General features: G+C 44.7%; 3 protein-coding genes across 11 annotated transcripts; 2 read left to right on the top strand and 1 right to left on the bottom strand.

Moving 5' to 3' along the window:
• The first annotated feature begins 23731 nt into the window (after nucleotides 1-23731).
• Nucleotides 23732-56519, top strand: TMEM233 (transmembrane protein 233). The gene is made up of 3 exons (XM_036448877.2): nucleotides 23732-24085; nucleotides 45401-45537; nucleotides 54657-56519. Exons 1-3 carry the CDS (start codon nucleotides 23894-23896, stop codon nucleotides 54661-54663), a joined length of 336 nt encoding a protein of 111 aa, XP_036304770.1. The 5' UTR covers nucleotides 23732-23893; the 3' UTR covers nucleotides 54664-56519.
• A 12465-nt stretch (nucleotides 56520-68984) lies between these two features.
• PRKAB1 (protein kinase AMP-activated non-catalytic subunit beta 1) lies at nucleotides 68985-78689 on the top strand. 2 transcript variants are annotated; one of them, XM_036448876.2, is made up of 8 exons: nucleotides 68985-69147; nucleotides 69275-69442; nucleotides 72052-72215; nucleotides 73460-73553; nucleotides 73812-73926; nucleotides 75822-75955; nucleotides 77128-77196; nucleotides 77420-78689. In XM_036448876.2, the coding sequence occupies exons 2-8, from the start codon at nucleotides 69284-69286 to the stop codon at nucleotides 77495-77497; spliced, it is 813 nt and encodes a 270-aa protein (XP_036304769.1). In that variant the 5' UTR covers nucleotides 68985-69147; nucleotides 69275-69283; the 3' UTR covers nucleotides 77498-78689. The 2 variants fall into 2 exon arrangements, with proteins under 2 accessions (XP_036304769.1, XP_036304768.1); XM_036448875.2 differs by having other exon boundaries at nucleotides 68985-69442.
• Nucleotides 78690-83252: 4563 nt separating this feature from the next.
• Nucleotides 83253-242646, bottom strand: CIT (citron rho-interacting serine/threonine kinase). 8 transcript variants are annotated; one of them, XM_045585388.1, is made up of 49 exons: nucleotides 242575-242646; nucleotides 241675-241783; nucleotides 240517-240658; nucleotides 231107-231282; nucleotides 227236-227337; nucleotides 215725-215867; nucleotides 213829-213922; nucleotides 206931-207134; nucleotides 205361-205514; nucleotides 182975-183158; nucleotides 163006-163111; nucleotides 161955-162098; nucleotides 160559-160678; nucleotides 155284-155454; nucleotides 154934-154984; nucleotides 154348-154401; nucleotides 151879-152019; nucleotides 149886-150011; nucleotides 146195-146290; nucleotides 142339-142455; nucleotides 141264-141373; nucleotides 140109-140283; nucleotides 136551-136748; nucleotides 129216-129269; nucleotides 120957-121154; nucleotides 120093-120286; nucleotides 117422-117557; nucleotides 115001-115105; nucleotides 110264-110404; nucleotides 108998-109105; nucleotides 107060-107222; nucleotides 106632-106796; nucleotides 103475-103612; nucleotides 102770-102950; nucleotides 102068-102159; nucleotides 101436-101540; nucleotides 101060-101229; nucleotides 100331-100375; nucleotides 99822-99902; nucleotides 99552-99687; nucleotides 97028-97167; nucleotides 95349-95441; nucleotides 94557-94665; nucleotides 94336-94464; nucleotides 93334-93414; nucleotides 91767-91845; nucleotides 91480-91659; nucleotides 86433-86736; nucleotides 83253-85627 (listed from the first exon to the last, which is right to left on the bottom strand). In XM_045585388.1, exons 2-49 carry the CDS (start codon nucleotides 241768-241770, stop codon nucleotides 85604-85606), a joined length of 6255 nt encoding a protein of 2084 aa, XP_045441344.1. In that variant the 5' UTR covers nucleotides 241771-241783; nucleotides 242575-242646; the 3' UTR covers nucleotides 83253-85603. The 8 variants fall into 8 exon arrangements, with proteins under 8 accessions (XP_045441344.1, XP_045441345.1, XP_045441346.1 ...); XM_045585389.1 differs by having other exon boundaries at nucleotides 86433-86733; XM_045585390.1 differs by having other exon boundaries at nucleotides 107060-107177.
• Between the last annotated feature and the right edge of the window lie 15988 nt (nucleotides 242647-258634).

Raw genomic sequence — 258634 nt, 5'->3', positions numbered from 1 at the left:
GTTGAGGGAGGAAGGGGTGCCACTTGGTGGGTGGAAGGGGGTGGGGGGGCAGCTCATGATGCTCATGGACTGTTTGAGCCAGGTTAGACCTTGTCATTTACTTGAGCTTGAGTATGTGAGAGATATCACAGGTATAAAAAGACAGCTAGAAGATTGGACAAAGATCTTATACCTATGGACAAGGACAGTGGCAGGGGGAGAGGAGGGGACAAGGGCCTGGGATGGGGTGGGAACTGGGTGGAGGAGAGCTATCGGGGAAGGGGGGAAGAGGAACATCTGTAATAATCAGAACAATAAATTTTTTTTTAAAGACACCTAGACTCTATCCTCCAGGATTATGCAGAAGGTTTGAATAGTGGTTCTATAGCATGATGGTTAAGAGAAAAGGTTCTGGTGTCAGACTGAGAACATTCAGATCCTAACTGTGCTCTCTCATGAGTTACATGACTGGACGGTGTCTTCACTTCCACATACCTCATCTTTAAAATGGGTGTAACGCCATCGGATCAATGAGAGAGCACAGGTAAGGCATGCACCTCACAGTAAGACTCAATCCACATCCTAACGATGGAGGTGGCGACAGGCAAAGGGGTGCAGATGGAGCACACAGAAAGCCACCTCCCCAACGTGGCTAGGTGAGAAAGGCACAGCAAACAGTCTTTAGACACATGCAATGAAATCTGATCATGGCTAATTTCACCGAGTCTCTATATTACTACCTCTAAGGACACAAAGGTCTGATTGCCAAAGCCTTGGTCACATAGTCACATCCAAGCTGCATGAAAGGCTGAGAAAGCAGATTCTGGCTTTTTCAATGTTTATAATAGGAGGACGATTCATATCATAAAGTGCAAGATTCCCCCCAAAAGGAAAGAAGTTCAGATTCGAGCCACAAGAAGATATGCCAAAGTGTCCTCTAGAGAAAGCTTCCTGGGATAAGTACCAGCTTAGCCGAGTCAAATTTATCTACATCCCATATGTTACCAACAAAGAGAAGGGACACAGACAGGTGGACTCTCCAAAGCCACAGTTTTGGGAGGAAGAGAGAATGGGGCTGGAAAGAAGGAGCTGTGGGGTTCAGGAGGAGACCCAGAAGGGACCTCTAATGAGACTGTGGGAGGAAGATGCTAAAAATCTCAGCCAGAAGTTGATGTTGGGTCTAGAAGTGGTGGCAGCAGAGAATAGGTGATCGTGGTTAATATCCAAGCCTGGGAAGAAGTTGGGATCCAGCATAGAAGACTATCCTATATAATTGACTAATATGCAAATTGTCCCATTGGGAGTTCCAGACAGGAAGTACAATCGCTTGCTATGACATGCATTGACCACCAGGGGGCAGCACATAACACAGCAGGCCTGAGGGTGCTGAGGGAGCCAGGGAAGGAGGAAGTGGGGAGGCGGGGAGGTGGGAAACCTGACCAGCCCTGATCACTGGCCAGGCCTAGAGACCCTACCTGTGCATGAATTTCATGCATTGGACCTCTAGTTGTATAATAAAGAAATTGTCTGGGGTTTTTATGCCCAATTCCTGGGACAGAACCTCTAAATCCTTGAAGTTCTCAAATAATAGAAGGCCTCCGCTCACCTGCAGACCCCCAGCCAGGCCCATGGCAGAGGGGCCTCTCTACGCGCCTGCAAACCCCCAGGCCAGCATAGGGGCGGGGATGTGAGCCTCATGTCTCCAGGCCAGTGTAGGTGGCGGAATGCAGCCTGCTAATCAGTCCTTTCATGATGGTGTCCCAAACAATTTGCACATTATCATATTATTAGATAGGTTGTAATCATAGGTGTTGTACTGTCGTGAGTTCTGTGAATTGTTCTATTGAATTATTGGACCTAAGGGGCTATTATCGATAGTAACCCCTAAATTGTCTAATGAATTATTGGACCTAGGGGCTTTAGGTGACCCCCAAATTGGAGCCAGTTGGTCAGAAGTGTAGGTGGCCTGGGGACTCCTAAACTTACCGATATCTTAACTTAGGGCATTCTTGTTGAGGACTGTGCCCTTAAACTGTGCAATCTGACCTAACTCTGAGTCATTAGCATCACAACTGCATTGCAAGGAGAAAGCTGCCATCCAGGCAGAAGGCTATGCTGTTCCAACCCCTGCGGTCAAGGGAAGTCCTCATTCAAAGGTGTGGAAGGCAGGTGTAGCCCGTGCTTTCACGCCCCTCCTCTTTGGGTAACGGCCCCTTCCCCTGGATTCTCATTCATTGTGGATGGGACAGTGCTTCAACCCCAGTGCTAGGTGTGGTCATGTGACCAAGACCTGGCCAATCTAAGCATTACATTTACCGGACATAGCCAATGGTTCAGAGATGGACACCCAAGGTAATGCAGTAAAAGTCCATCCCTGAGCTTCTGTTGGAATTGATGAGAACAAGAAGAAATCTTCTGGAATTGTTCACTACAAGGATAAAATAAGCCTAGACTTCTGGGAACCACCACTCACAGAGACACTGCCAACAGAGGAATACAAAGCTGGAAAAGGCAGTCAGATGATAAGTCCCTCAGTGACATCGTTTTGAGCTACCTGGATACACCCAGGCCCTCAAACTACTTAGTTACAGGAGCTAACAAATTCTTTTTCCTGCTTAAGCCAGATTCGGTTGGGTTCCCTTCTCCTTTGTTCTTAATCAACACAACAGGAGAGAGAAAAGGAATCTGTAGGGTCAACCACGGCCACATTCCAGATGCCTGTCCTCTCACAGGGCTGGTGGCACAGCAGCGGGAGAGACTATCACCAGGTATATCGTGCAGGAAAAGCTGAGAAACTAATCCCACGTTAAACCCACCTCATCAATCAAGACAAAAAGTAAGACCAAGAACACAGACGTTTTATCACTCAGCTTTGCAGCAGGTGTGAACGTGCCCATTTGGATTTCAAAGAGCATGAAGTAAATGTCAGGTGGGACTGTCATCTGCCACTGTGCCAAGTGGTGCTGGGTAAGTGAATGTCTTAGATCCGTGGTCTCCAAAGTGGGGGAGTGGGAGGGAGGCAGGGCACCTGAGGCTCCATCAGGGAGAAGAAAACATTGGAATGTATATTTACAGTTATCTTTTTTATTTAAGTAGAGTTGATATGTTGTGTTAGTTTTGTGTGTACAATGGAATGATTCAACATTTGTATATGATCACCACGCTAAGTCTAAAAATCATCTGTCACCCTACAAACATATCACAGTTTTATTGACTATATTCCCCTTCACCTATTTATGAGTATTAGAAGTATGTCTTAAGCGTGACTAGTGGTGTAGATGTAGACTGACCCTGGAACCTTCACTCCATCGCTACAACGTCGCCCCAGGTCTGGTACCAAACAGACAAGCCAGCAAACACAATGGGGAGGAGGGTTCTGCAGTATGAAGTGGTTAACAATGGCATCACTGACTTCTCATCCCCACTCTTATTCCAAGAACCTACAATGCCTCTTCTTTCTTCCCCCTCCACATTTTTTAAATATATATTTTTATTGATTTCAGAGAAAAAGGGAGAGGGAGAGAGAACATCAATAATGAGAGAGAATCATTGATAGGCTGCCTCCTGCAGGCCCCCCATTGGGTATTAAGCCCATAACCCAGGCATGTGCCCTGACCTGGAATCAAACCAATGACCTCTTGGTTCATACATAGGTCAACACTCAACCCCTAAGCCATGCTGGCTGGGCTTTTTCCCCCACTTTTAATGTTGTTGTTTTTTTAATTGAGACATAACTGACATATAACACTGCATTAGTTTTAGATGTGTAGCATAATGATTACCGTATATATATACTGGAGGCCCAGTGCATGAAAATTCATGCACTCGGCAGGGGAGGGGAGGAGGGCAAGAGGGGCATTCCTCATCCTGGCTTGAGCCCTCTCACAGTCCAGGACCCCTCAGGGATGTCCCACTGCTGGCTTAGGCCCACTCAGACATCCCTCTCACAGACCAGGAGCCCTCACTCCTTACCGCCCATCTGCTTGCTGCTCCTTAGCACTGTCTTTGAGGCAGGAGAGGCTCCTGCCATTACTGCTGCACTCGCCAGCCCTGAGCCCGGCTTCTGGCTAAGTGGCACTACCTCTGTGGGAGCACACTGACCACCAGGGGGAAGCTCCTGAGTTGAGCATCTGGCCCCTGGTGGTCAGTGTGCATCATAGCAACTGGTCATTCAGCCATTTGGCCAATTTGCACATTAGGCTTTTATTATATAGGATTGAAAGGATCACCACAATAGTTAACATCCATCACCTACATACTTAAATTTTTTTTCTTGTGATAAGTGGTTTTAAGATCTACTCTTATCAATTGATGTTTCTTTCTCACATCAATGTTTCTCTCCCTCCCTCTCTCTCTCTTTCTCTTTCTCCCTTCCTCTCTCTCAGATCAATAAAAACATATCCTCAAATAAGGATTTATGTTTTATATATATATATATATATATATATATATATATATATATATATATATATATATATACACTCTCTCAGCAACTTGAAAACACAAGAGTCCTCCCTAATCTGCAGAGGATATGTTTCAAGACCTCCAGTGTATGCCTGAAAGCCCAGATAGCACTGAATCCTATGTTTTCTGTTTATCCCTACACATGCATATCTATGATAAAGTTTACACTTCTCTTTAGTATGTCTGAATTGCCAGTATCACAACTCTTACACTTTGATACTGTTACTAAGTAAAATAAAAATTACTGGAACACAAGCACTGCAATACCGATATAGTCAGTCTGATAACCAGACGGCGACTAAGTGACTAATGGGCAGGCAGGGAATATCTACAACATGGACATGCTGTCCAAGGGATGATTCACAGCCCAGGCTGAGATGGAGCAGGACAGCGCAAGATCTCATTATGCTACTCAGAATGGCTCACAATTTAAAATGTATGAATGTTTATTTCTGGAATCTTCCATTTAATATTTCAGGCAGCAGCCCTAACCGGTTTGGCTCAGTGGATAGCGAGGCAGCCTGCAGACTGAAGGGTCCCAGGTTCAATTCCAGACAAGGGTGTGTATCTTGGTTGCGGGGACATCCCCAGAAGGGGGTGTGCAGGAGGCAGCTGGTTGATATTTCTCTCTCATCGATGTTTCTAACACTCTATCCCTCTCCCTTCCTCTCTGTAAAAAATCAATAAGATATTGTTAAAGATATTTTAGATGGCAGTTGACTACAGGTAACTGAAACTGTGGAAAGCAAACAACAGATGAGGAGAACTGCTATATACACTACAATATTTTGAACTATAGTCACCATGCTGTCTGTGTATTATATTCCCAGGACTTACTTTTCTTATAACTGGAAGTTATGGGCACCTTTGTGCAATCCACCCGCTCCTTCTCTGGCAACCACTAGTCTGTTCTCGGTATCTGTGTGTTCGGCCTTTTCCGTGCCTTTTCTGTCATGTCAGTTCTAGAACGTGGCCATGCCTGTGAGATGGGCACTGCTCTCTGTGCCCCAGTGAGGCTCTCAGGTGCTGGGAGGTTTGCTACCTGAACTTGTGCTAAGTGGCTCCAGCAGCCGCTTTCTTAATTAACCCTTCCCTGAGTTCCTCCTGTGCTCTCCAGCTTCTCGCCCAGCTAGGAGAAACTTGGACCAATCTTGTCCAATTGCAAAGCTTACTTTTACACCGAGCTGTCTTTTTACCCAAGTCCCATACTCGCGGTCACATTTCCAAATAGCTGAGGCTACCCGGCAGTCAGATGGCCAAGACCCTGAGTTAAAGAGCACGAAACAGCACTCTGCAAGGCTACCCATACAAACGGGCTCTTCTGGCACATGCTAATCATCTCTCAGCTGGGATAACAGAGAGACGATGCTTCCGGTGACCAAAGAAAGCAGATGATCTGCCCCACACAATGTTTACCGAGGGAGCCACAGAAACACCTCCATCCCCGGGCTCCGCTCCAACAGCAGTGGAATCTCACCCGTAAGCAGTCCCAACTGGGGAGGGAAGGGATTAAAACTTATAAAAACCATTGATTCAAATGCTCTTTTCTCTTTACACCAGAACTCGCAAGAGGATCCCATTACACATCCAACAACTCTAGCGCATCTGGAATATGGTCTCACACTCATATTGTTTGCACTGTATTATTTCATGAACCACTGACGACCTAAAGCAGATTCACTTTCCTCATCTCTTCTTTAAGCTAACATCATTTTACATTTCCAGGAAACTTATCCGTGAACAGCAGGATAGCTGAGTAGGGCGAGCCAGGAAGTGGGCCAGAGAGCAACAGATTTAGTCTTTTTCTCTTCTGGGACCTCAGTTTCCCCATCTGTAAAATGAGAGGGTTAGATCATGAGGTCCCCAAACGGACATGTCTACAAACCAGACAAGTAATAACAATGAATTAAGGGGCCCTGGCCAGTGTGGCTCAGTTGGTTGAGCATGGTCCCATGCACCAAAGGGTCAGCAGTTGGATTCCTAGTCAGGGCACATGCCTGGGTTTCAGGCTTGATCCCCAATAGAGTGTATGCGGGAAGAAGGCAACTAATGGATCTCTCTCTCTCTCTCTCTCTCTCTCTCTCTCTCTCTCTCTCTCTCTCTCATCATTAAAAACACAGACAACATAATATTTTAAATGAAGGAAGGGAACTGGTGATGGGCATTTAGTGAGAAAGGCACCAGAAGCAGGCAGATGGACAAGTTGTGGCCCCTTCCCTGGTGATGCACTTGGTCCTGTGAGGGAAGCTAGTACATGGACAGTTATCAAGCCATATGATAAATGCGACGTTCAAACCACCACGTGAGTCCACAGGAGGGTGGACCTAACTCTTCCTAGACAAATCCTGGAAGGTTTAAAAGGAGAAGGCCTTTCAGTTGGGTCTTGGACAAGAAGTTTGCTGCTGAAGAAGTAGAAAGAGAAGGAGTGGCATTCCAAGTACAGGAAACCACCTGGGCAAAGGCACAGAGACCTGGAAAACAATGCCATATTTGGAGGGAAAGCAAGAAAGTTTGCTGAGGCTGGGGGTTCCATGCACAAGGTGATTATGAAAAGAGTCTAGAAAGGGGAGTTGGAACCCAATCACAAAGGCCAACATGGAATTTATTTTAAAAGTAATGGGGAGCCAGGGATGGACATATTTTTGAATATTCAGAGCTGGTGACATTTACAATCCAGAAATTTCCTTCTACCTGCAGGGTGGAGAATGGAATGCAGAGACTCACTGTCCAACACAGCAGCCATTACTCACACGTGGCTACTGAGCACGTAAAATTCGGTTGGCACAAACTGACATGTGTTATACCCATAAATTCCCATAGGGCTTTGAACACTTAGTATGAAAAAAGGCATGTAGACTAGCTCATTAATATTTCTCATACTGATTACATGTCCAATATTGGGGATGTTTGGGGTTAAATAAAATATCATATTGAGATTAATTTCACCTGCTTCCTTTAACTCGTTTGGTGGGACTCATGGAAACTTTAAAATTACTTATGTGGCATGCATCATAACTCTAGTGAGCTGAATTAGAGGGCCTAAGACCAATGGCAAAGCAATGAGAAGACTTTGGAAATGCCCAGGAGAAATCACGAGAGATGAGGCATCCTAGGTTGCAAGTGACAGAACCCCAGCTCACACTAATTTAGACTAGCGGGGAGTTTGTTGCCTCAAGTAATACACTGAAAAACCTAAACAGCAAGCCATGGATGGACAAATACAGATGCGATTGGGTACCACTGACTCTTTCTTTCTGGCTCCCTTCTTCTCTTTGTGCACCAGCCATGCCCTATCCTGCCGCACACCAACTTCTTACACAGAGGGCAATCTGCTTCTGCCAGGCTCTGCCAGGCTGTCCTCCTCTGTCCTGGTTTCAAAAATCCCAGGGAAAAGCTCTGATTGGCCCAGCTTGGGTCAATTGTCCAACTTGAACCAATCAACAGTGACCAAGAGAACAAAATGTAAGAAGCATGGCAGATCTCTCAAATCACTTGGGTTGGAGTTGGGGGAAGGGAAAAGGAAAACATTTCCCCCAAAGATGGGTGATATATGTTCCCAGAAGAGAGAAAGAACAACCTATCAGAGTCCAGTGCTTCCAAGAATGAAAGCCAACAAGGCTTTTAAGTCAGGAGTAAAGTGGCTCCTCCTTCAGGTTACACCACTTTGAAATTCCTTGGACATTTCGATTCAGTTCAACATTAATTGAACTTTTATGGTATGCTGGCATTATGTTACAAGCTGGCACCTAATGGGCTCACTGAATATTTGTCTAATGAATAATGCAAAGATGAACAAGGTAAGTAAGGTCCCAGTGCCCAAAGAACTCACAACCTAATAGGGGCTTAAGGCAAGGAAACGGAGCAAATGGGGGGCATGTAAAGAACTCTGAGAGCCCGAGCAAATCAAAGATCACATTGATTTCACACCGACAGGGAAAACCAGTTAGGGAAGGAAGCACCATTTGAGATGGGCCTTGAAAATGGAATGGGATTTCAACGGGCAGAAGTGCAACAGAAGCGGCACCAGGAAGAGCACGCCATGTGAGCAAAAGCAAAGAGGCGGAATGGATAAGCCACCCAGTTTGTGTGTGTGTGTGTGTGTGTGTGTGTGTGTGTGTGTTTTTAATTTTTATTTTATTTTTTAAGGTATTACAAATGGTAGTACATATGTCTCTCGCCCGTAACCCCCTCTCAGAAAGAAGAAGGGAGAGAGAACAAGAAAAAGAGATTTTGTTGTTTCATTTATTTCTGCATTCATTGATTGATTCTTGTATGTGCCCTGACCGGGGATTGAACCTACAATCTTGATGTAACCAGACAATGTTCTAAGCAACTGAGCTACCTGGCCATGATTTTTATTGTGGTCAAATATACATAACACAAAAATCGCTATTTTAACCATTTTTAGGTTTGCAGCTCATTGGCATTGATTATATTCACACTGGTACAACTGTGACCACTCTAGAAAGTTTTTCATGACTCCAAAGAGAAACTACCCAGCAAGCAATAACTGCCCATTCCCTTGAAGATGGTAGCCTCTGAGCCACTCTCTGTCTCTATGGATTTGCCTATTCTATAAATTTCATGTAACTGGAATCATGCATTTGTCCCTTTGTGCCTGGCTTATACCACTTAAACATTTGCACCGTTCATCCCTGTCGTAGCACGAACCAAAACTTCACTCCTTTGCATGACTGAATAGTATTCCATCGTGTAACGTTTTGTGCATTCGTTTGTTGGACCCTTGAATTGTTCCCCTTTGGGCCATTGTAAATCTGCACTGCACACTGGCACAATTCTTTTGGGCGTGGACCTAGAAGTCATTTGGTTGTACAGTTGTTCTAAGTTTAACTTCTTGAGGAACTGCCAAACTGTTTTCACAAAGACTGCACCATTTTATATTCCCACAGACAATGTACAAGGATTCCAATTTCTCCACATCCTTGCCAACACTTACTATGCTCCATTATATATGAAGCATATATACATGAACATATATATATAATATATACATATTTTATTTATATATATATATATATATATATATATATATATATATATTTGATGAGATGTATATCTCCATACTAATACCTAATAAATATGAAGTGGTACCTCGTTGTGTTTTTGATTTGCATTTCCTTAATGACTCAGAATGTTGAGTGTCTTTTCACGTACTTACTCAGGCCATACAGTTTTACTGATGCCCAACCCAAAAGTGATGAAGCTAAAGTGTTTAGGTTTTATTGTGTAGGCAATAGGGAATCAATGATAGTTTGGGAGCAGAAGAGTGACATGATCAGAAATATAAAATCTGGCCAGAAGAGTGTAAGATGGAGCCTGAGGACTCATTAGGAGACTACATCCATGGTCCAAGTGATGGGCAGAGCAAGGTTGAGCCAGGGAGGTAGCAGGGAGGATGGAAGAAAAAGAACAGACTCCAGAGGTATCATCCCTTCAACACACTGGAGCAACCTGAGTAGCCCACATGCGATCATAAGGGCCATAAACGTGATAAATTGTTCTGCATCCATAAAATAATGATGCAGATGAATAAATAATAAAATAGAAGATATCCACAGTATAGTAAGTGACAAAATAAGGTGACAATACAGCATGTTCATCACGATCCCATTTTTAGATAGATGACAGATAATTAGATCAGCAGGGGAAGAAAAGGGCAGATCTGAGGGGAAAAGACCTTGAAACGTGCACGCATGAAAATGTGAATAATAAATCATCTCTTGTTAAACTAATCCGACCAAGTCACTCTGGGCTCTGCTTTGTTTTCTCCAGTGCCTTTATCACTTTCTAGAAATATCTTACTCATTTGTCCACCTGTGTATACGTTCCAGGAAGAAGGAAGTCTGTTCCGTCATCCCTCTCTTCCCAGAAGATAGAACCTAGCTTTAGGGGAGGCTACATAGATATTTTTAAAATGAAATCTCTCAGTGATTGGATCCAACTTTTTCCCACTCACCTATATTTTTTAACTGCATACAATGAATTTATGATTTCATCATAAAGAAGAAAATAGCAAAGAAGAGAGGCAGAAACAGGCACCTTTCTCTCCACCACCAAAAACATCACCACTACCACCTCCGCCAATGCCATTGGTAAATGATCCTGGCTGTTGTCCCCAGAAGGACCTTGCAGCCAGCGCCTACCCAGATGCCACAAGCTCAACATCAAAGTGCTTGGCTCAGCCCCTGAGCCCACCCCACGCCTCTCTTGCCTTCCTCTAGCTTCCTGGGCATCTATTTTATCCACTGGTGCCCACTCAGCACAGGTGATGTTATTAACACCATGACACCTCCACAGACTCAAGAGCCCAGAATGACCTGCCACTGGTAGGTCATCCCACCTTCTGGTCACAAACTGGCAAATGGGGTCACAGAAACCAGGCTGCCGCGGGTCACCAGAGCATCTTTCCCAACAAGAGAACGTTTGGCTAAGAGCGATTCTCTGCAGGGGGAGACAAACTCAACAGGCATCTGAGCAGCAAGTTCTGCCATTTATTGATGGGAAAGTGTTTTCGAGAGTAAGAGCTCTTTAAAGACCTTTGAAGATGTCTGGCAAGTCCAGGTCCCAAAAGCTGTTGTGTGCTCAGAAAGGACCCAGGGGCCTCTGCAAACTGAGCAGCCAAAATGACACCTCCCAAAAAGCCTCTTAAGGGAGCAGCATGAAAAGTCCCCCATGAAAGGAGGATGCATGGGCATGAGCTACTATGTCTTTAAGAAATGCCCTTCCTTCAGGAATTAGTTAAACCCTCCACCCAGGCCCTGGAGCTTCTCCTTTGGAGCAACTTGCACAACTAGTTAGCAACTTGTATGTGTTTTGTACTCACAAGCTCCGAGCCTGCTCATTGCAGTGCCAGGCATGTGATAGAAACCTATCCACCACAATAAGTTATCGTCTCACATCCTTAGGATGGCTACAGTCAAAAGAAGCCAAAAATAACAAGTATCGGTGAGGATGTGGAAAACTGGAGCCGTTAAGCACGGTTGGTGGTAACATGGAAATTTTAAGTAGAATTAACACATGATCCAGCAACCCCAGTACTGGGTAAACGCCCAAAGAATTGAAGGCAGGGCCTCAAAGAGCTACCTGAGCACCCATGTTCTTAGTAACATATTCGAAAAAGCCAAAAGGCGGGAACAACCCAAGTGTCCCTCAATGGATGAATGGATCAACAACACATGGTCTATACATACAAGGGAACATTACTCAGCCTTAAAAAGAAAGGGATTCTGACATAAGCTACAACATGGATGACCCTTGAAGACATTACATTTAAGTGAAGTAAGCCAGTCACAAAAAGAAAAAAATACTGTGTGATTTCACTTATATAAAACATCTAGAGCCCTGCCTGGTTTGGCTCAGTGGATAGTGTCGGCCTGCAGACTGAAGGGTCCCAGTTTGATTCAAGTCAAGGGCACATGCCTAGGTTGTGGGCTCAATTCCCAGTAGGGGGCATGCAGGAGGCAGCCAATCAATGATTCTTTGTTATCATTGATGTTTCTATCTCTCTCTGCCTCTCCCTTCCTCTGTAAAATCAACAAAAATACATTTTTAAAAAATAAAGCATCTAGAGTAGTCTGACACATACACACAGCTATTGCCAGGAGGTGCAGGAGGGGGATGTGGAGGTGGTGTTAAAGATTTGCCAGATGGAAAAGTTCTGGAGACCGGTTGCACACAAGGTGATTATACTTCACACAACTGAACTGCACACTTAAAAAATGGTTAATTACATTGGTCAACCAATACCAAATGGTTGAAAACTCTTATAGCTGATAAGTAACTTCACATCCCCTTTCCTGAAAGTCTGATGCTTTGCTTTAGTTTTTGTCAGGAAAATGAGTCAATAGTAATCATAAAACAAAAGTGTGGGTGCCTCATTCTATCACTTTGCAAAAGGATCAAAGGGACAGAAAGAAGAAAAAGAGGTAGAGAGAGAGCTTGGGAGAGGAAGCCGTCGATGGGGAGTGAAGAGAAAGAAAAAGACAAAGGTCCAACATGCACTCTACCCACTGTGGTTCTCAATGTTCTTTTCTTTTTTTAATTAAGTTTATTGCGGTGATGTTGGTTAATAAGATAACATAGGCTTCTCGTGTATAATTCTATTACACATCATCTGTATGATGTGTGTGTGCCCCATCCAAAGTCAAATCTTCTTTCTAAACTTTTAAAAATCCACTTTCACTCTTAATCAAAAGAACCAAGACTTTTGTATCTTCATTGGCCAAAAAGATCCAGAAAAGTTTTCATCCTTAATGCGTGAAAATTCCCCAGGAGCCCGAGAAGAGCTTCCTTGCTGGACTGTGATGGAAAGCCACCCCTTCGTGTATAATTGAAGGCATTTAGGACAGCATTACGCGCCTTCCTGCTTAGACAGGGAGCTGCCTCCGAGCCCTTGCTAATGTGCAGCTCTCCCAGGAAGCTCTCTGAGCAATTAGAGATGGCCATGGTGCCCTGAGCGAGAGTCTGAGCTCACTGGGCCTTGGTGTGGATTCCAACAACACGTTTAGGAGTTGTCCACTCCAACCATATTCATTCTACACAGTTTTCTCACATCGTGCTTGCTGAATACGTAGGTGAGGCTCAATTTTTTTCCCCCAAATTAACACAAATAATGAAATGATTCGACAAACAGTTCCTTTTAATGGATCCAGTGGGTTTCTAATGTGCCAGTGTAGGAAGTAAAGCTGTGTTAGGTGTGGTCCCTACCACACAGGGACATTTCACTTCTGAAAATGTAATGCCAGGATTCCCATCTCCCACATAGGAGGCCTGGTTTAATTTATAGCCAATACTGTTCTGAGTGAGGTGTTATTTTGCATGGCGAGGGTGATATATGTAGTCTCCAAAAGTGGAGGGGAAATGGTTACCTCATCTAGCTGTGTAGTTTAGAGCAGTGTTATTCAACGTGTAATCGCCAAACCAGCAGCACCAACAGCACCTGATAGCTTGTAGAAATAATTTTTTAAAAAATGTTTAATTTGCTTTAGAGCAGGAATTGCCAACTGAAGTGGCTTTCCTCCTCACCCCAGAAGACACTGGGCAGTATCGGAGGCATCTGTGGTTCTCACAACTGGCATGTAATGGGCAGAGGCCAGGGATGCTGCTCAATGTCCTACAATGCACAGGAGGGCTCCTCTACAACAAAGCATCCTCCTGCCCCAAATGCCAACAGTGCCACTCTTGGGAAACTGATGAGAGGAGAATGGATTTGTAACAGTGGGGTGGGGCCCGGCCAGCATAGCTCAGGGGTTGAGCACAGACCTATGAACCAGGAGGTCATGGCTCGATTCCAGGTCAGGGCACATGCCCAGGTTGCCGGCTCAATTCCCAGTGTGGGACTTGCAGGAGGCAGCCGATCAATGATTCTCTTTCATCACTGATGTTTCTATCTCCCTCTCTGAAATCAATAAAAACATATTTTAAAAAGATACAGTGAGGTAAGGGTAGAGAGAGGAAAAGGAAAGGGTTTCAGCTGATAAGGAAGACAGGGAAAAGAGAGAGCAAAGGAAATGCTGGCATGAGAGTTATGGCACTTGGGCTGTGAGTGTGAGGACTGTGTATCTCAGGGAAGGCCCTCACCCTCTCTCGACTTCATCCTGCACATCTATAGCAGGAAGGGGGCAACGACTGAACCAAAGGATGGGATTGTTTTCAAGCACACGGTTCAGCAGCACTGAGTACATTCCCAATGCCGTATAACATCCTCACTATCTATTTCCAAAATTTTTCATCACCATTAAACATTAACTCCCCATTTCTCCCACCGTCCCAGCACCTGGTAACTTCTATTCTACCTTTTGTTTCTATCAATTTTCTGATTTCAGGTACTTCATATAACTTTGATTACATACAACAATTACCCTATTGTGTCTGGTTTGTTCTACTTAGCACAATGTGTGTGAGGTCCATCCGTGTTGCAGCATGTATCAGAATTTACATGGAAAAAATGGTTAAAATGATAAACTTCATGTTATGCATGTTTTATCACGATTTGGGGTTGAGAGAAGGTAAAAAGGGAGGAGTAGGTGGAACACAGGGGATTTGGGGGGCAGTAAACTATCCTGTATCACCTTGGAATGATGCTTACATGTCATTATTCTTTGGCCAAAACCACAGCATGTGCAACACAAAAGTAAAGCCTAATGTAAATTATTAGTAATAATGGGTCAGTATTGGCTCATCAACTGTAACAAACGTACCACACTAAATGCAAGATGGTAGTAATAGCGCAAGCCATATGTGACTAAGGGTGAAAAACAGCTGTATGGGAACTCTCCGTACTTGCTCTCAATATTTCTGCAAACGTAAAACTGCTCTATAAATAAAGTTTTAATATTTTTAAATTATTTTAAAAAGAGAATGGGATTGCTATCACTAAGGTTCTTTTCTAAACTGATGCCTTCTAACTCGGATACTATCTCCCAGCTAGAATAATCTACAGATCCCCCTCACTATGTCTGCCATATCGAGGTGCCATCTTTGCTATTTAAGTTTATACTTTAACTAGAGGCCTGGGGGGGGGGGGGGCGGGGTGTCCCTCAGCCAGGCCTATGTCCGACTGTGGGGAGTGGGCCTAAGCCAGCAATCAGACATCATTAGTGCTACCGTGGAGGTGGGAGAGTTGCCATAACTAGAAGTAAACAGCATTAAAAGAAAATAATAGCTAGCTAGATACCATGGATTTCCCCACACTCTGAGCCTGAGGCCAGCCCTCCCTTGGTTAAATGGGAGATTAATGAGGGTTTGGGATTTGATTCATAGACACAGAGACCAGTTGTCGGGAGCCAGATGAGATGAGACTAACTCCTATGGTAGGGGTCCCCAGATCTGCCCTGGTTCCTGCCGGTCCTAAAGCTGATTGTCCTTTTTGAAGCTCATAAAATAAATCTCCCTTCCAATTAATTTTTCGATGGCAAATTTAATCATTCTTTATATCTGGCAATTCATTAATGCAATTGATTAGCACAAAAGAACATTAATCATCCCACATCAAAATCTGTTTTAAAACACTTCAATGGCTTCCTGTTGATTTAGAATAAAATCCAGACTTCTTACCAGTTCTAGGGAGGTCCTACATGGTGTGGCTCTGCTTCCTGACTCCTAACTCATCTCCGACTCATCTGGCTTCCTTTCTGTTTAAGTATCCGAGCTCTTTTCCACCTTAGGGCCTCTACACATGCTATTCCCACTGCCTGGAATGCTCTTCCCTCGGCTCTTCAAATGCCTGGCTTCTCCTTAGCCACCAAATCTCCACTCACATGCCACCTCCCCAAAGAGACCTTTAAATCCTGGACCCAGCAGGCCTCAAATGACACATTCACATAACAATATTAGAGGAAGAACTATTTATCAAGGCATGAGGGACAATGCCATACCCCAGGAGCAACAGGGGAGCTGGTATCACTCTTCGACCTGAAGGGAAGAGGACAGGGGGCTGTCTAGAACCCCAAAGGAGAGTTCATAGAGAGGGCTTCCCCCAGAGGAGAAGTGGCCTTCAATCCAATGATTCATCAGCTGAAAGCAACTCAGCACAGAGGGCGCCAGGGAGGGAACACCTGGCATCACTCTCCTCTGTTCTCTTACCAAGAATCCCTGTTGGCCAAACCCATCTGAAACCAGAGAGCAAGGAAGCCTATAGATTACAGCCAGGGTTGGCAAAACGTTTCTGTAAAAGGCCAGAGAGTAAGTGCTTTAAGCTTTTGGAGCCATACAATCTCTATCACAACGACTCTGACGTCGTAGCATGAGAAAAGCCACAGCCAGTAGCTAAATGAATGAGTGTTCCAATAAAATTTTATTGACAAAAACAGGAGCTATAGCTTCCTGGGCTAGAAGCAGGCCATTCAAGAGAGTCAGAGGATAGGGTGAGGAAAAGTGGAGAGTGGCTCTGAAGTTCAACAGAATATACCCAGCATCTAGCCCGCCTTCTGCGGCCAGCCCTCTAAGGTCCTCCACTCCCCCAAGTCACGCTTCCACTTCCTTCATCACAGGTTGTAAGTATCGTGTTTGTTTGTCCTATAGCTCTCTTGTTTACCACTGTATCCCCAGCACCCCAAATAGTTCCTGACACATGGTAGATTCTTGAATAAACACTTTTTAATGAATAAGAAGACATAACAGTGTGATGCAGGTAGACAAGGCCAAGCAGCTGGTCTCCTTAACTCAGATGCACCAAATGGTTCACTCCAAAACAGAAACCCAGCTCTCCCTATCTGGTAATTCTTCCCTACTCCATTTCAGTTTTCCCAACACCCTCTCCTGCTCACACCAGCCCCTGGGTCACCTCCATGACCCATTTACTCTAGGTTGCAATTCCACCCATCAACGTTCAGCCTTTCCCACCCCAATGGTCTGCAGTCTAGCCTCTTTGGAAATGTTCTGTTTCAGGAAACCTCTCCTGAAGATCACAGATTTGGGGACAGTCACCTAGGAAAGACATGCTCTGAAAGTCTCTGTTTCATCAATGAGGCCCAGGGACTCCCCTCAGTAGGTAGGGTGGTGAGAGAGGGAAGAAAGAACATAGGATTTGTGAGCATTTCTGAAATTCCTTGTTTCTTTCTTTTAGTTTTTGGGGTGTGTGTGTACGTTTGATTTTTTTTACTTCAGAGAGGAAGGGAGATTTTATATATATATATCAGAGAGAGATAGAAACATCAATGATGAGCCGAAACGGGTTTGGCTCAGTGGTAGAGCGTCGGTCTGCGGACTGAAAGGTCCCGGGTTCGATTCCGGTCAGGGGCATGTACGTTGGCTGCGGGCACATCCCCAGTGGGGGATGTGCAGGAGGCGGCTGGTCGATGTTTCTCTCTCATCGATGTTTCTGGCTCTCTGTCTCTCTCCCTTCATCTCTGTAAAAATCAATAAAATATATTTAAAAAAAAAATAAAGGGCCCAGTCCATTAAAAAAAAAAAGAAGAAGAAGAAGAAAAGAAACATCAATGATGAGAGAGAATCATTGATTGGCTGCCTCTTGCATGCTCCACAATGGGGATCAAGCCTGCAATCCAGGAATATACCCTAACCAGGAATGGAACCGTGACCTTCTGGTTCATAAGTGGACACTCATGAAGCACTAAGCCATGCTGAATGAGCCCTTTATCCTTATTTTTACCACAAAGATGACAGAACTTTGTGTTCTGTCATCTTTGTGTTAATCCAACAAGACAAAATTATCCAATAAGAAAACAACAGTTAAACCATAGTAGAATTATTAAAGTCATCAAATCTCATGTTGTGATTCAGCAAAGGATCACGACATGAGAAAGGTTAAGTACTTTTTAAAAAATCAACATACAAAATTGTGCATATACCTTCATTAAAGGTGTGTAGACGTGTACCTGGACATACACAAGAACTAGAAAGGAATGTGGGAGCTGTCCAAGGCTAGTATATTGGCGTAATTTCTTTCTGATTTCTATGATCACTGTTATAAAATGTACTATTATAAATAGTTCATCTATAAGCTGCAGAGTATAGTCCAAAACACAGCCTTATCATTTATATATATAAAAGGTTAAGTGACCATCGCATCTGAAACAGCCGAACAGATGACCGAACAGGTTATGTGGGGTGACCAGGCTGGCAAGAGGATTAGTGAGGGGCGACCAAACAACCAAGCAGCAGGGCAGCCAGGCCGGCAGAGTTGGGGAGGAAGAGTGAGGGGAAACCAGGTTGGCGGGCGGGGGGGGGGGGGAGGGGGGTTGGGGGCTACCAGGCCTACAGGGGGGTCAGTTGTGGGTGACCAGGCCAGCAGGGGGGGCAGTTAGGTGCGATCAGGTAGGCAGGTGAGCAGTTAGGAGCCAGTGATTGTAAGAGAGATGTCCGGATTGTGAAAGGGCAGTCAGACATTCTCCGAGGGGTCCAGGATTGGAGAGGATGCAGGCTGGGCTGAGGAGACCCCCTCCCCCGGATTTATTATGTGTTGTTGATATTATTATAAATGTCATCCAATCAGCAAGAAAAGTGATGCATGAGAACTGTTCTTCTCTGGTACAATGGAGACAAATGGGAAAAGAATTGTATTTTAGGTCTGAGAGGACTCGTGTTTTCTGTCCCTTCATCCTGAGTGCTTTTATTATGGTAAAAGGCGTGTTTTCTTTAAAGTTACAGTACAGAATCTGTCTCCCCTCATACTCCCTCTCCCCTGATTTACATCCCCCTCTTCCTCCGATGGTGAGAGGATCAATGTTATTGGAAACTGGAAAGGTAAATGGCTTTCTAATAATATTAGCCAAAGCGATACTGTTCTTTGTAGCAAACCCCTGAGACCAAGGCAGTTACTTTATGACTTTAAAGGCTGCTACTTGAGACTAATGCAAAATTTGGCAGCAAATGCCCTGGACCTCTTATCATTCCTAAAGATCTGGAATCTTTCTCTTGCATTTTCACAGATCAGCAGAATCTCAGCATCTCCCCCTCCTTCCCCTCCTCCTATTCTGGAATCCTAGACCTAAAATCAAAAAGCATAGGTTTCCAGCACAGGTTCATAGATTCTCCATCACCCCATTGAAGATTATAGATTTGGGGATCCACATGGCACTGGGAAGTTGCTTTCATTTCTGTAGTCTATTGATTCTGAGACTGTCTCCTTGGCCTCAGTTTTAATTTTACTATTAGTGCCTATCTTATAATGCAACATCTCAACCAGCCAATGCCAATCTGAGTTTTCTCTGCTGTTTCAAAGACAGAGAAAGACCCCTGTAAGGTCATGGGTCACAAAGAAATGATCACAAATACAGATAATTGGATGCAAAAATAAAAATAAAAAAATTAAAAAAAATCCATGACAGCATTTTTCATAACAGCAACAACAAAACTAAAAACAACATAAATACCTAATGATCATGGAATTGTTATATAAATAATCTACCTAATGAATGGTAAATTATGCAGACTCTGAAAACATCTGCAAAAAATATGAATAATCATATATTGAGTAAGAAAACAGAAAACAAAAACTGTATATAACCTCATTGTCTTGAAGAAACATATATATATATATATATATATATATAACTGAGAGGAAATAACCCTTATTTTTATAGAGATTACCACTGTGTGGCAGAATATAGGTGATAGCTCTTCTTATTTATACTTTTTTTCAAAGTATAAATGAATCAATGAGTATATATTACTCTTACTTTTGGAAATAAAACTTTTTTCAAAGGTCAAAAAAGATCAATTGCTACATCAGGACCCAGAAAGCTACAGTAAATCTTCTCTTAGATTGGCTATTAGGAAGTCACTTTCTCCTCTCATTCTAAAGGGGGAAGGTATTGCCACATTATTGAAGCAATCAGCCAGTAGGGTTCTTTCAAGAGCAATAAACTGACCTCTCAAGAGAAAATGGGTGAAGCTCAGGAAATTAGAGCTGGACGCCCCAACTGAGTGGCCTAATGCATCCCTCAAGAATCAGCGCCATATGTATTACACTTTCTGGTGTGGGCACTTTCTTTTCCATTTAATTGTAAATATTTCAAGTGATTGCAATTTCACAGCTACTTTTTAGACCAGTCAACAAGCTATTAATCCATCTACACTGAGCAGAATATAACAACTCCAGCAAACTTCAGAGATATCCATCTAACTCTTTTGCCTGGACCTGCTAATTGACCACGTAATTTAGACCTGGTTCAAATCCTGGCACTTTCACTTCCTTGGGTAAAAGACCTTATGCAAGACCCTCTACCTCTCTGACCCTAGGTGTCCTCACTTGTAAAAAAGGAAACACCTTCCCTTCCTCACAAAGGGTGATGAAGGAATTAATGAGATGATTCATCTAGGAAATGCACTGCGTGCACACAGCAGGTAATAAATGTTTGGCGATTCCGGAGAGTTGGATTAGTACTGAGCAGTTGTTTTCCTAGCAGAAGAGATGGGCTCTGCAGAGTCAACAACCCATTCTTTTGTACTTCCCTGGATGACTCAATGGGTTAATGTGAACAGTGTAGTTCATGATCTTAAAATAGCAAAATTCTATTTGGTACCCAAACCTTGTACTCAGCCAACTAAATTCATGACCCTCAGATCACAAACATGACTGAGAGAGCACCCGTTGAGCCTTTTCACTGTTGATAAGATCTGCAATTGGAACACTGGCCCTGAGAGAGGAGATGGAGTGAGGGATCATGTTTGAGGTGGAATCAACAGGGTTTAATGGAGCATTCAGGTAAAGGCCCAAGGAAAGATATCGTATTTTTTGGACCATAAGACGCACTTTTTTCCCCCCAGAAGTGGGGGGAAAAAGTCCCTGCGTCTTATGGTCCAAATATAGCCTACACATATACTTTAAAAAAAAAGTTTTTTTACTTGCCCGGCTCTGTGTGGTCTCTGTGTGCTTGCCCGGCTCTAAAATGGTTCTAAATGCTGCTGTTTACTTTACAAGGTTGATTACATGTGTTTATGACTGTGATGTTGGGTTTTAATGCACATAAAATATTTTAGGACACTATTTGTTTCAGAATCTTTTTTTCTTCATTTCCCTTCTCTAAAAACTGGTGCGTCTTATGGTCCGGAGCGTCTTATGGTCCGAAAAATACGGTAATAATAATACCTCCAACTTCCTAAGTTGGATGACTACATGCACAGTATATTGATTCAACAATTGTTTATTGAGCCCCCAGTAAGGGCCAAGAACTGTTCCTGCACAAACAGAAAAAATGAAAGTCTCAGCTATTGGGTTTCCCTTCTAATGGGGGAAACAGACAATAAATAGTAAACATACGAATAAACAAGACAATTTCTGGTTGTGATAACTGTGATGAAAGAAACAAACAGGGAAATGAGAAAGAAAATAAGAGGATAGAAGGCTATTTTAGATATTATGGTCAGGAAAGGACTCTCTTGGGGGAAATACATGAGGTCATGGATCCTGACAGATGAGAAGGAAGAAAGAAAAGGCTTATAGGAAGAAGAAATAGCAGATATGAAACCTCAGAGTGGGCCCTGGACCAGTAGCTCAGTTAGGCAGGCTGTCATCCCAATACACCAAGGTTGTGGGTTTGATCCCCAGTCAGGGCACATACAAGAATCAAACAATGAATGCCTAAATAAGTGGAACTCAATCAATCAATCAATCAACTCCTTGGGGTGGGAAAGATCGAGGTGTATTTGAGAAAGGGGCCAAAGGCCTACATAACTAGAGCACAGTGAGAGGATTGACAGGAAAGAAGGTTTGAAAAATGGGCAGGATCCATTCACCAAAGACTAAGCCTTGAGAGAAGCAGGTTTTGGGGGAAGACACTTTCATCTTTGACATGGTGAGTATGAGGTGCCAGAGGGGATCTCCAAAGTAAAGATCCAAAACTATGTCCTAAGAACTAGACACAGTATTGGGATTTGAGAAAATGTTCTGTTGCATCAAAACCACTGAGGAGTGTTCTAAAAACACTGATTCTCGGGTATTAAAACTACATATTTCTAGAGTGCCACCCTGGGAAATTGTAATTCACGTAGGTCTTGGTCAAGATCTGGAAATCATTTTTCAATACTCCCAGGTAATTCTGATCCATTCATTCAAAAAATATTTCCTACATTCCCATCTTGTTTGTGCCAGGACAATTCTAAGTGCTGGGGATACATCTCTGAAGAGGTTACAGAACTCACAGAAAAAAGTGAACAAGTAAAAGAAGTTCAATAGTGATACATGCCACACACACACACACACACACACACACACACACACACACAAAGAAATGCTGGAAAAATATAGAATTATGGGGACCTACACTAGATAAATCTAAAAAGATCTCTCTCTGAGGAAGTCACATTTGAGCTGGAGCTGAGAAATGAGGAGCAGCCTTGAGACTGTGTCGGGGGACAGAGATTCCAGGCAGAGGGAACATGCAATGCAAAGGCTTGGTTGAGAACTCAATAGATTAATCTGATTCTCTGGTTTACTCCCACCTGAGGAGCCAACCTAAATGGGTGGAGGGCACAGGGGAGAAGTTACCATTTCATCTGTAGGTGTTCACGCAACGAAGGATGCTAAGCACACATTTCGTACCAGGCAATGTGCCAGGTGGTGACACAAAGATGAGCAAGACTGTCCCCTCTCTCAGGGAGTTGCCAACCAGGGATGGAGGCAGAGGACTAAATACTGTAAATGTGGTCCCAGGGGAGAAGGGAGGCGTCCCAGACAATGAGTTCGTCTTCTGAGACAGCCAAGTGATGATTAATATGTTCAAGGTGAGCAGCTGTTTTTGTGCATAATAAATATGTGCACAGTCTCAAAAACTCAGCATGTCTGAATTCTGGGCGAAATATTTGTAACTTTGGATATTGCATCTGAGGTACTGTACAATGACTATATTTGGGGAAAAGTGTCCTAATGATAGCCAACATTTATTGAGCACTTAGATTTGCCTGATTTGATATGCAATCTCATCGTCTTCACAAGGTCCCTATGAAGCAGAGAGTCTCATTATTCCACTTTTCTCAGGTTAAGAAATTGGAGCTCAGCAAGGCAAGGAGATTTTCCTGAGATCTCTCAACTCTTGTGACAATGTCCCAGCTCTGTCTGACTTCAAAGTCTCAGTTCCTGTGCCAACCCCTTCCATGAATGGCTTAGCTACTGATGAAACTGCTACCTTCACCCTGGTTCCCAAAGGGGATCCTTCCCCTTCTCCCCTTCCCAGGGGTCCAGCTGGGCTGTTTCCACCAGCCAGATCCACCTGCTCCTCTGTAGCTGGGAGAGGTGAGAGGAGGGCTCCTGTGTCCACACTTGGCACAAAGTGGACGGCAGTGTCCACTGCCTGACTATCCTCGACTCCCGTCTCCAGAGGTCCCCAGGCAGCATGGAAAGAGCTGGGCCCAACCTGGGCACCTGTTCCCTGCCCACCTGTGGGGAAAATTACTGGGGCTCAACGTTCAAGGTCTGAGTAGAAGAAGGGGTTGGGGCAGGGTTAGGGTTCCGGAACCAGCCAGTAAATGGAAGGGAAGAGAGGGGAGTCACTGTGTGGCCAGCTGGGTATGGGTGGGTCACCGCTAATCCTGCTTAAATGCAATCCAATTCGATACCTGAAAAAGTGCACCATTCGTTGGCTAGTTTGCAGTTTAAAGAGGCTTTGCTTCCTGCTCCCCTGAACCTTCTTTTCATTCCTGACTTCTCACAGGGAGTCTGCGTCTCCGGAGAGGCTCTGGGTGTGTCGTCAAGGAGTGTCTTTCCGTGTATCTCGGGCTGGCAGCCTCCCTGTCCCCTTCCCTCACTTCCTTGCTCCCTCCCTCCTTCCCTCCCGCTTGTGCCTAGACTCTTGGCCCGGGTCCCTGAGCCGGGAAGGCGGGTGCCCGCGCGGAGGACGCAGAAGAGGTGAGGTCACGTCTCCCGTGAGCCTCGCTCCCTGGCTTTTCAGAGGCTCGCCAGGAGCCGGCGGCCAGAACCCTGGACCACGCCGACCAGTGCTGCTCTGCCCGCCCCGCCGCCGCCCCGCTCATGTCTCAGTACGCGTCCAAATCGGACTTCAAGGCGGCCCTGGACAGCAGTCCCGAGGCCAACACCGAGGATGAACAGACGAAGGAGGACGAAGGAGGGCCCATGCCCAAGAACTACCTGTGGCTCACCATCGTCTCGTGCTTTTGCCCCGCATACCCCATCAACATCGTGGCTTTCGTCTTCTCCATCATGGTGAGTTAGAGCCCGACGCGGCCAGGGAGGGGGCACCGGCGGCGACGCGGCTCTCCTGGGGACCCGGCGCGCTCTCCACGGCTCCCTTCCTCACGGCCCCGAGCGCCCTGGAGGTGTCTGCCCCCCGCACTCCTCCTCGCCTTCCTCGGGCTCTCGGGTTCTCGCCTCTCTGCCTCCTTGTGGAGCTCAGCCCTGACCCAGCCTCCCCCAGGCCGGCTGTCCACTTCCTTCCGCACCGGGGTGCGCTCCCTCTCCAACCCGGGAAAGTTCTGCGGCGGGCTGGGCGGCTTCTCTCCCAGCCCCGACCTCCGCGGGCTCTCGTCGAGCTCTTTCCGCTTTGCTAAGACTCAAGCAGCGCACCTGGGCCGGCGACCGCACTCCCCCGCCCTCCCTCCCGCGTGCGGACCGGCTTTCCCCGCGGAGAGTCCTGGTTCCCTTTGCTGCGCGCCGGGCGCTGCGTCGGCCACACTCGGGGAAGCGGGGCGGGGGGTTCCCAAGCGACTTCCGACGCCCTCTCCTGACCCTGGACCCCACGCTTTGGTACGCCCTCTCAGGGGCAACATTTCCTCCCATGGCGCTCCGCATCACCCCCCTCCTCCCCCCCCCCCCGCCCCTCGCCCATCCCCGCAGCGCGCCCCTCTCTCTGCAGGTCTTGCTCGGGGCGCGCTCTCCTTAGGACGTGGCAGTTGTCTGGCGCTGCGCACGGGCCCTGTCCCCAGGGCCTGGCGGCGCCCCTCCACCGCTCTGTCCCGTGCCCCGGGCGCTCCCGGGAATGCACGGGGACCCCGCGCTCCGTGTAGCTGCGGCGCCCTTAGCGCTTCGGCCTCCCAAACGGCGCGCCTCTCCCGAGGGCCGTCAGCGGGTGCTTTCAGTCCTGGGTCCGGAGCTCGCCTCCGCGGCCCTGGTAGGAACTCCCAGGCGAGCCCTAAGGAGGGCCACGAGCGCCGCGAGGCCCTCCTCGCTTTATTGACTGGAGCAACTGGCCAGGGGGTGGCGGCGGGGTGAGGTTCCGACCCAACCCTAGCAGGGAGCTCCCTCCCCCACTGGCGCCACCTCTGCAGCCGGGCGACGGAACTCCCCAGCCCCCAGCCCCATTCAAGTCCGTCCGCATTTGCCCATGGGTGGCACCATTCAATTCAGGGTACCCAGAGAGGCCTCATGTATGCCCGCCCGCCACTTGCCTTTTCCCAAGCCGGGTTTGCAGGCTCTGCAGCAACCTCCAAGCGCAGCTGCTGGGCTTCCCGCTGCCTGGGTTCAAACCTCAGCTCGGTCATGTGCTAGCTGAGCGATCCCGGAAGCCGGGCCTCTCTGCCTGTGAAATGGGAATAGCCATTGTTGAGGAGTTGGACTGAAGTAGTAACTGAAAAACGTTTGAAACAGTGCCCGCCAAGGTGCTATTAGGTCAATATCACTCCCTGAGGCCTTTGACCTCTGTTTAAAATCTAGGCCCTAGAGCTCTCAGCGCCCTTTCCTGCTGCTTTTTGCCCAAAGCACTTCATCTATCTGATAGATGGTTTTCCTTACTAATATGCTTGCTGTCTGCGTCTCCCTCATGAGGGCAGGGATATTTGTGTTGTTTGTTGCTGTTTCATCACCTAGAATAGATTCTGGCAGGTGGTAGATGCACAAGTACGAAAGGAATGCATGTTTGAATGAATGAATGAATGAATGGTGTTAATGGACCACAATGCATGCTTTTCCCCATACCAGAGCCCTGAAGCCACCTTATTAGGTTCCTTAGAACCCAGCCAGTTTCCTTCCTTCCTTCCTCTCCCAGAATATTAGATCTTGGGGGAGGGGGGAGGGGTGGTTGCAGCAACGCTGGGGAGAATACAGCTGCCAAGTTCTCCAGACAGCAGTCAGCCCTCTGGCTGCTGCTGGTGCCCACACACTATCCTGGTTTATTAATGAATCAGCAGCCAATCTGCTTCTTTCCCAGAACCCCACCCCCCACCCGAGATGAGCTAACAGCATACTCCAGCTAATGATGTCACTTGGTGTGTCCTGGGGGACAAGATGTGTGCATGCTTTGAATAGAAACCTTTTTTCTGACACCCTCACCCCCACCCCACCCCAAGCCTTTTAAAAATAGTTTTATTGTAAGAGACCATTCTGCTGCCAGAACACAGACCCTGGAGTCGGAACGTTAACCCTGAGCAAGTTTCCTGCCTTCTCAAAGCCTTGGTTTCCTCATCTAGAGAGTGGGACTGTTCTTAAGCTGAGCAAACCTGTGTAAGGATGAATCAAAATAAAGCTCCCCTGCCCCCTGCAATAACTGTCAGACAGATGGACAGATGGTGGAGCCTGGAAATATCATATGTCACATATGAAAATAAACAAAGCATGAAGGAAGTAAAACCCAAATTCTAAAAAGAGTTTCCTACACCCTACTCATTGCACTCCCTCTAAGGTACTAGGAGTGTCTTCCCACTGAAATAGTGCAGATCTGGGCTAGACACGTTTCCTGATAGAGACTTCCAAGTCCAAAGAAGCAAGAGGGAGAGGAAGGCTGTGCAGGAGGAAGGCTGACCAACCCCGTCAGGTATGTGCTTTCCTTAGGGTCTTGTGATGTTAAATCCCAGCCCTTTTCAAAGCTCCACCATCTGTGATTTGTGATAAATCCAGGCAAGCCATTGCCCGTGGAGGCATTTGGAAATCTGGGGGAGCAAATGTGCTGTCCCGTTGATCTGGGGCACTCCTCCTGGCATTTGCTATAAATGACCAAGAGTTCTAATGTCCTGCAGTGCTGGAGACTGTCCTCCCAATGAAGAATTGCCCTACCCCAAACATCAATAGCACCCATAGCAATAAATGCTATACAGTAATGCAAATTGATAGAAACATAGACGTATAGAAAATATCGACAAGGCTCAAAATATTAAGCTAGTTCTCAGAACTGTAAAAAGAACCAACAATCTCAAAACAATATCTGTATTAAACCAAGCCTGCAAAGCCTTCTATAAAATGACTAACTTGGAGTAGGGGAATAATAAAACTATTATCATTATTATAACTCAGCTAGAACTCAGTAAATATTGATAATGATGGTGATGGTGGGCCCGGCTGGTGTGGCTCTGTGGTTGAGCATCTATAAACCAGGAGGTCAGGGCACATGCCCAGGTTGCAGGCTGAATCCCCAGTAGGGGGCGTGCAGGAAGCATCCAGTCGATAATTATCTCTCATCATTGATGTTTCTCCCTCTCCCTTTCTCTCTTTGGAATCAATAAAAACTTATTTTTTAAAAATGACTGTCATTTCAAAAAAAAACTATATTGGAAAATATATATCTGAGAAGCGTTCTTCAAGCTGTGGGTAGATCTTTCCACCAGCCCTGTCCTGGGGGTTGTGAGGCGGGGCATACAATGTGCATCATAGCTTTTTGCATTGGAATGTTGGTGAGTGGAGCATTGCCAGTGGCAGGAACATGAAAGTCTTTGCTTCTCCATGTATCTAACATCTATTTGTTGAAAGTGTACTTAACCTGTCATCAATTTCAGGGACATATATTGCCAGAATTTCCCCTCCAGGCTGGGCCGCTGCTAGCCCATGCATGTGAACTTGAAAGTGGCACCCCCTTCTCCATGCAGATGCAGCCTGTCCCAGGGCACACAGATTGGGAAGCAGAGCCGGGCTGATTGTCAGGACTCCTTCAGCATGCTCCCAGGTTATCTGGGTGCATTCCTGGTTATCTCTGTTTATTCCAAATGAAAAGAGACTCATAATTTCTAGTTGGCTTTTGACCCTGGAGAAAGAATGTTTGTTCATACAACACAGGTTTACTAAGCACCTATTATGTGCCAGGCTCTATACTCCTTTACCTCTATCAAGAGGTAAATAGCATCAGCAAGGTCTCTGCCCTCGGGATCTGGAGGAAGAAAGGTTCCAGGCAACTTGCAGAGTGTTGGAAAGTGCAGCTTCCATTCACCATCCATTGCTTTTGTAGCTGGAATTTGCTACCTGACTCAAGAGCCTGGAGTTGGGTCCACTCTTTTGATATAATCATTTGCACAGTTGAAGCAACTCGCTTACCCTAAAACTGGACTTTTGATTGGGTAATTCATAAGACTTCTCTCTTCAGAATGTCTTCTTCCTCACACCTACATAACCTGTCTAGAGATCAACCATTGAAGTTTAAAGCTTTTCTGTTTTTTGCTATGTTTGTGCAACTAGCCTTTCTGAGGCTTGATTTTTCAAGCCTGTAAAGTGAGGGCTGTGATGGCACCTACTCAGGTGCTGTTGTGGACCTTAAATGATAAAAGTCAAATGTTTTCATTGCCTAGAACACAGCTAGAACTCAGCAAGTATTGATAATGATGGTGATGGTGGGGGAGGAAGAGGAGAGGAGTATATTTTAGGGATGTTTCCCAATAGCAGTTTTTGTTTTTATGAGACTTACAAAAGCAGTAACCAATAAACATGTCACCGTTCTAATTTGCAGCCTAAAGGTAAATATGAATGCTAAACTAAAACACCTACAGTAAACAAGGAAGACTTTTGATGAAGCACAGAGTACCCAACACATCTGTTTTCTCCACTCCCTTCTGAAACCACTTTAAATGATAAAAGTGAATTTAAAAGGGTGCAAACACCCAAGGACAAGTTAGGAGACCAAGAAAATGGATGAGAGAGGTGAAAAAATGTTAGACGATGGAAAATGACTAGCTGAGTCTTGGCTAACTTTACAGAGCAAATAACACTGAAATCTAAATCCTGCAGAAGAAGGAGCCAATGGGGGGGGGGGGGGGGGGAGAAGACAGTTTGCCCTGCAAAACCCTAGGAAGGCTCAGAAATTGGAGGTACTAACTGGAGGTACCACCTTTGGAGGCAGGCATAGAGGGTAAGGTTGAATAGAGAAGGGATCTTAGAAACTAAAAAGTCATTAAACTATCGCGATCGTCTACACTCCATGCATGGGCACCTGCTCGACAACCCCGATAGAAGAGGGGAGACCTCACTCTGGTGAGATTAATCAGAATGCCTGCAGACTCCAGGCAGAGCAGAGCGTAACATTAAGGGGCTGCGCTGCCAGCAGAGCTGATGGGAAGTCTGCATATTGAACAAGGAAGCTCCTCCCCTTCCCCTACTTGATACCCTTACCCTGGCATCCAGGTGGGAGACTGGAGAATTTCTCTCCAAGGATGTTACCATCCAAAAGAAAAAACCTACAGATACAAACATTTAGGAGTTCTCCAGAGAAGTGATGGCATCCCCACCCGTCACCCCAGGATGACCACCATTGACAAGCCTCATCCTCAAGAAGTTTTGCAGCTCGGCTGATGTGGCCCAATGGTTGAGCCTCAGTTATGAACCAGAAGGTCATGGTTAGATTCCCAGTCAGGGCAATCCTCAGATTGCAGGCTCAATCCCCTGTAGGGGTTATGCAGGAAGTAGGTGATCAATGATTCTCTCTTATCATTGATATTTTTGTCTCTCTCTCTCCCTCTCCCTCTCTGAAATCAATAAATATATCCTTTTTTTTATTGTTTAAAGTATTACAAATAGTAGTACATGTCTCCTTTTTTCTCCCCCATTGACCTTCTCACAACCTCCCCTATCTCCCCTCCCCGCCCCCCCAGTTTCTTGGGTCCATTGGTTATGCTTATTTGCATGCATACAAGTCTTTCGGTTGATCTCTCACACCCCCGCCCACACTCCCCAGCCTTCCCGCTGTAATTGTTTTTTTTAATACATTTTATTGATTTTTTTTTTTTTTTTTTTTTTTTTTTTTTTTTTTTACAGAGAGGAAGAGAGAGGGACAGAGAGCTAGAAACATCAATGAGAGAGAATCCTTGATCAGCTGCCTCTTGCACACACCCCACCGGGGGTATACCCGCAACCAAGGCACATGTCCTTGACCGGAATCGAACCCAGGACTTTTCAGTCCGCAGGCCGACGCTCTATCCACTGAGCCAAACCGGTTTCAGCTCCCGCTGTAATTTAAAATAAGTTTTCCAACATCTCATTTTCAAATATGAAGAGGCTGTCAAAGATTAGCATACATTTGTGAAGTTCTTCTCATTTCAGAGACCTGTGGTTTACAAATGAAATGAAGTGTAAGGAAATTAATAATGCGAGAAGAAGAAAATGGCAAGCATAGATGATTAACATCCTTTGAGAAATAAGAAACCGTGTGTGTTACAAAACAAGAAGTTGGAATAAATAAAACTATTGGAGAAGCAAAACAGAGTTCTTGGGAATTAAAAATATGAGGGTAGAGATAAAGGAAGAAAAGAGAAGTGGCAAGTTGAGGGACCCTCAAGGAAGTAATACAAATGAAGCTGGCTCCAACTTCTCTGAGAATTTCCCCTTTCCCACCTGTGTTCTGCGTTTCTGATAAACTTTTTTGGAAAAATACCCAGCAGACCCAGGCTCATGCCAGGATCACTGAGAGGCTGACCAAACTTCAGTTGCCAAGGGCACTTTTCCTGGCTAATCCTCGCCAATGGCTCCACGTGCGGAAACTGGCACTATTCTCAATGGACTAGTCCAGGGCGTGAATATGTTTCAATTAAAAGCCAATCACCCAGAAGTGTGATGCCTTCCAAGTTTTCATAGCAGAAAACCTCGAGTTCTGCAAGTTCAGGAATGAAGCCAGGCCTTCGAAAACAGCTTCTCATACACTGTTTCTGCCTGATGTGAACAAGTTTTAACAAAAGCGGGACAGAAAATGGGGATGAAGCTGGGAAGTCAAATGCAAATTGAGTAAAAGCGAACGGTCTGCTTTCCTGTGGGGTTTCTCAGAGTCTTCGGTCAACCACTGGCCTTGGAACCGTAAACCTGGGCATTTACCAAGCATGCTGCCCGGGGCCCTCTGACCTAAGGCAAATGTGCCAAAGAACACGCTTGGGGTAATACTGTTCATAATGGCTTCTTGGTCCTCATTGTTAATGGGCTGAGTTTTTGTTGACATGGGGGTACTGTGGGGTGTTCCACCCTACCACTCTTGCCGTGTAGACCCCTCTCTCCCCTTTTCTCCCAGCATAGGTGTTTTTAATAGGTCCCTCTTGCCATATTTTGCTGTTATTCCTCCCTCATTCTCTTTTACCTAGAGGTGAAATCCAGGAATTCGTCTTTCTGTTTCCTTTACCCTTTATATCATATCACCTATCTCCCAAAGGGAAGGAGACTTCCTGTAATTAAAGCCCTCTACTGATGACTCCAGTTGTTCATTGTTCTGGACAGTTTGGATAGTATGGCATTGCCAATAGTAGTAGTAGTAGTTGTTGTTGTATTGCATTTTCCTCTATGCCTTTACTTCTCAAAGCATTTTCACACAATTTCACTTATTCCTCGCAAAATCCCAGCAAGAAAGCCGTTCTCCCACTTATTCATGAAAAAAGGTGGCACTCGGGGACAGAACCAAACACGACAGTCCCTCCATGGAGTTTACAGGCCACCCTCCAGGGGCACTGCCATCAGCCTACTATGCCTTGCCTTTGATAGGAACACAGCCATGATTCTCTGAAAGCACTCGTCTTTAGTAGACCTGCCCCATCAATATAAGAAGCCTCGCATAATACTCTCACACAAGCCTGGCAGAATTCCTCTCTGGCTTTTGGCTTTAGTGATAGGCCACAGGACTTTGTCCTTGAAGATCCTTGTGGAGAAAAACAGCCCAGAAGCCCAAGAGGGAGACAAGCCTGAATGAATGAAAGGTGATGACGAGGAAAATGCGCCTCGTGATGTGCAAGCCCAGGCTGCGAATTCCCAGCACTACCTTTGGCACAGAAATCAGGAGCAAGCAAAATCGAAACAAGGAATGCCAAAGTCATCTGCAAGCTCAGTTGTTACTACCAAATATTTACTAAGTGCCCACATCCATCAAGTTATTTTGAGGAAGTCTGCTATCTAGGAGTTTGGGAAGTAAGACAATATTGATCTATATAAAGAGATTCCTTATACTAGCTGGACTGTGTTCAGGCTCTGATGGGCGCCTACACAGGTGTGTGTGAGTGTGTGTGTGTGTGTGTGTGTGTGTGTGTGTGTGTGTGAGAGAGAGGGAGGGAGAGAGAGAGAGAGAGAGAGAGAGAGAGAGAGAGAGAGAGAGAGAGAACCAGAAGCAGAAACAGAGAGGGACACACACACTGAGAAAGAGAGAAAGGGATGTACCAGAGATAAAGGGATGATAATGATGAAGGTGACTTTGAAAGAGAGATGTTATGAAGAAATGGGAACACATGCTAAAATTAGGATTTCAGTATTGACAACTCAATAGATCAAAATATTGGCAATAGCAAACAAAAATTTAAACTATCAGAAATAAACATGCAAGATCTATACGGAGAAAGCTTCACCAAGAGATTAAAAATTTGTTTAAATTAACTAAATGGAAAGACAAAATATTACATATTCGATGCTCACCCCAGCATTAATTATGAAGTGAATTATAAAATGAGTTAATAAACATGAAGCATGGCACCCAGCACAAAGTAACTGCTTAATTAGTATTTGTTGTTCTTTTGTGGTTTAAATGTGAAAAATTAGAGATGACTATAAAACACTGATTCCAACACAACATTGATTTTCTCATCTGTAAGATGAAAACAGTGTCACCTACTTCCAGAGGACTGTCAAGTCATTCAATGGGATAATACAATATATGGAAAGTACTTGATAAAACTTGGCTATTATAATTTCAAATTTTACTATAACTTCTTAGTATTTTCAAAATTTTCCATAATAAATTATTAGATATCATTTCTCTCAAAAATAAATATTTTTTCCATAAATAAATATTTATGATAAAAATGAAAAAAATTTTCAGAAAGAAGGGGTTAGTAAATAAATGAATTTGTCTCCATCTCAAAGGTTAATTCTTGCTCTAACTCATGTTCTTATTGAGCTGAAATGCTCAACTCTATAGTTCAAACAAATGCTGTTTTACTCTGTTTTGTTCTAGTCCTGAAAATCTTTAAGGATAGAGAAATTGCAGCTCAGTACTGTTCCTGCCACAAAGTAAATGCTTGGAAAATGTCAACCCACCTTTACTGGGTTTTTAGCCTACGCAGAAGCTTACCTCCACTAATATAAATCCACTTTTTTAAAATTAATACACAACTGACATGTAATTTTGTATATGTTTTTAAGGCATACAATGTGTTGATTTTATACATATGTATTGCCATACCTTTGCCATCGTCGCGTTAGCTAACACCTCTCTCGTGTCACATGAGAATAATTTTGTGTTGGGAATAATTAAGATCTAAGTCTGTCAGATCTTTGATGTTTAGAAGGCTGAGGTTTATACTGCAGCACTGTTGACTATAGTCCCTGTGCCGGGCGCTTGGTCTCCAGGATATTTATCTGCTAGGTGCAAGTCTGCATCCTTCCCCAGCATCTCCCCAACTCTTCTATTCCTTGCCCCAGGTTCTGTTTTTACAAATTTGACTTTTTAGATGTCACCCATGAGTGCTATCATACAGAATTTGTCATTTTCTGTCTGACTTATCTTACTTAGCATAATGTCCTCAAGTTCCATCCATGTTGATAGACGTGGCAGGATTTCCTCCTTTCTCATGGATGAATAATATTCCGTGTGTGTGTGTGTGTGTGTGTGTGTGTGTGTGTGGCAACTTCTTTATCCATTCATCCATTGTTGCTCCATATCTTGGCTGTTATAAGTGATAAACATGCGGGTGCATATGTCTCTTTAAGATCTGTTTTTATTTCCTTTAGCTGTATACCCAGAAGTGGAATTGCTGGATTATGTCTTAGTACTATTTTTTACTTTTTAAGGAACCTCCATACTATTTTCCGTAGTTAAGCCCACTCTTTTGTTCTGTCTCCCAACTCCATAGAGGGCACCTGAGGCTCCTGAGTTAAGTTCTTCATTCCTTTGAAGGACATGTGGCTCTTAACATTTTCCCTTGAGCCACACTGTCTCGTCGGTGAGTGTGCACTAACAGACAGACATTGGAGAGAATGTCTCCATCACTTCAAACTCCTGTGAGACCCCAAAAAATATCACATACGGTATGTGTTGTATTGTGGCAAATTCCAAGGCCCGTTTTCAATGAGAAGGGAAATGGAAGAGGCAGGGAGTGAAGCAAGTAGACATTAGTTTGCAAGACCAATGACAGAGAAAGCTTGAGTCACCAACCTCCTCTTCCACACATGGCCACTCTGCCTCCTGCCGCCATTGGGTAACAGTTACTCTGAAGTTCAAAGAGAAAAGCTAGGAGCAGGGATTCAGATTAGGGAGGAGAGCTTTAAGCCAACACAAAGAAACAGCATTTGGGAAACGTTTTGCCACCATTTCCCAAGGGCAGAAAACAGGGAGGAAGGGTTCTCCCACATTCATTCACTCAACAATTTCTGAACACTCCCATGTGCCTGGCACTATGGTGATCCTGTAGATAAATGCCAGTTTTACATGGCTGACATTTGGGGCAAGTAAAGTTAGAAGCAGCCTGCCTGTTGGGTCAATGGGCGAACCACTCTTCTCCCCCTCAAGAATCCTGAACCCAGTGAGAAATGAGACACAGAGAACCAACAGATGCGCTCTTTGGGGAGTGAGGCTTCAGATCGATAGCCAAAGGGTTCATTTTCTCTCAAAACTGGGCAGACTTGCCCACACTTCCACGGGCAGCACAGGCCAACCACAGCCTTCACCTGCTTGTCAAATGCGGCTGGTCCCAGCTCCCTGCAAACTTATGTATGAATGGAGAGAGGCACACCAGACACGGGCCAGCACCTAAGAAGATCATTTCAGAGCGTGATGAGCACATGAAAAGAACAAACTGGCAAGTATTAGAGAGGCCTAGCGGGGCAGGTGGTGGAGAAGAGATCCTGCTTTAGAAACCTGATTGGCAAAGGATGACGCCAGCCATCAGATGATCAGAGCGGAGCCGGGACGTGCAAAGCCCTGAGGTGGAATAAGCTTGCTGTGCTCTAGAGCCATATGCTATGACATCTGTGTCATCTACTTAAAATGGATGTCATTGCCCAGGAAGAAATCCCAGAATAGGCCACAGACTAGAGATCTAGGGCTGTTACCCAGTGGAGTGTCACATAAGAGCTCTTACCAGACCGTTACTTTTGCCCTGGAATCAAGCCAACCTGCTCCCATACTTAGCACAGCTCCTGGTTTACTTTTACTGCAACCCTCATTCCAAACTAGAACAATGACTCCAAGCTAATGTGGCCACTGAAGAGGCAGGCTCTATTTTTGTCTCCGTCCCAGTTTCCCTGGGCATGAATGACCTGGGAGTGCACACAGGCTTATGTTAATAAACAATAGCCCAGGTTTCACTGGTCCTCATCCCTCCCCGCTAAGGCGACTCCCGGCACAACTCCTTTCTGTACTTCTAGGAGGCATTTCTCACCTGCTCACACAAAAGTCTCACCTGCTGACCTCAGCACCGCAGGGCCTGGCTGCTGCTTCCCGTGGGCACTGAGGTATCCCAGGCAGCCCCACCATCGTCTCTTGCTTAGACTCCACCGACTTCTTTGGGCTCCACCATTGGCCCACTGAGGCTCTCAAGGTGTAAAAGCTCTGTCGCTGGGTCTTGTTTCTCCCCTCTCCTCCCCTCCCCTCCCCTCCCCTCCCCTCCCCTCCCCTCCCCTCCCCTCCCCTCCCCTCTCCTCTCCTCTTCTCTCCTCTCCTCTCCTCTCTTCTCCTCTTCTCTCCTCTCTTTTCCTTTCTCATATCCTCCCTCACTCCCTCCCTTCTACATTTCAGTTACATTGGGTTTTGAATGCCTTCAACTAAAAAAAAATCTTTCTCACATCTAGACCTTCACACTTGCTGTTCTCTCTGCGAGACATCTTCTTTTCCCTGTTTTTTGCAGGCCTGCTCCTTCTCAAGTCTTCGGGTCTCAGCCTGCCTGCCCCCACCTCAGCCAGAGCTCCCTCACTCCACCCCATTCTTCTTGTCTTGATAATATTCTGTCCTCGTCTTATTTATTTGCATGTTTGTTTGTTTTCTATCTTCACCAGAATATAAGCATTGCTTGGAAGAGAACTGGTGTTCAATAAATAGTTTTTGAATGAATGAAGGAATGAATGGCTGTCCAGGACAGTAGTTCTCAATTCTTCTCAACCTCGGATCAGATTCAAAAGATGCTGATGCTGGAGTCCCATCCTCAGAGATCCTGGTCCAATTGGTTTGGGATGGGGCTGGGCTCAAGAATGGTTTTAAGCCCCTCAGGTTGTTCTAAGGTGCAGCCAGAGTTGGAAGCCGACACAGGGCAGTACAAGAAGTATAACTGGAGGCGGCTCAGGCTGGCAGCCCAGATTAGCGATGACTTTCCAGTGACAGGGCCTCTTGTGAGCTAAGAAACTCTGGGGGCAGGGTCTGCATCTGTCTCATTCCCCTTCAAGTCCCCAACATCCAAAATGGCAACAATAACTCCTTCTGAAATAATGAATAAGAGGAAAGTGAGGAACTGAGAAACCAAGATGGAAGCAAAGGTGCAACTAAACTGCCACCTCACACAACAATTTCAAAACTGCAAACAAAAAACAAAACGTCTATCACCCAGAACCACAGGAAAGCTGGCTGAGTGGAAGTTTTACAGCTAGATGAAAAGAGAAAGGAGCACAAATGCTGAAAAGCTGAGGTACAGGGGCACACAAACCAGGCTGGTGGCGGGCAACTGGGCATAAGGCTTTTTTTCAACCCAAAGGGAGACAAGCTCCTGATCACTCTGGGGACACGCAGGGAACTCAGACGCCTACGGGGAGAAGCTGGACTGTCGGCCATTGGGTCTGAAAGTGAGGGTGACTTTTTTGCAGAGGTGCGCCCGGCAATCATTGTTTACTGTGCTGGAGCTCGGGACACAGGGACTTGGAAACGCAGAAAGGCAGAGAAGGCTGGCTGGCAGCCATCACTGTTTGCTATGCTCCAGCCTAGTGACCCCGCCCCTCACATTCTACAAACCCGCCCAGGCTCCACACAGCGGCTTTTGCATATAAATGGTCTGCCCTGTGGCAGCTTAACCAAATAAACTGCAGCTCCAGTCAGACTGCTCCAAAACTGCCAAATCCCAAGCAAAGATGAGAAAACTGTAGTTCTTGCTGAAGCTCCTGCTGGATGGCCTCAGACAGTAGCTGACCTGCACCCCATTGGAGATCCAGAAACTAGTGTGCCTAGTAGTCTGTGTGAGACAACACCAGATTTCAACTACTCTCATAGGGGACACATTCGAGAGGCAGACTCAGGATCCTGGCTGCAGGGCCTCACAACCCAGCCCTGCTGCTCCACGCTGTAGCCTTCCTGTGCGAGGCGTAGAAATAAGCCTCCTTGTTTCTGGCTCCTGGCCAACTTGCCGTCAGTGGGTATTTAAGCATCATGTGCCCATCAGGGAAGGGGTGCACAGATGACATGCTTGAGATAGCCAGGTGTGGTGGTCATGGCATCACTGGTATTTACTACAGGAGAAAGAAACTTGCCCGTTTTCCTGTCCAGATGTGACCTTTGCTGGCTCCAGGCAGTTGACCACGCCCTGGGTTTTGCAATTACAATTACATTTTCCATTGTAAGCTCAGGCGCAGAGAAAGGGGACAAGACACTGCTGGGGATCCTGAGTACCTTGTGAAATGTGTGGTGAGAGCCCATTTGCCCTCACTCTGAGAAAGGGTCACCTGCCTCTCAGAGGAGAATGAAAACTGGAAAGAAGCTCAAGTCCTTCTTTTAACATACTTTGCACAGTGAATAGAGACAGGAACTTGCCATTTAGCATCTTAAAACGAGGGCGGTTGTGCAATCCAATCCGAGGCTCCGTCTGAAGGAGAGACACAAATGTGTACAAAAACATGAACAAGAATGTGCACCGCAGCCTCTTATGTACCTGCCACAGACCATAAGTAACAAATGTATATGGCTGAGGGGGCCCATCTAAGTCTCTACTACAAAGCCATTAGCAGGAATGAGACAATTACACTCACAACTTTTCTGTAAGTTAGAAGTTGTTTGAAAACAAAAAGCCCCCAAAATGGGGCCTGACAGATTAAGACCCCTCCCCCTGAAGAATGCAAGGATAGTATAACCTTAGAAAGTCTACTGATGGAACTCATTTTAAATCATAACTGGAGAGAGAAAGCAGGAATGAGATAGACCTGTAGACACTGGTTTGGAAAGCTGCTGCTCTCTATTAAATGGGGGGAAAGTGAGTTATAGAACAAATATAGTATGATAGTATTCATATTTTTAGAATAACAAGAAAAAGAAAACTAATAAAGAACTCTGAATGTGTAAGTATAGAAACACACACAGAGAGACACACACTTTACCAAACCAGCTATGTGACTTGAAAATGGAAAGAGTAAAGCATCTGCCTCATAGGGTTGTTGCAATTACAATTATATTTTTCCATTGAAGGACTAATGAGATAATCCTTGAATAGGATATAACACAGTGCCTGGAACATAATAAATGCTCAATAAATATCATTATCATATTATTTTGTCAACAAAAGACTCAGAGGCTGAAGCATTTAGAAAAGAAAAAAAGTTACATGAAATGCAGAGACCAAATTCAAAACAACCAGCTAGCCAAATAAAAAGCACAACCCAAGTATTTAAAGGAAACAAATACAAAATTGTCAAGGTTACCAAGTTTTACCTTAGTCTGTTCATGATCATTTAAATAAAAAAGCAAAACAGTATCTTTTTCAAAAGATTACAGTACCCACAAAGGAAGAGACTTACATTTAATCGCAAAAGGGCGGGATGAACTTGTCTTTGCCAAGACATATGGAAAATACTTAGTTGTGATGCTGGGCGGTTGCAGCCTAGGCAGACTGACCCTGTTACTCCTGGTTTATCTCGGGGTGCAAATTCCCGTTTCCTTCTCCTGACTGTGACACACACGATGTGCTTAGTCCATCCACTGAAAGCAAGAGAAAGTGTCAGTTTTCCTTTAATATTATTTATGGGAAGAAAAAAATCTATAAGCAAATGTAAACTATTTAACAAAGGTTACCTCTGGGAAATAGGATTAGGAGATGAGTTTACTAGTTACTTCATGTGTTTCTATAGCGTTTGAATGCTTTACGTGTTCATAGATCACATGGGTAGTTTGTAAAAGAATTAACGAGATCATTTCAATATCTTAGTAAGCCATCCCTTTTCTGTCTAGTTCTTCCACAATAGATGGGATAGTTTGCTTTCTAAGTTCATCAGGAAAAAATATATATAAACTGTGCACTTTTCTCTAAAATCCATTTCTACCTCTTCAGTCCATAGCATCTACTGGGAGATGCTAGTATGCGATTCCAATCTGGAGGAATTACAGTCAGTGAATTGGGGAGGAGGCACCAGTCCCTCCACTTCACAGCTAGATTTCCACCCTAGAGTCCGAGATCCTCACAGTGAAGGGTTTAGAGTGAAATCTTAGCCGAAACCGGTTTGGCTCAATGGATAGAGCGTCGGCTTGGGGACTGAAGGGTCCCGGGTTCGATTCCGGTCAAGGGCATGTACCTTGGTTGCGGGCATATCCCCAGTAGGGGGTGTGCAAGAGGCAGCTGGTCGATGACTCTCTCTCATCGATGTTTCTAGCTCTCTCTCTCTCCCTTCTTCTCTGTACAAAATCAATAAAATATAAAAAAAGAAAATAGAGTGAAATCTTACAGTTCCAGAGCATCCCATGTCATCCCTTCCCCCAGATCCTCATATTCTCCCAGAAGATTTACCCACAGTCAGCCCCTTTCCCAAGAACCAGAGGAGAAAATGAATTCATAAGAACACTCATGGGGAGAGAACAGTTCACAGTAGATATTGAAGGAGATTTTTCAACTATTCTTCAAGCCAAACATGGTCCCATTCCTGGAGCGACTCACACAAGATGGCAGCCCTCATTTGGTCAAAGATGGCCGCCCCCATGTGGTCAAAGATGGCCACCATAAGATGGCTGGCAGGGGAGGGCATTTGTGGGCGATCAGGCCAGCAGGGGAGGGCAGTTGGTAGGGACCAGGCCTGCAAGGGAGGGCAGTTGAGGGTGATCAGTCCTGCAAAGGAGGGCAGTTGGGGGCAACCAGGATGGCAGGGGAGGGCAGTTAGGGGCCACCTGGCCTGCAGGGGAGGACAGTTAGGAGTGGCCTGGCCTGCAGGCAAAGACAGTTAGGGGCGACCTAGACTGCAGGAGAGGGCAATTGGGGGCAACCAGGCCAGCAGGGAAGGAAAGTTGGGATGGACAAGGCCTGCAAGAGAGGGCAGTTAGGGGCGACCAGACTGGCAAGAGAGGGCAGTTACGGAGGACCGACCCGGCAGGGGAGGGCAGTTGGGGGCAACCAGGTCAGCAGGGGAGGTTAGTTAGGGGCAATCAGACCAGCAGGGTAGGAGTTAGGCATTGATCAGGATGGCAGGAGAGTGTTTAGAAGGTGATCAGGCTGGCAGGCAAAAGCAGTTAGGGGCAATCAGGCAGGCAGGCAGGCGAGCAGTTGGAAGCCAGCAATCCTGGATTGTGAGGGGGAAGTCCTCCTGCCCATTTAGGCCCAATCCCAGTTAGACATCCCTCTCAGGATCCCAGATTGGAGAGGGTGCAGGCTGAGCTGAGGGACACACACACACTCATGCATGAATTTCATGCACTGAGCTTCTAGTTCACAATAAAAAACTAACATTTATTGAGTATATACTATGTGTTTGGCTAATGCTAACCACTCTTCATGTGTTAATTTATTATCCAAGATGAAGAAGGTAATATTACTATTGTCCCCAATTTACAGATGAAAATTACTAAGGCTTGGAAAGCTTGATAACTTGCTCTAATTCTCACAGCTAATAAGACACTGGCTTTGAACTCAAATCACTCTGGGTTTGGAGCTCATGCTCTGTTACACACTTCCTTGGGATAAATCTGAAGGTGTTGAACATCATAACCTTGCAAGACATTAAGAATAATTGCCAAAGATTTTCAATCCTGAAAAGCTTTAAAAAATAAATAAATAAAAAGAATACTGTGGCAACAATCCAGGTGTCCATCGATGTGTGAATGGATAAACAATATGTGTATATACATACAATGAAATATAATTCAGCCTTAAAAAGAAAGGAAATTCTGACACTTTTATACAAATGGGTGAACCTTGAGGACATTATGTTAAATTAAATAAGCCAGACACAAAATATTGTGTGAGCCCATTTGTATGAGGAACACAGAGTAGTCAATTTCACAGAGACTGAAAGTAGAATGTGGTTACCAGGGTCTGGGGAAGGGTAGATTGGGGAGTTAGTGCTCAGTAGGTTTAGAGTTTGAGTTTGAGATGATGGTGATGGTGATGGTTGCACAACAATGAGAACATTCTTAATGCCACTAAATTGTACACTCAAAAAGAGTTAAAATGATACATTTTATGTTAAATGTGTTTCACCCCAATTTTTAAATGTTTTTATTTATTTTTGAGAGAGAGGAGATGAGAAAGAGAGAGAAACATCTATCAGTTGCCTCCCACATGCAGTAGGAATTGAACCCACAAACTGTGACCTTTCAGTACAAAGCACAATGCTCAACCAACTGAGTCACACCAGCCAGGGCCACATTTTTTTTTTTTTTTTCAATTGATGTCTGGTCCCAAACCAGTTATATCAGAATCTTTCCAGAATAGACCTCAGCTATCTATCCTCTATAATAAAGAGGTAATATGCAAATTGACTGTCATTCCAACACACAAGATGGCTGCCCCCATGTGGTCAAAGATGGCCACCACAAGATGGCCAGCAGGGGAGGGCAGTTGGAGGCGACCAAGCTTGCAGGGAAGAGTAGTTGTGGGGGGGACCAGGCCTGCAGGATAGGCAGTTGGAGGTGACCAGGCTGGCAAGGGAGGGCAGTAAGAGGTGACTGGGCCTACAGGGGAAGGAAGTTAGGGGCAATCAGGCCAGCAGGGGAGCAGTTAGGTGTTGATCATGCTGGCAGGGGAGTGGTTAGGGGTGATCAGGATGGCAGGCAGGTGAGCAGTTGGAAGCCAGCAGTCCTGGATATTGAGAGGGATGTCAGACTGAGACTCTAAATGGGCAGTCTGACATCCCTCAAGTGGTCCCAGATTGAAAAGGTTGCAGGCTGGGCTGAGGGGACACATACACCCCCATGCACAAATTTCATGTGCTGGGCCTCTAGTTAAGATAACAATAACAACAACTAGGTATTTCTCATGAGCACCCAGGGTTGAGAACACCAGGGTTCAGGACTTGGAAATCTGAAACTCACCATGCTGGTGGTCCATGGCGTCACTGAGACTCTGGTTATCCCATTCCCACAAAGGGCTGAAAGCAGGTCCTTTTCATTGCCGAGTCCCCTGGCCTGTTGCTGACTAAGGTGGCCTGGATCCAAGAATTAATGGAAGCTTCCGGAAGCAGAAAGCCCTGTGGCATACTGGGTGTTTCTCTGGCTTGTAATTGACTACATAATGCCTAACCCTCCCCCACTTAATAGTTCAGGAAGAGGAGTGATTATCACTCAAGTGCTGTGATTTCAGGATGAGGTCGTGAGGTTCCCACTGAAATCTACAGTTCATGGCACTGATGGAGTCCCTCTGTCTATAACTTAGATGCATGTTTCCGGTCTTTGGGCTGCCGCACAACTTTGGGGGGATTCTCACAATGGGAGTTATGATAGAGGCTTACTATAAGAGAGAGGAATGGCATTGGGCCTTTGGCTCAGCAGCAAGCATTCTCAGGGCACCCCACTTTGCCTAGAACTGGGCTAGATTCTAATATGCCCTCAAGTGAACCACATTCTGTAGGGAAACAGACATACTTGGTGTACCAGTTAATAATGCAGATTGTGTAATAAAAGAAAACACGATAATTTCAAGAGAAACATCAAAAGTGCTTTAGTCAAAGTAATGTCCATCGCTAGCTACACATTTCCCCATCTTTCAGGTAATTTGTGGATACCATCCCAATAGAACTTTTCTTGTTTTGAGGCAAACCATTCAGAGACCCAATTTTCCACTTCTTTGTACGTTTTGAAGTGCTGCTCAGAAAGTGCGTGTGTCATCCACCGGAACAAGTGGTAATCTGAAGGAGCAAGGTCTGGTGAACATAGGGGGTGGGTTAATACTTCCCAGGCAAGATCTTTTAAAATATCTTTAACTGATTTTGAAGTGTGCGATGGGGCATCATCATGAAGCAAAATTACTTTGCCGTGTCTCTTGGCACATTCTGGTCATTTCACGATTAAAGCATGGTTCAAATTGTTATCTGTTGTCGATAGCAATCAGTATTAATGGTTTCACCTGGGTTTTAGAAGTTCGTAATACACCACACCTTTTTGATCCCACCAAACCCAGCATTGTCTTCTTTCTGAAACAATTTGGTCTTGCAGTCAATGTTGATGGTTGACCTGGATCAACGCATAATTTTGTGCATTTGGGATTTTCAAAATAAATCCACTTTCATCACCAGTCATAATGTGATGCAAAAAAGACTTTCTTTCGTGCCTTTGAAGCAACATTTTACTGATGACTTTTTGGTTTTCCATTTGCCTTTCATTCAGTTGATGTGGCACCCATTTTCCTTCCTTTAATGTCTTTTCCATTGCTTGTAAACGATCGGAAATTGTTTGCTGAGCAACGTTTAATCTTTCTGCAAGTTGTTTTTTAGTATGACACACATCTTCATCCAATAATGCTTGTAATTGTTGGTCTTCAAACTTTTTCGGTTGACCTGGACATTCTTTGTCTTTCACATCAAAATCTTCACTTTTAAAGTGTTTACAAGTATCTTGAAATGGAGCATGTTCACCATAAGCTTCCTGAAGTATAATATACAATAACTTTCAGCAGCACTTTTCTTCAAAATAAAATAATGAATTAAAACTTCCTGCAAATGCTCTTTTTTTGGTATGAAATCTGACATTTTTAAAGTAAAAATATCTATGATGTTAACATCTTCAGCAAATTTGACATATGAAGTTTTGAAGCTTGCTGTCAATACAACAAAATAACATACATATCAAATCGCATATGCACTGAGTGGCAAGATTATTATGATCTCTGGATGCATAATAATCTGGCCACTCAGTGTATATCCTATATAATAAAAGGCTAATATGCAAATTGCCCCCTCGACCAGGAGTTCAACCAAGCAGGCAGGCCAGCCAACCACCCATGTCCCCTCCCTCTGGCCAGGCTGGCCAGACCTCACCCATGCACGAATTCATGCACCAGTCCTTTAAGATATATATATATCTTAAGATAGATATATATATATATATATATATATATATATATATGTATATGTATGTATGTATGTATGTATGTATGTATACTAGAGGCCTGATGCACAAAATTCGTGCACAGGGAGGGTGAGTTTCTCACCCAGGCTGTACCCTCTCCAATCTGGGACCCCTCAAGGGATGTCCGACTACACACATACACTGAGTGGCCAGATTATGATGATCTCTGAATGCATAATAATCTGGCCACTCAGTGTATATCAACATATGTGTAACTCTATCTATTGAAAAAAATCTGCATTAATGAATACACCAAGTATTCGTTCAGCCAATATTTCTTAAGCTCCTACAATGGGCAGTATTTAAAATATTAATAAGTTGACAGTGGCACAGAATCAGACAAGGTGCTCTGCTGGGCCCAGGTGTAACCCTTAAATTGCTGGATCACAGTGAGGTCAGGGGGATTCAGGGGAGAGGCCAGGGTGGTTGGGACATTGGATGGGTAGCTTCTATTTACCAGACAATTCAGAAACATTTCTATATTTTAACATCTGGGAAGGCTATATGAGTAGGTGCCAGGTGAATGACAGCTTGACTTGGGCATAGAGGTGAACAGTTCAGCCTGACATCATGGATCAACCTTCTAGCGCAGGGGCTTTTTCCATCATAGACCAAATAAATATTTTAGCCCTTTTAGGCCTTAGGTCTCTGTCCCAGCTACCCAACACTGTCACTGTAACACGAAAGCAGCCATTGACAAGAGTAAACAAATGAATGTGGCTGTGTGCCAATAAAACTTTATTTATAAAACAGCAGGATGAAGGTGGCCCATGGACCACAGTTTGCAAACCCCTGTTCGAGTGGGTGAGACAGTATACCCATTTATTCTTTCGTTATACAAATATTTATCAAGCATCTTCTCCATGACAATGATTGCAGTGGGCACTTGAACAAGATAATGGTCTCTGCCCACACAGCACTTATACTGTCATGGGAGAGGCCAAATCAGTCATGTCCATGTGCTACGGTCAGATGGAAGTAATCAGGAAACTGAGAAGGGGAAGTTAGCCAGTCTGGGAGTTCAGGGAAGGCTTCCTGGGGAAGGTGGTTACATGTTGCCTGCTCAGACCAGCCTGAGAAGCACATGTCTTTCCTTGTCGGTTGTCTGTCATCACTTGCTCTTCCCTTGTGTCCCCCAGTCTCTGAACAGCTACAACAATGGAGACGTGGAAGGCTCCAGGCGGCTTGGGAGGAATGCCAAGTGGGTGGCCATCGCCTCCATCATTATCGGCCTTCTCATCATCGGTATTTCTTGTGCGGTTCACTTCGCATGGAAGTAAGTAGGCTCTTTGGAATCCCTCCCAGCGTAGAATAATGCCCATCGGGATCCGTTAGGCTGGGTTAGGTGATTCTCTGGTAACAGACAATCGCAAACAAAAGTATTTTCGTTTTTTCTTCGCTGTGGTTCCATGGGAGGTCTGGGAAGGGTCTCTCCTCCACAGGATCATTCGAGCCCCGTGCTATCCAAAGCTCCAGCACATCATAGCTGCTCTATTTAGAACAGAGGAAAACAAACGTTTCCACTAGAAGGCCAGATAGTAAATGTTTCAGGCCTTGAAGGCATTATGGCCTCTATCACCATCTCAGTCCCAACTACTGAACTCTCGCCATTTTAGCACAAAAGCAGCCATCTACAATATGATATGAATGGGCACGGCTGTGCTCAATAAAACTTTATTTACAAAACAGGTTGTTGGCCTGTGGACCATAGTTTTCCAACCTCTGATCTAAAATATGAGGCCTCCTCAGGGGAGAGAAGACCAGAGAATCCCACCTGGGTTTCCACTGCCTCAGCCCTGGAGTGGCGACTGTCACTTAGACTCACAGCTGGCTAAACCAAAGCACCCCGTCCCACCTAACCGTAAAAAAGCAGGACTGCGGGAGAGTAAATGGGATATCTGGGATTATTATTTGTTCTGCCTGACCCTAGGATCTACTCAGTGTGTCCCAACATGGTATTGCACTAAACTAGCCAAAATGTTCTTAAAGGGCAGAAGGTTCACCACATGCTTTTGTTACTGCCAGTGAGCTCTCACCTCGTAAGGAGATGGATGCTGTTGGTGTTGGATGCTTTCTGGATTTGGGAAAATTTATTCAGATTTCTCTGATCAGCTGAGTTGGGCTCCATCTGCTAGAATCAATGACCTTTTCCATCAGAGGGTAAGGTCATGTGACGGACAACCAAGACTCAGAAATGAGATGCCCAATCCAGCTCTGTCTCCCTGTAAAACTCCTGGAAAGGCAGATAAGAACTCTGGAAAATTCTTTAACTTCAAGGCCAGAGCAGCACAGTTATTCCCATGCCATTTACCAGGAGCTGAGTAGGTCGGCCTCTTTGGCTGAATTTCAGGAAGGGGTCAACGGATGAGTGAGGAAGGAAGAGGACACCCTTGAGCCTGCCAGATCAGCCAGCCCACCCTTGGCAGCCAATAGCCTAGTAAACTTCCTATGGTACAAGCCAGACCGAGGAGCAATCAGGGCATCTGCATGGAGGAGGAGATGTCAAAACAGGAAGTGTCACAAAGGAAAGAATGGAGGGCTTTGGGCAAAGAGGGAACAGACATGAGGCAAATGGCTGAAAGTTTCATAGGAAGTTAGGAGCAGAGGGGGGACTTGCAACCAGGAAATCTGGTGCCATAGAATGTGGGGTTACTAGGACAGCCATCTGCTTAATGTCCCTAAACCAGTTTCTTCCTCTGTGTAATGCGAATGAAGGTAGTACCCATTTAACAGCTATTGTGAAGGTGAACTAGAGGATCCACAAAATGTGTATAACAAGGTGCTGTTCCTTAGTTGGTGCACAAAAAATACAAACCATTTATTAATCCTGACACTACTATTGTTACAATGACTGAGAGCCTCTGAGAATTTAAGACGCCACTAAATCGAGTTCAAGGCTTTGAACTCATGAGCAAACTCAAAGGATGGTGTGTGTTCTGAGAGAACAAGGCCAAGTCCTGGCTTAGCTCCTAGAGACTTTGGAAAATACATACTGCCCAGACCCGTGCCTGCGCTGAGTGGGTTGTCATAGTGGCTGACACTCACACACCAGGGACTGCTCCAAGCCTTTAGGTGAATTAATCCTCAGTGACTCTTCAGAGAAACCCTATGAGGGTTTTTATTATTATCCCTGTTTCATGGGAGAAGAAATTGAGGCTCAGAGAAGGGAAGAAATCAAAGATTTGCCTGATGTCTCACAGCTAGTGATTGGTAACGACAGGGTTTAAACCTGGAATATCTGGCTCTGAAAACTGTGTTCTTAGCCACAACACCACACAGCCTCTAAGCCAACATGTGCCTTCTAGTACACTCAGTAACAAAGGCCAATGGACTGCGCGCGCCCTGCAGCTACCTCCGGGATTGTTTTACATGAGGCTGGTAGGTGAGGCTTCCACCTACGAAACAACACGTGATGGGTCAGAGCCCGGGAAAGAAAATCAAAAGATGTTAGGAGTTAGGCAAGGAACATACATGAATGAAGCAGCCTGGCTGTGGGACAATAGGGAGTGGTGGGGACTGGGGTGAATTAGAGAGCTCCATTTGAAGGGAGCAACCACCACTCTGCTCCAGCTAATTGTTACCACTTAGATGCAGACTCCGTGGGGCCCATTTTCCCAAAGACATTGGAAAGCTGGGTTTTCGTTTCAAATCTCCTGGCTTTTAAATGCTGACGGTCAATTCACATTGCTTAAAAACATTGTGAGGGTCAAAAAAAAGACAAACCAAAAACATACAACAACCACAGCAGCAACCTGGAGATTATCTACTTTACAGTCTCTGGTGGACAATTTGCATGTCAAATTTTAGTTTGCCCTTTAGACCCCATCCAAGAAGTTTTATAAGGGGCCTGGAAGTCTTCCTATAGGGGGACTTTGTCCATCTTTAACATAAATATTTCTACCTGCAGACAAGGCAGTGATGTGTATACGCTTGTGACTGAGGCTTTGTTAATAGTTCTACACTGTGAGCGTGAGTCACTTCTCTGCTCCTGCCTCCTAAGAGGCAGTGTTCACAGTGGTGAGAACATGGACTTCTGCACTGTTTTACCAGGATTCAAATCCTAGCTCTGCCACACAGGCCACCCTGGCAAGTTATTGAACTTTCTGTGCCTCCATTTCCCTGTCTACAGAGTGAGGATAGAATCACTTCCCTGTCTGTAAGGTCAGGTTCCTTTTCAATAGACACCTTTCCCTCCATGTTAACCAAGAACTCAAAAATGTCTTCCAGAATTAGAACCACGGAGCAACTCAAACTGAAAGGCTCATGCGTGCATGTGTGTGTGTGTGAGCGCGTGTGTGCGTGTAAGATACTAGGGAATGGAATTGATTCTTTTTTTTTTAATATATTTTATTGATTTTTTTTTGCCCCCCTCCCTCCCTCCCACTCATCCCCTCCCTCCCCAGAGTTTTGTGTCCATTGGTTGTACTTATATGCATGTATAAAAGTCCTTCGGTTGATCTATTATCTCCCCCAGATCTTCCTCCCCTCCCTGCTGTAATTTGACAGTCTACTTGTTGATATATTGTCTCTATATCTATCTTTTGGTTCATCAGTTTATAATGCTCTTTATTATCCACAAATGAGTGAGGTCATGTGGTGTTTCTCTTTCATTGATTGGCTTATTTCACTCAGCATGATGTTCTCCAATTCCATCCAGGTTGCTGCAAATGATGAGAATTCCTTCTTTTTTATGGCAGCATAGTATTCCATTGTGTAGATGTACCATAGTTTTTGGATCCAATCATCTACTGACAGACACTTAGGCTGTTTCCAAATTCTGGCTATTGTAGATTGTGCTGCTATGAACATAGGGGTGCATATATCCTTTCTGATTGGTGTTTCTATGGAATTGATTCTATCTTCTGTTAAGTCCAACGACAAAGCTGATTTCTCATCCTTTGAAATAAAATCTCCCAGCCATAGGGAGGACTGAATGGCAATTCGGAAAATTACAGCCCACAGGTTCCCAAACTCTGGGCTGCCTCCGAGTTTCCTGAGGAGGCTCAGGGGGAGTTGGCATCCAAGCCCCACGCCGATGGATTCCATTCAACTCGCAATATCAGAAGTAAGGCCCGGGGGTCTGCATTCTCCAGCCCCCCACAGCCACCCAGGAACCCAGATGCAGGTGGCCAGAACAGTTTTTGCTAAAACCTGGCACTCGTCCTCCCTCCCAAAGGCAAAAGGAAGACAGCGCTAACCACTGCCAGTCATTAACAGAGCGGTCAGTTTTCATTACATCAGCAAACTCACCCTCCTAATGTGGTGTATCTAACTCCGGGAGTCAGGTTACTGCCTGGGAGATGTGCCCGAGGGAGGCTCTTTTGTGAGGATCTGAAAAGGCAGCCGGGACTTCCAGGGAGGGGCTGGGAAAACCCCACATTAAGGCTGTCCAGCCCAGAGACAAGACAAAGAGCCTTGAATATATGAGTTTTCCAAGTTTCCTTTATAAACTGTCTGAAGTAGGCTATTGCCTTTTTTTTTAAATGGTTCAGTCCTGCCTTTTAAAAAATTATTCTGTACCCATTATCAATAAAACTGTAACTAATCTCAAAAGTCCCTGCCTTTTTAAAAAAAATTGTTTTATCTTTATCAAGAAAACTGTAACCAATCTTTTCTCCCCTAAATGATCAAAACCCCGGGTAGTTTATTTCCTTGGAATAGACTCAGGTCAGCATAGCCTTTACCCAAACTCATAAAAAGGTCTCCCCATCCTGATTTTACAGGGTACCTCTGTAAGCCACGTGGTGTTTGTGGAGCCAGGTATGACAGTTTTGTGGCATCAGATCCATCAGAGCTGGGAATCACTGAACTGAAATATTCCACTGTTTTTGACAGAGCGCTGTGCTGACAAAAGACGGCCAGGAACGCCGCACAGCGCATTAAAAATGCTTGTTTGTCTTTCATACAAATCAGACCTTCATGTTGCAGGTTTTCCAAATGGAATCAGAAACTTGCAATCTCTCAAAGTCATACAATCATTGCTCTCAGGCTGCTAGGGAGAGTGGAAAGCACAGAGGTGAAGCATTTAAATACTGCAGACAGCTATTTATCAATCCTAATCGTTCGAGTCCCTGGCCACAGTCACATGTCCGCAGGCTTTGACTTTCAGCTGATGCCTTGAGGATTAAAGCAAGGTTGGGTGACTCCAATCATGTTTCTCAAAGCCTCAGAGCCACCTACGACAGATTCAGCTGGACTGCTTGGGAAAATGCAGATTGCTGGGCCCCGATCAAGAACCTGGGCCGCCCTGAAATATTCATTATCATAAGCACATCATCCCCCAAATATGGTTCTAAATATTCTAAAAGCCCCATTTTTCTAGGGTTTTACCTGTGTGGACATATGCCACAAAACAGGATATTTTATTTTATTTTTAACATATCTTTATTGATTTCAGAAAGGAAGGGAGGAGAGATAGAAACATCAATGATGAGAAAGAAGCATTGATTGGCTGCCTCCTGCACTCCCCTCTGTAGGTTGAGCCCAAAGGGTTATGTGCCCTGGATCAGGAATCTAACCATGACCTCCTGGTTCATAGGTCAACACTTAACCCCTGAGCAGTGCTGGCCTGGCGAAAACAGAAGTTTTTAATATGTTTTTATTGATTTTTTTTCTTTTTTTTTTTTTTTTTTTTTTTTAGAGAGAGAGAGAGGAAGGGAGAAGGATATAGAGATAGAAACATCATCAATCAGCTGCCTCTTACATTCCTCCTACCGAGAACTGAGCCTGCAACCCGGCATGTGCCCTGACCGGGAATTGAACCAGTGACCTCTTGGTTCATGGGTCGATGCTCAACCACTGAGCCACACCAGCCAGGCAAAACAGGACATTTTTACATTCCTAAGATAGCTGGTAGAAGCTTCCTATCCTCTCTAGAAAGTGTACCCATTTCCCAAGTTTCCTCTTCTCTCCCTCCTTGTGGTCAGGCTCATGGTCACATATCTGGTTTTCAGTGGAACTTCCTTAGCGGCAAAGCCCGTTGACCATGACAAAGCTTGTGTGTGAGGGAGACAGGTGTTGTCTACCACAAGGATGGCAAATAACAAGTGGTGGAGCTTCATCTTACGCAGGGGCTAGGTTATAACGTCAGGGCACAAGGTGAGCTTTTATAATCAGAGTTGATCTTGGAAGCATCCAGAGGGGGGCACCCTGTCAGAGTCTCACACACCATGTCCTGCTCAGTCTGTCAGAGCCAGTGTTTCCTCCAGGGCTGGAACAGATGCTGTTCCTTGGGTTGAGCATCACTGGGACCACTGTCCGAGCTCACACTGAAGGCTCAGGAGTCCACGTTCCTGAGCACTGAGCCAGGGGTGGTCAGAGTCTCCAGCTCCATTTAAGCCGTGACTGCTGTCTTCCGGAGCAATATGAACCGTTGGTATGCCATAAGTCAAACCCATATAATGCAGTTCCACTGAACTTACACCTCCGGTGGTCTTGTAGGTGTCTCGAGAGCCAGGCACGCCATACTGTGTCAGAAATGCTTGTCATTCTTAGAAAGAAGAGCCTTCGTGAGTCCAGGTTTCCCTTAAGGAAGAACTTGACTTCTAAACAAAAATACCTGCCTCCCATCGGCAGGCACAGAATTAGCAGACAGTAACCATTCTGCACTGGTAACGCTCTGTCTTATGAACAGTCTGGAATGAGTCCTTTCCTAATTGCATCAGGATTGGAAGTAAGCGTATATATCAAAGTGCACAAGAAATTGGCCTTTTTGAAAAAACACAAAAGCAAATCCATCTTTTTCCCTATGCTACCGGCTGGAGGAAGGCTTTCTGCGAGTTGTTTGGCACAGATATGTCTTCAGAGAACTGCTGTGATTTATGATGAAAAAGAAGGTCCGAAAGGCCTCTCTTTGTCGGTTTAGATAAATTGAGGTAAAGACAAATCATCACTAACAATGGAAAGATTTTTGCTTTGAAAAGGATGTAAACGGGAGGATGTGGACAAAGAAATCAGAATAAACATGAAAAAGATGTTCACCCTCACTGGTAACCAGGGAAACACAAGCTAAAGCAACAATAGAATACTCTATTTCCTTTGTCCGCCAGATTGAAGCAATTAAAAAGACAGATAATATCAAGGTTGGTGAGTGTGAAGAACTGGATACTCCACTGTAGGTGGAAGAGTGAGCCTGGACGGCTTTGGGGGTCCATTTGGGTGTGTCTATTAAACTTTAAAACCCACGTGCTCTCCCACCCTGCAATTCTACTTCTCAGTATCCACCCGAGAGACAGGTGCACAAAAAGGCTTGTTCTTTTCCCTTAGGACCTTCTGGGGAGCTTTAAAAAATACCAACGCTCCGAGCCCTCCCTGGACCAGTTAGCTTAGAATCTCCAGTGACAGGGCCGGACACTGGTAAATGTCAGGGCACTCGGGATTATTCTAATGTGCAGCCAGGGTGAGAACCAACGATGTTCATTGCAGTGCTGTTTGAAATAGTGGAAACCTTGAAGCAACCTCATGTCCACCAGTGGGAAATGGTTACAGAGGCAGTGGGTTTATCTGTAGGATAGAATACACCCTACAATTCAGACATGGAAATCTCCCTTGCTTGGGTTTATACGGCCCCACATGCTCTCCTTCCAAGCACTCTCCTCTCGCTCCTCCACGTCAGCAACATCGAATTCCTGTCTTGGTGGAGCAACACAAATATGCTCCTGCCACAGGGCCTTTGCACTTGCCGATCCCTCTGCCTAGGATTTCCTTCCTCCTGAAGTCCACATGGCTTTTTCTTTCAGATACTTGCTCATATGTTACCTTGGCAGAGAGGGTAGCCCTGACCAACTTTGCCAAAACAGTGCCCATAGCCCACCCTTCTTCTTTCTGTCCCTTTGTCCAGCTTTACCTTTCTTCCTAGTATCACCCCCTCAGAAATTATATGTACACATTTACTTATATATTTATATGTTTACTATACTATTTCAGATGTATTTATGTACCAACATATAGTCACTAGAGGCCTGGTGCATAGATTCATGCACCTGTGGGGCCCTTCAGCCTGGCCTGCACCAGAATCAGCAGTCCAACATCCCCATGGGGTGTAGCAGTGTGAAAGCAGCAGCCAGCCAGGGAGGAACCAGAGTCCAGGCTGGGCAACACTCCGGTTTATCCTGGCTTACCACAGCCTCCCCTCAGGAGCGCTGCCACAGAGATGGAAGAGGCCGGAGCAGCCACAGCTGCGCTCACCAGCCATGAGCCTGAAGTCTGGCGCCCGATGGTCAGCTGAGCAGCACTTTCACTGTGAAAGCACACTGACCACCAGGGGGCAGCCCCAGCATTGAGCATCTGCCCCCTGGTGGTCAGTGCACATCATAGCAACCGGTTGACCGGTCGTTAGGTCTTTTGGTTGCTTAGGCTTATATAGAGAGAGAGATGTGCTTTTATGGTGTTTCCTACTGCTGAAATGAAAACCCCAGGAACATTCTCATTCCCGCCATTGCCTGTAATAATAGAACATAACACTTCTGGGAGCTTACTTTGAAGGTAGACTGTTGGGGTTTAAATCCAGGTGCTGCCTCAAAGTAGCCATGTGCCCTTTTAACCAATCTGTGCCTCAGTTCTCTCATCTATGAAATGGGGATAACACAGTGCCATCATCCAGCCGAATGGCTTAGTGGTCGACCTATCAACCAGGTGGTCACGGTTCCATTCCTGGTCAAGGTACATGTCCGATTTGCAAGCTCGATCCCCAGTGTGAGGTGTGCAGGAGGCAGCCAATCAATGATTCTCTCTCATCATTGATGTTTCTATCTCTCTCTTTCTTTCCCTTCCTCTCTGAAATCAATAAAAATATATTTGAAAACAAAAACAAAAACAGTGCCTATCTCATAGGGCTGTGAAGATTAAACTGTGTAAAGCACAGTGCGGGGCCCTGTCCTCACTCTATAGCTGTTGGTGGTATTATAGCAGCGCCTAGAGCACTGCCGGCTGTAAACACTGACTGGCTGAATGAATGAGTTATACACACAGACATGACATGATCCCATTTATGTAAACACACCCACAAGATGAATTTCTAAGTGCATATTTATGGGCTTAATGCAGAGAAAAATTTCTGGAACCAGCATGTCAAATGTTAACAGTGTTAGTAACCCTTAAGGAGAATGAGATTCAGAAATGCTCACAAGGCATTTTGCTGCATCTGTACCATTTATGGTTGGTTTTTTTCTTTTTTTGTTTGTTTTTCTTTTGGAGGTGGGGGGGAGGGGGATTGCATGAGCCCCAGGTAAAATAAAATACGTTTCCAAACATAATCTGTTTCTCTAAGGGGCTCAGACTCCAAAGCATGTGGTTCTGCTAGTCCGAGTCAGCACTGTTTAATCAAAAAGGATGCCCTGGGTGAGAAGGCTGGCCCGGCTCCTCCTCTCCTTCTCACTGTCTGTTTGCACCACACAGATCCTGAGCGGCAGGCAGCCGCCCCTCGCATGGAGGTTGGACCTCATCCACACACACCCCAGCGGAGTTTCTGAGGAATGGATCCTGCCTTCCGACTGTGAGATCTTTTCCTCCAGGACTCTCCAGAGGCAGGTCCCTGGCAAATGAACTTTTAAAGTCCAAAGTGTAGGAAAACCAAGCAGCACAGCCAGATCCGCCAGCCATTGGTTTTTATTTTATTTTTTTAATCAAGTCTCACTGTTTCAGTTTAGCAAAAGCCATTGTGTCCATTCCTCTTCTCCAGAGATGAGCCTCAGGAAATACCATTGCTTTGTGGGAGGGTGGAGGGAATGAGCAATGGCTGTTATTTGCAATGTCAAGTACAAACATTTGCAGCATGTTTACCGTTGTCTCACAGAGCCGAGTGTGTGCATTTTTCCCTTTTATTTTTACATGTAGCTTCGCTTCAATCTTCAGTAGCTCCTCCCTCATCAGAGACACAAACACAGGAGCCTTTGGCCTTCGGTCTGGGCCCAGTTTTCCTAAAGGCCCCTTCCTTGCTCGCATCCACCGCTGTCAACTTGACCTGGACCTCACTCTCCACTCCAACAGATGAGAACGTACAATAATAGATACACGAGCACCTTCCCCATTCCAGTCTTGGGAATAAACTGGCTATGTTTATGGAATGTGCTTTTTTTCCAAACTCTCTGTTTTTGTTTGTTTGTTTGTTTGTTTTGTGAGTGGAGTGTTTGTTTTTTGCAAGTCTCAGGCAAGATCTTTGATTTTCCTGGATGCCACCTGGAAATGCCACCCATTGTATTTCTTTTCTGTCAAATGTAAGCCCTTTAGGTGTGATTGTACCCATTTGATGGCGCCATTGTTCCACCTGCCAGAACACGCTAGCCCCATGTTCCGCAGAGTGCGAGGCATACCACTGGCGGTCCACACTTTCTAAGTCGTTTATAGACGCAACAGTAAATGCCGCCGAATCACAGAGAGCATTTCCCCTTTCTATCCTTTTTCAGTCTCTGTTTCCGGCTCATGGGTCCTTACCACCTTTCTGAAACGTTGGCTCCTTTCCTGTCTCAGGAAAGAAAGAGCAGGTCTCAGGTTCAAAGTCTTCTGTCAAGACAGAACTTAATACTTGATGTTGTGGACACTGTGTTTATTAACTATCTTACATGTACGCCTTCCTCTTAGGGATTTGATATATCATTTCTGTTCAAATAAATTTACTTGAAAAATGAGTGGACTCAGCAAATATCTAGTGATTAACACAACAGGTGACATGTACCATATGGCAAAAATGAGTTCAAGAACTAATATTGGAGACACAGTGATAATAAACTTTCTTTCCTAAGAGAAAAGGCAGCTTACTCTGAGTGAACATGAGGCTGAGTCAGAACACATGGGTTCCATGTGTGTCCCTGGCTGACTATGCAAACTGATTTTAGGCAAGTCTCTCCGCCTCTCCGTGAAATTTCCTCTCCTGGAGAAACGGGAGAACACCTGCCTACGCTCCTCAGTGTTCTTATGAGAATGAATTGGCATAACAGGCGAATGCCCCGGAGAGAAATTCTAAGTGTAGTTCCTAGATTATTGTGACTCTCAGGCATCGTTGAAATCCCGGATCCCCGCAAAAGGTAGGCTTTGACGGGCATTGGGTCCCGCCTGTCACTGTCCCAGGAGGACGCTGAATCAGGGTCACGAAGCCTCAGCACACGGAGATCCGTGCGCCAGTCCAGGAGATTGGATCCTCACTTCCGTTTCTGACATCGTGGTTTTTGTTGGTTCGTGTTTGGCTCCCTGATCTTTTACCCAAATCAAATGCAAGGTGTTGCTGAGAGGCAGAATAAAAATTTTTTTAAGTAAGCCTGTTTACCACGGTGTGCAAATGGCGTTTTCTTGGGGTCCCAACCTTCTAGAGACTCCCGTAACCAGAATGGGCTCATGGATAGCAGCCTCAGTCTGTAGGGGAGACCACAGAGAGGCCAAGGGCGGGCCAAACAGGTATCAACTGAACTACTTATGGCCTGAAAGGCCCTTCTAGGAGGCATTGAAAAATGGGGATCCAATAAAGTCACTGAGAGAGCTCCCTGGGATGGGGGTGGAGGATGGGTCCTGATTTTTGCTGTGTCCCCTGCCCCCTCTCCCCCCCAGCCTGGCAGAGAGTTTTCATAGTGACAAAGCAGGGTGATGGTCTTCTCCGGGGCCTCCACTCCAAAAAGCACAGACAGAAAAAGGACTGACCAAGCACATCAGCCAGCGCACTCTTTCAGCAGCCAGAGACAGAAAAAGCTAAGCAAAGAGTAGAGTTCACTGCCTCATATAACTGAAAATGCCAGGGACAGCGTCAAGCATGGCTGGGTCTAGGTGCTCAGCCTTTATTAAGAACTTCACTCCATCTGTGTCTCTTCCCTAATAATTACAAAGAAATGGGGGGGAAAGTTCAGTTCAAAATAATGCACAATTGATTCGGAACTGGAACCAGCCATCAGAGTGGACAGCAGCCATCAACAAGCAGCTGCCATGGCCAGGGGTGCCTGGCTCCCTGACAGCCGGCCTGGAGCACAGTCCCGCCAGTGGAACTCAGGATGAGGTCAGCTCACCCCAAACCGTACGGACTGAGGGTGTGTTACTAGCAAGAGAGTCTGATGCTGAGCAGAGAAGAACAAAAACCACTGTGCACCAAGCTTGCGGCTTCTCCCTCTGCCTCCCACACGAAGGACAAAAGTAACCTCATCCCTTTTCAAACAGTTTCTCCACTCAGCTGTCACCTCATCCATCTCCTCACGCCATCATTATTTACAGAGCGCCCGTCCGACCGACCGCTGAAACGGGGCTTGGCTTCGGAGGTGAAATGATCGAGAGAGAAGCCTGAGGGCTCGCAGGGGAGCAGGGGAGCAGGGGAGCAGGCACCCACACAATCAGAAAGGAACGTGAGCGAAGACAGAGGCAGGAACGATGTCTTGCAGTCACTCTGCAGGAGGGAGGTCTGGCTGGTCCCCAGAGGTCTGGCGAATGTCCCCGTCCCACCACTCGGTGATCGCTAAGGCTGATACTGCTCTGGATGCGGCCCTGTCTTTGCCCACGAGTTATGGGCAGAAGCAGATGCAGACACAAAATCGCTGGCCTCAGCTCCTGTATCAGCAAATTATCTTTGGCTGACACCGGGACAGCTGCCTTCAGCAAAACAGTGTTAGGCTTGAATCTTGATACGTAACCCTAGACTCAGGCTTCTAAATATAAGAAACAGTTTTGGGTCACTGACTACCAAAAAAAAAAAAAATTATTATTATTTTAGGACAGTGTCCACACTCATTAGTTACTACCAATCCTTCAAAAATACTCCTGAATGTTGCATATTTGAGCCTGGAGAATTACCCTATAAAAATAGGTCTCTAAACCAAATACTCTGAATTGTAATTTTTGACAAATACAAAGAGAGGCATAAGGACCACCCAAGCATCACCCATCATCCCTGGAGAAGCCTCGGAGACGGACTGGTTTATGATTTGTTCCCACAGAGATTTACTTATCGCAGGTCAGAGAGGGACTAGGGAGTGGCCCTGTGCCTGCTTGGGGTCAGGCACCTCGGCCGGAAGAGTGGCCAGATCAAGTGTGCGGTGGTCCAGTCACAATGCTCATCCCCTTCCCCGTCCGAGCGTACACCTGCCCACTCCACACTCAGCCGCTGGTTCGCCGAGGTGCCCTGGAGGCTAGTTTTCCAAAGCTGTCCGCTCCTGGCACTGCGGATTGGCCAGGTGACATGGAATCCTGTGTATGGGGACGAGCTGTGCTTCCGAGAGAGTGTACACACAGGAACTGGAGAAAGGCCAAAGCCTGCCTCTGCGGAGGTGACACACGGCTGATGACCGGCAGGAAAGAGGACCTGACCCGCACACCGGCACCTTGTCGGCAAGGCAAACACAACATTTCCTGAGCCAGTGCCCAAGTTCATCCAGACAATCACAGAGCCCTCTCCTAGGTCTCCCTGCCCCTTCGTTTCTGACGGATGCTGCAATACTACAAACTTAGTGACTTGAAAACAGCCCACACTTATTATCTTACAGGCTGGGAGGTCAGAGGTCTGAAATGGGCCTCACTGGGCCAAAATCCAGATGCCGGCAGGGTTGAATTCCTTCCTGGAGGCTCTTAAAGGAGAATCCGTTTTCTTGCTTTCTCCATCTTCTGAGCAGCCATGGCTCCTGGACTCCTTCCACCTTCAGTCAGCAATGGCCTCTGTGCTCTCTCTCACATCAGATCCCTCTGGTTCTGACTCCTTTGTCTCCCGCTTTCCGATTTAAGGACCCTTGTGATTACATTCCTCCCCTCTCCCCAATCCAAAATAATCTCCTTATTTTAAAGGCAGCTGATTAACAACCTAATCCCATTTGCTACCTTAAACCCGCCCCTCACCCCTTACCTTGTAACCTAACATATTCATAGGCTCCAGGATTTAGTATGGGATGTCTTTGGAGGACCATTATTCTGCCTACACATCCTGCTTTCTTTTTTTTTTTTTTAATTTTATTGATTTTTTACAGAGAGGAAGGGAGAGAGATAGAGAGTTAGAAACACTGATGAGAGAGAATCATCAATCAGCTGCCTCTTGCATACCTTCTACTGGGGATGTGCCCGCAACCACGGTACATGCCCTTGACCAGAATCGAACCTGGGACCTTTCAGTCCGCAGGCCGACGCTCTATCCACTGAGCCAAACCGGTTTCGGTGTGCTTTCACATTCCTTCCTCAACAGCAGTCGAACACAGCCCTGCTGATCTAAAACCTCACCCACCCACCCATCCAATGAAAACCCTAACGTTTAACCGTGGCCCGCAGAGCCCTAGGTGAGGAGACCCCTGGCTGCCTCTCAGAACTCATCTCCTACCATCCCCCCTCCCTCACTCTGCTGCACCCACTGGCCTTCCTGCTGTCCCCAAACCCGCCAAGATCATTCCTGCCTCAGGGCCTTTGTACGTGCGAGTGCCTCTGCCCAGTGTCCTGGCTCTTCCTCTTCCCCCAGGTCTCAGCTTCTCACCTAAGGCAGCCACCCACCCCTAATCCCTCGCCATCCCATCACCCTGTCTTGTTTCCTCTGCGCCTAGAAAAGGACGAGAGCTCACATGCTTCTTGAATGAGGAAAAGGCTCTTCCCCCTTTAGCTAATGCCCACGCCTTTGCCTCTTCTTCTCTGACATGCCAGCTCTTCAGGGGGTAGGGTCTCCTTTCCGCAGGCTCACACAGCCCTGCTGCTTACTTCAAGGGCCCCCCACAATGGGAATGGGAAACAGGAATCAATTGCGTAATGATCACCTCCTATCTGTCCACCCCAGGACTCGATCAGCCCCTCTGAGAGCAGGAGCCACGTCCGCATCTTTCACCTCTGCAGGCCTGGTGCCTGGCACACCGGTTTCCAGTCATTGCTTGTTGACTGTAAGAACGTGTCAATATATAGTAACGAGTAAGGGAGAGGTGGCGAAAGAGAAGAGAACCAAATAGTGCTTCATCGCCTGGGCCTCATTTTTAGATCCTGGTTTGGCAGCTTTAAACCTGATTTCTGAAGTAAGATGCGACTAACCAAGGACTTGGTTCGAAGTCCTGATCCAAAACATTCTCACTTATTTTGTTACCGCTTTTAGCGTGATGGTTTAGGAAAAGGAAATCATGAAAATGCATGTAACACCCAAAAGTTATTTTAAGAAGATATGGATCCCAATAAAGCCCTGTTTGTGTGGGTGGCCATCTCCCGGGGCTTCCTTTGGGACTGGGCTGACCCCTAGTGGAAGCGAGAGAAAAGCACTTTAGGGCGGCCCTTTGAGGAAGAGCATATTTCTTTGCTTTTTATGATCCTTTGTTTGTGTAATGGGATCCAGAAACAAGCTGGTGGGAAATCGCACAACTTTGACAGAGAAAAGAAGGAACAGTCTCTGGACACAGCCCTGCTGATCTAAAACCCCACCCACCCATCCAATGAAAACCCTAACCTTTAACCGTGGCCCGCAGAGCCCTAGGTGAGGAGACCCCTGGCTGCCTCTCAGAACTCATTTCTTTAAAGGAAAACGGAAACGGAGAGAATGCTATAAGAGATTATAGTGTGCCCCGCACGTGTGCCATTTAATCTTTGCAAGAAGCAGCTGACTAAGCTACTATTTGTTGTCCACTTTTGAAAAGCGTGGAAACTGAGGCACGGGGAGGTTAAGACACTTGCCAAGGGCCATAACTAGGAAGTGGTAGGTGCAGGATTTGAACCTGGGTAGGCTGGCTCCAGGACCTCGACTCCCACCCAGGGCAGAACCTGCCAGTAGTCACTGGTTCAAAGCACTAACGTACAGTCGGTTGCTTTTGAAAGATTTTTGGCTGATTTCCAGGATAGCTCACTCTAAGACTCAGTTCTGGCCTTAAAATTCTCAAAAGCAAGGTAGGCACAATTAATGTCATCTCTGTTCTCTAGAAACAGCGAAGGTGGATAAGATAGTAAAATTCCCAGTGACTTCGGAAGACAAAGGCTGGCTCAGTGGGGCTTATTCTTAAATCTCTATATTCTGAACTTCTAAACTTAGCTATTTTGCCCCCCAAAAAAGTTGCTTAATCATTTTTTTTAAAGTAGGTAACTATAAAAATAATATTATGGCAAATACATGGTTTGTTATCTGCTAAGTATTATGCTAAGCCTTTAAAATGTACTTTCCCTCAGTTGTCATAACAACCTAGATCTAAACACTACTATCAATTCACCTTTTCCTCTGAGGAAACTGCAGCACAGAGAAGTTCAACTACTCATTCAAGGTCACCCAACTCGCAGTGTTAAGATTTGAGCCCAGGCAGTTTGATTCTAAAATCCACTTTCTTAATCACTACGTTTGACTAACTCCCATAAATCATAAACTGACATTCATAGTCTAGTTCACACCTGAGAAAAAAATAACAACATTCCTTTCTTTAAAAAAAAAAAAAAAGAATTAAAAGTCTTACCTTCCTATTTCCCCATTTTCCCTAATTAGTTTCAAGCTTAACATAAATTTGTGGGAGCTGGACTTTGGGGACAGATTTGCATTAACTACAACACAATTTCTGTTTGGAATCTTGTCAGATACGTAAGGTCTCAACTCTATGTCTAAAGTTTATTTTCTATGTACAATACTTGATATCCACAGGGGGGGAAATCACATTGTGGGTTCAATCCCCGGTTGGGGTGTGTCAGAGGCAGCCTATTGATATATATATATATATATATATATATATATATATATATATATATATATATATATTTTTTTTTTTTTATTGATATCAGAGAGGAAGGAAGAGAGAAATAGAAACGTCAATGATGAGAGGGAATCACTGATTGGCTGCCTCCTGCATGTCCCCCACTGGAAATTGTGCCACAAGCCAGGCATGTGCTCTTTGCCGGAATCGAACCTGGGACCCTTCAGTCCACAGGCTGATGCTTTATCCACTGAGCCAAACCAGCTTGGACTCTCTTGATATTTGTCTCATATCAATGTTTCTGGGGTTTTTTCCTCTCCTCCCAACTTCTCTCTCTCTCTCTAAAAGAAAGAAAGAAGAGAGAGAGAGAGAGAGAGAGAGAGAGAGAGAGAGAGAGAGAGAGAGAGAGAGAGAGAGAGAAGAAAGAAAGAAAGAAAGAAAGAAAGAAAGAAAGAAAGAAAGAAAGAAAGAAAGAGAGAGAAAAGAAAAAATTAAACAATCATCCTATGAGCCAGCAATTCCAGTTCTGGGTATATACCGAAAAGCAAGACTCAAAAAGATACTTGTACAACACATTCATGGCAACATTATTTACAATAACCAAAAGGTGGACACAGCCCAAGTGTCCATCAATAGATGAACAGGTAAACAAATGTAGTGCATACACGCCATGGAATATTTTTTTAAATATATTTTATTGATTTTCTATAGAGAGGAAGAGAGAGGGATAGAGAGTTAGAAACATCGATGAGAGAGAGAGTCATCGATCAGCAGCCTCTTGCACACCTCCTACTGGGGATGTGCCCGCAACCAAGGTACATGCCCTTGACCGGAATCAAACCCGGGACCTTTCAGTCCGCAGGCCAACGCTCTATTCACTGAGCCAAACCAGTTTCGGCCACATCATGGAATATTATACAGCCTTAAAAAGGAGGGAGTTCTGACATGGGCTACAACATGCATGAGCCTTGAGGGCATTTGTTAGGTGAAATAAGCCAAACGCAGGACAGATGCTGTGATCCCACTCCTATGAGACACCTAGAGAAGCTAAATTCGAAGAGACAGAGAGCGGACTAGCCTGTGCCAGGGCTTCCGGAGGCCCAAGGAGCTGCCATGTCACCGGCAGTGTCAGTTTTCAAGATGGAACAGTTCTTGAATGTGAATGTATTTAATGACATTTAATGACCTCAAGTGGACGGGGGTGAGGGTGCCCCAGAATGTGAATGTATTTAATGACACTGACGTGTACATTTGACAATGGTTACGATAAATTTTATGTTACATACATGTATCATTCATCCTATGAGCCAGCAATTCCAGTTTTGGGTATATACCGAAAAGCAAGACTCATGGGAATTTTCTACACTTTATGATGCTTTGATATATTAGGGCCTCGGGGACAGGGAGAGACTGTTAGGTTAGGTTAACTAACTTCTAGGGATAGTAAATGAGTTGTATGGACTATGCAAACCAACCAGTCCTCTATCCTAATCATCCCAGGGCCAGGGACCAGACGAGAGACCACCCCTATAGCCCAGAGCCACCAAAGTTATCCAGACTAAACAATCCCAAACCTGCTCAACCGCTTCCCTTGCCTTCCCCATTCCCGTTCTCAGAAACCATAATAATGGCGGTTACAACACGCTTTCCCCTCACTCTCTCCACCTGCGATCAACTCAGGGCTCTCTCCTGCGTCCCTGCGTTTCCCCCTCCCTCTGGGAACCGAGAGTAATCAACTACCTTTTCAGTGGCCTGACCAAACACGAATAAAACCAAAACCCCGGACATATTTTACAACAATATATTTTAGCTCAATTGTAAAAAAGATAAATAATTTTTAAAGAATATTCCAAAAGCACAGATCTAAGTCAAATATGGTACATCTCTGCTCCTGGAGTTTTACATAGTAGTTCAGGGTATAGACGTGGGGGTTGAATTCCCTGCACCCAAATGCTGGCTCCATCACTTAACTAGCGTCGTGACACTGGGAAAGTTCCATAGCCACTACCCCTTAGTTTTCTCCTATGAAAAGTAGGGACAATAACAGAATGCCCCTCTTAGGACTCTGTGAGGATTAAGGGGTTAAAACTAGGAAAGTGTTTAGGACAGTGCAGGTATACAGAAAGCACTCTATAAATATTAAATATTCCTGTTATGGAATCTGCAGCCATTTAAAAAGTGATGGCAATCTGTATGTGCTGCCATGGAAATATATAATTAGAGAGGTGTGAATTTTTTAAAGGAGAGAGATAAGCAAATATTTTATGGAAAAAGTTATACCATTATAACCAACGATGTCCCCCCCAAAAAAATATACAAGAAATTTTCAAAAATATACAAAAACATACATAGTCCATACAACAGTTTATTTGGAGGGGAAGAACAGACATTTAATTTTTTGGAGGGGGGCGGGCATATTGCTCATTGCTCTTTACTGCCACCTAGGGGGTGCTTGGGACATTGCCTGCCATGATCACAATCATTGGTGTTGACTTTTTCTTTTTTTTTAAATCATCACCCAAGGATATTTTTCCACTGATTTTTTTTTTTTTTTTTTTTTTTTTTTTTTTTTGAGAGAGAGAGGGAAAGACAGAGAGAAATATCGCTGTAAAAGAAACACATCAATTGGTTACCTCCTCCACGAGCCCCGACCACAGCTGGGCTGGGGAGGAGCCTGCAACCTGGGTACGTGCCCTTGACCAGAATTGAACCGGGGACTCTTCAGTCCACAGCACACTTAGCCAAACCTAGGGCCTTATTCACTATTTAATAAGTGATCCCACCTTCTTGAGTTAGTATCTTACACCAAACAATTCATGACCCCAAACTTTCAATTTTTAATTAGTTTGGTAACAATCAGAAACATGGGCCCATAAGTTATAAAACTCAATAGATTTTAAGACAAAAATACCTGGTTTGATCTCCTTCACTGAGTGACCATTCCATCTTCACGTTTATAATCTTAATCAGCCTCACCCATTGGCCTACCCCAAATAATCTCACCTCACCCCTTCTCCAATGATCTGTCCGTGATACCTACATTTCTAAATCAGCTAGCTGCCCGGCATTTGAATACTGGTCCCATGACTTCCCAGCTGTGTGACCTTGAACAAATCACTTCATCTCTCTGAGCTTCAGTTTATCTATAAGATACAAGTGATAACATACTAGATCTCGCCCTTCCGGTTTGGCTCAGTGGATAGAGTGTCAGCTTGCAGACCAAAGGGTCCTGGGTTTGGTTCCAGTCAGGGGCATGTACCCTGGTTGCAAGTTCCTCTCTGGCCCTGGAGCTGGCCCTGGTCTGGGCTTGAGCATGAAGCAACCAATCAATGTGTTTCTCTCACATCGATGTCTCTCCCTCTCTTCCACTCTCCCTAGAAATCAATGGAAAAGTATCCTCGGGTGAGGATAAAAGTAAAAAAATAAAAGTAAAAATAATAGATCTCTCACAGGACTCTTGGGGAGATTACAAGTTGATATATCAAGCACAATGCCAGGTGCATCACAGGGCTTAATAAACAAATTTCACTGTTAACACCTACAGTCTTCAAATCTCAATTTAATTGTCTCTTCCTCCAAGAAGCCTCCCCTGACTTCCTAACTAGTAGGTCATGTTGTCACAGATGACTGTTGGGTGGTTGTTTGATTAATGTATCTCTCTCCGGCTGGATCCTGAGCACTAAGAGCATAGAGCGTGGGTCTGTTTTGCCCACCATTCAATCACCAGGTCTACCACAGTTCCTGGCAGGTAGTAGTTATGCCATACATGGGTACCGATACTAGAGAAATGAGTTAGAAAACTGAAGGCCTCTCAAAAATCAGATGTTAACCAGAACAAGTGTCATGAATGTTACGAAGCGAGTCCCCAAGAGATGGACCATCGGAGCCAATTTGATTAAGCATGCTAGAATTTATTACAGATTCGAATCTGGACTCAAACCATGGCTGACGCAGCAGCCAGTAAACACCCAGGTAAGAGCCCCGATGGAGGGGCAATCCCTCCAGAGCGCTCACACAAAAACACAGACAAACACACACCTACCACGGCCAGTCAGGCTCTCCGGATTGGGGTCCCTCATGGTTCTGGCTGGGGATCCCAGACGAATTCATGATCCCCAAGGACCACCAGGGAGCCAAGTCCGATGCAATAAACAAAAGAGCCATCTCCATGCTAGCATGGGCCCCTCCCACTCACGCTGGCAGCATGGCGGAAGGGAGCGAATATTGCCCAGTCCAGGGGTTTTACTCAGGTCGATGGTGATGTCACTGCCTCGGCTAACCCTGATTGGCCCCTCAGGACAAAGAATTGGCCAATCAGTTATCTGTTCCTAAATCCTAAAGACTAAATTCTAAAGACTGGGTCGGCTCCCAGTCACACCCTGCTTGACATTGGAATGTGGCCCTATCTTGCCCATAGTTCAAAAGCAGAACTAAAGGTTATCTACAGTTTCTACCCCTGAAGCTACTGAGTCAGTGGGAGTCAATCTTCTGCAACTACCCTATTATTCAAGCAAGTAATCGAAGGTCGAAGTAAGATAGCAAGGTTAAAATTCAAACAGCAGTTTTGACCCAAGTATGAGTGCTACCATATTTCAATGAACCCAGGTTCTGATGGGCTGGGTGACCTGTGTCCGGGTGGAGGGGTCATCCTGCAAGACAGCTCGCTTAAAAGGAACTGGAAAAAAGATAAGCTATGCACCTCTACCGCTTCTCCTAGGACCAGCCCAAGGTGTTATTTTAAATCAATGTGAGGGCCACTGGGAGTCCTCCTGGCTTGTTCATACAAATTAGAAAAAGGTGCCCATTCCTCCAGGAAGGTGGGATCTCAGGACCTACCTGTCTCCTTAGATAGCCACTCTGCCCAGGGCACCCTGCCGGGCCCGGTTACTGGGCTGTCTCACTGGGTGAAAACCAGACAGCACTTGTCATATCTGAGCCAGAGCAGAAGTCCTGGAACTTTCCCCATGCGACTGCACAGCCAGATTAGGGGCCCACTCCCCAGTGTTCCTCCTTATCTCGCACGTTGTTTTGGAGAACCCCAAGCTCAGCGTCTCCACGTCCAAGGCTTCCCCGCTCCCGCTGACTCCTGTGAGTAAGAAAAACAGCTCAACCAGTGACACTGGTCATCGCTGGCCTGGCTGCGTCCCGCCTGGGCTCCTGGAGAAGCCCTGGCCTCCTGTATTACTGCCTTTCTGAGGGCCTGTTTCCACCTCTACTCTGTGGATGTGTTGGGGGCTGGAACCATGTCTCACTTATTTTGTCTTTTAAAAATCCTTTTTAAATGACAAAAGTACATCCTTGAGGTAGAAAAAATTTCAAACCACAAACTAAAGAGCTGAAAGTCCTCTTTCTACCTGCTCCTTTTTCAATCCCACTCCTATTCCTGGAGAAGACCATATTAATAGCCTATTGTATATCCTTCCAGAACCTTCCATTTGCAAGCCGACTGATGCCAGTAAAAGTGCTAATGTTTGTTAAAGGTTTACTAGGAGTCAGGTGCTATTGCTGGGCATTTTTTGTGCATGTTCTCAATTAATTCACAGAACAAGCCCACAAGGGAAGTGTTGTTTTTGTTCCCTATTTCACAAAAGAGAAAACCAAGGGTGACAGTTATTAAGTGGTAAAGCCAGAACTTGAACCCGGGCAGGCTGACTTCGGAGCTCAGCTCTTAACCTCCACTGTTCTGTCATCGGCTTTGGGATCTGGGACGGCACAGACCCTCTCCATTGTTACCTGTGCGCTCCTCTTCCTCCTTTGTAAAGGCTGCTGCTCAGCAGTCCATAAAATGCACGTATTTAATTCACTTAGTCATTCTCCTATCGGCAAACTTCTCAGCATTTTTCAGTTTTTCGTTTCCTTATTTCATCAAATCTAAGATTCCTGACTATATGAAGTATCCAGTTTCATAGAGATTAAAATGTGCATCTCAGAATTAATATATTAGGGCATTAGAGACCATGCTGCAAAGAACATGTTTGCATACAGTTTTCAGGTGTGGATTTCTGTAGAAGTTTCAGAAGCAAAACTGTGCACCCAAATAAAGGTGCATTTTGTTTTGTTTCGATTTTTGATAGATACAGTGGCATTCCCCTCCAGGAGAACATAATCACCCGTGTCTCCAATTTACCCAGCAAAATGGCTGGCCCTTTGTAGATACTAAAGAAATGTTTGTTCCGTGGACAAAATGCATGCCCAGGCAAGCCCAGCAAATGGGAAGTATTTTGCGATACTTACATACAAAAAACAAAAACAAAACCCACACACATGACAGTGACTGACGCTGAGATTGTAATATTTGGGGGCCACGTGTGCACACACACTTCTTGCTGAAGCGCTGGCCACAGTGAATGATAAGCGTTAATAAAGGCACTTTAGGGGGGGGGGTTGAGGACAAATATGTGAAATCTTAATCAATAAAGAAATTTAAAAAAAAATAAGAGGAAAACAAAAAAAATAAAGGCACTTCATGCAGAATGACGTGTCCAAAGTGGCTACAACATTCTCTATCGAAAGGCTGTGCACTCAATGTAAAAACAACACCTGAACAGCTCCAACATTTCACAACCCCCAGTTACTAGTTGTGAGATATTTCCAGAAATCCTAGGGCGTGTCCTTTTCCTCAAAGAGCTGCAAGGCTGCCTGCACGGAATAGCCCGGGATACGTATTAAAATGCACACCCACTCCATCGGTTCTGAGGGTTGGGGCCTGGGAACCTGCATTTCCGTCGCTTAGCATTCAGGGTGATTGTGAGGCGCTCAAAGGCGGGAGAGCCCGCGCACCCCTGAGTCTCTTAATTATATTTTCCCTTTAATACGAGCCCTTTGGCTGGAGAGTGTGGAATCAACTGGCAGTGAGCAACAATACCCCAAATCTCTGACGGAATCACTCACCCCCAGCAGGGAGCGGGGCCAGAAAGTCAGCGCGCGGCTGCGCCCCCTGCCGTCCCTCAGCGGCCTCGCCCGGGGCCGGGGCGGCCGGAAACGTCGACTGCGCCTGCGCGCTCCGAGGCCCACAGAGACCGCCTCAGGGAGCCGCTGGCCGCGGCACTCCCGACCGGAAGCGGAAGTAAGGGTTAGCCTCGCGCAGAACGGGCCCCAGCCGTACCCACCCGTGGGCCCCGCCGGCTCGCGGAAGAACCGGAAGCGGAAGTTGCTAAGGGGCGGGGGGAGTGTGTCTGGTTATCTGTGCGCTCCTTGGGTTCGCGCCGCCGCTGCCGGAGCTGGGAGAGCGCCGTCCTGAGACCTCGCCAGGCGTGCCGACCCGGCTCAAACCGGATTCCTGCCTGGAACCCTTCGCCCGAGAGGTGCGGTACTCGGTGCTCCGACTCCCTCCGTGGGCCCTGCGACACCCCGCGTCCCCGGCTGCGGGAGCCCCCGGCTTCTTCCCCGGAGTGAGGCCTAGCCCGGCCCGGCCGCCCGGTGTCCCCGCAGACTCCCGCCATGGGCAACACGAGCAGCGAGCGCGCCGCGCTGGAGCGGCAGGGCGGCCACAAGACGCCCCGAAGGGACAGCTCGGGGGGCGCCAAGGATGGGGACAGGCCCAAGATCCTGATGGACAGCCCCGAGGACGCCGACCTCTTCCACTCGGAGGAAATCAAGGTGAGGGGAGGTGGGGGGATCCGTTGCCTTCCCTAATGTGGAGATCTACCAGCTCCCGCCACCGCCCCTCTCTCTAAGCCTCCTCAGAGTGGGAGGGAGGTGCTCCTTCCGCCTCTGCACTTAGAAGCCCGACCGACGGCCCTGGAGGAGCCCGCAGCCAGTGTCTGGTTACCCTGAGGGCGGAGGGACGCGCTGCCCTAACATCGTTAAGAGAAAGCGGCCCCGGTACAGAGTCTCGGATTCTTAATTAAGGTCGTGGAGCCAGCAGCCACTGAGCCCCAGTCCTCGCTTCCCTCCTAGGCATCCTAGTCAATTCCACTGAGAAGCCTTCCCTCCTCTGCAGGAGGAGACTGGCCCTTGTTTAGTAGTGGCTTTTGCAGGTTGTCAGTTTGGGAGATGGCGCACACAGGTAAGCTGAGAGCTGAGTTGGGCAACTGACTGCGGTGGGCAGAGGCTCTGGCCCTGCCTGAATCATCTGGTTCCCCCTTATCCCGCTTGCGCAGAGCGGGCGCAGAAGGGTAATTGCGCTCCTGGAGGCGCCTGCAGCAGCTCCTCTTCTCTCCCCTGTTGTGGAAACGAGACATTGTGTTAAACAGGCCACAGCCAACCGAATGTGGGCATCCTGCCACAGTCTGCTATCATTTATCAAAAAGTCTAAGATGATTCAGACTCCTGCTACCACCCGATAGGGCCTGTGCCCAGCTGCAGGGACAGTTAGTGACTCTGCAGCTGAGCTGTGTGCAGTACAGCCTCGTAAACGAAGAACTCATTTCTTAAGGACGGTGTGACAAAGCAGGCTTCGGTGAAATGAGGTGCCTGGCCTCCCAGCCCCAGCCCAACTTGGATATTGAGCATCGTCCGTTAGGCTAATTGCCTGGCAACTCGTTCCAACTTTGCTCACATTTTCTCTCAGATGTTGAGTTGGGTGATCATATTATCTATAATAAGAAAAGCATAACCTGCTAATTAGGCTGGATGTCCTTCTGGATGAAGCTGGGACTTCCAGGGAAGCCCGGGTCCCGGGTGCCAGAGGGAAGCCAGGGCCGGCACCAGGGTTTGGGGGGAAGGAAGGCCAGCTCTTGCATGAATTTCGTGCACTGGGCCTCTGGTTATCTCATATTCTCACTTGGATCTTCGCTATAAAGGTTCTGCTTTGACTTGGCTTTCCATCCTGCAGTTTGGACTTGCCTTCTGAATCTGTTGCATTCCTGGGAAGCTACTTGGAACGTGAACTTTGGAGTCCTGGTTTTCCAAGGACTTGACATCCCTCCCCTCAGTAATAATTTTGGCCCAAGGATGGCTACTTAAGACAGCATAAGAATGAAACTACTTTCTTCAAGAAGTATTTGTTCTGCCCTAGCCTGTTTTGCTCAATGGATAGAGCATTGGCCCACAGACTGAAGGGTCCCAGGTTTGATTCCACTCAAGGCCATATACCTTGGTTGCAGGCTCAATTCCTGGCCCTGGTCATGCGTGCAGAAAGCAACCAATCGATGTGACTCTCACATCAATGTTTCTCTCTCTATGTGTCTCTCTCCCTCCCTTCTACACTACCTAAAAATCAGTGGGAAAATATCCTTGAGTGACTGATTAACAACAACAAAAAAGAAGTTTTTGTTCTGTTGCTATTCCAAAACTTGTTTAAAAAATGTTTAGCATACAGATGATGTGTGGAGAATGATTTGAAATAGTGTCCATTAAAAAAAAAGTCATGGATTCTTTTAACTATGCGCAAATGTACCATTTTGGCTGGAGTTAGTTATCGCATCCTCAGTGGGAACCGTTTTCAGTCTGGTATTCTTTAATCTGAAATCTTGTTAAGCTCAAAGAATGCAGGCAGCTTTAGGACGTGCTCAGGTCAGTATGTGACAGGAAGATGCCCGTTCAACACGTTAACAGTCTCTCCCAGCCTGGAACTCCTGCGCTTTTAAAGTCTTCGGCTACTGACTAGGAAACATGTAACAGATTCAAAACCCCATATATTCACCCAGAGTCAAGACGTGTCTCTTCTCTCTGGAGCATCCCAGTTACACGACATTTCCCCTGCTAAGAGCTACTGTGGACCGTGGGGAGGGCTGGTCTTTGACTTGCCTTTTTCTCCCCGTGTCTGGACGGCACTCGGGGAATGCAGTTTTTCCCTTCCTCGGAATCTGGCTTTGCCAACTTTCAAGTTGACACCTCTGGAATTGTCCCTAATAAATGTTCATGTACTTCTTAACTAAGGGAGGAAAATGACCTTTATTAAGCTAGTCTTGAATTCCTCGCACTTTCTCCCAAGGGAGTTTTGTCATTTCTCCTAGGATTTTAATGTAGTCCTCTTTAATCACAGCAATGATAGCTAATAATTTGTAAGCACTTACCATATGTCAGACACTACGCAGAGCATTTTACATGGACTTCCTCGCTCAGTCTTCACAACAGTCTTAAATTGCTATTTTTACTATCTCCATTTTGCTGGTAGGGACCTGACGTCCTGGCCAGTTAATGAGCCTGAATATGAACCTTGGTAGTAACTGCTGCCTCTAGAACGATTGTCAATATCAGGGTAACTGTCTGTGTAGGGAGCTCACTAATGACTTCCTGTCACTGAGCGTACGCTGTGTTTCTAGGCTCCGGAGAAGGAGGAGTTCCTGGCCTGGCAGCACGACCTGGAAGTGAATGACAAAGCTCCTGCCCAGGCCCGACCCACCGTCTTCCGCTGGACGGGGGGCGGCAAGGAGGTGTACTTATCCGGGTCCTTCAACAACTGGAGCAAACTTCCACTCACACGAAGGTAATTGCCTGGGAGGGTTCACCTATTATCTCCGCTCAGGGATGCTCTCGTTCCTGAACCATCTCTGTTGGTGAACAGAAAGGGTGTTTTTATAATACCAATGCTGAATGGGAGAATAATAATTTATTCTTAATAATTTATAGGTTCCATTCTCACACCCACGTGTCTGGGTTTAGAGCACACGTAGAGACAAGCATTGCTTCCACTTCACATGTTCAGCTGTGTGTTTGCTCAGGCGGGATTCTAGGAAAGAGATAGCTATTCCTAGTGCTGTAGAGAAAGCACCAGGCTGGGAATTTCGAGACCAGACTTGAGACCACATTGCTGGGCTAACCTGTCATTAATACCTGAGCCTCAGCGTTCCTATCCGTAAGAAGAGACTGTTGGATCAGATGATCTCTGAGGTTCCTTCTAACTCGGATTCTCTGCGTTACTTTTGTTTGAAAGGTACATGTCAATTAGCATCATTAACAAGACCGCAGTAAACTACCCTGTTTCCCTGAAAATAAGACAGTGTCTTATATTAATTTTTTTCTCCCAAAGTTGCGTTAGGTCTTATTTTCAGGGGATGTCTTATCTTTCCATGCGCTAGTCTTATTTTCGGAGAAACACGGTAGTTCATCAGGAGCCCTACATGGACTTTTGTCTCAAAGGGTCAGTGACAGCATCTTCCCTGGGGGGTACTCCTGATGAAGCCGAGGGAGAAACGTGGTTTGCACGGCCAGGCCTTGTTATTGTCGGGGAGCCACCTGCTTTTCCAGGGGTTCATTCGGTGTGGGAGGGAGCTGCTGGGCACAGTGGCAGCTGCTTCAAGTCAGGAACAAAACAAAGGTTTTCCGGGGCCTTTTTAACAACTATGCTTCTTCAGAGAACTTTCGCCTCCTATTAAATTGCTCCTCTTTCCTGCCCTTCACAAACTGACAAAGGGTAAAGCTCGACTGCAGGCTGTTGCCATCCTCCTTGGCATCTAGGCTGCCAGGCGTTCTGTGTGCACCCTGAGGACAAATGCCTGTCAGCCTACCTTTTGAGTAAAGTGAGTTTTAATAAAACGTTGCTTCCTTGCTTCCTTGACCATTTCTAGATTAAGATCTATGTATTGAATTGCTTGAATTGGTTAAAAAGACTCCTGCAGCTGAAGTCTTGGTTTTACATGGGAAGGCTTTGTTTAGTTCTGTGGCTGGTTTTGTAAGTTAGCTCAGAAGGCAGCCCACTCAGCGGAAACCTCTACTTCCTTTTCCCGGCAGCCATAACAACTTTGTAGCCATCCTGGACCTGCCGGAAGGAGAGCATCAGTACAAGTTCTATGTGGATGGTCAGTGGACACACGACCCTTCTGAGGTACTCTCCCCCGCCCTCCGGCCTCCGGCCGCCGCACAATCCCGATGAGTCACCTTCCCTTCTAGACTGTTGCCAGGCCCCTTTGTCCTGGTAGGAGTCCCTGTGTGGCTGAGCCAGATAACAGTGCCAAGGGACAGACTATGGGCACAGGCACACTGACCAAGAGGAGCTGAGCCCTCCCAGCCAGGAATTCTAGATCCTCTAAGAATAACCCCAGACCTTCCCCATTATGATTTCTGCCTGTCTGTCTCTTCCCAGCCAGTAGTAACCAGCCAGCTTGGCACAGTTAACAACATCATTCAAGTGAAGAAAACTGACTTTGAAGTGTTTGATGCTTTAATGGTGGATTCCCAAAAGTGCTCCGATGTGTCTGGTATGAACAGCTATTTTATCCCCCGTGTGTGCAGGTGGGGGCTGGACAGGATAGAAGTCCCCTGTCTCCCTCTCCTCTCTCTCTTGAGTCAAGCTGCCCAACCGGTGGACGTTTGTAGCTCCCTAAAGAGCCTCGGGATAAATCCTAACCTGGGGTCAGGTGGCTGAAATCCAGCCCCGCGGGGAGCAGTCAGTCAGTTTGGGGCGTATCTCCAGGTTCAGTAGGTCGGCTTGGCCACAGAGATCAGAGAATTGAAACAGAACCAAAAGGCCTGGGAGCCTGGCCTTGGGCAGCGATGAGCCAGCACCGGGGAAGCCTGCCAGCCCCCGCTGCTCAGGGTGCCTGCAGTGTTGCAGCCTGACACGTGGTAAGCAGGCACTCCGTGACCTTGGCCGTCACCATGTGGCACATTAGCGCCTTGTTGGGCAAGGAGGCTCACTGCAGGAAACAGGCGGCACACACAGCCTGCTGAGGGCAGACTCGGAAACCTTTCCTGTCTTTCACGAGTCATCCAGTCCTAGCCCTTTTGGGAAATTGCTTTCCATCCAAACCTACGGGAAGGAATGCCGGAAACATCAGTGCAGTTCAGCGGGAGGATGTGTTGTCCTCTGACGTGTCAACAGCAACTACACTGCGGCCTTTAAACAATCCCTGGGCCCCTGAGGCCCGGGAGGTTCTCCAGGGCTGAGCTGTCAGTCTGAGAAAACGGCTTCAGCTCAGTTTGCAGGATGATCCCTCTTTGCCGCCTGGCTCCACTGGAGGTATTGCCACCAGGCCTCGTTCCTGTGGGCTCCGGAGCCATGGTGGTGAAGGGCCCTGGGGGGCTTGCTGGGGCTGACAGGCCAGGTGGTGTGTGTAGGAGTCGGAAATCCAGACGTCGACTTCTCTCTCTGGCTAGTTACCTGGTCTTTTAGAGAAACCAAGTGTTTCCTTTCCAGATGAGTGGGGATTGGGAGATGGAGGAAATGCCAAAATATCCCCTATTCACTGGGCCAGATGGGCACTGAGGCTTTTAGTCACGGTTCCCAGCCTAGATCACTGGGACAGGAAACTGACCCCGCCCCCCTGCAGGTAACCCACTCAGGCTTTCTGGAGGCTTCTCGGGCTCTTAGCATCTGGATTGGCTCCCGGAGGCTCGGTGTTCTGCACGTACTGCCTTTCTCCGTTTCCTGCTGTGAGCTGTTCGGGTCACGGGAAGGGAGCCTTTCCCTAGAAAGTGCGATGAGGAAACTGGCCGGCCGGGCCCTGTTTATTTCAGACAGCCCAGGGTCAGGCGACCAGCCCCATCCCGATGTCCTCCCAGCTGAGGGAGCTGCTTCTAACTTTGAGAAATATGGTGCTTCTAGAAGCTTCTTAATAGTCTGTAGAATCGAGACACTCGAGCAGGAGTTTGAAAGGAACCTGAAAGTGATAGAGTCAAGTGCCTTTGGAGATCGGGTTTCCCATTTTGCTTTGTTTTGATTTGCAATGTGCCGGTGCCTCATATAACTGTACAAACGGGCTGCTTTATCTTGTTTTATTCTGGCCGGCGGTGCTCCCAGCTCAGGCCAAGTCACGTAAGCATCACTTGGTGCCTGGAGCTTCTTTGCGGTGTTGGCTGGTGCAGCCCATAGCGAGCAGCATGCCCCTCCCGTTAGGTCACGGACAGCTTCCTTGTTAGTCTGACCAGACGCTCCATCTTCGCCACAAGTGCTGTCTCCTGCAAAGGCATCTAAGGTCGCTCCTGAAGGTTATCCAGTCACCAAATTCCAGAGGGTTTCTCATTGCCTCTGCTCTTCACCTCGGGGCCTGTGTCTTCTGCAGGAGAATGTGAATCTGTATTGAGGGGACGTGAATTAAGTGAGACTGCTCTGACTCCATTTTCACATAAGTGTCCTGTCACCATCTCCCAACAGAACTGTCCAGCTCCCCACCAGGACCCTACCACCAGGAGCCCTACATCTCCAAGCCAGAGGAGCGGTTTAAAGCACCGCCCATCCTCCCCCCACACCTGCTCCAGGTCATCCTGAACAAGGACACGGGCATCTCTGTGAGTGCACAGGCGTCTCCTGCACCGTCCTCCGCGGGCACGTGCAGCTGCCCCCTCTGTCCACCTCTGCAGAGCAGCTGCCGAGAAAGCTCACTGTCGCCCCTCAGTGCCAATTGCCGGGTCCACCTGCCGTGGGGACGGCTACTGGCGAGGCCTTCGCCAGTGGGTGCTGCTCCCCTCCAACAGGCCTTTCGGAGCTTTTCCTTGCATTTTACTCCTTTCGAATGTTATGACAAAAATACATAAGCCAGCCCTTCTCAGTAAGCTGCATAATGGAATTCCCCCGTTAGCCCCCCCATGCTTTCAGAAACTTGCTCTTAGGTCAGAATTTGGGTGTCTGGGCAGCACATTCCCCCTGGGAGGTCGCTAGCACCGAAGGAAGTGCGGTTCCTCCTGGGCCCTGGAGAACACACCTTCCCTCCCTCGTGGCTAATTGTCCATTTTGTTGAACCCAAATCGCCTAGTTTTCTGCTCTGGGATTCCTGGAGAGGCTGGATGTCCTTTGTTCAAGCCTCTGCCTGAAGGCATCCATTCACAAGGTGGCTCCATCCACAGGAGGCGTGTACGAGACGGGGGCTGAAGGACCCGTGTGCAGGCGGTCCCTGCACTGGCTCCTGGCTACGCTTCGTTACCCAGGGACCCACCTCGGGGCAGAGAGTGCCTAACACACACCTGGCAGCTGAGCTGACCTCTGGCTACACCTTTTCTCATTGAATGAGCATTTATAAAACGAGAGTGGCACATTGGAAAAAGAAATCCAGATTTCTGGTTTCTCTTTAAAAATTGGAGGGTGTGGCAACATTAGTGCCTGTCCTGTGAGCTGTGTGGAGCAGCAGCGCCCCTCCCCCCAGTGACCCAGGCGCCCACTGCTCGGAAGTGTTGGTATGGACTGCATCCTCCTGCTTCCTCCAAAGTGCACTCTGGACAGCTGTCTCCTGCCGCTCCAACAGGAGGACAGGGCCGTGGGCAAAGCCTGAGAGACACCAGGCCCCGCAGCACACGGAGGCTCCCCTTGTAGGAGCATTAAGCACAGCCCTCGCCTCCCGTCGTCTGCCTGAGCAGGGGCTGAGTGGCTGCTTGCTCTCCTTTGCTCCCGGGGCTGAGATAAAGTGGGGAGTCTTCCTGGTTCCCAAACCCACATGCTCACCTCAGTCTGCTTCTGTTCCTCACAGTGTGATCCGGCTCTGCTCCCCGAGCCCAACCACGTTATGTTGAACCACCTGTATGCGCTGTCTATCAAGGTAATGGCGTGTCTGCTGCTGTTAGGGTGTGCTTCTCAAAGTGTGCTCTGAGCCCCTAGAGCTGAGCCACCCGGAGTTGTTGGCTAAGGGGCAGCCCAGGGCCTGAGGCAGACGCCCTCTGGTCCCGAGGGCGGCCCGGGACCTTTGATGAAGCCGCGTGGTGATGCTCGTGCCCTCCATAAACGGTGAGTCCTGATCACTTGTCATCTCCACCCTTTCTCAGGACGGAGTGATGGTGCTCAGCGCGACCCACCGCTACAAGAAGAAGTATGTCACCACCTTGTTGTACAAGCCGATATGAGGAGCTGTGAGCCGCCGTGAGCCCAGCACACGGGCACCACCAGGCTACACACACGCATGCTTCCCGCCGAGGGAAGGGACTGTAAATTCCCCGTTTCACGCTCTGTAAGACATTTCATACTGCCCCAGTCCTGCCTGGAGGCCGGTTCTGGGCACAGCAGCTCCTGGCACACCTCCGTCCGTCACGGCCTCTCCACACCCCGTGCCGAGAGCAGAGCCGAGCGCGGAAGGCCCGCAGCCCCCCAGGGCGCGAGGACGGGTGCACTTCTAAGCACCCACACACCGGTCGTGGAGGTTCCTTAGCCAAAACAAACACTAGCTGCTTTCGTAGCAGATGCCTGGGGAGCAGGAACGAGGCCACACAGAGTTCCTAATTGTACGTGTGCTTCCACGGCCTGGCTCTGGCGCCAACACCGAGGACAGTGCTGGTGTTGCCGGCCTCTGCAATCAAAGCAATATTGTCTCCCACTCTCTGCTCCAGGGAGGTGTCATTTCTATAGCAATTAGCACCTCTGACTTCAGGTGAAGTTTTACAGTTGTTACACTTACTGCACTACGTTTTGTTGTGTCTTTTTAACCAAAAGTGGCTAATGTACAGCCTTAGGGAATTTTCTAATCACCCAGCTAGAATGTAGATCATGTGAACAAACTGCTCAGCAATAATCTGTTCTCAGAACAGACTTCAAAAACCGCTGCCGGATTTCTCCCATCAAGCTGGACGATCCCGGGGACTGGCCGCTGGTAGCAGCAAGGTCGTCCAGCTTTATATTCTCACCGTAACGAGGTGACGGTGTTACCATGCAAACCTTGGGGGAGCACCTACCCCAGCCCATGCCACTGCTCAGGACCTCCGTCCCCACCTAGAAGGCTGTCGCAGTTCTGTTGCTTATTCTGCAAGGAACTCACAGCAGCCTTCTAAATGTGTGTTGGGATGACCTCCTCTGGACCAAAACGAACCTCTTCATGCTGGGCGTGGCTTCCGGGGAGATGCCACAATGTCCCCATCAGTGCAGGCTCGTCCCCAAGTCAGCGGGAGCTGTCGTGCTCGGTGAGGACCCGGGAAGGAACTCCTGGCTTCTAGTACCTGTTCCAAAACCCGGGTCTGGGTTAAAATAACCCTTTTTTGTTACTGTTTCAAAACACTGAGTTACTGGCGCCTTTACGTACAGGTTTCAATAAAGCATTCATTCAGTACCATGCTTTCCAATCATTTTCATGTCCTGTAGCCCACGGGTGAAGCTCCGTTCCCTGACCACACGCATTCCGCGCGCACAGTCTGAAAGGCTATAAACCCTGGCGATTTCAGGTCCTTTCGAACGGCTGAGTCACAAGGGAAGCTGAGGAGAGGTCGCCGAGAATGTTCCGGGTGAGGCAGGAAGGTGGTATCCCAGGGCAGAGGTGCTGCTACCTGTTCATCAAGCACCGAGAGGGAGCCTGGGTTCATGGCACCTGCCTGGAAGCCACCAGGACGACCTGGAGTCAGACCTGTGCTTGCCAGCTGACTGGCTCTGTCCTCCCTAAGAGATGGACGGTTACAGTATCCCTTTAATGAGCCTTTCTTCCTAGGCATCTGTCGTTGAAATGAGTTCCAGAGGAAAGGGGACCTCGGACAGCTGGTGCACTTGAGGTGGAGAGCGGCTGTGGAAGCATTTGTAGCCAGTGAGCCCGGTAACTGCCCTGCGCAGCCCAGGGACCATGGGGGCCCGGCCGAGATGACCGAGGGAGCACAGGGTCCAACCGCAAAACAAGCACATGGTGTTCGCACTCAACACAGCTGCTTGTGTATTTAAACGGCTTCATTTTCTTTAAAAAGCAACACAAAAGGAAGTCCCTGTGGGCCAGAAGATTGCTCACACACCCAAGTGAAAGACTGTACCCAAGAGGTAATAGGGGTTATCCCATGGATGTGGAAAAGCACAGGCAAAGCCACCGGCAGGCCTGCAGTGTCCCACGATGCAGGGAACGTGCCTCTGGTAGCAGGCCCTTGTGGGTGAGGACTGGGTACGTGGCTAAAGCGTGAGTTGCTTATGAAAGTAGAGAGATTTTTTTCCTCTGGGAGTTCATATGCAAACTAGTGGCCCAGCCTACACCCTCTCCAATCTGGGACCGCTCAAAGGATGTCCTACTGCCAGATTACAGGGATCAAGCCTAAACTGGCAGTTGGACATCCCTCCCACAATCTGGCACTGCTGGCTCCAGCCATTCACCTGCCTACCTGATTGCCCATAACCACTCTCGTCCCAACCCCCACTGGCCTGCTCACCCCCACCTTCCCTCCCCACTAGCCTGTTCGCCCCCAATTGCCCCCCTTCTGTCCTGATTACTCCAACTGACTCCCACTGATGCCTGCTCACCCCCAACTGGCCCCCCTGCTCATTTGCTTACCCCCAGTGACCCCTGCTGTCCCATCCCGGCCTTATCACCCCGCCCCCCAGCAACCCAAGGTCCAAGCCCCTCCTTTTTTTTTTTTTTTTCTTTCCCCCTTTTTTTCTCCCCAGCACCTCCTTGAGCAGAGTCCAGGGCTGGCTGGAAGCAAGTATCTAGGATTCATTTATCTTCTATAATTGAAACTTTGTAGCCTTAAGCGGAGGCCAGGGCCAGCCAGGGTGGGTGGGAAGCTTGGCTTCCTCCATTGCCAGGGCAACCCAAGCCACCTGCTCTCTCCAGCTCTGTGGCTGCAGCCATCTTGGGTAGGTTAATTTGCATATTTGCTCCTGATTGGCTGGTGGGCGTGGCTTGATGCAGCAGAGTTGATGGTTACGTTGCATGTTTTTCTTTTTTTAGTGTAGATGAATATGGGGAGGCAAAGGTAAGATTAAATTACAAATATAAAATGATATTGCAGAGTAAATAGAACCATATATCAACATACTGAAACCAGAAAACAAAGAACACAGGCAAGGCCATTTCCTCCCCTTCCCTTTGGCCCCGTGTGCAGGTGTAACAGGGAAGTCAACAGGGCCCCAAGACCAGGTCAAGCAAAGCCTGACATCTCCCTGGAGTCAGCCATTCCCCCAGCATCCCCTCCCAGGGTGGGGCTCAACTTTAGGAATGTCCAGCTCAGTTGCTGACTAGCTAGGTGACCTTGGGCAAACCACATGACCTCTTTCAGTCTGACTTATCCCCCCTGAACAAATGAGAGGGTTTGGACTAGCACTAGACGATCCCTAAAGCTCCTTTCATTTCCCATTGGAAGCCACAAAACCTTTACAGCAGGAATGGAATGTGGACACAAGCAGGAAGTTAAGAAAAAGTGCCAGCACTTCAAGCTCAACGAGGAGACCTCCATGACTCCAAAGGCCAAGCCTGAAACCCAGGTCAAAGTGATACCGTCCACAGCTGAGGTCAGAGACTACACCATCAGAGAAAAATGCAAAATTTCTGAGTCTTTGCTCAGTTCTGAGACCTGACCCTCCACCAATGTTTACAAATGCTTTGAATTAATTCGTGAAGACTGAAGGCTATGGACCACTCATGTCCCTCCCTAGCCCTCTCTTGATCAGCAAATTAGTGGAGAAAGGAAACTAGAGCCCCCTGCCCTGGAACACAATAGTAATTGTCTTCAGGAGAAAACAGGAGGTTAGGATCATGCATGTATTTCCTCTAAAACCTAAGTCACTCCAACTAATTATAAAAGTATCCACAAGGGCCCTTCTAGGAGTCATTCCTGCCGTGAACCAGACCTTAGACTGGATTCTAAAAGCTGGAGCAGTGGGTCCCATCTTTGGGCCTCGCTCTGTCCTTGGGTTGAACCCTGCCCACAGCTCTGCAGGGTTACTTCCCACAACCACTTGTATTTTTTTTGTCCTAAATACAGCTAAAGGGTCTTTGCCTGGATAGGCTGCCAGCCCTTTCCACTCCTTCCTACTCTCCTGGAGTGAATGCACCCATCCATCTGGAAAACTCAACAGCAAGTGAGAATAAGAGACAGCGCCAGCTGCATGTCCCCGGGGTCTACTTATTTTCCCTCTGGTTTCCTGAAAGACAGCCTGAGTGTGTACAGTGCTAAAGTCATTTTCAAGGTTCTTTCCTCTACCCCTAACAACCCCTTCTGGGCAAATAGAGCTCCATTAATCATTGATGGACTCAAGGAGAGCCGTGATCAACGCTGCACTCTATTTCCTGCCCCACCCTCCCAGCTCCGGGAAAATCAAGCTTCAACATTTGTCTAGGCAAGGGATAAACTTTTTCTCCTGTGAACAGTATGCTTAGAGCCACTTCTTCATGCCTTGGACATAATATTTAAACTATGTGAAAGAAATCTGACTATTGGGCCCGATTATTCTTTGGGGGTGGCGAGTGTCCTGGGCGTTGTAGGCCTTTCAGCAGCATTCCTGGCCTCTATCTACCCTCTAGGTGACAACCAAAAAGGTCTCCAGAACCTTGTCCAGTGTCCTCAGGGGAGGGGACCAGTCACCCCTAGTTTAGATCCCCTGGAAGAGGCCCCTTTAACTGTTGTATCGATATTATGAGATTGAAAGCTTGGTTAGTCCCACCCGTGGGCCTAGATTTAATGCTTTAAGACTTAAATCTGTGTGAATGTTTTCTAAAGCAAACCCAATTTTGAAGACCAGCTGGCTGTTCAGTCCTATTAAGCAAATCATCCCTTTCTGGCCTGAGTCTCCAAATCCTAAAGTTTCATGGTTATTACATTTGCTATGCAATCGCCTCTTGAGCCTTGAGAGAATTAAATTGCAAGAGCAGAAATGTGCCATCTAATTTTGTGCTTCAGACCCGGGAGGATGGTGTGGCTGAGTAATTGGTCGGCTGTTTCTTTGAAGTCATTCCTTAGGGTCCAAAGAACTTTTCTGGCGCGTTCCTTAGGGAAAAGGTGGTTTCCTCGTGCTTGTCGAGTGTTCTGGGCTGACAGACCCTCAGGACAATACCTGAAAGGCTGGTGGGTACTTAGTGGACTTTTCCTAATATTATAAGGAAAGGAAGGTTTCAGCATTTCCCTGGTTCATCTTCTGAATTACTTTCATTCCTGCAGCTGAGACCTTGGGCAGAATTTTATCCCCAGCAGTAAAACAGAGAAGAGGAACAGAACTGCAACTATGGTTCTTGTCACAGGCCTTGTGAGATACGACCCTGTAGGTCAGACTTCAACTGTGGTCAGGTTACTTTGCTGGAAAATAAAAATTGAAGACTAACAGGAACTATGAGGAAATCAACAATTGCCAAAAATGATTTTGTCTGGATCAGGCATTTTTTACTAACAAAATATTTTAAAAATCATAGAAAAAAGTTCTTTGTAGACTACAAAAATTCATCTAGTTAAAAACAGAAATATTTACATTTGAAATTACCTTCATCTGAACTCCTCTCTCCAAGGAAATTTTCAGCTTTCAATCCCTGCAGCTTTCTAAGAGAGAGATTTTAAGGTGGCTTGTTGCCCCGATGGCCTGCATCCTCGGGGAGCTGGGTAATCCGTCCTGGAGGAATCCTTCGAAATGGCCTGACTGCTTGCTCACACTTTCCGGTCCTGCAACCCTGTAAAACGGCCTTTACAACCACTTCAGGGTTCACTGGAAGTTCCTGTCACACAATGACAATGTCACACTTTTGGAAGAGAATGTGGCCAGTCTCAATTCCAGCAGAGCTCTGTATGGCTCTGACCTCTGAGTGCTCCCACCAGCCCAGAGAAAAAGCCTCGTGGGAAAGGAGGGAGGTCCCACACCATGAAACAGGCGTGGCCATGCTTAGGATTTTTATGGTCTTGCTCAGGAAATAAAAGAAGAGGTCACTGCACCAGAGCAAACATTTTCGATCATCGCTTTATTTCATTATTGTTCAACAGCAAAGTTCATTCCTCTCAAGGTGGATCTTGAATTGTTCCTTCCCTCATTCTGAATAAAAAAGGTAATGAAGAAAAAGCCTGTACTTTTGGAGACCTAGAATCTTATTTATGCTAATAAGCTTTTGACTGCAATTTTGTGTTACAATATTTCCTGCTGGCATCTCGGTGGTCACACGCAGCTGCCCACCCTCCAGTGAAGATGGCTGCCCACCACTACCACCGTTGAAACCAAAAAATAAGTGTTGAAAAATGCACCTTTTACAATAAAAAAGTAGAAACCAATTCAATTTCCTTTTTTTTTCTTTTTTTTTTTACGAATATAAAGTTTCTTGTAAATATGTACAGTCTTTTGAGCTAGTTCTAGAGCAGGAAGCATTTCACACGTGGACACACGACATACAGGCCGGCGCTCTAGCAGCCCGCTTCTCACGGAGATCCTAGATGAAATGCCAAGACAGTGACCTTTCCCAATGCTGTGGACCGAGAGACAAAACTTCAGCAAACATTCAGTCGGATCCGCCCTGGGGGGCGGGGGCCGGGAGCGGGGTGCAGTATGACCCCAAAGACTCAAAGCGACACACAGAACGTGACAGCGTGGCACGGGCCAAGGGTGCGACCAGGGGAGGGTGTCGGGCGTTTCGGAGGAGAAAGCACTTAGGTTGGGAGACGAGCAGGAAGGAGCCGGGACGCGGGCCGGGCTGCAGTCTGGAAAGGGGTCTGGACTGTGGACACCTGGGTTGGCACATGGTCACGGTCACCTGCTGCAGTGGGGGCAGGGCTGCCTGCCGGCCTACCTAGGATGTGCCTGGGTGGTGGGAGGCGTGCCTAAGAGAACCCGAAGCGAGAGATGCCTGTGGGAGATTAAAGGCAGAAATAAGGCCGCTAGTTAGCTTGCCAACTGCAAAGCCTCTAGGTTGGTTCTGTACCAGTTGCCGGGGGTTTACCGGTCGCCGGAGGGTAGGAACAGGTGGGCCGCCCTGCCCCTGAGGAGGACTTCGGGACCGGCAGAGGTGGGCGTGGGGCTGCGGCTGCCTCTTCCTGGTCTTAGTCTAGCCCTAGGGAAAGGCTCGGTGGGGAAGTCACAGTTTTGTGGGTAGAACCGTGCTGGGTTTGTGTGAATAGTCATCCACGTGGACCGGCAGGAAGCGTGACCGTGTGAGTGGTGGTTTGCTGAAATCCTTCTCTGGTCGTAAGGCTTGAGCGTTTAGTTTTTGTTGGTTCAGTGCTACAGACCGCAGCTTATGTGGCCAGTGAGCTGGCCAGTCGTCAGAGGGTCTCAATTTGTGGGAGCAATGGCACGGTCCTAGGACACTGGCAGAGCAAGCCTAGGGGGCAGTCAGGGCGGGGGGCAGCACATGCAGCGAACCGCCATGCAGAGTTCCCGGACGGGTCTCTTCCCTCCCAGGGCGGGAACAGCGTGCCGTCGCGGACAGGAGGTGGGTGCCCCCAGTCCCCTCCCAGGCCCAGAGGCCCATGGGTGCTGGGCTCAGAGCAAACCTATTGCATGCTTTCCTGGCCAAAGCTACATGAAAGCGGGACAGCAGGCCGGGGAGATGACGCTGAGGGGCGGGGAGGGAAAGCTCCTCGAGGTTCCTTGGCCCCAAGTCACTGCCTCCGAGCCGAGGCCGATGACCTCGTACATTCTCAGCTGGTGGAGGGTAGTCGTCAAGGCCATCGAAGGCAATGAGAACAGTAAACATTTGGCTAAGATGTCGCCCTGGGTAAAACGGGGCGTCTGCAGGGAAGGGCAAAGACGAGAGTGGGCCTATGAGTGCAGGAAGTTAGCCAACTGGCGGGGACTCTTCTACAATACGTTCCAGGAGCAAAGACCGGATGTGTGATCTAGCTAAAAATGACTAAACAGGAAATACATTGCTATTCAAATCTAGTAAGAATTCTGTTGTCTTTAAAAAAAAAAAAGGAGGGGAAAAACTTGGAAAAAACACACAAAGAAACAACCAACCCTAGGATCTTAAAATAGCTATTAATTAGGGGTCTAACCACATTGTAGTCAGTGCCCGGTTGGTTTCCTCTGATGAACTGGTACAGGCTAGAGCTAGGTACAAAAGTTTATGAATGCTTGAAAGAGTAACAAAGTGCAAAGAGGATGACTGCAGGACGTGCCGGCAGCTCCCAAGAGCCTCAGCGCCCCGCACCTCGTGGGCAGGGCCGTCCGTGCTGAGGTGGGTCTGGGTCCCGCTGTGCCATGGTGGCTGAGCGATGGCGCTGGGGTCCCCTTCGGCAGAGTTCCATGGTGTGTGTGGTGTTTCCTGCAGATTGCGATGAGGAGTTGGCGTTTCTGACTGAGCTTTATACTGAAGACTGGTCCCAGACCTAGGAGCAAGAGGGGGAGCGGGTTTAGCCACCAGAGGCCAGAACTGCCGTGTTCTTTGCATAATCCACACAGGAAGTTTGCAGCACCTGGTTCCCCCTCAGCGGGTAATGCTGAGTGCTGGGCAGGGTGGCACCAACTAGCAAAGCCAACCCTCACAGCGTGGGGTCCATCAGGGACTGAAATTCACTAAAAAGTCTCCAAAGCTATGAGTATTTTTACTGTCTCTCTCTCTCTCTCTGTCTCTCTCTCTCACACACACATGCGCGCGTGCAATCTTATCAGTAGGGCATAGAAGCAAAGAAGATAAAAACATTTAGAGGCTTTCCTCCCTGTGCTAGCAGGGGTGCGAGGTGATCTGCCGATGGCATCAGAAGAAAATGCAGCTTCAGTGACGGAAGATTCAAATTCTTCTAGAAGGCAGCCACTGCCTGATGCATGTGCACATTCGTGTGTGCGCTTGGAAAGGCAAGGCACAGAGCGCGTTATGCAGTGATTCGTATGAAGAAGGGCGAATACACACACATCTGCTGATACGCATACTCGCTCTAACGGCCAGCACCTGTTGCCTCCGAGGAAGGGAAAGACCCTGTTTGGCCATTGTCACATTTGTGGGGGACACACACACATACACACACACACACACACACACTATCCATTTGCTGAGGAAGTCGCTTGTGAAATCAGTACCTTTCCTTCCTGACCGCATGGTCTCAGCCTGAACTGCAGGTGCGCCTTCCTTCTCACTACAGAGGCCGGAGGGGGCCTTGCTCCTCAGTCCCTCCTCCGGCTCCGGGTGGTGCTCACCTTGTTGACCTGGGACAGCGGGGTCCTCACGGCTCCCGCAGGCAGCCGGCCCCGGCTGCTGTCTTCAAACGGCCGCCCCGGGGACCGCTCCCTCCGAGTGCTGAGCATGCGGCCCGGGGACTTCTCCCGCTCCAGGGGGCGGCCAGGAGACTTGTCCCTCCGCAGCTCGGTCCGCCCCTCTCGGTAGCGGTGGGGTGTGCTTGGCTCGCGCGGGTGGCTGGGGCCTTCGGGTGGCGCCGGGCTAGAGGCCACGCGCTTGGTGATGTGCTCGTTGTACGTTGGCGGGCCTCGCTTGTTGGGGCTGCTGGCAACAGGAGAGGGAGGGAGCTGAGGAGCCACACCCCAAAAGGGCATTCTCCTCCTGTGAGAACCCCCAGGTCCCAGCTCACCACTGACCCTGAGAAGAGGGCCACCTGAGTCCTCCAGGCTCTTTGTCTATTCGGTCTGGGGAGGGAGGGCAGCGAGAGCACAGATGACGACAAAAGAAAATCGCGCTTCCGTTCTAGGAGCACCTACTGTGTGCCAGGTCTGATGCTCAGCTCTAACTGTCGTTAGACCATCACAACAGCACAGCTGGGAGCCAGCAGCACCCACATTGTACAGACAGGGAACTGACGCAGGCAGGCTGGGACTCAGCTCAGGCCAGTTTGATGTCACAATCCCCACCCTCTATCCTTCAGCTTGTCTTTTCCTGAGCCCAGGAGGCACGGAGGACTGCACATAGAGGGTCAGCCTGCTGAAAGGCCCTCGATGCAAGGGAGCCATTGGAGAAAGCTGTTTCATCCCTGTCAGCTGCCATTGCTGTCCCCTCCTGGGCTGCGTTCAGTCCCCTCTCCCTCCAGGAGGCTTTCTAAGGAGGCAGCCCAACTCTGAAGTGAGAGGTGTAGGGATCAGGCCTGCCATAAGTAGGAAGCTGACAAGGCAGATAAAAACAGTGTAGCTGCTCATAAAATGCTCCTGACCCCAAAGGGTAACGGTCAATAACCAATCAGGTGAGAATACTGAGCCCCTCCCCACCCCCAAAAGAGAAAGAAAATACTGAGGCCTTTTCATACAACAAATCCCTCCTGTACCCTGCACTGGCCTGGGTGTTTCATGACGATTTCTGCGCACACGTCCCTCCACCTCTGAAGAAGCCAAAGCAAGAAACAGAACTGACAATCGGCCTCCACATCCATTCCTCCCACCCCCGGAGCAGAAACAGATTCGGTCCTCATTGTCGGAGCATGATTAGTGCTGGGAGAAGGCAACCCGTCTACAAGGAGACCATTTCTAGTGAATCCACTTGGAGACATATTTTCATTGATTGGGGCTTTATCTTCCAAAGTAAAAGGAGAAATCAGGAAAATAAATTTATCTTATCCTTACTATTTTAAAAATCTATATTACATGCTAATTCTAAAAATGAACCAAGTATGAATCTCTTACTGATTTATTTTGCTGTAACTTTCTCAGCAAAATTATATGCTTGAAAAAAAAAATTTTTTAAATTATATGCTAACATGCTACATGACATTCTTTACAAAGATGCTAGCTTTTGCAGTAAATCATAAAGACATCTCTTCGAAAATATCTGGTTTTCCCAAAGGCCTATTGTGATCCTTGAAATTTAAATCTTTCCCTTTGGGACAGTTTATAATTTTATCAAATTTGTTGATTTTCTTTCTTCAGTTATTGGTCTAACTTTACCAGAAACTCCTTTGTCAATGCTCAGAATTGAAAGCAACTGAGCAGCAAAGATACTGATCCCTGGGGGAGAAAGACTAGAGCAAGCCGAGGGCCACACCCAGACAGATGCCTGCTTGTATAAGTAAAGTTTTATTGGCACACAGCCAGGCCCATCTGGAGATGCACTGTCTATGGCTGCTTTCACACTAAGCCGAGTGGAGTAGTGGAGACAGAGACCATATGGCCCACAAAGCCCAAAGTATTTACTATCTGGACCTTCACAGAGAACGTTTGCCAATTCCTGCTCCACGGTGGCACAGAGAGGTTGGTGAGCGAGATCACTTTATAAGCAGTCGGTTCATAGTGCACAGTTTCATGTCATTCTCTTACTTCCTGGTGCACCGCTGACTGTGAAGACCCCAATACCAAGTGTTCAGAAAGCCAGCCCACCCTGCGCTGAGCACGCAGCAACAGAACAGAGTAAATCCGATTTCAACAGCTTGAAACCAAGGTTTACATTCATCTCTAGTTACGTGGCTTTAAGACATGGCAGACAAATAAAAGGAAGCCCATTAGGAGAATCACATCCAGTCTGCAATGGATGAGAAATTACAAAATGTGTCCACAGGGCCCTTCAAAAAGTGAGAGGGAGGTTACTGCCCAGGGGAAGAAAGATGGCTCAAGGAAGGCCGTTGGGGATGTCAGCTTAGATTAATGGACAAAGAAAATACCCATCCTTCTAGGCCTAGTGGGCAATCTTCCATCTCCATGTGCATAATAACCAATGATCGTCACGTCAATTTTATGCTTCTTGCAAAGAGTTACAGTTCATGCTCTGCTAACCAGCCCCGGGCGATGCGGTGACCGCGAGTGTGGACTGAGAGCACCCGGCCCAAGGGTTAGTCTTGTCGTGTTGTTTACACGCTGGGGAAATGCAGTTTATTAAACATTTCACGTAACTGCTGTCCAGTTTTGCCAAGCTGTGTAGTGACTTTCAAATTCTAGTTTTCACAACCTGGAGACCAGACAGTTGCTTTCACGTGATGTGCGTAGTGCCTCAGGGCTGGAGTTTGCTTTGTTTATCGGGTCGGTACGCCTTGTCTTTTCCAAGAGCTATTTTGTGAACAGATAATGTATTTGTCCACTGAAAACACAATAAAACAACAACAGCCAGCACTCTTCCCCCAATTTCAGACGTTACATTCTAACCTGCCCAAAGCAGTCTCCAGCTACAGGCCGTGAACGCCGCAAGGCAGCCAAAGACTGACGCTGCTGTCCACACGCCTGCCAGCAGCATTGTTTCTGCCACGTTCACAGGCTCTGGGCCACTTTCCACTACAGAAAAGGTAACTCGCTTCAGAGGCCCCACACAGACTCAGAGGGAAGGTGCCTGGCCACTGAACTAGTGAGACAGGGAGGAAAAAATCTAATTACAGTACTTGGATTTGTTCTTGACATGACTTAGGAGCTACTTAAATAAAGCCTAGATAAATTAAATAAAAACTACTTAAATAAAATCTAAAACTCCCAAGGGAGGACTTTGAGCAGCCATTCTCGAGGCAGGGGCAGGCCAAGAGTGAGGAGCTGCTGGTTGTCCAGCAAGTCCTGGGATCACACCACACTTACCGAACACTTCTGACTGACTCCTACATTTCAGCAAAAGACAGAGCCCAAGACCTGAGTGTTTTGTAATATCAGAGGTGTTTCCTCCACCAAACCGAGTCCCTTCCGATTAGAAAGTGTCTTCATCTGTGCACCCAGCCAGGCATCGTGTCTGCACAGGGCAGGGGGTCCACGGAGCTCTTGGTAGACACGTGGGGTTGTAAGCCAGTCCAGAAATGGAAATCCTAGACAATTAAATATCTCCTGGGTTAAATCATCTCAGCCTTTTCTGTGGACGGAGGACTTGAACTTTATACATCTCATACCTCCACATCGACCTGGAGCTGGTGCCCCCTGTGGCAGGACAAGGCCAGCCCACTTCCACATAGTGCTGTGGGACAAAAGGTTTCCGCGCCGCGGAGGGAAACACAGCAACATCCATCAAAATCACAAACGCACAGCCGCTTCTAGGAACTTATCCTACAGGCAGATTCCTAAGCTTGCAGAATATCAAAATGACACAGGCACAAAGTCAACTCTACAGCAACAGACGGAAAACAGTCCAATACCCAATGGGAAAGGAGCAGAGCCATAAGCTGAAGGTCACGGGAAGGAATGCGGTGAGGCTTAGAAAAGAAGGAAGAAATGCTCCCTACACTGACACGGAACGCGCTCTTAATGTTAAGGTTTGCAGCCTGCACAGCGTGCGGCCACCTGTATGAGAAGGAAGGGCAGAGCCAGAAACCTGTTCCTTCATAAAAGCAGCAACAACACGGACAAACACTGTCAAAATCAACTTTCCCAAACTCTGGAAATTAACTAGAGGCTTGCAAGAGCGTTTATGTAGGAAAGACAGCTGAATTCCAGTAAGAAAAGCTTTGTGACGCTGTAAGTTGACCTGCTCCCATGGCTTTCCCCCAGATCTGCAGTTGTGTTGACAGCAGCAGCCTGTGGAAGCCAGCAGAGGGGCTGCCAGCAGAAGGAGCCCAGCGGGACTGCCGCTCCCTAGAAAAATGTCAGTCTGACCAGTCTGGTTCCTCCTTGGAAAAGACCCTCAGGGCTGGTTTCTATTTGTCCTGGCTCAGCGCTACCTCTTTGGAAAAGCCCTTTCCCTGGGAACCTCAGTGGCAGCCAGAAGAATCAGTCTGGGAGAGTCACTGAGTAAACAGCAGCAAGCCCAAGGAGGGGACCAGATTTCCCGTCACCACATTCTATTATCTGAGAGGCTTTGCTTTCAACAAAAGATCATGACATACAAAGAAAGAGGGACATATAATTAGGACTTCATTCTTCCAGGAAATCTCCCCTGTCCCCCAAATCCAGGCTGGGGGCCTCCTCTGAGTGCTACGGAACCTCAAACGACCCTGATGGCAGCCTCACCTTCCAGGCTGTGCTGGAATCGCCTGAGCGCATGTCTCTCCCCTGGGACCTCACCAGGGAGGAGATGCATCTGGTTTACTCTCCTCTAACCCTGCCACGACTGCCCAGCTAGCCCCCAAGGACATATGCCAAAGCAATGACTGCATGATGCACGCTGCACCGAACAGAGCCACTGACACACCCTCGGAGGAAGGCCGGGCGTTCCCTCCCGCCTTTGCTGAGGACCATTTAAACAGTCTCCTGCCACTGCCCTGACAAGGTCATGTCAAGGCTGCAGAGCTCAAAGAAACGAGTGGCTTGTGCTTCAATACCGGGAACCTCCAGGCAGGTTAGCATGATTTCCTTCTGCTCTGCAGAAAGTGCGAGCCCCTGGACTGAGAAGAGGAGGGCACGGTACCTGCGGGAGGTGGAGGGCCCCCGGTGGTGGTCAGTGCCAGACTCCTTCACGAGGTTCCCTTTGCAGCAAATGATCCTCAGCTTATCCTGGTAGGAGGACGCCAGGTAGATTGCTCCCGAGGAAATCGCGGGGCCCAGGTAGCGTGGGTTTGGGATTTCCAAGTACGCTCGGGCCGGGGTCCTGCTGAGAACAGGAGAGAGCGCCGCTGCAGACAGACGGACGGAAACCAGCGCCCGGCCCGACACCCACCCCAACCCTGAGCCCATCGGAGCCAGGGCCGTGCTTACCCCAGAGAGGAGCGGGCCTGGATCTCAATCACTTCTAGTGAGTTGAAGTGGGTCACAAACAGATAGGGTTCTCTGTAGGCTGGGCCGCCGCGGAGGAAGCGTGAGAAGGAAGCGTTAAAAGGAAGGAAATGAAAACCAGCCTGCGGTGCACCCTTGGCCCAGCTATCCCACCGGGCACAGGGAGGCCGCTCGAGGGTGCTCACTGCCATGTTCTCAGGGCAGAAGATGGGAACAGCTCAAGGTACGTGCAAGGGGATCAGGTACATACACGGTGGCACAGCTCAAAATGCAACAAGAACCTCTCCAGTACTGATATCGGGGGGAGGAGGGGCTGAGGAGCGCAGTTTTCTTTAGCGCATAAAGCAAGGTTCAGAATAATGTCAGGTGTGCTACTATAATGATAAAAAAGGGGGACATAAGAATATAGTTCCTCTCTACATTTGCATAAAGCCCTAGAAAGATAAGAAACTCAAAACTTTTTTCTCTTGAGAGAGTGGGGATGGAGAGTTAGGAAAATTGGTAATATGATGAGACTTTTACTGTGCACATTAAAAAATGTTTGAGGGGGGGCAATGTTAAAATATGTACACAGATAATAATTTAATTAAAAAATATTAAATTAAAAAAAATAAAAAATGTTTGATTATGTGCATTTTGAAAAAATTAAATTACCTACCGGGTTCATAGGTAATTAGGTATTTCTGGTCTTAACACCAGACATCACAGGGTCACTGAAACACTAACGATGACCGGTGATCTTTTCTATCTTAAAGGGGAAAGGAGGCCCAGGAGTCTCCTGGCCTTGAACCTGGGCTGGCTCCGTGGCGTGCTTTAACCAAGGGATTCGGTGGCCCACATGGAGAGGAGCTGAGGCCTCCAGCCACCAGCCCAGCCGGGCTCCCACCAGCTGCTGCCATGTTTGTGAGCCACTGTGACCCGCTGACACCACAGCTGGGCAATCACACACCGTGGACAATAAGCTGTGTTCAGTCACTAAGTTCTGAACTTGATATGCAGACACAGATAAATGAAAAAGCCTTGAAGGGCATGTCAGCTGTGATGGTAATTCGGAACATTCACGGGGACAAGCAAGGACATGTTTGCATGTATGTGTGATCACGTATGTAGTTCCACTTTTAGAACTTAGGAGCAGAAGATACTATTTGACAAGTGCTTAAAAATTAGTACAAGATCTCATCACAGGGCAATTTACACTTAAAAAAGAATGGCCAGGACCTGAGTGCTTTGCCCAATTAGAACGGATAACATTGACGGGTGTTCGGCGGTGCTGTGGGATACTCTGCTGCCTTGGAAATGATTTAAATAAACTCAGGGAAGGGTCTGCTTGCTCTAACAAATACTTCGAAAGGCTGGTGGGTTTGGCTGTGCAATTCTCTATCCAGCCTTAGACTCTGCCCTGAGCACTGACTCGGGGACGACTACATGTGGCACTTGATGTCCAATGGAATCACGAGCACAGCGCTTGGGCCACAATGCATCGCGCCCACAATGCTTCCTTGGGACACCAGCTGCTGGCGAAGGGAGCCCGCACGCCTGCCTCACTCACCGAAGGCCAACGGTAAGCGACTCCACTTGAGATCGTCTGTGCGGCTACGTCTTCCGTAAGAATCCACGAACACCCCAAATTCTGCAAGGAGTCAGAGCTGGACGTCAGCACAGCTAAGGCTAATGGCACACACTGACGGGAGAAGGAGACGTCGAGCCCAGGGACCACTGACCAGATTTCACCAGATGGTTAAAACCTAAAGACCCTGCTAAGCCTGATCTATTAGAAAAAGGGGTTTTTTGCCCTCATTGGTTTGGCTCAGTGGATAGAGCATCGGCCTGCAGACTCAGGGGTCCTGGGTTCAATTCCAGTCAAGGGCATGTGCCTTGGCTGCAGGCACATTCCCAGTTGGGAGTGTGCAGGAGGCAGATGATTGATGTTTCTCTCTCATCGATGTTTCTGGCTCTCTATCTCTCTCCCTTCTGTAAAAAATCAATAAAATATACAAAAAGAAAGAAAGGAAGGAAGGAAGGAACGAAGGGAGGGAGGGAGGGAGGGAGGAAGGAAGGAAGGAAGGAAGGAAGGAAGGAAGGAAGGAAGGAAGGAAGGAAGGAAGGAAGGAAGAGGGTTCAAGTGAAAGGGGGAGAAAGAGAAAAAGAAAAGGGAGGGGGAAGAGGGTTGGGGAAAGGAAGGCAGAGAGGAAAGGGGAGAAACAGAGACCCAAAGACAGGAAAGAAGAGAAAGAAAGACCCAGGGATTTGGAAAGAAAAAAGAAGAGAAACATCAAGAGAAAAGAAAAAGGAAGGAAGGAAAGACAAAAATATGACAGGGAGAGAAGTGCGGACAGAGGAGGACAGAACTGGTGATGTTTGGGCGAATAGAGTGGCGCTGAGTCAGGGAGCACCCTGGTGGGGACGGACGGATCCCGAGGAGCCTCTGTGGTGGCTGGAAGGAGTTCTCTGCACCCCAGCAGGGCCGCCTTGCCCAGAGTCCCTGACACCCGCAGCCCTGCGGACCTGGGTCTGCTGGTGCCAGACAGCAGCGAGCGGCAGCCCGACTCACCGTGGAAGCAGAGCAGGTACTCCTCCCGCTGTCCTGCACTGTTCACCTGCATTATCGAGACAGGGAAACTGTGGGAAGAGGAGGCAAACACAGCAGGCGCCAAGGAATGGTCGTTCTTGTCCAGGAATTCTGAAAAGGCGGGCGAGAAGCAGGGCTTCAGGAAGGGGCTGGAGGTGCTGGCAAGGCCAGAGCAGTGTGTGGGCTGGAGGACTGGGGCCTACCCTCGAGCGTGTACTGCTTCATGTCAATTTCGTAGAATTTATTGGTTCCGATGAGGATACTGTAGTTGGTGAAGTGGATACAGCTGCAGGGCTCTGAGGTCTCTATCTCCTGAGACAGAGGGCAAGGAGAAGGTGAGTGTCATGGACCCACGGCAGCCACGCCTCCAGCTCTATTTCCACCTCAGGCCTCCCTGAGCCTTGCAGAGGGACCTCTGCCTCAGACCTGTTCAAGCTTTAGATTATGCATAGCATTCATTAGTGGTGATACCCAATGGCTAAGCCAAACATTACGCACAGCATTCAATCTTTCTGCGTCCCTTTGCTATCTCTGAATTCTTTGCAACCCCAATCTAAGAAAATAAGGCCAAAGTATAGCCAAATAAAAGGGCAGAAACACCAATTCAATAAAAAGGTAGCGTTCAAAAAGAAAGCTTTAAAAATACAACATTCTTCTCAGAGGGAAAAGCCTGGAAAAATACACCAACTATTAACAGTGGTGACTGGAGGGAATGCTTTTAGCTTCCTTCTTCCTTCTATGCTTCTATTTTGAACCTACATCACCTACATAACTATTATCACCGTCACTGCCGTCCTCTGCCTGAATTCTCTGCCAGTGAGAGAGGAGACCTGCAGCCACCAGCGGCCTGGAGCCTCCTCCAGGAAGGAAGGGTCTCGCTCCGCGGTCACCCGGCGAGAGGACGGCAGGTGCAGGGACAGGCACGCGCTGTTCCCTGGGAAGCACGCTTTCTAGCTGGCGCATGGGCAAAGCAGGTGGACCAAGCCTGGACTTACTTTGCGAATGCAGTACTTGCTGAGGTTTTCGTTGTAGCGGAGGACGACGACTTTGCTGGGCATGGCTGCGCAGATGCAGAGCCCGTTCTCGATCTGAAAAGCGTCGGAGGAAAAAGGAGTGTCACTGGGGAGTACAGTGACTGCGGGAAAACAGCGGGGGCTCACCCTCAGCACTGCTGAGCCCTCGACCAGGTGACTTTCGTGGTGAGGGGCTCTTCTGTGCATGTGGGATGTTTAGCACCAGGGCCCTGCCTACTAGATGCCAATAGTTTGACAAAAAATGTCTCCAGCCATTGTGCAACATCCGGGGGGCAGTTCACCCCTGCGTGAGAACCCCTGATTTAACAGAAATGCAGAGAAAGGCTCAGGAAACCCACCTGCCCCCACATGCATGGTGTGTGTGTGTGTGTGTGTGTGTGTGTTATCTGCTGGAGACAGGCCCTTTTGACCACCTTACACCCCCAGGGAGGGGAAAGGCGGTAGATGTTGCTATAAGAATTTAGAGAAGATTTTGGCCCAAAAAGAAAAGTTCTGAGCTAAAATCTGTGTATATAGTGTTCTACATAAAAACTGTTTTTTCCAGAACAGCTGAATCCCTCTTACTTCACCTCCTACACCTAGATCTTTGTCATTTCACCAAGACTGAAAAGAAGCTCATTGTTCAAATCAGTCCCGAAAGGAAGGTGCTGGCAGGGTGGGCAGAGGGAAATGGGATGGATTAGGGAGAGAATACACAGGAAAATGAAAATGATTGGCAATATTCTATTTCTTGGGTTGGATAGAGAATATGTAGATATTTACAACAGTATTAGTTGTCATAATTTTATAATATACATATATACTCCATTATTTTTTGTATATTTCAAACATTATGATGAAATTAACTTAAAATTTTTTAAAAACCAATTTTTGGAAACTAAGATGCACATTTCTAAATAACTCATCATTCACAGATAAATATAAGAAATTTAAAAATATGTAGCATGACAAAAATTTACAGGGTTCAGCCAAAACCAGTTTGGCTCAGTGGTGGAGCGTTGGTCTGCGGACTGAAAGGTCCCAGGTTCGATTCCCGTCGGGGGCATGTACGTTAGTTGCCGACACATCCTCAGTAGGGGGTGTGCAAGAGGCAGCTCTGATCGATGTTTCTCTCTCATTTCTCTCTCATCAACGTTTCTAGCTCTCTATCTCTCTCTCTTCCTCTCTGTGAAAAATCAATAAAATATATTAAAAAAAAAAAAAATTACAGGGTTCAGCCTAACTGGTTTGGCTTAGTGGATTGAGTGTTGGCCTGTTGACTGAAGGGTTCTGGGTTCGAAACCCAGTCAAGGGCACATGCCCAGGTTGTGGGCTTGATCCTCAGTATAGAGTATGCATGATCAATCATTCTCTCTCATCATTGATGTTTCTCTCTCTGCCTTTCCCATCTTCTCTGAAGTCAACTGTGTGTGTGTGTGTGTGTCTTGTTGATGTGAAGAAAGTGAAACAGTCCCTGGCGCGTGCACAGACACACAGACACAGACACAGACACACACAGACACACACACACACACACACACACGACGCAACTAAAACTGTAGTTGGAGGAAAATGTGTAGCCCTTAAATGCTTATATTAGAAAGAGACCTGGAAATTAATTATGAAACATTCTGCACACTGAGGCCCTGAGGAGAGCATACCTTGCCAGCAGCAAACAGGTGGCAGCCCTTGACAGCTTCAAAAATGTTGGGCGAGATGTCTGGCTGGGCAGGAAGGTGAGACTGTGCCAGGGACTGTTTCACTTTCTTCACATCAACAAGACACAGGGCTCGCTCTTCTCCTGAGGGGAAAAGGAACAGCTTCTTGGTCAGGGTGGGGACATTAAGTAAAGACACAGGATGGCAGTTGTAATTCTATTCACAAACAAAGCCAGCAAGGCCAGACAGATGGACTGTTTTCCATGAATTCCTGTAAACACAGTTTAGGTCCAAGTTTCAGATCTCAAATGAAAACATCTCACCTCTTAGGCAATATTCATGGAGAAAAAAACATTCTGAAGGCAGAAAACTGGAGAAGGAGAACTATACTTTTCAAACATGTTCCCCACCAAAGTAAGAATGGGATAGGAACAATGAGAGAATGTTTTATAAAACTACTAGAGGCCTGGTGCACGAAATTTGTGCACAGGGGTGGGGAAGGAGGTGTCCCTGAGCCCACCCTGCATCCTCTCTAATCTGGGACCCCTCAGGAAATGCCCGACTGCCAGTTTAGGCCCAACCACTGGCTCCTAACCACTCGCCTGCCTGCCTGCCCCCAATGACCTTCCCCTGCAGGCCTAGTCGCCCCCAACAGCCCTCCCCTACCAGCCTGGTCACTCCTAACTTCCCTCCCCTGCAGGCCTAGTTGCCCCCAACAGCCCTCCACTGCTAACCTGGTCACCCCTAACTGCCTTCCTCTACATGCCTTGTCACCCCCAACTGCCCTCCCCTGATGGTCTGATCTCACCCCCAACTGCCCTCCCCTGCTGGTCTGATCTCATCCCTAACTGCTCTCTCTTGCCAGCCTGATCGCCTCTAACTGCCTCTGCCTCGGCCCCTACCACCAATGGCTTTGTCCGGAGGGATGTTGTGCATCCAGAAGATGACTGGTCGACCTGGTCTAATTAGCATGTTATCCTTTTATTAGTATAGACAATTCCAATATGGCAATGTCATGAAAGACAAAAGACAGGCTAAGGATCCACTCAGGTTAACAGAGACTAAAGAGACATGATTAAATGTAGTGAATAATCACAGATGGGATCACTACTAAACAAATACTCTAAAGGCCAGGATGGGAGCACAGATAAAATCTGACTTTGGGCAGTAGGTCAGAGCACTGTATTCCAATAAAGGTTAAACGCCATGAATTCATAATAGTACCATGCGAAACTATTCTGAATAATGCTATCATAGAGGATCCGTGCCACAACCTATGGGTATACACCACCAAGAGCAAACCTGCATGTAAACTATGGACTTTAGGTGACAATGATTTCCCAGTGCAGATTCATCACTTGTAACTAATATACCCTCTAGTGGGACTGTTGATAGTGGGGGAGGCTGTGTGTGCGTGAGTGTGTATAAGGGGGGAAGGAGGATCTATGGAAAATCGCTGTACTGTCCAGTTTTGCTGTGAACCTAACACTGTTCCAAAGAGTAAGATCAAAGAGCCCAGCCAGTGTGGCTCAGTGGTTGAGCATCGACCTATGAACCAAGAGGTCACAGTTCAATTCCTGGTCAGGGCATATGCCCAGGTTTCAGGCTCCATCCCCAGTGTGGGGCGCGCAGGAGGCAGCCAATCAATGATTCTCTCTCATCACTGATGTTTTTTCTCTTTCCCTTCCTCTCTGAAATCACACACACACACACACACACACACACACACACACACATATATATATATATATGTGTATATATATATTTTTTTTTTCTTCTTTTTTTAAAGGATAAGGTCAAAGAGAAAGGGAGGGAGAGAGGAAAGCCAATAAGAAGAAACAAAGCAAGCAGAGGAAAGAGCTGAAGAACAAGAAAAGTCAGTGCCAGACCATCATAGCTAAGCCCCTGGATCCATCCAGTTGTGCCTAAAACAGGACCTAATTGTGGATGTTTTGAATATTGAGCCAATAAATTACTGTTTTCCTTTAAAAAAAAAAAAATAGTACCCAAAGGAGAGAAAAACATTTTTGCCTTGGTTATGTAAGAGAATACCCTCTTCTTAGGTGATATGCTGAAGAACTGGCTGCAACTCTCAGTCCAAAAAAGTGATAACATGTCTGTGTATCACAGGGAGAGAGAAAAAAGCCTAAGAAGTGGTGAATCTAGACAAAGGGTCTCCAAGAAGTCACAGAGCAAGGCGGAGCAGGCCACCTCTCACAGGCTGTGGCTCCAGGGTGTGATGCTATGAGGACAGAGGTCTGACGTTAATGAGCTTCAGGCTCACTGCTCTTCACCCGTCACATGGTGAGAAGTTCCTCAGGGGTGTCAGTCTGTGCTACACTGGACCCCAGGGAACCGAAAAGAACAAGAGAGCCATCAGCTTGGACACATCAGGGACAGAGAGAGAAGAGCTGCTTCCGCTCCAACCTGCCCGCAGGAGGGCTGCCTTCCAGTTTCACTAGCATGACACCTGGCTTTCAAACAGTTTTCCTTAAAGTGAGGAAAAAGCGCCGTCCTGGGCCTCCACCTGCTATCATGAGGAGCTTCTCCAGGTCCTTGATGATACAGATTTGGAAGACCGCTCCGACTCCCGGGACGGGGGTGAGGGCGTTTTTCAAGACATTCAGTGCATAGAGCCCTTCCTCGGTGCCGACCAACACCACCTGCAAGGGCAGAACGTGAGCATCGTCACATCACCATAACAACCAAACAGAGAGTCACAAAGCTGACACAACCTTTTCTTTCTTGACGGCATGTGGCTGTAGCCAGACGCCAAGCGGACAGAAAGCACCGTTACCTGGTCGCTGAAGGGCAGTGTGCAGTTCATGTCTAGCCGGTCATCACCTTCCAGTTTCAGCAGGGAGTTCCCAAGCAATTTCTTTTCATATGTGAAAGAAAATAAGAAAAAGAACCTGGTGAGCTTGAACTATTTCGTGACCAGAGACAAAAGCAAGAATGGCGAGAAGCTTAATGTCAGAAAGAAAGGCAAGTTACTCCTGAAAACACTCAGAAACACACTTCTGCTCGTAGCTTGCCTCATATTTTGATCTGAGCTCAAAAGGCAAGACTGAGTCTTACCACTGTCTCTGGGGAGGTGGTTAATTAGCACTGCAGTTAGAACTCCGCTTGGACGCAGACGTATATTAGTAATAGATGTAGAAGACATTCTGGGGTAATAAGCTGAAGCTAAGAGATGTACCTGCAAAGGGTTAATGAGCACACAGAAGGTTCTTTCCCCTCCAGGCTGTAGCAAAAGTGCAAAGCCCAGGGTCAGCAGCAAACCAACAAGTTGCAGAGTCTCTTTACCTGAACCCACGCAGGCAGCAGCCCGTAGGGAGTGCAGCCGGGGCCCTGGTTACACAGAGTAATGTGGATTCAGTCAGAAGTGTACACGGTAACGAGGGAACAGGTCACTGAACAAGTCTACCCAGTGAGCAGAGCTCCTGATACCAGGAGGCTCATGGGTAAGGATTCCGGTTGTTAATATTTCGAGTGTTTATAGGAGGTAAGTGTTTGAAAAGCACTGTTTGGTCTTTGGTGGAGAAAATGCCAATGAGCAACAAGCCCTGTATATCCTGAAAAGTTTGGGGGGCTGCTGCCAATCAAGGCACACCTACGTTTCTAACGTCTGAAGGATAAGCAGGATTTCAAACCTGCCTACGGAAGAGCTAATCGTGCCGAAGCGACTGGGAAGGCTGTGAAAAGCCTGCCTGAAGCAGACGTGGCTGCGGCCGCCTTTTGTGCTGCTACATGGCCAATGTGCTTGATACTCCAGCCTTCAAACCCAATAAACTCATCAGAGTAAACGAGAGAGGATTTCCTAAGTCCATGAGTGGCTGTGTTGCCATGACTAAGAGGTGGCTAGCGGTGCTGCCACCCATTCCAAAAGAGGGCCCGTGGTGCCCACACAAGCCACCTGAGAGCCCGTATCGCTGTCCCCACAGAACTCCAAGAAGGAGCCCGAGGGAAATCCTGACCGCCAGGACCCACTGTGTCAGCCCACAAAGACAAGCCCTGGTGCCCGCTCATACTCACAGCATCGGCTTCTGCCTTTTCCCTAGAAACTCTCCCACCTGCGACAACTGATTCTAAGGCGGTGACCCAGCGCTGCTTGTCAGGGAAGCTGGGAGCTAGCAAGTAGAGGGTTCTCCCGGGCCAGCAGGTGGTGTGCGGGTGGGATTCCATCTTCAGGATGTATGGGACATCTAGAGTGCGACAGAGAGCACAGGGTTGGGTGTGGATTTCCCACTCCCGCCGGAAGGGATGGCCCTGAGGTTTCAGAGATTTCACTGCTAAGATAGGAAGCTCAGGAGGTTGGGCCCTTGTGCAGGCCAATCCCCCACTACCCTCCTGCCCCCCACGGACTCAGCAAGCCCAGCCCACCTCCAGGGGAGGCCCCTGTTCTCCTTACCTGCTTTGGCTGTATTTGCGAGTTCAGAAGCACCAACGGCGCCATGAATAGATACATCCCCGTCGGGAAGGCACAGCTCAAATTCTTCCACCGGCCTCTGTCCAGCTTGGTACAAAGAGGAAGGGCAGAAAGAAAAACAAAAGAACAGGAACAAGAACAAGGAAGAGAAGGAGAGAGAGAGAAAGCGAGAGAGAGAGAGAGAGAGAGAGAGAGAGAGAGAGAGAGACAGTGACAGTATGCGTGGAAAGAGGCACACAAGAACAAAGGAGGGGAAGGGTGTGCAGAGAAGGCGGAGAGGGAAGATAAAAAAAAATAAAGTGTGTCAGATGAGTAGCACAGTCAACTTTCTGATGACGATGCGGATTTATGGGTTAGTTGGCTGAGGCAGAAGTTCTCGGAAGGTGTGTTAGCAGGTGGAATCTTCAGGGCAGCACCCTGCAGGGTCTTCAGAGGGGAGACCTATAGATGTGAGTATCGGACCAATAACCTTTAGTGAAGTCACTTGGTGTTTAATTTTCAAAAATGGGAATTGTAGAAGGCTTGCAGCGCAGTCCAAAAAAACAAAGCCTCACGCCAAGCCTGGGAGCCCTGGGCCACCACGTGCAACGAAAGCCCCTGAATTCCCAATTTACCTTCTCTGGCTTCGTTGTCATAAATGAGGACCTTGGATCCCTCCAGGACAATGTACTTCCTGTCCCAGCCTTGCTGTCCTCGTTTGTTATTCCTGGGAAAACAGATGGAAAAGAAAGGTTGGAAATTCAGAGGAATCAGGGGAGGAAGGGGAGGGGGAGGGAGGGATGCCAGAGAAGACAACCCTAGAGTTCTCTGAGAACACCAGGACTGGAGGTGGCCTGTGTCCTTCCATGCAGCACAGGGAGCAAAGCTTCCTTCGCCCCTCTGGGTTCTGTGGCTGGCATTGGAGTCCACTGACAAACAGAAGATGAACAGGAGAAAAGCAAACACATTTTATGTTTTCTTATGGGTATCTCCATAAGAAAATAAAGACCCAAAAAGCCAAGAGGCCCAAGTGCTTGGACTCAGGCTGAATAAGCGCAGAGATTCTGGAAAAGTTCTAAAATGCACAGGAGCAGCCATGACTCCCTGTCTCTGGAGATCGGAGTGTTTCTTTCCTGCTGGTGCAGAGAGGGCAGCTCTGACAGGGAGCTTTATCTCCGGCTTTCAGGAAGAGGAAGGGAAAGGCAGAGTGTCCTGGCACCTGCTGTTTTTCAAGAGCTTTTAGTTCAAAATAGTCTTTATCCTAGAGTGGCACATTTGGGGATGGCATATTCTGCCATCCTTCACCAGCACTAGCTCAAGCCACCCTGCAACGATACCTGGGCACCTTCATCCAACCTTCCAGGTGCAAGCTGCTGCTGGGCTCCTTGGCCTGGAGACCTGGGGAATTCATTTTGTCACGGCAGAAGGCCTCGGTGAAGTGTGTGGCATATTCGGCTGGCAGGCCACAGGTAGCTGGCAAGCACGTGGAGCACTTGGGATGACACATCACCTGACATTCTAGGGAAAAGCAAGGGACAACCTGAAAACTCACGTGGCTGATCCTGGACCATTCCCTCCTCCGCCAACCACTGCGGGCCTGTCAGTCTGGCCTTGTCACCCAGGTAACCCCTAAGCTTCCCCAGGGGCCAGGCCGCTACAGCGACAGGAAATGAGAGAGCCAGTGCTCTCAGTCCAGTTGTCCCGGCCTCTCCCAGGCTACCACAGACAAATGTGTAAAGGACACATGTGCACATCCCAGTGGAAGCCAGCAAGCACACAGCCTACTGGTAGGCAGAGACCAGCCCGAAGAAAGGGGGCTGGAAATTAGCACTTTGTACAGGAGGTTGGAGACATGAGTCGAAAACAGGTATAAACTCACTCCTCCAACAAGAGAAAAATAGCATCCTCCCACTGAAACCAAAAGCTTGGAAATGCATGTACTCTATGACAAGGAAATTAAAACAGGAGAAAAAAGGATAGATTTTTTTTTTTTTAGGTGGAGACACAAGTGCCCACTGCAAACATATAACCACTGCTCTTACCAAGACATTTGGACGCCTGGCGTCCGAAGTGCACGGTATCCAGACACACAGCGCACTTTGTGGCTCGCATGTTCAGTCCCACGTTAAACCGGTGAGGAATATTGTGGTGCATGCGCTCCTTAAGACGCCGGTTGAATTCTGGAGGAAAATTTTAAAAAATCATTAGGGTGCTATAAATTAAACCATCAAGAAAGTGGAAAGACAACCCACAGAACAAGAAAAAATACTTGCACATCATCTCTCTGACAAGGGACCTGTAGCTTGACTATATAAAGAACTCTTACAAAGCAATAATAAAATGACACATAACCTAATTAAAAATGAGCAAAGGATCCCAATAAGCATCTTTCCAAAAAAGACAAATGACCAACAAGCAAATATAAAGATGCTCAACATCATTAGTCACTAGGGAAACACAAATCAAAACCATGAGGAGATACCGCTCATGCCCCAAGAAGTCTAAAATTTTAAATATGGAAAATAAGTGGTGAGGATGTGGAGACATTGGAATCTGCATACATTGCTGGCTGGAATGTAAAATGCCAAGGCCACTTTGGAACCCAATCTGGCAGTTCCCCAAAGAGTTAAACATAGGATTACCATGTGACCCAGAAATTTCACTCATAGGTATATGCCCTTCAGAATTGAAAACATATGTAGCCACAAAATGTGTACATAAATGTTCATAACAACATTATATATGACAGCCAAAAAAGAATGGAAACCCAAATGTGCTATCCATGCAGTAGAATATTATTCAGCCATAAAAATTAAGTACGATGTGGGTGGATCTCAAAACTTTATGCTCAATGAAAAAAGCCACATATGGTTTGATTCCATTTACATGACATGTCCAGAATGCAAATTCAGAGACAGAATGCACATTTCTGATTGCCAGAGGTTGGAGGGGGGAAAGAAAGAAATGGGAAGTGACCGCTAATGAGTATAGGTTTTTTTGGGGGGGGAAAAGGATGGAGCCAAATATTAGAATGTCATGGTTATACAACCTGATAAATTTAACAAAATAGACTGAATTATACATTTCAGTGAGTACATGGTATGATTTGTGAACTTATCTCAATAACATTGTTTAAAAAACTATTACAGCAGGTTAGTTACAGATGGGGGAACTTAAAAAATGTTTAATATATATTTTTTATTGATTTAGAGAGAGGAAGGGAAGGAGAAAGAGAAAGAGAGAGAGAGCAATATTGATGTGAGAGAGAAATATGGATCCGTTCCTCCTGTACCCACCCGACCAGGGATCAAATCCACAGCCTAGGTATGTGCCCTATTGCCCTGACCAGGAATTAAACCCACCACCTTATAGTGTGCTGCGTGAAACTCCCACCAACTGAGCCATATTGTGTTTTATCACTAACAGATGCATCTAATTTAAAATCTCCATTTTATGGTTACCAGGAATTAGGGGTTTTTAAAGAAAGTAGGAGGTCAACTAATGATAGCATAGATGTTTGTGGGCATAAAGAAGCATACTTTTAAGTCAAACGTTTGTAAATATCTTAGTAATGAATTCTTTGATTTCCCAGGTGAAACATATACATATCTAGAACATTTCAGAATCCAATTTAAAAATCACGAATATCTAAGAATTTCTAATTATTAAATATATAAGCTGACTGAAGTATTCTCCCTTCATGTCTAGTTCTATCATGAATAACCTCATGTTAAAAACCCAACTTTTAAGCCTCAAGAAACAGATTTTTACACTTATATTCCTATCTGTTAAAATAAGATGTTTTTTCCTTTTAATAGGTCTCCTCTCAATAGTGACCTAGAACTTAGCTAACTAGAGACAAAACTAAGGAATTTCTAAATACAAATTACACTTGCCACTTAACGTCACCACCCTTCCTTTGTCACAAAGGTGTAAGGAATAAATGACATGCTCCCGTGCAAGGCCCCCGAAGGAAGTGCTTGAGCATCACAAAGTACTCAGGAGCCACTCTCCACAGCCCTGCCAACAGACCCAGAGCCAGGTCCTTTATTTCCTGCATCAACATCACCATTTCAGTGGCGTTAAGGGTAAAGGTCTTTGACTGACTCAGTGTTATGTAAACAGAGACAACGAGATGACATCATCATTGAAGGAAACCAGCAGAATGCCATCAAGATTTACAATATTTGTGACGAAAGTCGGTTTGCTGGTGATACCATGATGCTAAATCACAGTTCTCCTCCACTCTCCCTGACTCTCCAGCCACCTTCTTTACGTCCTTTTCATCTCTGGATGAACAGAGTGCTTCTGAGACCATAAAGAAAACTCCCCACACTGTTGGTAGGAATAGGACCCGCATGAACTAACAAGACTCAAAAAGCAATAACCTTCAGCCCAGTGACTCCTTTCCTCAGAGCACACCCTACAGCTACAAAGCCAAGAGGCGCAGGGTGTATGGCAACCAGCAATTGGAAATAACAAAAATGCCCCCACCAGTGCCTGGTTTAACAGGTGAGTCACATACCCACCCAGTGGAACACTATGAAAAGGATGGTCCATCCATGTGTGTTCTTATGAAACACTCTCAGATAACATTTTAACTAAAAGAAGAAAGGTGTTTTGTAGTGTATAACATAGTGTGCTCTGATATTTATAAAAGAAAAAAGGCCTAAGAAAAACATGCTTATTTTCTCAGACTCACCTGTCTGAGAAATCTTTAAATATGATTACATAATATAAAATATCAGAGGCCTGGTGCACGAATTTGTGCATGAGTGGGGTCCGGCTTGCTGGCCCCAATGGGAGCCCATTGGGCCAGTCCAATGGGGTAGAGGGGCTGCAAGTGGTTGGCAGCTGGCCCCCTCCCCTAATCAGGATGTTGGGGGCTGGGCTGGCCAAGAGAGAGGTTGATTGGGGCCCAGATCAGCCTGGTTGGCTGTCGCAGTGCATTTCATAGCCACCATTCATTCTGGTTGCTGGACTTTTATATATATAGATATGATTAAAACAGATATACAGTTCTATGAATTACTGATGGATGAACACAATGGTTGACTCTGGATAAGGGAACTAGGAGTGGGAGGATGGAAAGATTGGATTCTTACTCTTTATGCCTTAGTGTTATTACTTGTTATTTTTGACCCATTTTTTAATGGAAAAAAATAATGTCAACCAAACTCCAATGGCTTGAGAAGGTACCTTCTGGAGTTGAAGACTCTTTTCTGCGGCTGGACGGCGGGGCGAGCAGGCTCATGGCACTGGGCTGGTGCTCAGGTGACCGCACGATGGCAGACATGGCGATCTGCTGCCTCGCAGTGGCTGGTGTAGATGGGTGCGGATGGTCAGTGACTTTCCGGTGAGCAGCTGGGGAGAGAGCAATCCAACATTTTGGTCAGTGAGTCACCAAGAGGCCCGAGCCAATGGACTGCCCCAAGCTGTCTTTCAAGGACCCCAAACTAAAAGGACACACATTGTACCAAATCGGCAACGCCAAGGATGCCATGAATTTTTCAGATTTTGGGTGTCTGGACTAAAAGCTCATTGGCTATAAATACCGATGCTGAACTGGTCTTAAACAACCTCCTTGGGATGGGTCCTAGCACTGCAGGGAGAGTTGGGAGCCCTACCTTCCTCGCGGGCGGAGCGGAGCTCGATGCGGGTCTTCTGAAGGGCTTCCTCTAGCTCAGCACAGCGAGCTTTCTCCTTCTCCAGAGCCACCTTCAGCTCATTGTACTGCAGAGGAACCTGTGTGGGCAAAGCAGGGTCCTCTTTCCGTCGACTAAATAAACCCTAGCAATGGAAACAGAGATATCTCCTAACTCCTGGAAACTGGCACTTTACACTAGCTAAAGGACGCTGACTTGGGAGGAGCACACCACGAAAGCCAGGAGCATACTCACTGTAAGTGGATTTAGTAAAAATGGCATGTGAAGGGGGAGGGGAAGGGGCCACAGCCCATTCCAGCGGCTGGAAAAAATAGGGATGCGCAAACTTTCACCGAGAGGGTTTAAAGATGCTTGGATTGCCACCACCTCTTCCTTAAGCATTCCCCAGGAGGAGAGCCATTTCCTGATTCTTTACCCTCAAAAAATGGAAATGAGGATGGAGTCAGGAGAGATGGTTTAGAAATCACTCTTGCCTTGAATTTGTCTCATGATGCTTAGTTACAAGACACAGAGAAGAGTGTTATAAAAAAACAGAAGCAACAAAAAATGGAATGCTAAAATTATGTCAGAATTAAGGGATTACTAAAAAAAAAAAAAAAAAAAATGCAAGTGGAGACGTGTTGTACATAGAAGATTAAAAAAAAAAGGAAACCATATAATAATGAGACAAAATAAAAACAAAAAAATGGAAACACCCTAACTACATTAGTGACATAATCAGATTACAGTCCACAGCTAAAATAAAAAAGATTAAATATCATAAGCATAACAAACACAGTCACACTCCTTCCCCTGCAGCCACCACTCAGGAGGAGGCCGCTTGTGAATGCTGCTCTTATCCTTACTGCAAAGGCAGCCCCCAGGCTCATGGAGACTGCGCACCCCTTCAAGCCTCAGTATTCCCAGTTATCAGAGGCCTTTTCTGTGAAAGCCCTGCCTCTGCTACTCCGGAAGGAAATGGAATTCCTTAGAGACCTTTGCAAACTGAAAACACGTGGCCAAACCTCAAAGGAGGCCTTCAGTGGTTCAGAAAAGCATGTGCTGGCTTATTTAAAAAAAAAAAAAAATATTCCACCCTGTTGGTTGGAGCATCTCTCATGCATTAGAAGGTCACAGGTTCAATTCCCAGTCAAGGCACATAGCTAGGTTGCAGGATCATCCCTGTTGGGATGCATCCAGGTGTAACCAATTGATGTTCTCTCTCTCACATCGATGTTTCTCTCTGTGTGTGTCCTTTCTTCCCTGTCTGAAACTAACTAGAAAAAAACCTTCCAGTGTTCATCTCTATTATATGAAACCCTGCCCATAGTTGCTTATTTGGGAAGATTTTTTGGCTAATTTTTAACTTGTCTGGACAACTTCAAAAGGATGGAGCAGTCCTTCGTGGAGGGTGCAACCGTCCGGTCAGGCACTTTGAACTGGTTACTTCAGCTCTCTGGGTCCCAGGCTCTTCGTGAGCCAATCACAACGACTGGGCCAGGTGCTTCCTAGCCTTTTCCGGAGGCCCATCCACGTGGCCCGTAACCTCTCTGAAGTCCATACCCATGACCTGCTAATCCCTCTGAGTCCCATACACATGAGCAGAGACCCCCTTTGGAGACCTGTATGGTAACCCATGTATAAACCTTTCTCTGCTATCTTCCCAGCCTCTTAGGTTTAAAAAAAGTTACTCCCTTAACAGAGACAGGCATATAATCTTAAAGGCCATGAACATAAAGTACAGAATTGATAATGATATCCTCTCTTTGAGGGCTATTCTGATTATCTCAAAACCTACATTTCAGCCCAAAATAAAATAACAAAATGTACATTTGGGGTTCTCTATCACCATAGTTTTCCCTGAATCATCATTATGGTCAAGCAAATTGTCAAATCCCCTTTCAGACAACGATGACCCACCTTTTTCTTTTTAGCAGGTTGGTCCATTTTGGCTTGCAGAAAATCAATAAGTTTGGTTTGTTGAGAAATAGTGCCCTCCATTTTCACTTTTTCATGAGAATAGAGAACCTGAAATTCATCAAAACAAAAGCAACCTCAGATCCAGAAAGAAGTACAGTAGGTCCTCGGGTTACGTCGGAGATCTGTTCCCACAGCGCGAGGTAACGCGACTTTCGCCATAAGTCAGAACCCACCTATGTAAGCACCTACGTCACTCAGATGGAGCACAAACACAGCAGTAATGAAGTGAAACAGTAAACAAAAATTAAAAGAAAGATAACAATTCCTGACCTTTACTTGTGGTAAATACAGTAAATAATAAAAAAACATTAAGCACATATGTACATATGTTGAAATGATGTAACTTTTTTTTTAACCAATAAATGGGAGATGGCGATGTATGTGCGTCAAGCCCGACGTAACCCGAGGACTGCCTGTAATGCTTTTAAATTTGATACTTTAAGAAAATGAAAAATACAGTCTAGGATACTAGCATATGAAAATTCAACACAAACACACTCAGTCAATATTGATTACTCAGTCCTATTCTTATAGCAAAAAGGTGTGTGTGTTGGGGGTGAGGGGAGGTAGACTGATGGATGGATAAACATGTGAAAAAGTAAAAATAGCAAGTGGCTGCCGAAACCAGTTTGGCTCAGTGGATAGAGTACTTCCTCACAGCAAAGGAGAGGAAGTGTGTCATATGACATAGGGGAGCTCATATTGCCTCTCCGGAACTTCAGTTTCTTCATCTGAACATGGGTATAACCCCTGCCCTCACTGGGGGGCACACAGCAGGTGCTTAATGAGTTCAATGTTCTCTACCTCCTCTGTCCAGCGGACTGAAAGGTCCAGGTTCAATTCCAGTCAAGGGCATGTACCTTGGTTGCAGGCACATCCCCACTGGGGGGTGTGCAAGAGGCAGCTGATCGATGATTCTCTCTCATCGATGTTTCTAACTCTCTATCCCTCTCTCTTTCTCTCTGTAAAAAAATCAATAAAATATATTTTTTTTAAATAGCAAGTGGTTAATACTAGAATCTCAGAGGTAATCATTATAGAAGTTTTCCAACTTCTCTGCATATTTGGAAATGTTCGTAATGAACTACTGGGGGAAATACAAAACATGCACCACATAAAGATATTGACCATTTCACCAGCTGGCTCTCAGCCACCAGGCTTTGGCTCCGCAGACAACTTTTAAGTAAATCCCTTTGCAGGTCTCACCTGAATGTTTTCCAGCTGATATTCCAGATCACTCCTCTCAGTCTTCAGCAGATCAGCCCGATCTAGAGCTTCTTGCAACCCTTGAGTCAGACGGAAAATGTGATTCTTCTGCAGGTCCATTTGTTGCTGTAATTTGGCTTGCTGGTGGGAAGAAAGGCCAGAGAAGGGCTCACTCCACTCACAACATGTGTTCCCACACTGTCCCTATTACTGCTCATTTCAGGCCTGCCACCAAGAGTGCAGCTTCTGAAATCATCTCACTCCAGCATCAACAACCGTCTCCTATCCCAAAGCGACGCTGCCCAGGTAAAAGGAATCTGCACAGAAACCTCTGACGGCCAGCAGGTCGCCGGTGCCCCTGTAACTGGAGGTCCAGGCGGGTGGGTCAGGCTCCCCAGTCAGAGCTGCAATGAAGGCTACTCGGCATTTAAGAGTGTGAGCCACGTGAGTTGACACCTAAGGCTGGGTGACTTTGTGCCTTGACAACCAAGTTCCAGTTTGTCCTTACTGTTGGGTTTTAAAGCCTCAATTGCTGTTAGGAGAAATCACTTTGGCCAGGCCGTGAGGCCTATACAAAGGGAATCACATCACTTCTAACTGAGAGTCCTCATCAGGCTGAGGGACCCCAAAGAGCACACAGTCGCCAGAACTGTAGGAAATACTTCCATTGTGTGGAAAGAGGAAGAGCCCAGATTCAGCACAAGTGTTGGTAAAACCCAGAGAGTTTTCAATTTAGGCTATCGGAAATGTAGTTCTGTGCTAGAAACATCTCCAAACTTTGTAATGGAAAATCAACAAAAAAATAGGGCAAGCTATAAAGGGCCTGGTTTTATGGCTCTCTTTCCTAAAACGCCTGTTTGTAAAAAGCAGGAGAACAGCTATCCTGACAAGACCCTGCCTGATTTCCTCCAGCCCTTGGGATACAGGCTGACCACACTTGCTGTGACCCAAAAGAGCCCACACCCTCTGCAGACTTGAGGACAGAGAGCTAATGAAGAAATTAATTTCACCATGGGGCTTTCCCACAGACATTGGCCAATGTCCGTGCTCTCGGACCCAGCAGGCCGAGAGCTACCGCTGACCTTCTCTGTCTCACTTCACTCCCCTCCACCTGTTCCTCTGCCCTCCTCTTGAGAGGTTCCTGATTCCTTGAGGCATCACAGCAAAGGAGAGGAAGTGTGTCATATGACATAGGGGAGCTCATATTGCCTCTCCGGAACTTCAGTTTCTTCATCTGAACATGGGTATAACCCCTGCCCTCACTGGGGGGCACACAGCAGGTGCTTAATGAGTTCAATGTTCTCTACCTCCTCTGTCCTACCTTCCCTCCATCCAGCTCAGAGCTCTTTCTTGCCCCACCTACTCTGCCAGCCTCTCCCTTCTCAGTCCCCCATAAGTCAAGAGATACTGTCATTAACCAGGAATCACCTGGTCTGTGATCCAGCATGGAATTTCTGATTTGAACCACAGAACCCCCTAAAATACTTAGAAAAAGAAAAAGAAGAACAGCTAAGATAACCTATTCAAGGGAGCTACCCATCCCTCACAGCAGGAGTGATTTCTTCTGTAAATTACCCTCTTAAGTTTCTTCCCACTATTTTAGAACAACATTAATTACTAGGCAGGAAGCTGAGAAGCGAATGCTGGGAACAAGGGTATGTTTGGTGACAGCCAGGCCCAAGGTTTTTTTCTAGAATAAACACAACCACCGTTCCTTAGCTTTCCAAGAAATGGGCTGCTTAGTCACCATAATAAAAAACAAATAAGAATAACATATGTAATCAATAAAATGTTTTTCAAAACCATTTACCTGCTTCACAGAGAGGCGAGTGGAGGCTATTCCTGGCCAGTGTTAGACTGAAAGGAAGCTTTAGCTATGTGCTTAGATCTATCCCACAATGTGTGAGGTGACATGAGACTGAGAAGAAGCAGGAGGGGTCGAGATGACAGAAACCAGAGCCTGTAACAACCCTGGTGGCTGAAAGGATGGAAGAAGACTAGCAAGAGAAAGTTCAATAGGGTGGTGTTTTTAAAAACATCAACTGAATAAATACAGACACAAAGATGTCAACAAACAACCCACGTGTGGGAGGGCAGACGGTGACTGCACAGGCCAGTGGTGTCAGTGGCATGATAGCACCCCGGGGACCCAGGGCGTGGGCAGAGGTCACAGAGTTCGAAGGAAGGTGGAGGTGCCCCACCGTATCCGTGCTTCCAGACCACAGACTCCTAGGAATTCTCTGGAAAGATCATCCACCAGAAAAGAACACTGCAAACTTTGAAATGTGCCATTTAGAGAAGACAAGGGGAATCTGGAGTGGGAGCAGCTGAGACCACGTAGAGAGCATCGTGGTACCTTACAGAACTGTCACAGAAAGGCACCTGGCACATAGGAAGTGCTAATTAAACATCAGCTATTCTGCTTAATAACCAAGTAATCAATATTAATCTGCTATTTCAGTTGGGAATATCAGACTACATTCTATTTGGAAATGTTTCAACCTAATAGAACCAGTGTGTGGAAGTTATAAGTGTTAGCTCAACATAAGAAAGACTCTGTGAGAATCCAAGTTGCTGAGAAAAGGGTTGGGATGTCCTGAGTCACTGTATTTAGGCCGTGATTCAATGAGACCCACGTGTGAGGAATGTTGGGAAGGGATTCTTTAACTTTGATGGAAATTAATTTCATCAGGATTAGCAAATGGACTTCCATCTCTGGCATTCCTTCAAATGGACTAACAGTGGCTGTGAAGTGTCATGTTGAAAAAGCTGCTGAGGCCATTAGGGCCCAGGAGGAAAGAATTGGGAGAAAGAGCCACCAGTAAAGTCTGGGAACTGTGGTGCAAGTGCTGAGAATTGGGGCTAAAAGACACATAAAAATTCCATCCAGCTCTGAGACTCTGATGCTGGCCGCATTGACAAGCCTCTGTTTAAGATGAGGATACCTGGGTTAAGCCCTCTGTCACATGCTTGCAGGGTGCATACCACAGCCAAGGAGCTGAGCCCCATTTTGGACAATAAAGATCATTCTATGTTTCATAATGGTTTCAACTGTCAGTGAAATTTGCCTCAAACTCAGTGTCAGCCAGATGTCTGGGAGGTACAGACTGGGGAACTGGAAATGTTCTCATGTGGTTTAGAAGTGAGAGTGAGGGGACTGAATCTGAATTCCAGCATTCTATTCTGAGCATTGTCACTGACTCACCATGTAACCTTGGACCAAAGCACTGAGCTGTCAGGGCCAACTCTCCTTCTTTGGAAGGAAAATAGGACAGACGACATCACTGATTATCTCTGTTCTTTCTGTTTCCAACATGTGCTAAAGTGGAGACACTGCTTATTCATTCCTGATAAAAGACCACAATTCTCTATTTGACCACCAAGTAGGCTTCTATTTTTTAAAAAAATATTTTAAGTATGTTTTTAAAATATATTTTTATTGATTTCAAGGAGGAAGGGAGAGGAATAAAGAGATAGAAACATCAATGGTGAGAGAGAATCACTGATTGATCTGCACGCCCCACACTAGGGATGGAACTTGCAATCCAGGCACATGTCCTGACTGAGGACTGAACCAGAACTTCCTGGTTCATAGGTTGACACTCAACCACTGAACCACCTAGGCCAGGCACAAGTACACTTTTAAATTTCTATTGGAGTGTTCTTAGTGCTGCCTTTAGTAAACTTCTCTATATAATTAAGTTTATTTAAATATTTCATGTGGCAAAATATATAGCACATAAAATGTAAAGTTTTAACCATTTTTAAGTGTGCCTGTCAATGGCACTAAATACATCCACATTGTTGTGCAACTATCACCACTTCTGTCTCCTGATCTTCCCCAAACTCCCACCCATGTTTTTTAAAGTATTATTCTATCAGACATTCCATATTTGCCTGCACAATTTTCACCATATTTTTTCAAACTTAATAGCACAGCACTATTATTTCTTCCAGCAGAGCCCTTTGGCAGCTATGGGTACCATACAATAAAACCTCAATTAAGCAGACAGGCAAATCTGGTTAATCGAAGTGGTTAAGCTCACTATGGGTTAAAGAGAACACTCCGGAAGTCCAGCTTCTTGGTAGGTATTTTATACAGTGTGTCTGTCTTGGTTGGTCCATTCTAATGAACAAAGCGAAATCATTAGTGATTCAACACAGAGGCCTTTGCTTGGGAGTGGGAAGTATCAATAGTTACCATTTTAATTAGCGATGTTCAGATTTCTGCTACAAAGTTCAGGAAATAGCAGAAGGGACGGGTTTAAGAGATCACTGGAGCTTTTCATTTTGTGTCTCAAAAGCAGGGCATAATTTTTTTAAACTGAATTAACTGAATGTTCAAGTCTCATGAAACTTGGGGCTCAACATAATCAAGTCTCTGCCCATGCACACCGCGGATTTGCAAGGATGTTCTACCAACCTGAAAACTTAGCAGACTTTGGATATTAAGAACAATTTAATGCAATTTTCATTCATTCACATACTTAATAAACTGCCACTAGGCGCATACCCATGGGGTCCACACTCAAGTAAGCACCGTGTGGGAGGGCGCAAATGTCAGAGGCCCTCTGGCCTTCATGACCCTTCTTCAAGGAAGCACTGCATGACCACTTCACTCTTCCTCGAAAATGCCAATTGCAAAATCCAAACGTCTAACTTGGACCCGACCACTGGAGCGCAGCAACTGTTCACTTCTGAAAGCCCGCCTGGCCCCGTGTGCCAGTTCCCACTCACCTCATCCAGCAGCCGCTGCTTGAGTTCACGCTCGGTCTCCAGTTTCTGCTGCAAACTCCGGGCGTTCATTTCAAGCATGGCATGCTTCTTCTCCAGGTCACTGAGCTGGACAGTGGGGAAGTGGCCATGAAACCACATTTAGGAATGTTGGATGCTAATGACTTTTGCAAATACCCACAAACCTTCACATGTACAGAATAACCAAGTTCTGAAGGTCAGAAAACACTATGTTTTAGAAGTTTACCACAAAAGTCCATGGTGGAGATAATAAGCCTGTGGAGGCCCTTTGTGTGAGCACCAGAGTGATCTGTAAGGGATGGGTCATATATACAGCTATGACAAGTTCTAAGAGAACGGCCGCTGAAGAACTTATTTATCTGACGTACTGTGGTGAATGAAACAATAGTCATATGTCCAAGACACCTACTTCTTGCCCAAGATACTATCAGGGACTTTGGGGGTAAAAGGACAGACATGTTCTCTCAAGGACATCACATCAAATCACAAAGGCATGGAGTGACCGTAGCTAGACACAAAGAATGAGGCTGCTTGAATTAGATGTTAATTTTGATAAGAGGTACAAAGTAGAGAAATTCATGCTGAATCCCTGGTCATCGAGAAAAGATAGTCTCGGGATGCCTGGTGTCTTAAAGGCTGGGTAGAACTTTGTTCTAGAATATTTTAAGAATAGTCAAATAGAAAAAAAAACACAACATTTTCTTTCTTCATATTAAACACAAAAGGATTCACTTATCTTTAAATAATGTATTTATTTTCATCACAGTTTAAAAAAATAGTAAAGCCAGTATCAAGGAACTCGGGAACATTCCTGAGAGGCAAGCTCTAGCCTTGAATTTAATCATTGTATTTCTATAAAATTCTGGTAAGAAAATAATCATGGTGTCATAAAGATCTATGTTCATCACTATTATTTAAAATAACAAAAAAATTGGAAGAAGCTCAAATGTAATTTGTTTTTTAGAACTACATGTTCAAAAAATATTCAATAAATCAAGGGAAGTCCCTAATATATGATGTCTTAAAAAGCTGCAAACTATTTCTATAATAAGAACCTAAATTTGTATATGTTTGTGTGCACACATCAACATGTCATGCAAAGAAAAGACTACAAATAGCTTTATCAATACTATAGTGGTGACGTATGATCTGTCACTTTTTCCTTTATTTTCTGTGGTTTTTATATCTTCCATAATGACCCCAAATAATTCCTTCTGTAATCTTATCTAATAAAATAGTAATATGCAAATTGAACGTCATTCCCAACACATAGATGACTGACCCCATGTGGTCACAAAATGGCTGGCAGGGGAAGGCAGTTGGGAGGGACCAGGCCTGCAGGGGAGGGCAGTTGGGGGTGACCAGGCCTGCAGGGGAAGGCAGATGGGAGGGGGGGTACCAGGCCTGCAGGAGAGGGCAGTTGGGGATGACCAGGCCTGCAGGGGAGGGTAGTTGGGATAACCTGGCCTGCAGGGGAGGGCAGTTGGGGATGACCTGGCCTGAAGGGGAGGGCAGTTGGGGATAACCAGGCCAGCAGGGGAGGGTAATTGGGGGCGACCAGGCCTGCAGGGAAGGACAGTTAGGTGAGACCAGGCTGGCAAGGGTGGGTAGTTGGAGGCAATCGGGCTGGCAGGGGAGCAGTTAGGCATCAATCAGGCTGGCGGGGGAGTGATTAGGGGTGATAAGGCAGGCAGGTAGGCAAGTGGTTAGGAGCTAGAAGTCCCGTATTGTGAGAGGGATGTCCGACTGCCCATTTAGGCTCGATCCCACTGGATCCCACTAAACAGGCAGTCGGACATCCCTCTTGGGGTCCCAGATTGGAGAGAGTGCAGGCTGGGCTGAGGGACACCCACCCCCATGCACAAATTTCATACACCGAGCCTCTAGTTATGAAATAACAAAGAGTTATACAAAATACAAAATTCAGATGACTGTACGTGGGTGTGAAAGTGTATCTGTGAGGTATATATGAAATTTCTCTGATCTTCACTTTTGTTATCTATAACACTGAAACATCTATTCTAAATCTCTTTCAAGGATCTTAGATAAAAGCCACTAATACACTGGTATACCACTTTGTATATATAACATTAAGTCCATAAAGCCTTCTAGAAATCGAGTGCCAGAAAACGACAGTTGTATGTCCCAAGCAAAAGTTGGACTCGGGGGCCCAGACAAGGAGATGCTAAGAAATCACTGACGGGCTGTGATGCCCCAGATCCACACGACTGCCAACCGAGGATGTTCCATGGTGACACATACCTGTGAGATTTCCCTGGAATGAGTAAATGCTTGTTTATGGAATATGCTGACCATAGGTTGGATTTGAATTTTTGTTAACCATGCCATCGAAGAGAAGGAAATGAGAATGTTTTCCTAAAAGGCAGAGGGATGGACACCGACCTTGTCGGAGAGGCTCTCGGCTTTCAGCTTCTGCTCTTTGAGAGCCTGCTGTAGAGCGAGAATCTCGGCCTTGTGCTCCTTCACGGCCAGCTCGACCACCTGGCGCGACTCAGTGATCCGCTGATCAGCTCTCGCCCTGCCGGAGAAACACAGGCCCTCTCTCAGAAGCGCCGTAGGCATCAGTCTGGAGAAAGGAGGCTGGCCCATCCTTCATCCTGATAAGCAACCTAACAGGCTGCAAGCTGGACAGATGCCCTATCCTGATCCAAACTATGCCTTGCTTCCTGACTTATTACAGAGTGGAGGTTTGACCCACTTCAGGCCTTGGGTAAAAATACTCTTAAAAAGTAAAGTTCCTGTTAGGAGTCTCTTGGAAAGGCTGTACAGGAAAGGGCATGCTGCCCAATGCAACTGGGCTGATGGGTTGTGTCAACACTGCCACACTCTCCAGTGGGAGAAGAAACAGAATGAGGTCCTGATGAAGGACCACCGTGTGCAGAGGATCATGGGAGACCCCATTTAAGCAGACATTTCCTCTCCTTAATGTATTCGCAAGATGCTGGGTGTTTTGTGTGCTCATCGGAAACTGAAACTTGAATCTGGTGAATGTATCTGTAAATAAGGTTAGAGAAAAGAAAAACTAGAAATAAACAGGAAAAGTCACTTCCCTTCCCAGTAGGTCTTAGGTTTTACATCTTCCACATCTGGGCGTATAGCAAGCTCCTCCATGGGCAATGCTCCCTTCCCTGTTCCACAAACCCAAACCCGCCTCAGCCTTCAAAGATAAACTCAAGGCCGTGTCCTCCAGAAAATCCCTCCCAACTTCTGCTCTCAGAAGTAACCTCTCCTTGCTCTGCATCCAAAGCACAAATGCATTTTTCCTGACATACCCCACTCTCTATTTTTTGGTGATAAACATTTGAATGCATAGGTTATCTCCTCCATTAGACTCTTAGCCTTAGCCTCTTGAAGACAAAAATTAAGAATTAGACTTTGTTCATCTCAGTATCCCACATAATACCAAATTGGGGGGAGGGTTATACTTGCCCCCTAAAAATATAGATGAAATACCTACCTAAGCATATTCCATAACTACACCTCCCATGTGTGGCTGTGTCTTTTCTACTGCTGAAGCCAGACTCCAACCTCCAAAATTGGTTCTGAAGAACTCTAGAAACAGTGAGGGTGGGAGCTGGACTTGAGGGCCGAGGGAGATGTCTGTATGAGTGCAACCAGAACATACCTGAGGAATCGGGGCCCCAAGAGTTTGGACAAACCAGCAGCCCCTCATAATCAGCAAATACCCTGAGTGGGAAGATGTGTAAAAAAGGGAATAATCTCTAGCTTCTAACCTTTTCTAGTTTAACTTAGCATAGACTATATGTAACATCAACACATTTAGTTGAGTCTCTTATGGTCAAATAAACATAAAAAAAAACCAAAATGAGTCCGACTAAATGACAGATGTTCCTATGTTTAAGGAGCATCACAGGAAAGTGAGTGTTGGAGGAAGATGATATTAGGGAGGTTATAAAGGATAAATACGATTTAGCTGTGCAGACAGGAAGTTATGGGGCTAGCTCTAGCCCATATGGTACCTTGGTGCAAACTGGAAAAAGACTATTCCCATCTGTTGGCAAACTTCTGTAATATAGCAATTTGGTTAGAGCAAAACTTTCCTGTTGTGAGTGGTGAGACTGTCTTAACAAATTTGCCAATTGGGAATGTCTCAATGTGAACGGCATGCCTCGAGCTATGCAGTACACAGGCTGCATGTGTGGCCTGGCAGGGCATTCTGTGCTGGGGGGGACAAAGGTGAGAAAACAGAGGAAGAAGACTGCCTGGACTTACTATTTTTTTCCTCTGAAGAAAGAAAAAGAAAATAAAACTATCCTTGTAAAGCAGTTGCTCTCAACTGGGGATGACTTTTGCACCCTCAGGGGTCACTGGACAATGTCTGGAGACATGTTTGGTTGTCACAACTTGAGAAGGGACATCAAGTGGGTACAGATAAGGGAGGATGCTCAACATCAGACTGCACACGGCAGTTTCCACAGCAAAGGGTTACCCAGCCCACATTGAGAATAGGGCCAAGGCTGAGAAATCATCGGGTAGATAGAGGGAGAATAGCATTACTCACAACCAGGATTAAAATAGTGATGGCTGGTGTGGCTCAGTGGTTGAGCATTGACCTATGAACCAGGAGGTCCAGGGCACATGCCTAGGTTGCAGGCATCTTATCATCAATTGTTCTCTCTCTCTCTCTCTGTCTCTGTCTCTGTCTCTCTCTTTCTTTCTCTCTCTCTCAAATCAATAACAAAAATATGTATTTTTTAAATGGTGATGGTCTTGCTACAAGGCCACCATGGTAGAAAAGAGTTTCTGCAAAGAAAGCACTGACACATTTGTCCTGCTCTGGCTCCCGGGTCCTCCACAGAGTATACAGACACCAACAAGTGCCAAGAATCCAGGTGCCACTGACCATAGTGACAACTAGGGTGACCAGCCCATCCTGGTCTGCCCAAGGGTCTCATAGTTTCAGTGCTGAAAGTTTTGTCCCAGAAACTCCTCAGTACTGGGAAAGCTGGGACAACTGGTCACCTGTTCAGCACTCTCAGGCAGTCCTGCTGTGGTCCCCTGTCACTGGCCCTCTACAAACAGAAACTCTCACCTGCTCTGTTTCTCAGTGTCCAGCATCCTCTGCAACTCTCGGACCCGACACTCAAACTGGGACTTCTCGTCCCCGAGGACGCTCCTCCACGCCTCCCACTGCCGCTCCTTTTCCAGCAGCTCGTCGTTCAGGGCCTCCAGGTCCATGACCTGCTCTTCCAGCATCGTGCAGGTGGTTTTCAGAGCCTCCATCGTCTGCAAACAGTACCAGGGGAGGGTTTCCTGGATGTTCCTTTGTTGGGTCAGTTTCAGAAAAGCACACCTTTCTCACTACAGCCTGAAACACAGTCTATCTTTTTCTTCTACCAATCAAGGGGACTGGACAAGAATTGATGAAGGGCCATTTCCACTACCATCTTCTTGGCAGAAACCAAAGCAAGGCCAGGCGGAGAGACTGCAAAGGACTCACATTAGCCTCCTGGAGCAGTGGTATTTTATTATCTTTTATTTTTATCTTTTTATTGATTGATTTTAGAGTGAGGGAAAGGGAAAAGAGAAAGAGAAGGGGGGCATCAATTTATTGTTCCACTTATATATGCATTGATTGGTTAATTCTTGTATGTGCCTGATCAAGGATCAAACATGTAACCTCCAAATAATGCTCTAACCAACTGAACTACCTGGCCAGAGCTAGTTTTAATTAAAAAAAAAAATCAAATCGAAGAAGAACTATGCACTTTTAGAAACCATTTTTAAAATCCTCTAGCCTTCAAAACACAGACATGGTTATAATAAGACCCTTTCCCTGGCCCGGCTCAGCCCTGGAAGCCGAGAGTTTCTGTTTGTAGAGGGGGGTGGAGGGATGCACCAGGCATCACGCTGACCTGAGGGGACCAGGGATTGCTGACGCCGTTACTGTCCTTACCTGCTTCTGGCTGGTGAGTTGCATCTCTCTCTCCGAGATTTCGCGGCGGAGATGGTCCACCTCACTTCGCAGCTGAACTATCTCATCATTGGCCCCGGAAGCCTCGTCGAGTTGTTTGGACAAGAAGAAGTTTTGGTTGTTGAGCTCAGCATTGTCCTCCGTCAGCTGGTTTAGCTGCTCCTCCAGGTCTGTGATTACCTAAAAGACAAAAGCCATCGGTTACACATCACACAAGTAGATTTTAATTGAGAAACTGCTTCTAGAGCCGTGGGTTTCTGAAGCTGGGGACACAGCTCCTGAGTTTGTCTCTCCAACTCCCAGAGTGGGCCCCAAACTCCTGCGCCCGCCCACTGGGCACTAAGGCTCTCGCTGTGAGAGGAGAGTCCATCTTGGGGTTCATCTGGAAAACATGGCAAAAGCAAATCCACCAAAAGTGAAGGCAGTACGGATGGGGCCCCTTTAAATGAGATAAAGTTCATGGACAAAAATATAATGTGATAAATGCAAATTGAGGAAAGAGGCACGAAGACTGGTCTCACAATCAGCTAATTAAGCTAAAATGCTCACGACACCTTCTATAGAAACTATAGTTATACATGGAGATAGTCTTAGGAAAATAAAGCAAAATAAAGTTCTTATCGAGAAGACTGAGTAAAGGACACTAGAGTTATTTTAATAATATCTCAGACAACATATTTAATTACATGCAAAAAGGAAAAATATTCTTCAGGGAAGCTCAGAGTAATCCTAAAAATACAATATTATACTATGTATGGTATCACTTTAATGGTTTTTATTATATAGTTCACTATCGGAAAAATGGGAAGGCGTGTATATGAAATTGTCATTTTATGAAGAGATTTAATCGGGTTTGGCTAAATTATTTCCCCGCTCAATGGCAAAATGACTTCAACTTCACTGCTTTCAGCTTTCCTATTCTTTGCTGAGGCTCAGTATCAGCACTTGCAGACCACTTTAACACACAATATTTGAGAACTTTAAGGCCAATTTTCTTATAATAGTTGGAATGAGGTGCAAGGCAGCAAATTAAATTTTATGTAACAAAAAGATGTAAATTAAAAGGAAATGCCTTTAAGCCTATGCTTATTGTTTCCAATTTTCAAACCAAGAGTAGAGTTACTTTATGAAATGTTAACACTGTTTCCATGACTAATTCCCTATTTTAACCATCTCTGAATAGCGTTTAAAAAATATCTTTCCAGGCACATGGAAATAAAGAGCATCAAGTAAGTACATTTGTTCAATGGCGCTCAGAAAGCACAGCTTTTCATTTTGTTAAGCAAGCTGATGGATTTTTAATGTAGTAAGTGGTCTAGAAATTTTAATTTTAATATCAGAAGCCACATTAATTCCTAACGTACTGGTTTGAAGTACACTGTCAGCTACAAACGGGGGAATAAAGGTTATCTGGTCAGGTTCTTAGCTGAGACTCCTTCTTCATGGGAGAGTGGAGATAGGAAAACACTGCATGCTTGCCATTCCTAGCAGGCAGCTATGACTCATAGGGTTCCCTGTATCACTCTCTCTGCGACATGGTTAAAGTTCCTCAAACCATCTATACAAATAAACAAATATGTAAATTGGCCATACCTCCATGATGCAACAGCCAATAAAGAGTATGCAAATTAACCCAACAAAGGTGGCCGGCCTCTGGGCAGCATGCATGTGTGCAGGTGCCTAGTGGCCAGAGGCAGGGTGAGCTGCTCCCCGGCTGCTCAGGGTCTACACATGCAGGCGCTGAGCAGCTGGGGGTGGCATGGGACACCCACCTGCCCTCTGCATAGTTGGGGTGACATGGCAGGCATCCCCGGGATCCTGCCTGCTTTGAGCCTGTGGCCAGTGCGCATGCACACTGGTACTGAGCGGCCAAGGCCCCGGGAACGCCACTGGAGTGTCCAGTCCTGTCAGCCCGAGCTGGGAGTAAGGTGACTGGAGTTCACAGTCCTTTTGATTTGTGCAGCCCAGGGCCCGAAGCGAAAACCAAGAGCATGGGGAGCACCAGGAATTCTGGGAATCATAGTTCTGGTGGCAGCCCCTGGACCTGAAGCAGAAGCCCAGAGTTCTGAGAGCACCAGGAATGCTGGGAATCATAGTTCTGGTGGCAGACGCCTTGCGGGCTCTCTTAGACACTAGAGCAAAGTGAGCCTGGAGCCAGTTACTATTGCAGGTGGGGGATGGAGGGAAAGCAAAGGTGAGAGACGTAAGTAAAGTCAGAGTGTCGAGGAAAAATTAAAGGGAAGGTATCCTACAACTTCTAGGAAATCTCCAACAATGGAGCAAAGAAAAAAAAAATCCCTCTATATTCTGTGAGCAACAAACCAAACTGGGTTGGGGTCTCAGACCATTCACTCATATGATTGCAATGACAGACAGAAACTGCAGGATTGAACAGGGCTCCCCTGAGGGCTCCCAGATTGGAAAGGGTGCAGGTCGGGCTGAGGTACACCCCCTCACCTTCCATGCACAAATCTTTGTGCACTGGGCCCCTAGTAGATAAATGAATAAACAATACTTAATAGTTCAACTGGTCTCTTTCCAATAGGTAGTAAACCCCACTCCTTAAGATCATTTTCATAACAGACTACAAATATCTATAATAATAAAAGGGTAATATGCTAATTAGACCAGATGCCATTCTGGACGTCCTTCCTGATGAAGCCAGGGACAGAGGGAAGCCAGCCTGGGTCCCAGGTGCCAGAGGGAAGCTGGTGCTGGCAACGGGGGGAAGGAAGGCCTACTCTTGCATGAATTTTTCTGCATTGGGCCTATAGTCTATATATTGATATATAAAAGGTTAATATTCAAAGTGTCCCCTTGGGAGTTCAACCAGGAGACTGGGAGTTTGAATGCTTGCAATGACTTGTGCTGACCACCAGGGGGTGGCACGGAAAGTGGCTGGCAACCAGTGACAGCGGTGGGGTCATTGAGGAAGCGAGGGCAGGAGGCGGTGGGGAGGTAGGGAACCTGATCAGTCCTGGTCGCTGGGCAGGCCTAGGGACCCTACCCATGCACCAGTTTCGTGCACTGGGCCTCTAGTTTAACTATATGATGCTTCCTTCTGACTCTTTCCCAAAGGAAAACAGAATTGAGACAAAATGGCCCAGAAGCTAAGCATTAAAATGAATTCAGGAACCCGAAATTAGCAATGTTGGACTTTACTGGGTTGGTTTTTCCATCTGTGACATGGAGATAAATACTATCTTCACTACCCTTCCACTTCTATTGATTTAATGCTTTGAATTTCCTTACTTACTATCCCACCATAATGTACCATATACAAATACAAGGGATAGCCCTAGCTGGTTTGGCTCAGTGGACAGAGTCAGCCTGTGGAATGAAAGGCCCCAGGTTCAATTCCAGCCAAGGGCACATGCCAGGGTTGTGGGCTTGGTCCCCAGTAGGGGGAATGCAGGAGGCAGCCAATCAATGATTCTCTCTCATCATTGATGTTTCTAACTCTCTCTCCCTCTCCTTTCCTCTCTGAAACCAATAAAAATATTTCTTTTTAAAAAAAATACAAGGGATAAAAATTAACGACCAAGATGATGTTTCATTGTAAAGATTATAATAGTGCCTCTTGGGGAGCAGGGACTACAGAAAATGTGTTCATGTAAGAATATGCACACTGCCAAAACAGGCTCCTTGCCATCTGAAGACATATTTAAGTCTTTGGATACCCACCTCTTTTGAAATTTATGAAAAGAAAATGCAGTGTGCTATAAATCAATTTCTGCCACCTCTTCTCTTTCTCCCAAAATTAATTTACAAGTTGCTTAAGAAGAAACACTGGAAAAATGTCAATGTCGTGCCAAGATGTTACTCTCACCTCAGCTGAAACGGGCCCACTGAGGAAGCATCCTTCCATTTCCCTGTTGTCCTTTGTTGTTTTGTTTGTTTGTTTGTGGAGGGATCATGTCTCTGATTCCTACTTAACAGTTTATGATTGCTGGTTCTAAATCCTGGCACTGCCTCTATGTTGCCGATGGATAAGAGGAGGAGGTTGTGTTTGTGGGAAGCACCCAAGCACTCTTTCAAGCATTTTAACTCATTCAGACTTTTCACATATTCTTTCTACCCAAGCCAGAACATGTGTAGCTTGTGACTTTGTTTCCAGTTGCTAGAGTTGTGGTATTAAGTGTTATACACACACACACACACACACACACACACTTGAGTTTGCAGATATTGAACTGACTTGAGACAAAGCAGTAAATTAATGGTCTCCAAGGTTTAAAAAAAAAAGTATAATAGACTTTTATAATAGGTGATTTTGAACCAGATAATACACAAGGAGAATTATTGGGTATACTTTGTGGCCTTTGGTTATTCTTTTCACTCCAAGGGGAAATGATCTGTACACTATATTAGAGTCTGTTAATCTTTCATCTCCAAAGACAGAGGATAAAGAAGATAAACTGAAAGCCTGATTCCATCTTAATGGCAAGAAAGACGAGGGAGACGGGCCACCAGAGCTTTGTTGTGTACTGTTCTTGCAGATAAGATATCTTGGTGCAGCTCTAAGAGAAAACAGGCTATAAAAAATTCTCTTTTGAAAAAAAACAAAAATCTCTATTTGGGGTTATCTGTTGCTTTTCAAGACTTTCATGCAAAACTCCTGGTTCCGAGAAACAGAAGTTAACGGAGATCTCCCACCTAGCGAGGGGCGCCAAGGGGAACGTTACCCGTAAATGTCCGTAGCATGTGGGAGGTGAAGACACCAGTCAAGTATGAGCACCAGGCTACTAAGAAACAGGCCTGAGGTCCTATTTTAATGCCTGTTTTTCTCTTGAAGGCAGCTATTTGCATATTATTTATTTTTAATCTTATAGCTGGCAGATTGATTCATAATTAAAACTGTGTCATATGTTTGCCCACCAACTCCCCTCCAAAACAGACTTAGGTAGGATTCAAAGATCTATATTTTGAATCAAATCCTTTTTTTATATCTCTTCGAAATATAGAAGTGGTCAAAGCTTAAAAATCTTACTGTTCATGGGCTTTTTAAAAGCTGCTAACTGGGAGCTTCTATCAATTGATTTAGGAATTCCCAACAATAATAAAGACATTCTAGTGGACGATCTCGAACTGCACCAATGAGAAAGGAACATTTACTGAGATGTGTTGAAAGCAGCCTTTGAACTTGCGAAAGAATAGCTGAGATCGACAATTGTTGCCAAATATTGTTCCATAAGGAGTGGATTTCAAACTTTTCTAAGGAGCAGAATCCTTTTCTAAACAAAGTTTTTACTTTTATGTCAGAAGTCCAATATCCTATATAATAAAAGCCTAATATGCTAAGATCTGGTCATCTGCTTGTCCATTCAACCAATCAAAGCATAATATGCTAATGATATGCTAAGGAAGTTCAACAGATTGTTATGACATGCACCGGCTCTCCAAGGCTCTGACCAGTAGGTTAACTTATTGCTGGGGTCCGGCCATTTGGGACTGAGTGAGACAGGCTGGACACACCCTGGAGCCCTCCCACAGTCCCTTCCCAGCTGGCCAACCTCCTGCATCCCTCCCTGGCCCTGACCGTGCACTGGTGGGGTCCCACATCCTGGAATGCACCCTCTCACAATCTGGGACTGTTGGAGAGCCAGTTTTGGCCTGATCCCACAGGCCAGGCCACGGGACCCCACTGGTGCATTAATTCATTCACCAGACCTCTAGTAATAAAATAATGATAGTAACCAACGATTTAGCACTTTCTATGGACCAGGCCCTATGCAAACACTTGGATGCATCATCTCATTAATTCATGTAGGAACCCCATGAGTAGGTACTATTACCAAATTTCTGATTCTATGACTCAGTGTTCCCTAAGATTTGCGGTTTCTGTAATTTGGATATATATTGGAACTAAGCAGCTATCTTTCTTCTCTCGCCCAGGCTTCAAAGAACAGTTATTAAATAAATTATATCTTACAATCCATGATGTATGGGAATCAAGGAGAGTGTTAGCTCCATTTTATAGGTAAAGAAGTAGAGACTTGGGAGATAACACCACATAGGCTCCCCAGAGGCCAATTCAGAACTGGAGCCTGGTCTGCCTAACACGGGAGAGCCGGTGTGAACCCTCAGCGGCCACTCCTGTGGGTGGGGCCCCTCCTTCCACCTGTGAGGCCCCCAGAGCTTCTCTACGGAATGCCGGGGGTAAGGAAAGGAAGGGTTACATGTCAGTGTTGCAGAAAAAAAAGCAAGTTACATAAGTTAAGAAAGTAACCAAATTCATTCTACATATCGCCATATTCTATTAAAAACTAAATTTCCAATTTTAAAAATGTGGGGGAGAGTGGATGACAAAGGAGCACAAGGGAACTTTGAGGATGATGGATATGTTCATGATTTTGAGTGTTGTGCTGGTTTCATAGGTGTACACACACTTGAAAATTCATCAAAGGATTGTGAATTAAATGCTATTATTGAGTATTAAATTTTTTATTTTAATTTTTATACCAAAGACTAAAAATGAAGAAAGGAAACCTGCAGATGAAGGATTACTGATGTATATACTGAAAATATATCCAAGTTTATTTTAGGAAAATGTAGTAATCTAAAAATACCACAGCCATAAAAAGATCTATATTGTATTCGGTGATCATTTATGAGCATGTATGTAATATAAGCAAATAACTCTTGTGTAAATAATAAACCAAGACAAAAAGAAACTAAAAAAAGAGGACAGGCCCAGAATGCGTCTATTCTTCGAGGAAGGGAGGAAAAATGGAGGAAATCAACAGATATTCCTAAGGTGGGCCCACCCTGGTCCAGCCATCAGGAAATAACCAAAATCTACCTGCCAGGTGACTACTACTGGAATCAAACTAGTAGCACATCGTGTGACCTAGCCATTCTGCTCCTGGGTACATGCTCATCAGAAATAAGTGCTTATATAAAAAAATAAATAAATAAATGCTTATAGCCACCAAAGAACGTGTACGAGAATGTTCTCTAACAGCTTTATCCATTGCAAAAACAATACAAATATCCATCCGCAGGAGAATGGATAAACTGACTTCAGCTCTAGTCACATATTGGGAGCACCACACTATAATGAAAAATAACAGATTTTTGACAGACACAACATGGATGAACCACACAGACAATTTAAGAAAGAAAAAAAAATGCTAAACTCAAAAGATCTTCATTTAAATGGAGCTTTAAAAATAGGCAAAACTGATCTATGGTATCAGAGATCAGAACAGCAGTTACCCTTGGGGAAAAGGATGCTGATGAGAATATGAGGGACCCTTCTGGGAGCTGAAAATACTCTGTATCTTAATCTATGTTGTGGCAATGTAGATTGTCTATACATGTAAAACTTTTACACTTTATATTCTTTACTGTATGCATTTTATACCTAAACTAAAGGGGAAAGCATCAGGATTTAATGCCCCACTATAGGTAAGGAGGAAAGAAAGAGTTCATTACAAGAAAACAAAACACATATGAGGGCGGGGAGGGGGTGCGCATTCTGGAAATTCACAGATGCGAATAATGCAAATGGAAACAAGCTCATCTAGGACTGACCAAGAGGTAATAAAGCAATGAAAGGATCAAAAAGAAAGGCAGTGCAACCAAGGGTAAAGATAACATCCCTCTCTTCTAAAAGAGGCCTATTTCAGGCCTTCCTTTTCAGCAAAAATAGACTTTGCATTTCCATTGACCTGACCCTATTACATAATCTATGAATGGTGCTTATCTGTGCATAGGGTTTATTTTTCTCAATATAAATAACATCTTCCAAAGAGTCCTAGATTTTAAATTTGTATGGAAGGAAGCCAGATTTTATCTCTTAGGAAGTTAAAATTTCTAGATGTTTCCTCTGCAGAGGCAGCAGGTTACAGAAGACTCTCCGCAAACATAATTGCCCCTACACAATCTCTGGCCTGCGCTAGCCTGGGAACCTTCCACCCTGGAAAAGGAGGGGCAGCTGCTTGGGACTTTTGTTGCAGCTACTGAAACCTATTGGTGGTTGTGCAGTGAGAACTATTTGGACCACTCCAGCTAGCCTCCCTCCAGCATGAAGAATACTTTTAAATGTTTAAAACAGGCACACACCCGAGAAACTGAAGTTATCTGGGGCTCAGAAATGCCAAATCGGTTTGACAGCATTAACTGCTTCAAGCTGAGAGTTTGTATCAAAAATTAGTCACTGGTATCACGAGGAAATGTTCTCTTTTTCTCCTTGGATTTAATGTTACGCTATTTTAATCATCTTTGGTTAATACTCACAGTACAGCTGTTACGAAGGGCATCAAATTTGCGCTGGATTTCATCTCTATGTGCCTAAAAGGTAAGAAGTTGATTATAAATTTTCCATAGGGAGGAACACAATTGTACACACTACGGGTCAAATAAAGAGAACAGCATTTGCCTAGAAAGCCAAGAATGCTGATGCAGCAGCCTCGGCATCTGTTTTCCAACGGATTGATTAAGTCACCCCCAATATCAGAAACAAAAGTTACAGGAACACATGATGCTGCGTTGATAACAATTAACTATTTTTTAAATTTTAATTTATTTTTCAATTACAGTTGACATACAGCCATGAACTACTTAGACCACGCATGCCTACCCTTTACAAATATATTTGAACATTCACATTAATGCCTAGGAATGAGTGGACAAAAAAACCTAATAAAGGATGAAGTCTTTACTCTCCTTCATTTGTCTTGTTCCCCGACCTTAACCTTTCCCTCTTCTCGCTACTTAACCCTCCCCAACCAAGTCTATTCCCAAGAGAGACAAAAAACACACAGACACACATACAGGACAATAGCCAGTACAAAGTAGGAACTTTCTTTTTTTTTTTTAATCAAAAGCTGCTGCGATTCAGAAACCCCATAGTGATCTTGAAATAAATACAGAGGCAGATCTGCTTCGTTCAGCTGACAAGGATTTTTTGAATGCATACTACATGCCAGACACTGTGATAATAGAGAGCATGTAGGGCAGACAACTTCATTCTGGTGAGGGGATCTAGAACATAAGTAAGTGCGTGATTACAAAGCGTGGCAAATGCTATAAAGGAAACAGAAAAAAGAGAACAAGGGGTTAGGAAGGAACTCACTTAGATGGCTGGTCACAGAGGCTTCCCTGAAGAGGTGACATTTAAACCGAAACCTGCTGGGTGAGGAGGGGCCAGCCATGCAAATAACAGGAAAAGGCAAAGGAACAGCATGTGCCAAAACCCTGAGGCAAGAAGGCGGTTAGTGCACTTGATGAACAAAAAAAGACCCAAGTGGCTACAGCAGAGGTTTTTCAACTTCAAGCTGTGCCCCAATGGTGAGACTAAGTGGGATTTTTGGGTTTGTTTTATCCAATGAAATGGAACAAATAGGACAGAATATAAAACACATCACATGGTCCCTTTTCTACAACAGTAAGCCCTGTTGTAGAAAATTTGTCTAAGATAGCATAATTCATCCCATTTAAGTTGCTATCAAGTTGTAAGACTATCATAATTTTATGTAATATTAAAAAAGAAAAAGTGCTATCAACTAAACCATGACATATTTATGTATATACTAGAAGCCTAGTGCACAAAATTCATGCACTTGGGGAACGGGGGGAGCTTCCTCAGTCTGGCCTGCACCCTCTCGCAGTCCGGGAGGCCTTGGGGGATGTCCAAACGATGGCTTAGGTCCGCTCCCCATGGGAGCTCAGTGGCTGAGTTGGAGCTCCCCCTGTGGGAGTGCACTGACCACAAGGGGGCAGCTCCTGCATTTGACATCTGGTGGTCAGTGCACATCATAGCGACCAGTCGTTCAACTGTTTGGTTGATTTGCATATTAGCCTTTTATTATATAGGATGACTATATAATCATATATAAGCTATGATTATAAGATGCATCCCAATTTTCAGTACCTTAAATTCAGTGAAATACACTACTACAATACAAGGTAAAATGTATCTTTGGTGAGTTGTAGCCAAATGATTTTTGAAAATCACCTGGCTCAAGCAAAGACAAGGAAAATGTGGCTCAAGGATAGATATAGAGACAGTAAAGCAACAAGCAGATTGTCAAATTACAGCGGGGAGGGGAGGAGGATCTGGGGGAGATAATAGATCAACCGAAGGACTTGTATACATGCATATAAGTACAACCAATGGACATAAAACTATGGGGAGGGAGGGGATATGGGGGAGGGAGGGAGGGGGGCAAAAAAAAATCATTAAAATATGTAAAAAATAAATAAATAAATTAATTTAAAAAAAATAAAAAAAAATAAATAAAAGTCAAAAAAAAAGAAAAAAAAAAAAAAGAAAAAAGAAAATGTGGCTCAAGATGATGGTAGAGAGGCAGGCAGGGACCAAGAATTTGAAGACCCAGAAAAGTGTTTGGATTTCATTCAAATTGCAATTAATTGAAAGCCAATGGTGTTTTAAGAAGCAGACTTACATGATATGATTGTCATTGTGTGGAAGCCACAGGAAGAATAGATCAAAATAGGACAAAGGTAGAAAGAAGCAGGGAAACCACTGTCATTCAAGGAAGAGAGGATGGTGTCAAAGACAAAGAAAAGTGAATGGACTGTGATCTCTTTTGGAAGCAAATGCAGTAAGACCTGCTGATGAACATGGGGGCCAAGGGAAAAGAAGAGTCAAATCCTTACAGCCTTTGGATTTGAGAGCTAACATATATTATGGTTTATTTTGCTCAGAAAGCCCAAAGGCAAAAGTAGTCCTCTTAAATTAAAAAAGAAAAGAATTAGCGTTGGCTGGTTTCTCAGTAGTTAGAGCATCAGCCCATAGACTGGAGGGTCGTGGGTTCAAATCCCAGTCAAGGCATGTACCTAGGTTCAGGTTTGATCCTTGGCAGATGCGGGAGGCAACCAATAGATGTGTAAGAATACTATTTACCCAAAGTAGGAATGTAGCTATCTACACTGCTATTGAAATCTTATCTGTGAGCAAGCAGAGCATCTGGCCCCAAAGACCATCCAACCCCTGTGAGTGCATTTCATGATCACCGAGGACTCTTCCTAAAAGAAGAATAAGGCCCATCTACCTAATAAAAGAGCAGTATGCTAATTGACTGTACCTTCGTGACACCCACCAGCCAAAAAGGAGTATGCAAATTAACCCAACAAAGATTGTGAGTTAATTTGCATATGCATGTGCAGAGCAGCCAGGGGCAGGGCGGGATGCTTGCATCGTTGCCATGGTGATGACGCAGGTGTTCTACACCACCCAGCCGCTCTGGGCCTCTGAGCAGTGTGGGAAGGCGGAAAGGCAGCTCTGGGTTGGAGCAGAAAGTCAGATCCAGGCTGGAGCGGAAAGGCAGCTCTGGTCCAGAGCAAAGGTGGTGCCGACAGCCAGGGGAAGGAAGGCCCATTTTTGCACAAATCTTTGTGCATCGGGCCTCTAGTAGATTAATAAACTCTAGAGCAAGAGTGAGCACATTTTTTCTTTAAAGGACCAGATAGTAAATGTTTTTGGCTTCAAGGTCCATTCAGTCACTGTAAAAAATACTCAACTCTGCCCTCATAACACAAGAGCAGCCATACACAATATGTAAAAAAAAAAAAAAAAAAAAAAAAAAAAAAAGTGTCAATAAAACTTAACTGACAGGAAAGAGGCGGCAAACTGAATTTGACTCACTGGTTATAGCTTGCCTAACCCTGCTCTAAATGACTATGTGGTGTGAAATCTCTCACAGACAACAACAAGAAGCTGAGGGTAGAGTTAATTCCTTCAAAGCCTAAACAGTGATCCCTGGACTAGACTTAGGGATAGATGACCTATTCCACCTTCTTAATAATAACAAAATTTCTAATACCATACCATTAAAAACTTATTTAACTGCCCCACTTGCAGTCTGAAATGTCAATCACTAATACTGTTTCATTTTCTTTGAAATTTTCCATCATTAAGGCATTTGGATTATTTTGACACATCAAATGGCAATCCTCTTTGAGGTTATAATGTAATGAATTATCATCACTATGGCTTTTGATTTATTATTGACTATAAACTATAAACCCCAAATGTAGAAACAATCCTGTTGTGACTGCTAGAAATACTGTAAGAAATTTAATAATTATTGGGTTGATCTGGGTAAAAAAAAAAAAATGTCAAGAAACATGTTTTACGTTTTTGTGAAGTAAGTTATAAACCAACTATACAAAAAAGCAAAAGGTTGCATAATAGTATATTATAAGAATAGTGAAATATTACATAAAACAAGGTAAAATGTATTTAGATTCTCTCAATAAAATAACTGAGTGTTAATTAGACATTAGGTACTACAGGGAATAGGTATTCTTAAAAATTATTGAGGACCCCAAAAAGCTTTTGTTTATGTGGTTTACATCTATCTATATTTATCATATTAGAAATTAAAACTGAGATCTTTTTCAAATATTTGTATTTTATTTCTTTTTAAATAACACTAACATTGCTTTTGCACCATCATTGTGTTAACCCAATAGAAAATGTCAAATGACATCTTAGTATTACTATGAAAATAGTCTGACCTTGGGGACCATCAGGCATCCACAGACCTACTTTGAGAACCACTGAGCTAGGAGTTAGGTGGCAATAAGGTAGAATGGACAGGCTGCAGTCTGCAGAACAGACAGCCACTCTCTTTGAAGAGTACTTACGTCTTCATTCATTTTAAGGAAAGTTACAAGAAGAAAGATACGAGAATTAAAACACAGCCTTGATGAGAGAAAATATCTGCAGAGCTGAGCAAAGGAAACCAGTATTTAGATATCTGACCACCTTCTGGGATCCATGGTCAGGATTCTAGAACACTTAGGCTTCCACGCATCCACCCCTTTTTCTGTGAAGGCAGGCACCAAGCAAGACTGTTACCTTTCATGCCCCAGTTTCACATCTTGGCTATCACACTGATGGTTTACTAATTAAATACAGGGCTTGATATTTATTGGGGTGAGGAAGAAAAAATGAGAGCGTGCATTGACTAACGATTTTAACTTATCAGAGGACCACTTTGGGGTTTCATAATCACAGAATGCTGGGAAGATTCCTCTCATTACTGTCTCTGGCTTTAGCTTCTTGGCCAAATCCATAAGTGCTATCAGGAGGGAAGGGACGCGAAACATGTCCGTGGGCCTTGCAAGTGTAAAGAGGGCTCATACCCCACCCCTACCTCACGGCACCATTCAGGTGACGCCGACATCATGTCACATATCTGTGTGCTCTAAAGCATACAGACTCCAATTCTCTTCCTCACAGGACAGGACGACATGGAGTCTTAAATTTCAAGTCTAGGCAGAAAATACTCTCTCCTACCAATAAGCATGGAAGCATCTTGAAAGCATGGATTTTTGCTTAAATTTAACTCTACCTTGATTTAATCTCAGTCAGTAAATTTCAATGAAAATGCAATTAACAGGATGGGTAAAGTGAGAGTGAGGAAAAAGAAAGAAGAAGACCAACACTGGCTTCCCAGTGGCTCCTGCCAAGCTCCTTCAATACCGATCTTCAATTTAACAGCGATCCATCTAATTTGGCCCAGAAGCAGAGGCCAAATGGGGTAACTACTCCTTCCCAGGCGAGGAGATGGAGGCCTCTTTGAAATAAGCAATAATAGCCCATTTAACTATTCCCTTTTATTGATAAAACAGCCTGCTGTGAAGCTGACAAGCCTCCTGGGAGATTATTTTAGATCTGGCTGATTTAATTTGATTGATGCTTTCGCTGGGTCTGAACCTGGGCCTTGAACAATGAGAGTGAGGGGGTCAGAGTACAGCATTTGTGACCATTTTCTCTTTCTCTTGGAAATACATTCTTCAGACCAAATTCAACAAAGCCATTCAGGCAACAACCACATGTGGCCCATAACCAGGTTTATAGGACGTAATCAAAAGAAGTGGAGAGGAAAAACCCACGGCCTCAAACTGATGGAAGCAAGCTGACATGGAGCTGGGTTCCTGCGTGGTGGGCTTACAAACAGCTGTCTGACCAAAGGCAGTTTCCTGCCAGAACTTTTAAGAAGCCCCGTTTTCCATGGCATCTTCATCTGCGAGACTGGGAGAGCCCTAGTATCTAGGTCTCGGGAAGCTGTTTTTCTTTTTTTCTAAGAAGATGCTCTGAGGCAGTGATCTCATCTGACTAAATTAAGTCGTGACTTGCTGCTGTGCTAGGCTCCCAACAGCCATTAGACACAGCATATTCCAACCAGCAGCAAGCAGGATTTAAAGACTAATTTCCCCACAGATAAACAGTGGTGACACAAGCTCTATTTCATACCCGCTCCTTCCAAAGGGAAGAGGATGCATGGCCACCGCCCTCCCTCCTATTCCCAACGAGCAGAAAAATAATGTGTCTTCCTCCTCCAATGCAAACGGACCTGAGGGATAACAGGCCAATCCCCTGGAGAGAGAGGCTAAAGACACAGCCCTAGGCACACCGTGAGGACTTACTAAGTATGGATTAAATTGCTGAGTTCTCTTCCTTTCAGAGCGGGTATTCATACAGGGGCAAAATATCAACATACAATGCATTAAATAGAATTCTGGTTAGATTTTTTGTGTCTCCTTTAGCAGCCAAGAAGAGCGATTTGGCTGTCTTCCTCCCCATCCACCCAACTCCAGAAAGCCTTCTTTGCATTCACTCTTACATATTCATGTCATGCTTGCCTCCATTTTTCCCTTTTATAGTCTTATTTACTCTTTGCCTTTTCTTTCTTATTTATCCTGTTTCACTGTTTTGTACCTTTCTAAATTGCTTTCAGTACATTTTGAAACAAGGCAAAGTATAAAAAGATAGCATGACTACTTTCTTCCAAACAATTATTGGGGGCATGTGGCATCAGCAGTAAAGACAATGGAAATTCAGATTGTAGTCAGTATCTGAACTTAAAGACCTGTAAAATCTAGGCATCACAAGTATCTTCTACATATGTTACTATGTCACCCCCAGAATCCTGAAGTCTCTGTGTCCCAGACTGGTCCATAGGACCCTGGCACTGTCAGATCATGTTCCCAATGTGTTGAGATAATGGGCTCTCCGAACCCAACAAAGGGAGAATAACTTCTAAGAAAGAAACTAGTTTAAAATATATACCAGATCATATCAGATAAATACATAAGACATAAAGCAGAATCTACAAATTTAAAAAAAAGATCATAAAGTTAACCAAAACAAATATAGAAATATAGTACTGTTAAGATTATTATTTTTTAATGATTATTGAAAATCAAAGTAGAAGATCCAAGTAAAAAGACTTTGGCTAAAACTGAAATTCCAAATATAACTGAAATGCAGTTGAATGCACCTAAAATGAATATAATATTGAATGTCAACTGTAATTGAAAAAAAATAAAAGAAAAAAATAAGGATGACTATTTTTTTAAAGGGAAGATAAATAAAGGAAGACCTTTTCCAGATGCTAAGGAAAGCTCAGATATTACCAAATGACTAAAACACTAATTCCAATGAAGGAGAACCTATGGGAGCCAGTTTAATGCCCGTTCAATATCTCAAGAGATGGCTGTTTTCTCTTGGGAAATGCCTAAGAGCGAGCAGACACCCTAGCACCACAGTCACCCTTACTGAGGCCGCCAGTGCTGCAGGGGCCGCCCCAGGCTTACCGTGAGCGCCTGGATCTCCTCTTCGGCTTCCGCGGTCGTCTCTTCCAGCTCCGTCTTGGCCTGGCGGAGCTGGCTCTCCAGGGCCGCCCGGGCAGCCTGCAGGGCTGTCAGCTGGGCCTCGCGCTCCTGCAGGGAGAGCTGCAGCTCTGTGAGCTGGCGCTTTAGCTCCAGTTTCTGCTCCTCATGCTCGAGGCTGACCTGAGACAGAGAGAAATGCTCAGGTGACCTTACCTATAAAGGAAGCCAGGGTGTGACCTGCTGTTGTTATCTTAAACTTGGTCATGGAATCAAATTCTCATCACTCGACTGAGGGAGAAACTTGAATTAAATAGGTCTGACTTCTATGAGTCCTGAAAATCAACAGGAATAAGAAAATGTGAGAGGATGTATATTCAAACATTCCTTATTTACAAATATTCAAATGCTTGGGAAGGTTTCCAAAGAAAAACCATGCAACAATCTCCTCCAGGGGACATTATAACAAGTGCTCTTATTAGAAAAGCATTTAAAGCAAGCAGATAGAAGTAACATCATATTAGTAAGAGGAACACCTTCATAATTAGACTGTACAAATGGAACAACAGGCTGAATTCTGTGTATTTTAAATATTCTTGCTCTGATTTGTCCCATTAGGTAACCAGTATTAATGTCACATTATGAATATTCTTCCTTCTATCTGCCCATCTAACCATCTATCTACTCAACATTTTATTCATTCATATAAGAAAAATTTACTCAGTAACCTCGGTGTAAAAAGGAAAATGGAGATGAAAGACAGGATCTGCCTTCAACTTGAGAAGAAAAATGAAAACCAACCATTATCATATGTTGTGGTCAGGACACGCAAGGATGTAATGGGAACACAGCGGAGGGCAGAGGTGGTGACTGCACTGTGTACTGAAGAATACAGGAAGCCAACAAGCAGCTCAGAAAAGAAAGAAAATTCCAAGCAGGGGCAGCAAGGCACCCAGAAGCATGGAGAGGAGGAAGACTGTGGCACATCCATTGACCTAACCAGCACTGACGAGGCTGTCCCGAGAACCAGACTCTGTCGGACACTGATTACCAAGCAAATGACAGGCGCTCACTGCCCTCAGAGAGCTCACTCTCCAATGGGACTGCCAAGAGGTACACACTGTGGTGATAAGTTACACGTGGAAAGCTGTGGGGACACAAAGGAGACATCAGATCCAGTTCTAGAGGACAGGAGAAGGCTTCCAGAAAAGATGCACTGGAGTCCCAAAGGCCATACGGGTGGAGAGAAGAAAGCCTTAGGAAAGGTTTAGCCTCGAAAACCGAGAGAATTTAGCGGTTAGTTCAAGGTGGAGCAGGGAACAAAGGACAAAGGTGAGTCCACGGTGAATCTGTGTTTCTGGGCAGGTGCATTACACAGAAACCATTGGCTAGCACAGGGAACATGGGAGGAAGAGCCAGTCTGAGGAGAGAGATTCAGTCTTCGTCTATTGAACTTGAGCAACAGGGAGACAGCCAAATGGAGATGTCTAATGTCTTTTGGGATGACGGCTCCGCAAGCGGACAAAGGTCTGGGTTGGGAAGTCAGGCAGCTGAAGCCAAGACTGTGATCTCTCTCTAGTGAGGATGAGAATGATGACGATGGTGCAACAACGACATGATAGCAGCAAATGTTGTTCTCACAGGAGCCAGGCACTGTTTTAACTCCTTTCATCTTCATAACAACCCAATGAGGCAGACACTACGATGACCTCCGTTCGGCAGATTAGCAAACTCTGGCATTGAGATCAAGTAACGGGACAAGGGACAAACTTCACACAGCTAAACAAGGGCAGGGCTGGTTCAAACCCAGGAAGTGTAGCTACACTATTTACTGTGGCCTTATTAAAGAGCCAGCACTCTACAGCAGGCCTGGAAATTCCCCTGCCACTTGGGAAAACCTTGAGAAACAGGTGACAGCAGAGTGAGCAGTGGTGGGTGAGCAGGATGCTGAGCACTGACAGGAGAACCCAGGAGCCCTGCACAGTCAGGACTCCACACACTTTGCTAGAGAAGAGCTAACGCTGCACACACTTGGCGAGCATGGCGGCGCTCGGGCCCTTCAAGGGGAATCAAGCCAAGGTTGAGGCTTCTGCCCCCCATCTCAACAGCAGCAAGCAGCAGGGAGGGTGGACCTGCCTTTTACATTTAAAGCTCCAGAACTCCCAGAGAGCCGCTCAGCAGCATTCTAAATTTCTGCCACCATCCTTGGGGGACTAGCTATATTAATTTAAGAACAAAGCAATACGCTTCCCAAAGGCATTTTAATTGCCCAGATGAGCTATACCGCCTCAGGGCAGAAGAGGTAAGAGAGACATTTGTGGAAAAGAAAGGCAGGCCATCCAGCCAATGTTCCCAAGCTCAGAGAAGTCTGAGTTATTTAGAGGGGAGTGGTGTTAAACTTACTGAGGAGTAAAAATATCGCCTGCGTAATAAAAGTTAAACCATCACCTAAGGCTTTTAGATGACCTAGAAAGATGGTTCTCAAACTCCAAAAACAAGAATTTCCTGGGGCATCTGTTAAAAATGCAAACCTCTATTCTGCACCCCCTCTAATCCCAATTCCATTCCAACAGGTTGAGGGAGAAAGCGGCCCAGGAATCTGCATTTTGACATAGCAAGGTGGTCCTAATCGAGGATCCACAACTCCTGTCCTTTGGAGAGCTGGCCTCATTTCAACACGCCAGTGTGAACTAAGACGTGCCTAAGCACGGGTACTCCCCAAGGTTTAGTCCGCAGACCTCTGCCAGCTTAGCACGCTTTTCTTTGAGTCACCGTCTGCTCTTTGAAGAATTCCCTCACAAATATCTGAGCATGGTGTCTCCATTGCCAACCCAATGTCCCACTTCCAGCAATCACTCTGCTGAACGGCAGTCCTGCCTCTGCAGGTGCCAAGGAGCCCTGTCCACTAGGCTGACAGCCCCAAGATCAGACATTGGGTCTGTCTTATCATAGCTTATATCAAGTTACTAACTGGCACAAACAGACATTTAATAAATAGACCATAAGTGAGTACCTGAATGTAACTTCATCACTTCAATCAATCTCAATATATTTACAACCGAGTATATTTTCCTTCCCAGCTTCCTAAGAGAACCACCTTCCTTCCAACAAACCTTACAGCTGGTTTAATTGCCACTGTCATTATGAGACTCTGCCACTGTCATTAAGCCATGCTAAGTAGCCAATGCTGTGCTAAACTCTGTGCATGAGCTGGGTCATGTGACCCTTGCTAAATCGAGATAAGGAGGAATCACTCTGCCTCCTTCTGAAGATGGCACCAATCGCATAACCCCCATGTGACCCTGGGAGGGAGATCAATTTTCATGGCTGCTTTAGAGATGAAGAAACTAATGCACAGAAGAAGGAAGCCTGCCCAAGGTTGGAAAACTCATCAGAAGTGGAGGTGGGACTCTAACCCAGACCCTGTGCCCTTCTCTAGGCACAGTGCCTCTCAGGTGAGCACTGACTTATGCCTGATCCCTGGCTGGTTTGCGGCTGGAGTCCTCCCCACAACTCCTCTGGGGTGATCACCCTCACTCTCACCTCCCTCAACCTTGTCTCCAGCTCCAGCAGACGATTCTTATCGCTGTGGTCTTGGTGGCTGATTTTTTCCAGCTGTTCCTCCAGCTTCCGGTTCTGGGCCTCCAGTTTCCCAGCCTGCGTCTCCAGGTAAAATTTCTGCTGCCTGAGTTCTGAAATCATCTCTTCCTGGGCCTTCCTGGTGGGGGTGGTGAGAGGAACCAAGCAAAAGCATAGTCTCGTCAGAGGTAGGCACGTCCTTGCAGGACAGACAGAAACAGAGTGAGTATTGTGTCTTCTACAGTAAGTGGACCACAGTCATTCCCAGATTAGCTATGACCTGACCAGGCCGCAAGAGCATGATCCAGGCATGGGGACAAGTCCCCCACTTTGGGGATTAAGTGTGGTCAAGGCGAGGGCAGAGATTTTTTTTTTTTTTTAGTCCATATATATAGGAGAGCAGAAAGGGGCCCACTTAGCGTATAAGAGAACCCTAACCACACTTTCAGGTGGACCTAGGGGAGGAGAGAGGGACGAGGAGAAAGAATGCTCTTCCTTCTTCTCCTCCATGAACATGCTCCCTCTCCACCAGCCCGCTCAAAGCATCAGAAACCAGGATCACTCAAAGACCAAAGAGCAGTCAGTCTACTAAACTGGTTTAAACTAAGATAGGAATGCTTTAGAAGCGCTCTGAAGAGATATTTAAAGAAAAAAACCACTCTGGAGATTATAATTTAAAGATCAAAGTGCTCCTGGAAAAATGAAGAGTCCTTGCTAAGCCCCAAACTTCTTCCCCCAGGGTCTAACTTAATCACAGCAAAGGAGATGGCCCAATTGGGCACACACAGATCACCTCTGGCTACTCGTAAGAGCAAGTCTGGGAACAAGGTCTGCAGCTTTCCAAAAGCAAACTATAAATAGCCTCATTAGAGACAGCAAAACACGCTATAATCTGACGGCAATTTGAAGCACTTAAGAAAACCCACCTCAAAAGAGAAGACTCTTAGAATGAGCCCACTTAAAAGAGAGCGAGATTACATAAGTATGGGATGAGGGGCTGGGCCAAACTACACAAGTAATTAAATCTGCTCCAGCTCCATCAGAGAGGGGAATGGAGTTTATGCCCAGGAGATAAGATCAAAGTGTAATCACACAGGCACTTAGGATTTGAATACTTACATGTTCCTCTGGGTAAAAAGACTGCTGTTTGCAGCAAGCTTATTGGCTTCCGACAGTTCCACAATCCTCTGTTCCAGGGATCTGATCTTGGAATCCATAGCATTGATCATCTGAAACACAGGGGACCTCTGAAACCTCAGCCACAGGCAGTTCCCCCGGCACAAGAGTAATGTGAGCCATGAACCAGGGTCTCATCTGAAATGCCGGCAGTCTGACCAGAGGCAACAAGCACTCAACTAGGCTGTACCCGGAGGGTCACAGATCTTATTACTCAGATGATGGCACTCAGTTGTTTTACCTAAACGGTGACTGCATGTCCCACACTAGCTAAGTGGCTTGCATTAAAAACAGGGAGGAGGCCCTATTCAGGAACCTGACATTCTGCAAGGAAGCAGGCCTCCTTCAATCCCCATGGCACCTGCATGTCACCTGAGCCTGTAAGAGCCTCTAACTTGAACCTACAAGTTCATACTTCTCATCACCCATGAAGTTGTCCTTTCCTAAGTGATACCTTATCACCCAGCCACTGCTATCCGACATTCTTGAAGGTTTCCCCAAGATAAGGAATCATGAAAACCAGCAAAGATCATGGTTAAAAACACCACCTCTCAGGACCCTCCTTTAAAGAGTCCGAGGTTGAAAGCCAACTACAAGAAGTAACTAGGACAGTAGGATCTGAGACAACACGCACTGCCGGTGAGCTTATGAGCAGTAGCCTTCTGAATGCCTGCTTATGGATTAAAAAGGAGGGATGGACAAAAGAGAGGACACATGAGGGAGACCAAGGGCCATTGGATGTTTCGTCAGGGGGGCGTTTTGAAGGACAATGGTCCAGCTGGTGACAGATTAGCTCTTACAGAAGAGTGAAAAGGCGAAACTGGCCATCCTGAGCTGCCACCTCCACTGCTTTAAGAGAGAAAAGTTACAGAGAGAACCACCTGTTAGCAACAAATTCCACAGGGAGAAACAGAAAGAGTAACTCATCAGCTGCAATGGAGTCATCTCAGGTGTATGGTTCCTGGCATGGTTCACAAACCCTCCTTTGAACACTGGCTTTGCGATTTCTTATACCTACCGCCTTCTGCTCGCTGAGAATTTTGCCTTTCTCATGGGCCTCCTCCTCGTGTCTCTGCATCATATTCTCCAGGCTCTCCTTATCAGCCAGGTCTTTCTTTATCTGATTGTCCAACACCTATGAGAAACAGAAACAAAGGAAGTTAGTTTTCTGAGCAGCAACAGCTGAGCAGGGAAGGCTAAACAAGGGCACTTGAGTAAAATGGGAAAAGGAGGGAGGAGGGGAAAAGCCCTCCAAATTCTGGGACAAAGAGAGGGATTGGGAGTCTGTTTCTTAGCTGAAATGAGGTTAAAAAGTCTTACCATGAAATGGCAAGTAACCTATTGACTTGAACTAAGAACTTATTTTAAAATCAGCAGCCAAAAAGACCCAAGAGGTAGATCCAACATGGAGGTGAACTCCAAATGAAAGAGAAAATAAGATCTCTCTACAGATCTTATAATTTGAATATATTACCTGAGGACAATTTTATCGTAGCCAATGCACCAGTAGTTTTCAGAATATTGCTTGCTCTTAATTTGCACAAAATGAATCTAGATATCTCTGGGCTCCTGTATGAAGAGACAGAAAGCTGGAGACCGAGGAAGTCTGTGTGACCAAGGCTGATGGTCAGAAATAGCCAGGGGCAAGAGGATTTGCCCACCAGGAACGTAGGTGGAGAGTCAACAAAGAAGAGAGAAAAACTAAATGTCTCTTTCCTCTGATCCAGCAGCACAAAAAGTCACTGGAAAGAGAAACCTTTCCCAGGGGGGAGAACTCATGTGTTCTCAGTGCTGAGAATGCCACTCTGAGCACCTACTGTTCCCAGGAGGAAAAATAACACAGTAATGGTGTCACCATCCGCCAGCTTGATCTAATGTTCCGCAAGCCCTACTGGTCACCAAAACAAAAAGAGAAAAAAAGGAAGGGCAAAAGAGAGACAACATCATAACTTGTCCAAGCCTTTGACCACAACCCTGTGATTCTCATCTGAGAGAATCCACCCTGCTTTTCTGAATGACACCAACTGCATCTGGCGCTGGAAAGAATTGGGGTCACAGATGGATTGAAATCTGCCTTCCCCACAATGCCTATTGTGAGGGGACCTTCATAGAGCATGGGTAAATTATCTCTAAAAAGAGCCAGTCGGCAGGGAGGGGTTCCAGGTGATAAAGAAAGGAAAGAAAGATTTCAAAGAGGGCTTTAAACTGGAACTGACTGATGGAAAAAAAATAGAGAGTTGGTGGAGAAGAACAAAAGGTGGAGGACAGGGTCATGGGAAGAGGGAAGAAGCTCAATAGGATAAGTGGCCCATTCTCTTGATGTCAGGGCATGATTCTAAAATTATGAACAAGAAAAGGACAGAATCTAGGGTATGATCATAATTATAACTAAAATGGCCTTATAGAGGCGGGATCAGGAAATACAAAGCAGAATAGGCTAAAAAGAAAAGGTTTCCTAAAGATTCCAGGAGGGAGATAGAAGAAAACAGATCTTTCCCTAACATTCCCTAAACAAAGTTCTTTCAATCTAGAAGGCAGCAGAGACCACATAATATCTAGAATATGTATGCTCTTCTTTACGAGGTGCTAAAGCAATAAAGCACATTTCGGGGTGCCTCTGCTCAAAAAAAGACCCCAATGATGGCAGTGATGGAACCCAGCAAGAGATAGGGTGAGCCAGAAGGAACAAGTCTCAGACAAGAAAGAACATGGCTTTTTGACAGGAAAGTCAATATAATCACACAAATCTCAGGATGAATTTTACAAAGGATTATTTCCATCATGCAAAGGTGCCAATGGACTCTTTTATACATAAAAGTCTGGATGCCAGATTCAAACTAAAACAATGGGTATATAAAGTTTAAAATACACTCAAGTAGGAGGTCACGTTAAAACACTTCAAGATCACTTACGGGTTGTTTTCCTATATTTCTTTTAATAAAAAAACAACCAAAAGTAACACCAAGGGTAAAAGAAAGAAGGTGTCCAGATGGTGATAGTGATAATGCTGTGGGAGCACAGGTATGTTTGATTCTCCAAAAAAGGACCAGTTTCCTCTTTGAGAATACCAACCAAACCAGTAACAGCATCACCACAAAAATAAAAGCTTTCTTCACTGTCTGATTTGGAAAGAAACAATATTTGAGATACAATGACCAATGTCCGAACATAAGAATTGAAGGTCAGGTCCAAAAATCATTAAAAAATTGTGATGGCATTTTAAAAGGAAATAGAGATAGGCTGACTTCCGTTTCTGATCACCAAATTTATTAACAATTGAATTAAAATAATAATTTCAACAATTAAAATAGTAATTGAATGTATCATTTTATATGGTGAATAAGATTATTTAGGCTACTTTTTCTACAGAGAATGACTTTAAATGCTAAATTAAATATAGAAAACATTTTCTCAAAAGCACGTAAAAGTGAAAGCAGAAACCCAGAAAGGTAAAATTGGTACAAAGCACTTTTTAACTTGACTTTCATTGTTAAGAATTTCAAAGGTTAAGAAGGTAGACAAGTCAAAACCCATGACCACCCCACAAGGTGAGCACACATTTTCATTGAAAGTCTCATAGAATTCCCATTAATAATTTCCTAAAGAAATGAGCAGCTCACCAAGCACACAAGGAGACAGGCACTATGAAAAAGAACCAAGAGAAACAACAAAGCAGAAAAAGACCTTCAGATACTTCAGATATTGGAATTATCAGACACAGATCATAAAACTAATATGCTTCATGCAATTAAAAAAAAATAAAAGACAAGCTTAGAAATGAATGAATGAAATAGAAAAATTATTGTCTTTAAAAAATCTAGGAAACTTGGGAGATAACTAAACAGAATGTCTAGAAACAAAAAAGAATACAGTAATTGAAATTTTAAACTTAATGGGTAGGTTTAACAGCAGATTATACAAGAACTAGTAAAATGGAAAATCTGTCAGACCTTGCCCAGAATGTAGCACTAACAGATTAAAAAAATGGAAAATATAGACAAAGGGTAGACTGGAGGTTATTTAACACATGCCTAATCAAATTCTCAAAGGAAAAGGAAAAAGAGAAGGGAAAAGAGATAATATTTAGTATATTTGAAGCAGGATACATAAAAATAAATCTGCACCTAGACATATCGCAGTAAAACTTCACAAAATTGAAGACAAAGCAAAATTTTTAAAGAGTTAAAAGGGGAAAACAATCAATTACTTTCGAAGACAGCCAACAGTTAGATTGACAGCTGACTTCTCAGTAACAGTAATAAAACCCAAAAGTCAATGGAATATGATAATTGCCAACCTAGTATTTATACCCAGATAAAATATCTTTCAAGAATGAAACTGAAGTAAAGACTTTTTCATACAAACAGAACAGAGAGCTTGTCACCAGAAGAACTTCAACAAATAATATCCTCAAGGATACACTTTAGATTTGTTGGATGGATCACTTCTTAAATTATATGTCTAACCACCATGCTTACACCTGAAACTAATATAATATTGAATGTCAATTGTAATTGAAAAATATAAAAACTTGTTTTTGAGGATATGTTTTAAACAAACAAACAAACAAACCAAAAAAGGTTCTCAGGAAGGCACTAAAAACAGGAATGTGGTAAATCTATTTAAATCAAAATTATCATGAACTGAATGAGAGTGGGTCAAAAATACTTTAAAAATAAAATTGAGATACAAAATGACTAAATTTTTGAAGCTCTAATATCCATGCCCCTATATGGACAATACACCAAAGCCTTCTACAGTGGCCTGAAGGCAGTGTTTATCCCAGACAGTCCTTTGGTCAAGCAAGAATTGGCCAAAGTGCCCAGGAAGAATTCCCCAAAGTGCCTATGATGAAGGCCAGGAAATTACTTTACTTTAATTTTTTCCTCATAGTGCTGCTCTTTCTGTTTCAGGTGGACCTCCAGGTGCTGAGCTGAGATCTGGGCCTCCCGGTGCTTCTCCTCCAGCTCCTGGACATAAAAGAGCAGACAGTCAGGTGTGCAAAGGGCAGGCCATAGCCAGTGTGTTAGCTATTCAGGAAGCATGACTGTGGCACAGGTATCACAGGCAACAGGCATCTGTTCCTTCATCACTAGCCTTAAGGCTCTTGGAAAGGAAATCACCACCAAGCCTTGGCCCTGGGCTTCCCAAGTCCAAGTATACACACACATATACACACACAGCAGGTGGGCAGGATCAGAAATCTGTCAGTGTGACAGGCCAAACAAAGGCAGCTCTTCATATCTGCATAGAGAAATAAGAGTAACAAGGCAACACTTGAACGTTGAGTACAGCGCAAAGCCCCTGACCACTATCTTGAGCTTCAGGCCATTTTCACTGCTATGACAGCCTTAAATGAGAAAAGTAATTTTAATTTATTTTAAATTTAAAGTTAATTTATTATGATAAAAAAATATTTTGTATTTTTTCTCATTAACCAAGTGATTGCTCAAGAACCCTATCTGAGAAGGAAAACTCATGTTACAATTGAAACACTTCGAGTTTTGAATGATTATTTCAACTGACTGGTATGCAGAATATGAGAATGGAGATTTTCATATGACCTAATGTGTATATCAGTGATTTTCAACCTTTTCCATCTCATGACACACATACATTAACTACTAAAATGCTATGGCATACCAAAAAATATTTTTTTTTTGCCGATTTGACAAAAAAATAGGTGTAATTTTGATTCATTCACATCAGACAGCTATTGTTGTGTTGGCTGTTGTCAGTTTTTTATTTCACAATCTAAACGAAAAGAGATCAGTGCCCCTGACTAAGTAGTCAGGTATTGCACGTTTTAAAAATTCTTGTAGCACACCAGTTGAAAATTGCTGGTCTTTATGTGATACAAGCTAATGGTAACAAAGCAGAACATAAAACATACTGATAATAATGACATAAATATGTACACACATGTTACCGATAGAAGAAGTTGGAGTAATATCAATAGCACAAATTTAATGTTCTCTGCATTCTTTTATTAAATATTCTACTTTTAAACAAACTTGTAATTCATTTGAAAATTATATCAATTCATTTGCCAATGTATTATAAACTGATTTGTGAAAGGCAGCATTCAACTCACTGAAACATTCTCAAAATGCAGAAATCATATCTGCATCTACATTAAGTCTTATGAATCTAGACCCATTAGTTCTTTACTAATATAAAAAGTTATTACTCAAATCTAAGATAATAAAAACAAACAAAAAGTTATTAATTATTACTCCAAGTTTCCATCTTTTGACACTATTATGACTTTTTTTTTTTTAAATTGGGAATTACAAGAATTTTGAAGAATAAAGAAATTCTACAGGATATGTTCAAAAAATGGGAAAAAATACTTCCAAATTCCCATGCACATAAAATGTTATACTGATCAAGCTTTTGAAATTCTAAAGTCTGCAAGCATTGGCTTTGTTTTGGGGGCAGTGAAGTGTTCTATTTTAAGACTAGGTACACAAACTCTGTTGCAATCTAACAGATATGATCTTGAAAAGTTGAACATAAACAGAATTTTAATTAATAAAAAACATAATTTAAGGGTTTAATGTGTACTAAAGGATCTTCTGCAAAGACTTTGCTATACAATGAGATCCCCAATTATCTGTGGTGAAAGTTCCTACCAGACAGCAAATATTTTAAAGCAGAAGACATTTTGGGATCTGCTGCAAACTTAGTCATTATATAACAGTATTAAAGACCACCTTTGCCCATGTCCTAGATACTATGCAGCATAAGCTCAGGGTTCTTGAGCAAAAGGCACCTTCCGGTAAATGAAGTCACAGCCACAGAGGAACTTGGGCAGATGGCAACATACATTCAAACAAAGAAATATGCTTACTTTTTCTTTATGCTATAAATAACTTGATAATCTTCTTTTGTTAGTTTCAGTCCTCATAAGATAGCACAGGAATGGAAATCTGAATCTAAAACAGGTTAAAAACTCAGATACCTGAGACTGGCAACTTTAAGGCCAAATTTCTGGTCTATATATGAATGGGAGTTTATGACATATTATCGAAGAATATGAAGCTCTATTCTCCTACATGTTAATTGCATATGACCTTTGGAAAAGCAGATATGCTAAAATCTGATGTCTTGGTAGTTTGGCATTTTTTGTTGTTGTTGTCATTTTTAAAACATTATCTTTTCTATATGTATTGAATCAAACTCTTCAGTCCTGTTACATAAACACTGTTGTTCGCTGCTATATTTCCAGCTCCTAGAACAGTGCCTGGCACATAGTAGAAGCTCATTAAATATTTGTTGAATGAATGAATGAACACATCACCAGTAAACAGAGAAACACTTTGCGACCACAAGAGACTTAACCACTTCATTTGCACAAAGCAAGGGATAGAGGTGGGGGATCTCGGTGGGGCCTAATTTTACTCACAATAAAATTCACACACTTGACAATTGCCAAGAGAAACTCTGATGACGGAAAAAGAGAACGGAAAGGGTAGAATAACAGTCACATTTGCCTTTGCGTACAGACGTGTACATGAAGACTGTGTGCCCAAGCAAAACAATCGAACCAATTTCTCTTTCAGCTGTTTGCTCAAGAGCATCCATACGCTAGGGACTATATACTAACACAAAAATGCAAAGTTTTAAAGGGTGTTACTTTAAAAAATATTAAGTGCAGGCCTATAAGTTGGCTAATCCTGAGTTCATATATGACTCATTTCCCAGAAGTGATGCAGAGAGAGAGAGAGAAAGAGAGAAGTGGCCCGCTCACCACCTCGCCCCTTGTGGCAGAGAGGAACAGCTGGCTACGCCGGAGTCGCTTTCTGGGGCGGGGGAGGAAGAAGCTATGAACAGACTCCACGTCATCACTAAGTGGCATCAAACTCCTGGCTTTGGGACTGAGATCCAAGGAGAGTCCTTCAAAAGTCCCACCCTGGCAGGCAACACTTGAACCCATCTGCAAATACCGCCCGAGCCTTCCTGATTGAAGTTAAATTGGCCACCAGAACTGAAAACAGAATCGTGATTACAAAGCTAAAAAAATGACTTGCTACATCTAAAGAAATTGAAAAATAACAATAAGAACCAACTGTGGCAGAGAGAGTGAGTGGGTGAACATTGCTATGACAAATACTACTCTGAGAAAAACAATTCTGCATGACTAATTATATTCTTCTCCAAAAACAAGAATCTGGGCTTTGGTCTTAAAGGTCTAAAGCCCTGCAGTTTTTAAAATTGGCAATGCGAAGCTAACGGCCATACAAAACCCTGCTCATAGGAAGGAAATGCTCCTGAGAAATCTATGGGAAATAACAGAGTATGCAAATTCATCATTTAAAATGCCAGGCAGTAGCAAACAGAGCAAAAATAAAAAATGTTTACGGATCTGTTACCAGTGCTGAAATGTCCACAATGTGATTATTCATTCTGTTCTCTGATGCAGTGTTCACTGAAATCGCTTCTCTTAGTTCACCTGCTTGGCGATACCTCCCCTCTGACGGCACTTAATGCTTCTTTTTACCCCCTTCCCTCGAAACCTCTACCCTGTTATCTTTTAACTTTTCAACTTTGGTTCCTGCTCACCAGAATTTTATCAGCCATCTGCTGGATCTGTTGGGATTTTGTCTGGATGTCATCCTTCAGTCTGTTTTCTCTACGCTCCATGGTCTCTAGCCTCTTTACCTTGTTCTCCAGAGAATGGCGACGTTCCTGTAGATCGTGAATCAGAGAGTTTTAATGGGGTAACCGCTACGGGCATAACGCCTGCACTTGAGGCGGGAAGAGAAGTCTCAGGACCCGCACCAACAGCGAAGAAAATAAAGACTAGAATTCAAGTACTTGGTTGTGAAGGTTACAGGAGTGCATTCATTCATTCAAATATTTACGAAGCACCTACTATCTGCAGAAGTACCACACTAGGCATCACGGAAAATACAGAGAGGAAGCCGACATAACTCCTGCCCTTGCAAAAGGTAAAACAAACACAAGTAAACATAATGTAGATTAAGAGGGGAAGAGCCATAAAGCAAACAGGTACAGAGTGCTGTGGAAGGCTGGAGGCAGGAAAGGGGACTTTTTACCCAACAGGTGAGGGGAAGAGCCAAAGAGACGTGAGTTCTGGAACAGTCTGGGATATGAGGAGGGCAGAAGAGGAGGATGGAAGGCCTCTCAGACAAAGGCAGGCGTGTTAGCAGAAACACGGAGGTGGTCAAGAGCCAAGTTAGGCCCCAGCTGAAGCCTGGAACAGCTACATCTCAAGATGCGTGATGGGGAAGAGCAGGAGAAAAGGTAAAAATCAAAAAGGTGGGTCAAACAGTGGCGAGTCATGTACCAGGCTCAGGGCTGCACGTAAGATATATGGAAGTCCTGATAGCTTTGGGATGGGGCAGGGGTCGTTGATGAGCCTTCTTCTGAGTCCACGAGTCTTACTATACAAGCTTGCTGGGAGAAAGGAAAGACCGGAAGCAAAAGGCAAAAAAAAAATCACTATTGCCCAGCACAGAGGAAGAGGACCTGGTCTGTGAGGAGGCCGACAGAATGGCAGGCAGGGGATGAATGGGAGGACAGGGGTGGCTGTATATATAGGACTGAGTAGCTCACTGAATGGCAGGGCTCACGGGTCCATGGAGAAGCAGATACAGTGTCAAGGTTTCAAGCCTGGGGTGACTAGATGAATGATGGCCCTGGCCACCATGAGGAAATTAAGAAGGGAACTCAGTTCGTGGGGGAAGACCCTGAGTTCATTCTAGATTTAATGCACTATTAATACCCAGTCCAGATGTCAGGGGAGCAGTGGGAAATACTGCCTGGAACATGGGTGAGGATAGCCCCAAAGAGACATGAGCAAGCAGGGTCACGCCAGCACGGTGGTAAGGAAAGCAGAAGGCCCAGCAGCAGGGACATGGTTAAATCAACTGTGGCACATCCATTCTGCAGAGCGATCACCAAGGAGCTAGGGGAGATAGACAGGAGAAAAGCGGAAGTGTCACTTTTTATTCTATATTCAGCAGTGTTTTGTTTTTGACAATGAGAAGACACTCGTGTGTTTATTATATAATTATATAAACGATTTCAACAACAACAACAACAAAGAATATGAGAAAGAGAAGACACCCAGAAATACAGATCTGGGAAGTCATCGACACACAGGTAATAGCTGAAGCCTTTAAAATCAATATGTTATTATCACTGTTGGGAAAAGGCAAGGAAAAACAAGGGTCCAGAGAGAAGAAAAGAAAAACGTAGGGATGGCGTTAGTCTGCCTATATAAACATAAACAAACCCTCCCGGATGAGTGAGCAGGTGTGAGGAAAACAGAAAGGAAAAGCTTTCATCAAAACATCCTTCTACTTGAAGCTGCTGCGACAAATCTTTCTTCCCCTTTGGGAAAACATTTCCAAGCCTCTCAAGTTTCAAAAATATTTGCAGAAGGGAAAACAGTTTGGTCAGACACAAGCAAGAGGTGGCTTTGCCGTTCCTCTCCCGTGGCACAGCCAGAGGCTGGTCACTGTCACTCCCACGTGGCCACGCCAGGGCCCGGGGTCAGTTCGCCAGGGGCTGGCAGTGTCCTGCTCACCTCGGCTTCTACCAGCTTCTTTTTTATGCCTTCGGAAGAGTCCTCACGGTTCTGCAGCTTCTCCAGCTCGCGCTCGGCTCGCTCCTTTGCCTGGCGGATGTTCTGCAGCAGCTCGGTGGCCTCTGTGCTGGCTTTCACAGCCTACAGGAAAGAGGAAACACAAGGTGGATGGCCACGTTTATTCCACTTTCTAAATGGGGAAAACCAGGGACACTAGTAGGATGTCCATTTTAAAAAACATATAAACATTCATTTTATTATGAAGTTTGTCTAATTCTAAGATGCACATGCATTTTTTTTTTAACATTGCTGAATTTGGAATGCATCCTACAATGAAAACTGACAGCATTTTTTCCATCTTGGGGTATATGAGAGAGTGGTATATCTGATCATCATTATCATCTTAGATTCAATGCAATGTAGTCAGTGCAAACACAAAAGTCTAGAAGGATTTATCTACCCAGATAATCATGTATTTACCTCAAAGCATTAATTTTCTCATTTAATTATCTCACTTTCTAATGTTCCTATAGAGAATTTGTACTACCTTTACAAGCAAGCAAGATAAAAATGGTAATTTCAACTAGTTTTCAAAGGGCACAAGAACCATAGCGTTCATGGTAATTTGCCAATCCACGTGTTGTTTTTTTAAATAACATATTTTGAAGTTAATTTTTATATGGGTCTTCGTTATACTTCTGCTCTTATAGCATCATTGTAAAGATCTGAGTTTAAGAGACCAACAACCTCACACTTAGTTGCTTTAAATTAAAATATTAAAAAGTAAAAACTCAAAATTTAAAAATGGAAACTGCAAGAAAACTCCAGCTTCAAGACCAGCACTGTCCACATGGAAGCCACTTGCCACGTGTGGCCATGGAGCCTTGAAAGTGGCTGGTAGGGCTGAGAATTACATTCTTTTTTTAAAATATATTTTTATTGATTTCAGAGAGAGGAAGACAGAAACATCAATGATAAGAGAATCATTGATCAGCTGCTCTCTGCATGACCCCCACTGGGGATCAAGCCTGGAGCCTGGCAGGTGCCCTGACTGGAAACAAACCTGGGACCCTTCAGTCTGCAGGCCAATGCTCTATCCACTGAGACAAATTAGCTAGGGCGGGAACTCCATTCTTTCTTTACGTTCAATACATTTAAACACTGAAATAGTATAAATGTCTTAATATTGACATGTTAGCATGATATATTCTATATTGACGATGCTACCATGATATACTACTCTAAATGAACTATACTATTCAAATAATTCTACCTGTTTCTTTTTGTTTTTCCTAATAAGCTTTCTAGAAAATTTTAAATTACATCTGTGGCTGATATTGGGGGCTTGCATATCACTTCTATTGGAGAGCACAGTTCTAGATGAAAACAGGATTGCTTACACAAGTACTAGCTAAAAGGGAGTAAGACTTTCATTAGGGGCTCGAGAACAGGCAAGAAGGGAAGCAACGAACAAATAAAATGTGGAAGATACGGACAATGGGATATCATGCAGCCCTGAAGAAGGAAATCCTGTCACATGCCACAAAGTCGCTGAAACTCAAGGATATTATGCTAAGTGAAATAAGCCTGTCACAAAAGGACAAATGCTGTGTTACTCTACTCATATGAAGTACCTAAAGCAGTCAAGGCCATACTAGTAGAAACACAAAATGAAAAGGTGGTTCCCAAGGGCAGGGGGCTTTAGGGGAAGGGGCTTCGTGGTGGCAGGTACAGAGTTCCAGTGCTGCAAGATGAACAAGTTCCAGTGCTCCACTGTACAACCATGGGAATGTGCCTAACACTCCTGAACTATATACTTAAAATGGCTACAATGGTAAATTTAATGTTGTTTTTTTACCACAATTAAAAAAATAAAGTAAGAAGGAGTTCTGCTACACTAAACCAATAAACACATTCACAAACATCCACAAGGCATGTCTCAGAACCACATTCATTCTGGCCTTTTGTTAGTGTTTCCAGGGTTCAACTAGCACAAACTTTTCTGGATGCTGTCACCCAAACTTCCCCCTCTCCCCTCCCCCCAGAAGATGCTTCCTCAGCTCCTTCCATCTTCTAGTGCACAGCAATGCTGCCCACAGAGTTTCTAATTGAAAGCAGTCTGGGTCATGAACAACACATGCTTCCCTTACAAATGTGCAAAATGGGGAGCCTGGCCCCCGAAGGGAGAAAAGCCGGCTTCCTAGGTTCTGTCACAGTATAATTAGAAACTTTTCTTGAGAATCTCACACAGCTTGGTTTTCAAAAATAAACACTGCTGACACATCTCAAAAGAAAAAGTATATTCAGAACTCATATTTTCAGGTAATAGCTCACTCCCCCTGCATTTTCCCCTGTGCTAGGTGACTAAATCTGTTTCTTTCATCTTTTATGCCCAGGAGGAGGCAAGGTAAAGAATTTGGAAAGGGGGAGGAGGGGGTTAAGCTCCCAAGAAAATCCCCTCAGGCTTACCTTTTCCAGCTTTTCTTGGAGCTCTTGAATTTTGAGCTGCTGCTCAGCATTGATCTATAATTAAAATCCCAGGAAATAAAGCAAAAGGCAAATCAGCATTAAGGTCTTGCTACATTTACTGCAGTCCTATTTTCTTGAGGTTTCTGTGGGATCTTTTTGTTGTGTTTCCCAGTACCTACTAATGGAGAGGAAAAACAAGTGGCCTATCAGAAAAGACCTAATATCCCAGAGCAAACCTCCACGGGGACTATTCCTCTAGAATCACCAGCATACAAAATGGCAAAAAGAGAATCAAAGTTGCCCAGTGCCTTAAAGGCAAAGAGAATTTTCACATTAATTTTACTAAGAGTCTGGGTTTTTTTTGTTACTGTGAGCCGACATGACAAAAAAAAAAAAAAAAAAATGATGTCTTTTATCCCTTTAAAACCACAGCTGAAGCTAAAAGTGGTCACCCAGAGGTTGACCATCAAAATAAACCTGAAGAAAGTTCTCTATTCATTATGAGTATTCTTTCCAATGACTGGCCACTGATAGTAACCTCTGAAAGATTATCTACCAAAACAGCAACATCAATAAAGGAAAATACCTTCTCCAGTTGGGAATATTCTCCCACTTCAGGCTTTCCTTGATCCTTCGCCTGTAATTTAAAAGATATGACATAACGGGGAGTCTCAGGAATATAAAGTCTTACAGACAACACTACCTCCTGTACTTTCTTAAGTCTCTATGATCAAAGTGATGATGATTATGATGATGATGATGATGATGACGACGACAACGACGATGACAAAATAAGTTATCGTCCGTAAAAACCAGGAGCTTTCCAAGATATCCCATTATTTCCTACACGTAGACTCCTCAGGCTAGCACTCCCGTTATTCTTGTTAAATTATTCATGATTCTACCCCAAACACCCTTCTGGTGGGCGGTGGCTACCTTCAGCAGTTTATGCTGAGATTCTGTTGCTTTCCGCTTGAACTCTTCAGCGGCCAGCCTGGACTCTCTCAGTTCCGACTCATAGAGGTCACTCCGTCTTCTTGCCGAAACCAGGTCCTCTTCCAACTGGTTCATCATTAACCTCATTTCTTCCACCTGAGCCTGGTACTCCTAAAGGGCAGGCCATGGAAGAAAGGTGAACTTGAAAACTACTAAAAGAAAACACAGGCAGTGAAGATGGACAGACATCGGCCCCAGAGGGAAGACCAAAACTGAAGAGAGATTGGCAGAGAACAGACCTAGAGAGAAGGTGATCAGACAGATGGGCAAAGGGGGGAGGAATGGTAGGGTGAGGACAGAGAAGAGAATATTAAATCTTTAAATTCTCTTAAAGTGGAACATGGATCACTATTAACACCATTTGAAACACCTGTGCCTATAATAAGACCCTTTGAGCAAATAATATCACAAGCAAGCACAGAACCTTCAGGCATCTGCAACACAGAATAGCTGAAAGGGATGTTCTTTAAACAACCGGACAAACTGCTTATGTGTAGCTTTCTTCCAAGGGTAATCGTTCCTATAGATTTGTCCTTAGCGGTCATGTGCTCCTAACATAATTAGATATGGTACTAGTTTTAAAATTAACCTTTCAGATTGCACAAGAGGGTAATTGGAAATCTCAGTGGAAAGAATCTTGGAAGGTGAAAGTCATCATGTCAGTTTCTCACCATTAATTTTTCTAGGCCCAAACTGAATGAGGAACTTAACATTGCTCTTGAAACACAAGTCACCCTGAAATTTGCAAGAGTCAGAAAACACTGGCTCCGGTCAGAATAACTTGTGAGAGAGATTCCAAAGAAAGAATCATCTTGTTCCCTCTAACAAACCCTTTCAAGTGATCCAGACAGCCTGACCTTTTTCAAAATGCATTTCTAAAATCAAAACAGAACATATGAATTGAGGCTTTCAAAATTGGATTTACCACAAGAAATGGGCAGTTTTGAAAACTTTTGGCTGAAGTATGAAAATCATCTTTATTAGCAAAATCAAAACTTTTTTATATAAGAAAATGAATGGGCACTTGTGCAATCCAAGATGCCTTAGGGTGCGGATAGGCAGGATATAAAATGAAAGAACAAAAAATTTAATCAAGATGGTCTTTGACATTCACTATATACAGAGAACATCTCTAAGATCTATTCTCCAAGCAATAATTGAAGAGGTATTAATTGAGCAAGGACATGTGTGTGTTTAAATAATAAGGTATAAAGTAGACCTCCCAGCCTACTTTAATAGGCGATCTCCCCAGTGCACACTAGGGAGGTGATGTCCTTATAAAAACTGGGTAGCTCTCATGCAAGCACTCCTCTAACATATCATTGGTAGAGGGGAAATGAAAAAAAAGCAAGCCCTGAGTGGAGAGTCTTATTTCACTTTACTGAAAACTATACTGTCCCTGAGGGTCCAGCCTAGAAGTCCTGGGGCACCAGGTTTCTGGGTGGTGCACCCCAAGTGGGTGATGTGGGGTTACATAGCCAAAGGCCTTTATAACCTGCTCACAATTATCTGAACTCACGGAATGGAACAAGAGCCGATTATGTAAAACGATACATTTTCCCTTGGGTTTTTCTAGACCCCTGGATGCATTCTGATTATCATGGCTCTGAGTACTGTGCCTTCCTGGACCTTCTTCTCAAAAAAAATAAAGAAAGAAAGAAATAAAATAATAATAATAATAATAATTTTTAGAATTATATTTTATTACTGTGTTCATATAAAGATAAAAACATGATTATCTACGAAAAGTTTCTTTGACCTAAAAGCTTAACTTTTTCTCTTCTAAATAAAAAATTTTAATATTTTATGGACAACTATGAATATCGTCAGTCCTACTCTACAGTCACAAACAACAATCTGTGGAGGAAGCTGAGTTGGGAGAAAATCTTGAGCATCTTATCCCCAAGCTCCCTTTTCTTTTCTTTTTTGTTAATCCTCACCCAAGGATATTTTTCCATCAATTTATCCATTAGAGAGTGGAAGGGAGGAGGAGAGACAGAAGAGAGAAACATCAACGTGAGAGAGAAACACTTTGATTAGTTGCCTGCCAGGGATCATGTCTGCAACTGTGGCCTTGACCAGAATCGAACCTGGGACCCAAGCTCCCTTTTCTTTCTTGAACTTGTTAGTGAGGAAGAATTGTAATGTTTTTGTTTTGTCGACAGCAACAACAGAGCAGTTGTTTATCCCCCAACATCTCTTTCCTGAGCCATCAGCACCTGGGGGGGGGGGGGGGGGGGCGCGGCGAGGGGCGGGAGGGAGGCAAGAATCAGGCAACCTCTCCGTCAGCTCTCTGAGCTCATGGGGCACCCTGCCTGCTCAAGCATCAAGGAGAATTCTACCTCATTTGTTGAGCCGCTGTTGTTATGCTGCAGACTTCACAGCAATCTCATAAATCCAATAGCTAATGCGTGCTGCAGGGAAAACCTGAGGGAAGGTCAGCAGGTCTGTCTCCAAGGGCAGCAGAGAGCAGTCCTGTCTCAGCACAGGCTGACCTGCGGGTGGGAGCTGAGTGGATCAGAATGGGGGCCACGGGCAACTCCCGAGGCCTAAGGTAAGTGTTCCCGAGGGAGCTGCAGAATTCAATGGGAAAGAGGTCAGACGTGGTCCTATTCGGTGAGAAGCACCTTCCATGTTTCCCCGAGCTTCTGCTTCCCTTCCTGAGGCGAGGGGTCAGCAATTGCTGGAAAAGGTGCGTGAATCAAACCATCACGGGAGACTCGGGTTTTATTTTAAACTAAGTCCAAATACTGTATAGGGGGTGGCTAGGTAGAAACAAAATATTAAAAAATAAAGAGCCATATAGAAATTACCGTATTTTTCGGACCATAAGACGCTCCGGACCATAAGACGCACCAGTTTTTAGAGAAGGGAAATGAAGAAAAAAATATTCTGAAACAAATAGTGTCCTAAAATATTTTATGTGCATTAAAACCCAACATCACAGTCATAAACACATGTAATCAACCCTGTAAAGTAAACAGCAGCATTTAGAACCATTTTAGAGCCGGGCAAGCACACAGAGACCACACAGAGCCGGGCAAGTAAAGAAACTTTTTTTTAAAGTATATGTGTAGGCTATATTTGGACCATAAGACGCAGGGACTTTTTCCACCCACTTCTGGGGGGGAAAAAGTGCATCTTATGGTCCGAAAAATACGGTAGCTTTTGAGATAAAGAGGAGGGGAAAATTGCCAAACCTGAGAGGAATACAGTGCTGGGAACCAATTACTAGGAGTTTGCTGAAAGCAGGAAGTGCCTTCCTTTTTTGGCCAATCCTCACCCGAGGATATTTTTCCATTGATTTTTTTAGAGAAAATGGAAGGGAGGTTGAGAGATAGAGAGAAACATCAATGAGAGAGAGACACACACATCAATGGGTTGCCTCCCACATGTGTCCCTATCAGGGCCAGAGCTTGCAACTGAGGTATGCCCTTGACTGGAATCGAACCTGGGACCCTTCAGTCCACAGGACGACACTCTATCCACTGAGCCAAACCGGCCAGGGCATGTTCCTGGACTGCAAACATCCTCCCTCACAAAACTTCCCAAAAGTTAATAAACACTTCTTCTGGTGAGAAGTAAAATCAGAAACCGAGAAGTGTTCTTCCCCCACAGGAACTGTTAGCAGTCATTAAATCTAAAACTCCACATCATGCCAACTGCGATATGAATCACAAAAGACATTGCTTTGAACTCAACCACCTTTCAAAATGTTGTTAATTCTGTTTCTGGGGAATTTCATGGACACCAGCTGCTCCCTCTGGTGGCCAAATATAGCTTTAATTTCCCCAGGATGTCAACCAAGAGCAAATTTCCGAACACACTGAACTAATGGGAGAAAAAGAACCCCACCTCCTGAAACTCTCAGGATGAGAAACCATGTTGATAAAAGGGGCAATGAGTCACCTGTCAAAGCAGGTCTTTCAAACTGATTGGCCTGGAAAAGCTCTAAGATTAGTAGTGTTCAGACATCTGCTAACCAGATTGCTCCGTTTCCTAAGCATATTTACTTACAACATTTTTATCAAGCAAGAGGATAGTAACCAACCATTTTTAAATATTAAGGTGATGGATTATACCAACAACACCCCCCAACAATCATCCTTTCTTTAAAGAAGAGTGAATGGATCTGATCATTTGCAGAAGTTTCTTATATTTAGCACCACCCAGATGGCCAAGTTGGTGCTACCCAGAGACAAAAATGTTCATTTCCATCACTGTTTACATTGGGTTTTCTGAAGTGAATGAGAGTTGCCTGGCAGCTGATAATTCCGCTCTCCAATTGCTCATTACCATCTCTTCATGAAAGTTTCTATTTACAGTTTCTTCAAAGGACAGAAAAATCTATGCTAAAAAGGAAACAATGAAGCAAAAAAAAGAAAAAAATGAACAATCTCCAAAGAAAACCCTTTTGAAAGGAGTGTGTGGGGAGAGTAGGCTTTTTAAAGTTCTCAGTGCTCTTTTCTGAACACACATGATGGAGCTTTCTGCACTCAGATTGGCTGTGTTAAATCACCCAGTCTTACTCTTCTTCTTGACTATTTCTTTACATTTTACTTATATAGTAAGTTTTACTGACTATGAATTATCCTGGCTTCTCTCAAAAACTTAAAGGTGAAACTGAAAAGCTAAAAAATCTTTATTTCTTTGTAGTGATTGAAAGCAGAGGTTTGCACACTCCTCCTGTGAGAGGCTAGTTCGTAAGCGATTGCAGCTTTGCAGGCCAGATGGTCTTTGTCACAGCTCCCCCCACCATGGGAGCAGGAGTAACAGCTACGGCCAAGGCGTCAGGGATGAGCATGGCCGTCCACGAAGCCTTATCTATGAGCACCCAACTCTGACTTCCATGTACTTTGCATGTGCCATGACATATTCCTCTTCTTTTGATTTTTCCCACAAGTATTTACAAATGCAAAAGGCATTCCTGCTTATGGTCATGAAAAACAGGGGCTGGGCCAGATTTGCCCAGAGGCCACAGCTGTCCTGCCCATGCTCTAAACCACGACTTTTAATAGAAAAGAGCAGCCATTATGGGCACAGATTTCAAAGGAGCTACAACCAAGCACTCTACAGTTTATGTAAATATGGGCTAGCTGAAGTTTCCAAATGACCTACATGTCTCGTGCTTTCTCTTTCCTTCTCTCCGCCTCTCAAACACCCTCTCCTGAAATGAGGCCCGCGCGCCACCCTGCTCCCGGGCAGGCAGTCATACCTGCTCTTTGATTTCTTGGAGCTTCCGGCTCTGTTCTCTGATATCATGGAGAAGCTGCAGTGCTTTGTCATCCTCCTGGGACACCTCCATCCGTGCTTGCTCCAAACTTCGCTTTAAGCTCTGCAGAAAGCAAAAATTTTAATAGGGAGGCCCTGTGGAGCCTGCTCTGTTTGAAAAGATTCATTAAGGGAACTGCAAGCTGCTTCGTGGACACCAAGACGGTTTCGGGTGAGGCACCAAAGTCGACAACTTCCAGTTGGTTGCTGATTCCAGTTTTCATCCTGTAAAGACCCCTGGGTTCAAGAAAGATCATCTCAACCCTGTGACCTTCTGATCCACACTGAAGCCATACAAGCTGTCTCCTACCACCATCTCCCTGTCTTAGCACATTTTTACTTGCATGTTTAGAACTAAACACTAGTCAGATCCCTTAGCTGTTATAACCACACTAGGTCAGTCCACAGAGTCTTTTCTATAATATCAGTTTTTCAAGGACTTGCTAGTATATAACTCTTTCAAAGTAGCAATGACTTCATGCTCTGCCCTATTGTCCCTTGAGACTCCAAGCAGTCTATTTCCATCTCCTGGCTTATGTCTCCTGGATACCTTTCATCCATAAGGTTCCCTCAGTGCTTCAGTGGTACTGAAATATATATCTGAAATACAGAGCTGAATAACTTCACTCACCACTGAAAGGCAGCCAAATCTGGAATGGAAACATAGCAGTTACTCTTTATTAGCCACATCCTATAGATCTCTCCCTCATGAAAGAAGTAGGGGGGGAGAAACTTGAAAAATGTGTGATTCCATTGTTTAAGACTGTTTAATTGGGCACATTAAAAAACACACACCTGGATGAAAAATTTAACGAGACAATGGAGAAGACAGTCTACTCTTGTGATGGAAAGGAAAAAAAAAAGCCACATGGTAAATAATGACAGAGGGTCTGGGTTTTAAAGGCTGAGTTTTCTTATTGCTACACCAGTTGCAGGCAATGGAAAATTGATTTCAGGCAGATTCAAAAGATATTTATTTTCTTGTGCTTATTTGTGAGTTTGGTTCCCGAGGCTGATCGAGTCAGACTTGGTGTAGGTTTGGACCAGAGAGGTTGGGATGGGTGAAGTTCAGATCCTTGGTGACTTGCTGCAAGGATGACTATGCCCATCACCAAGCTCTGCGGCCTGCCTGGACTTTCTGAGGTCCAGTCTCATTTCTCTCCGGGACCTGTCACCAGGCTCACACTACTCTGCAATCACAGTTCTTGCTTTTGTAAGCTCCCTTTCTCTACTCTCTGCCATTGGCTGTGATGTGCCTCATGGAGCTGTCATGAAACAGGATGAGACACACACAACAGGAAGTGCCACCTCCAAGGGAAGGGGACTTGGGAAAGGCTCACACTGCATTCTGTGATGTAGGTAGCAAGGTCCTGCTCCAGGAGGGATCTCTGAGTCTCAGAGGCCTTCAGCTCCACCTCCTTCTGACTAAGCACAGCCTCCACCTCTGACACTCTCCGATGTAACCGGGTCATTTCCTGCTCCATCTGAAATAAACACATCGACAGGTTAAAAAGGCCCCTGGAGGTTCGTTGGGGGCTATCAAATCTCAAGTAGCCTCCAAAACCATCTGGTGGACTGGGCTGGCACTATCGCGCCAAAGGTTGGGATGGAAATACCATTGTTTCTTCGCCCAGGAGCGCACAGTTCTTCGTAAGGAGAGTCACCAATGCTAAGTCACTCCTCTCATTCACGTCTCGGTTCACACTTGGTCACTCCTCTAACCCAGTGAGCCAGAGAGCCACAATCATCACTTTGCACCTGTTTGCTTTTTTGGTTTGGTTTGGTTTTTGCAGACGTCACTTTAATGTTACCCCAAATCCATCTTGATCCCCCCCATCTCCTTGCAAAGGTCTAGAGGACAATCCAGGACGGGGCAAGGAGTATGTATTCGTCTGCACGCTTAGGAGTCCCAGGCAAGTAGTGACTTTTATGAGCTTCCAGAAAGCTGCCCCTGGGCAGGAACAGTGAACGTTAAGAGACGTTGAGCATAATCAACACCGCGGCAGCAGTTACATAAGCAGGAGTTTTAAAGGACTAGGAAGAGAAACTTCGCATCACTCAGAGCAGATGGGATGCATCTCGGCCACAGGTGAGGACCCACACCGCCTGCCGGAAGAAGCGGACATCTGGCTGGGTCATGCTGAGGAACAGGCCGTTTTAAATCCAGGGCCTCCTCTGGTTAAGATTTAAAGGATTTACAGCAAAGTCAAGGCCCGAATTCATCTCCCTCTGAGCTGCCGGAGGCGTGACTTCAGTGAGGGCGATAGCACCTCACTCGCTCTGTATGGATCAGGTGGCTCAGTGCCAGCAGCGGCCCCGGGCGGCTCCCTTGGCATACATTGACGGGAGGATCCTGGAGCAAGGAGAGAGGCCGGCTGCGGAAATAAATACCTTGTGACACTTGTCCTGCGAGTCTTGCAGCTCTTTGCTTTTGATGAGAAGTTTCTTTTCCATGGAGCTAGTCTTGGCAGGGGAGTCAAGGCCCGACACAACAGACCTAGATAGAAGGAAACCAATGTCAAGGTGGCAAATGCATGGCCTGAAAGCTGCATTCAGAAACGACGGCACAGACGATGGAGCTTCCAGAGCTCTGTGGCCATCAGCGGGGCTTCTAACGGCATCACGGCATGAGGCAGGAAGGTGGAAGGAAGCAAGGATCCTGGCAGCAGGCAGAGCTGGGTGTAAATTCAATTGCCACTGACCTGAGGCAATGATTCAGACTCTCTGAGCCTCGGTTTCCATATCTATGAGGTGGGATGCTAATAAGAGGACCTACCACACAGGAGAGTGTGAGCAGCACCCTGCCTACATTGCTTCACTCACTCAGCAGATATGGGCTGTGCACCTACTATGTTCCAGAAACTGTCCCAGGCACTGGGATAGCAATAAATAAGATATCAGGGTCCCTGATCTCCTGGAACTGGCATTCCGCAGAGGGGCAGAAAAAATGCATAAGGCACACACACACATAAACACAAAGGTTACAGATGATGACAAATAAGGAAACAGGGTGATGTGACACAAAGAGAAAATGGGTCGAGGGTCTGCTTTAAGCAACAGTAATCAGGGAGTGCCTCTCTGAGGAGGTGACATTTAACCTGGGGCCTGACGATGGGAAGGTGCAAGCCATCCACAGCTCTGGAAGGAAACAAGCTCTAGGGAGGAGGGATAATTGATGCTATAGTCCTGAGGCAGCACAGAGCTAACACAGCAAGTACACAATAAATGTATACACGAATCAAATTATTGTTTATTCCATCCCCAAGCTAGCCAGTTGGTTCTGTTTCATTTTACACAAACTGCTAAGGCTCACTATGCCCCAAGATGTCCACATCCAAATGTCCTTTACCTGTGAATCTGTTAGCTGACACGGCAAAGGAGAGTTTGCAGATGTGATAAAGTGAATTTGAGATGGGGAGATTAATGTGGATTATTTGGTTGGGTCCAATGTAATCATAAGGATCCTTATAAAATGAAAGCAGAAGAGAGAAGGAGATATCACAACAGAATTAAGGACAGAGTCAGAAAGAGAGAGATTTGAAGATACCACACTGCTAGCCTTGAAGATGGAGGAAGGGGCCACAAGCCAGGGAATCTAGGCGGCTAGCATAAGCTGGAAAAGGCAAAGAGACCGATTCTCTCAGAAGCTACAGAGTGCAGTCTTGTCTACACCTTGATTTCAGTCCAGTAAAACCCATCTCAGACTTCTGAGCTCCAGATCTCTAAGGTAGTAAGTGTCCTGTGTTAAGCCACTAAATTTGTAGCAATCTGTTACAGCAGCTCTAGAAGCTCATACATTTATTGGGCACTGACTACATGCCTGGTTCTGTTCTAACTCTAGACATGTTTTTACTCTTTATTCCTCACAACAATTCTGGGAGGAAGATACAATTTATTATCCTCATTTGTACGTGAGGAAATTGAGGTCCAGAGTGACTAAGCAACCTGCCAATTACTAAATGGTTTTAGTTCATCTCACAGTAAAGAGCTGGGGCAGGGAGGATGACTTGATACACCTGATACAACCCTTGGGGGGGAAAAAAATCACAAAAATAATGCAGCATGACCTCCTGAGAGTGGGTTAGAAGGATGCTCTCTCCATAGAAATGATATGCTTGTGTATATCACTCTCGCACTCTGCCTCATCCCTAGAAGCAGCTGTGGAAATGACAGTCCCCTCCCAGGACAGCTTCCCACAGTGGTTGGCTCCCTGGGCACAAACACTGGGACTGGTGAAGGGCAGGGTCAGAGCAATAACCGACAAAGGTTCTCACTTAGGTAAGGACATGCAGCAGAGCCCACAGCTGTCCCACAGCCCCATCTGTGTTGCCTTGGTAACGGGATTGCAGGAGCTGGTTCTCCATTAGCTTTCACATCTTACCAGTAGGTGAAAGTTCTGCTTTATGCCGACACAAACTACTGCCCTGCCTGAAAGAGGTCATTTCCCTGCAGCAACTCAGAACACCTCTCTCCCTGCAGCTCCCCTGTCCCTACCCTGACCTCTTCCCCCCCCCCCCCCGTGACAAGAGTTGGTGGGATAGTGCTGTCTTGCCATGCCCCAGTGGCAGCTCCAGGGCAACTAAGCAGGTCAATACCCAGAGTCAGTTGCGTTTTTCTCATCTGTAAAATGGGGATAATTCTCAACCTACTTCAAAGAGTTCCTGCGGGATTAGATGAGATAACCCAGGTAGAGCCCTAGGCACAATGCCTGGCTCATCGAGAGGGTTCAATCAAGCCAACCATTTACTAGTATCACTGTCATTTTTGTCATCACTACCCATGCAATGTCATAAATAGCACAGGCCTCACAGGCCTAAAGCAGTTACTCGAAATAGTCAAACTCAGTGGGTTGAATTCACTCTGTGCTATTATTCACATTAAAACAAATGTTGCTTATTCATAGAAATGGGCAACAGGGACTAAAATCCAAAAATAAATCCCTTTTTAAATCTAACATTTGGCCAAAATTTTTAACTGACTTCTACGCCTCTCATTAGCCAGTTTTGTACCTAAATCTAGGTACACAGACTCACACAGTTTTCCCCCCCTTTAACCTGAGATAAAATGGGTTGCTTAGCATGACCTGGGTTACTCTTGCTGTTTCCTTCATTCTTGTCTTCACTCTGGGAGGGAGCTGGAGGAGAAGACCCAACCCAGCCAGGAGGAAGGGCTGATCCACAGACAGGCTCACAGGTCCTCCAGTATTAAGAGTCAGCCACCTGTCATGAAGTCACACGCTCTGACATGAGTCAGAGAAGACAACACAGGCCACAGCTCTCTGTGCCCAAGCACAAAACCAGCATCTGTAGAGGAGTGATCACATGGGTGCATGGTGATGGGTGGGTAGTGGCTCCCAAACCTGATGACATGTGGAGGCCCGGCTTAACGTTTGAAGTGTGCAGCTGTGGGTGCAAAGCTGATGGCGTGATTCACAAAACAAACAAAAACCTAATCTAGGTCACTCTTTAATGGGGCCCAGAATCGAGGAGATGTGCGACCCCACTCACTGGCACTTGTAGGAAGGAGACAAAGCGCATGCCTCCTTGTCGCCCAAGGTCTAACTCCCTCATTCTTCTACTGTTTCGATACTTGACCAATGTTCACTGTTTAGAAGTACTAGTACAACAATTAAGAGCTCTTCTGAATAAAGGTGCTAAGAAAATCGTCTTCTTAAGAAATAAAAATCACATCTATAAAAAGCAATGGTGATTGTTGTCTTGTTGTCAAAATACCATCTCGATGTTAAAAGAAATATGTACTTCTCCATTTTACTCTATCCAATCCTAGACATTTCCTCTGCCTCGCTTTCTCCTACCTCCTTAATATGCCACCAGTGGATTTCACATAACCCTCCTTACATTTTCTCCTTTGATGCTAAATGTATAAAGAGAACCGCAAAACTGCCATTCGCACATGTGTCAAACACAAGGCCCGCGGGCCAAATCCGTCCCGCCAGGCCTTGCAATGTGGCCCGCACCGCGCTGTCATCACTGCACTCTGCTGCGTTTCCATCACAATGACAGTTTATGACTGTTCAGTAAACCATTCGGCCCGAGATTTAGGCTGGATTTTAGATTTTGGCCCTTTCTCTGATTGAGTTCGACACCCCTACTCTAGAGTATTTTCTCAATTCTTTGAGATCTTGCTTTTGAGCTTGTTCTCAGTTTGGCTCAAATAATCTCTAAATTTTCAAATAATAAATAAATAAAATAAAAATTTTAAAAGCTCTGGTAAGAATTCTGTGACTAAAGTGGCTTGTAGCAACAATCCCATAAACAACAATGGGATTGGAGCATGAGGCTAGAGGATAGAGGGCAAAGGTCATCGCAGCCCTTTGGACGGCCCTGCACCTTAGTGTTACCTGGAGAGCCTTTGAAAAACACTGCTGGACAATGAAAATACCCATGTGATACTACCATGATGGGTGCATGTTATTACATAGATGTCCAAAGCCCTAGAATGGTACAACACCAAGAGTAAACTATGGTCTTTGAGTGACAACAATGGGTCAGTATAGGTTTTATCCATTGTAACAAAGGTATCACTCTGGTGCCAGATGTTAATAGTAGGGGCAAGAAGTACGTATGAAATTTCCGAACCTGCTTCTCAATTTTGCTGTGAACCTAAAACTTCTCTTTAAACATTAAGCCTTTAAAAAAATATGTCCAACAAGACCAATTAAATCAGAGACATATAGACTAATAGTAGGGCCTGGGCAGCACCATTTTCATTAAGCATCCTGGTAATTCTAATGTACACACAGCACTGAGAACCATGGTGCCTGTGATTTAGGGTCTAGGCATTTATTATTCAGTAGAGGCCCGGTGCATGAAAATTCATGCACTGAAGGGATGTCCTTCAGTCCAGCCTGCCCCCTTTCACAGTCTGGGAGCCCTCAGGAGCGAGAGGCGAGCCAGCGATCAAGGCAAGGCGATGCCCTATCACACCTCTGCTGCTGCCACTGCCGGTAGTGCAAGTCTTGGCCAGCCCTGATTACCTGAGCCTCAGGCAGCACTGGACAGGTGGGCAGCTGCCATCTGAGGCTTGCCTGCGCCTCAGGCCAGCCCTAGGCAGCTGGGGGGCTGAGGTTGGTTCCGGCCGCACAGTGAGCCTGCCACCTGCCGCCCTCCTCCCCACCCCCCCAATCCTCCCAGCTGGGCTGAAAGGACTGTGGGACTCCAGTGGAGCTGAGGGGACTGGGCACCATCATCTTGTGGCTATGGGCACCACCATCATTGTGATGGTCAATTTGCCTCTATTAGATTGGATAGTATCAATATGACTGTCCCCAGCTTTTGGTGCCAAGCAGCACTTTCGCCACGCCATTTGATGCTGGTGTCCTTTGGTCACTCTTTAAGTGGGAACATAATTTTTAAGTTAATCGTGGTGAGTTATAAATTCTAAGACAATGCACATGTTTTAGACAATGATAAAAGGCTACTCCTATGATCCCAATGTTAATAAGTCAACTAAAATATATCATTTTCATTATTTCCATAAAAGGAATATACTAAAGGCTGGCACAACCTAACATATTTGCATTACATTTATTTTTTCATAGAGACACTTAGGCTAATTCTATCACTAGCACCAATGATAAGCTCTGTATTTCTTGAACCAACAGATCCCCCAAAAGATGTTCTGAAATATTATCTACTTTTTTTCTAAGCTTTTCATTAGCTGACCTTCTGACTTTCCAAGCAATAGCAAATTATTGCAGACATTTGCATTATTGTAGAATTGACCATATTGTAAATCATAGCTTAGGAGGTTTGAGCCAAAGCTGGCCTCAGATCCACCAGACTATTACCAAATAGGTCTCTGTGCTCTGCAAGTAGTAAATCAACTGGTTAAGAATTATTGTGAAATGCACCATTTCATCGAGTAGTAGTATTTAGCGCTCTGCCTTTCCCTCTCTCTTCCATTCTCTCTAAAAATCAATGAAAGAAAAACCAAGATGGAAGCATAGGTAAACACCTGAAATTGCTGCCTCGCTCAATCACTTCAAAACTACAACTAAAAGACAAAACGGACATCATCCAGAACCACAGGAAGGCTGGCTGAGTGGAAATTATACAACTAGAAGGGAAGAGAAAAGCACACTGAAACTCAGAGGAGGTGCGAAAGTAAAGTGCAGAGGTACAGAGGCACACAAGCGAAAAGGGCTGGCAACTGAGTATGCGGTTGTCTTTTTCATCCAGGAGGAAGACACAAGCTCCTGACTGGTCTGAACTCCAGTTCCAGGTGAGGCTCTGGGGATCCAGACTCATATGGAGAGAAACTGGACTGTCTGGCTTCAGGCAGAACTCAAGGGCGGCTTTCTCTCAGAGATGCTTGCCGTGGCACAATGAGATCCAGGGGCCTCTTAGGGCAGGACTGAAGATCAGCCATAGCTGTTTGCTCCACACTGTGGATTCCCTGAGATTCCACCCCACCCCAGCTGTGTGCAGGAGCTTTTGCAAATGAATGGCCTGGCCCTTTGCAATCTAAAATTACCTAACAAACTGCAGCTGGGTCAGAGAGCCCCAGAACTTCCAAAATAAGGCCCAAGGCACCACACCAGCTTGCACTGCTTCACAGCTGGGCCTCATCTGGGCACCTCCAAACCCCAAACAAAGAAAAGGAATCTGCAGATTTCTCCATACCTCCTGCCTAGGGCCTCAGGCATAGGCTAAGTTAGCACCTCCTTGGAGATCCAAGAGCCAGTCAAACCAGTGGTCAGAATGTGACCATCCAGATTACAACTGCTCAGATCCATAAGGGACACATTCAAGAGGCAGACTCAGTGAGCACCAAAGCCCCACTGAAGCAAGTCTTGCCCAATAAGGGTGTCTCCAGCACAGAAGTTCTCCCATCGTAGACACAGCTGATCCTCACAGCCAATTGGCCTGGAGGTCAATTCCCCCTAATGATACCAACAACATTCAAGGCTTAACTACAACAACACTGTGCACACAGCCCACAAAGGGGTGCACCAAGAGTGTCCACCTCAGGTAACTGGGGAAGCTGAACCACTGAGCCCTATAGGACACCTAGCACACAAAGACACTCTATCAACACAGGGAAACAGTCAAAATGCAGAGACCAAAAAACAGGTCACAGATGACAGAAATGGAGGAAAGAAAACTACTGGATATAGAGTTCAAAACCATAATTATAAGGTTTTCAAGAATCTTCTAGAGACAGCAGATAAATTTAGAAAGAACCCTGAGGATATGAAAAAGGACAAACTAGAAATTAAGCATCAATGACTGAAATAAAGAATAATATACAAAGATCCAACAGCAGACTAGAGGATCGCAAGAATCAAATCAAAGATTTGAAATATAAAGAAACAAAACATATCCAACCAGAAAAGAAAAAAAGAATCCAAAAATATGAAGATAGTGTAAGGAGCCTCTGGGACAACTTCAAGTGTACCAACATCAGAATTATGGGGGTGCCAGAGAAGAGAGCAAGATATTAAAAACATATTTGAAGAAATAATGACTTCCCCCACCTAGTGAAAGAAATAAACTTACAAGTCCAGGAAGCACACAGAACCCCAAACAAAAGAAATCCAAAGAGGACCACACCAAGACACATCATAATTAAAATGCCAAGAGCAAAAGACAGAGATTCTTACAAGCAGCAAGAGGAAAACAGTTTGTTACCTACAAGGGAGCACCCATATGATTATCAGCTGATTTTTCAACAGAAACTATGCAGACCAGATGGGAATGGCAAGAAATATTCAAAGTGATGAACAGCAAGAACCTACAACCAAGATTACTCTACCTGGCAAAACTATCATTCAGAATTGAAGGTCAGATAAAGAGTTTCACAGATAAGGAAAAGCTAAAGGAGTTCATCACCACCAAACCAGTATTATATGAAATGCTGAAAAGTATTCTTTAAAAAGAGGAAGAAGAAAAAGGTAAAGATAAAAATTATGGACAAATGTATCAAGTGAATCTAAAAATCAAGTGAATAAAAAAATATGATGAACAGAATAAATTGGTGAATATAATAGAATCAGGGGCATAAAAAGGGAGTGGACTGACAATTCTCAGGGGAAAAGGGGTGTAGGAGGTGCACGAAGAGACTGGACAAAAATCGTACACCTATGGATGAGGACAGTGGTGGTGAGGGTGGGGGTAAGGGCAGAGGGTGGGGTGGGAACCAGGTGGAAGGGAGCTGGGGGAAGGGGAAGAACAACTGTAATAATATGAACAATAAAGTTTTATTTTTTAAAAAAAAGTCGTATTAAGAGCTGATGGTTTTGTTGCTTTAAGGGAAGTTTGCAAAAAATCGTGTAGCTGGTTGAGTGATGAGCACAGAATTACAGCCAAGAAACTAACCATGAAGTTCTGTTGACCCTGGAATGGGACTCCACCTATTAACTAAAGAGTTTTCCAAATATTCTCAAACTTCACCCTAGCTGGTTTGGCTCAGTCGGTAGAGCGCCAGCCTACAGATTGAAGGGTCTGAGTTCGATTCCAGTCTAGGGCACATGCCGGGCTGCAGGCCCAATCCCCAATAGGCAGTATGCGAGAGGCAGCTGGGGGGTATGCGAGAGGCAGATTCTCTCTCATCATTGATGTTTCTATCTCTCTCCCTCTTCCTTCCTCTCTAAAATCAATAAATATACACTTTAAAAAAAAGAATTTTCAAACTTCAATAAATATTTTAGGACTACCTTCTATAAATTAATGTGTGAGATAGATAGATAGATAAGACAGATAAAAGATAAATACATGATAGATAAGTACACACACAGATATAGATAGGGAAGGTATCCCATGAGAGGTACTATAAACCAGTGGTTCTCAATTAGGGAGCAATTTTGTCACCCAGGGGACACTGAGTAACATCTGGAGGGTGTTTTTTTTTTTTTTACTTTTATAACACGGTCTGGAGTGCTATTAACATCTAATGGGTTGAGGCCAGATATGCTGCTCAACATCCTGCCATCCACAGAAGAACCTCCCAAAAGCATTATCCAGCCCAAAATGTCAATTGTGCTGAGTTAAGAAACCTTGCTGTGGAGGTTATAAAGTTAAGGAAGCTACAATTCCTGTCCTCAAGGAACTAGCAATGTCAGAGAGAATTAATGCCACTATCTTTTTAAAAATATATATATTTTATTGATTTTTTACAGAGAGGAAGGGAGAGAGATAGAGAGTTAGAAACATCGATGAGAGAGAATCATCGATCATCCATCTCTTGCACACCCCCCACTGGGGATGTGCCCGCAACCAAGGCACATGCCCTTGACTGGAATCAAACCTGGGACCCTTCAATCCGCAGGCCAACACTCTATCCACTGAGCCAAACCGGTTTCAGCAAATGTCACTATCTTTATCATCAATAATAATGCACATTTATTGAGCACTTACTATGTGCCAAGCACTGCTTGGTGCTCTATGGATTACCTCATTGAATCTTCCCCACAATCCTATGGAGTGGGTATTATTATCCCATGGCACTGATGCTCAGGAATAATCTACCTATGGCCTCTCCATTTTCCTATATTATGATGATTAGGGTGGGGACAGTTGAGCTGGGAATTTAAAGTTGGGCTCTGCAACCCAACGGCTATTGGTTCAAATCCCAACTCAGCTATTGTAGAGCTGCAAGGCCTTGCACAAACCCAAGAAAGGTACCGAAGCAGCTCATAGAAGCGAGGTCACGGAGGAAAGGAAAACCAGTTACTTGAGGGAAGGTAACTTCTATCTGTGACTGGCTATGTGCAGTGCTGAGAAGGCAACTCTAAGCCTGAGCCCAGGGCAGCCTGGGTACTAAAGAGTATCCACAGCCAGGCCAGTCCACGGCCACCCCCACAAACAGCTCAGCCCACACTCACGAACAACTCTTCCTCCATCACTCGGTGGCTCAAGGGTGGTAATTAAATAGGAAACAACACAGATTTCAGAGGCCCTGGCTGGTTCATGCTCCAGGCTCGATGAGATGCAGTACAATAAGGATGCTAATAAAAGAACATGCAGCCTGCCCACACATTGCTTGCCTACTCCTCCTGGCCACATCTCGGATCCACAGCCAGTTATCCCCATGGAGAGAAAAGGCACTTCTGAGCAGCGCTGCATGCAGCCACCCACCCACACACAGCAGTGCTGTCTCTGTGAGCACGAAGACAAGTTTGGGTTTTCCTTTTTTTTCCAGCTTCTATTTTCTAGAAAAGTTTACTCAGAAATCGACATCTCTTGCTGATACACATCTGCTTTATAATTATAGAGACCCAAGGAGTATTAATAGAGGTAACGATATATGACACAGAGGGAAGGCTGAGCTCCATTGTTACTGCTGCAGCAGAAAGAATGTGTTTATTTTTCTAAATGTGTTAGATGTGACCTAAAAATTACTTTACATGGAACTTCAACATTTAAGTAAAAATGATAAAATGCAGTTTCCCCAATGTCTATAAATAATCCACATAACTCCAAAAACACCCTTAATAAAGCTATTAACAAAATACTTCATATCTAAAGAGTATACAATCTGTACTTCCATCCTAAAAGCCAGTACATATGTTAAGTACTTCCTAATCAACTACTGTAATGATTGAGATCATGATTATGTATCACACCTTCCTTTATTCCCTTAAGAAGAGGACCCCATGACTGCAGAAGATGCCACTAATTCACAGATCACACATATGCGTGAGCTACCACGAGTGGGTACTGGAGGCTAAAACAAGGGCCTCAAATTACTCAGCTGAGGGCCCTTCTTAATTGTGGCCAAAGGCACTAAAAATACATACCATTGCAAGATGTAACACGGGGTAAAAAATAAAAAACTCACCAGCATTCTGCTCCCAAAACATATTGGCTTTTAAGATTGGGCATTCTGAAATTCATAAACCCATTTTAACATATACAGTAGTGTCCATCATGAATACTTGGTAATATAAAAAATACTGCTGTTCTAAAGAGTGTCAGAGTCTAGCTGGCTTTGGAGTACCCCCTACCCAAACATAGACACACAATCAGCAGTGGTCTCCAGTTGAATTAGAGCATTTGCTTTGGAATGATTAGCACATAATTCAAGAATCAGTTATTAAAAATCATGTTATTAATAAAAGCATAGCATCTCATGGGATCTCTAATACAGTCCCCACCTCTAAGCTTTGCTGGTTAATTTCATTGATATACCTGCACCTGTTGTCTGGATGACTGCAGTAACCCAAGTTACTTCCCTGAATCTAACTCTTGTTGCCCTACTATTCATCACATAACATTATAGGGACCCTTTGTAAAATAAGAACCGGCTATTCCACATCCCTCCTGCAAAGGCTTCCTGTACATTGCAATTACAGGTGCTCTTTGACTTGTGACAGGATTACGCCCCAATAAACCCATCACTAAGTTGAAAATATCATTAAGTCAAAAATGCATTTAATACACCTAACCTACTGTACATCATAGCTTAGCCTAGCCTACTTTAAACATGCTCAGAGCAGTGTCCAAAAAAAACAATGGGAATTGGTTGTTTACCCCGTGACTGTATGGCTGACAGAGCTACGGTTCACTGATGCTACCCAGCATCATGAAAGAGGATTGTACCAGGAAAGACAAAAATGCAAGGTACAAGTTCTACTTCTGTCCCATTATAATGTGGAAAATCATAGGGGCCATCTGTAGAGCACAACCCAAACCTGAAGGCTCTACCTAACGAAATTCAAACCACATTCCCCGTGCATCCTGCAGCTCCAGCAGCCCAAGTCACTCCCAGTCATTCCCCATCTAGGTTCATATTTCTTCAGAGCCCCTACCGCCATCTGAAATTTTCTAATTTATGAGCTTATTTATCCTCTGTCATCCCCCAACAAAATGCTAGTTTCTTAGGGTCAAAAACCATTTTTGCCTTTTTCATAGTTAGGCCACAAGGCCTAGAACAATATATTTGTTGAGCAAATGAATGAATGAATGAATGATGTGCCAAGAACTTCTGTGCCCCAGGCCACCTCGTTCAAAGGTCATGGATGGACAAAGGAAAACAAACAGTGCCTTTCTTGCACGCTGGCATGAGCAATGTTGCTGGTCCTTGCCCAAGAGGTGCCTAGTATTAGGAACAGCAATGCCACAATTACATGCACACTCAAGCACCGTAAAGTGGAGGAAGTGCGTGATATCAGACTAGCATTTCCTCCTTCCCGGCACCGACTTTCAGACCCCACTTGAAACTGATCCTACCAGAAGCCTCAAGCATGTTTTACTGACACACCACAGACTCCATTCAGAATAAAAAACTGAATGGAGATATTACGACATCTGTCAAGCACCCCACATGGAGTCTGCTTCTCTCAATGGGCAGAAACCAGCAAGACGTCTTTATGAAGTGAAGCAGGAAAGACAAGACATCCGAAAGCACCCTTAGGCCCATCCTCACCCCTCAATAACAAACGTGAAATGAACACTCACCTGCTCCAGGTGCTAGCATTGTATGCTCTACATGTCCCCACAACAAACCTATCAAACAGATGCTATTATAACCCCCACTTACATATAAGGGAGCTGTGGCTGAGAGAAGTTAAATGCCTCGTTCATACAGCTAGCAAAGGTGGAGCTTAGATATGAGCTCTTATCTCTCTGACTCCAAAGCTGTGCTATAAAGCTCATTCAAAAAAATGAAGAGTGCTTGTATTAGCTCTACAGTTACACGCCGAAAAAGTTGGCCATCCTCTGCCACATCAAAGCACATGAAACTTAAGAAGCTTCACGCTGATCGATCACCACTTCCCTTATCTGTAAAACAATGGGTTGTTATTGGGATTAAATGAGGCTGCTTGTCATTTGCAATAGCACCTGGTACAGAGTGAATTCTTAGTAAAGCCAGCTCTTTCATCTTTATTATTTTTAGGCAACTCTGTAGGTTCTGCATAATCTAGTAAAGTCATGACCATTAGAAGCAGGGTCTAAATATTAGATCTGTTACTACCTACAAAACTTAAGAAAAATAACTTAACATTGCTGAGCCTTAGTTCCTCATCTGTAAAATGGGGCTATCAGCAGCTGACTCAGATTTACGGTGAGGACTTAATGAGATAATGCAAGTAAGGCACTCAGCATCGTTCTGGGCACACAGGAAGTACTCAATAGATGACAGCTTCCATTAACAGTTGAATAAACTGTGCAGAAGAAAATGGTATAATCCCTGGCCACTTTAGTCTAATTCAATTTGACAAATGTTCACTGAAGACCTGCCAGGGGCAAGGCACAGGGTAGAAAACACAGTCACTGTGAGCAGCTTGGCCAGACACAGGGGACAAGAAGGAATGAGGACTGAAAGGCAGGCTGGGTCTTGGCATAAACCAGGCTTGAATACCAAGGCCAGGAGTGGCCGTTAAATCTGTGTGACTGTGATTCTACTGAAGGTCTGAGCAGGAGAATGACATCATCTAACCTGTGATTTGGAAGAGTTCCATCTTCTGTGGAGGATGGGTTAGAGCCAGGAACACTGGAAGCTTAGGAATCCGCTAGGCTACTGCAATGGTCCAAGCAAAAGTGTCAATGGGGGAGGGGAGTGAGGACAGAAAGATGGGCATAGATACAAGTGTCACGTAGGGGTGTCGAACTCAATCAGAGAAGGGGCCAAAATCTAAAATCCAGCCTAAATCGCGGGCCGAATGGTTTACTGAACAGTCATAAACTGTCATTGTGATGGAAACGCAGCGGAGTGCAGTGATGACAGCACGGTGCGGGCCACATTGCAAGGCCTGGCGGGACGGATTTGGCCCGCGGGCCTTGTGTTTGACACATGTGCAGGCACAACAGATGGGATGGGGACAAGAGTTTCAGATTACTCTGTTTTCTTGTCTTAAATGAAATGAAGAAGCCAAAGCTAGCACCTAGTGGCTTACTGAGTGCGTCTGTGTTGGGAGGGAACAGAGGACAGAGCCGAGAACATACAGCTCCATTTAGTAGAATATCCTGGCTGGGAGGAAGGCCACAGGGCAAGGAATTGATTGAGCCGAAACTGGTTTGGCTCAGTGGATAGAGCGTTGGCCTGCGGACTGAAAGGTCCCAGGTTCGATTCCAGTCAAGGGCATGTGCCTTGGTTGCGGGCACATCCCCAGTCGTGGGGGACAGGGGGTGTGTGTGAAAGAGGCAGCTGATCTATGATTCTCTCTCATCAATGTTTCTAACTCTCTATCCCTCTCTCTTCCTCTCAATAAAAAATATATTAAAAAAGAAAGAAAAGAAACTGATTGAGCTCACCAAGGACAGGCTAAACAGAGTGCTTTAGGGAACAATGTGTACTTTAGGGCCTGGAATAGAAGACAGCAGCTACAAAAGAGTGTGAATGGCAGAGATTTAGAAGGAAAGCCAAGTTTGCAGAAGAAAATAGAAAATTTCAAGACGAGTGTGGCAATTAACGGTATCTTGCGGTGAGGTGGAAATCACTAGATTTGGGGTTGGTGGAAGCAGTAGCTTCTGAGACAGTCATTTCCGTAGGGGCACTGAGTGTAGACTATTCTCTGCTTGTCAGAGAAAAGAAGATGAGTGAGGTCAGGAGATAAGAGATAGAGAGAACGGAGAGAAATTCACTTAGGTAAAAGAAGGGTTGCCAAACTGGCACACAGCTTGAGAACATACAGCTCCATTTAGTCAATTACTGTCTTCTTAGGGGATCCGAGGCAACCGTGCAAATTAGCATGTGTAGGCCAGCAAAAACACACACACAAGAACACTTGACAGATCTTCCAGAGCCTAATTTTTGGGACTGGGCTAGGATGGTTTGGATCCTCTTCCCTGAAGGTATCTTTAAGACAAGTGAGAAGGCGGCAGAACGGCCCTGCCAGGCCTGCAAGGCAAGCACGCTCGGTCTAAATAGAGAACAGAATAAGGCAAGCAGAACAAGATGTGCTCGATTAAGAGAAGGAAGAACTGAATGATCAAGAATATAGAGAATGCAACACAACCGAGGGGAATGTTAGACATCTGGTCCAGATAATGGCAGAATGGAAACCATTCAGGACAACCGTAACCATGGGCAGGAGCCATTTACATTTTTCTAACCTCTTTGGGAAGTATAAGGTATGCATACCTTTATGTATCACAATAGATTCTGTCATTGTTGCTGACTAAAGAAAAAATAAAAACACAGATGAGACTCTGCAATAGGGATCAAGGCTGGATGTGGGAAGAAAAACCCTTTTTAAGAGAATATTCCCAAGTATTTCGGTAAAAAGGAAGTAGGACTGATTGGAGAGCTCAGGCTATCCTTCACTAAAATAAGCAATCCCAAGATAGATGGCAGGAGGCAGCTTGGAAGTATAAAATGCAGGTTTGAATAGACACGGATCATAGAGTCATCAACAAATGGAGAGCTGCAGCCATAAAAATGATTTGGATCGATTCACCAAATGCTTATTGAGCAACTTGTATATGAGCAGCCTGCAGATACGATGGAGAGCAAGGTCAGTGCAGCTCCCTGTCCTTGCCAACCTTAGACTCTAGCAAATAAGAATTCTCAGGGAAGAGTACATACGCATGTGTTGATGAACACACACACACACACACACACACACACACACACACACACACACACGGTAAGTATCTAAATGAGAAGAGGAAGAAATCAATCAGAAAAATCCTGGAACTAAACAGTCCACCTACTCAATAACCTCACAGAGATTGAAAACAAAGTCATTTAGCATTCAGATCACTTGTTAATTCTCACCTGACCCTGCTCCAAACCCATTGCTTGTCATCCTCCACATCGACAAGCATGTGAACTTAGGACCTCACACAAATTTCCCAATTTCTCCTGTCTGAGTCATTTACACTTGGCAGAAGAGCACAGTGGCTAAGAGACTCGGCAGTTGCACTGTCTGGGTTCAAGTCCCAGCTGAGCCACTTGGAGCCGTGTGGCCTTGGGCAAGTTGCTGACTCGCTCTGTGCCCAGGTTCCTCACATGTAAAATGGGGGTGATGATGGTACTTCCTTGTGGGCTGCTGTGCAGTCTAAATAAGCTGATCTGTATAAAGTGCTTAGAACAGAGCCTGGTACGGAGCTGGTACTCTGTAAGGATGAGCTGTTATCCCTCTGCCTACCTGAAATCCTGTCTACATCCCTCTCCACTCATCCAAATCACTGTCTCCTAAAAAGCCAAGCCAAATATTTCACCTTTCACCTTCCACCCTATAAATTCAGATTCAGCACACGTTTCGTGAGGGTTTGCCATGCCTGGCGCTCCAGTAAGAGCGGATGAATGAGACCCAGCCCTGCCCTGTGATCTCAGCCGATAAGGAAAAACGGACAGACATTCCAACGGTGGTCATCACTGTAATTTGGCAAGAACTGTGACTGGCATTACCTACTAAGTGTCCCGTCCTGGGCTGCCTGGCTCTCCTGCCTCTCCAATTTGTACCAAGATATTCTGCAGCAAAGGTGTTTGCTCGGTGTTCCCTGAATTGTTTCACACACATACACTTTCACTTGTACAACCTGATAGAAAGGAACTGTTCTGGGCCTGGGCCTTCTAATTCTATCCCCCATCCACTCCACCCCAACAACCATCCTCTACCTACAGGCATTTGGCAAATGCCTACTAATTTGTGGTTGGTTAGGACGTTTAAGCTTCTCTAGCAGAAAATCCGCAGGGCCTGGGAAGCTGGGTTTCTGGTCTGGTATGACTTTGGAGTTTTAATTATTGCTGAGCTCTTCCCATCACCACTTGACATGAACAGGACACTGTGCATATACAGAATAGAGTATCAGTAGTAACAAAAATAATAAAAGTGAACGTTTATTGAGACTTTTCCACGTGCCAGGTACTAGATCAAGTGTTTTAGATGCTTCACAGAATCCTCCCAACAGCCCTAAGAGGAGGTATTATCATCACCCCACTTTGCAGAGGAGGAAACTGACATGCAAGGAAGAGGCACCAGAAACTGGTTCTCTAAGGATCCGGGGAAGCAATATTGCAGCCATTCTTCATTCTCCCCAGTGTTTGGATGGTTCAGCTCTACCCAAAAGGAAAGGGGAAGCCCTGAGCCAAAGGGAAGAGTAAGCCCCTTCCTAAACAGACACGGCCTCCCACAGAGTCTAGCCCCACTGGGATCCTAATGCTCCTCTTCAATTCCCAACTTCTTTATCAGCATGCAACCGGCATATGCGAAACGAACACAGACTAGAAAGCCAACTGGCTTTTTCCTTCGCAAGGGGATACTGACGGTTTGCAGATGCACTGATCCAGCAAAAGCTCCAACAAGGCAGTGCCTCCAATCTTGGAGGACGGAGAAGGGTCCTAAAGAATTGGACCCGACTGACAGGGAAGGGAAGAGAGCTAGGACCCGCTCTATTTTGAAACCTTTAACACACTGATTTCCGTTAATACCCTACTATTGTGAAATCCAAGCAAATAGAAGCTCACAGGAACCACCAGGCATGCAGAGCTTGAGGACTTGGTTTGGGTTATTGTTGATTAAAAAGAAAAAGGGAATACTTACCCACTCTCCAGCACTAACCAACTTTGCCATAAATCCCACCTCAAAGACAACCCAACTAATTCTGTAGCCTCTCTCCTACTCCCTCCAACTCAAGCTGCAAGGAACTCCCACAGACAGAGAATGAAGACTCAGGCAGAGAATGCTGAAACTGAGAGCTGTATTAAACCTTAAAAGAATGATGTGCTCAGTGGCTGGCTGAGAAATAGTCTGGGGACCCGAAAAGGGATCCTAACAAACAGCCGCGACAATTAACATCATTGCACTGCCAGAGTCTCCGAGAAAATTCCTCATTCATTCAGCCCCACCTCGAACATTTCATTCAATTCACTGGCAGCAGACCTGGGGTCAATTTACCCAGCGCAGTAGAGCAACATCTGCAGTTTCCTCGGTGGTGTGAAGAGTGAGTAACAGCAGAGGTAATCAATGTGAGTAAATAAAAACCTGTGATGCTGGAAACAGCGAGGGGAGGAGGAGAAACACCACGAAGAAACACCAGGTCCCTGGTGGCGATGGTGGTACCCCCAGAAAATGCATCCCCCACCTCCAAATGAATTCTGTAAATATATATCAACAAACCTGCAGGGGATTCTAAGTAACTCCATCACTGAATCTCTTTTATTGAATTTCTAAATAATAACAACCCAATATGCCTAGGGTTGCCTATATCCAACAGGTGCAGTGAATTGCTAAAATGCTGTTATAGGTTTTACCTGTAGGGCTGCCCATGGCAGTATAGTCCGAAGGCAAGATCACGTTAAGAGACATAAGATGAAAGAAGAATCTTTCTGATTCCAACCCTGAATTGGTATGGAAAAGGCAATGAAGTTTCCCCAAAGACAAATGAGAAATACAGCCTTTTGTTTGCTTGGACTTTTCTTCTATTAAGAGGATCTTATTAAGCATTCTGATGGGGCATGAACAGAAGCTCATTCTATCCTAGAGATATAGTTTGAACTACCAAAGGTGAGATAGTTATCTTCAGATACAGTGAGCAATATAAACACAATCTGGCAAAAAGGATCACGGGTAAATTAAATCCGTCGAGGGCCTGGGCCTTAGCACTGAGATGCCCTGACAGAGCTCTCTTAACTGAGCTTTCGGTGAGAAACAGGAAGATGCAATTACGGTCTTCTTGAAAAATAAGCAATTAATCACATCCTGTTCAGATTCATTGCTGTGTGCCTAAGATCCCCCCTTCTTCCCCCTCTATTATTCTGCCTTTGACCCTAAAATCTAATTCCCTCGAGTCCTCTTTGGTTTTTCAGATCACTGATCAGCACCCTAAGCTGCTTCATTCTGACCTGGCCAGCCCACTACTGACCAGCACAGAGCTCTCCACACGCCTCCTTGCAGTCCCATTTGTGACCTTCAGTTTGCTGCATGTATCAAGGTTAAGCTGCTCAGGAACCATGCATCCTTCAGTATCGGGCCTCCACGTTTGCCCTGGCCCTGATTCCAGTACAAAACCTTGCAGCTCTGCTGGGCCGTTTCAGATCCATCTGAGGGCACATTCAACAGCTAGTTTGCTTTCTGCCTCTCCTCCCATCATCAGATCCCTTTGGGGGTTGCTGAGCAAATTTAGACAGAAAAGCACAGCCAATGCTTACCAAAATCCAACCCCAAATTTTAAACCCAGCACCCAGGCAGGGAGGAAAGAAGGACCACTTCAGTACCTTTCTAAATAAAAAATAAAAATCTGCCCCAAATTCAATCGCAGCCCTCAACTCTATCTCATGTCAAGTGCCCAATTCCCCACAATAGTCTGAAATCTTTTCAGGAACATTACTGTCAAAATAGCACCCAAGGGGAGGCACCATCCAAGAACCAACATGATATCCCTTCAAATTGATGTCTAAGCTACAAGCACAACAAATCAGGAATGAATGCTGCCAAGGAGAAAATCAAATTCTGCTCATCTCCTAAGTGGGCAGCAACTAACTGCCCAACATTACCCTGAGAGCCTCCAAGTGAGGAGCCAGGGCCGGTCCAAGAACTGCCTGGGAACTCCCACCTCTGAACACAGACTGTCATCAGATCAGGAGAACGAAGCGAGACACTGAGCTCCTGCATCCACTGAGGCTACTGCATTTTAGACAAATCCAGGAGGCGGAACCCAGACCCTCCTGTCCCAAGTGCCACGCTTATGCGTTTTTCATTAGCTTTTTAAAAAATGAAGAAAGACTTCTCATGTCGAGAGGTTTGCAGTTATAGTACACACTTCCATTTCCTAGTCTCCTGGTCTGTTTGGTTCTTCCCCTGCGAAGCCCGGTTCTGGGAATCAGTGACTCGCTGCATCACACTCCCTCCCTCCCGGTGGCTCATGGTAGCGGGGCTTTCTCTGCCTGCCAGCACTCTGCCAGCGCCCTGATCTCCAGCAGACTTCGAGCGGAGCCGAGCTCAGCTCTGTGAGAGCTCCGCGCAGCCACTTGAAGCTCTGACAGCTAAACCCATCAGGAACCCTGAGCCACAGCTCCTAGGTTTTTTGCAGTACAGCCAAGAGAGCAACCTCCATCTCCCCGCCTGAGAGATGGAGACCTAGGTGGACAGATACATAGATGGACAGCTCATCTTAGCCCTGCACATTTCTCCCTCCACCACAGATCTGCACTGCTAGCTGCCTCCCACTATCTCCTCCCTCTAAAGAAGACTGAAGACTAGGAAACTAACCCAAAGTACCCGATTGACAATTATGATGCTGCAGACAGGAAGAGGTACCTTAAACACAGCAAAATGAAAATATTAACAGTCAACCCCTCCCAAGCCCAAACAGGTAAATTGCGTTCCCAATGCAGGCTGGTTAACAGCTTCCCCCCACCACACTCCCGCCACCCGACCACCACCACCACCTTGGGGCTCTGTAGGTCTTGCATCAATGCAGGTCCCTTAGAAAGTCAAATTCTCACTTACTCAGATCTACCAAGAATCCCCAGTGCCTTGCTATATGAAAACCCCACAAACGGCAGTTCTTCGCCCGAGAAGCCTGAGGGGTTCAGCTGGCACGGAGAGGATGAAACCCACGAATTCTTCTCTGGTTCATCAAAATTGGAGGTGTCATCATCAGACTTGAGGGTGGGAACGAAGGGGGGAGGAGCTGGTTAAAGAAAAACAAGAAGAAGGTGGGGAGAGAGAGAAATTCAGCCAGATTGCACACTGTTGCGGAGAAAATCCTCCGACTCCCTCAGCGTTTGCGATGGCACTGCAGCGCCTGCTTTCAATCTAGCTCGCACAGGCAGCCCCTGCCTGGGCTCGGCTCTTACAGCAACAAGAGATTAACCCCTTCTCTGCCAACATGGCCACCCACCCGCAGACAGGCTGCCTTCCCTGCTGGGATAAACTGAAGGATAAACTCAAACAGGTCACTTGATGGAAAGAAAGCACTTGGGGAACTCATGTGAGCAAGCCACTCATTGCTGATATTTCCAGAGAGCTTATACAGAGCATCAGCGGGTGGTGCCAGCATGCCCGATGACCTAAACCTATTCATTTCCTCTCCCAGATAGGTCTGCATTATTAATATTTAGTGCTATTCGTTAAATAAGGTTGAAATAAGATGGGATTTCTATGTTTTGTGGATTAGCCGGAATGAGAGGGAGGAACAGGAAAGAGGATTTGGGAGGTATGTAACTCCTGTTAGGATAGCACTGCAGTCTAGCTCATTCATATCCAGATGAGTACACACGGAGCTCTTATTAATCACTTTTTTTTAGTTCGTTTTCCCTTCTCCCCAGCTCAAGCATGCCCTCCCCGCTCCGAATCCACCGCAGTTTAATCAGCATAATGAAACGCGAGCCAAATAAAGTTCTTCCCCATGATCTACAGCACCCCTGCGCTGGCGGATGCACCGAAGGACATCGGCGTCCTACCTCGTTAAGGCATGACTCCCGGCCAGGGGCATCTTACATCTTTCTCCGCTCGCTGCAGACCTACTCAACTCTCTCCAAGTCAGGGAGGAGGAAACTCATCCATCCGTCACCAGGAGGCTGCCCATGGCGGTGGGCTCCCGGGGGTGCAGCCGGCCAGAAGCGTTACCATGGCTGCAGGCTGTAGCGTCTGAGGCAGCCCGGCCCAGAGAGTTGGCGAGCTGGGCATCACATCCCCCGCAGTGCAGGCTTCATGCTCCCCACTCCGTGCGAGCTCTGGCTGTAACCCCACCTGGCCGCCTGCGTGGCAGGGGCCAATGCTGATCTGAGTGACAGGGCAGCATGAGTCACTGCCGGAGTTGGCTACAGCGCCCCCTAGGACAGTTGTCACAGCCCTTCACAGTCCAGACCTCTTGTTTAACTCCTTGTTTCCTGGACAAAGCCGTGGGCCAGATCTGAGCAGCATCTGTTTTCTATTTACAGACTCAAAAGATTCTGGCTGTTTCCAAAGTTCCCCAGTGACAACATCTGCAGCAGCACTGAGAAGTAAGTGGAACGGGGAAGGGATGTGGAGGGCGGAGGAGAGGAAGGGGGTCTGGCTAATCCCAGTTAGTGTAAAAGAGCATTCTCAGAGCTTCAGGTGCATTGAGATGAGGTGGGAGATTGAAAATGTAAAATGTGCACTGCCAGGAAATTATTTAACACCTCCAAGCTCTCAAGAGAATTTAAATGTTCTCTGTTAGTATCAGAATCTACTAGCTTAACACTTTAAAAATTAGCTGATGGGGGGGAAAATTACATTGAATGCTTCAGCCTACATCCCAGGCATACTTCCATCAACACAGCCTCAAATCCAATCTGATTTCAATTACCCAATATCTTTTTTTAAGCAAAAAAAAAAAAAAATTAATGAAACTACATCGCATAAGAATCAAAAAGAGTTTTCCATTCTAAAATAAGGAAACTCAGATAAAAACAAAAAATGTATGAAGAGAGATTTGCAGATGATAACAGGATGGAAGCATCGTGGTTATGGCACCTACTTTGGGATCTGACTAAGCGGATTCAAGCTTTACCACTTAACAGCTCTGTGACCTTGGGAAAATTACTTAACCTCTCTGAGTCTCACTTTCAATACAGAGATAACTTCCTCAAAGGGCAGCTGGGAGTTTTAAATGAGAAGAATCTGTATAAAGTGCCTGTACAGTTCTCAACACACATTAAGCACTCCATGAAGACTGCCTACTGTACTACTGTTTATGACAGATGAGATACATGTTTACAACAGATACTGCAGGTACTGAAGTCCAGTGAGATACAGCAGAATCTATGTTGAATATTCTTCTTTCCTGCACACGACACCGACATACTCATGCGGATATTTGTGCTAATCATTTAATTATATCATTTAATTCCTAACAGAGGTTTAATACCCTTTCCACTATATCCTAATCCAGCGGTGGCCAACCTTTTGGACCTCACAGACCACCAGTGGTCCATGGACCACCAGTTGGCAACCGCTGAACTAATCTATCTTAGGAGACTAAAATAGAATTTCACTTCTGAATGAAGAGTATGATTAATATAGGGGTAGAAGCCACCCTCTGTGAAATAATTATGATTTAGAAATTCCATACTATAAAATAAGAGTCCTCTTTAATAGCCCATCATGCTCAAAGGTAGCCCATCTGGTCAAAATTTTTAAAAAGAGCCAGATAACCTACAATAAAAAGAAGTCAACATAAAATATACCAGCTGATAACGGGTGAGATATTCAGAGGACAGATTAAAAGCCAGGGATGTAAGCCTCCAAACAGGCAGTCAACTGAGTGTAACAGGAAACTCTGAAAAGAGGCCCTAGCAATCACATGTGGGTGGGAAAAGGGCCTGAGAGGAGTGGGGAAACTGGAAACTGGAAGTGATGAGGATGCTCACCCTTGACCAGAGCCCTTTAGGGGGAAAGAAACTACACTGTAAACCTGGGTAGAGTGAATGGTGTGGGAACTATAAGGCAAGAAATGAACATCAATACTGGTCCAGGATCACAGAGTCCTTAGGATACCCACAGACACAAGTGGAGAATAACTTGTAGAGACACTCTCACAACCCAGGACACACACACACACACACACACACACACACACACACAAAATTAGTTTACAATAAAAAAGTAAAAACTATCAGCTACACATAACAAAGGAAAAAAAACCATCCAAACGATCATGATGGAGCATGAAGAGGTATAAGAAATGGGAAAATTTGCCCTTCAAAAACTGCAGATAAAAGAACAATCTAAAATGGACCATAAAAAATTAGTAATTTATTATCAGGTAAATGAGTAGAAATTCTAATAAAAGAACAAAATGCTTTGAAAAAAGGACCGAGCACATTTGAAAGGAAGCAAGTGAAACTTATAAAAATGAAAAGTATTAGTACTGAATTTAAAGCTAAACATTTATTGGATGCATTAAGTAAAAGATGAGACACAGCTGAAGAAGAAATTAGTGAACTGGCAGTTAGATCTAAAGACATCACACAGACTTACGCTTCCAAAGTGTAACATGTAGGCTGGCAACATCACCATCGCCAGGGAGTTAGCTAGAAATGCAGAACCCCAGGCCCTGCCCCTGCCCAGGGAATCAGAAGCTGCATTCTAACAAGATATGCAAGTGATTCACGAGCACGCTACAGTTGGGAACATCCTCCTAATGAATGCAACACAGAGAGACAGAGAAGACATGAGCGGTCAAAGGACAGAGAATAACAAGGTTCAATACACATCTAATTGCAACACCAGATAGAGTGAGCAGCAAACAATCAGAATCTAGATGCCGGATTTTAAAAGGATTATGGAAAACTTGGCCAAGTCTAAAGACCACCAAGTATATGACCACATCAATCTTAGGGAATTAATTCTCCTTTTTCTCGTACATTATGGATAATGGCCCTTATTTGATCCTAATAAATTGTAATATTTTTTGCTTTAAAAAAGGTAGTAAGCCCTGGCTGGATGACTCAGTCCCATACATCAGAAGGTTGTAGGTTTGATCCCTAGTCGAGCAGCATACAGAAAGCAACCAATCGATGTTTCTCTCTCACATCTCTCTCTCTCCCCTAGCCCACCTCTCTACCTCTCTCCAGCCCTCTCTTTCTAAAATCAATAAGCATGTCCTCAGGTGAGGATTTTTTAAAGTATTTATAGGTCATTGGATCTATATCTATGTTGATAGAGTCTGAGAATATAGCATTTTCTAGGAGCATAGTAGGTGCACAATAAATACTTACTGAACAGACATATAATTAAATGACTAGAAAATACCTCTTGCAATGAGAGCACGTAGCCTAATACAGACTATGAGGAAGTTACTTGATGTTTGAGTTAAATAAAGAGGCTTTAAGGCCTCTTTATTTAAGGTGGAGATTGTTCTGTCTGAAAAATATGTTAATGAGTGCCTATATTATTTTCTGATACAGTATTACAAAATCATCATCTCCCCCACCAACGCACCCACCACACTCAATAATGACAACTAAGAAACCACATATTAAGATCTATTTTTCACTGGCAAAAGCCACTAAGAAAAATATAGAAAAATATGCTTTCCTACATATTTTTAAATAAATCAGCCTTATGCTTGAGGTCACATCAGGGCACTTTCTCCTTGGTGGCAGGGGCTATCCAAATAAGTTCTGCAGGGTTGTTTTTTCCCGCCGGTTATATAAGATAGATGGCAAAACAAGGCTTTCAGAAACAAAGAGCTATTTTAAGAACTATAGTTAATCTCTTTCCTATAAATTCTCTTTTTTTTAAGTCCTGACATTCATTAGAAGCTTTGAGGGAGGAAAATGTATTGCCTTCAAAAGTATTCAAAACATAGCCCTGGCCAGTTTAGATAAGTGCTTAGAACACATGTGTCAAACACAAGGCCCGCGGGCCAAATCCGTCCCGCCAGGCCTTGCAATGTGGCCCACACCGCGCTGTCATCACTGCACTCCGCTGCGTTTCCATCACAATGACAGTTTATGACTGTTCAGTAAACCATTCGGCCCGAGATTTAGGCTGGATTTTAGATTTTGGCCCCTTCTCTGATTGAGTTCGACACCCCTAGCTTAGAATGTTGGCCCTTGAACTGAAGGGTCGTGGGTTCAATTCCAGTCCAGGGGACGTACCTGATTGCAAGCTCAATCTCCAGCCCTGGTTGGGGCATGTGCAGGAGGCAACCAATCAATTTGCCTCTTGCACATCAATGTTTCTTTCTCTCTGTCTCTCTCTCTCTCCCTTCCACTCTCTCTAAAATATCAATAAAAAAATATCCCTGAGTGAAGATTAATAAAAAAAACACACAAAAGACTTTCTAATTCTGTTGCTGTGTCCATCACCTGCTTTCCCCACAGGAACACCAGCTCCATGAGGAACGGACAGTGCTATCCTCCACGGCACACCTCACAGCTACAGCAGTACCTGGCTGTCCTTGTTCCATGTTTACTATCTGGTTTGAAGGAAGGAAGGAATAATAAGAGCCTTAGATGTGTGATAATTTCTTAGACCTAATGGGTTATTTCATGCAATATGCCACTTTAGGAGACCCAATTTAGTCATGAAGAATTGAGACATAAAATCTATATATATAAAGAGGTAACATGCAAATTAGCCAGGACACATTAAGGCATCATGACTGGCTCAGGAGGAGCTGCGGGCGCAGATGGGTGGGAGCCCCAGCGACCACGGGGAGGATGGGGCTGGCAGCGGGCCAGAGCGGACACACACTAGGGGGCCTCTGCGCATGAGCTGCAGAAGAAACACCTTTTCTGACCGCCCATTGGCTAAGCTCCCTGAACACCGCCACTCACGGCGATCTTGGTTCTTGGTAACTTGGGTAATAAGAATCCAAGAAGGCAGTCTAGGGTTTTTCCACCTCACTTCTGGAGGAAAAAGCAAAGCTCTGCTGCTGGAGGAGCTAAGGAACGTCATATCCTGCCCTAGCTGGTTTGGCTCAGTGGATAGAGCCTTGGCTTATGAACCGCAGGGTCCGGGTTCAATTCTGATCAAGGGCATGTACCTCGGTTGCAGGCTCCTCCCTGACCAGGGCCCAGGTCAGGGCTCTGCGGGAGGCAACCAATCGAAGTGTCCCTCTCACATGGATGTTTCTCTTTGTCTTTCCCTCTCTCTTCCCCACTCTCTAAAAATCAATGGAAACATATCCTCAGGTAAGAAAAGGAAGGAAGGAAGGGAGGGAGGGGAGGGGAGGGAAGGGGAGGGAAGGGGAGGGGAGGGGAGGGAAGGGGAGGGGAGGGAAGGGAAGGGAAGGGAAGGGAAGGGAAGGGAAGGGAAGGGAAGGGAAGGGAAGGGAAAGGAAGGGAAGGGAAGGGAAGGGAAGGGAGGTCAAAAGAAAGCTGTCATTTTTTCGTGGTGAAGGGACTGGAGTCCATGTTGAAAACCTTGGCGGCTGTGGCGGCCAGCAGTGGCAGCAGCAGCGGGGGTGATTGGGGTGGCGTCTTCCCCTGATCAGCCAATCACTTCCTGCAGAGGGCTCCAGGACTATGAGGGGGACAGACTGAGCTAAGGGTCAACCCCTCCCCCACCCTAGTACACGAATTTCATGCACTAGGCCTCTAGTATGTAAATAAAAACACCTGAGCCTAGATACAGCTCATAAAACTCCTATGACTTTTAATCATCACTGTGGGTCACATACATTGGTGCTGAGTTGTGTGTGGCAGAGGTAAAAGATGAATAACAGCCAACACAGTGTCATAAAGGACAATGGCACATAAATAAATATAATGAATCAGGACTGTACCTGAAACATAGTGGGCATTCAATAATATTAAACCAAAAAATTTGTAACTTTATTCTATCAACCATGATGTCCTACACCTTAAAAAGGCACTACTTAGCCCAGGCTGGATAGCTCAGTTGTTTAGAACATCACCCTGGTACACCCAGGTCATGGGTTCAATCCCCAGTCAAATCACATACAAGAATCAATCAATGAATGCATAAATAAGCTGAACAACAAATAAATGTTTCTCTCTCTCTCCTTCTCTCTCTCTCTCTCTCTCTGTTTCTCTCTCCCCTCCTCTCCCTACTTCTCTCTCTAAAATCAATCAATAAAAATTTAAAAAAAACAACAACTATTTAGCCTGGCCATGTGGCTCAGTGGTTGAGCGTCCATCTATGATCCAAGAAGTAACTGTTTGATTCCCCGTCGGGGCACATGTCCAGGTCCCGAGCTCAATTTCCAGTAAGGGACGTGCCAGAGGCAGCCGATCAATAATTCTTGATGTTTCTACTCTCTTTCCTTCCCCCTTCCTCTCTGAAATCAATAAAAATATATTTTTAAAAACACTACTTAACTAAGTATAATAGTTACTAAATTCAAACCTATAAGGAAGACTACAAAAAAAATAAGCTATCTTTCAGTTCCTTAAAATCTGAGAAGCCACTGGAATTGCACTTATCTGTGTTAAAAACACAGAACTGCAAAATAAATGGAAGGGGAGCAATTTCTATTGTTTAGAGGTCAGAATATAGGTGTGAAGAGTCAAGAATACATCAGTGGAGTGAGAGCAAGTTTTGAAGATGGGATACAGGAAGTTTTGTATCCCCCTGAAGGGAAGTGTCATGGAGGTGAATGAATCTCAAGAGTTGGTTTAAAGGTGTCTTCGTGGATGAAGTGTGGGGAAGAGTGCTACTTTAGATAAGCCACAGTGGCAGCCAAGAGGCTATGGGTAATGAGGCTGCACAGTATGTGAACGTGAAATCTTGGCTGCACCTCGAAAGGGGGGAATCCTGCATTAGACTGACAGGAGGGATTATGAGAGAGTGTCTTGGAGTGCTGTGTTGGTGTCAATTCCTGCGGCTGATATGATCGTTTCAGTAGTGATAGTGGGAAGAGGTCGACGCCAGAAACCTCTAAAGGACAAGTCTACAATATCAGCACGACAATTCTATCCAAAGGAAGTGATAACAGAAACAGACAGTGGGTTGCTACAGAGAGAAATGGCAAAATGTAACAACTGATGCGAGCACAATATTTGTTATCATTTTAAAAATACCAATGACCAGCTCTAATTCCAAGAGAAAAGGGTTACAATAGAAAGAGCAAGCTAACCCAATATCAGAGGTCTCATGAGAATGAACCAAGTCAGGGGAGAGGCTAAATAGAGCTCATTACTAAATTCACAGAAGTAGCAGAGCCCTTAAGAACAGGTTATATTCCTTACAGCCTCCAGGTGGGAGGCGATCAGATATAATTCATCCAAATGATAATTTGTATAAGTTATTCAAAAGGAAGGCAAATCATAACCAGCTTCCAATAGAGTTAAGTAAATTAAAAGTTTTCCCCCCCAGAAGAGTCATAAAAAGCCTGTAGGGCAATGTTGATTTGGCTGGTGGTTTTCACAAAGGAAACGAATAAGGAAGTTAGAGTTACTGGTGTCTGCTTTCACCAACCATCCCAGGGTGCTAGGGTCTGGCTGCCAGCTGCTGAGGAAAGCTCCTCCCTGGTGCCAGAGATCTCAGTGGGGTTGTGAGCTCTGTCTGAAACTCACCGTTCTCAAAAGCCATGTCCCAAAGGCTACTTAATAGCACGGTCTTGGGTAACAACTTATCCCACAGAATTATACCGTCAGAGATCCTTTCTCTCAATTCTGACACCACTTGAACCAGATTTCGAGCCTCCTGTTTTGCTTTGTTTTTCCCTTCCCTCTCAATCTAGCTGCTCAGGGCCCTGTGACACATCTACATAGGCTATAAAACACTGAAAAGATAGGCCTGTTCACACCGCAGCTGGGCTTTTCTCTGCCAAGTGGGGTCTGGATGGATCCAGTTTGGGACCCCGTGGAAGCCCCAGGCTTTATTTGAACAAAGCAAATGAGCTGGTTCATAGACTTCCACTCCCTAAAACCTGCTTGCCCTCAATCTCAACAACTGAATTCCGTACACCCAAGAGCACACTGGATTTGATTTATTCTCTGCTGCCCTCAAGACTCTGTAGTATCCTTCCCTCCAACATGTTCAAATTTTATTTTTAAATGTTTGCTATGAAAACTTTCACATGCTCAGTAGTAGTAAGTATTAATAATTCCCAAGTGCCCATCACCTTCTACTGATAGCAACTCTCAATCTCATTGCATCTCACCCACCCCTACCTTGTTTGCATGCTTATTGGTTATTAATGGCAAACCCAGAGATTCTGTCATTTTTCCCATTACTGCAGGAGATATCTCTAACCCAGGGTTTCTCAACTGTTTTGTTGTAGGGGCTGCCAGGTGTATTACAGGTTACCAGTATCCACAACCAAGACCCACTAATGCCATTAGTATCTCCAGTCGTGACAACCAGAAATGCTTCCAGATGTGTCTAAATGTCCCCTGAAGGGCAAAGCTCCCTCAGTTGAGAACCACTGGTTAATACAAAAGGACTTACACACACTTACACACACACACACACACACACACACACACACACACTACTGTCACACACCCAACAAAGTTAATAGCAACTCTAACATTCTCTAATACCATGTTTGTGTTAGACTTTCTCCAATTGCCCCAAAACTGTTTCTTTATGGTTGGTTAGTTTGAAGCAGGATCGAACCAAGGTTCATACACTGATTCAGTTGGTATACCACCTAATCTATACCAACCACTTAATGCAATTTATTGGTTTAAGAAACTGGATGGCATGTCCCAATAAAATCTCCCACATTCTGGACTTGGTTATATTCTTTGACTCGTTTAACATGTTTTCTGTCCTGCATGTCTCCTATAAACTGGCAGTTAAATCCAGGGCCTTCCATAGACTCATATTCAATTCTTTTGGCAAGAATACTCCCCAGGGTGTGCTGGGTACGTACTAGTGCCTGAGAGTAGAGGCACACATGTCTGCTTGTTTCCCTTCTTGTGATGCTGAGAAAGACCCAGTGGAAAGGGTTCCAATGATACCAGCCTGACCCCTCCACCATAAAGGTCCCTCCAATCTTTCCACTAATGGTCACTGATGACCACTGCCTGCAGCCATTACTTCATTAAGAGCTACAAAATGGTGGCTTTCCAACTGTGCCATTCCTTCTGCATTTATTACCACATCAATAATTTGGTTACCCTAGAAGGTAGTTCGAATAGGAAGGCAATGCTTGGGCCTTTCTCTGTTATTTAGGAACATTCAGAGTAATGAGTTGGAGGGTGGGGGCCCTCAGCCATCACCAGAAGTAACCAATAAGATTTCTTTTTCAGTTATTGGTGTGAACACATGAATTTTTATATAGTTGATGTCTTCACTGCAGTCTTTTCAATCCTCATATTGTCCCACCTTAGACCAGAGAAGCCCCTTTACTAGATATTCTTGCCAAAATAAGGTCAAATCAGAATCCATTTTAGTTTCTGGAGCTGCCTTTCAGTTTGCAGGGCCTGGTGGAGCAAATACAAAACCACCACCATCACCATCATCCCCTGCTGAGAAAGCAGAGACAAAGTGGGTATGTTCATCAAGTCAATACATGGAAGAAATTTTTTTTTTTAATGTAAGCCCATCTCCATAGCCGACTATTCTCCAAGATATGAGTGACTACATCCAACGGGCGTGTTGACAAGATGTGGAGAAACTAGATTTCTCATACATTGACAGTAGGAATATAAAATGGCACAACCGCTATTAAAAAAACTTCGGCACTTTCAAGCCAAAACCGGTTTGGCTCAGTGGATAAAGCGTCGGCCTGCAGACTCTTTATTGAAAGGTCCCAAGTTCAATTCCGGTCAAGGGCATGTACCTTGGTTGCAGGCACATTCCTAGTAGGGGGTGTGCAGGAGGCAGCTTATTAATGTTTCTCTCTCATCAATGTTTCTAGCTCTCTATCCATTTCTCTTCCTCTCTGGAAAAAAATCAATAAAATATAGTTTAAAAAACAAACAAAACTTTGGCACTTTCTTAAAAAGCTAAGCATACATATATAATCCAGCCATTCCACTCCTGGGCATTTGTCCAAGACAAATGAATACATATGTCCATAGATTTGTACACAAGCGTTCATAGAAGCTATATTGCAAATAGCCAAAAACTAGAAACAACCCAAATGTCTATCAGCAGATGAATGGATAAACAAATTGTGGTATATCCATACAATGAACTACTACTTAGCAATAAAAAGAAATGAAATAATGATACATCCTACAATGTGAATGAATCTCAGAATAATTATGTTGAATGAAAGAAGCCGGATAAAGTAAGTACATATTGTATGGCTTCATATAAAGTTTAGAAAATAAAGTTTAGAGTGACAGTGGCAGATCAATCATGGTCCGAGGGCAAGGGAAGGAGGGGGAGAGGTGGTAGAGAAGAGTTACAAAGGCCATGAAGATATGGTGGGGTGATGGACATGTGCATTATCTTTTTTTTTTTTTTAATATATTTTATGTATTTTTTACAGAGAGGAAGAGAGAGGGATAGAGAGTTAGAAACATCAATGAGAGAGAATCATCGATCAGCTGCCTCTTGCAAACCACCTACTGGGGATGTGCCCGCAACCAAGGTACATGCCTTTGACTGGAATCGAACCTGAGACCTTTTGGTCTGCAGGCCGAGGCTCTATCCACTGAGCCAAACCGGTTTCAGTGACATATGTATTATCTTGAGGGTGGTGATGGTTTCCCAAGGGTATACCAAACTTAAGTGCACACTTAGAATGCATGTACTTACTGTACGCCTATTCTTCCCCAGTGAAGCTGTCTCCGACCATTGGGAAGGGAGACTATTTTGTCCCCAATTCTCTCCTGGTCTAAGGAGCTTCCACCCAGACTCCTTCACCCCATGAGGTAGGCATGTAGAATGAACACATCTAGTCTCACTCCTCCCCCAGGGAAGGCGGCCTTGGACATTCAGGCTGTTTTAGTGGCCCATAGGGTTGCTGCAAAAACAAGAACCAGGCTTAGCACCTCCTGCTTTACTGCCTATGTCCAGATGCGGCAGGCTCTCACCCAAGTGACCAGGCTTGTCCTCTGTATTTCAAAGCCTCCCTGGCCATGAGGGAAGCCTCCCATTCTTCTCTGTTCAATATGGTGGGTGGACTGAACAGACTCTTACATCGAAGGTCACTGAGCACTTGCCTTGCCAAGAATGAAGTGGACATTTTCGTCCCTATCTGGCTACCAGTTCTCTGTGTGTGTGTCCTTTCTTAGTCAGAATTTTGAGGGACAGAAGGGTGGGTCTTAGAACCCGAAGTCATGAACCCAAAGTCAATCTATACCTTTCTTTTCTCTCAGCAGGGAGCAACAGACTTGGCCACACTTTTCTCTAAAGTGAGACACTGAAAATCATTGCCAAACCCTCAGTCATGAACAACCTAGACCTCTTAGTCTTTGTCCCAGGCTTTAATCTGACTCCTGCCAGCTGCCCTCTTTAATTCTGTCCAAACATCGCCCTCTGAATATGCACGTAAATGCAGGCACCACACTTCACAGAGCCGACTAGGAAGTTGGCTGCTGAATATAGTCCCAGATGTTTAATATAATGTTGAATCTTTGGCCAAATCATTTCCATGATTGCTTGGTTGTGGAAGGTTTTCTGGCAAGTGAGAATTTAAGGGCTATGGATTCCAATTTATGGGCTTTCTCTACAAACCTATTTCCTGTTCCCCATGTTCTCCCAAGAAAGGCACTAATTACCTCATTTAGAGTTGATTTGCTGAACTGGAATTTAGCATTGCATTGCTGGCTCACACTAAGAGGCACTACAAGAAGCATCATGGGGAAGGCCCAGGGCATGCGTTGGAGGAATATGGTCCACCATGTCACAGGGGTCTGTCTCATTTATGGGAAGTTCAAGGCTCCGCATTCAGAAAATCCAGTCTTTTCTGAGCAAACCTTCTGGGTCTCTTTCTCGTGGGACTGAGGCTCATGGGACTGTTCATAATACTTTCTGCTTTGGCCACCAAAAGGCTGAGAGCACCAAATCTATCTTCTAGCAAACTGACAGGAACTTGTTCATTTTTACCTTTGACCCTCATTTTATTTCCTTACTCTGATATTTCCGCCACCCAGATTTCTACACTTGTTTTGTTCCTTCTAATACTGCAATTATAGCTGAAATAAGCTTGTTTCAACTTATCTTGGAATAAAATGAAATATTACATATGTTTAACATCTGGATGTAGCTTCTAGAATGAAATCCCATCATTTTAATTCATAAGCATTTAGCTCTTTTTAGTCTATTTTCTCTTGTCAATGACTTACTCTCTAAAAAAAGAACAGCCCTCAAGAGGCACATCAATATCCACCTGAATATCCCATAAAACTATAAGAGCTACTGACATGTCTTCACTATTCCTTTTTTATGTTTTAACAGGTGGTCCAGTAAGTTGTGCTTCTGCCATCAAAACTATAGCACTCCCCCTCTTTCTACCCTCCTTATACTAGTCCCCCAAACAGCTCCTTTTCCTCCCTTCCTCCTGCCCCTGGAGTGATTGGGTGGGTGTCTGACAGGGAAATACATTTAAGGGGCCACCAAAGACTAACAGAGAAGTATATCTACCACCGTCCTCAAACTAGTTCACAAACAACACACGGCTAGAGCCTGTTCAAATGACAGGAGATCTTTAAAAGGCTCAACACACACACACACACACACACACACACATTGCACATGCCATTGAGAGAATGCTATCTGAAAAACAGCACTAAAATAAATAACTGAAATATTCATATTAAAACCATAAGGAGCTTTTCATTTGAGAAGAAAGCACTGCTCATTTGAAATCATAGAGTGGCAAATTTAAAGGATAAACACAGTAGGATTTTGCAAAGACTTTCCCCTCATTTATTCCAATGATGCGGGAAAATAACCTGACAATAAATACTCCTGAAGTCTCAGGAGGCAGTATAATGATGCTCTTAAGAGTACAGGCTGTGCTGTCGTTTATATTAACAGAAAATATTATGGAAAGTTATACAAAAATTTGGCAGTAGTGGTTCGCTTTAAGGAGAGGAACTGGAGGTGTGGTAGGGAGAAGATGTTTTTCATTGTATGACCTTCCTTGACACTGGAATGTTTTGCCAGGGACTATACAACTTTTCAAAAAAAATAAAAGCTAAGAGACCTTGGAGTCAGGGAGATCTGATTTGACTTCCGCCACTGCCAATGCCTTGCTCCGTGACCTTCACTAAGCAGCTTCTTCTCTTTAGGTCTTAGTATCCTCATCTGTACTGTGGGACTAATAATTGTACCTGCCTCACAGATTTGGGAGAAGTAAATGAAACAATAACATGCATAAAGTATTTTGCAGAGCCCTTAGCACATAGTAGGTACTCAATAAATGGCATAGCAGTATAATACATGCATACAAAAGTATTAATGATGAAAAGTTTAATCCATCCTTAATTAAAGGTAAATATAAAACGACAGTAAGCTGGGGTGTGGGAAAGCATAAAAATGCCTTTTTTTTTTTTTTACAACCATTTGCAACCATTACAGCAGGTGGAGATTAAGTTAAACCACCATCTTGAAATCATGAAGGATACAAAGCCCAGCTGAGGAAAAACTTTCAGTTCCTCAAAAGCAGTGCCTCATTTTTGGCATTTCTAAGCACTCCATCCACCCATCGAAGTTCTTAGCCTAAAAGTAGTTTCCCCTTAGCCTAAGCCCAGAGCACAAAACTAGGAAGACTCCACAGACATAAACAAGAAACTCAATTTTCTCCTCTTGCCAAGCTTCACAAACACTAATATGCACAGGAATCTGATTCCTGGGGATCTTTTTTAAATGTAGTTTCAGCTTAGCAGGTGGGGCGAGAGTCTCTGCAGCTCTAACAAGCTCACAGGTGATGCTGACGCTGCTGGTCCATGGTCCACACGCTGCACAGCAAGTCCCACTGACCCCAGATGCCAGCTCCCCTGCTTATCAGCCAACAGCAATCCTGAGGGATTCCGATTACTGTGATACCTTCTCCTGGTAACAACCGGTCGATTCTTTTAAGTCAATGATTCTGAACTGGGAGGAATGTGTCCCCAAGGGACACTAGGCAATATCTGGAGACATTTTGGTTGTCACAATTGCAGGGATGACTTCTATGGGCAAAGGCCAAAGGTGCTGCTAAACATGCTACAATTCACACACCAGCCCCCACAACAAAGAATTACCTGGTCCCAAATGTCAACAGTGTCCAGTTGAGAAGTCCTGTTCTAAATCAACAGAAACATGAAGTCCATTCAGTTCATCTCAAGACTATAAACCCCGATTTTAGAAGTAAGTCATTGATCCAACATGGATTGTCCTTTCCCAGGCTAAATCTGAGGTGTGGGAAGGGTAAGAGATTAGCAGAAAGAACAGAATGCAATACACAGAGAAGGGTCACTGGGTCATGGTCTACATTTTGTTTAAAATAAAGCATTGGTGGTTCAGTAAGCCAGAGGTGACCGACTAAGCATTTTAACAGAACCCATAGCTCTATCTAAGCAAAGGATCTAACACTTAGACTATAAGCTCCATGAAGGCAGGGTCATATCCAAATTTATTCACTTGTAGAACTAGTTAGATATTGTAGCACTTTGACATTCTAGGTACTCAAATATCTTGAGTCTTATACATCCAAAAATTACTGCAATCCCATATAATAAAAGGCTAATATGCAAGTTGACCAAACGGCAGAACGACCCAGTTGCTATGACGCACACTGACCATCAGGGGGCAGACGTTCAACCCAGGAGCTGCCCCCTAGTGGTCAGTGTGCTCTCACAGGGTGCTGCGCAGCCAGAAGCCAGGCTGGCAAGCGCAGCAGCAGTGGCAGGATCTTCTGTCTCCACAGCAGCACTAAGGATGTCCGACTGATGGCTCCCGGACTGCAAGAGGGCATAGGCCGGGCTGAGGGACTGCCCCCCAACCCTGAGTGCATGAATTTTGTGCACCAGGCCTCTAGTTACAAATATGCGTAAATAGACACAGAGATTAAACCATTTTTGTGTGACATGGTTTATGATATGTCATCATTACTAATCACAATTATTTCTGCTAGGGCATGCATGGTATTATAGAAAGAGCATGGGCTCTAGACCTCAACCCAAACCTGGCCCTTCTTACTCACTTGATATATGACCTGGGATAAGTTACCACAATGTCCACATCTGTGAAATGGGTATAAAAATCCTTACCTCTAACAGAATTGTTTTAAAGTAATATGGTGTGATATACTTAAATACCTAGTAGTTGACTCAGAATAGGTGCCATTTCTATTATACAGAGGGACTGGAGTAAAATACCCAATGGGTTAGTTACATCGTGCTTATTTCTACACACAATATGTAGAACTTCACCTACACTGATATCTGAATGCATAATAATCTGGCCACTCAGTGTATATCCTATATAATAAAAGACTAATATGCAAATTGTCCCCTCAACAAGGAGTTTGACCAGCACCTCCCCCTGGCCAGACTGGCTGGATCTCTTTTCCCCCTTCCCCGCCCCGCCCCCACAGCCATGCACGAATTCATGAACCGGGCCTCTGATATGTATATATATATATATATGTGTGTGTGTGTATATATATATATATATATATATATATACACACACACATTGAGTGGCCAGATTATTATGTGTTCAGAGACCATAATAATCTGGCCACTCAGTGTAGACTCCCTCTCTTCATTGATTTAAACCAAATGCTGTCATCCCTAAGGTTAAGGGAGCATCCACAGGATTATGACCTTGTGGTTTCACTATTCAGAGAGCAATTAATGATCATAAGCAAAGAGAGAGAAAGAGGGGGGGGGGGAGAGAGAGAGAGAGAGAGAGAGAGAGATAGAAAGAGAGAAGGGGGGACCTAACTGACGGGAATAACTCAGTATTCATCAGCAAGGGACCACCATAGGCACTCCTAGATCAAAACAAAATGTACTCTCAGCTAACAAATGTTAAGGACCTGAAAACTCAGATTAATTTTTCAAGGACTGTGCCTTCCTGAGAATGGTGAAAGAAAAGCAAATAAAAAAATAAAATAAAAAAAGCCCATGTCATAAGCAACAGACAATACAAGTTCTCCAGAGCAATAGCCACAGATGTTCCAGGGAATAATTCATAATCGATACTCCCATTATGCATTTCTCAATGTCAAGAGTTGGTTGTCTTGAATGAGAGGTGCAAGATATACTACTTGCTCTGATATCACCATGCCTTTGGGGGAATATGTTCTAGAAGGTGTAACTGAAGAGTGCACCAGACTGCTATGCTTCCCCACTGACAGGAGCAGGTGCACGATGCCAGGAAAGGCAGGTGCGACCCCAAAGGCATGAAAGAGGAGCTCGATTGGCTTCAGCTTTCCAGAGCCCAAAATCAGTGTGGGTACTCAACCAACACCTGAAACATCACCAGAACTGCATAGCCCAAGAAACATAGCACACTTAAGAAGCTCCAGACTAAAACTTGGAAAGCAGCCTTGAAATAATGATAATAATACTAAGCAGCTGAAAACCCAACCTTACATCTAATTATGTGAAGCTGGGGACGAAGCATCAGAGTAATGGGCACCTGGTGACCCATGAGTGTGGCAGTGACTCATCACAGAGGTTGCTTGCTGGGAGAATAAGCATTCCTGACTGGGTCAGAGTTCTGGTGGTGCCCATATCGCTCCCCAAGCGAAGGACCCGGGGGCACAGATCTCCATCTGACTTCAGTGTCAAAGCCAAAACTTGTCCAAGTTTCTCTCAGAAGCCATTCTCAACTCTGTCATTCATAAATTTGCCCAGACCCTTCTTAAACTACATTTATATATTCAGCCAAGATCACTTCTTGAGATAATGAGTTTTAGAAGATTACCTGCTGTGTTAAGCAGTACTTCCGTTAGTTACAACAATAAAAAAAAGAATTAGGGGTAAAAACAGCTGAGAGGTTAATGTTGCTTCCATCAAGAAACACTTTTATGTGTGGAAAGTGGACTATTCAACAGTTTGGAACCACAAGGCATTTAAGCAGCAACCATGAACTTGGGGAACTTGATGACTTCAAGTGTATTGTCTGACGGAAGTCAATTAACATGTGCTTATGAAAACAAGAGTTGGACAAAGGCATAATTTCTGTTAGAATTAGAACATAGCTCAAATCACATGGAGTCCAGCAATGTTTTCAATCACAAAGCTCTAAGCTGACTGCAAATATGCAGGGATCAGAGGGTGGTGAAAGTAAGAAAATCTGCCAGGAGACAGTGAAATGAATACCATGGCTCTCTGCATGGTCAGGGAGGCACGGGACCTCCAGGAAAGGGCACCACCCATCCTCAGTGGGCGGGAAGATGCCACCCATCGGCTGAGCTACATTAGTTGATCTGATTAGTCCCAGCAACTACAAATGCTCTAATTGCAAAATGGTACCCTGGATTCTATTCCTGAAAAAGAAAGAAAACATGACTGGGGACATTGATGAAATAAGCAGCAAGTCTAAAGTTTATTAATAGTAATGCACCAATACTAATCTTAGTTTTGACAAATGTGGCATTGTTATGTAAAATGTTAACATTAGGGAAACTGGGAGTAGGGTATTCGGGAACTTTCAGTACTAGCTTTGCAACCTTCCTATAAATTTAATACTATTCCAAAGTAAAAGGTTTATTAAAATTAAAGGAAAATTTTTGAAGCTACCATATTTTATGACTTTTGAGAGCCACTATACTGGAAGTTAGAAGTCAATAAAAACCAGCAAGTTTTAAGAACCAGGATTCTGGGCAAAGGGCCTGAAAAGACATTATTCTAAAGAAGACATACAAATGGCCAAGAGTTATATGGAAATGTGCTTAACGTCCTAATCATCAGGGAAATACAAACCAAAACCACCATGAAATATCACTTCATACCTGTTAGGATGGCCATTATAAAAAAGACAAGAGACAAGTATTGGCAAGGATTGAACACTGTTGTAAATTGGTACAGCCACTAAGGAAAACAGTATAGAGGTTGCTCAAGAAAGCTAAAACTAAAACTAAAACTACCATGAGACCCTGCCAGCCCTTTTTCAGTTATTCACCCACGGAAAATTAAGTCAGTACCTCAAAGAGGTATCTGTCTCCCATTTCATGGCAGCATTATTCCCAAGAGCAAAATATGGAAATAACCAGGTGTCCATATATATATATTAGCAACCTGGGTGAACTTGAGGGCATTGTGCTAAGGGAAATAAGACAGGCACAGAAAGAAAAAAGCTGCATGATCTCACTTCTGTGTGGAATCTAAAAAAGTCAAATACACAGAGGCCGAGAGTAGAACACTGGTTACCAGGGTGGGGAGGTGGAGAAAACAGGGAAATACTGGTCAAGGGATACAAAGTTGGAGTTATGTAGGATGAATAAGTCTAGAGATCTGATGTACAGAATTATTACAGTTAACAATACTATACTGAAGTCTGGAAATTTGCTAAGGGGGTGGATTTCAGGTACACCACAAAAAAAAAAAAGTGAAAAAATTAACTGTGAGGAGATAGATATGTTAATTAGCTTGACTACAGTAATCATTTCATCATGTATATGTATAGCAAATCATCATGTTGTATATCTTAAATATATACAATTTTTACTTTAAAAATAAATTTTAAAAAAAGAATTAGGATTTAGTTGGGTGAAGAGAATTTCCTTATACGAATGAGTTGGGGGGAGAAGGAGTGGGGACATGTGTTAAAAATAAGGAAAAACTAAGAGGGTACTGATTAGGATATGGAAAAATTAAGATAGCCACAGAAGGAATAATGAGTGCAATATGGCAGCAACAAGTGTGAAGATGAGCAAGACTATTAGTAGTCCATCACAAAGTCATCTCCCAAAGACAACCATGACCTTCAGAGATGGGCCTCATGATGGACAACATGGGCCACATTCTACACTGACATGTATTCTCCACGGGGCTATCTCATTTACAGAACAGTGGTTACACTTGTAAATCTAACAAACCTAAAACCTATAAACAGTCCAAAAGGAAAAGACTAGAACAAAATCTGAAAATTCTTTTTTTTTAATTAATATATTTTTACTGATTTTAGAAAGAACAGGAGAGGGAGAGATAGAAACATCAATGAGAGAGAATCACTAACCGGCTGCCTTCTGCATGCCCCTCACTGAGGATGGAGCCTGCAACCCGGGCATATGCCCTTCACTGGAATCGAACCCGGATCCCTTCAGTCTACAGGCCAACATTCTATCCACTGAGAATTCTGGCATAATACTGAAAAGTCAAGATTTACCAAAAAACAAAATAAGTTAATCACTATTCACTGACTTACTTGAATGGAGATATGTTCATAGACATAATCCGCAAATGCATGTATAAACCATTATCTGCTTATTCAAGAATCTATTGTTCCTATCTAATATGCAAATTGACCATCACTCCAAGACATAAGACGGCTGCCCCCATGTGGACACAAGATGGCCTGTGGGGGAGGGTAGTTTTGGGCAGTTAGGGGTGACCAGGGCAGCAGAGGAGGGCAGTTGGGAGAGACCCAGACCTGCAGGGGAGGGAAGTTGAGGGGAACCAGGCCAGCAGGGAGGGCAGTTAGGTGTGACTGGGCCAGCAGGGGAGGGCAGTTAGGAGCAATCAGGCTGGCCAGGGAACAGTTAGGCATCGATCAGGCTGGGAGGGGAGTGGTTAGGAGATGGTCAGGCTGGCAGACAGAAGCAGTTAGGGACAATCTGGCAGAGGCAGGCGAGCGGTTGAAAGCCAGCAATTCTGGATTGTGAGAAGGATGTTGGACATCCCTCAAGAGGTCCCAGATTAGAGTGGGTGCAGGCTGGGCTGAGGGACATCCCCCTCCCCATGCACAAATTTTGTGCACCAAGCCTAGAGTATATAAATATATATAAAAGGCTAATATGTAAAGTGTCCCCTCAGAAGTTCAAATGTGAGACCAGGAGTTTTATTACTCACTATGATGTGCACTGACCACCAGAGGAAGCATGGAATATGGAGGGCAAACAGCAGTGCCCCCGCTGAGGGAGTGAGGAAAGGAGGCAGGGAGGCAGGGAACCTGATCAGCCCTGGTCACTAGCCAGGTCAAAGACCCTACCTATCGGGCCTGTAGTATTAGAGATGAGAAGGCAAGGCAAGAAAAGAGTATTTGAATAGCAACTAAAAGAAATTGTATCATCTTTCTATTATAAAAGCAAAAAGGAAGACTGCACTGAAAATGTATCACTGATTAAAAGCTCAGAACCGAGGAGGGTTGGGGGTTAATATCTAAAGATTAGAAAAAAATAAAGCAATGTTGCTACCAGAAGGGAAAAATAGCCAAAAGATTTATGGAAGTGCAATCTACTTAAATATTTTGGCGGGAGGTTAGAAAAACCATAAACATGGCTTTCAACTGGACAATACTGGATCTTTTTTTTTTTTTTTTAATATATTTTATTGATTTTTTACAGAGAGGAAGGGAGAGGGATAAAGAGCTAGAAACATAGATGAGAGAGAAACATCGACCAGCTGCCTCCTGCATGCCCCCTACTGGGGATGTGCCCACAATCAATGTGCATGCCCTTGACCAGAATCGAACCTGGGACCTTTCAGTCCTCTGGCCAATGCTCTATCCATTGAGCCAAACCAGTTTCAGCGACAATATTGGATCTTAACCCAACACACTCCAGCTGAAGGTATAAGCGGTGATAAATACAACAGTTCCAATTAGAAACCTGTTTTTGTCACCTAGAGATGGCTTCCATTTCTCTACCTCCCTCATCAGCAAAAATAACACACACTCAAGCAGGCCAATGGCTTTCTTATTTGCTTATCTATGCTAATCACTGGGTCAGGTCACTAGAGCACATTCAATCAACAACACACCCAATTAAAAAACGGTTTTAAAAAATCACCAATTTGTAAAAAACCAAGCCTTTTTATTTTGTTGACAATAAATCAGATCTTTGTTTTTAATGAAGTTAGTTTGCATTAGTTCATTACAAAGTGATACATGAATAAATCCATTCTGTAGATTATAGATTTTACATGCTCGTGAGCAAACACAAAAATGTTAGAGGGAAGCAAATGAAAATGCGAGGCATTTATGGTTTTCATGCAGGCTTGGCCATTAGCAGAGCAACCTGGGCACTCAGCCTAATCTCGGAATCTTTTTTCTAACCTGTGAACGGAACACCAGGCCCACTTTTCCTCTGGAAGAAAACTCTATTGAAGCAAGTTGCCATCTTCAAACTCCATCTCTCTAACTTACTGAGGGATTATTTCTAAAGACCACATCAGCCCAGAGTTTGATAAGTGACCCAGTTCTGTGCAAACAACTTGAAAGCGGAATTTTACTCAGACAGCTGCACTATACCATCAGCCGTTTCTATCCGGAAGATAATTAAAGCCCTTATTGTTATAGTTTATAACAGCTTCTGTGGGCCACAATAATTTCAGATCGTTTTCACATGTTTCTTAATCCCAACCCTGAAGGAACCACAACTCTACTTACAGTTACGAATGTTATTCCAGTCGATTTTTGAGAAAAAAGGATGACAACAAAGGCCTTCAAACTTCAGTCTCTCTTTCTGGCCACACAACAAGCTTTGAATCAGATCCAGTAATTCACTGCTAACTTTGGGGTCATCTGGAAACTTCAAAAACCGCTATTCCAAAAAATAAAATAATTTCCTTAGCAAATTCAGCTTTCTATGGCCCAATATTAAGAAAGTACTTCTCCTATATGCAAGCTTCTTTTTCTTTTATTATAAAAGGAAGTTTTGTGCCCTCTTCTCTTTGAACCAAAGGCAAGCTCCCAAAATAAATGTCCTGTTCATAGAAACAGGCCTCGTTTCTTTGCAAGAGCTCAATACTTTTCATGACTTGACCCCTGCTCCTCTTCCATTTCATCTAGCGCCATTCCCCATCTCCCTCTTGGCTGTCCAACAATGATGAGCTATTTAAAGCTGCCCAAACAAATCATGCTGTTCTGTCTGCCTAGAAAACCCTGCCCACTCTGGGCCCTTCTTCCCTGCCTACTTTTCCCACCCTATCACTCCCTCCTGCACTCTCCCTCTGTATTCCGCTTTTGCACACACACACATGTATCCTGATTTCTGTGTGACGATGGAGGAAGAAGGCAGAGAACCTTCTCCCTGCTCATCACTGTAAATCTGGTACCTCAATGTAGTGAGTGCGATCTGCTCCTTGCTGAATGGTGGGCTGAAATGAGGGGAATAAATCAGCCCAAGAATCATCTAAGTGGAAACTTTAACTCAAGAGGAGACTCAAGAATAACAAATAACTATGCATGTTTTAAGCATATAAAATATGTATTATACATATAAAAATATGTATTAAGTATTCCAGAAAGATGAAATTGGGTGAGATACCAAAACCTGTTAAAACACTTCTCTTTTTCCTTTTGGTTGAAACTAAAACATTTATATTTGTCATATCTTTAAGAAATGGGCTTACTATAGTGAATAGTCAGTTATTAGAAAATAGTTTTAAATTCTACTTTATATACATTACTGTATTTGATTCATGCCCTCAATCACATTCAATAGCTAATAGTAATAAGAAGCCACATATAGCATGACATCAAGAGCATAGACTGCAAAGCCAGACTGACTGTGTTATTTTGGACAAGTTACTTAACTACTCTGTGCTTTTGTTTCCTTATCTGTTACAAAAAAATAATATCTATCTCACAGGGTTGTTGGAGAATTTGCCAAGTTAATAAACTATATTTCATCAATTCTAAGACTCACATTTATTCACATTTAACAACACTGAAATAAAAATGCATCTTATACTTAAATATCATAGATTAACTGGCTGCAGTTTTTCTTTTTTAATGGTACACAAAATAATGACATAAGCTTACAATTAATTACTGGCAGCTAACAGCCAATAGACTACAAGTAACAAAGTGTTTAGAACAGCTTTTGGCATAAAGTAAGTGCTATATAAGTATTTGCTATGTTATTAATCAGTATTACTGGCTTACATTACAAATGCTCATTCCACAATTTTTAACATTTCTTACTATTATTTCAAATCTAATAATAGCTCTTTACCTGGAAATTCATGATGTTATTAAAGGTCCTGGCCGAAGTTCCCTCAGTGAACGGAGACCTTCCATACACCATCTCATAAGCAATAACTCCCACTGACCACCAGTCACAGTCGAGGCTGTAGACACCTTTTCCATCCCCATTCATCACTGTCAATACTTCTGGGGCCATGTAATCTGGGGTCCCAATTGGGAGTTTGGCATTCACCTGGAAATCCATAAATAAAATAACACAATAAGCTTTCAATTATCCTCAAATATATTGTGAACAGCCACATTTCAGACACAAGCTGATCTGCCACTGATTACTCTTCTTCCAGGCACTTAAACCTTCTGTCAGGTGGCACACTGTCAGGAAATGCAAATGACTTACTAGTTTTTTTTAAGCACATAGTATAATCCAAAAGAAAAGGGCAAAGAGCTTTTGATATATAACCTTTGGTTACACAATGAGAGGGGAGTATATCCCTGAAGTGGAAGGTAGCTTTTCCGGTACACGTTATGGATATGACAGAACTTCTCTTACTTATGAAACAGCAAAGTGATAATAAATCCTAAAAATGAATCTATAAGATCAATCTACCCATTACTGAGACACTGGCAGCTAGTTGGCAACACAATATTACAAACATGTTATATGTCAATTTTAAATATTTGGAATCAACATTTTCACTTTGACCCATCCACCGGGCCAAAGATATGAAAATTTGCACAAGAGGTCAAATGTTACTGAGTTCACTTTCCTCATCCCAACTCCTCCTATTTCTTGTTCCCTCCACACTGTTCAGAAACCAGGGCCCTCCAATCCAATGGCCCAACCTTGGCAACAAAAGATTAGGACGATGTAGCATGTCTTTTTATAAAGCTAAATATTTTCCATTTAAAGAACTGTCCTTTCTGTTTCTGAGAATTTGTCCTTCTGGCTGTTTTGGTGTTTAAATGTCCTTTGTTTCTTGAAATGATGCTCATGACAGAAGTAGGCTTTCTGCCCTTCACCCACCCCTTTGGAGGCAACCTAATAAGTCAGCAACAGCCTTTTGGTCTTCAAAATTGTTTTGAAGTTTTATTGCACCATGAAATTTGAAGTCTAAGGATCACCTCTCTAACCTTCTTCCCCATAAACCAGAGAGGGCCTGGTGTTAATCGTATACTCTGTTGACCAGTTGTCCAATAACCCTACATCTAAAAAGGTTTCTCTCACATCAGCAGTTACATGGCACAAAAGAACTTTCTCCCCATTAAAGGATGTTAAGTGCCCCTCTGTGAGCCAAGAGATTTTATGGGTAAGGCCACATGTCTTTAATGCTGGGCTTTATATCAAGAAAGTAAATTAACTTCGATTGGGAATTGAGAGGAAAGCGAATGTTTAGAGGACTCTAGGAGGTCTCCTTTCCCCAGTGATGAAGACTCAAAGCTCTTCCAACTGTAAGTTTAATTTTGTCCATTCCTCTGACCCAGAGGCCCAATGTGATAGGAAATGGACTCATTTTCCATACTCGCCTCCTCGTGCCTCCCTGCCTCAGGCCCATCATGTTTTCCCAAACTGCAAACCAGAAAGCAGTGTGATGCTGTTACTCTTGACATTATGGTCATCAGGATCTCCACGGCAAATACCCATTTGGGAAAGCTACATGACCACACCCCCCAAGAAACCCCTGGACTTGTGTTGATGGACAAAAGTGAAGAGTGCCGGGACCGGTTTGGCTCAGTGGATGGAGCGTCGGCCTGCTGACTGAAGGGTTCCGGGTTCAATTCCGGGCAAGCGCATGTACCTTGGTTGCGGGCACATCCCCAGTATGGGGGGTGCAGGAGGCAGCTGATCGATGATTCTCTCTCATCGATGTTTCTAACTCTCTATCCCTCTTTCTTCCTCTCTGTGAAAAATCAATAAAATGTATATATTAAAAAAAAAAAAAAAAAAGAGGAAGCCTTGACGCTGGGAAGCCTGAGCCCAGACTTCTGTGTTTTAATGTGTGTGTACATGTTAATGAGCTCAACACAAGTTAGGATTAAATTGCAGGATTCTGGTAAATCCATCAATACTGACAATGAGGAATACCTCTTAAATATCAAAATAAGAAAATAAACACTATAATACTTTGATTTTCCCAGGTGTTAGTAAGGCCACTGTATCGTTGATTAAATGCTTACCCTTTATGCCTAATTATCTTGCAGAACATTAATACACAATCCTCAAATGTACATCATTTGCATATGTTAGGTTTTATTTTATCATCACACTAGGTTGTTTGACAATATTCAGTTTTCCCTGTTTGTACCTCACATGGCTTGGCTACTTGTCCACAACCAAAGAGTTGAAAGTCAAGTTGGAACTTGACTAGGTCATGTGTATCAGCATGATCCAGCAAAGGGTATATATTGCCAATGCCTCATTTTCAAACTCATTAGACTCATCAAAGAGAGTCAGCTAACTCCCCAAATAATGCCCATAACAGATATGTGATCATAGGCATCTGTCTCATCCATTTGTAAATTTTCTAAATTTTAAAGAAAAATACTCCTTTGCTTGCTTTTTGTATATGTCCTACTACAGTAATTAACAGACTTTTAATGGCCATTAATGATTACTAAGTTTCCATTAGCTATTGACCTCCAAGAATACTAAACTTGCTCGATATGTCACTTCACACATCTTGATAAAGTTTTTGCAAGATACTTTCATTCTCCTCTGGGGGCAATTCATGGCCAGCTAATGTGAGTGAGATATCAAAAAGGGAATCATGTACTATAAGTCCAGTCCAACACACCATCTGACCAGGCCCCCATTTTGTGAAGTTTCTTTCATTTTCATTATATTGATAAAGAAGAAAATTTACCAGTTCAGAAGGAGATGAGAAGAAAATTACTAAAAGAAGGGTCAGTCATATTTAGAGAAATAGAGGGTTTTAAAAAAAGAAAGAAAAGGATTAATCTAGCAGGTTCTTTTATAAGCAGAAAGAAGACAAGAAGAAGGTAAGAAAATCACTGTCTTCCTCTTCCCAAGCCCCTTCCCACAAAATGCTTACACTATATAAAACTGCTTCAACCTACCTTTCCCCATCTCACTGCCCAGGGTGTAAACATACACCTCTACAGAAACATACACCTCCAACATAAATCTAAAAAATGGCTATATCCTATGGGTTTCCAACTGATCAATGGGGCTGATTTATAATCTTTATAATCTTCTTACAATTTTTTTTCTGAGCTGACACAGATTAAAAATGTTAGCTGTTGACCATTCTTTGAGATTCTCTTTTTTAAAAATATATTTTATTGATTTTACACAGAGAGGAATTGAGAGGGATAGAGAGTTAGAAACGTCTATGAGAGAGAAACATCGACCAGCTGCCTCTTGCACACACACCCCCCCCCACTGGGGATGTGCCCGCAACCAAGGTACGTGCCATTGACTGGAATCGAACCTGGGACCTTTCAGTCCACAGGCCGACGCACAATCCACTGAGCCAAACCAGTTTCGGCCATTCTTTGAGATTCTAATAAATGAAGTGGTGACCTAAGTCACACAGCATGTCACTGGCACATCCTAAAACACCCAAATCTCCAGGCAGTAAGGTCCACCTGTACTTACTAAGAAAAATACTCCAAAGCAATATTCTAAGAAGCTTGAAATAAAGACAATGGAAGATAGAAAACACAACAGATTTAAGATTCACAAATATCCAAAACATATAAACAATATTTGTGAATAAAAAGGGATTAATTGACTTGGGATAACACAATAATTTCAGTCAATGTGGATTCGATTTTATATAGTGTATTTTGAGTACCAACATCATTTAGAACCAACTTAAGGGCTATAAAACATTATATTTAAACGTTTTTTTATTTGAGAAACATCCAAAATGTTATTTATGTAATCATTCGTTGATTCTTGTATGTGTCCTGACCAGAGGTCAAACCCACAAACTTGGTGTATCAGGACAACACTAACCAACTGAGCTACCTGGCCAGAACCATAAAATATTCTATTTAGTGGAAACACATTTCTAACCTACCTCCATTGATTTAAAAAAAAAAAAAAAAAAAAAAAAAAAAAAAAAAAATTAGCCAAAACCGGTTTGGCTCAGTGGATAGAGGGTCGGCCTGCAGACTGAAAGGTCCCAGGTTCGATTCCGGTCAAGGGCATGTACAGTGGTTGCGGGCACATCCCCAATAGGGGGTGTGCAAGAGGCAGCTGATCGATGTCTCTCTCTCATCGATGTTTCTAACTATCTATCCCTCTCTCCTTCCTCTCTGTAAAAAATCAATAAAATATATATTTTTAAAAAAGGAAAAAAAAATATAATTCTACTAGAGGTCCAGTGCACAAAATTTGTTCACTCGAGGGGTGTGGGGTCCCTCAGCTGGGCCTATGCCCTCTCACATTCGGGAGCTCTCGGGGGATGTCCGATGGACATTCTTAGTACTGCCATGAAGGTGGGAGACGCTCCCACCATCACGCTGCACTCACCAGCCATGAACCTGGCTCAGGGCTTCTAACAGCAGCGCTCCCCCTGTGGGAGCGCCCTGACCACCATGGGGCAGCCCCGGCATTGAGCATCTGCCCCCTAGTGGTCAGTGTGCATCATGGTGACTGGTTGTTCTGCCATTCAGTCAATTTGCACATTAGCCTTTTATTATACAGGAAGATATCCATACTTGATCTATCTAGTAGATTGCAAATACTTAGTCTTCTATAATAAAAGGGCCTTTGCACTTAAAACAATGCTAAAAACCTCTACTTCTCTGGTTGTCACATTCTCAGCCCTAAAAGTAGGACGTTCAGAGAAAACTGATCTATCTCCACAAGGAGGGGAGGTACAATACTCTTGTGTGTACAGGACTGAGAACCACATCTCCTTGACCAAAATAATCCAGGGGTAAACTCATTGAGCTGCAAATAAAAGGCAGTGCCTCTGGGAGGATCCCTGCCTGGAGTGAAGGTGCTACAATTAGAAGTGAAAAGGGTGGTTTGAAGCACTGAAAAACAGAAATCGGAAATGAATAGGAGTCCTGTCTCTGCCGCAAGGGGTCTGAAGAGAGTGACTCCAGATGCAGAAATAGGGCCTTCGTCCTGATTCCCATTTGTTTAGCAAGCAATGACACTGGATCTTAGCCTAGCATTCTAAGCAGATTTATTGCAAACACATTGTTGCTAGCTCTCATTAACTAGTTTTCAGATGCTTCTCAATGATTCTCAACCTGGGGTGATTTTGCCACTCAGCACATGTGGAAAACAGTATGGCATTTTCTCAAAAATTAAAATGCCTGGAGACATTTTTGGTTGGTTATTGCAACTGGAGGGGAAGGTACTATTGGCATCTACTTAGTGGATAGAGGCCAGGGATGCAGCTAAACATCGTGTACCACACAGTACAGCCCACAACAAAGGATTCTCCAGACCAAAATGTCAGTGGTGCTGACCTATGCTTCAATTATCAGATTATGTACCTATGGCCCAATTTATTTCTTAGATGCATAAGTTTTTGTTACAAATGCAATGTATAAGTTTTTTTATTCTTAGGTGGTAAGACTTTTGCTGTATTTAACTCTTTTTTCAGAACTTTATTCCACCATAAATTCAACACCTAAATTTTCATGCTTGTTTTGGACTTGCATATAATTTTAAAAACAAAATGTTTTGGTTCTGTAATCTAATTCTTAATGTAATGGTCAAGAGGAATAGATTATAAAACATAATTTGATATAAATGCCCACCTTTCCTTCAAGAAATTTGAGAAAGATAACTTTACATATTTCCCTTTACAGAAAGAACTTAACTCACAGCTGGGGGATTTTCAAAGAACAGCTTCTCTAACCTCTTAATTTGTGCACTTTTACTAAAATCAGTATTTTCTGGAGAAAGAATAAAAGGCCAAACTCATAAGGACTTATCTAGGTCACTGAGTGGTTCAATTGTGAAATGAGTCTTAAAACCTAAGTCGATTTTCTCTTAGACTTATCATTTGTTGCATAATTGACTTCCAAATTCACATTTTAATATGTATTAACTTTATTAGATTTTTAATCTTTTTTTTTTTTTTTTTTTTTTACTTTGTCATTTTTTCCTAACATATTCTCACTCTGGCTCTCAATAGCTGCCCTCTTGCCTTACTATTTAGCACATGAGATATATTTTAATTTTTACCACAGTTCCAGGACTCAGGATTAACATTTTGAGCACTTAGTTCTTAACGTCTAGGATATTTTGGTTCAATTGCTCTGATGATTAACTTTAATTGTGCTGCATGGAAAATAGAGGATTTGAAATAAAGAAGATTATGTTTCAACAAATATTTTAAGGTTAAAAAAAAAACCATAATGTAAAAGAAGACAGTCTCTACCAGGCAAAGAAAATGAAGGGAAAACAAAATAAATATTTTTCTCTCTTTTAAACCAAACTATAAGAATGTTCCTAGCCGAAACCAGTTTGGCTCAGTGGGTAGAGTATCGGCTTGCAAACTAAAAGGTCCCAGGTTCGATTCTGGTCAAGGGCATGTACCTTGGTTGCGGGCACAACCCCATTGGGGAATGTGCAGGAGGCAGCTGATCAATGTTTCTCTCTCATTGATGTTTCTAACTTTCTATCCCTCTCCCTTCCTCTCTGTGAAAAGTTAATTTTAAAAAAAAATTTTTTTTTAAAGAATGTTCCTAAAAATGTCTTGTAGGGTATGAACAAGTATTATACATAACAGGGCGCAAGGTCAAGTAAGTCTGGGAAAGAACTCTGGGTCCCCATCCCCACTCTCATCCCCCTTAAGAAGTCATTTCACATGCCGGCAGAAAAAGACTCCAAAATGTCACTCAGCTTTATCCCAGTATTTCCCCAACTTATTATAAGGATCACGGAATGTTTTTCAGTACAACCTCTATTAAGCTAACTTATTGCATTTTGTTACCATCTTATTTGAGTTCATTTTAGCAGCTGATCCAAAATCCACCAGCTTGATGTGTCCTGTCCGATCAATGAGAATATTTTCAGGCTTGAGGTCTCTGTAAGAAAATCAGGCCACAAATTAGTGTTGTCTTCTCCCTGCCAATCAGCAAGCATCTGCTCACCTAGGACCTTGATTCGGCCAAGAATCTTAGTGTCTGCTGTGGAAAACAGTATGGCATTTCCTCAGAAAATTAAAAACAAAACTCCCATTTGACCCAGTGAACCCACTTTTAGGAATAAACCCCAATAAATCAGAAACACCCATCAGAAAGGACATATACACCCCTATGTTCATAGCACAATTCACCATAGCTAAGATTTGGAAACAGCCTAAGTGCCCATCAGCAGATGAGTGGATTAAAAAACTGTTACATCTGCACAATGGAATACTACAATGCTGTAAAAAAGAAGGAACCCTTACCATTTAGAACAGTATGGATGGAACTGGAAAGCATTATGCTAAGCGAAATAAGCCAGTTGGAAAAAGGTAAATATCACATGAACTCATCATTTGTGGAATATAATAAACAACATAAACTGGTGAACAAAAATAGATCCAGAGACAGAAGTATAGAACAGACTGTCCAATCTGAGAAGGAAGGCAGAGGTGAGGGGGCAGTAAGAGATCGACTAAAGAACTTATATGCATGCATATAAGCATACCGTGGACACAAACAGTAGGAAGGTGAAGGCATGTGCTGGGAGGTGGGAACAGCTGGGGAGAAGTCAATGGGGGAAAAAGAGACATATGTAATAATTTAAACAAAAAAGAATTTAAATTTAAAAAAATCTTTGTGTCTGTATTCTGCTCTAAGACCTCCCTATTGATGGATATCTATACTAATAATAGAGGAATATGCAAATTGTCTGGGATACTGTCACAGTAACAGTAACGACCAAACAGCAGACTGTGTGGGGCAACCAGGCCAGCAAGAAGGGGTTAGTGAGGGACGACCACACAAATGAACAGCAGGCTGCGTGGGGCAACCAGGCAGGCTGGCAGGGGGGTTAGTTGAGGGCATCCAGGCCAGCAGGGGGGTGGGGACAGTTGGGGCGATCAGGTCAGCAGGCAGAAGCAGTTAGGGGTGATCAGGCTGGCAGAGGGGGCAGTTAAGGGTAATCAGGCAAGCAGGCAAGTGAGTAGTTAGGAGTCAGCTGTCCCAGATTGTGAGAGGGATGTCTGACTGCTAGTTTACAGAGGTTGAACATCCCCCAAGGGGTCCCAGATTGGAGAGGGTGCAGGCTGGGCTGAGGGGAACCCTCCCCTGTACACAAATTTTGTACACCAGACCTCTTGTAAATAATAAGCACACATTTTGCAAAATACATTGTTTTGAGGAGGAAGAGGAGGAGGACTCCTGTGATTCCTGGTCTAACCACATTCCATTCCCACAACATTCTCAGGTACATAAAACATCAAACTGTGAGGATGCACAGAAACACTTTTCAAGTGAGGATCGTGCGGAATACCTTTGTAAATTACTAACAGGTGAAGTCAGAAGTACAATTCCATGGTTCTGTTCTACATGGTATGACAGCTCCTTTTGCAAGTCAAACTCTGTCTTTCTACCATATAATGCAAAGAATCCCTCTAAGAGCTCCTGGTCTTAATTAACTACGTTCACACACCTAACTAGCAAACTTGAGAACATTACAATTCTAGGTCTATTTCACTGTTGAATGGGCAAGCTGAAATGTCTGCCATTTTGGAAAATTTAGTTTCAGCCAGTAATAGTTAAACTGGCTAAAAATTAGAAGAGTGTTATTTTGATGCCTAAATCATTAACCATTCATTCTACTGTTGGAACTCTTAGGTGATACAGATAAACTCTCAGTATTCACCAGAGAGTTCACTTACCGATGTACATATCCCATCAGATGAACGCTGTGAACAGCCAAAATCAGTTCAGCAAGGTAAAACTGAATCATGTTTTCATCCAATTGGTCTTCATATCTGTTCAAAAGTGACAGCAAGTCCCCTCCAGGCTGATATTCCATGACCTGTATAGAATGCCAAAGCTATTAATTCTTCATACACACACACACACACACAAAAAGGAAATGTCTCAATTAGATCCTCAAATCCTGCCTGACATGTTCTAATTACGATGTCTCCACAAAGTAATGAAGATGTGTGAGACATATTATAAGTCATGTAGAAAGAGGTCCCCGCCCTAAGGAAATGGCATCTGTTCCCCAAGAGAATCAATAAAATGAAAGGCTAGTACCAGACACCATGCACAATCTTTGCAAGGCAAGCTTGAAAAGTTGAATTAAGTCCTCCCACTCGCCCACCCACTGACACCGACAGGCATTCCCGAGGGTGAGTACAGAGCATCGATGGAAGTTCCTGGAGGACAACAAACCTCTTGCACCCCTTCTGCATTCCCTCAGCACCCAGCAGAACACAGCACGCATGCAATAAATGTGATACAATCTTTGCCTTTAACCGTCAGTCAGGGTGGAAGACAGTCTGACTCTCTATTAAATATTTAAATGTGAACATATACTCTTTGGTCTCATAATTCCACTTCTGACTATTTTACAGGAACATGTAATAGTTTGTAGATAGATAAACAGATCCACTGCAGCACTGTTTGTAACATAAAAGGAAAAAAACCTGGAAATCTCCCAAATACCCATCAGTAAGAAACTGCTAAAATGTGATCCAGCTAAACAGTGGGATAAGATACAGCTATGAAAACTGAATGAACTCGATCTATTCAAACTGCCATGGGAATCTGTCCACGGTAATACAGAGTGGCATCCTATGGAGGGTAAAGTACAGCTCCTTTGTTGTGAATTTTAAAACAACAAATAATTAATTTGTTAGTATATACATGGGGCGGGGGGGAGAGGGAGGGAAGAAAGGGGGAGTTAGTGCCCTGGCTGGTGTTTCTTAGTGGTTAGAGCATTGGCCCACACACCAAAGGGTTGAGGGTTCAATTTCCAGTCAAAGGCACATACCTGGGTTGTAGATTCAAGCCCTGGTCCTGGTCAGTCACATGCAGGAGGCAACCAATAAATGTATTTCTCTCACACTGATTTTTTTTTCCTCTCTCTCTTTCGAGCTCTCTCTTCCCGCCGCCCCCCCCCCCTCCTTTCCACCCTAAAAATCAATGGAAAAATATCCTTGGGTGAGGATTAACAAGACAAACAAAAAGATTTGATTAGCAAAAAACTTCGCCCACACCAGGAACCCTCTCAGCACAAAGCCTGGCACCAATAAGGTCCTCCACATCGTTCACATTGTTCACATCCTTTCCCTCAGTAAAGTGAATTTTCTCCATCCTCCTCCAAACTCCTGTTTGCTTTTAGTCCAGAATTAGAAGAAAGCTCTAGTCAAGTCAAACATGGAGCGTGGGCACATATCCCCAGAGGCCCCAGGCTAGTCAAGTAAAGGCTCTGCCCCACACCAAGCCAACCCCAGGCCAGAGGGCCCTGAAAGGAATCAGTGACTTGCGTGTCCTCCCGAAGGGCTCCACATCACCTGGGAGCCTCCTCCATTCACATGGCATCATACACATGGCAGATATTCAACCAGAGACTGGACAATTTGAAGAGTAAGGTTCCATTTGATTTGATCTATGAACTAACAAAATGTAGACTTCATGTCTCCCAAATTCACAGCAGACATAAGTTACTTGTCCCTGTGCTAAAAGATCCCACAGGAGCCACCTAGCTGCCTATGGCTCACCCACTCAACCCAACCTTGTTCTCTACAGGCTCTGATATGTGAGTGAATGAATGCTAATTTTGATGTCTGTTTTACATATACACTGAGTAGCCAGATTACTATGATCTCTGAATGCATAATAATCTGGCCACTCAGTGTATATCCTATATAATAAAAGGCTACTATGCAAATTGTCCCCTCAACCAGGAGTTCAACCAGCAGGCAGGCCAGTCAACCATCCCCCTCCCCCTGACCAGACTGGAATTCATGTACCAGACCTCTAATATATATATTAGAGGGCTCCTCAAACCTGCCTGCCCACCAGAATATATATATATATATTCTGGTGGGCAGGCAGGTTTGAGGAGCCCTCTAATATAAATACACACACACACACACATAAACACACATTCATCTCTCTCTCTCTCTCTCTCTCTCTCTCTCTCTCTCTCTCTCTCTCTCTCTCTCTCTCTGAATGGCCAGATTATTATGCAGTCAGAAATCATCATTATCTGGCCACTCAGTATATATTACCATCAAAAAGGTCTTAAACATCCCCCCAAAATTCACATAAAACACTAGTAGTCACACTTTTAGAATGAAAATGCCTTAAAATAAGCCCAAGCCAGTTTGGCTCAGTGGATAGAGCATCAGTCTGCGGACTGAAAGATTCCAGGTTCGATTCTGGTCAAAGGCACATACCTCGGTTGCAAGCTCAGTCCCCAGCCCTGGTCAGGGCAAGTGCAGGAAGCAACCAGTACAAGTTTCCCTCTTTATCTCTCCCCCTCCCTCCACTCTCTCTAAAAAAGATCAATGAAAAAATATCCTCGGGGAGGATTAACAACAACAAAAAGAGAATAAAAATTGACATTCCTAAAAAAAAGTCACAAACTAAGAGTCTTTAAGAGCAGCATCAACAGACACTATCAACAAACTAAGGCTAAAGTTACCATCCACGCTGTTCCAGACTGATCATTCACAGCACTTGGTTTTACTATCCAGTGGTGCCCAGTGAGATGTTGGTTCCCCCCATAATATGGTTTCTAACCTACTTAGACTGGTAAAACCTTTGGGCAGAGCTCCTCAAACCTGCCTGCCCACCAGAATCACTTGGATAAGTAAGCACTATTTTAAAATAGATAAAATATACTCATCCAAATAAATATGTGAGTGCCTACTATGTGCTAGGCACTGTTTTAGATACAGCTATCTTCATGGAGCTGGAATTCTAATGCAATGAAAAAAATTTCTTTTTAATTAAGCAGCATGAAAGGGTAAAGTATGTCTCTTCCCATCCTAACCATTCAGGATCTTGTTAAAAATGTGGGTTCCTGCCGAAGCCGGTTTGGCTCAGTGGATAGAGCGTCAGCCTGCGGACTGAAGGGTCCCAGGTTCGATTCCGGTCAAGGGCATGTACCTTGGTTGCAGGCACATCCCCAGTGGGGGGTGTGCAGGAAGCAGCTGATTGATGATTCTCTCTTATTGATGTTTCTAACTCTCTATCCCTCTCTCTTCCTCTCTGTAAAAGAATCAATAAAATATATTTTAAAAAATAAGTAAATAAAAATGTGGGTTCCAGGGACCAACTCAGACTTCATAGTCAAGCTCCGTGGGTGAGGCTCAGGGACTTGCATTTTAGGGCGCTACCAGGTGATTCTGATGCAGCCAGCCCAGCACTATGGTGGAGCACCGGGGGTCCCTACTCCAACCAGTTGAAAAGTTTCCACAGCAAAGGTGCCCTTGTACGAAACCTGGCCTCATACAACTATCGCTTCTGTTTTGTACATTTTTTTCCCAATGGCTACCTGGAGCCTTTCTGCAAATCAAGACAAGATTTAAATCAAGACACTGACTACAAAGGGCTGGAAAATAACCAGACTGTCAGCACTGAAGCTACAATCCCCCATCTTTGCAAGGACGAGAGCTGTCCCTGAACAGCTGCAGGTCACCCAAATGGCGAGTGCCAAGGCATGGTAATCAAAGGCCAGGAAGTGGGAGGAGGAAAGAGCCCTGCAGTGAAACAGCCCTAAATAGTGTGACAACCCTGCGGATGGCAGAGAAAGCACAGCAGCTGACAGACGAGCCAGGCTTGGAGCTATAATGGACTTGCTCTTTTAAAGCAAAGACATTCAGGCCAACAGAGACAGACCCTTCTGATGGCAGCCGCTATAGATGCTAATTAAAGGGAACGTCTTACATGCTTCTCTGTTGGTGTTTGCGTCCAAACTCCCAAGTACAAGGATGGCAATTCCCATCAGCTGTGTTACATTTGAAACCAAGAGTGAGTGTATCAGTAATGTGCACACACATACCTGCACACTTGCTTATACATGTATGCATATGTAATTATATGAATATTTAATAGTTCTTTAGTACTCTATTCCAATCTGCCTAGGGTGTCTTTAGAGGCACACTGCGCTGGCCATCACTTAGAAATATTGTAACATTGTCCTTGAAATGCCTGCATTATAATCAGCAAGACTGAAAGTGCCATGGAAACGCAACGATGCTATTGGCATCATTACCTACTATGCCAGTATTCCTGATTTTTGGTATGAGGGAGCAATGAAGGGGTCCTATAAGCAGAGGGGGCCCTGGCAGAGACCCTAAATTATTCTTGAAAGGCAAGATGACCAAGAGAAAAAGAAAGGAGGCCTTTTATTTCAGAAACTATGAATCCCAGCCTGATTCGTGCATGAATTGAAAAAATCCTCATTGAGATCTGAATCACACACAGTGTTGGCCAGAATCAGACAGCACACTCAAACTAGATAACAGAGGAGATGAATTAATGAAGGGACTATTTCCAAAGGCGTAGGTAGGGTTAAAGGAAATAAACATGGATGGTGAAACTCTTGTGGCTAGCTAACAGCAGAGGAGTGAGTAGGTACCATGCCTTGGCCTAAAAGAACCAGAAAAGGGGTCTCAGATGTGTATACTAATACTGAAGGAGTGGGAGGAAGTCGCAGGAACCAGATGCTAACTATAGCCATACCAACAGCTATAGGACCCTGGTTCTCAAAGTGGGGTCCAGCAGCAGCATCCTCACCTGGGAACTGATCACAAATTAAAATTATTGGGCCCCGCCCCAGACCTACTGAATTAGAAACGGAGGATGGTGCCAGGCAAACTGGGACAATGTAACTAAACAGTTACACCCAAAATGGTAAGACTCTAAATTCACTCACTTGAAATATGCCTTAAAGACCAGGATACAACACAACTATATGAAAGGCATGGAGAACTCAAAGAACCCCCCGAAGGGAACACACTCAGCAAGTGAATTGGGGTCCATGAGAGGTATTAATATCTGATTCCACCACTGAGAACATTAAAGCCGAAAAGGCCAATGACTCCGGACAGACCAGATCAGGAACAGCAATGAACAAAGACCTACATTCGAGGGAACAGCCTCCTTCTGATGGGCAGCTGTCTTCCAAAGCCTGCCTCCCGAGCAGCAGCTCGTGAACACGCTGGCGAGTTTTGAGACAAGCCTGAAAACTGGTAATCTTACCAGTGAGATCAAAACAGCACATGTCTTTGCTGTCAAAACTTCCGCAAGCTGCCACATTTCAGTAAAACAAACAATGAAGTTGTATTCGCTCTCTCCAGACTCCCAACGGCAGCACAGGCTGGTGATCATACAGGCCACGGGGTCGCTGCCTGGAAACAGCCCACCTCTAAATTTCTCCTTCACAGAAAGGAAGACTGTTTACGAAACCGCCTGGCTGTGCATTGAAAGAGAAATAGGAAGAATAGAGCAGTAATTCCAAGCAGGGCATGAGAACCAGGGTCATGTTAGAAGTGGTTTGGGATGCAACAATATAACATAATGACAGGATGGGAGGTGGTTCTAGGGAGCGTGGCTTACACCCACTGTTTTCATCTCTGTGGCAGACTACATAACTTGTCCCCCAGATCCATTCTTCCCTTCGTCCATTGTGGTAAGAATCTGAGCTGGATACAGGCCAGCAAGACAATACAGATGTGTAGTCATGTGACCAAGGTCTTGTCAGCAAAATGTGAGAGGAAACCATGTGCCCCACCTCTGGATCATCCTATGGAAAAGACATGTGGCTGCTCTGCCTTGCTCTCTTTCTGCTACCAGTTGGGGACAATAAAGGCATTAAATGGCCCCAGTTCAAGCACATCAATGAATACAACATCCTAAGGGATAAGGGAGTCACAGATGGAAGGAAACTGGGTTCCTGAAGTATCACTGCTGCTCCACCCGCATGGACTGTATTTTGGGGTCTCTTCGTTACAATGCCTTAGCCTATACCTTAACTACTACCTCCCCGTGTGCAACAGAGGGACATGGAGCATTGGGGACGCACAGAGGGAAGCTTATAGAAGGCCAGCAGGGAAAGAAAGTTCACTGGTTAGTTATAGGCTCAGTGCTAAGGCAGCCTGAAGAGATCCACAGTATGAAACACATCAATACAAAACTAGCAAGCTCTAAGAATTTACAAAGAATTTAGATGTAATTGTATTACAAGTGGTGAGTTGCAAAACAATGTTTCCTTTGTAAAGATCAGCTGCATCGTGGAAGGACACAGGCAAAGGCATCTGCTATTCAGAACTGAACAGATTTCATCATGATCCAGATTAACACAGCACTGTTTCCATGGGCCACCTGCCAGAATGCAGGACTAGCCTTGTTATACAGAACCAGATGTTACAACGAACTTGCTACAATTTTCTACATACCAGAAATTATAAGCCACATTCATTAGTATGTAACTACAAATGGAAAATTTTTAACCATCAAAATTCCGAAATGCCCAAGTTCAATTTCCTTGCACTGCACTCCAAATTTTGAAAATCCCATTGCGTCTATCTTAAATTATATACTTTAGCGTACATATTATTTCCATAACACAATAAGTAAATTTGTATACAAATCAAATTTCTGTGAAATCAGTGTTTTCATCCAATAAATATTTTTTAAGCATTTACATGGGGAAACTCTACTGAAACAAGGGAGACATAATCCCTCCCTCCCTTCCTGGAAGGAGTAGCCTGCTCAGAAAGAGGAAGTACAGGGGTGCAATGAGTCCAGTAAAGGGCCCGGCAGGAATTTCTAAAATGGTAAGTTATAGAACCCTATCTGGTTTGGCTCAGTGGAAAGAGCATCGGTCTACAAACTGAAGGGTCACAGGTTCAATTTCAGTCAAGGGCACATGCCTGGTTGCAGGCTCAATCCCCAGTAGGGGGCATTCAGGAGGCAGCCAATCAATGATTCGCTCTCATCATTGATGTTTCTATCTCTTGCTCCCTCTCTTTTCCTCTCTTAAATCAATAAAAATATTTTTTTAAAAATAATAAAAGATTTTTTTAAAAGATTAAGTTATATATGCCCAATCATTGGGTTGTGCACCTGAAACTATACTGTACCTCAACTCTTATTTAAAAAAAGTTTTAAGTTATTGAAGAAGAAGAAGAAGAAGAAGAAGAAGAAGAAGAGGAAGAGGAAGAAGAAGAAAAGAGGAAGAAGAAGAAGAAGAAGAAGAAGAAGAAGAAGAAGAAGAAGAAGAAGAAGAAGAAGAAGAAGAAGAAGAATTAGAATTAGAATTTCTAAAAGAAGTAGCATCTGGTCCAAGCCCAAAAGTTGAAATCAGAGTAAGCCAGAGGAACAAGGAAAAAGGGAACAGCATGGAGAAAGGTTAGAGGCAAATTCAAAGAACCAAAGAAGTGCAGGGTGACTGTCAAGGGAAAGGAAAGAAATAGTAAGCAACAAGGCTGGAGACATATGCAAAAAAAGGGCCATGTAAACCACGTGGAAAGGTCTGGACTTCATCCAGAGGGCAGCAGGGAGTCTTGAAGGGTTTTAACAGCAGGACAACTTGGCTGCACTGTGTGGAAGACCTGGGGGAAGGACAAGACAGATGGCAGGGAGATCACTAGGAGGTTAATGCAGTAATGCAGGCAAAAGATGGAGGCCGGAACGCACACGTAGAAGCAGGGCTGGAGAAGAGAGATAGCTCTGAGAAATATATCGGAGGTGGAATCCTATATCTTTTCATTAATGTAAATTGTATCATGAATTAAATGCATTTGCATTACCAATGATGTTCAACTACCAGGGGAGCTTACCATGATTTGCATGTTTCCCTAAACTTCAAAGGTTTGATGATCTCTAAGTGGTCAAACGGTATAATGGAATTTAGTACTTTATGATACCAAAGTAGATCTAGTCCCCTGATCCTGCGGCAGAACGCATTCCCAGGTTTCAGAAGGGTAAAATGTGCATATACTTTACATTATGTAACACCCAAGGGTAGGGCCTGAGATAGCACCCTGTAATAAAATACATTCATAATTTTGCAGCAAAATGGATGAATAGTCGCACTAAAGGGAATAAATAAGAGAGTTCAGCTCAGGTTTTGCTGGAGTTCAAGTCAGGCTTTGCTATCAAATAAGTAACAAAAGAACTTGAGGTTATTCAGAGCTCTGGGTGTTTCAGAATTGCAGATAAGGGACGGTGGATCTGTAATCTCACCTTGATTCCTATATTAAGTTTGGATTTTTTTATGAAAACTGTACCCTTAGCAAGCATTTTACTCCAAAGTACCAAAGTAATTGAGAAGACAATGCAGACAAGGAGATAATTACAAGATGCCATCAGTGATACTCAATGGAGCTACTAAAGAAGGGCATAAAGATGTTGCAACCAGGTATCAGTGTGCTGAGGCAACCAGAACTCCAGAAGCAGCTGTTTTGCAATCATTCCCATCTTGCACGTTAGCAGGTAGATAACCTGAGAAGATGGTCCTTAAGCTGAGGATGCAGATGCCAGGGACAAACCCCAGGGGGGAAGCCCACAGCTAGAAGACCCCAAAAAGGAAACCCCCTGCAGCCACAAGCCATCTTAGCAGAGGAACGGCAGGTATTCCCAATCCATGAGCTATTCCAAGAAGGCTATGTTCAAGCAGAAGTCCACACAGTTAAGTCCACAAATTAAAAAGAAAGGGTAGGTTTTTACCATTGTGACAAAGCCAACTGGTAAGGATGAAAATGGGAATACCAAAAGAGTTTAAAATTCTCAAAATGCCCAAATATTACTTCCTGAAGATATGTTTTAAAACTTGTTGAGCCATGAAAAAAAAAAAAAAAGACAATGGGCCGAAACCAGTTTGGCTCAGTGGATAGAGCATTGGTCTGCGGACTGAAAGGTCCCAGGTTCAATTCCAGTCAAGGGCATGTACATTGGTTGCGGGCACATCCCCAATGGGGGGTGTGCAAGAGGCAGCTGATCGATGTCTCTCTCTCATCGATGTTTCTAGCTCTCTATCCCTCTCTCCCTTCCTCTCTGTAAAAAAATCAATAAAATATATTAAATAAAAAATTTAAAAAAAGACAATGGTAACTCCTAGGTTCCCTCTGGTCATCCTCATTGGCCACCACAGACGACACCATTTCCCTGAAGCAACTAAGCAGTGACTGCCACCTGTGCCTGGACCACTAGTTGTCATGTAAGTTACACACAACACTCAGAATCTGTCATCGCCCTGCCAAAGCTGGCCTTGATAGTGTGACAGTCCTAAACAATGTGTAGTTTTAAGAAGCTGCAGCCGAAACCGGTTTGGCTCCGTGGAGAGAGCATCAGCCTGCGGACTGAAAGGTCCCAGGTTCGATTCCGGTCAAGGGCATGTACCTTGGTTGCAGGCACATCTCCAGTAGGGGGTGTGCAAGAGGCAGCTGATCGATGTTTCTCTCTCATCAATGTTTCTAACTATCCCTCTCTCTTCCTCTCTGTAAAAAATCAATAAAATATGTGGTGTTTTTTTTTTTTTAAAAAAAAAAAAGAAGAAACTGCATGAGATGGGATATCTAGAAGATGAGCTCTTCAACCCAAAGGAAGAGAAATATGAACTTACAGAGCAGTGCAAGGCAAACCAGAAAACTGTGGACTGAGCTTTTGCTAAAAATCAGTGCCTTTCCTAGTTCTAAGACTGCATGTATTGCCTTGAAAATAAAGCTTATCCTCACAAGCTGGTCTTCTAAATCATTTGCAGAATTCTAATTAAAATACCCAAAACAACAATAACAAACAAACAAACCCCTGCTGGTTTCAAGGGGATTTCTTTTCTGCAGGCTAATCAACAAGTCTGTTAATAGCCACAAACATAAGGGACTCTGTAAGATACAGACACCACAAGGCAATTGTTGCATTTGCAGCAAGCATCAGTGAACACATCATCAAGGTCATTTGTGAAGGTCAGGGCTCCATGCCCCAGTTCTCAAGGAAGAAAAGCTTCCCAGACATTATTCAAGGAAAAGAAGTTTCAGGCCATAAACAAGCAGATGTGGTGTTGATTTTGAAGGAGCATGAGGCTGGTGCAAGGCCAGTCTCCCAGCAGTCTGTGAGAATGTCCTCGTTTAGAAGGCTGGGTATAGAGTGGTGGGGGAAGGGGGATGAGGAGGCTTCTCTACTAGCATGGCTTCTCAACTAATATGAAGCCAAAGCAAATAAACTGTTTATTCCAGGTTGGAAATAAAGGCAGTCAAGTACCCAAAAAGAAGCCCCGTGAAATTTCAAGATAAATAGAAGCCCATCTCTCTCTTACATGAGCCTCTATAAAGTTTATATAGTCTTGTTTTAAGGACTAACTCAGAGACAAAACAAAAATTGTTTCTAGGATACACTTTTTTTCTTTTTTTTTTTACTTTAAGAATCTAAACCCCCAAGAACCTAAACAAGGCCCCAAAATGAATTTTAGCATTCTACAACTTATGTTACATGCACATCAGAAATACCTATGGCACCATTCAAAGAATGAAGCACATCTGTATGTACTAATCTGGAAAGATGTCCATGACAAATCGTGTAAAGGCAAAAAGCAAGGTGAAGAACAGAGCAGAGAGTAATATACCTTTTTTGTAAAATAAACTATATGTATGTGTTATAAATATAGACATAGAAATATTTTTCCCATGAGGCATAGTTAAGGGTCAGAGAGAACATGCATAATCATTAATATTTGTTCTACTAGAAAATGGACTAGAAAGGAAGAGCATTTTCCCTTCTATGTCATACAGTTCTTCAGTGATTGCATTTTCTTAATAATAATCATCAATTATCTCAATTTTAAAAAATTAAAACTTTTTGCCCCCCGGAAGAGGCTTAGTTGGTTAAGCATCATCCAAAAGGTTGCCAGTTCAATTCTCAGTCAAAGCACATACCAGGGTTTCAGGTTTGATCCCTTGTCAAGAAGTGTATGGAAGGTAACCAATGTTTATCTATCTATCTATCTCTAAGCATATTCTCAGATGAGGATTAAAAAAATTTTTTAATGATGTTAACTAGACTTGTTGTGATCACTTCACAATATATACAAATATAAAAATATTATACATCTGAAATATAGTTATTATATATCAATTATACCTCTATTAAAAAATTAAAGCAAGACTCTATTAAAGGTAATCCCAGTCTATTCCCAAATAAATGATTTCTCATTATTGACCTATAAGTCATAGCTACACTACCCAACAGTAAGTGGGGCTGTTTCTAAATGGGCTAGCCCTCAATCTTTAGGGTGAGAAGAACAGGAAGACACCTGAAAGTCAGAAAAGCAGGGGAGGGAAAGAGAGGTACCATGGACTGTCTGAGCAAGAACCACATCGGTTCTATGACTGACATCCGGTATCGGCGCACCGAGCTACTTCCAGATAGATGTAAATACTCACCAGATAAAGGTTATTTTTGTCCTGAAAGGCATACTGTAATTGGGGGATCCAAGGACTTGTGCTCTGAGATAATATGTTCCGTTCTTCCTCAAAAAATGAAACCTAGAGGAAAAAGAAATCTTTTAGACAATTATAATACAAAGCAAATGTGAGGAAGAGGAAAATGCCCTTTTCTTTCTCTTAAAGCCTAAATTGATGTCTCTAGTTTAAAAATAATAATAATAATTTAACCCAGCATCCCACAAATCTCATCCATTTTCTTACTTTGCTCACAATTTTTGCCAGATCCGTATATTATCTGACCAATTATTTACTTAGTGTCTTTCTTTAAAGTCAACTCACTTTCTTTAAATCTAAGTACTTTCTCTTTCTCTTCACCTTCCCTTCCTGAGCATCAGTGGTAGTAAGAGGCATGGTGGCCCAGAACAGGATACCAGGCGCAAGCAGGGTGAGGAGGGCTGCAAACACGTGTGGGTACAGTCCAATATATGGTATCAACAGCCATACAGGGTGAAGAAGGCACCCACATATAGGGAAGCTCTGAGCCTACCAAAGGGAAGGGCAGCACCAAAGACAGTAGATTACATGCATTCTAATGCATTTTTATTATATAGGTAATAAAACCTTAATATGCAAATTGTCCCCTTGACCAGAATTCATCTGGGAGTTCGACCACTTGACCAGGCACTATAACGTGCACTGACCACCAGCGGGCAGACGCTCCAACTGACTGGTTAGCTTGCTGCTGGTGCTGTGGGCTGGACTAGAAAGTGAGGTGTGATGTGAGAGCCATCAGGAAGCTCCCAGGGTTTGGCCCGAGCCCTGAGCAGAGACGGGAGCCAGGAGGGCTGTTTTATACGGAAAGGACTGTTGCAGGGCTGGAGTAGGCAAAGTAAAAGTACAAGGTCCTGAAAACTTGTACCAGAAAGTAAGACAGTACTCAAAGGTGGGGTATGTCAAAAGGACAAAAAGCCAATCTAAAGAGATTCTCATGGACCAACCTGGTGACAATTTAACTATAAAAATATATAATAAAAGTAATGGATCATAACTCTTTGACTTAAACATTTAAATGTAAGTCCGTACAGTATAAATGAGTGAGTTGAAAGTTTTATGAGGAATGCCTATTTTGATAGTTTGAAAGCACCTTCCTACAAGATACTTAGGTCAGTGTTTTTCAACCTTTTTTGGGCAAAGGCACACTTGTTTCATGAAAAAAATCACGAGGCACACCACCATTAGAAAATGTTAAAAAATTTAACTCTGTGCCTATATTGACTATATATAAAGTATAATTCTCTTGAATAGGAATCAAATAAACACAAAGAAAGTATTTTATAATTACTTTATTATGAAATATTAAGTAAACAAAATAGTGAAAAATTATAAAATTCTTGTCTTGTCTGCACCTACGGCACACCAGGCAACATCTCGCGGCACACTAGTGTGCCGCAGAACAGCGGTTGACAAACGCTGACTTAGGTAACTAGAGTGAAGCAGCTCAGCAGATACCAAAGTGAACATCATCATGAATGTGACCAAATGAAATTGAGAGCCACCTGCAGGATGCAATAAAAAGAACTGAGCATCTCAACTGTGATGTTCCTGCCAAAGACATCTAACCTGAACCCAAACATGAGAAAATCAGACAAATACAAATTTTACAAAATAACTGGCCTGTAGTCTTTAGAATTATCAAGGTCATGAAAGTCCAGGAAAAATTAAGGAATTATTCCAGATTGGAAAGACTAAAAAGACAGGACAACTAAAGGCCAGGTGTGGTCCTGGACTGGATCCTTTTGTCCCAAAAGACCGTGGAACCACTGGTGACACCTGAATGGGGGTCTGAGGATTAGACGGTAACAGTGTATCATTGTTCATTTAAAATGACCTCTTCCACTTCTCACGGAGCTCTGGCTGGCTGGACTGGCCGCTCCTAGGCGACAGGTCTTGTCTGCAGGACACTACCTCTCCCTACCTCCTCCCCTTCGGCATTTCTCTTCACTCATTCCTGGTGCTGGCGTCTCTCTTCTAATGCTCTTAAATTCCAAAGCCTCCGCATGGCTCAGCTAAGGACCCTGCTTTTCTTAAAGTCACCCTCTTGAGGAATGGATAGTCAACTTCAACATGTGTATGATTTTAGAGACCTCCCATCCATACCTCACAGAGTCATCACGAGTCATTCCCCGGGAGGAAGGCACGCTATCTGAACTGCAGTGTGGACCGCTGGATTACTCTGCCTTTGCATGTACTGTTTCCATTTACAAGGTAAGCATCTCGAGGTCGGGACTATATCTAATGCCTCTTCCCAAGGACCTAGAAACACTCCAAACACAACAGGTGTTCAGGAAGAGTTCACTGGGGATAGATGGTATGTAGGTGCTAGGAGGCCAGGTGAGCATCTTCCACAACCTGCAGACAATCTGCCGCACCCTGCATTGGTCCTTTCTGGGTAGTTGCTCACACTGCATTCCTAAACACGGGCTACATCCCCCTCGGACTCCAACAAGCAGCATCCTGTCCTCCGCTCTTCTTTGTCTGGAGGCCACACAAAGTCACTGAGGTCCTGAGACTCTGATTCCAACCTCCTCCTTCCAAAAGCCTAAATGATTGCCAGCTGTCTCAGAGATTAAACTGTCATTCCAAAAACTGGTTTAGGGGGAATGGGGAGTTATCATTTCTGTTTGGGATGTGAAAAAGTTCTAGAAATGGCTGTGGTTACACAACACTGCGAAGGCACTAATACCAATGAATTGATCTTTAAAATGGTTAAAACGATATATTTTATGTTATATCTATTTTGCCACAATAAAAGGTTCTTGAGGTTTCCCATCAGTTACTCCCTTCCCACCCAAATGTCCTCATTTCTTCCCATTCCCAGGTCTATTCTAAATCATTTTTAAAAAACTAAAAATACAAACCACATCTGCATACAGCAATCCTGTACTCAAGTCTCCAGAAAGTCACTCATGCTGCACCTGGCATATTCTCGTCACTTCTCTCTGCCCAGAACCCGCAGCAACAAACGTTCCCTGACTGCCCCTGGCTCACACCTCTCCTCACTCCATCGTTCAAGGACTTGCTAACTGCTCTCCCTCCTGCGACGCTTTAGCTGTTTCAGCTGGTAAGCGCCTGCTTTATATATTTGCATTTTTCCTCTGCTTTCCAAGGTTATTTTAATTTAAACCCTGAAACCAACAGCATGGAGCTTCTCTTCCTTGTGCAGGCTTCCCACGAGCCAGATACATTATCAGACACATGATGTGCACTCAAACGTCTGTAACTAATAAATTACTCTCTGAACAACAAGGCTGATGGCCATCTCTCCAGAAACACAGCAAAAGAATCAATATGTCTGGAGCATCAGGCTTGTTTAAAAGAAAGAAAAATACCATAGCCTTCTTACCTGCTCTCAAACAAGCAACTCTCTAGCCACATAAGGATTTTATTTCAACTCTTTAGAGGCGTGTTTTTTAAAATCAAATATACATGCCCATAGCACAAATATATAAAATGTGCACTAAAGCAAATGCTGACTCACCTCATAATATGCATATCTCTAAATCCCCAACTGACAGTCAGGAAAGACCTTAAACTTATTAATTAAAAGGCCAAGTTGGTTCTGAATAACACACACAACTATAAAAACATGATAAAGAAATCCAGGGGAGTTGTAAGCCTTCAAAATGAGTCAAGATCAGTTCAAGAAAAAGAGCTAAGGACATGAGAGACCTGTCTGCCCATGCAACTGCAACTAACTAATCACAGGAAAATGTGCTTGATCCCAGATGTCAATTCAGCAGATGAACAGCTCTGCAACGAACATTCTGGTACAGAGAGGGGAAAGGGTGTGATGCCAAAATGTTCCTACCTGCTCCTGGGCCAACACGGCCTTCTTCTTCATCACTTTCATGGCATAGACATCCCCGGTGGCTCTCTCTCTGACCACCTGCACTTCGGCAAAGTGTCCACAACCCACCAGGCTTCTCACTTCGAAGTCCTTCGCAGAAGGCTGGAGCTCCTGCAACTCAGTGATGGTGCTGGAATCTGCAAACATAGAAAAATGACTCCCAGGTAAATAAAGAGCTTCTAAGACCTGCATCTTTATGAAAGCCAAAAAAGAGAAAGTGTTCTTATGTCCTCCCTCACTGTCAAAGACATTTAGTCACTTCTCATCATCATGAATAATTATAAAATCAGCACAAAAGTGTTTTTATATTTTAAATTAAGGGCTCCAGAAATTCCAAAGCACAGTTTCCATGGCAGCTATAATTTGCATCCTGTAGACTTGGGAAATAGGGAAGGAGAACAGAACAAGCTTTCCTTCCTCCTCCCCAAGGCTGCAGGGCAGTGTTTGGTCAAAAATGCTTGTCTGCATTTAGGTCAATTTTACAATGGATGCAAGCATCCTGACTCCCATCTCAACCAATGCTGTAGTTTCTGGAACAAACTTACATGCCACAGTTCTGAAAGGGTTGCAGCTGTCTTTTTCTTAATGTATGGTCTTACTCCTTTTCCTAGTACAGTGGTCGGCAAACTCATTAGTCAACAGAGCCAAATATCAACAGTACAACTATTGAAATTTTTTTAAAATATATTTTATTGATTTTTTTACAGAGAGGAAGGGAGAGGGATAGAGAGTTAGAAACATCGATCAGAGAGAGTCATCAATCAGCTGCCTCTTGCACCTCCCTACTGGGGGGATGTGCCCGCAACCAAGGTACATGCCCTTGACCAGAATCGAACCCAGGACCCTTCAGTCCGCAGGCTGACGCACTATCCACTGAGCCAAACAGATTTCGGCTGAAATTTCTTTTGAGAGCCAAATGTTTTAAATTTAAACTTCTCCAAAATAGACTCGCCCAGGTCATGATATTTTGTGGAAAAGCCACACTCAAGGGACCAAAGAGCCACATGTGGCTTGAGAGCCGCAGTTTGCTGACCACTGTCCTAGTACAAACTGTTGGTGTCTCAGTTTGCTTTGGACGGCTATAACAAATACCATAGACATTTGTTTAAACAACAGGCATTTATTTCTCATCATGCTGAAGGCTGGGAAATCCAAGATCAAGGTGCTGGCATATTCAGTTCCCGGTGGGGCCCAATTCCCGGCTTATAGGCAACCACCTCTTCACTCCGTCCTCACATGACAAAGAGAAAGGCAGTTTTAGTCTCTTTCTCTTCTTATAAGAGCACTAGTCCCTTCTTGGAATCCCCATCCTTGTGATCTCAATCTAAGTACCTCTAAAGGCCTCACCTCCAAATACCATCCCATTGAGGGACACAGGCTCAACACAGTAAACTGGGCGGGACATAAACGTTCAGTCAGAGATCTTTGATGTATGAATATGGACTAAATAAATGAATGGCAGGTTTCTAACATACTTTTTTTTAAACACTGAAAGAACACTAGGCTGGAGCATCTCTGAATATGCAGCAACTCTAATGACCTGCAAGAACGGAGGGTAGCAGCTGTGACAGACTGAAAAATTAATTCAGTTCTGCACATTATAAGGAAACTGCACCGTATACAGGGGTACACTCCAAAGGAAGACAAGGAAAACACATCATCAAAATTACCCTGGAGAATCCCTCAGACAGTGCCACCTTGAAGACCAAGAGGCTATCTTGCAATCCCAGAGGGACACTGGAGTCCTCTGGGCACGGCAACAGATCACCATTTCTGTAGGTTGGCCATGAACAAAATTGGAAGATAGATTTCTAGAGTTACGTTCAGCTCAGCAGATTGTTCAGACCATGACAGAACCAAGTCCAACAAAAAGAAAAGCCATTTCATACCCACATTCACAGAGTGGCATATTGATGAATTAGCCAATGCAGTTGTAACTGCTATCACCCACCCCCTTTCTTTGTTGCATGGCTGGAATTTAATTTCTTTGTATCAAAGGCACTTATGATGAACTCTGTTGCACTAAGTGTTTACCCACCACAGACCCACCTCTCACATTAGCCAGTCATCCTGAAAACACCTTCCTTCCAGCCCTTGGGGAATCAGGCCAGAGTGGAAGGTAGATCCCCATGAATTCATCATGACCATTGTAAAAATAAAAATATAAAAATAAAAAATCTAGAGTGCCTCCACAGAGAAATCACTGAAGAAGCAAAATTGAAAGCTGAACGGCATTTTCCTTTTACCCTGACATCACAGTGCCAGCCCCATCTTTCTTCCCTGTCCCTTTCCAAGTTTCTTTCAGATCAAGCGTTTGAGTTCTGAATTATAATTTCCCAAATACGCTGGCTTGCAACTCTCTGGGCTGAACCCGATTTCATTACTGCTCCCACACAAGGCCAATCTCTCCTGATTCTCTGTTAGGCCTTGAGCCCACAATTTGCTTACAGCCTTTGTCCAACTTATTAATTTTGGGTCTGTCACTGCCAACTACCAGACATCTCAATCACACAAGCAGGCAAACTGCTTACAGGCAAAACCACCATGATACTCTCAGAATTCTAAAAAATCATTCCAGGAGATACGAGAAGAATCCAAGATGGCTGCACAGGTAAACACCTAGCCACAGCCGCACACAACAATTTCAATAAAATACAACTAAAATATAAAATGGACATTACCCAGAACTACAGGAAAGTCAACTGACTGGAAATTCTACAACGAGAAGCAAGGAGAAAACCAGAAGGAAGAGCAGAGGAGCTGTAAAAGCCTAAGGGACGGAACCGGAGAGGAGGGGCGGCTGAGTGCCTGGCTGGCATTCCCTAGAGCACATGTGTCAAACACAAGGCCCGTGGGCCAAATCCGTCCCGCCAGGCCTTGCAATGTGGCCCGCACCGCACTGTCATCACTGCACTCTGCTGCGTTTCCATCACAATGACAGTTTATGACTGTTCAGTAAACCATTCGGCCCACGATTTAGGCTGGATTTTAGATTTTGGCCCCTTCTCTGATTGAGTTCGACACCCCTACCCTAGAGGGAAGGAGTTAAAAACTCCGACTGTGCTGGGCCCCAGTTCCGACTGCTCTGAACCCCAGTTCTAGACCAGACCCTGGGGACCCAGGCTCATCCATAGGGAGCTGGGCTGTAAGGCAGAACCCCGGGGGAGCGGCGAAAGGAGGTCCCAGAGGCGCGCACATTGCGTGCAGAGAAGGGACGGTTGGCTGTGCCGCAGGATTGCCCTGGCAGGAAGGAGACAAAAGCTCCAGATGGCTCTGAACACCACCTCCAACTCCACTTCCAACTGAACTGAACCCCAGTTCTGGGCTCATTGGGGGAGAGCCTACACTGTTTGGTAGCAGGCGAAAATCGAGGGCACCTTTCTCTCAGAGGTGCTTGCAACGAGTACTGAAGGATCCTGGGGATTACTGAGACTCAGGAACAGCATAGGGCGGGGCTGACGGAAGCCAAGGCTGTAGGCTCCACCCTGAAAGCCTGCCCCATCAGGGAAGCTGCAAAAATTCCGAGACAATGAAATAGATCACAAACGAAAGAAATGGAGGACAAAAAGCAACTGGATATAGAGTTCAAATCTACGCTTACAAGGTTTTTCAAGAATTTCCTAGAAAAGGTCGATAAGACCTATGAGGATATGAAAAGGGATCAACTAGAATTAATAAGGAATCAACAAGAAATGATAAAGGATCAATAAGAAATAAAGAATACATTGTCTGAAATAAAAAATATTATACAGAGACCTAAAAACAGAATGGAAGATCCCAAGAATCAAGTCAAAGATTTGGAACATAAAGAGCCAGAAGACACTCCTCCGCAGAAGCAAGAAGGCAAGAGAATCCAGAAAATTGAAGATAATGTAAGAAACCTCTGGGACAACTTCAAGCGAACCAACATCAGAATTATGGGGGTCCCAGAAGATGAGAGAGAGCAAGATATCGAAAACATACTGAAAGAAATAGTGACAGAAAACTTCCCCCACCTGGTGAAAGAATTAAGACTTACAAGTCCAGGAAGTGCACAAAACTCCAAACAAAAGGAATCCAAAGAGGACCACACCAAGACAAATCATAATTAAAATTCCAAGAGCAAAAGATAAAGAGAGAATATTAAAAGCAGCAAGAGCAAAGCAGGTAGTTACCTATAAAGGAGCACCTATATGAATGTCAGCTGATTTCTCAACAGAAACCATGCAGGCCAGACGGGAATGGCAAGAAATATTCAAGGTGATGAACAGTAAGAACCTACAGCCAAAGATAATCTACCCAGCAAAGCTATCACTCAGAATTGAAGGCCAGATAAAGAGCCTCACTAATAAAAAAAAGTTAAAGGAGTTCATCACCACCAAACCAGAATTATATGAATTTACTTTCGGAAGAGAAAGTAAACAAAGATAAAAATTATGAACAACAAATACGTAACTATCAACAAGTGAATCTAAAAACCAAGGAAATTAAAAAAAAATCTGATGAACAATATTAACTGTTGAATATAATAGAATCAGAGGAATGGAAGGGGAGTGAACTGACGATTCTTGGGGAAAAGGGGAGAGGGGGGATGTGGGAAGAGACTGAATATAAACTGTGCACCTATGGATGAGGACAATGGGGGGTGGGGAAAGAGCAGAGGATGTAGTGGGAACCTGGTGGAGGAGAGCAATGGAGGGGGGGAGGGACATTTGTAATAATATGAACAATAAAAATTTATTTAAAAAAAAAAGATAACATCTTAACCTTAAAAAAATAAGTAAATAAATAAATAAAATAAAAAATCATTCCAAATCTCAATATCTTTTTTCAAAGGCTTTGGATTGTTAGGGTGAACAGGTAAGACCCTAAACTCAAGTCTAAGACTATTTAAGAAAATAAATCTTCACAATTTCTCTCTAAATTAGCAGCTTCTGTAATCCCAAGACCATTTTACCCTTCACCCCTGCACATGGTTATAGCAGGTAAGAGCCCAGTGCTGACTTCTGAAGTGGTGATAAAGACCGGAAGCACTGTAACAGAATGCAGGCAAAGGATGGTCTTGTCAGATAGACATTTGCATCCAGAAAGGAAAAGCCAGCACTGCTGAATGGACTGCTTCTTTTCTGAGACTTAGTAATCCAACATTTCAACTTCTAGGAACTCAAAGTGCTTCACAGAAACACCAGCACATGTGCTCGCAGAAGATACATATGAAAACGTGATGAGCACGCTTGTAACAGAAAATTAAAAACAACCCAAAGGTCCATCAACGGGAAAGTCCACCCACATAAAAGAATATTAGGCCCATGTTTAAAAGAATATTAGGCCCTTATTCAACCTCCACTAGAATATATGGGGAGAGTTTGTCTGTTTTAGTCACTATTGTAAACCTAAAAGGGAATCTGGCACGTAGCCAATGCTCCATAAATATTTGTTGGGTAAATATGCTGCTAAGTGAGCAAAGCTAGTGGCAAGACATTATACACAATGTGAACAATACATTATACACATATGTGAACAATAGTAACAGAACCACTCTAAAATGGACTGGAGCTGCCAAGCCAGAGGAACTGTCTTAAACTTGTTCTGTCTCAAATCTTTGGAATGTTAAAACAGAGCAAACAACATTTGGATGGGGCTTAAGAAACCTTGTGTCCCAAAGAACTGTTTGCCAAAATAACAAAGAAAGCAGTTATTATGACTACTGGCCTGAAATTTTAAATATGATTTAGAATGAACATGGCTGTTAATGCTATCTGCACCAACAGAAATGCCTTCCTTCTGTTGATGTCATCCTCCCCCTTCCCTTCCTCCTAAATACCTATTGCTCCTCATCGGAACACTATTTGGGCTTTGCCTGAACCAGTGATTCTCATTGAGTTCTTATTGATCTCAAATAAGTGATTATGTTTCACTTTCTAATTTAACACATATTATTCTTTTTGTGTAAAATTAAACACAAGTAATGTTAGAACATGCAGGGAAAGGGCTGATAGATGCTAAAGCTAATTGACCGGGGCAGAGGAATTCATAAAATACTCTCTTCTCCTTTCGATGTGTTTGATAATTGCTATAATATTTTATAAGGACAAAAACATTGCAATACTATACACCAAACTATTAATAATGGTTATCTCAGGCAGGCAAGATTTTGAGGGATTTTTCTCTTTGATCTTTTATATTTAATTTTGTATTATGTTTACTATTAGGGAGAAAAAACTTCAAGTTATAATTTGCCCATAAATATTAAAGTTGTGAACACACAGATTTTACCTATGGTGAATGTGGATGAAAGCGGGTAGAATTTTAGCTACTATCAACTCACAAAAAAATCCCAACTTTGGCAATTATGAACACTTTTCTATGTGTGTTTTAATATCACTCTTGCTGTTTATTTTTCACACAAATTATGAGACACTATATTTAAGGTTTGGCCACTTGTTTTGTTCATTAGCATCATAGTCAGTCAACCAATATTTACTGAGCACCTAATATGTGTCAGACACTGGGGATAGGACAGTAATTAAGGAAAAAAAATTCCATCCCTCGTTCCCAGATGCTAGTTCTCTGCCCTCCCTTGGTCCATGCTAGGGGCAACACTTTGGTTTATAGGGGTACACTTTGTCTCATTTCCTCCAAAAATTCCCAGAGAAAATTTCTATCTCTATGACAAGATTCTAGAAACTTGGGCAATAACAGCTTTTGGACCTTTATTCCCATGGGAAACTGAAGCTTGCATTCTGAAACAGAAACTCAAAAGGAAAGAAAATAAATTTAAAAAAAAACAACACTAATGCAATCAACCTTTTTCAATCATAGCCTCTCAACTATACTCTCCAGGAAGCCTCTTCAACAATATGAAACAGTTCCCTGAAAGAGAATTCCATTAGAAGAATCTACATTTCACTAAGCCTAGCCCCCTGATTATGGAATGAGTCAAGAAGAGCCACTGCTTTAAAGTAACCAGAGAGCAATCTCCAGCCTAATGAAGGTGCCTCTGGGTGGCTTGGTAAGTGGTAAATTCATCTGTCACATAATTTCCCTTCCCCTCCACTCCCTATTTGAGAATTTAAATATGCAAGATAATAAGGTGGGAGTTTATTCAAACAAATACAGAATAATGAGCAAACACCCCAAGGACATTTTAAAGTTAAAGATATATTAAACATCGGTGGAGGTTTATGACTATCGTTATTAGGAAACATTTATGGAGTGTCTCTATGTACCAGGCAACATGATAAACCTGATCATTCAATCTCCTCACAGCCTTATTAGATATACATTTCCCCCATTTTACAGACGAGGAAACTGAGGACAGACAAGTATCACACCTAACTACCTAAAATCACTGTACTGAACATACACTGATTTTTTTTAAATACATTTTTATTGATTTCAGGGAGAGGGAGAGGGAGAGGGAGAGGAGGGAGAGGTGGGAGAGGGAGAGGGGGGAGGGGGAGAGGAGGATGGAGAGGGAGAGGGGAGAAACATCAATGAGAGAGAATCATGAACGGCTGCCTCCTGCAACGCCAGACACCTTCAGTCGACAGGCCAATGCTCTATCCACTGGCCAAACAGGCTAGGGACCATACACTGGTTTCATCTATTCAAAACTCCCAGCTCCTCTGGGTACTTGCACATCCCCCATTCCATGAGGCCCTGGTAATCACGGTGCCCTGAACCCGAGAACCAAGATGAGGCCAATCACAGTGACTGGTGGGCAAACGACCCAAAACAGAGCCGATTAGAATCTTCCCTGCCATTGTATTAATATCTTAGTACACAGTGAAAGATAAAGGTCAGGCAGTGTATGACAGCCAGTCTCTGAAGGTGGTGCAGGGTGACACATGTCCCCTGGAATTCATGCCCTTGCATAGTTCCTAGCAGTGGAAGCTGGGCCGCCCTATGACCCACTTCAAACAGAATGTAGCTAAATAGACCCTAGGCCCCTTCTGGGACTTCACCCTAAGGGGCCTGGCCGCTTCTCCTTTAGTGCTTTTCGAAACCTCGAGCTACCATGTAGGACATCTCTGCTAGAGACCCACCATGCAGATCAGGGATCAGCAAGTTTTTCCTCAGTTAAAGGACCAGATGGTAAATACTTCAGGCTTTTAGGCTTTGTAGTCCTTTCAAGGTCTGTCACCACTACTCAAATGCCATTGTAAATGTGGAAGCAGCCACAGACAACGCCTAAACAAATGAGCTGTGTGTGTTCCAGTAAAACTTTATTTAGATAACAGGCATCCCAGGCTGTAGCTGGCTGACCCCCTGAGAGAGGGACCACATAGAGGAGCCGTGGAGAGCACGAGAACCCTGAGACTTCAGGAGAAAAAGGCCTAGTCACCCCAGAACCCCAGCTGAGCCCAGCCTTCTAGTCAACATGTCAGCATTGGGTGAACCATCTGGACATTCCAGACCAGGAGTCTGGTGCCTGAATTCCAGGGGACATAGAGAGGAGGAGTCCTCAGCTGAGCCCAGGCAACCCACAGAATCGTGAAAGGTAATACAATGATCATCATTTGAGACGACTAAAGTTTAGGGTAGTTATACTGTTAAGTCATGTAAGGCAGGGTTTCCAAAACTTGGCACAATTGATATTTCCAGCCCAATAATTCCATGTTGTGGAGAACTGTCCTGTGCATTACAGACTGTTTAGATGCCAGTAGCAATCCCTCCTCCCCCAGTTTTGACAATCACAAATGTCCCCAGACGTTGCCCAGTGTCCCTGTGGGCAAAATCACCACTGGTCAAAAAAGACTAGGGACCAGCAGCCAACTTCCCCAAGACAAGCAAAGTCAAGAACAGGGTGTGGGCAGGGCCAACGTGGGCCCTTAGGCTCTTTTGCTTTCATCAGCCCCTTCCTCCATTAAAAATAAAATAAATAAATAAAATAAAAAATTATATATATTTGATGAGCAGTGGCATAATGACAAATATAATCATAATCCAGAACCATTATACATTATTTCTATATACATATTTCCTTATGACTTTAAAATAAAGTTAAAATAAATTAAACTTATTAAAATTAAATATTGTGGGACTTAAGCATTGTGCCCACTATGCCTAATGGAGAAGTCCAGGCTGAGTGAGTGGAGGACTAGGCCAGAGGACAATATAAGTCCCTGGAACCAGCCATGCCTAAAGTTTGACCCACCCTTGGATTTCTCACTTACTGGCCTAAGCTAGTTTGAGATGAATTTCTGTCACTTGCGAACAAGAGGCCTGACTTATCCGGTCTCCCAGCTACAACAGGTGGAAGCTGACTTTGAAAAGGGGCCTGTCTAAGAGCAGAATTCTTTCCCACTCTCAGCAACCACTGACTCATTCTGCCTGTGGCATCCTCCCTCCAGAGGAACAGTTTTCAAGAAACAGTTCTCCCAACTTACACTTCCGGACGAAGTTGCTCACGTGCTTAATCTTCATCAGAGCAGGCTGACGGCATTCTTCAAAGAGAACGAAGAGGGCATCTAATATCCCTTCTCGGGAAAGAGAAGACAGCTGCTGTTGAGTCATCAAGGGTGGTTTCCCCTAAAAACAGCAAACAGCAGATGGAGACACTGTCAATAATGAAAAGCTTTGATCAATAACATCCATCCACACAGAGTAAATTACAAGCCACCAACTTGACTAACTGCTCACGACACATGCTAACAGCCCAATTCTGTAGCTTCATTCTTTAAAGAGACATCAATTGACAGTCATTAAGTTATCACTTGTACGATTCCATTACTGTGGGTTCCTTTCACCAGCATCTGGGAAGAAAAACTTCACGTGAATGTCATTAATTAGAAAAGGCCCACGGGAACATTTATTCTGGACCCTGCTGGTCCGGACATGTCTCCATGTCTCTACTACAGGAAACAAGGACTGCCATTTCCTTCATGTGTGCCCAGAGGTTTATTAGTATAACTTCAGTGTCTTTAATTCACTCACACAATCTAGAGTGTGATGAAGGGAGTGACTATTCTAAAGCTGAATTCATTCCTGATCTAGAGCAACAGTTGCAAACTGGCAGACTGTATCTAGCCCACAGACATGTTTTGTTTGGCCTGTGATATGTAAAATAATTTGAATTATCTGCCAATATTGAAAAATCAGATTTTACCAAAACGGTGGGAGAAGGGGGTGTTTCTGGCTTCTCTTAAAACACTGGCAGATCACCCTAACCAGTTTGGCTCAGTGGCTAGAGTGTCGGCCTTCGGACTGGGGTGTCCTGGGTTCGATTCCGGTCAAGGGCATGTACCCTGGTTGTGAGGCATATCCCCAGTAGGGGGTGTGCAGGAGGCAACTGATGGATGTTTTTCCCTCATCAATGTTTCTAACTCTCACTCCCTCTCCCTTCCTCTCTGTAAGAAGTCAATAAAATATATTTAAAAAAAAAAAAAAAAAAAACACTGGCAGATCTAGCAGCATTGCTCCATACTTATGCCTGCTGACGCTGCATGAGAACGGGATGTCTCCTAGGTTGGTCTCAATATTGTAATAAACATAAAGATGAGTGACAAGGAAACAAACTCAGGTGAGCAGAATTGGCAGCCTGTTACCTGGAAGAAAAGATTCAGCCTGGAGGCCCGAGTGGCAATGGGCTCAGCAGCGCCAGTGTCCAGCGGATTCCGGGCTCCATATTTGAATTTCAACATCTCCCCGCAGGTGCTGAAGGGAGAAAGGAGAAGGTCAAGGGTGCGCTGACAGGTGAGAAGGAAGGACTGAAGGATCCTGATATTCCTTAGATAGCAGGGATAGGAAGGTGAAAGTCGGCCCCCACACCCGGGGTCTTGGGGTACTCAGTCTGGGGAGGGCGAACAAAAAACAGCTTTCTATCCACGGTAAGCAAGCCTTGTGATCACTGGAGAAGGAAAAGCACCCCAGGCAGAGGGACCAGCCAGGGCTCCACTAAGGCTGAGGCAGGCGCTGGCCTTCTCTAATGATGGCAGGAAGGAAGGCCGAGGGGCTAGAGCAGAGTGAGAGGCAGAAGGAGGCAGGGGGTGGGTGGATGCTGGGGTGTGATGACACTGAGGAGGTAAGGCCACACAGGTAGCAAGTGGCAGCCGGACTCCACTGGACGGAAGAACGCACGCACGTCATGCTGACAGGAGGCGGCGCAGAAGGCCATGGAGCCAACTCCTCCCGCCCTGGGCCCCCGTGGGAGAGGCGCGCGCACCGCCATCCTGACCCTCCGGACCCCGCCCGCCGACCCCCGACCCCCACAGCTGACCCCCGACCCCCACAGCTGACCCCCCGACCCCCACAGCTGACCCCCGACCCCCACAGCTGACCCCCCGACCCCCACAGCTGACCCCCTCCCACTCCCGCCGCAGCCCTGAGGGCGGGACCTCCGCCCTCCCCGCAGCGGGAGGCGAAGCGGGACTGGTGTGGGTGTCGGGGGGCCCTCCGCCGTGTTGGGAGTCGGGTGGGAAGAACTGGGCTCGGGGGCTCAGACTCACGCTCAGAAGACCCCGCCCGTCAGCGCCGAGCTCCGCCGCCGGTCTCCCGCCTTCGCGTTTGAACTCGGGGACGGATGGGTGGGTCCCAACTCTGTTTGGACCAATCAGAGGACCGCTACCTATGATGGACATCTGCGTACCACCCAGGCCCCGCCCAGGTCCTTAAAGGGACAGAGTGAGGGTAAAGGGGAGCCAATCAAATTGCTCCTTCCTTTGACTGGTGACCAATGGGAATCTGGGAAGGACTAACCCGGCAGGGCCGGTCTAGGAATTTTGAAATTGGCGGTTAAACTGGATGCAGGGGTTACTGACGCCGAGTTTGTGCCTAGGATCCCTGGGGAAGTGGCCAGAGCAGCGTCTCCTGCTTTCAAGGCCACCAGCGAGGAGGAAGGCAGCCAGGCCTCCGCCTGGTCTTGTTTTTCAATCTTTGCTAAATTCTACCTTTCAAAGAAGAGGCTCTAGATACATTCATACATAACTGATGGGAGTGTAAATTAGTACAGTCTTGGCACTATTTGCTAAAATTGAATATACGCACAGTCTACAACTCACTCTCAGAGAAATGCCTAACTGTGTACACCAGGAGACATGTACAAGAATGTACAAGTAATATTGAGTGGTGTAAGGGCCAAAAGAACTGGAAGCCAGCCAAATATCCATCAGCCGTAAGAAAGGATAATTTCTTATTTGTCCTGTTTTCAAACAGCAATGAAAAGGAATAAACTACACTACACACAATGGCATAATAGGTCTCAAAACTATGTTGAATGAAGGAAGCAAAACAATAAAGTATGATTTATTAGTATAAATTTCAAAAGCTGACAAAACAAAGTTGTTGTTTAGGGAGGGATGTATATATGGGTGGTAAAACCATAAGAACGCAAAAGGCCAGACAGTGGTTACCTGGAGTTGTGATGGGGCCTTTCAGGGAGTCTGGGTACGGATATGATCTATTTCTTAACCTGGGTGGTAATAAAATCAGATTTTATAATTATTCCATTGTGTTTATATATATATATATATTCTATTTGTGTATATAAAAAAATTTAGGTCCTTTCTGTACTCTTCTAATCCCTACACTAGATAGAACTGGAAATGTGTTATCACATTCACACATGTACCGCATATGCACATATCAATACAAAACCAAAACTACAGACTTGCTTAATACACTTTTTCCCCCCAAATATAACTTGCTACTCATTTCTGAGACAATACAGCTCTTATTTATCAAGCACTCCTTACTTTACCAAGCACTTTATCTCAGTGAATCTTTACCACAATCCTGAGAGGGAGGAACTGTAATCCATATTGTACACATTGAAGTTTAGAGGGATCATGGGACTGATCTTGAGTCATCCAGCTTTAGGCTTGGGGCTAGGTTTGGAACTCTGGGACTATATGACTTCAAATCCTTTCCTCTACACAAAACCTGCTTCTCAGAAGACATTAGACATTCTCCCAGCCCTTGCTTTTGTCATTTACAAGGGCCGACCCAGTCCAGAACAATGTTTCTAATGGCCTGAGAGGCTTAACTAAGTTTGTGGATGGCAAGATGAGGGAAGACCAAAAAAGGGTTCTAGACAGCTCTTGCCTTGATATAAAGAATCTCAGGCCCTGGGTGATAGCTCAATGGTTAGAGCATGAGCCCATGGACCAAAGAATTGAGCGTTCAATTCCTGGTCAAGAGCATGTACCTCAGTAAGAGCATGTACCTCAGTTGCAGGTTCCCCAGCCCCAATCTATGTGTCTCTCTCACATCGATGTTTCTTCCCCCCTCCCTGCCCGCCCCCCTGCAACTTTTAAATATCCTCAGGTGAGGATTAAAAAAAAAAAAAAAAAGAATCACAGAAAAGCTGGGAATATGGAGCTAGTCAATGCTTCTGCTGCTTTTTCTAGTCCAGCAAACTAGTTTCCAGGCGTCACAAACAGAAGTCTTGACCAGAATCTTAAGTCTTATTCTTCCTAACTTAGAATGCAATGTTAAACAACACCCTTTTGCATTGCCCTGAGTCCTATTTTGATACCCTTCTAATGTCCCAGTAGAACAGTGACTGGCCTCTGCGAATCCTTTGTGAAACAAGATAGGAAATGAGCAAAAGGAAGAAAGAAACATAAGGCAAAAGCCACATTAGCGCTAGCACTTTTCCCTCAGGGGTAGTCCCTGCACAGAGTGTGGGAGGGAAAGAGAGTGAAGAGGGACAATAGAGGCTGTGCCAATGCTAAAAGGACAGGCACGGCCAAATGGGCCAAATGGAAGGAACCGTCGTTAGAACGAGACTGTTAGGAAATTGGACGTTTGTTCTTGCACAAAATGAGATGATGACCAGTTCAATGCTGAACGTGAATCCGTGATGATTGCCGTGACAGGGATTCTGGACGAAGTTCACCAGCTCTGAGTCATAATGAGGGACATTGTGATGTTCCTGCATTTAATTACCGCTTATTCGCTTATTTAAAAAAAAATTATTATCCCAAGCACTGAGGGCACCAATATGAAAAGAACTCCCATCTTGCCTGTCTTTGAGGAGCCAAGTGTGATGGGGAAATGGGGCTGTAAGCGAACAATTGAGAAGGCTGATGAGTCCTGTGGCAGGGGAGGCGGCAGAGGGCTGTGGCAGGCGGAATGTGATAGCAAATACCCGAAACTTTAAATCAATATGATGGCCCTCAGAACATTCACCCGGGAGAGGAAGCAAGCAGAGGTAAGCCAATGCACCTTAAAGAGATAGGAGACTTGACTTAAGAATAAGATTCAAACCAGACGGAGTGGAACACTGAGCATTGTACATACCATCTTCCCAAAGGGAAGAAAAGGACTCTGAGAAGCTAGCCACAAAGAGACAACACTATTCTGGCCCCTTTGGTAAGAAACAGTTCCTGGGGCTGTTTTAGCTGCAGGTAAGTTCTAAATAATGAAAATGACTACCACCAGCTGCGTGCGCACTAAGAGAGAGCCATAGCCCAGGCATCACTTGTTCCCCTAAATGTGTTCCCACCACCGGTGTGAGAAATACTTTCAGGTCACATACATTTGTTACATTTTACCCTGTGCCAGGGAGAACTGTAGCTGGTCCATCAAACCAGGTATTTCACAGCTTATGTCACTTGGAGTAAGGCTAAGGGAGGTACTTAAGAAGAAAATGAGCACTAGCCAGTTTGGCTTAGTGGATAGGACATTGGCCTGTGGATGGAAGGGTCCCAGGTTCAATCCTGGCCGAGGGCATGCTCCATCCTGTGTCACCTGAGGCAATATCAATGTTTCTGTCTCTTCCCTTCCACCCTTGCTTAAAAGGAATAAAATAAGTGAATAAAGAAAATGTTAAGTTGATAGTAGTATAAGTGGCACATGAAGATAACTTTTTTTAAATCATGAAATTTGGAAAACACACATCACTTAACCTTTGAGTCTAAATTTATGCATAGTTATTATGACATTAAGAGCTAAGAAATGTGGCCGAAGCCGGTTTGGCTCAGTGGATAGAGCATCGGTTTGCAGACTGGAAGGTACCGGGTACGATTCTGGTCAAGGGCATGTACATTGGTTGCGGGCATGTCCCCGGTGGGGGGCATGCAGGAGGCAGCTGGTCCATGTTTCTCTCTCATCGATGTTTTAGCTCTCTATCTCCCTCCCTTCCTCTCTGTGAAAAATCAATAATTTTTTTTTAAGAGCTAAGAAATGTGAAATGCTTTGCAAAATCTAAAGCCAGCAAACCACAGACTAGGGAAAAATATTTGTAAGTCAGATATCTAATAAGGGTCTCATATCCAGAATGTATAAAGAATTTTTACTCAACAGTAAAAAGACAAATAGCCCAACTTTAAAATATGCAAAAGATGTGAATAGACAGTTCTCCAAAGAAGATATGCAAATATGGCCCATAAGTGCATTAAAAGATGCTCAACATCATGAGTCATTAGGAAAGTATAAATCAAAACCACAATGAGATACGACTCCGTACCCACTAGGATGGCTATCATAAATAAAAATAAAAACATGCAATGCCAAGTGCTGCTGAAGACATGCAAAAAAATTGAACCCTCCTACATTGCTGGTGAGAATGTAAAATTATGGCGTTTGGCAGTTCCTCAAAAAATTAAACACAGAATCTATGACCCAACAACTTCACTTTTAGGTATATACTCAAGAGAAATTAAAACATATATCCACACAAAAACCTCTAAACAAATGCTCCTGACAGCATTTGGCATTCATTGCAGCCCAAAAGTAGGAAGTAACAAATAAATGGGTACACAGAGATGGTTTGTCCAAGTAACGGAATATTATTCTATCATAAATAGGAATGAACCGCTGGCAACCGACTACAACATGGATGAATCTCAAAAATATTTTGCTCAGTGAAAGAATCCAAATGCAAAAGGCCACATATTACATGATTCCATTTCCATGAAATGTCTAGACTAGGGGAATCCAAGGAGATAGAGGCAGAGATTAGTGGTTGCCAGGGGCTAGGAAGATGGGGGGACGGGGAATGACTACTAATGAGTATGGAGTTTCTTCTCGGAGGTGATTAAAATATTTTAATTAGCCCTGACCTGTTTGGATCAGTGGATAGAGTGTCGGCCTGCGGACTGAAGGGCCCCAAGTTCGATTCCGGTCAAGGGCATGTACCTTGATTGCGGGCACATCCCCAATAGGGGGTGTGCAAGAGGCAGCTGATTGATGTTTCTAACTCTCTATTCCTCTCCCTTCCTCTGTGTAAAAAATCAATTTTTTAAAAATGTTCTAGAATTAGATGGTAATGTTGATAGTTACACAACTTTGTGAATATACTAAAAACTACTGAACTCTACAATTAAAGTGTGAACTTTATGGTATGTGAATGATATCTCAATTTTTAAGGTAAAAAAATTTAAAATCCTATATAATGAAGAGCTGATATGCTAATTAGATGGAACAGCTGAAGGACCTTCTGGACGTCCTTCTGGACAACCTTCTGGACGAAGCCAGGGTGCGAGGCCTGCTGAGGCTATGAGGGGCTGTGAGGGCCTTGCACAAATTTCATGCATTGGGCCTCTAGTGAGTTATAAATGTGAAACATTGTTATCACTCCAATTTCTCATCCTGGACACTGTTGACATTTTGGTCCAGATAATTCTTTGTTATGGAGGCATGTCCTGTTCATTGTAGGATATTTAGCAGTATCCCTGGCCTCCACCCACTAGCACACACCCCTAGTCATGACAATAAAAAATGCCTCCAGTCCTAGCTGGTTTGGTTCGATAGAGCATCTGCCTACAGACTTAAGGGTCCTGGGTTCTATTCCAGTCAAGGGCACATGCCTGGCTCGATCCCCAGGAGGGGGCGTGCAGGAGGCAGCCAATTGATTTTCTCTCATTGTTGATGTTTCTATCTCCCTCTCCATCTCCCTTCCTCTCTGAAATCAATAAAAACATATGAGGGGGAAAAACGTCTCCAAACATTGCCAAGTGCCTTGGAAGAAAAGATGGGGAGGGCAACGTCTCCCTTGATTGAGAACTGTTGTGAGTGTAGGAATGGGAAGATTCCCAACAAATACATTAAACATATGTTATTTAAACCAACACAGCTCACAAATAAACCAAAATACAGTTTCCAGATTTAAAGATTATGAAAATTTAACTGTTACAACTTCATTTTTACACCTAATGGTGTCGATGTTTTATCCAAGTTTGGATAAATCATTTCCTATTTGTGTGTGTGTGTGTATGTCTGTTTCCCTTTTTTGACCCTAGACAAAGCTTCCACAAGGAAAAATAAATTTTTAAAATACAATTAGCTTTCCTGTCATTTGATTCTAGACAATCACTCTGATACTTGGGCATGTCCGTTAATCGTGTTTCTTTAAAGGTATAAGCTTTAACCTTAGAGGTTTAATACGGCTACCTTCAGCCCACTAATTTCGGGAGTATTTTACAATGTCCCGTCCATTTAAAATGCAAGAAATTCAGCCACCTGGCTCACATCAAATGTTCTCTAGGACAACTAGAAAAGAAAAAAGTCATCAAATCCCCACAGTGTTTAAGAAAATAAAAATAAACGCCACAGACTGGGAGAAAATATTTGCAGATGATACATCTGATAAAGGGCTATTACCCAAAACATACCCCCCTCAAAAAAAAACAAACAAAAAAAAAACCCACAGCCGAAGCCGGTTTGGCTCAGCGGTAGAGCGTCGGTCTGCGGACTGAAAGGTCCCAGGTTCGATTCCAGTCAAGGGCATGTACATTGGTTGCAGGCACATCCCTAGTAGGGGGTATGCAAGAGGCAGCTGGTCGATGTTTCTCTCTCATCGACAGTTCTAGCTATCTATCCCTCTCCCTTCCTCTCTGTAAAAAATCAATAAAATATATTAAACACACACACACACACACACAAAAAAAAAAAAACTTAAAAGTTAACAATAAGAGAACAAACAACCTAATTTAAAAATTGTTCAGCCCTCACCGGTTTGGCTCAGTGGATAGAGGATTGGCCTGCGGACAGAAGGGTCTCAGGTTCGATTCTGGTCAAGGGCATATACCATGGTTGTAGGCACATCCCCAGTAGGAAGTGTGCAGGAGGCAGCTGATCAATGCTTCTCTCTCATCGATGTTTCTAGCTCTCTATTCCTCTCCCTTCCTCTCTGTAAAAAATCAATAAAATGTATTTTTTTAAATATATTTTATTGATTTTTGTACAGAGAGGAAGGGAGAGAGATAGAAAGTTAGAAACATCAATGAGAGAGAGTCATCGATCAGCTGCCTCTTGCACACCCCCTTCTGGGGATATGCCCGCAACCAAGGTACATGCCCTCGACCAGAATCGAACCCGGGGCCCTTCAGTCCCCAAGCCGACGCTCTATCCATTGAGCTAAACCGGTCCCGGCAATAAAATGTATTTTTTAAGAAAAAGGCAAAGCCTCCTTAGTTCACTGTGAACAAACTAATTTTTTCTTTAAATGGGTCAAAAACCTTGACACCTCCCCCTAGAAAACAGACAGGTGGCAGATAAGCACATGAAAAGATGCTCCGCATCCCATGTCATTGGGGAAGCGCAAATTAAAACAACAATGAAATACCACCTTAAACCTGTTCCCAGGACCCAAGTCAGGAAACCGGCAACACCAAATGCTGGCGCTAGTGTGGAGCCACAGGGACGCTGGTTCATAGCTGCTGTGAGTGCAAAGTGGTGCAGCCACTTCGGAAGACGGTTAGGCAGTTTCCAAACCAAAGGTGCCATCAGCCCGGCAATCATACTCCTTGGGGTTTAAGGAGTTGAAAACATATGTATCCTACATAAAAACCTGCCTCTGAGCACCCACACTTCAGCCGTGTGAGGGCAGGGACCGTGCCATCCGGCTCCCGATAACCATCTTCAGTATCTTGCACTGTGTCTGTGCCTTGATAGGCCCTCGGGACATAGATAGTCTTGAGTTAGTGCACCCCTGAGTTCAGTCAAGTGCTAGAACCTAAAATTCAGCTGAAAAGCAGCTCTGGTTTATGTTTCACTTTGGAAAACGCCATCCCTTTGGCTGGGTGAGATCGCATATTCCCAGGATCTGAGCGGTAGGACCTGCACATCTTTGGGAGCCACGCTGGGCCTCCAGCAACCAGCATGGTGGAAGAAGGCGGCGTGCAGGCAAAATAGGAGGAGATGAGGTCTGAGAAACTTTTTGTAATGACTAAATGCTCATCCACTAAGAAGAAAATTGTCTTTGCTGTCGCATTCTTTAAAACTGCCTGGACTGGCCTTTTCTCGCTGTAAATAACCTGAGGCTGCACTTTTCTACTCTTTCCGCTGTGGCACAGCCTTGGTCATGTTCTCTTTCTTTCTCAACTTCTAGTGAAGTTAAAGCACTTGGGGAGACTGCAGGATACATCTTAGTTTTCCATATGGGGGTGTGGAGAGACTGTCCCAGCCAGAAAGCAAACCTAGCTGGGAGGATTTTGGGGGTGGGGGGGGGGGGTTGTGTAGGAAAAGATAAGATGTGTTCTGTTCTGTTGCTCATTAGCATCACTTTGCAGAAAAGCCCAAGATCGCTCTTTGGGGGGCTTATACATATTGAGAAAGACGCTGTCCAGCCTGACATAGCTCTTGTTCTCTTTCTTTAAAAAAAAATATATATATATTTGCCCAAACCGGTTTGGCTCAGTGGTAGAGCATCGGTCTGCGGACTGAAAGGTCCCAGGTTCGATTCCGGTCAAGGGCATGTACATTGGTTGCGGGCACATCCCCAGTAGGGGGTGTGCAAGAGGCACTGGTCGATATTTCTCTCTCATTGATGTTTCTAGCTCTCTAGCTCTCTCCCTTCCTCTCTGTAAAAAATCAATAAAATATATTTTTTTAAATAAAAATAAAAATAAAATATTTATTGATTTGACAGAGAGAGAGAGAGAGAGAGAGAGAGAGAGAGAGAGAAACTGATCTGTTGTTCTACTTACTTATACATTCATGGTTGATTCTTGTATGTGTCCTGACCAGGAATCAACCCCACAACCTCAGTGTTTCTGAACATCGCTCTAACAACTGAGCTATGCAGGCAGGACTCATTTATTTTTTTTAATTATGGTTAGAATACAACGAACATAACACTTACCATCTCAGCCATTGTCAAGTGTACAGTTCAGGTATATTCCTATTCTTGTACAACTACTACCACCATCCCCCTCCTGCGCTCTTTCCATCTTGCCAAACGGAAACTCTGTACACGTTACAGAATGACTCTCATTCCCCATTCCAAGCCCCGGTAACCTCCACTCTTCCTGTCCCTCTGAATCTGCCCATACCAGGTACCTCATACAAGTGAAATCATAGAATATTCATCCTTTTGTGTCTGGTTCATGGCACAAAATTAGAATAATGTTTTCCAGATCCCTCCACATTGTAGCATGTACCAGAACTTCACTCCTTGTTATGACTGGGTCATAGTACATGGTATAGATAGACCTCATTTTGTGTGTCTATTCAACTGTTGATGGACCTTGGGTGGTCTCCACCTCTTGGCTATTATGAATAATGCTACTATGAACACAGGCATACAAGTATCTGCTTGAGTCCAGCTTTCAATTCTTTTTTTTTTAATATATTTTATCGATTTTTTTACAGAGAGGAAGGGAGAGGGATAGAGAGTTAGAAACATCCATGAGAGAGAATCATCTATCAGCTGCCTCCTGCACACCCCCCAGTAGAGATGTGCCTGCAACCAAGGTACATGCCCTTGACCGGAATTGAACCTGGGACCTTTCAGTCCGCAGGCCGGCGCTCTATCCTATCCACTGAGTCAAACCAGTTAGGGCCTGCTTTTGATTCTTTTGTGCAGATACCTAGAGGTGGACTTCTGGACGATATGATGCCACAGTTAGTGTTTAGGAGCACTGCCCAACTGTTTTCCACAGCAGCGACGCCATTGTGCATTCCCACCAGCAATGCACCAGGCTCCAATTTCTCCACGTCTTCACCAACACTTGTTATTTTCTGCGCTTTTTAAAAATTATTCTTAGGGTCATCTTAGTGGGCATGAAGTGTTTTCAATTAGTAGTGCCTACTAATTTCTACTTTGCTTGTTTAGCAATGGAAATACTTCATCTATGAAATGCAGACTTTCTCCGTTCCGCACTGTCTACTGAGCACCTACTATATCCCGCCTTCAAATTTACTTCCTTATACTATTAGGCTCTTTCGGAGTTTTGCCTCACCGGAGCAGAAGCGCTATCTAGTGGCCGAGTAGGATAACTGCAGGTGCCGCCCCCTCTCACTTGTACTGTCCTAACCAAGTCCTTAATTATATCTTGCTTTTCCTGGTGATGCCCATCTGGTCATGCCTCAAAAAGCAAAGTCCGAGTCAAATGCAGCAAAGGGTGCCTTTACAAAGATTATATAAATGGGCTTTCACCGGAGTGACAACGCCTATTCCAGTGACCTCTTAATTGCACCCCTTTCTGAAACAGGAATAACAGACATGCAGCGACCGTTTCAACGCGCTGGTTTGTCTGGGCCCGGCTCTTCCAGGTAGGCTCCGCTGGGGCTATTCCCAGGATTAGGTTGGGGTCTCAGGGGCCAGGTTCTGGTCTTCAGAACCAGTGTCAGCCCTTTGGGACTAGATTCAGCTCTTAGGCCCTGACTGGGCCATCCCTGGGTAGGTCCATTAACATCAAATGGGTCTGGGCCATGGGGAGGTCCCTGCCCCCAAAAGACTGCCTTAGCTACAGCCCTTAGGGTCTGGGCTGGGCTCTAGGGTCTGGGTTTAGTTCTTCGGGGCTAGGCTCCACCCTTCGGGTCTGGGCTAAACACTTTTGAAAGTCCCAAATCATTTCTGAATCCTTCGGTCAAGATTGGCAGAGAGAAGTTGAGTTTATTAATGGCCAAAGATATAAAACAAATGAGTTTCTGAGCTTTCTGTGGGTTATAAGAGCCCCAAGACACTCACTCAGTTTGAGCTTGCCTACATTTTCAAATTTAGAGATCCAACTATAGGAATGATTTTCAACAACTAACAATGAGGATGTCCAGTCAGTCGGCAAATGTATTGAGTTTTTGCTTGTGTAGGGCTACTAATAGGTTTCCTTAGAGGACTCAGGCATATGATTTCATTAACTGAAGGGGCCCAAGGAGGGTCTGTAAAAACCCCTTACGTGCCAAGAGAGCCTGCATAGCCTGCTTTGGGAGGTAGGTCCTTCTCAATAGCATGTGGCCTGAAGTTCCCCATCCATTCCTCCCTAAAAAGTAGTCAGTTGTGCTCATAAGAGATGGTTGCCAATGAGGATGTTTTGGTTGAAGTCCAGCTCCAGGCGCTTAAACAATGCCGAGAGAATGTGTTATCTATTCGCTCATGTGACTGAAAACCTGTAGGCATCTCCCTCAGGTAAGGCTTGCTCTCCTGGCCTCCAGCTTTCCATCCTCTCCTTCCTTCTATGGGGCTAGCATCCTCTCCAGGGCTTACCAAGTGGTCCTATGGCTGCTCCACATGGTCATGCTCGTCATCCCAGGGAAGAAAGACTATCTTCTGAAATCTCTCACACAAGACCTGGAACTTACTTTCTCTTGTTGACCTGAAGCCAACCATTTGATGACCCTTGAACCAATCTGTGGCCAGAAGATCAGAACCAGGAACCAGATAGCCTCAACAACACATTGCTCCCTTTTTTTATTGTTAAGTACCAGAGGCCCGGCACACGAAACTCGTGCACAGTAGTATCCCTAGGCCTGGCCTGCAATCAGGGCCGATCTTTCCCAGCTGCTGGCAGCTGGCCCCGCCCTCTGCCCCCTGCTGCCACTGATGGCCCTCTGTGTGTGGAGCCACCAGCAGGGCGATTGGGCCCCAGCACCGCCTGCATTCACCACCACCCACCCCCAGTTTCCCACTGGGCAATCAGGGCCTACAGGCTGGGGGAGCTCCTGCTTTGAGTGTCTGCCCCCTGATGGTCAGTGCACATCACAGCAGACCGGTAATTCCGAAGTTTGGTCGATTTGCATATTACGCTTTTATAGAGATAGGCATTTTTATTGGTTTCACAGAAGAAGGGAGAGGGAGAGATCGGAACATCAGTAATGAGAGAGAATCATCAATCAGCGCCTCCTGCATGCCCCACACTGAGGATCAAGGCCACAACCCAGGCATGTGCCCTGACCAGGAGTCAAACTGTGACCTCCTGGTTCAGAGGTCAACACTCAACCTTGGAGCCATGTCAGCCAGGCAACACATTCCTCTCTTAAGGTTAGGTCTTTGAAAATGGCTCCCCTAGGCCATAGTCTGCAAACTGCAACTAGCAAGATTCCATGTGGCTCTTTGGCCCCTTGAGTGTGGCTCTTCCACAAAAATACCACGACCTGGGTGAGTCTATTTTGAAGAAGTGGCATTAGAAGAAGTTTAAGTTTAAAAAATTTGACTCTCAAAAGAAATTTCTTTATATATATATATTTTTTTTTAATTGATTTTTCACAGAGAGGAAGAGAGAGGGATAGAGAGTTAGAAACATCGATGAGAGAATCATCGATCAGCTGCCTCTTGCACACCCCCTACTGGGGATGTGCCCACAACCAAGGTACACACCCTCAACCAGAATCGAACCCGGGACCTTTCAGTCCACTGAGCCAAACTGGTCCCGGCTCTCAAAAGAAATTTCAATCATTGTACAATACTATTGATATTTGGCTCTATTGACTAATGAGTTTGCCGACCACTGACTTAGGGAAATGGTGAGCACAATGTACACCCTAAGGATAGCAGAGGGATGTGGAGATTCCAATTGCCCAAGGCTTGCTCGCTGGTCCACTGGCAGTCACGTCCTCTCAACCACCTCCTCCAACCAACGCCATGTCATCCAAAATGCTTCTTCTAAGGGCCCGATTCTGTCAGCTCACCACTCTGAGTTGTATAACCTGACTTCAGAGAGTCTATCTTTGACTTTGACACTTGCAAGATATCCAGCCTTGAGCAGCTCCCTGCAATTTCTGTGCCTTATTTTTATCCCATGAACTGAGGGGGAAAGTGGTACATTATTTCACAAGAGGACTATGCAAAGCAGTCCATAGACTTCAGGGATTGCAGTCAGGCCATCTGCCCCACTGATTAACAGGAAGCCGCTGAATGATAAGTCAGCCAGTTCCAACTCTGCCCACTCAAGACAATTTCAGCACCTTAATAATCAACGTGACTTGCACAGAATAGAAATGCATGACTTGACTTGCTAAGCGGTTTCCCACTGACAGCAGTCTAAATAAGAATGAGTTTTCCTCCTTCCCAACACACACACACACACACACACACACACACACACACCCCAACACGTGAGTTCATATTCCAGAGAGAAAATTGCCTATTAACTACAGTAAACATTCAATTACACTGCTTGGGGACTGGTTAACCAGTTTAAGAATGTCCTAAACCAGTAGTTCTCTACCCTAACTAAAAGCAGAGTGACTGACGAAGGTTTTATAAAACACAATGCCTGCGCCACACCCTCAGAGATTCTTGTTCCAGAGGTTGGGGGAAGGGGCGGGCCTCTAGTAATCTGTACATTTCAAACTCTCCAGGGAATTCTGGTGCACCAGATATGAAAACCACTGACCTGACCCAATAGTTCCCAAAGGTTAGCATGCATAAGAATCACTGGGGGAAATTCTTTTTCTTTTTTTTTTAAATATATTTTATTGATTTTTTTTTTTACAGAAAGGAAGGGAGAAGGATAGAGAGTTAGAAACATTGATCATCTGCCTCTTGCACACCCCCCACCGGGGATGCGCCCTCAACCAAGGCACATGCCTTTGACTGGAACTGAACCCGGGACCTTTCAGTCCGCAGGCCTACGTTCTATCCACTGAACCAAACCGGTTTTGGCAGTGTGGGGGTTGGGGGGAGGGAGGGAATTCTTAAGCATGTAGGGTCCTGGTTCCCACCCAGAGACTCTCAGTGGGCGGGTTTAGGGGAGGGCCCTGGAATCGCAGGAACTCTGATGCCTTCTCTCCCTCAGGTATTTTTAAGGTGTTTTTTTTGGTTTTGTTTTTTTTTGGTTTTGTTTTTTACCTGCCGTCATATTTGCAACACAGGTATGAGAAGAAAGAGAAAGGTGACATTTGAAGCCATCCATTTTGCAGATGGTCCAAAACCTATTGAGGGAGCGGGGTGAAGCTGATAACTATGAAAAGACTGAGGATGAGCATCAAAATGCATGTAACCATGCTCAGGCCTAGCAGGACACACACACACACACACACACACACACACACACAGAGAGAGAGGTTGCTACTATTTGGCCAGTATGTCCATATTGATTGTTAAAATGTTGAAATATGCCCGGCAGGTATGGCTGAGTGGTTGAGCATTGACCTATGAATCAGGAGGTCACAGGTTCAATTCCTGTTCAGGGCACATGCCTGGGTTGTGGACTCAATCCCTAGTATTGGGCGTGTAGGAGGCAGTTGATTCATGGTTCTCTTTCATCATGGATGTTGCTATTTCTCTTCCTCTCTTAAATCAATAAAACATTTTTTAAATGTTGAAATACTTTTGTACCAGTCAGTAAAGCCTCTCCCCCACCCCCCGTGCTACTGTTATGACCCCGACCTTCGCAAAAGCCCACCCCTGAGTGCTGACTGCGCCGGCCAGTGTCCCGCACCGCGTTGGAGGTTTTGAACATCCGGTCCCCCTGCCCCTCTCTCCAGTAAACATGTGCTGCGGAGGTTTGTCCAGCGTGGTTCAGAGAACAGAGAAGGGAAGTCACTTCTACCTGGAGAGGTCAGAAGATATGAAAAAGAAGTCCCCTTTAATGGAACCCCGGCAGGTGAGGAGGTCTTCAACAAGCAGGGAAGGAGGTGTTTTGGACGCGGAGCGTGAGCGAAGGCACAGGGGTAATCGGAGGTAGGAGCAGGGGTAGCTCACAGCTCTAGAGGGGGAGGGAGAAGCAGAGGGCCTAACCGGTAGGTTGGAATTCGGTCGGGAAGAAAGTCAAACAGCGGATCGGAAGCTGCCGCTGCAGCGGGACCCGGAGATCCTCACTCTGAACACACTCCTCGCCCACAGCTCACTGTGTGTTCGGACCGTGGGACAGCCCACGGGTTGGGTGGCTGTGGGTACCCTGAGGTCAGCACCCCGGAAGATTATTCCGCAAAAGACAGGCAGCGAGGTTTGTGTGGGAGGTGTGGGGGAATTCTGAGCCAGGGGTTCTGGGGAGGGAGGGATAGGCTGGGCCTGGGAAGGAGGCGGGGAGGAGGTTGGCGGGATTTGGTCACTGAAGCGTGTGGAGAGGGCAGGTGAGGACAAGTCACAGTGACCCAGGTTTCTCTACTCAGGGCTGGGGAGGGCGCCAATGAGGACATCGGAGCGCACGCAGAGTTAAAGAGCCACGCAGGGTGCTTAGTGTCAGACCTGGTAGTTCAGGATGGCTCTGGGACAGCCAGTGTGGCTCCTCTGTGACTGAGGTGTCCAGGGGTCAGGTCTGCCATCAGGAAAGACGATGAGGCTGCCTTGGCAGGTCGCTCAGTGGGTTGAAGCGTTTTCCTAGAGTCTAAAGGATCTGGACACTAAAGGTTGTGGGTTCAATCCTGGGTCAGGGCACCTACGGGAGGCAATGGATTGATGTTTCTCTCTCACATCAATGTTTCTCTCCCTCTCCCTCCCTCTCTCTCTAAAAATAAATGAAAACATATCCTTGGGTGAGGATAAAAGAGAAAGAAAGGGAGAGAGAGAGAGAGAGAGAGAGAGAGAGAGAGAGAGAGAGAGAGGAAGGAAGGAAGGAAGGAAGGAAGGAGGAAGGAAGGAAGGAAGGAAGGAAGGAAGAAGAAAGGAGGGAGGGGAGGGAGGGAAGGGGAAGCAAGGACAGGACAAGGAGGATTGAAGGAGAATGAAAGAATGATCATGGAAAATTGTCCCGGCGACTACCGACCAAGCCATCACAGACAGCAACATACCCCATAAAGAAAAGCACTCCCTGCCAGCCCTCCCAGCCATCAAGCACCCATACCCCCCACGCCAACCCTACCAGCCTCACGCCCCGCACACCCCCCTGCCCCCGCCCGATCCTGTCTTCTTCCCCCTACTTCGCCCTCTCTTTGGTCCTCTTTACCCTGTCGTTCCCTGTTACATTCTGTCGGCAAGAGCTGAAAACATGGAACTGGAGTAGCCGCTCAGGCCGACTCCTCCAGCAGGCACGGCAGGCACAGCAGGCGGGGCAGGCGCAGGGCCCGGGGCCCACACAAATGTTTTCATTGCTTTTTAAAGCAAAAGAGAAATAACGACAATGATACCCATAAATCCAGTCTGGATTTACATCATCTCTAAACCCACACAGTCGTAAACATGTAATTGTTAATAACTTCTGGGGAGGAGGGCCCCAGGCTCACGAGACGTAAAACCCTGGGGCCCTGCAGCCGTTCCCGTGTTCCTGGGTGGGAGTCCCTCTGGGTGTGTAACACACAGGATTACAAAGGAGCCAATTACACTGAAATACAGTTCCCGGAATACTTCTAACAGCCAACGTGGGGTACAGCAATGCGTGCGTGTCTTTATTAATGCACTAAATAATAAGATTCAGCAGCAGCTCTCACAGCCGCCCTCATTTCGAAGTGATTCTCAAGCACTAA

This window comes from Pipistrellus kuhlii, unplaced genomic scaffold, assembly GCF_014108245.1.
Source record: "Pipistrellus kuhlii isolate mPipKuh1 unplaced genomic scaffold, mPipKuh1.p scaffold_m20_p_20, whole genome shotgun sequence".
In the NCBI taxonomy this organism is placed as follows: Eukaryota; Metazoa; Chordata; class Mammalia; order Chiroptera; family Vespertilionidae; genus Pipistrellus; species Pipistrellus kuhlii.
The sequence above is the reverse complement of the archived record's forward strand: the minus strand, read 5'-3'. Positions and strand labels throughout refer to the sequence as shown.

Bases quoted from the DNA above. Each gene is read 5' to 3' on its own strand.
- CIT (XM_045585388.1), bottom strand. From the start codon at position 241,770: ATGTTGAAATTCAAATATGGAGCCCGGAATCCGCTGGACACTGGCGCT. The intron at 155,455-160,558 runs GTATGACTGCCT...CCTGCCCTTTAG, and splicing joins TCCAAGAAATCAAAGAGCAG to GAGTACCAGGCTCAGGTGGA. The intron at 142,456-146,194 runs GTAAAGTAATTT...TGTTTCTCATAG, and splicing joins ACTATGAGGAAAAAATTAAA to GTGTTGGACAATCAGATAAA.
- PRKAB1 (XM_036448876.2), top strand. From the start codon at position 69,284: ATGGGCAACACGAGCAGCGAGCGCGCCGCGCTGGAGCGGCAGGGCGGC. The intron at 72,216-73,459 runs GTAATTGCCTGG...TTTTCCCGGCAG, and splicing joins AAACTTCCACTCACACGAAG to CCATAACAACTTTGTAGCCA. The intron at 77,197-77,419 runs GTAATGGCGTGT...ACCCTTTCTCAG, and splicing joins TGTATGCGCTGTCTATCAAG to GACGGAGTGATGGTGCTCAG.
- TMEM233 (XM_036448877.2), top strand. From the start codon at position 23,894: ATGTCTCAGTACGCGTCCAAATCGGACTTCAAGGCGGCCCTGGACAGC. The intron at 24,086-45,400 runs GTGAGTTAGAGC...TGTGTCCCCCAG, and splicing joins CTTTCGTCTTCTCCATCATG to TCTCTGAACAGCTACAACAA.